Genomic DNA, 286,859 nt, shown 5'->3' with positions numbered 1-286,859 from the left:
TATTCTGTCAGGCCCAGTGGCTCACTGCTATAATTGCAGTTACTGGGGAGGCGGTGAACAGTATAGAAACAGCCTGAGCAAAATGTTTAAGAGACTTCATCTCAACAATAAAAAGCTAGGTTCTGTGATATGTGCCTGTTAATCCCAGGCTATTTAGGAAGCATAAATGAAGGATCAAAATCCAGCATGCCTCAGCAGACAGCAAGATCTTATTTGAAATATAACTATACAAAAAGGGCTGGGGGATGTGGTTTAAGTGGTAGAGCACCTGTCTAGAAAGTGGAAGATCTTGACTTCAAACCCCAATACCACCAAAACAGAAAAGATTCTGAGAAACTTTCAGCTGTACTTGCCTAGCTCCTTCTGCTGACTCAGCCCCAGGAAGAGTCCTGTTTGGCAAAAGACCAGGACAAACAAAGATTGGATGAGACAGTGGAGTTATTGGCCACGCAACTGGGTGGATGCTGAGGGCTTAGCTGAATTGTAGTGTCAGAACCCTGAAGGCACAAGGGCGAGAGGGAGCAACTGGATAGAAAAATGGAGAAAATTAATTTGGAGAAGCTACTGTGAAAAATGGTAAGTAATCAGGGATGAAAAAAACAGGCTACGGTTCCTCCACATCTGGCTGAATGATGAATTACCATGTATTCAATCACAGAGTTGACTTTTTTCAGAGGCTCTTTGTGGTGACAGTGTTTGAGAGAAGGTAAAGGACAATAGGGTGGAGAGATTAGGCTGCTGGGAGTCAGGAAAAGCAACAATGTGGATGGTTGGTTGACAGAAGGAGAGTTGTTCAGACGTGAGGATATGACCAGTACTGATCAGAAGAGTAAATGTGTTTTTTAGTATTGCTCTAGTAACACCAACAGGAGATGCAGAACAACCTACGATACTTCTCTTACAGATCTGGAGGCTGGTATAAAGTTGTGGTGCCATGACCCCTCTGAGATTCTGGGCTGACTCCTTCCTTGCCTCTCCTAGCTTCTGCTAGTGAACCTCAACCCTTATTCTCAGCCTGAAGCCACAGGGATCTAATATCACCTTCCCCCATTTTTTTTTTTTTTTTGTCAGTCGTGGGGCCTGAACTCTGGGCCTGGGCACTGTCCCTCAGCTTTTCAGCTCAAGGTAAGCACTCTACCACTTGAGCCACAGTGCCACTTCTGGCTTTTTCTGTTTATGTGGTGCTGAGGAATCGAACCCAAGGCCTCATGCATGCAAGGCAACACTACACTGAGCCACCTTCCCAGCCCCTATCAACTCCCTTTTGATAGGACATTTAATAGTTGCCCTTTAGTTAGCTTGCTGCCTTGAGTAGCTAGGATTACAGGTGTGATGACTCACCTAGCTTGCCTTGAGTTTTTTGTTTGCTTTCTTTTGTCTGAGACTAAGACTTGAACTTAGTACCTGATGCTTTCACTTACTGTCTAGTGCTTTACCAACTGAGCCTTGCCTCCAACTTCTGTGTTTTTGTTTTCATTTTTGTCTTTGTTTTATCATGTAGCTCAGGCTGGCCTTAAACTTTCAATCCTTCTACCTCAGACTCTCAAGTGCTCAGGTTATAGGTGTGTACTACCATGCTCACTCAATGCTGGCTTAGGTTTTTATAAATTTATTATCTATCTATCTATCTATCTATCTATCATCATCATCATCCTCATCATCCTCATCCTCATCCTCCTCATCATCCTCATCATCATCCATGCTGGGTCTTGAATTCAGGGCCAGGACACTGTCCTTTAGCTTTTTCATTTGAAGCTGGCACTCTACCACTTGACCCGCACCTCCACTTGTGGCTTTTTAGTGGTGAATTGGAGATCAGAGTCTCATGGATTTTTTCTGCACAGGTTGGCTTTGAACTATGATACTCAGATCTCAGCCTCCTGAGTAATTAGAATTATAGGTGTAAGCTCTGTAGGACCAGAGCTTTTCAAGATCAACCACATCAAAAAGCTCAGAGACACAGTTTCCTGACTAAGGACTTCTTGCTCCTTCTGCTCTTCACACAGACATCTGCCTGGTCCCCCTCCAGTGCTGTGCCAGCTTCTGCCTTCAAAGATCCCCAACCTTGCAGGCTTCTGCAGTGAGCAAAAGAGGATCACATGCAGGGAGCTGGGTTGCAGCTCATAGTCTGGGCTCAACAGCCCAGCCACTCTCCCACCTGCTCTCCCTTCCCACATGTGCTAGCCCTCGCTCTTATCTTCTATTATCTTTTCCCTTGATCTCCATCACAAGGGTTTATACCAAAAATAACTTTGTGGCCATTTTAATGAGACTTGGGGAGGAACAGATATAAATAGTATATGTCCAATCAGTTGTTCTTTCCCCCACAATTTCTTCAATACTATTGAGATGAAGGTGTGCAGATGCCACAAGATGCAAATCAAGACTAGACCTAGTAATTTAGTGGAGTAAACAGAGAATGTGCTTGGCATGTAGTAGGGCTTGGTTAGTTTATACTTTCTTAATAGGGATGACTATTTTTAAAGTAATAAAGACTTCAGAATGATAGGATAGCAAATGACAGAATAAATAGAATTGTTACCTGTGCCTACTGAAATGGTTTTGATTATAACTCATTTCTGTATTGAGCCCTCTATTTACAAATAAAGTATATGTGCATGTGTAAATGCAGTAGTCTTCCTTCCTCTTTTTTTTTCTTCTCATAGTAGAAGGCTTTGAACTCAGGACCTCATGCTTGCTAGGCAAATGCTCTACCACTTAAGCCACACCTCCAATCCTTTTTGCCTTAGCATTTTTAGAATAGGGTCTGATGATGTGTCTGGACAGCCTAGACTATGATTCTCTTATTATATGCTTCCTTTGTAGCTAGAATGACAGGTATACACCTAGCTTTGATGTTGACATGAGTACTTGTGAACTTCTCGCCTACACTGGCTTCAAACCATAATTCTCCCAATCTCTGCCTCCCAAGTAGCTGGGATTATAGATGAAAGCCACCATTCTCAGCCTCCCTCCTTCTTTATTGTTATTTAATTGCTTATTATCCAAACTCTTCTTCTAACTAACATTACAGCTATTTATTATTAAACAATTAAGAGAAAACAATGGAAATTCTGACCTAATAATTTCAATTTTATTTTCTACTTCTAAAAGGTAGAATTATTTGTATAGGCAGCTGCAGGACAAAGTATTTAGCTTAAGGATTGTACAACAAAGAAATAAATTGTTTTCTAGTACCCTGGCTCAAGCCCAGGACCTCACACATGATAGGCAAGTGCTCTACCATGAAGCCACACCAGTTCCTGGAGTAAAAGTCCTCTTAGATCCTCTTAGCTCGTCTTATTTACTCTTAGTGAGTAAATAAAGTGAATGTGAGGTTGTGCTGAGTGTTTGAGGAGATGATTCTAGATGTTGAGATGACTATTACCCTTTGTGTGGTTAAATATCTCCTCCAAATGAAGCTTGGTTTTGTCCAAGAGCTGTCCAATGTAGGTCCTGCATTCACTTTTTGGTGAAGCAAACATGAATGGGTTGATCTTTGGTGTCCTTGGGAACTTAGTTTGTGACTCAAGGTAAAATGGCAACCCATAATTTCAGGGTGGCTGGAGATTTCTGGAAGAAGGACATAGAACTGGCCCCGGGCTGTCCAAAGGCTGTGCTCAGTGGCACCACTCACTCTGGCTGGCGAGGGCTGACTGTGCGCATCTCCCCAAAGCGTTCACTGATGTTGGTGGCTGCATTCAGCTATGGTGTATGTATTCACATACCCAGCCTTGAGCTGTGTCCGTCAAGGGATAGTGAGACAGATCCTCTTTCATCTCTCCTGCATGAGGGATAGAGGACAGGAACTCACTCTCTGGGCTAGCCTTGCTTTGTCCTTTCTCTCATATCTGCCAACCTGTCAGCAAGTCCGGTTAGCTCCATCTTCAGGACCCACCTACATGACACGTCTCATTTGCTGCCTCCGCTGCTGTCCACTGGTTCAGGCCATCATGATCACTTGTCACTTGCCATGGCCTCCAATAGCTTCCCCACTCTGCCTGTCCAGCCTCCACACATCAGTCTGAAGGCAGATGATGCATCTATCTGCTCAGAACTTGTACAGAGCCTTCTCTTTATAGGGAGTAAAAATTAAAGCCCATATGGTTGCCCCTAAGTGTTGACCTGGCTTCCAGCTCACTGTGGCTTCTTCCTTGTGCATTTCTGGGGTGTAGACTAAGTAACCTGGTTCCTCCTCCTCCATCATGCCACATGCTCCTGACTCAGCACTTCCTTTTGCTCAGATGGTTCCCAGCCATCAACTCATTCATGCCTGGCCTAGGCCCTCCTATTCTCCATCTGGTGTCTCTCCCAAGCCCTTATTTCCATATGTTTGGCTATGGATTCTCTTATTTCTCCAACAGAACTTGAGCTCTCTCACTCATCAGGGCAGTGGTTTTCCTCTTGCTCTTTTCTCTTTCTCTGTGTGTATGTGTGTGTGTGTGTGTGTGGTGTGTATGTGTGTGTGTATTGGTCCTAGGGTTTGAACTCAGGGCCTAGGGCACTGCCCCTGAGCTTTTGTGCTCAAGGTGCAATGGAGTCTCAGCTCCATTTTCAGCTTTTTTAGTGGTTAATTTGAGATGAGAGGTTCATAGGCTTTCCTTCCCCGGGCTGGCTTTAAACAATGATCCTTGGATCTCAGCCTCTTGAATAACTAGGATTACAGGTATGAGCCATCAGTGCTCAGTTTTTTTTTTCTTTTTCCTCTGCTGGTGTTTCATCTGCTACAGCATCTCCAGTTCAGCAAACACTGTAGCCCATTGTAGGAGCAGAGGCAAAGTGGGATCTCAAGATCACCCCAATGCAGCAGGACTCACTTAGGGATGTGAGGCAGTCTCTGGGAGGGAGCCAGAATCAACTTTTAGGACAAGTCCAACCAGAGCAGTGGAACCCAGGGCCATCTCATAGGCATCATTTGCATCATAGACCCTGGGGCCCTGGCCTGGCTCACATCCACCCACTAGGTAATGACTGGTGGATATTTTGTAATGCCTGACTGGGAGCAGGCAGGGAGCACTGGGGCCACCAAGAGGGAGGGAAGGGTAAGACAGAGAGGAATCCTGACTGTCCCTTGGTACAGAACATTGTACCTCATTGTCTTATGCCTCATGACAAACAGGACAACATTACAATGTCCACTAACAAATGAAAGAAATGAGACTTAGGGATGCTTCCCAAAGGCACAGAACCAGTGGGAACAGAAAGACAACCCCAGGGCTCGCTCTCTGGCACCTCATTCAGCTAAAGGTAGGATGAGAGCCCACTCTGGCTTGTACCATTGGAGATTATCTTGCAAAATGTTTTGGGGTGTGTGACACAGGCTATAGGTCCCTCACTAGTGAAAGATAGTAAGGAGGTCAACTCTTTCGGTTTTCCACGAAATTTTAACCCAATATTATAATAGGCTAACAAGCCAGGTGCAGTGGTACACGCTTTGTAATACAATCTACTCAGTAGATGGGAGAGTAGGACTGTGGTTCAAGGCCAGCATAGGTAAAAAGCAGGCTGCATCTCAACAAACAGCCTGGGTATGGTGGATTACATTTGTGATCCTAGCTCTAGGGAGACATGGTAGTTCACGCAAGCCCAGGCACAAACCTCAAAACTGTAACTGAAAGATAAAGCAGAAAGGGTTGGGGTTATAGTCAAAGTGGTTAGTAAGTATAAGACTCTGTGGTCAGACTCCATTACTATATTTTTTTTTAAAAAACTTGCCACTAGTGGTTCAAGTTTATAAGACTAGCCATTCAGGAGGCTGAGATCTGATGATCATGATTTGAAGCCAGCTTAGACAGAAAAGTCCATGAGACTTATTGACAATTAACCAACAAGAAGCCAGAATCAAGCTGTGATTGAGTGGCCCAGCTGTGAGGCTAGTGGAGCTAACCTTGGGTTCTGACTCATCTATTTTGCAAAGTCCCATTCTTCCTGCTGCACCAATGTATCCCCTTAGAGCAACAGGGCAGGTCCAAATTAGACAGCTTGGTCTGTGGTTCCCAGTGCCTTTCACCTGCTTAGTAACATGCAAGAAACAAAAAGGAGGAGTCTGTTCCTAAATACTGAGGCTCAGTCACCACGAGGCCTTGGCCAGGCTATCATTATTCCCAGCACAAAATAAATGAAGATCTCTCCAGCTTGTCCATCAGGTTTGGTTGTTCTGTTGTCTTTTTATCCTGTGTTTTCTTATGGATTCTCTTTATATTTGGTGGGTGAAATGGAGATGTCCTTTAAAGAATACTTTGGACTTCGGTAACTGTAACCCTTCTGTACATCACCTTTGCAATAACTATAAGTATCTCTATATAATTTTTTACCTTGAAAACTAAAAATGAGCACTGGCCCCTAAACAGAAAGAGAATATTTTGGAGGGGGCTGCATGTTGGTGAGAGCAGAAATAAAAGATGAATTTAGCCCATTGTTGATGCCTTATGCTTGTAATCCTAGCTACTTAGGAAGCAGAGGAATAAGAGAAGGGCACCATGGATGTACTGCTGAGCAAGCAACCAGCGAAGTATAAACTGCAGGGATCTCTGAAAGGTTAAAAGAGAGCAAGGAAAATTCTGGAAGGAACTCACAGATGAAGACTTTTAAGAGGCATATGAGCAAATCATGTTAGTATGGGTCTTATTTGGTCCTTACTAAAAAATGTTAAAAGTTATTGTACTGGTTGGGGTATAGCTCTGTGGTAGAGCATATGCTTTATCATGGGAAAGATTGGGGAAAAAAGAAAGAAGAAAGCATGCAAGCAAGAAAGAAGAGAAAGAAAGAGGGAAGAAGGGAGGGGGAAGGAGGGAAAGAAGAAAAGGGAAGAGGAGAGAGAAAGAGAGGTGTTAGGGAAATGAAAAGACTTACTGTATGCCAGGTAATATTGAGAAAATTTCCCCCCATTTGATGCCAGTATCCACACTTGTACTTAGGACCATGGTTCTTGCTCCATTTTCTTGCTCAGAGCTGGTGCTCTATCACTTGAGCCATGGCCTACAGCCCAGCTGTTTACTGCCCAAGCTGTCTTTGATATATTTCCATCCTCCAGGACTCAGCCTCCTAAGTAGAAAGGATTACAAGCATGAACCACTGGTGCCCAGCTTCAGTTGATTATTTTGAAAGCTGATTGTATTAATAAAAGGAGACAGTCCAGAATCTGCCCTGGAGAATTTGTATCTATAAAAATATGTCCAGGGCTGGGAGGGTGGCTCAGTGGTAGAGTGTTTGCCTTGCATGCATGAAGCCCTGGGTTCAGTTCCTCAGCACCACATAAATAGAAAAAGCCGGAAGTAGTACTGTGGCTCAAGTGGTAGAGTGTAGCCTTGAGCTGAAGAGCTGAGGGACAGCACCTAGGCCCAGAATTCAGGCCCCATGACCGACAAAAAAAAAAAAAAGTCCAGCCATATGCTGGTGACTTATGCCTATAATCCTAGTTACTCAGGAGGCTGAGATCTGAGGATTGTAGTTTGAAGCCAGCCTGGGCAAGAAAGTCTATGAGACTCTTATCTCTACCTAAAACCACCAAAAAGCTAGAAGTAGAGCTATGGCTCAAAGTGGTAGAGCCCTAGCCTTGAACACAGAAGCTTAGGGACAACACCCAAGCCTTGATTCAAGCCCCATAACACACACACACACACACACACACACACACACACACACACACACACACACACACACACACACACACACACACACGCTCCAGGTAATGTGATATTTGAGAGAAAAGGGATCATTCATCAGATAATGATGGTAAATTGACATAAATGTGGATTTTTTGTGGTATCCTTTTGTAGAATACACATACATTTTGAATTTTATTCTAACGAAATGTGTACAGAGAATATAATGTAGTAAGATATTTTCTGTTTAAGTGCCAAGCATCTTGGTAGTTCAATGACAAACATGAGCCTCACACATTTAAGGTTTGTATTTCTAAACATTTAACTATAACTTGTACTATAAATTTTGCATTGTTCATAAAAGAAAACCAAAACCCATACCAAACCCCAAAAGCCTCCATCCCCCCAAAAGAAAAAGCTATCAAAAACATTCCAGGCATCAGAAATTAATTAATTAATTAATTAAATTTGTGCTAGTCCTGGAGCTTGAATTTGGGGCCTGAGTGCTGTCCCTGAGCTTTTTTTGCTCAAGGCTAGCACTCTACCATTTGAGCCACAGCTCCACTTATAGTGTGTGTGTATGTGTGTGTGTATATGTGTGTGGGTGTGTGTATGTGTGTGTGTGGTTAAATGGAGATAAGAATCTTACAGATTTCCCTGCTTGTGCTGGCTTGGAACTGCAATCCTTAGATCTCAGCCTCCTGTGTTGCTAGGATTACAGGCATGAGCCACCAGTGTCCAGCCCAGAAACATTTTAAGGCTGGTTTGCGGTAGTTCATGCCTGTAATCCTAGCTACTCAGGAGGCTGAGTTCTGAAGACTGTGGTTCAAAGCCATCCCAGACATAATAGCACATGCCATACTTATCTACCTAACCAGCAAAGTGTCAGAAATGAAGGTGTGGCTCAGGTGAGAGAGTACTAGTTTTGAGTGAAAAAGCTAAGGGTGAGTGCCCTGACCCTGAGTTTAAGTCCCAAAACAAGCAACACAACAAAACCTGTGTTTTAAAAATGAGGACTTGTAACTCTAACCCCTCTGTACATCTCCTTGACAATTTTAAAAATTGAGGACTTTTGCTTTCATTCTGGCCATGGCAGAATAGTTGGTGTACAACTGGTTGTCCTGACAAAGGCAGTAATGAATAAAACGGCAAACTATAAAGTAACTAATGGCAGTGTAGGATATGACTTTCAGAATGAGAAAGACAGGTGGTGTTCTTTAGTATCTTGGCTTTGCCTACCCTCAGCATAGAGGTCAGGACCCATGGAAACAGTAGTATCACAACTGAAAAGGCCCAAGCTGGAGTTTATAGTGGTGGGTGGTACATCCAGGAGGTGATATGAATATGACCTTGGGGTCTGCTTCCTGGTAGATGGCTGGTCTATGCTGAACCATAGCCTTGGTTCTGGTATAGGTCACTTATTATAGAAATGAGGCTAGGGCCAGGACTCTGTAGGCTGTGTGGCCTTGGCAGATGCTGGAGCTCTACTCCAGCCAGCATGGGACTGCCTTCCTGAGTAGCTCATGTTCAACTGAGACCCCAGAAAGGGTATGCCTCAGGAGAAAGGCCACCACATCATTGAGTGATGGGCACACCCTATAATTAAGTTCAGAACCAAACAGACCCACCCTAAGAAAGAATAAAACCACACCTGCCAGGACCTACAGATTGGTGTGAGAACAATCCTCAGCACTTTTTAATAAGAGTTGGAATCGTTTGCATCCCATAGGAAGATCACTCCTGACACAAAATATCTTTAAAATTATAGACTTGTGGGAAAATGGGCAGCAGGGACACATAATCAAGAAAATTAGCAGTTAATAGAAGCAGCCTCAAGAAAGTCTAGATGATGGAATAAACAGACAAGACTTAATAAAGATACATAGGAATATTTACATATAAAGAATAAGTTAAAGACATACATGGGCATATGTGGAAAAGAATTTTGTAAAATTAAGATATGAAACTGAAAAGGTAGTATCTAAAATTCACCTGGGTGTGGCAATAACTAGAAAATGAACTTCTAAGGTCTCTTTCTCTCCGGGGAATATGGCTGCATGTTGGCCACAGGGGACATCTTTGTGTTTATCTGGAAGCTGTGCCCATCAACAGGATGCACCCTCTCCAGAACGTGTGTGTGTGTGTGTGTGTGTGTGTTTGTGTGTGTTAGTGTGTGAACTTAGGCTCATGATGCTTTTCAATCATGATTGGCTCTGTACCATTTGAACCATACCTCTGTTTCTGGTTCTTTGCTGGTTAATTGGAGATAAGAGTCTCGAGGACTTTTCTGCCTGGTCTCGCTTTGAACCTTGATCCTCAGACCTCAGCCTACTGTAGTTATGATTACAGGGATAGGGTGGGTGGAAGGAGGGGAAGAGAGGGGGAGGGGGAGGGAGAGGGAGGGAGAGAGGAAGAGAGAGAATATGAATTGGAAAGTCTGAATGATTCTATATTGATCAAATAAAATGCATTCAGGAGTGGGATGCCTGTGGCTCACACCTGTAATCCTAGTTACTCAGGAGGCTGAGATCTGATAATCAGGTTCCCAGTCCAAGCTGGAAAGTCTATGAGACTGTTATCTCCAATTAAACACCAAAAAGCTGGAAGTGGAGCTGTGGCTTGAGTGGTAGAGCACTAGCCTTTAACAAAAAGGCTCAGGGACAACACTCAGGCTCTGAGTTCAAGCCCCAGGACTGGCATACACACACAAAACTGGTATACACACACACACACACACACACACACACACACACACACATACACAAGCACACACACAAAATGCATTCATAAGGATGAATTGCACCATAAATTAGAAAAAAATTACAAATCATAGAGAAGCTGTTTAAGAATAAAGGAGCAAGGGCATCTCCAGTTTTATGATGCTGGCATTATCCTGATATCAAATTAGATTAAAAAAAAAAACCTACTTTCAAGAAGTGACACTGTGGCTCAAGTAGTAGAGTGCTAGCCATGAGCAAAAGAGCTGTGTATATATACAGCAGTGTATATATATACAGCCATGCAGATACACACACAAAAGAGTGTGTGTGTGTGTGTGTGTGTGTGTATATATATATACACTCACACATATATATGTACAAACACAAACACACGCAGGAAACATAGAATGTGCTTTATTGATCTCATAAAAATCTATGAGCCTGGGTTAAAATAGAGGCTGCTCTTCTTATACCCCCAGAGCTTTTTAAGTAGCTTTAAAAATTTTGGTGGGGCTGGGAAGGTGGCTCAGTGGTAGAGTGCTTGCCTCGCAGGCATGAGACCCTGGGTTCGATTCCTCAGCACCACATAAGCAGAAAAAGCTGGAAGTGGTGCTGTGGCTCTAGTGGAAGAGCACTAGCCTTGATCTGAAAAGAGCTGAGGGACAGCGCCCAGGCCTAGAGTTCAAGCCTCATAACTGACAAAACAAAAACTTTGGTATATTTTCTTTCTCTTTATAAAAAACTAATTTAGAATTTAGATTCTTTTTTTTTTTGCGGGGGGAGTGGGGGGTGGGGGGTGGAGGGACGAGGTCTGATCGTGGGACCTGAACTCTGGGCCCGGGCGCTGTCCCTCAGCTCTTCAGCTCAACTCTTCAGCTCAAGGCTAGCGCTCTACCACTTGAGCCACAGCACCACTTCTGGCTTTTTTCTTTTTGCTTATGTGGTGCTGAGGAATTGAACCCAGGTCCTCATGCATGTAAGGCAAGCACTCTACCACTGAGCCACCTTCCCAGTCCCTAGAATTTAGATTCTATTAAAAGCTGTTTTTTCTTCACTTGGCCAACCTAGCTGCCATTTTCTGAAATGGCCACAGAATTATCTTTGTGGATCCTTTTCTCTAGCACAACATAACTATTCATTTCAACACTCTGACATTCATAATAACGGAATAAAGAAGCAATCTTCTGTTGGGTTTCCTCTTTCTCTTTCTCCTGTTATTTCCAACTTATTCATTATTTGCACAAAAGAATTTCCCCATTTCTGAGTCTCTCTTTTCCCCAAAAGGCTATTTTTAATATTATCCTTCCTCCTCTCCCTACTATTGATCTTCAGGCAAATCTTTCACTAAAGAGAGCGGATCTTTTTGGTCTCAGTGCTTTCTCACAATAAATAGTCAATGCTTTACTTCAAATTTAAAAGCATTGCCAGGTGCTGGTTGCTCATGCCTATAACCATAGCTTCTCTGGAGATTGAGATCTAAGGATTGTAGTTTAAATCCAGCCCAAGCAGGAAAGTCCATGAAACTCCTATCTACAATTTACCAGCAAAAAGCCAGAAGTAGAGGTAAGGTTCAGGTGGTAGAGTGCTAGCCTTGAGAGAAAAGGCTAAGGGAAAATACTCAGGCTCTGAGATCAGTCACCAGGACTGACACATGCGCGCATGTGCACACTCACACACACACACACACAGGCATGGTATCCAATTCAGTGAGTTTGAGGAGACAAAACAAACAATAGTTATAGCATCAACTAGATCTCAGATGCAGGAATGTTAATTTTAGGTGTATTCTGACCTCACAGAAGGAAGAGACCCATGTGTTCCCCAGGTGTTAAAGCAGAGGTGGTGACCATGATTTCCAACTGCAGGTGTGTTCCTGCCCAAAGGACCCAGAGGTTCTGCAATCCAAGCCAAGTTTGGTCAAGGGCTGCCTGTGACTGAGCCAACAGCAATCCAGGAAGTTTCCACACACCTCTCTTCCCTGCATCTTCTCCTCAGGCCCACACCTACAGCCTCTCCCAACGTCCTCAGGATCCTTCATTTGTCTTCTAGACATCTCCTCTAATAAAATCATTGCAGGTGCCCTCTCAACTGGGTGTCTGATTTTCAGATGATCCAGACAAACAAAGTAAGTTTTGGGTAAGTAGTAAGACTTAGACTTCACCAGAAAGATGGGTAGGAAGAAGTAGTTCCCATGTAGGAACTGGGGTGAGCTTAACCCAAGCAGGGAGGTGGGTTATGACAGAGAGGGTCCAGATGAGAGGGTGGAAAAGTACCCATTAGGGAGCTATGGGTCAGACAGCAGAGGGCCTAGTGCTCAGACTTGATTTACAGTGATGAAAGCACTTGGGATGTGTAGACAGGAAATAGTTCCACAGTAGTACACACACACACACACACACACACACACACACACACACACACACACACACACAGGGAAGATGAAAGAAAGTGGAATACACGATGGATTGGAGGAGAGAGTGGGAATCCAAGAATGTAGGTAGAAGAGAGATTCAGTTCTTGGGGCCTGAGGAGGAAGGAAAGGCCTAACCATGGTTGGTGAAATGAAAAGAAAAGAGAGACATCTCAGAAGAGCCATCAGACATGTGGTGTCTGGGTAAGTGGAGATGCAGGGCCTGGGCAAGATTTTGGCTGCAGGATGAAGGTAGGATGGGGGTTCAACTGGTTCCCTGGATTTAGGCTCTGCTGAGATGAGGAAATTGACATGGAGGAAGAAATTACTTCCGTGGTGGAAGGTAAATAGCCATCAGAGTGAGGCGAAGTGTTTGCAAGGTGTGGGAAATGGCTGATGAAAGCTAGGCTGGAAGTGCAGTTTAGGAAATGACCAACCAGGATTTAGGTAAAGTGGTCAAGAGAGGGCACAGAGAGACAGAGTGGCAGCTCAGATTCAAAACAGGAAGATTGGAGGGGGCAGAGGATGAAACTACTTCTCTTTTGAGGACAGCCATTTGGAAACCATTCGTCTGTCTACCCACACTTGCCAGCTCTACCACAGCAGAATGCAGAAGCCTTGAGTAAAGGAGGATAGCTCCCTAACTGAGTCAGTGGCCTTAATTTCATTTGCCACCCATATAGACTGAGTCCTTAGCGAGGGGCGCTGGCCTCGCTCTTCGTGGCTTCTGCCTTGCTCTTCTCCAGCCTCTGCGCATGCCTAGAACTCTTTTCCTGTCTGCTCCTTTGGCCAGCAGTGGAACCCTCTGACTCTGAATGACTTCTCCCTTGAGAACTGAAACTAACCTTCTGATTGGATGTCAGCCTCTATCTCTTCTTTCAGTGTCAAGTTGCAACATCTCCTGTGTCTCTTGACTCAGTCATCACACCCACTGGGTATACTCTAACCTTCTGTTACCCAATTTTGCAAAAATGTCTTCCCTGAGCCAGGTGCAGATGGCTCATTCCTGAAATCCCCGATACTCAGCAAGCTGAGAGCTGAGGATTGTTATTCGACGCCACCCTGGCAGGAGAGTGTACGACTCTTATTTTCAATTAACCACCAAAAAAACCTAGAAGTAGACGTGTGGCTCAAGTGATGAGCAGTGGCTTTGAGTGGAAGAAGTCAAGCACGAAGGAGAGGCCTTGAATTCAAGCTCCAGTACTGGCAAACACACACAAAATATCTTCTGTGCCAGCTAGAAATAGTCACAGAAGTAATTAACTCCGGGAAGACCATGTTTGGGAAAGTGCAGAGGTATTGGTGTGTGTGTGTGTGTGTGTGTGTGTGTGTGTGTGTGTGTGTGTGTGAGAGAGAGAGAGAGAGAGAGAGAGAGAGAGAGAGAGAGAGAGAGAGAGAGGAGAGCCACTGGTACCCAGCTCTCACTTGGATGTTTTGGGAAAGAGTTCAGAATAATTTACTTAGCATGCGGATGTTGCTGAGGAGTTACGGGATGCTGACAGATATGTGCATCTATCAGAGCATGAAGTGACAACATGCTTTAGTCCTAAGATGTTCCTTTTTCATAGAATTGCCACACTGTCAAGGAGATCCCTTTTCTTTTTTTCTTTTCTTTTCTTTCTTTCTCTTTTTTTTTTTTTTTTGCCAGTTTTGGAGACTGAACTTAGGGCCTAGGCACTGTCCCTGATCTTCTTTTGCTCAAGGTTAGCACTCTACCACTTGAGCCACAGCACTACTTCTAGCTTTTTCTGGTACTGAGGAATCAAACCTAGGGCTTCATGTATGCTAGGCAAGCACTCTATCACCAAGCCACATTCCCAGCCCTCCCTTTTCTTATTCGTTTTCATTAGGGTAAAAAGAAATCAGGCTGGGCATTGGTGGCTCATGCCTGTAATTTTAACTACTTAGCAGGTTAAGATTAGAGGGTCACAGTTTAAGGCTAGGCCAGGCAGACAAATCTGAGAGATTATCTCTATTGAACCAGTAAAAAACCATAAGTGGATGTTTGGCTCAAGGGTAGAGTGCCAGCCTCGAGCCAAAAATCTAAGCAAAAATGAGAGGTCTTAAGTTCAAGGTCCAGTATCCAGTATCCAGCACACACACACACACACACACACACACACACACACACACACACACACACACACACACACACACACACACACACACACAGAAATCAAAGTCCATGATGAATGGGATAGTTGCTTTGGTTGTTCAACAAGGAGGACAGAGGGTGGGACGTTTGCCCATGCTGTAAGCTCTATTGTTCTCCTTTCTGTATGTGTCAACAGGCTTAAACTTAAGACTTTTCACTTTTGCTTAGAGTTTTGGCTAAGGCTGGCACTCTACCACTTGAGCCAAACCTCCCCTTCCAGTGTGTTGCTAGTTCATTGGAGATAAGAGTATCATAGATTTTTCTGGGCTGGCTTCAAAGCAGGATCTTCAAATCTCAGCTTCCTGAGTAGTTGAGACTACTGGGCATTAGTCTGGACCAGTACCTAACTCCATTGTTCTTGAGTGGTAGATTCTTTGCTGCTGCATTGCTGGTGAACATCAGACTCCAGATTCCTCAGCCTGTGAATGCAGTCTGCACCATCAACTCTCCAGGGGGCTTCCAGGCCTTTAGTGTCAGACTTGGGGCTTCTCATTGGTCTCTTCTACTCTGATACTTCCAGTTCTAGGCCTCCCAGCTCCTGACTGCAGGTAGCCATGTTGAAACTACCCAGCTTCTGATCAAGTGAGTCAATATAACAAATACTCTCATATGGTTAAGTAAACATTTTATTGGTCCTGTTCCTCTAGAGAGCATGACTTATACAACCGGGAATATAGAGAAACGAAGGTGGATGTCTGCCAGCCTGTATGTCTATCAAAATACTGAACCCATCTTCTCTGTACTTGCTCAGCTTTCTTGGAGGTAATTTGACTTTTTACATAGTCAAGAGTGATCTTCATGGATTTGGATCAAGGCAATCTGTTCACACTGCAGCTGGTTTCCAAACAGCTTGAATTTGTGTCTCATCTTCATTGTGCTTTCAGGATCATCCTATAGCCCTCTTCCCATCCAGTCAAGCAATGTATCAATTGTGGTGACCTCGTATGTCTGGGCTGGGACCTCTTGGGTTCTTGGAGAAACACCTTTATTTGTCTGAGAACTTATTTGAAGGCATACATGCATTAAGGAGCAAGAACTAAAGCTTTATTCCTTGCTCTCTTAGGAACACACAGATACATTCCTAAGTCTGTTCATTAAACCTCTAAGAAAAATAGAAGTGCCAATATTCAAGTTAAAAATCAAGCAACTCAACACCCAAGAAGAATATAGTCATATGCATGACAGTAATCAGAAGAGGAGGCAGAGAAAGGAACAGAGAGACTAGAAAACTCATATGCTTCAACTCCTCTTCCAGACTTCAGATTGGAGTCCACTGATTAGGATTATTAAATAACTGGTTTAGAATAGTTGTTCAGTGTACAGTGGTAGAAGAATAGACATGCATGGGGTGTTGATACACTTTTATTGGCTGATTGGCAGAAAACATAGCCAAAGCAGCAGATTTTTCCACCTATAAACAGGGACTTTAGTGAAGCTATATGCAGCTTGGCTGACCTAAAGCCCTAGACTCCTACCCCCTCCCCCATTACATAGTGCAGAAGTTGGAATCTGTAATGGTTACCCTTGCCATCAGAAGTGAAATTACTTTGAGGTATGTTTGAAAAAAAAACAAAACAAATCCAGCTGGGCACCAGTGGCTCACACCTGTAACCCTAGCTACTCAGGAGGCTGAGATGAGGATTGTGATTCAAAGTCAACCTGGGCAGAAAAGTCCGTGACATTCTTATCTCAAATAAACTACTCATAAAAAGCTGGAAGTGGCACTGTGGCTCAAGTGATAGAGTGCTAGCCTTGAGCACCCAGAGGCTCATGAGCAGCACCCAGGCTTTGAGCTCAAACCCAGGACTGGCAAACACACACACACACACACACACACACACACACACACACACACACACACACACAAATCATATATACTAGAGATGTTTTAATAATATGAAAAGAACTAATTCTGTTTTACTGTAGACAAACCAGAATTCTCTTAAATCTTTGCTTAGGAGGAACAGCTCTTTATTTGATGGGGTTAGAGGTGTGTGTGTGTGTGTGTGTGTGTGTGTGTGTGTGTGTGTGTGCCAGTACTGGGGCTTGAACTCAGGACCTTACACTCTTAGTTAGCTTTATCCATTCAAGGTTGGCCCTCTATCACGAGCTACACATCCAGTTCCACATTTTTGCTGGTTAACTGGAGAGAAGAATCTCTAAGATTTGTTTACCCAGGCTGGCTTTGAACCACAACCCTCAGATCTCAGCCTCCTGAGTAGCTAGTATTACAGTTGTGTGTCTCCAGCACCCAGCTTAAAGGCTATATTTTCTTTTCAAAATTTTTATTGTGATTAAGTGGTTACATAATTTCCCAAATTTCACAGTATTGTGGGATAGTGATGCTTAGTTAAAGTCACAAACACATTCTAACTTTCCTGGAGCAAATTGTCTATCGTTGGTCTATAACATTATGAGTTCTATGCACTTTGCGATACAGCTATTTCTTCCACATTGGGTGGTATGTACATTTCTTTTGTTTTGCATAGTATCCCTTTCCCACTTGTTCCCTCCTGCCCTCCCATCACTGCCATTAAGTTGCTTAGTTCATTTTGGTCAATGTCCAGTGCAGCTGATGGGTCCTGCTATTATATGTTTTTCCCTGATTCCCTCTAGTTCTGTGTCGTCTTCCAGGTTCCCCTCTGGCGTACACATATATACCATGCATGTGATCAGCAGCATGGGGTTATTTAGTAGTGATTCGACCAGATGAGTGGAAGTTCTTTGTTTCTTAAGTCCTGTTAATTTTGTCGTATCACCTAACATTTCAGATTTAACATCCACTTATCAGGGAGACCATGTACCATTTGTCTCTTTGCTCTTGGCTTACCTCGCTCAACATGATTTCTTCTAGCTCCATCCATTTTCCTGCAAATGCCATTATTTTGTCCTTTCTAATGGCTGCATAATATTCCATTGTGTATAGATACCACAGTTTTTGGATCCATTCATCTGTGGTGGGACATCTGGGTTGCTTCCATATCCTGGCTATTGTGAACAGTGCTGCAATAAACATGGAGGTGCATGTGTCCTTGTATACTGGTTCCTGTTGTTCAGGATAGATGCCTAGAAGTGGTATGACTGGATCATAAGGGAGGTCAATATTTAGCTTTCTGAGGACTCTCCAGACTGCTTTCCAAAGTGGTTGTATAAGTGTACATTCCCACCAGCAGTGTAATAGTGTTCCTCTTTCTCCGCATCCCCTCCAGCATTTGTTGTTGGCTGACTTGTGGATGTGGGACATTCTGAATGGGGTAAGGTGGTATCTCAGGGTTGTCTTTATTTGCATTTCCTTCACAACCAGGGATGGTGAACATTTCCTCATGTGTTTCTTTGCCATTTTTATCTCTTCATCTGAGAAGTCTCTCTTTAGTTCCCTTGCCCATAGTAATTGGTTTGTTAGGTTTGGGAGGGATTAGTTTCTTGAGTTCCTGTATATACTGGATATTAACCCCTTGTCTGATATATTGCTGGTAAATATAAAGGCTATATTTTGATAGGCCCATATCACACAGCACCTCATATGTCTGAAGAAGGTTAGGCTATGCTGTTAGTCATAAAGGATTGTTGAGAGATGGTGAGCCAGGAAATAAGATGATCAGAGCTAGAGTTTTAAATCCCTGTACCCGGGAGCCAAGGATGAAGGCTTTTTCTGATTTTTCTATGAGAGAGGTGAGCACAAGAGAAGACAGAGTAGGAGAGGATACATATTTATTTGGCTACTGTTACCATTGAAGCTGGTGACCAATTAGATGTGTCGATAATGAAAATATGAATCAGGTTGTCTTGGGCAACTGGATGGAGGATAGAGATGAAGATAGGAGTTAGTGATAAGTCATCCTGCTTGGGTTGTTAAATATAGGAAGGGGATGTAAAACAGGGTGGTAATCTTGCCAGTGTGATGAGTTAGTCCCAAGAAGGAATATGTAGAATAAGGACGGGAAGGATTTCTAATGATGAAGAACTTACAAAGAAGTGTTGGGAGCCAAAAGTTGAGTCTCTCAACATAATAGGCTTAACTATCTCACTGGAACAACTTGAGGCTGAGTTTACAGAATCCCACCTTTCACCACGCCCTAAGTAAACACCCTGCAGCTGCTAAAGACCGACCACCTTTTTCACCTTGCCTTAAGCAAACATCCTACAGCTGCTTCAGCCAATGAAAAAGCTTCCTTAACAGCCAATGAAAAAGCTTCCTTATTCCAAGCATATAAATACAGCTGTGTGAAAAATAAAATTTAGCAGCAGCTTGATCAGAATCCCTGTCTTGCTGTCATTCTTCGTGTCTCTTGTCCCTTCATTCCTTCTCGTTTAGGTTCATTGCCCTCGTTGAAGTCCTGCGGGTCGGGACAAAGAAGAATGTAGCTGGACACCAGTGGCTCATGCTTATAATCCTAGCTACTCAGGAGGCTGAGATCAGAAGATCATGGTCCAAAGCCAGTGTGGGAATGAAAGTCTGTAAGACTCTTAGCTTTAATTAACAGGCAAAAAGCTGAAAGTGGAGTTGTGGCTCAAATAGCAGAGTGCCAGTTTTGAGCAAAAAAGCCACGCAAGAAAATAGAGGCCCTGAGTTCAAGCCCTAGTACCCCTGCCCCCACAAAAATATATATTGACTTTATAGTTTAATAGTTAAATGTTGTTAACTCGTCATCATAATACTTCAGTTATGGGTTATTAGAGAGAAGAGTATGCCTGAACCTTGGAAGGACTGTGTTTTTGGTTGTATGGTATAGTTATATTGTTGTTAGTCTCAAATGAGACCTTGTCTTTATTGGAAAGTTAAATATAGTTTAAAGAGATATGTATGGATACCAGGCTGAGAAGGGTGGATTCTGATACCTGTGTTAAATTTTCATGTGTGTGTGTCTGTTGGTCCTGGGGCTTCAATTCAATGCCTGGGCATTTTCTCTGAGCTTTTGTGCTCTACCACTTGAACCACAGCTCCACTTTCAACTTTTTAGAAGTTCATTGGAGATAAGTCGCATAGACTTTCCTGCTCAGCTTGGCCTCAAACTGTGATCCTCAGATCTCAGCCTTCTTAGTAGCTAGGATTACAAGTATAAGCCACTGGTGCCCTGCCTGATGGTTGTTTTCATGTGTTCTCCTATCTGAATCATGGTGCCCAGATAACTGTTCAAACATTATCATAGATATTTCTCTGAGGTTGTTTGTATTGGTCAGTTTTCTTTACTTTGACATATATCTGATATAAATTAGCTTATAAGGGAAAAATGTTTATTTTGGCTCAGAGTTCAGAGGTTTTAGTCCATGGTCCTGTTGTTTGGGGCTTGTGGCAGCACAGTGCACCATGGTTGGAGTGCATGGAGGAGGAAGAGGTCTGTTTACTCCATGGCATCTAGGAAGCAAAGAGACACACAGGAAGGGATCTAAGTCACACAAAATCTCCCTGAACAGTACACTTGTAAGGACTTAAATCTTACTAGACCCCATTTTCTAAAGCCCTTGCTTCCTAATAACATTACATGTTGGGGACAAAACCTTCAACACATGGGCCTTAACATTCAAGATACTGACTATAGCAAGTATTTGGTAATGTTTAAATTAGTGGAATTTAGCCAGGCACCAGTGACTCACACATGCAATTTTAGCTTGGGAGGTGGAGATCTTGGATGAGCCTGGTTTGACGCCAGCCCAGGCAGAAAAATCTATGAAACCCTTATCTTCAATTAACTAGCAAAAAGTTGGGAGTAGAGGTGTGGCACACATTTTAGAATGCTAACTTTGATCAGAAAAGACAAGTGGGACACTGGTAGCTCAAATCTGAAATCCTAGTTATTTAGGAGGCTGAGATCTGAGGATAGTGGCTCAAAGCCAGCCCAAGCAGGAAAGCCTGTGAGATTCTTATCTCCAATTAAACACTAACAACAACAACAACAACAGAAAAACCGGAAGCAGAGTTTTGGTGCAAGTTGTAGAGTGCTAGCCTTGATCAATTAAGCTCAGGGACATTGCCCAGGTCCTGAGTTCAAGCAAGCTCCAGTACTAGTGAGTGCACACACACACACACACACACACACACACACACACACACTCACACTCACACACACACAAAGCCAGGTAGACGTGTGGGGCCTTAATTCAGTACCAACACTACCAGCACAAAAATAAATGAATGAAGGATGAATGAAGAAAGAAGGAATGAGTGAATGAGTGAATGAATAAATAAATAAATAACATAAGTGGAGTTTGCATGTAGAAAAATTGTGTTTACTAATGTGGGTGTGCCTTATCTACCCATTGAAATTCTGAATAGTACAACAAAAAACACAAACTGTGCTTTCTTGAAAAGGAAATTCTGCATCCAAGGGTCTCTAGATTGGACATGCAACCATAGCACTTCAGCCATTATCCTACCCTGAAGATGCTGAACTCTTCACCACCATAATCCATGAATAAATTCCTTCAAATCTTTCTCTCCTCTCTCTTTCTCTCTCTCTCTGTCTTCCTCCTCCTCCCTCCTTCTTTCCCTCCCTCCACTTTTCCCCATGCTCTATCTCTGTGGAGCGACTTCATTAAATGCTTTGAGAAGTTTTCATTTTGTTTTGTTTAATTTTTTTTATTCAATCCTAGATTCTCAAGTGCATCAAAAGTACCATGATTTTTCATGTACATAATTATGAGACATTTGGTAGTTCTATAAAATGGAAACAAGCTGAGGGCTTATGGCTCACACCTGTAATCCTAGCTACCAAGGAGGCTGAGATCTGAGGATTAAGGTTCAAAGCCAGCTCTGGCAAACAAATCTGCTAAACTCTTACCTCCAATTAACCAGCAAGAAGCTGGAAGTGAAGGCATGGCTCAAGTGATAGGGTGCCAGCCATGAGCAAAGGTGTGAGGCCCTGAGTTCAAGGCCCGGTATCAGCAGGAGGAAAAAAAAAAGATTCCATCAGGACCTCCATGTTAATTAAGCCTATTAAGTAAGAGACTTGATGTGGGAATGCTGAAAAAGTTGGATACCTTTCAGTACTGCCCAAGAGTTCAAGGGGCTTCATCTATCAGAGAGCAAGCTTTGTGCCATCCCTCGAGGCAGAAAGTCCTAAGGCTGCCATAATTATCCAGCATAATAACTCAGCTATTAGCTCCCACCTACTCTTCTTCTTCCCACTCACCCCCAACTGCTGACTTCAGGATGAAGTCAATTTTGATTTCAGCCAGATAGGAACCATCTATGTGATTTAATGACTTTAATAACAGCCTAGACAGGTTTACGAAGTTGAGAAGTTCAACATACCAAGTTGCATGGTGGTTTTTGGGCCAGTTGGCTACATGACTCCTTCAAGGCAAATTATTCTCAGGGATTTATTTCCCACATTTATGATATGGATATTGAGCAGGGAGCTAGTGACTCAGGCCTGTAATCCTAACTACTCAGAAGGCTGAGATCTGAGGACCAAGGTTCAAAGTCAGCCTAGGAAGGAAAGTCTGTGAGACTCATCTCCAATGTACTTCCAAAAAGCCAGAAGTGAAGATGGGACTTAGGCAGTAGAGCACAAGCATTGAGTGGGAAAAAAGCTAGGGGACAGTACCCAGGCCCTGAGTTCAAGCTCCAGTACTGGCTCCAAAACAAAAATAATAACATGTCTTTTTTTCCCTCTGTTTCATGTTGTGAAAATCCCTGATACACACTTGAAGACAAAACATGAAATGTCATTTCATGAAGTAATGACTGCAATAATATCACTCTGGTAGAAGTTCACTGAGGAGTTTCCTCGCATGAATGGTCATTAAAAAATCAAGATGGAATAGCATTGGTTACAGGCACTTAATGGAGTCAGGATGCCATTATTCATCAGATCTCAGATACACCTGCAAATGAACATGTGCCCTTTGAAGCAGAGTTGATATCTTCTAAAATGCTATATGGAGACCCCCTTCTCCCCCCTCGCCACCCCTTTCCACCCCCCGCCAAAATCACCCAGAGACCAAGCTGCACCCAAACCCTTCTCTACCAAACAACTTTTGCCAGCACTTATCACAATTCTAACCAGTGATGTAATTTCTAGCCAGTCTCCACATGGTTTACAACTATAAATGCAGGGGCCATTTTGCAAAACCTCAGAGCAGATTTTTAAGTCTGCTTGAGTCTCTGTTTTCTTGAATTGTAATTCTACTGAATTTCGTATGCAGTTTTCTTTGTTCTTCACTAGGTTGATTTTATTCTTGGTCAACAGAATTGAAATAGTAAGATGGTGTGTGTGTGTGTGTGTGTGTAATGGGATGAGATTGATTGGAATATACTGTAAACATGCTATAATAAAATCCTATCTTGTGTAACTAAGTGAATGAAAATATAAATAAATAAAAAACATAAAACAAAATAGTGTGGCTTACAAACTTTTGTTAACCAAGGTCAGAAATCACCTGGAACTTACTTCTAAATTTTCCTGTTAACATCTTTTCTTTTTTTCCTCTAAAGAACTACATCCTTTGAATATGTGAATATAAATTATATCTCAATAAAGCTTTTCTTCCTTCCTTCCTTCCTTTCTGTGCCATATTGGGGGTTAAACTCAGGGCTTAAGCACTATCCCTTAGCTTTTTTCACTCAAAGCTGGCACTCTATACTTGAGCCAGACAGCTCCACTCCCTGCTTTTTTAGTGGTTGATTTGAAATAAGAGTCTCAGGGCCTTTCTGGCTGGCTTCAAACTCTGATCCTCAGATGTCAGCTTCCTCAGTAGTTGGAATTACTGGTATGAGCCATAGGTATCCAGTGAAAGCACTATATTTTAAATGGGTGAATTATATGGTCTGTATGTTATATCTAAATAAAACTATTCAAAAGAATTTTTTTTAGGGCTCTGGAAGATGGCTCAGTGGTAGAGCGCTTGCCTTGCATGCCTGAGGCCCTGGGTTCGATTCCTCAGCACCACATAAGCAAAAATGAAAAAAGCCGGAAGTGGCGCTGTGGCTCAAGTGGTAGAATGCTAGCCTTGAGCTGAAGAGCTGAGGGACAGCGCCCAGGCCCAGAGTTCAGGCTCCACAACCGGACCCCCCCAAAAAAAGAATTCTTTTTAAAGCAAAGAGGAAAGCTAGGCACTGGTGGCTTATACCTATAATCCTAGCTTCTCTGGAGGCTGTGAGTAGAAGAATCAAGGTTTGAGGCTAGTTCTGGTAGAAAAGTAAAATTCTCAAGACCTTATCTAAAAAGTAACCAGCAAAAAATAGGGCTGCAGGAATGGTTCAGGTAGTACAGTGCCAGCTGCTTGAACTCAAACCCTAGTACCACTAAAAGGGCGAGGCAAAGATGAAGCAGAAAAATGTTGCCCCTCCTGCTCTGAGCCTTTGGCAGTAACGATCAGCCCCCTGCCCTGAGTAGGCATGGTGTACAAGCCTGAAGATTTTCTGTTTCTAGTGTTGTATTTACTTTTTCAAGACATTGCTGAGTTTGGCAGAATTTTCCACAGTCATTTGTATTTTGCTTGGTACTCACTTTCTTATAAAAATGAACAATCAAAACCAAGAAAACAAAAGGTCCTATTACTATTCTTCACTTTGCCTTAAAGCATAACAAAATACATGTTTTTCTTTCCTTCTTTCCTTCCTTCCATTCTCCCTCCTTTCCTTCCTTCCTTCCTTCCTTCCTTCCTTCCTTCCTTCCTTCCTTCCTTCCTTCCTTCCTTCCTTCCTTCCTTCCTTCCTTCCATCCTTCCTCTCTTTCTCCTTCCTTCCTTCTCTTTTCTAAACAGAAAGCAATGCCAAGTCTCATTAAGAAGTACTTAAGCTACCTGAAGAAAGCAATTTTCTCCAAGGATGCAAGACTTAGTGTCTATCCAGTAGTGATGGTAGAAGAAATGCCATCACCATGGGCACAGGGATCTGCCCACCCCAGTCCTCACTTATGTCACTTACTACAGCATGGTTTTCACACTGCTTGCCACAGAACTCCTCTGGGTGCCCGTAGCTGAGGGGAGTGAGATCTGAAGTCTACATTTTTAACTAGGACCCCTACCAATTTATAATATACTAACAAGTTTTAGGTTTAACCATACATGTAGTGACTTCAAGTCAGGTACTGGTGGCTCAAACCAGTAAGCCTAGATACTCAAGAGGCTGAGACCTGAGAATTATGATTCAAAGCCAGCCCAGGCAGGAAAGACTCTCATTGGAGACTCTCATCTTCAAATAAACAGCCAAAAGCTGGAGGTAGAACTGTGGCAGCAGCCTTGAGTTAAAAAGATAAGGGTGAGTGCCCAGGCCCTGAGTTCAAGCCCCAGTACTGGCGCATGCGCGGGCGCGCACACACACACACACACACACACACACACACACACGACTTCCTGGTGTAACAATGAAATTCTTAACTAAATAATAGTTTCTATCACAGAGAACATTTGTAGTCATGGCCTCTACTATGGTTTAAATGTGTATCGAAGACTCCTATGCTGATGGTAGTTAGAGGGGGAACATTTGGGACCTGACTAGGAATGGATGAGCTTGGGAGGGTAGGGTCCCCAGCATAGTATTCGTGGCTTTATAAAGAAAGAGAGGACAGGTGTTCGATGCCTGTTCCGTCTTGCTATGTGGTGCCCTCCACCATGCTGAGGTGCAATAAGAAGACCTTACCAGATGCTTGTGTTGTGTGTGCTCTTGGGCTTCCCAGCCCCAGAACCATGAGTTAAATAACGTATTTTCTTTATAATTTACCCAATCTGTGGAATTCTGTCACAGCAACACAAAGTGGATGGTGATGCCTGTGTTTTCATTATCCTTGGGTGCTCAGTGAATAGAATGATTTGATCAGAACAACTCCTGAAGTCCTTTGTGCCAAGTTCTCTTACACTGGTTCCAGGCTATGCCCTTGACCTGCCTTGGCACCAAACATTGCCAGCTTGTCCTTTGACCTTTTGTTGTTTCCTGCCCAGGCCTCTTCTACTCCCATGGACAGGAGCTAAGGCTTCATTTCTACAATAGTGGGAGCATCTTGTGGAACTGCACCAATGAAATTTATGTGATGATGCCTTTACCCCTTTAAATGTGTGTTCTCTGCTCAGATAAATTTATCCACTTCTCTGCCTTCAAGGACTCGTGGCTTTGGAAGAGATTTCCTGTGGCCTCTTTATTTGCTGCAAGTAAATTTTACTCTATGTGACTTCTATTCTTGGTGTCAGTTCCAACTTAATTCCCATGAAGAGGCATCTGCCTCAGAAAGTTTGGTAACCAGAGTGAAGATCTTTGATTATTTATTTGTTTGTTAATCATTTAGTGCTGACACTAGGGCTTGAAATCAGGGCCTCGGCACTATTCCTTAGCCTTTTTGCTCAAGGATGGTATTCTACTGCTAGAGGTACAGTTCTACTTCTGGTTTTTAAAAAAATAGTTAATTGGCCTTGCAGACTCCCCTGTCTGGGCTGGCTTTGAACCACAATCCTCAGATCTCTGCATCCTGAGTAATTAGGATAGCAGGTATGAGCTACTGAAGTCCAGATGGCTTGAACTCGGGGTCTGGGCACTGTCTCTGAGCTCTCTTCAGCTCAAGGCTAGCACTCTACCACTTGAGCCACAGAGTCACTTCCAGCCTTTTCTGATAGCTTATTGGAGATAAGCTCTCACAGACTTTCCTGCCCAGGCTATTTTGAACTGCAGTCCTCAGATCTCAGCTTCCTGAGTAGTTAGGATTACAAGCATGAGCCACCAGCACCAGGCAGTATCAATATTCTTGAAAAGCTAAAATTTGAGCAAATCCACACAGTGAGAGGCAGGGGGAGTGTGGTAGGGGGTAGTCCTGCCTGGACAGAAGGAGACAGCACTGGTGTTGAGAGTATAAGCCACTTGAGAGAAGTGTGTTCAGATAGCAGAGGCCAACCTACAGAGAAGGCTCAGCCTAGGCCACAGAGGAGGAAGTCAATGTTGTTGAGAGAGTTCTCCCCAGGGGACACACTTCATCCAAGACAACTGAACTTTCTGGAAGAAGTCCCCCTGTGGTCTGAATAAGAGAGCTGTGACCTTGGGGTGGTCAGTTTCCTGTTACCATAATTCTATGTATAACTGCTTCTCAGAAGCACTAGAGAAGCTCATCAGAAATGAACATCCCCAAGTGGGTATGACAAATTGGTTCACTAGAGTCTCATGGCTGCCCTGAAAAGAGCTATTCTGGGATAAGGCCTTCCACACTCACCCCATGGGGCTTCCTAAAGTGTGAGCTTCCTGTCTTGACAGCTTGATGGCCTTCAATTAGCTATCCTTTTCTCATGTATAATAGAGGAGCATAACACCTCTGGGCAGCTTTATCTCCAGATTGACTGGGCAACACACAGAATGAACTGCCTTGAAATCTCAGGTCTCTCAAGTGAATCTCACCATCTGCTCCTATTTTCATCTACACCAAATAGGGTACACTACAAGCCCCAGGGGTCACCACTCCAGGTCCATGCTGGACAGATCAAATCTTTTCATACTATCCCCTGAGGACTGACTTTTTGTTTGATGTTAGAGGATTCTCCCAATAGCATCTGAATTCTTCCTTTGTGGTCAAGGCTGAACTATTTCTTCAGGTTATTGGCCTCTGATTGGTTGATTAAATATTTGGAATGGATTTTAGGACTTCCCAAATGCTGGGCAAGTGCTTAGCTGAACTGCATCCTAGACTAAGCACACATATATGCATGCATACATGCATACATAAATACATACACATATATGTACATATATATGCATGCATACATAAATACACATATGTACACACACATATCCAGCACTAGGACTTAAACTCAGAGTCTAGGCTCTATTGCATAGTTTTTCACTTAAGGTTGGTGCTCTACCACTTAGCCACACCTTCACTTCCAGCTTTTGGATGGTTAATTGGAGATGAGTCTCATGGACTTTCTTGTCTAAGCTGACTTTAAACTGCAATCTTCAGATCTCAGCCTTCTGAATCACTAAAATTATAGACATTCATCATTGGTGCCCAGCAAGCCCATTATTTCTAAAGCAGTGTAGAATGGGATAGGGCGGTTGGAAGAGATGGGAGAGAATGATAAAAGGGCTGACATTGGTCAAGATGCATTATACTCTGACACGCTGAATTGTAACCTCATGCTACAACTATTTCAAGATGAGTATACTGAAAAAGATAATAAACGTATAATGAAAAAAAATAAAATAAAGCAGAGTAGAGGAAAAAAAGGTTTGTTTTCTCACTTATCACTGAGTTTACAACTGAAGGCCAAGGAGCAAGAGAAGAACATACACATTTAATCATTTAAGAAATATTTCCGATAATATAGAATTCCTTTTAAGGAAATAAACCCCCAAAGATTAGGGAAATGCTCAGGCTTGGTGAAGAATGGACAGTCAGTCATTCAGAGGCGCAATTGATTAGCCACAAGGAATGAGAGACTGGCCACAGGCTGAGGGAAACTGAGTAAGTCTGTTTGTTCTGATTCTTCTCAGTGATCTTTGCCTTCAGAGATAAGGGCTCTTCTCCTCCAGAGGCAGATGTACCTCTAGAATAAAGTTTTTATGACCTGCTTTAGAAAGATTTTTTTTGGGGGGTCCGGTCGTGGGGCCTGAACTCTGGGCCTGGGCACTGTCCCTCAGCTCTTCAGCTCAAGGCTAGTGCTCTACCTCTTGAGCCACAGCGCCACTTCCGGCTTTTTTCTTTTTGCTTATGTGGTGCTGAGGAATCGAACCCAGGGCCTCATGCATGCAAGGCAAGCGCTCTACCACTGAGCCACCTTCCTAGCCCCTTTAGAAAGATTTTTATTTAAACTTTTTCTTCAGGGCAGGAAGGTGAGAGAACTCAGAGGGACTTCCCTGACTCTGCCCTTTCCTCAAGTGTCAACATGCCATATTTTGGGGGTGATATGTCCTGTTTGCTTCTCAAAGTCATCATACTGAAATCCCCGTAAAGCACATTTAGTTAATTCTCTGAATTTTCTAGCAAGCCTTTCCAAACTAAAATCTGGTTTAGATTGACTTGATTATGTATGTATAAATGTATATATGTATGTGTGTATGTATGCATGCATATATATATACATATATATATATATATATATATATATATATGATTCACTGGCTTCCATATGAATTTTTAAGTGAGAGATGGTTTATGGTTGCAAATTAAAACAAAAATAAAAAGTCATTGCTGGGCACCAGTGTCTCATGCCTATAATCCTAGTTACTTGGGAAGCTAAGATCTGAGAATTAAGGTTCAAATCCAGTCCAACTAGAACAGTCCCTAAGATTTTTAATTCCAGAGTCGCACCACATTTAAACACTATCGCCATCATGACCCATTTTGCTTCTACATTTTTAATAGAGCATTTACTTTCCTCTTTTTATAAAAATTATAATTGCATCAAATACAAAAATACAGTTAAATAGAAATCTGGTAAACAGAATATCCCAATTCTCCAGTCAGAAATCACTGTGATTAACATAAATAACATTAGCTCAGACATGTCCCTTTGCGTAGATGAAGAGAGGTGAGTGTGTGGAGAGAAATACTTCCATAAAATAAACACTAAAATGTCATCATTAATAATTTTTTAAAAAGCATTAAACTTGAATTTAATGGAAGTAAACTGAAGGAATTTCTGGAGTTCAAAGAAACGTTTCTTCACTGAAAGATATCTTAAAAAATATTAACCTCAATTTAAAAGAAATTGTAAAAGCCATGTACTAGTGGTTCACTTCTGTAATCCTAGTTACTCAGGAGGCTGAGATCTGAGGATTGAGGTTCAAAGCCAGCCCAGATAGGAAAGTCCGTGACAATTTTATGTTTAGTTCAGCACCAAAGAGCCAGATGTGGAGCTCAAATGATATAGAGCTCCAGCCTTAAGTGAAAAAGCTCAGGGACAACACCCAGGCACTGAGTTCAAGCCTTAGAACCAGCACACAAACATGCACACATACACACAATTGTGATAATCACAGATTAGGGTGAGTGCTGCTGGTTTTTCAAAGCATGTATTCAATTTTTGGCAATGCAGTTGATTTTTTAAAGTCATATGTATTGTAGAGAGATAGTGTTTGTAAAAAATAAGATGATACAATATTTACAACCTAATATGTAGCATGCAAAATCTCTTAGTGTCATATTTCCTTTCTGGAGTTAGCTAAGATTGGAATGATGATAGCATCAAAACAGCATTGAACTGAAACATTGACATAAACAGATAATTTGAAAAATAATTACAATAATTCTCACTGTAAGACTACTTAGCTTATTATAGTTTTTATATAGGTAGAAAGCTGGTATACTTGTATACCTCTATAGCTATTTTTCCTTCCTAACTCCCATGATGATAAATAAATGGTCCACATTGATGTCATTTCCAAAGTTGATAAAATATATAGCCTTCAGTTTTATAGCAAATATATTGAATTCTCTTCTTTTTTTCTTTAGGCAGCAGGGCCTCACACTAGGACCTCACACTTATGTAGATTCTTTTTTTTTTTTTTCAAATTCTTTATTGTGATTAAGTGGCTACATAATTTCCCAAATTTCACAGTATCGTGGGATAGTGATGCTTAGTTAAAGTCACAAACACATTCTAACTTTCATGGGGCAAATTGTCTATGTTGGTCTATAACATTTATGAGTTCTATGAGCTTTGCAATACAGTTATTTCTTCCACATTGAGTGATATGTACATTTCTTTTGTTTTGCATAGCATCAGCTGTTCCCTCTTTCCCACTAGTTCCCTCCTTCCCATCGCTGCCATTGAGTTGCTTAGTTCGTTTTGATCAGATTCTTGATTTTAAGAGATAGCAATGGGTTTTTGTTTTTTCCCTATATCAACCTTAGTCCTGCTTGTATCTCCCTATTTTTGTTATTTTGTATGCGTTTGTAGCCTTTATCTCCCTTGGTGATGGGATTCTTTTGTATCAGCTCCTGGGCATCCTCCAGGCCTGAGGTTTTTCATGGTTGAGAAGGGCTCCGATGTGCCCACCACAATGGCATTGGCTGGCACCGTGCACACTGCACTGCTCTCTTCTATACTGAATGCTGCTGGAAGAACATTGGAGATTAGACTGTTGTGCTTGGTTGTTTTTGTTATTGTTTGCCTTATAAGGTATTTCTATTTTTTCTGCCTGAGATCTTAAGAATCAGTTCTTCGTTCTTAAAGAACTAATCATTTCACTTGAGCACTATATATCAAAATGTCCTGAAATATGATGCTCCCTTTTAAACTAAAGATGTTGGTTTGGGATTTTTTTTTTTTTTTTGCCTATTTAGAACATTTTCTTGTGGTATATTTTGAATACATCCTCTGTTCTGTTAATAAATTCAAGACATCAATCCCTTGTGTGGATTTCCATTTATGTGGATTTATTCATATAATCTGTCATTTATTTATCTACATTTGCCGTTTATATAGATTGGAGTCTTCCTAGTTTAATTTCCTCATTTCTTTCATGGATACACTCTAGCATGACGCTGAACCTACCCACTGTGCCAGTAACTCAGTTTCCATCAGTGTCTACTTTCATGCTTTGCTTTCCTAATCTATTCATTAACTAACAGTGATTGGTCTTCATACTTTTTTATTTTGATTACTTCAATCTTTTCCTCTCTCCTTCAGTCTCCTTCTGGCCCTTGGTGCTCATCATTTCAGTGGGGTTGAGGACTGAGCTTCAGTACTGGGGGTGCTCGGAGTGTTAGATGTCAGATCAGGTTGAACAGCATCATCAGAAGTGGCTATAGCACTGGGCTCCAGTGGCTCACACCTGTAATCCTAGTTACTCAGGAAGCTGAGCTCTGAAGTACTCTGTTTGAAGCCAGCTTGGGCAGAAAAATCTGTTAGACTCTTTTCTCCAGTAAGCTACCAGAAAGCTGGAAGTGGAGGTGTGGCTCAAGTGGTAGCGTGTCAGTCTTGAGTAAAGAAAGCTAAATAAAGGACAGCACCCAGGCCCTGAGTTATGCCAGCATTGGCATTTAAAAAATGACTGCAGCCAGGTGCCAGTAGCTCACACCTGTAATCCTAGCCACTCAGAAGTCTGAGATCTTAGGATCATGGTTCAAAGCCAGTCCGGGCAGTAAACTCCATGAGACTCTTATCTCCAATTAACCACCAGAAAACTGGAAGTGGCGCTGTGGCTCAAGTGGTAGAGCGCTTACCTTGAGCTGATGAGCTCAGGGACAGCGCCCAGGCCCAGAGTTTGAGCCCCACGACTGGAAAAAAAGTGACTGCACCAGCACAGCAAAGCCAGAGAGGGTTGGAGAAAAGTAAGCCAATGCTTCTCATCCCAGTGATGCCAGCTGCGAGGTCCTACTGCAGGGGATTGAAGCTGTTCCTTGCAACCATCTCCTTTTCCAGAAGAGGGCTAGATTTTCTAAGCTTTCCCCAAAAGGTGTAGCTTCTACCACAAAGGAGGAGCGAGGTGATGCTTGCAGTTCCAGGCCAGGGCTTTGCATACTGTCAATAGCAAGATCCTGGAGAGTACCAGTGCCAGAGCAAAGAGGGAACCTTGTTCCCAGATTAGCCTCAAGAAACATATCACTTGCCAACTTAAAACACAGATTTAGGCCTTGACATGGACAAGAAATAAACTTTCATTTTATTTGATCCAAAGTGTGCTTACTGGGGTATATTTATTACAGCAGCTCGACTGGGCCCAAATCTATACCCAGACACAACCTCAGGGAGAAGGCAGAGGGAAGGCAAAATAATTGTCAGATAATTGGAACTTTTAATGGAATGAGCATAAATCCTGACTTGACTGAGTAAATTCCTAAGGACAATAACAACAACTAGAACAAAAATCAAACATCCCAATTAAAAAAATGCTCACAGTATAGCACTTACCTAATAGGTACAAGAGCCTGGGGGTCCAATCTTCAATACCACCAGAAAGTAAGAAAGAGAGAGAGAGAGGAAAGAGAGAAGGAAGGAAGGAAGGAAAGAAGGAAGGAAGGCAGGAAGGCAGGAAGGAAGCAAGAAAGGCAGGCAGGCAGGCAGGAAGGCAGGCAGGCAGGCAGGCAGGAAGGCAGGAAGGCAGGAAGGAAGGAAGAAAGGAAAGCAGGAAGGAAGGAAGGGGAGAGAGGGAGGGCAAAGGGAAAGAGAGAGAAAGAAAGGGAAAAATTGGTAAAGAATAGGGAAAGACATTTCTCCTAAGAAAATATGCAAATGGACAGTAATTTGTGAAAGGTGTTAAATATCAGTACTCATTGAGAAACATAAATCAAAATTTATAGATAGTTAGATGAAAGAGAAGAAGGAGGAGGAGGAGGAGAATGGTAGTTGTCAGGATACAAGGTGGGGCAAGACCTGAATTGTTTGGAGATAGAACTCTAGTTGTTTTGTTTTGTACTGGTACTGGAGCCTCACAATCTCTTGGTGTTTTTGTTCAATGCTGGTGCTCTTGAACCACAGCTTTACTTCCAGGTTTTTGTTAAATAATTGGAGAAAATAGTCTCTCAGATTTGTCTTCCAGGACTGGCTTTGAGCCTCAGATCTCAGCTCCCTGAATAGCTAAGATTAAAGGCATGAGCCATTGCACCCAGCCTAGAACTCCAGATTTGTAAGATAAAATGTGTTCTGGATGATGGTGTATGTATGTACAACAATGTGAATATCCTTAGTGTCACACAGCTAATACTTAGGATGATTAAACCAGTTAACTTCATATCATATATTTACCAAGCTACATATTACAGCAGCCACCCCTGACCTATACAGAGTCCTGCCCCTCCTCCTAGCTACACACTTGTCCACAAAGGGCACTACAGAGCACTGTGTACCCAGGCAGTGTCCAGTACATAGAATTGTGTATAGTAGGTACCTCCTCAGCCTGAAGCAGATAGGAGGTGACAAATACCATAGGCAGTTATAAACTCATGTGCAGCCAAACTACAATGGGAGACAGGGAAGCCAGGCATTGAGACCCTCCTTGGCCATTCTGAAAGCCTAGATTTGCTCCTTCTGTGATGGAGACAGGAAGGTCATAGAAAGGCTTAAGGACAGTGTGAAAGGGGCATCTTTCTATTTTTTTCGAGATGAAATCCTCTATATCATTTGTTTTTAAATATTTATCATTACACACCAGGCCATTCTCATTGTCAACCACCATATTTCTATTTTCAGGAAAACATCTCCTGCCTGTGAAGGAGAGGGGAGATGAAGTACAGGATGGAACAAACTATATCCAGTGGGCTGGAGCTTGTTAGGAGGTTAGGACTGGCAGAAGCCAGCGTGAAGAGGAGCCTAAGATGGACAACAAACCTCCAGTTCTTGACAGTCAAGTTCCCTGTGTGCAGGGCCATTGATCATCCTTTGAAAGATACCACTTCATCCTGTGAGCACATTAGGTCAGACGGAGTGGAGAGTCAGGTAGTTGCTATATCAGATTGAAAATAGCATTTCACTTGACAGAGCATATGTAAGTTGAAAATTCAAAATCCAAGATGCTCTATAATCCAAAATATTTTGAATACTGACATAAATGGGAAATTCAATCTCCAGCCTCGTGAGAAATCAGTCAAAATGAAAGGGCAGCCAGGTGCTGCTGGTGGCTTCACTTGTAATTCTAGCTACTCAGGAGGCTGAGATCTGAGAATGAAGCTTGTGGTTATCCTGGGAAGATAAAGCCAATTAACTAGCAAAAAGTCAGAAGTGGTCCTGCAGTTCAAGTGGTAGAGAACAGTCTTGAGTGAAAAAGGCAAGCCTGAGTTTGGTGCCCAGTAAAAACCAAATAAGTACAGTAAAAATACTGTATAAAATTACCTATGGGCTATATACATGTTACATATGAAACATAAATGAACTTCATGTTTTTGAGACTCCTGTCTCCAAGATATTCCATTATGTATATGCAAATATACCAAAATCTGAAAGAAAAAGACACCCAAAATCTGAAACACCTCTGTCCCAAGCATTTCAGACAAGGAATACTCAACCAAGGTATAAAACACGATTGGCAGCCAGGTGCCTGGTGCTCATGCCTGTGATTCTAGGTACTCAGGAGGCTGAAATCTGAGGACCATGATTTGAAGCCAGCTCAGACAGGATAGTCCATAAGACTCTTAGCTCTGATTAACTACTAAAAAAAAAAAAAAAAGGCTGAAAGTGAAGTTGTGGCTCAAATGGTAGAGCATGAAAGCTCAGGGACAGCACCCAGGCCCTGAGTTCAAGCTCTAGGATTAGCACAAAAAGAACAACAAAAACACGGTTGACTACCTTTGGAGATCTTAAATTATGTAGGAGGAGGTGAGGATGTCATTTTTGCTTCAGGCTCTCTTTCTCTCTCTCTCTCTCTCTCTCTCTCTCTCTCTCTCTCTCTCTCTCACACACACACACACACACACACACACACACCACGATGTATGTACATGCAGTTTTTATATAATCCAGTAAGTATAGTCGCTTCCCCTGAAATGTATAGATTTGTAAGTAAATTGATGAATATGTACATGCACTGTGCTCACTACACATCCCACCAAGTTAAAGACACCCTTACCTGGTGTCAGTAGTTCATACCTGTAATCCTAGCTACTTAGGATGATGAAATCTGAGGATTGACATTGTAAACCAGGCCAGGAAGAAAAGTCCTTGAGACTCATCTCCAATTAACCAGTAAAAAGTTAGATGTGGAGGTTGTGGCTCAAGTTATAAACACCAGCCTTGAGTGAAAAAGCTAGGAAAGAGCCACAAGGCCCTGAGTTCAAGGCCCAGTACCAGCACAGAATCTTAAAAAAAAAAAAGACACCCCGGGCACAATTACTGGAGCAGAGTGAACAGGCAAGTGCCCCCCACCCCCACCCCAGTGAGTCCAGCCAGCTTCTTACTGAAAACATCCTGTCCTACTTTCTGTACCTAGAAAATCTGCCAAGATCGGCTCAAATACTTCTGAGTACTCAAGAGTTGCCTGGAGAGCTCGCCCCAGCGTTGGTGACTCTGTGCACCCATGACACCCCTGTAAGTTGTAGAGGGGGTTTCAATCTATCAGACAGGCAAGATGAGGCCTGCTTTCCCTAAGGAGAAGCATGGGGGGGCATGCCCCCCAGGACAGCACACCACTCACCTCCCACACCCAGAACTTTCTAGCTGGGTGCTAATCAGCCCTTTATTTCACTTCTCCCTGACTTGGGTTTCTCCTCTTTAATTGAGGGCAATAGTAACTTCCTGAGCTGCCTCATAGGATGATTACGAAAGTGTTGCAAGGGCCAATCCCAATAGTAGTGGGAACTATATCGCTATTATTAATTCTAATAACAACCTTGCCAGGCAGGCAGAGCACATAGTCATTCGTGTTTTATAAGTGAAGAAAGAGAATGAGCAATATCACAGTGATTCACCCTCTGTCACGAACAGCCAGGGGAGAAACTAAGAGAGCCCAGATCAGTGCTGTTTTTACTATAATACAATTAAGGAAAGAGAATGCAGTGGTCATCAACTGACATGAACTGTTTCTCCTTGATAGACCTTTTCTCCTCCAAAACTCCACTTAAGACTAGGTGCTGAGTGCTCAACTCTGACTCTTTTCCTGATAGCTTCCCATTGTAACTCCACACAGCCATTTTGATTTGAAGTCAGGGCCTTATACTTGCTAGGAAGATGCTCTATCACGTGAACTACGCCTTTAGCCCTTTTATGGCCCTAATTATTTTGCAGATAGGGTCTTGCACTTTTTGCTTGTGTCAACCTCAGGCAGTGATCCTCTTGTATAGGTGGGGTGATAAGCATGTATTCCTGTGCTTGGCTTGTTTGTTGAGATGAGGTCTTGCTGACCTTACAAGGTCAGCATATAGCCTCCTAATCTCAGCCTCCTGGGTAGCTAGGATTATACACGTAACCTTGTAAACTCCTTTTGAGAGTAATTATTTTGAAGTCTTTGGACCAAGAAATACCATAATTGGGCTGGAAAAGTGGCTCAGTGGTAGAGCGCTTGCCTTGCATGCTTGAGGCCCTGGGTTCTATTCCTCAGCACCACATAAGCAAAAACAAAAAATCCAGAAGTGGCGCTGTGGCTCAAGTGGTAGAGCGCTAGCCTTGAGCTGAAGAGCTGAGGGACAGCGCCCAGGCCCAGAGTTCAGGCCCCACGACCGGACCCCAAAAAAAAAAAAAAAGAAAAAAAGAAAAAAGAAATACCATAATTGTGTGTGTATATGTGTGTGTTAATTCAGATGCAGATCCAGCTGAGTAGAAAAGGCCCAAACATTACAAAGTTTCTTTCTGTTTCTATGTTGGCACCAGCCTGGTATTCAATGACCATGTATTGATTAAGTGAACTATTTAGTAGAGTTGGGTCCCCAGCTCTATTGTCTTTAGCTTTAAAGGCATAAAATAATCTCGTGGGGGAGGAGGATCAGAGAGGGAAAAACTGGGAGAATATGAGAGAGGGGTTGACATTCTTCAAAAAGAAATGTACTTACTCATTACCTGATTTACGTAACTGTAATCCCTCTATACATCATCTTTACAATAAAAAATAAAATAAAATAAACATGAGCACAGGATTGGAGGTCAGAGAGTCTAGACTTCCTTCCTGTCTATGTTATTTACTAGTGGAGAGACTTTGATTTTCCCATTTCACCTCTCTAGGTTTACAAGATGACACAGTGGTCAGTAGGCTTCCACTTAAATGCCACTTATAATCAGCTGATGATAACCAGAAGTTCTGGTTAGGCTGTGTGGAAGAGAGCCAGTGGAAGTGAGAAGAACAGAGAATGAGGCTCTCTCTCTTCCTGGGTGGAAGCTCCCTTCCTTACAGGTGTAAGTTGTATCCCAGCTATTTGTTACTGACGGACTGAATCATTCAAGACCTTTAAGTTTTATAGATCTTTAACCAAGAAGGGTGTATGAGTTGGTAGATACTAAATGTTAGAATTAAATCATGTAGCTCAGTGTAATTTCTGTCACAACGTTTCTTTTCCTGTATTCCTGGGGGGAAGAATCAAAGATTTGTACATTGGGAAAAGGATCAGTGTTAGTTCAAGGGCTGAGAAAACTCCCCGGAAGTTCCTCTGGCTTCCTGAGAGGTAAAAGAGGTTGATGACTTAGCACAAGATTACTACTTCATTTTATAGATATTCCATGAGTCATAGCAGGCAGAATTATCTGCCTTAGGTCATTTGTAGGTCTAGGCATATAATTTAGGTCACTAAACTCAGTTTTGTTTTCTTTCCCAGTGGAAGTACATGGCTTATTCAGTATATTTTCCTTGCTGGGTCAGGGCCATGGTTCTTCCATTTTAAAGAAGAAAAAAACCTTAGATGAGTGAAATCCAAGAGTTCAGTTGAACAAAAGGACTCTCAAATCCAGCAGTTCTCAGAAGCAGTCTCAAAACTCAGACCTGAAACATGGACAGGACAAAAAACAAAAGTGACATACATACTCACCAATTAGCCATTGGTGAGTATTTGCCTTGCAAGTAGGGTACTGTGACTGAAGTCGGGCGTCAGGAGTGCCCGTGGCATAAGCATACAGTCCTTAGTGTGTCCTTTCACAAGGAGGAAATGTGCTTAGGAGGTGGGGTTTTTTGTTGTTGTTGTTGTTGATTTTTTTCCATTACTGGGGCTTAACTCAGGGCCTTGTGCTCTGGGTTGGCTTTTTTTTTTTTTCTCAAGGCTGATGTTCTACCACTTAAGCCGCACCTCTGCTTTTGTTGGTTAAATAGGGATAAGAGTCTCAGGATTTATCTGCTCTTGCTGGCTTCAAACTGTGGTTTCAGCTTCTGGAAAAGCTAGCATTACAGGTATGAGCCACCAATAGTGTCTGATTATATTCTAATGTGTGTTGTTTGTGTGTGTGTGTGTGCGCGCGCGCGTGCTGATCCTGGGGCTTGAACTCAAAGCCTGGGAGCTGTCTTTGAGCTCTTCTTGCTCAAGCTAGCATTCTTTCAAATGGCACCACAGCTCTACTTCCAGTTTTTTTGTGTGTGGTTAATTGGAAATTAGAGTCTTTCAGACTTTTTCTGTGCAGGCTCGCTTTGAAACAGGATCATCTGATTTCAGCCTCCTGAGCAGTTAGGATTACAGATGTAAGTCACCTAGCCATTCTAATTTTTCTGGGGGGTGGTCTGGTCGTAGGCCTGAACTCTGGGCCTGGGCTCTGTCCCTTAGCTCTTCAGTTCAAGGCTAGCACTCTACCACTTGAGCCACAGCACCACTTCCGTTTTTTTTCTTTTTGCTTATGTGGTGCTGAGGAATTGAACCCAGGGCCTCAGGATGCAAGGCAAGTGCTCTACCACTGAGCTACCTTCCCAGCCCCCCATTCTAACTTTTGTAAGTACAATATACTCTAAAATAATGATAGGAAGCCTATATAGTAAATACATAAAGCAGTACCTAGTCATTTATGGTCATCATTAAATATGGCATACTGTACATAGACCTATATACAATACTTTTATACAACTGGCAGCAAAGTAGGAGTGCCTACTCCAGCAACATTTCAACATGTGTAGTGTGTCTTACTCTGATGCCATCACATCGAATACAATATCACTGTGAAAGGAATTTATCAACTCATTGTTATCATAGGAGACCATCATCACCATCATAAATGAAGCCCATCATTAAGAACAACATGGTCATACAGCACAATACTATCTGCTCCTACATTGGGCTTTGGTTATTTTATACCTAACCTAAGAAATAGCTCACCTGGTATGATCTCAGTATAGGGACTTCTTCAGGCCACCAATTCAGTTTCATTTCACACTATGGAACTAAAAGCCTACCAACCACACTTAGGTCAATCTCTTGCCACTTTTTCTTGCAGTGCTGAGGATCAAACCCAGAGCCTCAGGCAAATGCTCTACCACTGAACCACACTCCCAATGTTCTCTTGATCACTTTAAATGTCAGATCGAGGCTAGGGTACTTGGAGAATTAACAGAACCCATTAGAAGGTACACATGCTCTATTGGTAACATTGGTCAGAATTTCAGTCTCCATTTTGTAACTGAAGGACCTGCTTTCCTTGTGAGCAAAATGAGCAGGGTGAAGATGGTTGAGAGAAATAAAGCACAAAATGTTTCTAAGGCACCTGCTATAAAACCTGTGCTGTCACAACGATCCATAAACTGCTAGTTCCTCCTCCAGTAAGAAAAAAAAATATGCCACAAAATGAAAACTTCAAAATGTTGCATACCAAAACAAAACAAAATTCAATGTTAGAAACACCTCAAGCAACTCAACTCTGTGTGTTGCTATTATTGTTGCTGGGTTAACAGTTCAAGTTGAGGGGGAACTGAGCAAGCCTACCCAGTCCTTGGAGATGGCCAAGAAAGGAGATAGGGCCAAGTGGAAATGTTAAAAGAGGGGGAAAAATCCTTTCTTTCTTTCTTTCTTTTTCTTTCTTTCTCTCTGTCTCTCTCTCTTTCTTTCTTTCGTCAGTTGTGGGGCTTGGGTGCTGTCCCTCAGCTCTTCAGTTCAAGGCTAGCACTCTACCACTTGAGCTACAGCACCACTTCTGACATTTTCTGCTAATGTGGTGCTGAGGAGTCAAACCCAGGGCCTCATGCATGCAAGGCAAGCGCTCTACCACTGAGCCACCTTCCAAGCCCCAAAAGAAAAACTATTTTCTAAGAAAGCACTATGAATATAAATCACCATGATAAATAAGAGGCAGGCATCATGGGCCAGGAATGGGTCTAACAACACCCGACTTCTTACACACCCCACCTGTGATTCAACTGATTGAACAGGACAGTACAGAGGACCCTGGCTAGGCTGGCTGCCTGAACCCAGGAAGGGAAAGTTCTAGAATGTAAGGAGCCTTTCTGATGAACTCCTGCCTGTCCAGGAGCAGGTCTAAATGGTCTGAGGGGTGTATCCCCTACGGTGAGACTGTATGAGAACAGGATGATAGCATCTAGGATTCAGGTTCTTTTCTCTCCAAGTAAAGGGCAGGAAAATGTTTAATGCAGAGCAGGTTTATCTGAAGGCCAAACAACAATGAAATGGACTCACTGTGCGAAGAGAGGCCCCCAGGACAGAACACAGTCTGGACCTGCTATATATAGGGTTGGTTGTATTCTTTCCTCTATATAGAGTTGGTTATATTCTTTCCTCTAAGGGTGTGCTCCTGTTCTGTTTGGTCAAGAGGTGGACTTGGCTATGGGGAGTCTCCTGATTAGTTTCTTCACTTTGATGCATGAGAATGGAAGCTGACCTGTGATTGGATCCCCCATTTCTGCAAATAGGCACGAAAAGGAATTTTGATTGGATGGAGACTAGGGGAACATGTGCTGGGCCAAAGCCAGCCACAGCACTGTGCTAAGGCCTTTAAGGCCTGATGGGAACAAGATAAGTACCCTTAGCTGGGTCACTTTCCCCCTGCCATGTTGGAACTGGTTCTGACTGTCATTTTTCTTCCTACCTAATGAGGGATGCCTAACTTCCACTCAGTGCCACAAAGCTCCTGGCCAACGTTGATCTCTGATGAGGGTGGATGGAAAACCTGGCTCAGTGTGAGGACAGGGCCAATCCAGACTGCAGCCCCAACTCATGGCCACTTTTTACCCTTCTGTCTCCTCATCTGTAGAGGAAGGCACAGGATTTATGGGACTTGTACAACCTAAACTTGAGGGCTCTGTTGGGGTTCCATATACCCACCCTTCCCAGCAACCAAAGTCTTTGAGAGAGATCCCAGGGGTTCTGTGTGTTCCCCAACCCCAGTTTCTGCCTTCATGTCCACAGGACAGCCCTGGTCTGCTGTACCTGTGTGGAGTGTGAGAGGCCTAAAGCTGGGCAGGGTGGTTCACACCTGCAATCTTTGCTACTCAGGAGACTGAGATCTGAGAACCACAGTTTGGAGCCAGCCTGAGCAAGAAAGTCTGAGACTCCTATCTCTAGTTAACTATTACAAAGCCAGAAATGGAGCTGGATCTCGGGTGGTAGAACACCAGCTCTGAGTGAAAAAGCTCAGGGACAGGGCCCAGGCCTTGAGTTCAAACCCTAGTACTAGCACAGAAAGCCAAAGAAAACAAAACAAAAACAAAGAAGCTTGGAGATGTCACATTATTCTTGCAGTCGTGAAGGCCCATGGACAAGCAGACACACCACTGTCTTCTCGAATATATGGGAGAGATTAGGTTGGGCTGCTATGAGTAATCATGCTTGCCAGGGCATTACAGGGAGTAGCATTCTCAGCTGAACATGGAAATCAGGCTGGTGTTCTCTGAGAAGTAACTTATGTGTGTACTGACAACTGCCTTAGTGCCCTCCTGTAATGTGACCCAAAATTCTGCTTTCTGAATCTATCTTGGGAAATAACAGAGCATTTGACTATCAGGCATTGGCAGCTCATACCTGTAATCCTAGCTACTCAGGAGCCTGAGATCTGAGGGTCTTGACTCATCTCTACCAAAAAGCGAGAAGTGGAGATCTGATTCAAGTGGCAGAAGACCAACCTCGAGCAAAAATGCCAAGTGAGAACAGGAACTTCTGAGGGACACACACACACACACACACACACACACACACACACACATGCACACACTTCTCAGACATATTTGCATGCTTACCCAATGCTATTACACTCTCATGCACACTTACTTGCTGGCACCTGGTCACAAATGCACATGGCTTACACATGTGTGCTCACATGCAATTCATTTCCCATACTCTTGTGCTCACACATTCATGCTCAGAATGCTTAGCACATGCACACAGTTGTACCTTCATGCTTATACACTTATGCTTACACACTCACATGCTGGTACAATCCTGTCCACAGCTTGCATGCCCATACAATGGTCTCATTTTGTGGATGTGCAATGCCTGCGCACTCATATTTACAATGCTCACATGCACGTATAGCCTCATGCACACTTGCATGTTGATTTTCTCACACTTGTCATTTTCAGACACAACCTCACACATTTGCACATAACCACAAACTTGCACACTTGCACTCACACATATACATGCATAGTCACATTCACATGGTTGTGTGCACATGCACTTGTGCTCATACTTGCATTGTTCCCACCTCTCACACAATTGTTTTCATGTGCATTATTACACACACATCTTCACACCATGTTCACATGTATGCATTTATACACCCATGCGCTCTGTTGTGTTCCTCATGTATAGCTCACTCGGACAACTGTGTCTCATTCCCTGGACCCTTCTCTGTCCCTAGTCACCTTTCACAGCCTCTCCCTGCCCTTTCAAAGTCTGCCCAGCACATAGAGTCCTTATATTGAATGTACATATGTGATAATGGAGCCACATCACTTGAGGGTATGGATGGAAATGATGGGGGAGAACAATGGAAAGGGTGACATTGATCAAAATGCATTGTGCTCATAGCCTGACCTACGGAACAAAGCCTTGCTGTACAACCACTAAAAAAATCTGCCCTTGGCACTTCCCTCCTCTGCATGCAGCCAGTTTCCTTGCTCAGTGTCCCTCATATTTCCCAGAGGCTCTGGCCAGCTTTGGGGCTGCCCACAGCAGGGCAGAGCCTGGCAGAGCACCTGGCTCAGACTGTGGCATCCTGGTGGTGTGCTGTGCTGGATGAGCAATGCCGACATCCACATTGTTCCACATCATGTAGGCTGGGCGGGCGAGCATGAGCCACAGGCCAGTGTTGTCCTTGGCAGCTAGCTCTGCTGAGGTCTCTGAAACAGATACATTTCAAAGCACCCCAGTCTCAGCACTCCGGGCTCTGCTTTTCTTCCAGAACCACTCCCTTTGTAAAACTCAGCTGAAAGCCAAAGGAGTGCACCAAGAGGCAGCCTGCCCTCCCCCAGCCCACGCCCCTCTCCACAGGTGCGCAGCAAGGGCCGCATCTGCCATGGGATCAGGCCCAGCTGGCCTCCGTGAGAGAGGCGCCATGTGGGCCCATCCAAATATTAACTGTGGATGCTTTCCTGCTTTGAACATGAGATATTCCAGGCCCTCTGGAAAACACAAGTGCATTTGTTGTCCTTCCAGGGGTCTGAGCTGGACACTGAGTTTTCCAGAACATCACAACACTCAGGGTAGGGAATTTGAGGTTCAGAACTGCCGAGCTTCGAGCAGCAGCTGCTTCTCACCGACCCTCAACTCCTGACCCCCAACAGCAGGAAGAGCGGAAAACAGAAGACCAAAACCTGGGCATACAGGGGACCCCAGAAGGCAGAAAACTTTAGGGACTCGGATTCACTTAGGGTTCATTGTACCTGGGGGAAAGAGGGTCACCTTAAGATGATGTTTAACAGGTCTCACCTCCTGCACCTGGTATGAGGATTGTACCAAAATTCAACCATGGCTGGGTGCGAGTGGCTGACGCCTGTAATTCTTGCTACTCAGGTGGCTGAGATATAAGGATGGAGGACCAAAGCCAGCCCAGACAGGAAAGTCCATAAGAGTCTTACCTCCAATTAATCAAAAAGCCATAAGTCAAGCTATGGCTTGAGTGGTAGAGTGCTAGCCTTGAGCAAAAATCTCAAGGCAGTGCCCAGACCCTGAGTTCAAACCCTAGTACTTTCACAAAAAGAAAAAAAAAGATGTAGGTCAGGTGCCAGTGGCTCACGCCTATAATCCTAGCTACTCAGGAGGCTGAGAGCTGAGGGTCACAGTTCAAAGCCAGCCCGGGAAGGAAAGTCTGTGAGACTCTTATCGCCAATAAACCACTAGAAAACTGGAAGTGGTGCTGTGGCTCAAGCGGTAGAGTACTTACCTTGAGCTGAAGAGCTCAGGGACAGTGTGCGCAGGCCCAGAGGTCAAGCACCATGACCGACAAAAAAAAAAAAAAGAAAAAGATATTAACTGTGACCTGCCAGTTAAATAATTATTCTCATAGCATTCTCTGATCACACAAAGGCTACTTTATCAGCCTAGAAAAGTGTTCCATAACAAGGCATTGTAATTTGTTTTCAAGTGCATCTTAGGGAAGTTAGATCATGGCTTGTCAGGTTTGATTACCACTTTCTAAGGATAAATTTCAGTGCTAACTTGGCTATTGTGCCCAAGAAAGCTGGATTGACAGTCATTCAGGGTGTGGTTATAATATTAAGTAATATTAATCTATAGTCTGCTGTGGTGGTGGATTAGAGGAGGGTACAAGTTCCTGTCAGGTAAGTCCTTATATAGGTTTAAGCCAGTGAACAACCATGCTTTGCCTTGGAGCAGATGCAAGAAACTGTGTGTGTGTGTGTGTGTGTGTGTGTGTGTGTGTGTGTGTGTGTGTGGGTGTGTGTGTGTGTGCTGGTATTGGAGCTTTAACTCAGAACCTGAGCACTGTCCCTTAGTTTTTTCACTCTAAGCTGATGGTCTACCACTTTCCATAGCTCCACTTCAGGCTTTTTTGATGGTTCATTGTAGATAGATGTCTATCAGTTTTGTCTAGCAGATAAAACTCACACCTGTAATCTAGCTACTCAGAAGACTGAGACCTGAGGATCCTGATTCCAAGCCAGCTCAGGCAAGGAAGTCCATGAGACTCAAAAAGCCAGAAGTAGAGGAATTGATTAAGTGGTAAAGCACTAGCCTTGAGGAGAAAAAGCTAAACCTAGGCCTCATGTTCAAGCTCTAGTCCAGGCACACACACACACACACATACACACACACACACACACACACACACGCACACACACACACACACATGATACCTTTGGTTAGTGATAAGGCTCTGAAGGAAATGAACAATTTTTTTTGAAATACACCTGAGATAAAGTGATCATCATATATCTCTTCAGGAAGATGATATTTGATTTGAACAGACATCTGAATAACACAATAAGCCAGTTCTCAGAAGATCTAGGGCAGAGATATCAGTAAGTGCAAAGGCCCTTTGGGCATATCATAAGAGCAGAAAGGTAAACATGAATGTAACTCAAGCAGGTAGATTGGAGAGAAGCAAGAGGCAGGGGAGGGAGGAAGAGGGAAAGGGAGGGAGAGAGGCGTCTCTGGAGAATCAAGGAGTCAAGATTGCATTTGAAATGTAATATAAGCCATTAGATGTTTTAAGCCCTTTTTTGTTATTTTTTAAAAATAGGGTCTCACTTTATGCCTAGACTTTCTCTTTCTATTTATGTTTCCATGTAGTTAGGATGATAGATATGTGCCACTGTACCCAGCTTTTTATTGGTTGAGATGGAGTCTCATAGACTTTTCGGCCTAGGCTGGACCAAGAACATAATCTTCCCCTTCTCTACCTCCTGGGTAGCTGAGATGACAAGGATCTGCCATCATATCCAGCTTTTTATTGGTTGAGAAGTTGCACAAACTTTCCTGTCTGGGCTGGCCTTGAGCCACAATCCTTCCAATCTCTACCTCCTAAGTAGCTAGGATTATTGGCACCAGACCCATGCCTGGCTAGAATTAATTTTTTCAAGAATAATTAATTCTTCAGTTGAGGGAGAAGATTCACAAGTGTTATTAATGTGTTTCACAAACTATAAAATACAATATATTGATGATATGAGATATTTTATAATTTAAAAAGTCCTCTTGTTTTCTGTAGAGGGAACAATATGAGAGGTATATGGCAGGAGGCATTGGTTAGGCCAGTAGAGGAATGAATTAAAGAAATGGTGGAGGAGTTGAGTGCTGGCAATGCAGATGGAGAAAGACAGATTTTTAAGGTATTTGGGAGATAAGGTGGCAGGATTTGCTGAGGTACTGCTTGGGGAGGTTGGTGGAGGTGTTTACTGAGATGGGAAAGAGGCAAGTAGAAGAGAATTAAGAGTACATGTTTGTAAAAAGTTCTATTTTAACATGTTAAGTTTGAGGGTCTCACACAGGTGTCAAGCAAGCAGGAACAGGGTCTAGAAATTTGCCACAGTAGGTTGAGATCAAAGCAGAGATGTAAATGTGAAATCTAATGGAATGAACTTAGTAAGTACAGAGGCTTGGGACCTCTGCCTTTTAATTGGAGAGTTTTGAAATGGAAAATTCCCAGGAGCCACTACTCAGACAAAATATATAGCCAATGGAAAGTATTAGCCAGCTGGCACCACAGTCAGATGTCATGTACCCAAATGTGGTAGCCTGCCTTCCACCCAAGTCAGTTTAATATACCTCTCACCCAGGCTTTGGAAATTCCCTTTTTTTCTAATCTACAGCTGCAAGCAAGCAAACAGGAAATAACACGATCAAATCTAGGTGCATTGTGTTTATCTACTCAAACCAACCAAGCCATTGCCTAAACCTAGGCTCTTTCTGAAGTTTATCTATTGCAAGCAAACAGGAACTAAACTGTTTCCTGAAGCTTATTATCCCCAGATAAGCAGTAACTAGCTGAGAGGAAGAGGCAAAGTGTAGTGTCTGTGACAGGATGGTGCTTAGTCTTAAAATGGAGGCATTCTGTTCAATATGCTATCACAGGTTAGTCCACTTACATCGATTTTCTCTACTAATATATTGGAATATGTTTTCATTGTTCTTGTATTGGGTCTTAACCAGTTTGAACATTCACATTTCTAATAAAGTGGACAAATCTGAGATGTAAAGGTAAGATTTACTTTTCCACAAACTAACAAGATTTCCTTAAAAAAGGGAATGCCAAATGTGATCATTTTAAATGTATATACAATGTAAACTATCTACTATTCACCTACCTGAAGTGCATAATTCAGTATACAATGCACTTGGCTTTCTGGCTCAGGCTAGGACTCTACCACTTGAGCCACACTCAATGACAGCTACTCCAGTCTGTCATTTTCAGGTTAATTGGAGATAGAGTCTTTGGGATTTTTCTGTCCAGTCTAGTTTTGCACTGAGATCCTCAGATCTCAGCCTGTTGAGTGGCTAGGATTAGAGCCACTGGCTCCTGGCTGCCAAAGCCTATTTTTATTTTTTTTAATTTAATTTTATTTGTGAACATACTGTACAGAGGGGTTACAATTACATGGGCAGGATAATGCGTACATTTCTTACCAAGCATTGCAGCCTCCTCCTTTGGTTTACCCTTCACATCCCTTCCCAGCCTCTCCCCTCCCCCCCAATCCCAATCCTTCTCCTTCTCCTCCTTCTCTCCCCCCCCCCCCCCCACCGACATTGTAAAGCTCGTTTTGGACATGACAACTTGTACTTCTCATTGTTGCAACAGGTCCACCTGTATCCTTAAACAACTGGTTTTTCCCCATATCCTCCACAAGTTATACTGACATCAAATATAGTGAAAGCAGGGGTTATACTGTGGGGGAGGGACATACAAAGCAACAAAGAGATAATCTTATAAATGCGTTAGAAACACATGCATGAAAGAAAAAAACATTAAAATACATATCTAAGGGTTCATTTTCCTGACATCACATTATCTGACCTTTTCCGCTTGACTCATACATATACTAGATATTGCAAATAAGGGAAACCATGGGACCTATGTTTCTTTGGGCCTGGCTTACTTCACTTAATATAATTTTTTCCAAGTTTTTCCATTTCCTAACAAATGGGGAAATGTCATTCTTTCTGATGGAGGCATAGAATTCCATTGTGTATATATACCACATTTTCTTGATCCATTCATCGGGGCATCTGGGTTGGTTCCATATCTTAGCTATGGTAAATAATGCTGCAATAAACATAGTTGTGCTGGTAGCTTTAGTGTGGTCTTGTTTGTAAACATTTGGGTAAATGCCCAAAAGTGGGATTGCTGGGTCATAGGGGAGTTCTATGTGAAGTCTTTTGAGGAACCTCCATACTGCTTTCCAAAGTGGTTGAACAAGTTTACATTCCCACCAACAATGAAGTAAGGTTCCTTTCTGTCCACATCCCCTCCAGCATCTGTTGTTAGAGTTCTTGATTTTTGCCGTTCTAAGTGGGGTGAGGTGATATCTCAATGTTGTTTTGATTTGCATTTCTTTTATGGCTAGGGATGTTGAACATTTCTTCATGTGTCTATTGGCCATCCTTCTTTCTTCTTCAGAGAAGTTTCTCTGTAAGTCTTTCACCCACTTATTTATTGGGCAGTTGTTTCTTTGAGGATTTGTTGTTGGGGGGTTTAATTTTTTGAGTTCCAAGTATATTTTAGATATGAGACCCTTGTCCGTTGTATGGCTAGTAAAGATCTTCTCCCAATCCATAGGCCAAAGCCTATTTTTAAACAAACAACAGCAACAAAATAAAGCAAAACAAGAATAGTTTAGGATTATGAAAAAATTGAGCTGTAAGTAGCTTGAGCTCTGCTGGGCCTTCCTCTACAGCTTCCTGTGTTAGAGACATCTTAGTAGGGTAGTTAGGATAAAGAACATATATAAGTCTTTGTTGTGTATGGATGCCATAGCTTACAGGAAGGATTTAAGGGTTCCCTCTTGGTATCACATGATAATTTGTAACCCATTGCATATCATAAAGAATAGCTTCACTGTTGTAAAAGAACTTGGAGCTCCCCACCTCTCCATTTCCCCACAAAGGGTACTTTCCATTTCAGTGGGTGCACTCAAAGGATAAAAACTAGCTCATTATCTTGTTTTCATAAATGTCTTAAGTCAAAAAGTATGAACGTAGATTAGCCTTTAAACATGGCATAATTTATTGGTTGCTAGCTCCAGCACCTCAGCACCTGAAAGTTAGCTCTGTCTGCCCTTGGCTATTGACTGGGCCACATTCCATTGCTGCTGTGGCCTGTACTGTCTGCCTTTCTTGAAATGCCTCTGGTCCTCAATCATCTGTCATAGTCAGGAGTGGGTGCGTGAGATGTGGAAGTTCCACGGAGAAGGTGCTGGGATTTAATTAAAATTCACTCTGCTTCCAACTGCAGCTGAGTCTTCTGTAGAGAATTTTCCCTGAAGGTGTGACATTGATCAAGATGCATTATACTTACAAACTGATTGATTAAATTGAAACTCCTTTATGCAACTACTTGAAGGTGATAAATTAAAAATGTCTAAAGTAATGAGCAGTAATATATAAAAAATAATTTCTTCCAAAGAATTATATAACTATCTGTGATCTAAAGACCAAGTTTAGGGGCATCTCTGGTTTCCCCAAACACCTAGCTAGAAGGAAGTAGGTAAAAGTCCCCAGCCTACTTGGGTATTGGGGTAGGTCCACTAGAAGGCCCCTTAGAAAGCAGTTACAGACATGCTTTTAAAGGATTTTGAAGGTAGTTTTATTTCCTATACTGACCACTGCCATGGCTTGGATATGATTTGTCCCCCAAAGGATTCTTGTGCTGGAAGCTTGGTCCTCAGTTGAGGTGGTAAAGCCTTTAAAAGGCGGGACTGTCAGCCTTGGAAATGTTCCCATGAGTAGAATTAGAATATTGGTCAGAGGAAAAAATAATCAATCAGTAGGTCCATGAAAAAGAAATAACCATTCAATGAGGCCCATAAAAATAGATGCAGCCAATCAGCAAGGTACATAAAAAAGAAACAGCCAATCAGCAAGGCACATAAAAAAGAACCGATCAGCAAAACCCATAGTAATATTATTCTACCTCTTTGTGGTTGTCTGTTTGCTACTTCCCTTAAGGGTCTCTTAATAGTTTTAATAAACCTCATATTTTATTTTTTTAAAAAAAGAGGTTGGACTTAGTGTAAAATGATTGGGTCATTGGGAAGCACAGACCTCCAAAGAGATTAAGATGGCTTTCTTAGAGTCCTAATTAGTTCCAGTGAGAACAGGTTGTAAAGCCAAAGATCAAGCCTGGTCCTGAGTCCCTCTGGCTTCCTATCTTACTGAAGGATCTCTCCCATGCTCCCACCACATGCCATCTGCCATGCTGTGGTTTAGCAAGGAGATCCTCACAAGAACAGAGCTGGTGCCAAGCTCCTTCAGCCTCTAAAACTGTGAACTAAATAAACCTCATATTTGGGCAGGGTGGCTAATGCCTGCAAATCCCAGCACTCAACATCTCCCAAAGACCTTTCTTCTGTATAATTATCCAGCCATTGGTATTTTGTTATAGCAACTGAACACAGCCATTGATGATTTTTTTTTTTTTTTTTTGCTTCTGCTTATTCCCAGTAGTTTAGTAGCAGGAGTCCCTACTCTCCAGCCTCCTCTGGCCAACTTTTATGATCAACAGTATAAGATGCAAATGAGTTAACTATGTCTTTGGATAAAGAAAGCAACAATATTTGGCTATAAGATTATTGTGGACTTTAGCAGCAAGTAGAAAAAATAGAGTGATTATTAGAAATTGTCATGGTGACTCAAGCTTGTGATCCCAGCTTCTTTGGATTGGAAGACTGAAGTTTGAGGCCAAAAAATTATAAATAAGATGAAGTTCAAGGGCTCCATTTCAACCAATGGGTGGGCACAGTAAATATACCCATTATTCCAGCTACAGGAGAAGCCTAATGGTTGAGTGCAATGGCATACATCTGTTATCCTAGTGACATGGGAAACACAAATAGGGGGATTACAGTCCAGGCTGGCACTAACATAAAGCACACATACACACACACACACACACACACACACACACACACACACACACACACTAACACAGAAGGGGCTGGGAGGATGGCTTAAGCGGTAGAGTGTCTGCCTAGTAATCTTGAGACCTAGAGTTCAAACCCTAGTACTTGCTAATACAAGAAGTTGTTTGTTGGGGGGAAGTTAGGGGCACTTTTCATAATATCAATGAAACAGTGTCAGTTTCATCCTGTCTGTGCTCTGTTGAGACATGTAGCATCTCACACATGACAAACTCTGTTCTGTACCCTTTGTCCTGAGAGCAGGACAAACCTTCTGGCCTCATTAATCCCCAGCCTGTCTCCCCTGTTCTACACTGTCCCTCTGTATTGCCTTGGTCAGGCCCAGGGCCTTGCAGATCACTTCTAACTAGCCACTTGTGTCCATTTTGGCTTCTCTTAAACTCATCTAAACATCAGGATGACTTGTCTAAGGTGCTGCTTAAGTCCTCAAGGGATCCTAGTCACCTAAGAGGTGGACCTGGCATACACTGGGGGCCACACAGGACAGGACTGGTGCGGCCTTTACTTAGTTCTCCAGCTGCAACTGGACCCACATAGCTGGGAGTACCAGAACTTGAACCCTGGCCTGCCAAGAGGAACCTGTAGTTCTTCAAGAGCACCTTGCCCTTGTTTGGTCTGTGGATTCTCATTATCTTTCTCTTAAGTCATCCAAAAATGTGTGGAATATCTATGCCAGGCACATGGAGGTAAATGAGGTAGATACAATCCTCACCCTCCCTCCATAAACCATCCTCTCCCAGAGACTCCCATGAATCCATCAAGATTTGCTTTCCTTCTGGAAATTTCCATGAGCTAATATGCTTCTTCTGTGCTTGCAGCATTACAGAAGGAAGCAAGAGAACCACAGATGAGCTCTTGCATTCAGAAGACCTGGGAACTGGGCTCAGATCTTTTTTCCTCAGATCTCAGTCTCTTGAGTAGCTAGGATTACAAGTGGGAGACATCAGCACCTGGCCCACCCTGGCTTCTTACAAACTGTAAAATTTCAGCAAATCATGTGGTCTTTGATTTGCAACTTCCTAATCTGAAGATGCCCAAAAAGATGAAGAATAAAGGATGCACCTGTTAGCATATAGTGTGCTCCCCGGCTGGTCCCAGAAAGACTGAATGGAACTCACCATTATCATTACCAGGGCATGGGGCCTTGGCCCATTCTGTTACTGTTTACTTACACATTCCTTTTCCCCTTACTAACCTAAGAGAGTCTCAAGGGTGGTACTTACCATTCATTGTTAACTTTGGAATTCTTCTGGCATATTTCCTGAAAAGAAATCATTGCTTTACCTTCTATTCATTAACTTAATTATCCTTGACAAGCAGAGATGAAATCTCACCATGCTGGGAAGTTACATATTTCCCTAATAACAGTCAGGATGATCCCACCACACAGAGAAGGAATGAATGGCTCAGTGGGCCACCCTCAGCCACCCCACTGGCACACTGCACAAGGCCTGCGTGGGTGAGGACATCTTACATGTTGGCAGGAATACAAGCAGGCACCTTAGCCATCCAAATCAGATGGACAACAGATACAAGAAGTTTCTGTAATAGGGAGAGGAGGAAGGGCCAGATAGAGGAGGCTGGGTACATGGAGGAGCATCCTCAAAGCAGAGAAATGGTAGAGTTGAATCTGTGCGTGGAGGGGTGAAGAAAGCCTGGAGATGTCTAGGGGCTACTGTAATAGTTTAGGCCAGCCAGGTGCTGGTGGTTCACACCTGTAATCCTAGCTACTCAGAGACTGAATCTGTGAATTATGGTTAAAAGCTAGAACAGGCAAGAAAGTCCATGCGATTTATCTTAAATTAACCAGCAAACAGAAGTGGAGATGTGGCTCAAGTGGTAGAGTATTGAGCAGATAAAGCTAAGGGACAGCTCCCAGGCCCTGAGTTCTCACACTGGTACTTCTAACACTGGAACATACTGTGTGTAACTTGGGGGACATGGTGGAGGTAACAATTTAGGTAGATTTAAAGATCAAAATCATTCTCCCTGCTCTGTGGAATGTACTGGAACTTGAACTTAAGGCCTCCTGCTCTTGCTTGGCTTTTTTTCTCAAAGCTGGTGCTTTGCCATGTGAGCCACAACCGCATTTCTGAATTCTTACTGGTTAATTGGGGATAAGAGTCTCATAAACTTTTCCATCCAGGCTGGCTTCAAATTGTGATCCTCAGCGTTCAGTGTCCTGTGTAGATAGGGTTACTGGCTGAGCCACCAGTGTCCAGCTTGTAGAATGTTCTGTAAAGTGAGATGTTATCCTTACAGACTTGTCGCTTACACAGGTATTGATGGAACCCAGTGGCAGCAGCTGCGTCCAGTGTGGAGAAATAGAGACAGAATCAGAGAAAGTGATTTCATCAGATGTAAAAGATAGGGGTAATTCTCAGAAAGAGAGTGTGCTGCCATTTCTCCTAGGTGGAACCTTCTGGGAAGCATGTCATTGTCTTGGCACCAAACCTATCATGAGAAACCATGACAGGAGGACTCAGTGATTCTACAGAAATCCTTTGTTCTAAGTCCATGCTCTTGGCTGTGTGGGTCCATGGTGGTCTTGACCAACATTGTCAGAGCTTGGTTGCCACACTAAGTTTAGTCAGGAGCCATCATCATAGAAACTTCTGTTGTTTTCTTTTTTTTTTTTTATTGTGAAAATACTGTACAGAGGGGTTACAATTACATGGGCAAGATAATGAGTACATTTCTTATCAAGCATTGTAGCCTCCTCCTTTGTTTCCCCTTCCCATCCCTTCCCATCCTCCCCCCGCCCCCCACTTCTGTTGTTTTCTAGCAAGGTTTGTCTATGGCTCATTTTTCCCAGAGATAAACTGAATGGTCACAGTGTGAGATAGGTAAGAGGCTGTACCAGCAATGACTTGGTGGCAGAAAGTGATATTCAACTGGCTGTTTGGGTAGAGCATGCTCTATTTAAATGTTGGAACCAGAAGAGTTTCAGATTTTCGATTTTTTCAGATTTTTTAATATTTTCATGTTTTAGTGACATATGTTTGGGATAGGACCCCAATTGAGGCTATGGAATTTTCTTACATTTCATATACATCTTCTATATGCAGCCCAAAGGCAATTCGTTTTATGAAATATCTTTAGTGCACTTACTTGAATTGTGACTGCAACTATCACCTGAAGTCCACTATGGAATTTTCCATTTGTTAATGCTCAAAAAAAAGTCCCAATTTTGTAGCTTTTCAGACTTCAGAGTCTTGCTTTAGGTATATACACTCAACTTTTATTATGGGAAGGTTGAAGAAACAGACTCAATATCCAGAAATAACTCTCCAAAATGTACCCCAGAACCAGGTTATGAGGATGCAGCTCTCTTTAGGTCGGGATACTTTCAGTCCCCAAACACCTGACCTCTGCCTTCATCTGACCAGAAAATACAGCCTGTCCCCTGGCTCCCAACCTGAAGCAGCACATATAGCAGGACTTTGTTAGCTGCTGGTTCATTCTGGGATCTCTGTTGAGCAAAGACCTGCAGAGCTGAGCTGGTTGGGACAGCAGGACCATGGCCTCCCTCACTTAAGTTCCCTGGGTTTACCAATTATCTGATTATCTGAACACTGTCCTATCTACAGAAAGACTGCAAATGAAGAGCTTCAAGTTCAGTTTCTGAAAACTGGAAGGAAAATGGAATGAACGTTGACACCAGATGGTATTTCCTCACATAGTCCCCTCTTGGTGGATGGGAAAATAGGAACCCTCAGACTGGGTTCCAGACTCAGGAGCTATGGAAATCTGGTCTCACCAGGATTCTTCACATGTGGTTTGGCAGACTGTTTAACTTATCTCACGTATCCTTATGGGTTTCTGAATGGTTCTCCCAGCCCAGGTACACCTGACTGACCCCTGCTAACTGCTATCTGCTCTTAACAGTAATGTCTAGCTCTAAAAATGGTTTAATACTTCATTGAAGAGTTCAACTGTTTTGTCTTTAAGACACCTCTCCTTCCTTGAGCATTCCATCCTTATTTCTTCCAAAAACCTTAGAGGTATTTGCCTCAGTGTCTTAGGTCACCAACTGCCTTCTAGTTATTTCTATAGTATTGTATGTGTGTGTGCATGCATAATATTGTGTGTGTGCATGCGTGTGTGCACACTCAATATTAAGTGTGTGCATGTGTGTGTGTGTGCATGCATGCACATGCACACATGTGTGCTGATCCTGGAGCTTGAACTCAGGGATTCAGCACTGCCTTTAACTTTTGTGCTCAAGAGTAGTGCCCTCAGTATTTTGTCAGGTTTTTCTTAAAATAAGTAGTCCTTTACAGCCTGTTCTACTTCTATATATTTACCAAGGATAAAAGAATTCATGTCAGCACAAAGATCTTAGGAGTGCTACATGTGAAACTGTCAAACGAGGGAAAATGGAAAATTTTAATCAACATATAAAGTTTGTTGATACATAAAACTTACTTATGGTTGTAACTATCATATTAGTGACTATCGGTGTATGTACCGACTGACAATAAAAAAAACTTGAAAGAAATTGTTATGATTTAAAAAAAAAAAGAGTAATGCCCTACCATTTGAGTCACATTTCCACTTTTGGCTTTTTGCTGATTAATTGGAGTTAAGAGTATCATAGACTTTCCTGTCCAGGCTAGCTTTGAATAGTGATCCTTGGATCTCAGTCTCCTGAAGAGCTATGATTACAGGCATAAGTCACTGTTGCCTGGCTAACTGCATAATTATTATTAGATTAAGAGGTTGTAGAAGCCAGGTGTGGTAGTGCACACCTGTAATTCTAGTACTTGGGTGGTGCACACAGGAAGATCATGATTTGGAGGCCAACCTGGGCCTACATGTTAAGACTCTATCTCAAAAAAAAGTTAAAAAATGCCGGGTACCGGTGGCTCACACTGTAATCCTAGCTACTCAGAAGACTGAGATCTGAGGATTGTGGTTCAAAGCCAGCCTGGGCAGGAAAGTCCATGAGACTCTTATCTCCAATAAAAACCACTAGAAAACCGGAAATGGTGATGTGGCCCAAGCGGTAGAGCACTTGCCTTGAGCTGAAGAGTGCAGGGACAGCGTTCAAGCCCAGAGTTCAAGGCCCACAACTGACAAAAAAAAAAAAAAAGTTAAAAAATAATGTTTTAGAAGTAATTAGGAACAGATTACTCATTGCATTGCTGACAATCTTGTACTAAAAACAGGAGCCACTGAGCTCCTATTTCCAGGAAAGTCTTTCTACATTCCAGAGGAACAATAGTGTCAATTCTGTTTTTGTATGCTCAAAATGAAGTGAAGCATGAAGCATGAAGACACGAGATGAGCCATCTAATGTGTGGTTTGGGCCTGATTGAAGGAATTAATTAGAGTTGGCACAAATGTAAACTTCTCAAAACAAATAGAGTTAGGCAAGTGCTTTGCCTCAACCTCTTGACGCCAACCTCTCTTGTTCTTCCTCTTCAGGGAGGTCCATAAGACAGCCATAAAGGTGGCTGGTGCTGGCAGTGAGGTCCTGAGCACCCAGAGCGCATGTGTAGGCTGTTTATGTGGATGGTGCCACATATGATAAGAGCTGAGAGGTGGTAGATGGCAGAGAGGAGAAAACCTTAGGAAGCGCCAAGCCTTAGGAAGCGTCGTTTCCCTGCATACGCTCCTCACGCTGGGAAAAGGGAGGAGGAGGTTCAATCTATTTCCAGTTGCTAACATTAAGAAAAGATGTTTAGCCAGTTGCTGGTGGCTCACTGTTGTAATCCTAGCTACTCAGGAGGCTGAGATCTGAGGTTCAAAGCCAGCCCAAGCAGGAAAGTCCATGAGAATGTTATTTCCAATAAACTACTTAGAAAAAGCCGGAAGTGGTGATGTGGTTCAAGTGGTTGAGCACTAACCTTGAACACAGAGGCCCAGGCCTGAGTTCTAGCCCTGGGACTAGGAGAGAGAGAGAGAGAGAGAGAGAGAGAGAGAGAGAGAGGCTGGTTATTTAATAAAACAATAAGCATTGATAACCTGTCTAGAATAATCTGAAGAAAAAGAGGAATGACAAGTCATGAGAGCAGGAGTTAAAGTAGTGTCTGCCACATATCCTAGAAAATTTTCCAAGTACAATAATGGGACATTATGACCAACTTCATGTTTATGAGCTAGAGAATGTCTTTAACATGATATGGGTAAATCCCTTGAAAAATGAGAGCTACCAAAGCTAACTCAAGCCCGGAACCAGTAGTTCATGTCTGTAATCATAGCTACTCAGAACTACCTGAACTTTCCTGGGAGGAAAGTTCATCAGATTCTTCAATTAATCACCAAAAAGCTAGAAGTAGAGGTGTGGCTCAAGTGTAGAGTGCCAGCCCTGCGTGAAAAGGCTAAAGGACAATGCCCAGGTTCTGAGTTCAAACCCCAGTAAATGCACAAAAACAAAATAAAAAGAATCTTCAATTATTAGTAAAAGTTACTCCATCTGCTTGAAAGAGTTGAGAATCTTCTCAAAGCCCTGAGTATGGACTAGTTCACTCAACTCTTGGGAATATTTAAGTTGAATAAGCATATATTAAAGGCTTCTTGTTATCTTAGGCATAATAATAACAATGGTCCTAAAACTTGGCATGATTGCTTGTTAAAGTGGTTTGTATTTCCTATATCACATCCATCAGAAATTTTTCTCCATTCCTAGTCTTATATAAGAATTCTTGTTTCGGGCTGGGAAGGTGGCTCAGTGGTAGAGCCCTTGCCTTGCATGCCTGAGGCCCTGGGTTCGATTCCTCAGCACCACATAAGCAAAAAGAAAAAAGCCGGAAGTGGCCCTGTGGCTCAAGTGGTAGAGCGCTAGCCTTGAGCTGAAGAGCTGAGGGACAGCGCCCAGGCCCAGAGTTCAGGCCCCACGACTGGACCCCCCCCCAAAAAAAAAAAAAAAAAAAGAATTCTTGTTTCAGTTTTCACATAGCAAATGTAACCTTTTCTTTCTACCAAAGGTGAGCTTTCTTACTCTGCTCAGGTCCTCTCCTCTCCTCTCCTTTTTTCTTTCCTTCCCTTTCCTTTCCTTCTTTCCTTTCCTTTCCTTTCCTTTCTTTCCTTCCCTTCCCTTCTCCTCCCCCTTCCCTTCTCCTTCTCCTTCTCCTTCTCCTTCTCCTTCTCCTTCTCCTTCTCCTTCTTCTTCTTCTTCTTCTTCTTTTTTTTGTGTGTGCCAATACCCAGGACTCTCAGCATTGTGCAAATACTCAGGACCTGGGCACTGTCCATTAGGTTTTTTGAACAAGGCTAGTGCTTTCCCACTTGAGCTAGCTCTCCACTTTTGGCTTTTTTGTTTTTAATTGGAGATACTGGTCTCATAGACTTTCTTGCCCAAGCTGGCTTCAAACTATCATCTTGAGATTTCAGTCTCTTAAGTAGCTAGAATTACTAGAATTACACATTGTGAGCCACTGGTGCCCAGATCGTTGTTTTTTGTTATTATTATTTGTTATTACAATTGTTGTTGTTGTTTTGCTGGTTCTGGGGCCTGGGCACTGTCACTAAGCTTCCTCTGCTCAAGGTTAGCACTCTACCACTTGAGTAGTTGATTGGAGATAAGAGTCTCACAGACTTTCCTTCCTAGGGCTGGCTTTGAACCATGTTCCTCAGATCTCAGATTCCTGAGTAGCTAGGGTTATAGACATGAGCCACTTGTGCCTGGCTATTTGTTGCTTTATATATAAATACAGATTGACTTCTGTATGTTGATTTTATGTCCAACATGTTTGCTACAACTTTTATTTTACTTCTAAGAATGAATTGACAGGGCTGGGGGTAGACCTCAACAATAAGGTACTTGCCTAACATGTATAAACCCTAGCCCCTTGTCTCAATTCCCAATACCACAAATTAACTAATTAAATCAATATTCCATAGATTTTTTTTATTAAGAAGAATGTCACCTATAACTAGTAAATGGATATTGAAGCTTTCTTCTTTCTATTCTAGGACTAATTAGGACCTGGTCACTGTTCCTTAGCTTTATTTACTTAAGGCTGGTGCTCTACCACCTGAACCACAGCTCCACTTCTGACTTTTTATTGAAGATGAGGATTTCATAGACTTTCCTTCCCCATCAGGCTTTGAATCAGGATTCTCGCATCTCAGCCTCCAGAGTAGCTAGGATTACAGGTTTGAGTCCCTACACCCAGCTCTCTACTAGATCTGACAGCTCGCATTTCTTCCTCTGGATTGTCTATACTGTTAAGATCTCCAAGAAAACATTGGGTGGGTGTGGTTACTTTGTCACTAAAATCTCAGAGCAAATACTCCCACCAGATCGGCCTCTTGTTTGATTGATACTTACTCTTGGTGTTTATTGATCTCTTAATGAAAGTTCCTGTCTACCACTTGTTTGATAAGAATTTTATCTAACACACTTTTTGCAACAATTGTTCTCAGGCCCCTCTTTCTATATGCTAAGGGAATTGCCACAGTTTGAAAAGTTCATGAGTTGAAACCTGGTATCTAAATGTTCAGGGAACTCTGAAGCTGAGCTGAGAAACATGGAAAAGGTTGGAAAGGTTGGAATGCTGCCTCAACAGCATTCTGAATGCTGAGAGCTGGCCATCGAAGGGTTAAAACAGACAGCTAGGGAGAGGCTTAGGAGACTGGATTTCTGCTCCCCCTGCCTTTCCTTAGGCTGGCAGCTGTCCTTGGGGACCTTGTAGGCTGGATGAAAGACCTTGATAGCTTAACCTTGGGCTAGATAAGCGGACATTGTGTCTGGACTTTCCCTGGGCTGCAGTCTACAGTCTCAAAAGAATAAGGGAACCAGTGTCTCTCACAAACTCTGTTTTAGCGCTGATTGTAATGGCTTGCAGGTATCCATGGTAACCTTCCCTGAGTGAACTCAAATAAATAGGCCTGCTTGTGGAGATTCAGGGGCCCAAATGCCGGAGAGCCTTGGGACCCTTGGTCCCCACTGATTTTCATCTTATCTCTATCTCTGCCTTTTCTAATTTTCTTTGGGCCCGAATCCAATTGCATTGCTTTGGGTGGCAGTTAGCAATATAAATTCATATATTGATGGTGCCTTGGGGCCCCCAGGATGGCATTAATGGCCTTATAAGGAAAGAGACCCAAGCCAGCCGGCAGAGCAGGCAGGCTGTGTCTCACTAGCTCTACTACGTTATAATATAGCATGAGGTCTTCACTAGGTTCCAAGCAGATGCCAGTACCATGGTTGTGGGCTTCATAGGCTCCACAACCTTGAGCCAAGCCAACTTCTACTCTTTATAAATGACTGTTCCCTGGTATTTTACCATAGCAGCAGAAGATGGACTAAGATAATAGTGACATTTGTTTTCTAACATGAGCCTACCTGGCATCTGTGGCATGAAGTAAACTTGATCATGGTGTATTACTTTGTTCAGGTAGTATCAACTCTGTGTGCTGCTATTTTTTGTTCTGCGATTGGCAGAAAATGGAGTTTTCTCATACTAACGAGTACTGGAGTTTGAATTCAGAGCCTTGTACTGGCCACTCCGGCACTCTGCCACTTGAGTCACATCTCCAGCTCTTCTTGGCTTAGTTATTTTTGGGTTGGGTCTGTGAGTTAGGCCCCAGCAATCTGGACTGTGAGCCTCCTATTTATATTTCTTGTGTGCTGTGATGACAAACATAAACTATTGCTCCCAGCTTTTATTGGTTGAGATGGGGTCTCTTGAGCTTTTTGCCTGTGCTGGTCTCAAATCCAGCCATAATCTTCCTGTTCTCCACCTCCAAAGTAATTGGACTATGGGAATGAGCTATAGTGCCTAGCTCTTACACTATTCTTTCTAAAATCAAATGATGTCTTGATGTTATCTAACTTTATAAAATGTCCTTAAAAGTGTATACAAAATTAATCCTTTCATGAACATTGATGTAATTTTCCAAAGAGCCTCCTGAGCTTGCTGTTTCTCATTCAAGAAGAATATGATGACTGAGTCAGATATATTAATGGTTAGGGAACATCCTGTTATTATTTTTTAGTTTCCCTTTTAGTGATTCTTTTTTGATTAAAGAATATATTTTCTATGAAACTTTCTCTCTCTCAAATGTTTCATTAAGTTGGCATATTTGGAGTTGTTCCTAACATTTGTCTCTGAATGACCACAAATCTCTAGTGGGTGATTTTGACATAGTGTGATGCCAGCAGTTCCCTCACTATTTTTTCCTAGATCTATTTGTGCATTAGAGTTTTTATAATTCCCCTTTTCCTTTCTCCCTCCTCTCCTTTCCTCCTGGCTTTCTCTGTTGGGTGATTAAAACTAGGGTCCTGTAATCCTAGTTACTCAGGAGGCTGAGATCTGAGGATCATGATTCAAAGCCAGCCTGGGTAGAAAAGTCTGTGAGACTCAGCAAAAAGCCATGGCTTAAGTAGTATAATGCTTTCCTTGAGCAAAAAAGCTAAGGGACAGCACCTAGATCCTGAGTTCAATCTCCAGTACTGGCATGAACACAAAAACTAGAAACTTGCAGATACTAAGCATATACTCTGGCACTGTGCTACTTGTCCAGGCTTCATCATTCTTATTAATTTCCATACAGAGTAAGATATACCCTCCGTGTAGAGGGATGGGAAGCAAGGCAAGAGAGAAACTCTGTGTGTGGGGTCAGTACTAGGGAGGAGCAGGCTGAACTAACAAGGAGGATAAAAGAAGTTGAATGCTGTCAAAATAGATTACTTCATTTTATCAATTATTTGATTGTTTTGATTATTTTTATCAAAATGGATTATTTCATAGATTTTCCTATGAAAACAGAACAATAAAACTGTTGAAATTGTTTGAAAAAGGGGGAAGAGGGAAGGGGAGAGAGGGGTGAGATTGGTTAGAATATGTATAAATATGTGTGGAGATGTAACAATGAAATCCTTCCTGAATAATGTTAGCTATTTGGTTACCTTAAGTCATATTCCATTTAAGTAAAAAGCAGGTCAAATGTTGAGCCATTTCTTTTATTTGCCATTTTTTTAGAATAAGTTAGTCTATAACAGGTCCAAAGGGGACCAATGAAGCTTATTAGTTATTAGTATCATAAAATATACATTCAGTTAGACACATTGGTTGAATTTTCACGTGCTGCAGTTATTTTTCTTATGGATGTTGCCCCTTTGTGGTCCCTAAATTTTGTCACTAATGTTATGTGGAAGTTTCTTTGCTTAAGAATCTGTCCTTTCTGGCTTTTTTTCAGATTGTAGCCTAATATTTTCTCTTGGTCTTATTTTAGCATTTTTATGCTTAGAAGCTGAGTGGTGACTCACACATGTAAGGCCAGCTACTTTAGAGGTGGAGATCAAGAGAATCAAGGTTCTAGGCCAGCCTTGGCTGAAAGTTAGTGAGACTCCCATTTCAACGAATGAGCCAGACATGGTAGTATACACCAGTGGTCCCAGCTCTATGGGAACCCACACACAAAAAGATTTTAGTCTTAGTAAAAAACAAAACAAAAAACACTATACCTGAAAAATAACAGAAAAAAGTTTAAGACATGACTTTAATGGTAGAGCATCTACCTAGCAAGTGCAAAGACCTGAACTCAAACCCTAGTACTGCTAAACAATTAAAAAAAAAAAAGACTTTTTAATAAATTTATTTTTGAGCTCAGTAAGGCTTGCTGCTAGGAGTGGCCACAAATTTATTTTTTTTATTATTTTGGTCAGTTGTGGGGCTTGAACTCTGGGCTTGGGTGCTGTCCCTGCGCTCTTCAGCTCAAGGCAAGTGCTCTACCACTTGAGCCATAGCCCACTTCCAGTTTTCTATTGGTTTATTGGAGATAAGAGTCTCATGGACTTTCTTGCCCGGGCTGGCTTTGAACCACGATCTCCAGATCTCAGCCTCCTGAGTAGATAGGAATACAGGCGTGAGCCACTGATGCCCAGCTCACATATATATTTTTTAACAAGATGTAATAAGACCTTTTTATTTCCAATTCTTGGGGCTCATGTTGATATATACACTTCATTATATATGGTCCTATGCACTTAACATTTGGGCTATTAAGATCCCCTGTTAAAAATATAGACATATTCTACTTACTACAAATTAGGGAAACCATGCAACCTACTTTTCTTTGGGCCTAGCTTAATATAATTTTTTCCAAGTCTTTCTGTTTCCTTCTGAATGGGGAGATTCCATTTTTTTCTGATGGAAGCACAGAATTCCATTTTGTGTATATACCACATCTTCTTGATCCATTCATCTACCGAGGGGCATCTGTGTTTGTTCCATATCTTAGCTATGGTAAATAATGCTGCAATGAATATCGTGCTGGTACATTCCTGTGGCTTTGTTTGTGGTCATTTGGTGAACGCCCAGGAGTGGGATTGCTGGGTCATAGGGGAGCTTTATGTTTAGTCTTTTGTGGAACCTCCATGTTGCTTTCCAGAGTGGCTGAACAAGTTTGCAGTCCCACCAACAGGGTAGTAGCATTCCCTTTTGGTAGAAGTGGCCGAAGACCTGACCACTGGTTTACTTACTAAGAATTTGTTTTTTTATTATGTTTAAGTAGTGCACAAAGGGGTTTCAATTCAACATGTCAGTCCATAAGTTTGTAGCATCTTGAATATTTAGTATTTGTTGAATACCTTTGTGCTAGTTGGTGTGGGAAATAAGGATATAAATCAGGTTCTCAGCACCTCCCTTAAAGATTCCCAGTTTCCGGGGGTCTTTGAATGTCACAGCTGTTGGCACTGTAGGCACAATGCTTGTAAGTTTAAGATCAATAAGAAAGAATTGGGGAGAGACATGGTAGGCTTCCAGGATCATAGGCTCAGTTTAGTGAAATGCACAGTGCCCTATCACCTTGGCCTGGAGCTGGAACTGGTACATCTATTCAGCTGAACTCACACTCAGGCTTGCCTGTCTCTGATCACACCTGAGTACCTGAGTTCTAGTATTTTACAGTTTGCGCATGTCATCTGGTCTCTTTACAAAAATGCAAAGTACCAGAGGAAAAATTCTCTGTGACAATGAATGCTCTGTGGAAATCTCTGTTGGGTGCCAGTGGCTCATGCCTGTAATACTAGCTCAGGAGGCTGAAATCTGAGGATTTAGGTTTGAACAGCCCAGGAAGCAAAGTCTATGCGATTGTAGTACAATTAACTACCAAGGAAAAAAAGCCAGAAGTAGAGCTGTGGCTCACGTGGTAGAGCACCAGCCTGGAGTGAAAAAGCTAAGGGACAATGGCCAGGTCCTGAGTTCAAGCCCCAGTACTAGCACACACAAACAACACCAACAATGATAACAACAACAAACCTAAAGACAAGAGGACAAATGCTAAAACCAAATGACTGTAATTCTTCCAGTTCAACCCATGGTGCTAAACTCTGTGGAAGTTGGCCAGGGTAGAAGGAAGCCAGCAGAGCTAAAAATGGTGGTGGAGTAGCAAGGGGACTGATTTTTCCCTTGAACCTTATGATAAGACACGTTGAGACTTATTCTCATGAATGCAAAGGTTAAGGAACGAAGCAACACCAGGATGAGACAAACCGGTGCGTAGCCCCTGGTGACAGGTTATCTGCCAAATTCAGGCAGAGCTGGTGGATCACACCTGTAATCCTTACTACTCAGGAAGCTGAGATCTGAGGATCGTGGTTCAAAACCAGCCTGGACCAGAAAGTCCATGAGATTCTTATCTTCAATAAATTACCAAAAAAAAAAAAAAAAAGCCAGAAGTGGAGCTATGGATCAAGTGGTAGAGTGCTAACCTTGAGAAAAAGAAGCTCAGTGACAGTGCCCAGGCCCAGGCCCTGAGTTCAAGCCCCAAGATAAAAAACAAAACAGAACTAAAAACAGCAGCCAATACTTGCAGAGCAGGTAGCTGGGGAGATGACTGCAGATCCAGACCCCTGGAGCTTATAATGTGCCTGTTCTGCTTGTACAGCTCCTCTCTCCAGGCCTTTCACATGTCCTCTCTTTTGACAGTTGTATCTTTTAACACTGCCAGTATATTCCATGCTATTCTGTTTTTGTTTTGACTGCACTATCCTTTATCTTCTTTTGTTCAAGGCTAGTGCTCTACCACTTGAGCTACAGCTTCCCTTCAGGCTTTTTGGTGGTTAACTGGAGATGAGTCTCATGGACTTTCCTGCCAGGGCTGGCTTTAACCCATGATCCTCAGATCTAAGCCTCCTGAATAGCTATGATTACAAGGTTGTGAGCCACTAGCATCCAGCCTCCTATACTATTCAGGGTAGTAGGACTCTACCTCTGCTAGGCTCATTTCCTCTAACTTTATAATACCTGACAACTCAGACTTTAGGAAATCCCTGCTGATACACCTGCACCCATACTTTGTGGGGGACTCCTACTACCCCTGCGAATGGTTCATGCAGTCCTTGTAGCTAGATGTTTGTCTATTCAAGCATCCCTCTTCATGATCATGAGCAAGCCATGGTCAAGAACAACATTCTCATATATCTCAGAATCTACACAATACCTAAGCATACAGTCACTGCTTGAAGTATCATTATTGACTAAAGGGCACTGTGGTGCTGTCAGCCTATTTACCTGTCTGAAAACCAAATTTACAGGGATACCAGGGAGCAAGGATATCGCCAATATCACTGTGCAGAATTCCTTCCTGTTGTGCCATAGTACCCTTTCTATCTCACTTAGCACTGAGAGGAGCAGACCCATGGATATTCCCTGCTTAGCAGCATCCATCACTCCCCTCACCCAAACTCCAAGCCACCAAGAACTTTCTAATGAATTATATTCCTGCATTACACACCCTTCCCTAGTAAACAGTTTGCTATCCTTCCAGCTGTCCTGCACAAAGACCTTGTGATCAACCCTGAGTTCTACCTTCCTGTTCCCTCACCATCTACTCTGTCAGCCTCGCCTGTTAGTGTCACCTCCAAGATGGATCCAGAATCTGCTGTATCTCCCCATCCTACCTCCCTCTATCAGACCCCTGTGGCCATCTCTGACAAGGACAATGTTGAGAGAGAGCCTTGTTTGCCTCATCTGGGCCTCCAGACAGCACCTTCTTGACATAAGCCAGAAAGAACCTGGAAAGTCTTGAGGCAGGAGATGATTCTTCCCTCAAAGGACTCCTTGTACAAAATAAGAGCCAGTCTTCCTCAGTCTTCAAGGTCTACCCTCACTACCATTTACCACTCCCATATCTTCCATTCTCCCTCCTGCTACTCAGACACATGGATGCCCGAACTCTTCTGGCTCCTACCTTGGGGTCTTTGCATATCTGTTCCCAGTCCACCTGTTCCTACTCTTCCCTGGATCTCACTATGGTTTTATCCCTCACTTCCTTTGGATAGTTCTCAAAATGTTCGCTCCTCATCACACCTCAGTTGATACTTCTTTCAAATTATGCATGTGCACACAAGAGTTCCATTGGTGCTCTCCACATATTTTTTTAATTTTTATTTCATGCCAGTACTGGGATTTGATTTGGGCATTGTCCTTCAGCTTCTTTGCTCAAGGCTGGCACTCTACCACTGGAGCCTCAGCTCCACTTCCAGCTTTTTGCTTGTTAATTGGAGATAAGTTTCACAGACTTTTCTTCCCTGGGCTGGTTTTGAACCTCAGTCACCAAATCTCAGCTTCCTAAGTAGCTTTATGAGTCATCTGTGCCCAGTTTACTTTATTTTTTTTTTGTGCTGGTATTGGGGCTTGAACTTGGGCGCTGAGTTTTTGGCTCAAGGCTACCTCTCTACCAGTTGAGCTACAGTTCCACTTATGGCTTTTCGGTGGCTAATTGGAGGTAAGAGTCTCACAGGCTTTCCTGGTCAGGCTGGCTTTGAACCAAGAGTCTCACATCTCAGCCTCCTGAGTAGCTATGATTACAGGCATGAGTCACTGGCACCCAGCTTACTTTTTATTATGTTTTGAAAGACTATAGATGGAACTCAGTAGAGCTTTGTGCTCTACCACACAGCTCCTTCCTCTGTGCCCTGCTTTCCTTTTATCCAAATAACTAATCACCTCTTGACATTCTAAATACTTTTTTTTTCTTTTTTTGTCAGTCATGGGGCTTCAACTCTGGGCCTAGGTGCTGTCTCTCAGCTCTTCAGCTCAAGGCTAGCACTTTAACATTTGAGCCACAGCACCACTTCCAATTTTCTGTGGTTAATTGGAGATAAGAATCTCTTCCTGGGATGGCTCTGAACCCTGATTCTCAGATTTCAGCCTCCTGAGTAGCTAGGATTACAGGTGTGAGCCACCAGTGCCCAGCTATTCTAAATACTTTGTTGGTTGATTCCTTTGTTTTCATTTCTCCCACTGAAAGTGCAAAGTCTGAGTAAGTTTTTAAATTATTTTTCTGTGGACCTACTTTGTTTATTGCTCTATCATCAATTATTTGGAGCAGGTCCACAGTAGATATTCAATAAACATTTTTTGATGAATCCAGTGGAAATTAATAAAACTGGCAGGCTGGTCGTTTGAATCTGATTACTATAAGGAAAAGCTCCTTGTCACTTGTCTACTGTGCATGCACTAGCCCTGGATGGCTCAGCCATCTGACTTTCCACTTGGAAAAGAGCACCAATTAAGAACAACACTCAGGAGCTGAGAACTGTAAACACAAGTGTTGACTGCTAATATGACCACCTGAGTAAATTAGGTGGTCTGCTACAAGGGCCTGTTCTCTAATAAAACTTAGGAAAACTTGGAGCTGATGGCTCACACCTATAATCTGAGGTCTGAGATCTGAGAATCAAGGTTTGAAGCCATTCTGGGCAGAAAAATCTAAGATACACTTTATCTCCAATTACCCAGCAAAAAACTTAGAAGTGGAGCTGTGACTCAAGTGGTAGAATAACAATCTTGAACAAAAAAGCTAAGGGAAAGTGCCTAGGCCTTGAGTTTAAGCCCCAGTATAGACATAATTTTTTTTCTGATCTTCAAACTATAGAACAACTGTACACGAATGGCAGGGGACACCCTCCTCCCACTTGCCCCTCAGCAGAACATTAGGACATGAAAATTGCTTGGGAAATTCTATATATAGGGCATGCACGGATTCAGAGACCAAAATGAGAACTAAGTGTACACTTACCATGTGGATGGAGATTTATGAATTTGCAGTGTTGAGAAAATGACTCAAAACCTGTCAGGACAGTATCTGATTGGGCTGATCTTTCTAATTAACTTATTTTATTATTTGTATGTGTTTGAATGAGTGTTACTAGGGCTTGAACTCAGGGCCTGGGCACTGCACCTCAGCATTTTTGCTTAAGGCAAGCATTCTACCATTTGAGCCACAGCTCTACTTCTAGCTTTTTGCTGCTTAATTGGAGTCTCACTGACTTTCCTGCCTGGTCTGGATTTGAACCTTAATCCTCAGCTCTCAGACTCCGACTAGCTATGATTATAGGTGTGAGCCATCAGTTCCTGGTTAACTTCCTATTTTTCTTTTCTCTTTTGGTGTTGGTCTTGCAGCTTGACTTCAGGGCTTGGGCACTATTCCTGAGCTAGCTCAAGGCTAATACCATTGAACCACAGTTCTACTTCTGGCTTTTTTAATAGTTTATTGGACAAAAGAATCTCAGGAACTTTCCTGCTAGGCTGGCTTTGAACTGCAATCTTCAGATCTCAGCCTCCGGAGTAGTTAGGATTACAGGCATGAGCCAATGGTGCCCCAGAAAACTTCCTATTTTCTAAAGTTCTGAGAAGCCATGCAATGAAGGCTAACTTTCCCAAAATGTCACCTGGACAATATGTGGCCCCCTGATACAATGTGAGAAGGACACCTCTCCTAATCCTAAACCTGGACCTGGTATAGTCATGGCAAACACATCAGACAAATCCAGACTGGATATAATCTTCAAAGCACATTGCCAGGCCCCTTAGGATTGTAGGGTTATAAAAAGACAAGACAAAATGGAAAATTGGCTTAAACCAAAGGAGGCTAGGCAGGTATGACAACATGTAAAGCAGTATTCTGGATGGAATCCTAGACAGAAGAATGGAAAATGGGTCCATGAAATGATACATCCACCAAACTCATCAGAGCAACCAGGTCCCTGCAGGCCCCTAGTGTTGACCAGCTGAGAGAAGGCTTCTAGAAGCTAAACCCATCTTCCACTATGGCAATACTGCTAAAACATATAGGTTCTGTGTGGGTGGGGCGCATATCCCTGTAGTAGCATGATTGATTCTAACTAGCTGTTTCCAGAGCTTTCAAAGCTGAGCCTAAATTCAAACATTTGTTCTCTGCTGCTCTACCCAATTAGGTGAGAATCTTCCCACATTTTCATACCCACCATTTCTTTGAATCTTCCTCAGTGGATGTAGTGATAGCTGCAAGCCTAAGAATCTTTCCAGGTGTGGTTCCAGGATCCCTGTAGATCCCCAAATCTGTGGATGTTCACATTTCTTATATAAAAATGGTGTGGTACGAAAATCCTCCTGGCTACTTTACATCATGTCTCAATGAGTTATACTTCCTAATGCATTGTAAGTGCTCTGTAAGTAGTTCTTATGCTGTGTTGATTAGTAGAAATGTTCTAATTTCTCTGTAGAATTTTCTGGATTTTTTTTTCCTAAATAGTTTCTATTCTCAGATGGCAGAATCTACATGTATTGGGAGCTAATGTAGAACATGCCTCACATCCATATAAAAAGATCTGACATCAAAAGTAGGAAAATAAAACTTAGTCATAGAAACGAATACGCTCCCAAACGGTACCTTATTTCATGGACTCCTGTGGGTCTGGCTTTCTCAGGGCCTCTCATCTATAGCCATAAGCCCAAATAGCCCATATAGCCAGTCTTTCCCAGAACCCCTCATGGCTTATCGGTGCCATGAACTGGGTAGACCATGTGTAGGGTCCACTTGGGCCTCATCCCCAGCTAGGTAGGCCGGAACCAGTGCTGCATGCTATAGTCTAGAGACAGTGAGGTATAAGTGGGCTGATTCTGAGAACACTGCAGTGAGTTAGCAGACAAGTCTGGGAAACAGGGGAGGGAAGAAGGAACAAGTTGTGGGGAAATGCAAGGATTGCAGGATACTCCATGAAGCAATCAGGCAACCTGTCAGGAAAAGGGAAGGACTGAGTCATGGAGTTTAAAAAGTACCTCCACCTCAATCAAAACAAAAGAGGAGACTTCCTTAACATTTTGCCACATTATCTTTCTAGTGAAGTTTTAATGTTTGGGCCAGGTGCCTGTAATCCCTAGCTACCCAGGAGACTGAGAATCAGGATCTCGGTTTGAAGCCAGCCCTGGGCAGGAAAGTTTGTGGGACACTTATTTCCAATTAACCAACCAAAAGCTGAAGTGCTGCTGGTACAAAAGTGGTAGAGCACCAAACTTGAACAACAAAGCCAAGGGAGAGCATGAGGCCTTGGGCTCAAGCCCCAGTATTAGTACAAAAAAAGTTTTAATATCTGAAATATTCAGATTTCCTGTCTCTTCTCTTAAAGTTTCCTACTTTGCACAAGGCAGTTGTGTAAGATATATACTATCATCTCCTTCTATAAAAAATAGTTTTCCAGAATGCTTTCCAACTTCATGACCTCCACAGCCCTAACCTGGACCATGGCAGTCTCCCCTCCAGCCTGCCCCTTCCACTATCAGAGGGATCTGTTAAGATCCTGACCTTACTGAGTGGCTCCCTGTCTACTGATTGCTTTGGTGCCAGGTGACTAAGTCATTGTCATGACCCTCCACTTGCATTCCAAGGCCTTTCCCAATCACACTTGGGCTGGCTAACCTCAAGAGATCCTTCCCAGCAACAGTGGGGTAAACTGACTCCCTTTTCCAGAGCAGCATGGCCCTTGACTACTCTCTTCTTCTGGGAGGGGCTGTTACCCATGGTCAGTTTACAAGGCACCTGCTAGAATTCTCCCAGCATGCCCTTCCCAGGTGCCATGCTCCCTCACATTTGTGGACTCTTTGGAACACCAAACCGTTTTTTTTGGGTCCGGTCTTGGGCCTGAACTCTGGGCCTGGGCCCTGTCCCTCAGCTCTTCAGCTCAAGGCTAGTGCTCTACCACTTGAGCCACAGCGCCACTTCTGGCTTTTTTCTTTTTGCTTATGTGGTGCTGAGGACTCGAACCCAGGGCCTCATGCATGCAAGGCAAGCGCTCTACCACTGAGCCACCTTCCCAGCCCCACCAAACCTTTTTTTATAGTTATTTTTGGTGGTAATGTTGAGTTTTTAAAATGAAGTAGCTGGGGCTGGGAAGTTGGCTTGCTTCTCATGCATGAGGCCCTGGGTTCGATTCCTCAGCACCACATAAGCAGAAAAAAGCTGGACGTGGCACTGTGGCTCAAGTGGTAGGGAGCTAGCCTTGAGCTGAAGAGCTGAGGGACAGTGCCCAGGCCCAGGCCCAGAGTTCAGACCCCATGACTGAGAAAAAAGAAAAAAAAGTAGTTGTACAAAGAGGTTTTTCACTTCACAAGTTTTTGTTTTGTTTTATGTTGATACTAGGGCTTGAACTTGGCTTCACACTTTTGTATAGCTTTATTTGTTCAAGGCTGGAACTCACCCACTTGAGACACAGCTTCATTTTTGGTTTTTTGCTGGTTAATTGGAAATAAGAGCATCATGGCTGTCTTCAAACCACAATCCTCAAATCTCAGCCTCCTGAGTAGTTAGGATGATAACTATGAGCCACTGGCTTCTGGATATGTTCATTTTTTTTGTTGCGTTATATGAACCTATGAAAAGGCAGACATAACATGCCTATTGCCTGGTTTATTTTAGTTGCTCAGTGCATGTTGTATTGAAGATACAACATGAGGGTCCTGATTGAGCCCATATCACATGTTAGCAGAAATGACCACTTCCATGTGGTTCCTAATTAAGGGCATTGCTATCAACAGCACAGGAGCCTTGGGCTAAGGAAGACAGCTCCCTCCTAGGTGGAGCTGGGATGCCAACTGCTAGAAACCACAAGGCTTCTGTATTTCTGTGTTGGGAGCCATTAGGGAATCTTGCAGGGATCAAAATGGCCTTACAAGTGGAGGGGTTCATGCCTTGGAATTTCTCAGAATGTTCTGGGAACTAATGCTAGGAAGACTTCATGCTGAAGAAGGTAACAGATATATTCACCACAGGACTTTGTGGACATTTGATCTGCTCCAGAATGGGAGTTCCAAGAGTTGGACAGTCAACAGTGTTCCTCTAATATATATGACTAGGAAAGCATTGGACCAACTTTACAAAACACTGATGCTAATTGGTTGATTTATTTTAAATGACAAAGGTCCCAGAACTGAAAAACTGGCTATTATTCATCCATTTTGGTCACTCTCTGAATTATGCTGATTGACCATCAGGCAAGAATGCTTTATTCTAAGAAAGAACAGATGAACTGGATACTCATGGTTCACACCTGTAATCCTAGCTGCTCAGGAAGCTTGAGGTTCAAGGATTGTGGTTTGAAGCCTTCCCAGGCAAGAAAGTCTGTAAGACTCTTATTTCCAATTAACCACCCAAAAAGTCCAGAAGTGGAGGCATGGCTCAAGTGACAGAGTGCTAGCCTTGAGCAAAAACACTAAGAGACAGAGCCCAGGCCCTGAGTTCAAGCCCCAGTCTGGAATAAAAGAAAAAAAAAAGAAAGCAATAAAAAAACTTTAAGCAGTCAAAAACTTTTATTCAGAACATTAGCAAAACAAAGGTAATTGACTCCTAAATACAGGGCTTTAGAGTACTCAGAAAGGGACTAGAAAATCATTATAAAAATATTTCAGTAATAGATTAAAATACCAAGTAACCACAGTCATTGACTCTGAAGTGGAATTGTATATAATCACACTGAAATGGGAAGCTTAAAAAAAAATCTTCAGACTATTAGTCCAGGAAACCCACATCTCAGGCCTCAGAGAGTTCTGGGACAGCCCAGTTCAGGGTTAGGCCCTAATATAATGGAAGACACTGGACCTCTATCACTACCTGGGCCTTGATAAAGCAAAGCAAGCTATGAATTTTCAGACTAGGTACTACTGGGTTTCTCACTGGTTTAAAAGGATTGGAGCAAGTGCTGTTAATTCCAATAATAATAACAATAACAATAAAGGCTTTTAATGAAGGAGTGGCAGTAACATCTCAAGAAACTCACTGGGGCTGCACCTGGTTTTTCAACTTGGCAAGCCTCATGAGACAGTCATCCCTCCACTGTCTCCTGGCTGCTAAGTGTTCTGGGTCATCAGGAACTTTCAGACACATGTCCTAGGAGAAGGAAGAAATATGAGAGGAAATAATTGACCCAGTGTTTATACAAACCATGCCCACATTGCTTAAAGTTGTATGAAACACAGAAAGCTCTCAATATCACAGGCTTTCCAAATCTTGGAGATCTCAGACAAGTTGAAAAGAGCTACTGTTCATGGATTACATTGTTCTTAAAATCTCGATGCTAGGCACTGGTAGCTCATGCTTTTAATCCTAGCTATTCCGGAGGCTGAGATCTAAGGATTGGCATTGTAGTCAGCCTGGACAGAGAAGTCAGTGAGACTCTTATCTCCAATTAATCACCAACAAGCTGGAGGTGGAGCTGTGGCCCAACTGGAAGAGCACCAGCTTGGAAGGAAAAGGCTAAGAGACAGTGCTCATGACCAGAGTTCAAGCTCTAATACCAACATTAAATAAAAAAATCTCCTGGTGACCAGAATAAAACTATGAGCATCGTCAGTGAAAAAGGAGGAACTGTCAATAATATTCAAGGTCAATTTTATTTCTTTTCTTTTGTCCAAGACCAGTAATTGAACTCTGTATCTGATGCTTTTGCTCACTGGCTGGAGCTTTACTACCTGAGTCATACTTTAAAGTCTAAGATTCTAGTATATTCCATCTGCATGCAGGTGGTATATGGGAGAGAAGATGATTGGCATGTGACTAAATGCACACACAATCTACCCACCTGGTTAACTTTCTCCACTGTGGCCCTGGAAAATTCTGGAATGGGTCCAAAAGTCTTCAGGACACGTTTCATACCTTCACTGTATCTGTCACAGTAGCTCACCACACCTGAAATGGGTTGAACACAAGAATCTATCATATCAACAAAAATATTCTCTAACTCCAAATTAAGAGGCCCATTGGAAGGTTTTGCCCTGAGGATGAAGCGTCTACATTCTTCTTCGCCAGGGAATAAAGAAAAGACAGGAGATAAGTCACCAGCTGCTTTCTGGACAAGCTGGTCCCTCCCTAGTCACTCTCCACAATTTCTATGAGACCTTAAAACCTTGAGAGGTATTGGCCCTCAGGCCTGGCACACACTTCCTTGTATATGGTACATGCCAGCTACAGGTACTCTCAGCCTCTGCTGGCACTCACATGCTGACTGGGGAATGTCAGACTATAGCTTCATTTCTCAAAGCCCTTCTCTAACAATGGATTGCTAAGGTTACTTGTATTGAACATTTGAATGTTTTGTTTTTTGAAGCTGTACCAAGGATTTATGTTAGTATAACAGGATGAAGTAGGGAGAAATGCAGGAGAAAAGGAAAGAACAAACTTTTCTTTTGAGAAGGAAGTGGAAGATGGTGGAGGGTCAACAGGGAACCTACACAGCTGCTGCTGAGAACCAGAGCTTTAGAATTTTACCAAATAGTCCATGCCTAGACGGTTGCACGAAGTGAGCTGTAATTGTAGAGATTTTTGCCAGAGAGAAAAATTACAGACAGCTTGCTTAAGAAGACAGATTTGAGCACACACCAGTGACAGTGGCTGCAACCACAGTGGCGACCAGAGAAAGCCAGGGCAAAGACCTCCAGCATGAACTGGATGATAAGGAGCAGAAAATCACATCCTGCTGGTCACAGATGGACACAAATCATGGATGCATATTGCAGATGGTCCGAAACACCAAGGGAAACTGTGAGTACCCCACAAAAGCCATCCTCACTCCCACCCAGAGAATAACTTCTACAAATAAAGCCCCTTGACCTGAGAAGAACACCATCTTTGATACTGGCATAGAACCAGACAAAGCAGCTAGCAGAAAACATAGGCCTGAGAAGCAGTGACTGTGGCGCCATTTTTCAACAGGGCAAAGGAATCTGACCAGTGAGAGACAACTCTGCCCAGGGTAAGGTAGCCCCATCCAGGAGGAGAAAGCTCCTCCCAGGGAGGGGCACAACTACCTGGGCAGACACAGTAGAAGGCAGCCCTGCCCCTCTGCAGCAAACAAAGACATTCCAGTCATAGAGCGGCTCAACCTGCTGCTTAGCTGGATACAGGAATTAAAAAAAAACCCAAAAGTCTGCAAAATCTCAGTGAAAAAAAACAAACTGGATAGGGCATAAAAGCCAAGAGTGGTTCCAGGCTGGGCCAAAAGAATGTCTCAGGAGCCAGTCCCTCTGGGAAAAGACACTGATTCCAGACATGCCACAATCCCACCCAAACTCAAGCTCACTCTCAGAGACTCCAATCTACAGAAGCCAGCCAACCCCTTTCTTTGTGACACACAAAGCGAATCCCTGCTCCCACTAGGTTAGGCAGGGAGGAGGGACACAAAGACTACAAGTTTTCAAGGCAGAACATTTTCCTGCCCACTCAAACAAACTGATTTGAGGAGCCAACTAAGCCACAAGGAAAACTGACCACCACAAGGAAATTAATGGATACATTAAGAGGCTGGATAGCAGACATTAGGGAGACACAAGGGCCACCAAATAAATTGAAGACCTTTTTTTTTTTTCTAATTTTAATTTTAATCTTTTATTATCATTTTTATTTTTTTCTTTTCCTCCCTTTTTTCCTTCTTCACTGCTGTTTGGTACCCTTTGTCTTGTATGTAAGTTTATCTGATTCAGGGAAGGGAAGGGGAATCACAGAAAGGTGGGACAAAGGGGGAACCAATGCAACAGTGATATTCACTAGACATTATGTTGGAAATGAACTTTACAACTTGGGGGGAGGAGAGGAGTCATGGGGGAGGAAAAGTGGGAGAAAATGAAGGATAGGGGAACACTGTTCAAAAAGAAATGTACTGGGGCTGGGAAGGTGGTTCAGTGGTAGAGCGCTTGCCTTGCATGCCTGAGGCCCTGGGTTCGATTCCTCAGCACCACATAAGCAAAAAGAAAAAAGCCGGAAGTGGCGCTGTGGCTCAAGTGGTAGAGCGCTAGCCTTGAGCTGAAGAGCTGAGGGACAGAGTCCAGGCCCAGAGTTCAGGCCCCATGACAGGAACCACCCCCCCCCCAAAAAAAGAAATGTACTCATTACCTGACTTATATAACTGTAACCCCTCTGTATATAACCTTTAAAATGAAATAAAAATTTAAAATAAAAGCATCTTTTGTTTAGAGTGGAAGAGTGGGAAATCAGCTTCAGAATAATGGCTTTTTCATGGATTCTATACACTCTGAGCTGAGAAACACAAGTAGTCATGTACCTCCTTTCCCTCTTCTCCCCTTTCCTTCCCTTCTTTCTTTTGTGCCAATACAGGGGCTTGGACTCAGGATCTTATGTTCTCTCTTGCCTTTTTTGCTCAAAGTTGGCCCTCTACAACTCCCTACCCCCACCTCTTAAGAGTGGGGGATAAGAGTCTCATGGAAATTTCTGCCCACGCTGGCTTTGAACTGTTATCCTCAGAGCTCAGCCTCTTGAGTAGCTAGGATTATAGTCATGAACCATTAATGGTTGGCTAGTCATTCATTTTCTATGAACCAAAGATGCCAGACTCAAGTTAATTCCTCACTCAACTTCTGGTTACTTGGTTCTCAGATTACAGGATTTTGATGAGGAAATGAAGGAGTTTATTCTTCAGCAGGAGCCATTTGGATATTTTTAACAAAATCATCAGTACAGGCAGATGGATGTCTTTTTATGTACCAGATGACTTAATGGGATTTGTAGGGCTGACAGGGACAACTCCTGCTAGGGGAGACAGAAGAATAATCATAGTATAAACTGCTGTGGGGCCCTGTGTACTGAAGCTGAGATTACTTGAGACTCATACTTACAAGGGAAGAAAACACAAGCCCAGTCCAGCCATGGCCTGTCCCAGGCAGTGGAACAGCCCTACCCAGTTGCTCAGCTCCATCTCTTCTGACCTGGGGCTGTTAGAGCAAGCCTGTACTTAAGAGACCAGACAAGTTAGAAACTAGCCCTAAGATCCTGGAGGCTGAGCTGTCTCTAAGTCCTGACTGTTTCAATTTAGGCCCATTTCTTTCTTTGCCTTTTTTTTCTTGATGGGTGCTGGGGATAAAACTCAAAGCCTTGCTCAGGCTAAACATGAGTTCTATCTCTGAGTTACACCATCAGACATATTTCCAACTCTTTCAAAACCACAATACCTCAACAGTGGGTCATTTGTACCAAAAAGATAACAAGAACAAAATAAAGTTGCGGAATTTGCAGATACCCCTGACCCCCAACAGCTATGAACTTAGTTCTCAGACCATGAAAACGGTACCACTGACTTAAACTTAAAATGACTACTGTTACAGTAATCTTAAAAAAAAAAAAAAAAGGACAAACTTCTTTGGGGTTTAGTTTGTTTTGTGCTAGTGGGTTTGAATTCAGATGCTGTCTCTTAGTTTTTTTCGCTCAAGGCTGGTATACTATCACTTGAGCCACAGCTCCACTATGGCTTCTTGGTTTAATTGGAGTCATTATTCTCAGATATTAATCTCCTGAATATCTGGAATTATAGAAACAAGCCACTGACTGCTGGCTATAGATTTAGTTCTGAATGACCCATAATGGTGTATAAGACTAAGTTCACTGTGTTTCTATTTTATTTGTTTCAAATAATTTTCCTTCCCTCACAGTACACTAACATCTATGAAAGCAAACAATTGTTTTGAAGGATAAAATTCTCAAACCTACCAATTTTTTTGAGGCCTTCAACTAACCAGAGGACAATTTTTTTAAAAAAGAACTTTAACTTCATTTCACAAAAGTATTAACTTGATAATTTAGCCTTCTGGATGTTTCTATAAATGTTCCAGCAATGGCTAGAACCACTTCATATGGTTCCATTTCTAGAAGTTAAAAGACAACCTAAATATTTCCTTCCAGAAATAAAATTTCTGTTACTTTTTCTGTTACTTATTTATTCACACTAAGCTTAGCTTTTCAGGAGACTCTGAACTTATTATTCAATAGTTGTATGAAGGGGTTATGAATTTTGTAAGTCAGATTATGAGTACAATGCTTCTTGGTCAGTGTGACCCCTTTGTTCATACTCCTCCAATTTTCCCTTCGTATCCCTCCTCTGAAATTACATAGTTTTTTTTAAATTTTAGCATAAGATACATTGAATATAATGACATTTACTCACTCTTCCTTCCACCATTCCTCTGCCTACCCTTGATAAACAGTATATTAATTATTAAGAGGATTGGATTCCTCCCCTAAGAACACCATCCTTCAGTCGGTTTGTCTGTGTGTAAATACACTGAGCCCTATATGTTACCATGCATAGTTATATTTTAGCTTCCACATATGAAAGAAATGCATCATTTGTCTCACTGAGCCTTCACATAATTTATTCTAGGTCCACCCATTTCCCTGTGGATTTACTTTCTTACAAAATGCCTATGTGACAAAAAAGGAAAAATAATGGACTTTCATGAGATTAGGTTTAGCTTATGTTGTAACCTTAGGACTCTTTAACTATAAAGCCGAACCTACAGCAGGCACCAGACTCAACCAGACATGGCCCGCTGTACAAGCACCAGACTCAACCAGACATGGCCCGCTGTACAAGCTGGCCTCACTAGGGGTGTTTAGTTTCTTGGACACCCCTCAATGCTACCCACATTAGAACAGTCTGGTTTTCACTCAGCTGATCCCACCCATCTGATTGCACTTGCTTTTTTTTTTTTTTTGTCGGTTATGGGGCTTGAACTCTGGGTCTGTGCACTGTCCCTTAGCTCCTCAGTTCAAGGCTAGCGCTCTACCACTTGAGCCACAGCGCCACTTCTGGTTTTCTTGTGGTTAATTGTAGATAAGAGTCTCATACACTTTCCTGCCTGGGCTGGCTTTGAACCTTGATCCTCAGATCTCAGCCTCCTGAGTAACTAGGATTACAGGCATGAGCCACCAGCGCCTGGCTGACTGCACTTGCTTTAAGAGACAGAATTTCATAGGACTTATTAAAGTGGATCCAAAAGGTCTGAAAGCACAGAGTGACAATATCCAATGTCTCCTCCAAGGATCAAATTCTCAAACCTAAGTAAGGACTCAGGAAGGTAGAACCATGCTAAGCCCCTTCCCTCCTCAAGTCCTACTCGTTCAGTTCAACTTTTTTCAGAGGCAGATGAAATCCCATATAGATGAACCAAACCTACCAGGCAAGTCTTTAAAAAAAATGCCTACATAAGAGAGGAAATTTAGAAGGCAAAATTCACCTAGAGGGGAATCTGGGGGGTTGCGAGTTTCAGATAGTACCATTCCACAGAGAGAAGAAAACACAGAAGCAAGGCACCAGTAGCTCATGACTGTAATCCTAGCTACACAGGAGACTGAGATCTGAGGATCGCAGTTCAAGGCCAACCCTAGCAGGAAAGTCGTGAGACTTTTATCTGCAATAACCACCAAAAAGCTGGAAGTGGAGGTGTGGCTCAAGTAATAGAGTCCCACCCTTGAAAAAACTAAGGGACAGCATCCAGGCCGTGAGTTCAAGCCCAGTACTGGCATGCATATGCGCGCGCGCGCACACACACACACACACACACACACACACACACACACACACACACACACACACACACACACACACACACACACACACACACACACACACACACACACACACACACACACACACACACGCAAACACAAAAGACCAGGAGAGCTCAAACCAACCACCAGGGGCATGGTAGCACAGACCAGGCCCACAACAATGATCTAGCTAAGTGCTTCCATGTGGCTTCATGCTCACACCACTCTAGGAGGAGGCTACTGTTGTTATGCCTACTTAACTGAAGTGGGCAAAACCTCGGTACACTAACTTAAGAAACTGCCCCAGGGTCAGGCAGCCAGTAAGTGGGAAAGCCAGGGCAAGAGAACCAAGCTAAGGACCACTTCTCCACCAAGCCAGAACCACCATTGTGAGATTTTGTGCTCCTTGGAGGAGGATGCTTCAGCAACAACAACAACAACAACACAGAAAACAGGAACCAAAAAGTTGGAATAAGTACCTTGCCCTCCTGTTTTTCAGATCCTGCTTTATTAGTTCAAAACCAAATTGTAAAACATTTGCCCTGATTCTAGATAAATAGTAGCTTTTAAGACATACAGCTGAGATGCTTGGCTTTATGAAAACAGTATCTCAAAAAAAGAAAAATCCTCCCCTCACTGATCTTGATATATTCTGGGTGACACAGGGAAGGTTAAAGAATCTTTCCACTGGTTCCCAGCCAGATCTTATAGCTGTCTGCCTCAGGCGTGGAATGCTCTGAAGTGGAACACTGCATCCGTCCCCCTTATCATAGTAAGCCAATTAGGATTTCTTATCATTCCGGCTTTGTTTGAAAAATTGCTCCGGCCTCCTTCCTGTCTGCCACATTTGATTCTCAAGTTTCAGGTGTCCTTGGCTTCTATTTCTATTTGTTTGAGATTCAAAGCTCTTCTCAGTTCTCTCCCTATCTCTGTCTCATGATACTTCAACTACTTTATTTTTCTCTAGAAAAAAAACCATGTGGTGTTTTATAAGACACTGTCTACACATTTCAAATGCTTCAGTTTGTTTAGCATTTATAAGGTCTGGTGAAAAAAGCATATGATATTATCCTAGACCACGTGTGTGTGTGTGTGTGTGTGTGTGTGAGAGAGAGAGAGAGAGAGAGAGAGAGAGAGACAGAGACAGACAGAAAGAGAGAGAAAGAGAGAGAGAGAGAGCGCATACACATACACACCAGTACTGAGGGTTGAACTTAGGACCTGGGTGTTGTCCCTTAAGTTACTTTTGTCCAAGACTGGTGTATACCATTTGGGCCATGGCTCTACTTCTACCTTTTTGGTAGTTAATTAGAGATTCATGGGCTTTTCTTTCTGGGCTATTTTTTAAAATATTTTTTATTGTTCTGGGCTATTTTTGAACCATAATCTTCAGATCTCAGCCCAGGAATGAGAGCAGCTAGGTGTGAGACACTAGTGCCCGGCATAATAGTACTTTAAACTCTTGTTCCATAGCAGTGGCTGCAATTTCCTTCCTTCTGTCAGCTGCTTCCAGCAATGCTTGACTTTAGGGAAGATAAATCCCAGTTACTGGACTGTATTGCCCAGCATACAAGGGCCAGTTCACCCTCAGCATGGTGTGTACCCAGCAGTATCTGGGGAAATGGTCTTGATTTTTGAAAGTGTATTTCATTAACTACTGTGGGAGAAAAGGACTGAGTTATTACCAAAGCACTGTGGAAATACAGGCTTCAAGACAAACCAACTTCTTGAGGCCACTACTTCCCCTCACTCACAGTGTTACCTCCCAAGAAGCAACTCCAAGTACCACCACGCGGTGCCAAGTACTCACAGTGCCAGGCACTGTGTCCAAACCATCTGCCTGCCATTTCTAATCTTATTTCTGCTTCAACCCTCTTAAAAAATAAATTTATGACAACACAGAAAATCCAAAAGGTAGTAAAAGTTACTTATAGTTTAGGGGTATAGCTTGGTAGTAGAGGTATAGAGTGTATGTGTGTGTGTGTGTGTGTGTGTGTGTGTGTGTGTGTATATATATATATATATATATATATATATATAGTTATAGTTATATAGTAGAGGTAGTAGAGAAATAGAGTTCCAGGTCAGCCTGAGTGAGACCTTAATTTTTTGTTGTTGGTTTTTTTTTGGGGGGGGGGTGCCGTTTTTGGTTGGTCATAGGGCTTAAACTCTGGGCCTGGGCACTGTCCCTCAGTTCTTCAGCTCAAGGCAAGCACTCTACCACTTGAGCCACAACATCACTTCTGGTTTTCTGGTGATTAATTGGAGATAAGCATCTTATGGACTTTCTTGCCCAAGCTGGCTTTGAACCTTGATCCTCAGATTGCAGCCTCTTGATTAGCTAGGATTACAGGAGTAAGCCCCCAGCCCCCAGCTGGTTTGTTTTTATTTTTTAAAGACTTATTTTGATGTGAAGAAATGCCCATGATATTTAGGTGGCATCCTTCCAGATTCTAATACATAGCTCCTTTAAAATTTTTGTTTTAATTTGTATAGATGCTATTTTTTAAATTTTAGGACTTTAAATCTGTTCTTAAGTTCTTTTTCTTGCAGGTACCATGTCATAGATTTCAACTCGCCTACCCTTCTGAAGATTTAGGGTACATGTGTAGTCTCCCTGACCCTGCTTTGCCATATATGCCGTACCAGCCCAGTCCTGTGAAAGCAGCTCCTGAGAACTCCCTGGCCTTCCAGATGGCAACCTACAACTCCGAATAATACACCTACAGGCTGCAATTGTGTAGATAGAAGATACCACCAGCAGAGAAAGGTTCCCGGGGTGGTGGTAGCAGGGGTTGTGGTGGTGAAGTTTTCCCTCATATCTTTTTATCCTTCTTGGCTCTGTAAACAATCCCATTGCCTTCTCCAGAAAAATATTACTTTCTTTTCCATTAGCTGAAGGTTGCAGAGTCCCCATTATATCATGTCTCTCTAGAACATTCACTCCTCAGAGCCCTGCAGTTTAAGATTTCCATGTGGACTCAGTGCTCTGTGTCCTAGCCCCTATCTGTGATATCAGGCTGGCTACAGTTCTTCCTTCCTTCCTTCCTTCCTTCCTTCCTTCCTTCCTTCCTTCCTTCCTTCCTTCCTTCCTTCCTTCCTTCCTTCCTTCCTTCCTTCCTCCCTTCCTTCCTCCCTTCCTTCCTTCCTCCCTCCCTCCCTTCCCTCCTTCCTCCCTTCCTTCCTCCCTCCCTCCCTTCTTTCCTTCCTTCTTTTTTGTGCTAGTACTGGGCTTGAACTCAGGGCCTCTCATTCTTGCTTGGCATTTTCACTCAAGGCTGATGCTCTACCACTTGAACCATACCTCCACTTCCAGCTCTTTGCTGGTTAACTGAAGATAAGAGTTTCATTGGCTTTTCTATCCAGGCTAGTTTTGAACTGGGATCCTCAGGTCTTAGTTTCATGAGTAGTTAGGATTACAGGTATGAGCCACAAGTGCTTAGTCTATAGCACTATTTCTACTCAGCTTAAGAAGGCAAAATTTGACTGTTCCTAAGACCCATGGAAATACTCAACAACACAACCCAGCCCTAGGCATACCTTCGGCGTTCAGGTGCATCGTTTCCAAGGGTCCAATGAATGCATACCGCATGCCCAGCCCATCTGACATAACCAGGTCCACGTCACTAGGAGACACTATTCCTTCCTGTACAGGGAGAAGGGGGTAGTACACTGATGAGTGAATTTTCTAGAAAGGTAATTTCATTATCATCACTTCTAGCCTAACTTTTTTTTTTCTGCCAGTCTTGGGGCTTGAACTCAGGGCCTGGGCACTGTCCCTGAGCTTCTTTTGCTCAAGGATAGCACTCTACCACTTGAACCACAGCACTACTTCTGGCCTTCTCCCCCCTTTCCCACCCTCCCCCCTCTGCCCCCCGCCCCATGGGGCCTGAACTCTGGACCTGGGTACTGTCTCTGAGCTCTTCAGCTGAAGGCTAGTGCTCTACCACTAGAGCCACAGCACCACATAGGCTTTTTCTGCCTATGTGGTGTGGAGGAAGCGAACCCAGGGCCTCATGCATGCAAGGCAAGCACTCTACCACTGAGCCACCTTCCCAGCCCCTACTTCTGGCCTTTTTTGTTTATGTGGTTCTGAGGAATTGAACCCAGGGAGGTTTCATGCATGCTAGGCAAGCATCTACCACTAAGCTACATTCCCAGCCCCATCCTAACTTTTTTTTGTGTGCCAGTACTGGGGCATGAACTCAGAATATGAGTGTCGTCCCTTACCTTTATCACTCAAGGCTAGTGCTCTACTATTAGACCATACTTTCTCTTGACTTTTTTTTTTTGTCTTGGTCTGGTTAATTGGAGATAAGAATCTCACAAACTTCCTTGCCCCTAGTCTGGCTTGGAACTGTGCTCCTCAAATCTCAGCCTCCTAAGTAGCTAGGCTTATAGATGTGGGCCATTGATACTTAGCCATCCTAACTTCATTAGGAAAATATTCCCAAATACCCTCCAGTGCTCTATGACAGTATTGCCATCAAATCCTGGACAAAAATAATCCTATGTACATGGATTCTGAAAGGAGACTATTTTATGACCAAACAACCATTAACCTTTTCCATACTTGAATCAACATGTTCCCCTTGTCCGCTTCCTCATTCCTATCCCTACAACCTAAGGGAGCACTTAGAAGTCGCAGTATCAGAGGAAAAGGGCAAGAAGAATCTTTTAGATGTTTGCTTAGGACGTGGGGAGTCAGCCTGAGCCATCCAAAGAGCTGCAAGATGCTCCCAGGCTTCATCTGCCTACAAGTCTGGCTTTGTCCTGCTGCTGATGATTTGTAAGAAGAGCTGGTCTTTGATGAAATGCAGCTTGGAACCAAGGGTATGTTTGTCAAGGTGGGGCCCTAGAATCTTCTGTAAATGAAAATTGCAAAGCAAGAGGTGAGTTGTTATGTGCTTAGCTTAGACGTCGAGAGGCCAGCTGTGTTTCTTGGCTTGTTCCTGATCCAGCAGCTGTCTTGTGTGGCTTTGGGCACCGGGCTTGGGTACATAATTAAACCTCAGCATGATTTGGAAACTCACTGCCAGGTCATTCCCACCTGAGGTTCTTACTGTCTTGGACATTCAGCTGTCAGGAAGGAAGATGTGAGCAAAATCAATGTAATCCCCCCAAAACCTTTGTTGATTTAGATTGGCAGCGTTCCTGTGTGATCTGTGGCGTTGGCTCTTTTTCTGAGAGTGGTTTCTTTGTTTTGTTTTGTTTTTGTTCTAGTACTGAAGCTTGAACTCTGGGTTGGTGCGCAATCCCTTAGCTTTTTCTACTCTAGGCTAGTGCTATACCACTTGGGTCACAGGTCTACTTCCAGCTTGGAAGATAAGGGTCTCCCAGACTTATGTGCCCCAGATAGCTTCAAACCATGATCCTCAGATCTCAGTTTTTTGAATAGCTAGGATTACAGGCCTGGTTTAAGATTGGTTTCTTTCAGAAAGCATTGTGAGATCTGCTGTCTGATGTGGCTTAGTGGTAGAGTGTTTGCCTAGCATGCATGAAGCCCTGGGTTTGATTCCTCAGTACCACATAAGCAGAAAAAGCTGGAAGGGATGCTGTGGCTCAAGTGGTAGATCAATAGCCTTAAGCACAGAGAAGCTTAGGGACAGTGCCCAACCCTGAGTTCAAGCCCCAGGACCAGAAAACAAATGAAAAACAATGCTACCTCTCCACTGGTAGCCTTGCTGTACCCTGAGAGCCTTCAATGAGGGGTCAGTTCTGATACTCCAGGAGTATATTTACACATCCTGAGCTGGCTCCCAGCAACCACTAGACATATCTCCTTCCCTTTGGGTGCAAGGCTTTTCTCTGAAAGGGCCATCTGGTATCTACCTAAGAAGAAAGCTCTCAATCACCCTAAAAGAGGGCTCTGATATATGTCATCATGGGCCACAGGAAGATATCTTCTGCCCTCCATGCAGCCAGGGATTGCTGGCTCAAGGCTGGTGCACCTCCCATCCCTACACCTACTCGTACTTCAAAGGCAACCAGAGACCCCCCCACCCCCCACAGGAGGTCACTGTCACTACATCCTCACTGCTGAGGGAGACACAAAAATGTGTCAGGTCTGCCTGGGTATCTGGACCACTCCAGGTCATCTAGAGAGCTTCATGATAAGACAGGTTAAAGAGGATGGAACCAATGGAGTCAAGCCTGCCACCTGAAAAGGAAAAGTGTGGCCCAAACACTATTGATCAACTCTATGCCTATGAATGATGTTCCATCAAACTGGGTATATGCATATGCATGCTTGATAGAAACACACAAAAATCTGCAAAAGTTACAGAGCACCTGTTCCTGTCTTATTTGTCATTGGACCAACTTCCTGGAGACAGATACCTCACTTCTATGGCAACTACCTCTTTGCTATAAAAACTGATCATGTATATTTAGTTTGCTTTATGTCCATTTATAGTCTGGTAATGGGACCTACATGAGATGTCTTCTTATGTGATTTGCTTCTGTTTCTCAATATTATGCACTAAGATATATACAGGGCTAGGTGCTGGTGGCTCATTCTGTAATCCTAGCTACTCAGGAGGAGAGATCTGAGGACTATGGTTGGAAGCCTGCTTGGGCAGGAAGGTCTATGAGACTCTTATCTTCAGTTAGCCATCATAAAGCCAGAAGTGGAGCTATGGCTCAAGAGGTAGAATACTAGCCTTGAGCAAAAAAGCTAAGGGACAGCCCTGAGTTCAAGCACAAGTACTGGTATACACATACACAAAAAGAAATATACAGGGCTGAGGGTGTGGTTCAGTGGCAGAATACTTACCTAGCATCACGTGCAAGGTCCATACCAGCACCTCAATCAATCAATCAGTCAGTCAGTCAGTCAGAATCCACTATGCTGTGTGTAGCTGTAGTTTGTGTAAAAGTCAGAGTTGACTTATCTATCCTACTACTCATGGGGTATTTGGCTTGGTTCTGGAATGCACCTCTTGTATACAGGATGACAAAGAACATTCTGAAACAAAGCTCTGGCCTATGTCCAAGTTTGAACTGCTAGGAATTACAGCAAGCCACCCTGCACCTTCCACTTTATGAGCCAATGCTACCCTGCTCTCTGAAGCATTGCATCAAGTTTACTGCCCCCAACCATACATGAGGAGAAGTTCCCATCACTCCATATCTTTCGAATACTGGGTATTTCTCAGTGGTGGCTCACATCTGTAATTTTAGCCACTCAGGAAGGCTGCCATATGAACATCCCAGTTTGAAGCTAGCCTGGGCAGAAAATGCCATGAGATTCTTATCTCCCATTAACCACCAGAAAGCCAGAAGTGGAGCTGTAGACCAAGTAGCATAATGGCTGGCTTGAGTGAAAAAGCCAAGGAAAAGGCCCCAAGTTCAAGTCCCAGTACTAGACCCCAAACAAAAAGACACTGCATGCCATCATTCCCATAAAATTCACTGACCTGGTAAGGTACAAGGGAATTTCACTAGGTTTCCTAGTCATTCTAAAGCATCTACTCTGTTCAGTCAGCCTGTTAAGACGTGCAAATAACTCATTATGTTTACTCAAATGCTGACAGGTGTCATTTCCTTCCATTACTTATAACAAAAGTGTAAGCTGGGTGCCAGTGGCTTACCCCTGTAATCCAAGCTACTCAGAAAGCTGAGGTCTGAGGATTGTGATTTCAAATCAACCCAGTCAAGAAAGGCAGTTACATGCTTATCTCAATTAACCACCCAAAATCCAGAAATGAAGCTGTGGCTCCAATGGTAGAGCACCAGCCTTGAGTGAAAAGCTAAGAGACAGTTCCCAGAGCCTGAGTTCAAGCCTCCCAGCATTAAACAAAACAAAAAGCTGTAAAGATAGAGAGGTATTCAAGGAAGAAAAACATCCATAGAAGAACCCAGAATCATCTAGAAATCCATCTGACATGGAACTGCCATTTCCATCTGCCTCCCCCTACCTGACAAGTGTTTGGGACAGGAAAAGCAGCTTTGGCACTCTCTCCAGGCTGCCTGTTGGTCAGGGCTACAGGTTCCTGCACCCTGGGGCTTCTGAATGCTGTGAAGGACAACCAGGCAGACCTGAAGGATATCCCTTCAGCCCCAGGTTCTGGGTTAACATTCCACAAAGCCTGATTTTTTTTTTCATTTTAGTCTTCAAACTGTGAAGGATGCAAATATGGAAAGCACCCCACAGTTACAATGCTGTTTAGCTTGTCTCTTGTCTTCCACAATTGGATTTAGTATTTTCAGAGCTGATGTTAAAGAGATTTCAAAATACACTAAAGGTGAGCTACCCAGAGTAGTTCAGATTTGTTTTGTTTTGTCTTGCTGGGAATGGAATCCAGGCCTTCAAATGATAAGCAAGCACTACCCACACCTCTACCCCCAAGAGAAGCTCAGGGTTTTTTGTTTTTGTTTTTGTGCTTGTATTAGTGCTTAAACTCATGGCTTGAATGTTGTTCCTTAGCTTTTTTGCTCAAAGCTACTGCATTACCACTTGAGCCACAGATCTAGTTCCAGCTTTGGTGATTAATTGGAGATAAGAGTCTCATAGATTTCCTGCCCAGGCTGGCCGTGAACTGTGATCTTCAGATCTCAGCCTCCTAAGTAGCTGGGATTATTGGTATGAACCACTGGCATTAGGCTGAGAAGCTGAATTTTGATTCACATCATCTAAGCTAACTTCATCTCTACTAAAGCCTGAAAGAGGGGAGAGCATCACGGTATAGGGCCAGGGTACATTCTGCAATTCCTTCAATTCCAAATGTTCTCAATTTCCTCCTGTTTCACCTACAGGTCGGTTGTGGGGCTTGAGCTCTGGGCCTGGGCACTGTCCCTCAGCTCTTCAGCTCAAGGCTGGCTAGTGCTCTACCACTTGAGCCACAGCACCATTTCCAATTTTCTGGTGGTTTATTGGAGATAAGAGGCTCACGGACTTTCCTGCCCTGGCTGGCTTTGAACCACAATTCTCAGATCTTAGCCTCCTGAGTAGCTAGGATTACAGGCCACCAGCACCCGTGATCACTCTTACTTCAAACCCTGGCTTTTGTATCATGTCCTGAGAAATCACAGGTGAGGAGAGTCCAAGTACAATCTTTTCATTGGAAAACTGCTTGCCTTTACTTTCTTTAGTTAAAATCTGGGATTTCATACAAGTAATGGACATACTTGCAGGACCCAGGTCCATGCTTTACTAAAAAACAGTATGCTAGCAATAAATGCAGGAGAACAAGACACTCATTCCCTAAGGCAAGAAGAAAATTAAAGATGGTGTATGCAGTATTCAATTGCTATGGTATATACTCTAAGTGAAATGAAAGATTTAGGGTCAGTCAGGGTCCTGACAAAGACATCATCAATAGAAGAGGGGGGGCAGTAAGAGGAGAAAGGTGCGAGGTTAGAGAAAGAAGAGAGAGGAGAGAAATGAGAGGAGAGAGGAGTTAGGAAGAAAGAGAAAGAGAAAAAGAAAAAGAGAGTGTAAGAGATACACAGTCATTCTTCAGTGTCTGTGGGGGATGTAGTTGTAGGACATTCTCTCCAATACTACCACCAAAATCCATGGATGCTCAAGTCCTTTAAACAAAATGGTATGGTATTTGCATAAAATCTATTCATACATGTGTGTGTGTGTGTGTGTGTGTGTGCGTGTGTGTGTGTGTGTGTGTGTACATGCCAGTACTGGGGCCTGGAGATCTTGCTTAGCTTTTCCCAGTCATGGTTGGTGCTCTGCCACTTGAGCTATACCTCCTCTTCTGGCTTTTTGCTGGGGATAAAAATCTCATGGACTGGGCTGGGAAGGTGAGTCGGTGGTAGAGCACTTACCTTGCATGCATGAGGCCCTGGGTTCGATTCCTCAGCACCACATAAGCAGGGGAAAAAAAGCTGGAAGTGGCACTGTGGCTCAAGTGGTAGAGTGCTAGCCTTGAGCTGAAGAGCTGAGGGACAGTACCAAGGCCCAGAGTTCAGGCCCCACGACCAGAACCCCCCCCCCCCAAAAAAATCTCAAGGACTTTTCCGCCCAGGCTGGCTTCAAAACTATGATCCTCATATCTCAGCCTTCTCAGTAGCTAGGATTACTAGGGCCAGCTTTGTTTTCTATTTTCATTGTTATACATTATTTCTCTTCCAAGAAACAATGAAACCAGCTTCAAAGCAAGGGCAAGAAAGACATGGCCCCCTGCCCTTATCTATGCCACCTAAGGAGAAGGTGAGGCAAATGGATCTTAATGAGAAAAGGCTTGTTAATCACTGGCATGTGGTTGAATTTGTGAGTGGCTTGGTATCTTGTCAATAGCTACAGTCCAAGTTTTCTTAGAACTGGGATACAATCATTTCTACAGAATGACTCAGACACCTTTTACTAACTCGAAGAACTTGCTACCGCCACATGTACCTGAAGCAACAGGACATTGAATTATGCTTATAAAACATCATACAGGAAGAAAGGGCCTTTGGGAAGAAAACGGGAGCTCAGCCTCAGGCAAAGAAGGGAATCGACTTGTGGCCTCTGCTGGGGACACTCAGGTGTCTGCAGATGACAGGAGAGTCTCAGGATACCTAGGGAGGGATCTGGGCCATGTCTAACAAGTGATAAAAATGCTACTCTGGCAGGGAACAGCCACTCCTAGCATTAGTCCAAGGAATGATCCGGAGGAAAAGCTTTCAAGTACTAAGAGGTCACTGAGGTAGGAACCATTAGTGTAGAAAACATGAAACCCCTTAAAGCAACTCCTCAGTGAGAGAAATGCAACTTAAAAATTAAACTAAATCACTGGGTATAGATGGCCCATGTCTGTCATCCTAACTACTCAGGAGGCTGAAATCTGAGGATCAAGGTTCAAAGCCAATCCAAGCAGAAAAGTCCATAAGATTCTTATCTCTAACTAGCAATAAGTTTTAAGTGGAGGTGTGGCTCAAGTGATAGAGCATCAGATTTGAGTAGAGAAAGCTAATGGGCAGTGCCCAGGCCATCTGAGTTCAAACCCCAGTACCAGCATCAAAAGCTAAACACAACAACAATAACAACAAAATACCCAAACACCAATGAAGAGAATCCACTCCTTGCATGAATAAAAGCTTAAAAATTATATTTGAGCAAAGTCAGTGTTACAAGCATAGTATCCCTTATCTGAAAAACTGGGTGCACAAAAGTATCTCAGACTTCAGAGTTGTTCACATTTTGGAATACTTGCAGACTTTGCTAGCTGAGGTTCCCTAAAGTGAAAATCTGAAATCCAGGACTTGAATTCCAATATGAGGATAACAAAGTTTCAGATTTCAGTGCATTTTTGAATTTCAGAGATTCCAATTAGAAGCTTAACATTACTTTAATTGAGAGGTCCTCTGAGAATCAAGATTTTGTTTTGGCCTTGGCTTATCTCTGGCCCTCCACCAATTGAGTTATACCTCTAGTTTCAGCTTTTTTGCTAGTTAATTGGAGATAAGAGTCTCTCTGAGTTGCTTCCCCCAATTGCAATTCTCAGATCTCAGCCTCCGAGTAGCTAGGATTATAGGCATGAACCACCAACTGGTAGCAAAAAAAAAAAAAAGAAAGTTTTTCTAAAAGGTTTCTATAAAGAGGTTTGAGCACACATGTGTGCACACGTGCGCACGCGCACACATACACACATACACACACACACAGAGGTTCAGGCAAGGTAGCACAAATGCCTGCTTCAGGGCGATTAGCTGTGGGCTTTCCACCTGTGCTGACAAAAGGCAAATTGGTAAGCTGCAGCTCTGATCATCACCTCCCCCACAACTTCTCCAGGGACTCCTTTGTCCCCTTCCTTCCTCTATTTCAAGGACCCATAGCTCTGCCTGTTAACTACTCTGCTTTGGACTGGAGGAGCTGAAACCAACCATTTATGACTGATTGATCGACCTGTTGGTACAAATGCTGTGATCTCACTAGCTTCCAGCTGCTCCTCCTGCAGGATAGGGCTGGGCTGTCGGCCCAGGCCCACTGCTCATGACAGGAAAATCACAATTTGCATCCTTGCTTAGGAAAGCTGTATAGTAGCTGGTATTGAGTGTATGAACATTTCCTCAAAAACAGGGTGTTGGCCTCTGAGTAAGTCAAGTGCAGCAAGATCTGGTTTATGATTTAGAAGAGGGAATATCATCCTCTAGACAGTTGCAACCTCTCATTTGTTATATAGGTTTGTGTTCTAATGAAGTTTTTGGTGACCCTGAGAGTTGAACTCAGGACCTCAGGCTTGTCATGCAAACACTCTTTTATTTATTTATTTTGTGCCAGTACAGGGGCTTGAACTGAGAGTCAGGGTACTGTCCCTAGGCTTTTGCTCTATCACACCTCTATGTCTGGCTTTTTGCTAGTTAACTGGAGATGAATCTCATGAACTATTCTGCCCAAGTTGGCTTTGAATTTTGATTCTCAGATCTCAGCCTCCTGAGCAGCTAGAATCAGGCATGAGCCACTGATGCCCAGCTAGGCAAATATCTTAATGCATGATCCCAACCCTAGCTTTTTTGTGTGGGTACAAGTTCTGGGACTTGAATTCAGGGCCTCAAACTCACTTAGTTTTTCTTTATGGTTCATACTCTACCACTTGACCTTTATTTCCAGCTGTTTTCTGGCTAACTGGAAATAGGAGTCTCAGGAACTTTTCAGGCTGGGTTGGCTTTGAACATCATTCCTCATACATTAGCCCCCTGAGTAGTTAAGCTTACAGATGTAAGCCACCAGTGCCAGGTCAAGCTTTATTATTATTTTTGATATAAATTCGTACTCTGTTTGGAGATAGCCAGAGATATTCAGTGTGTCCAGTAGTAGAAACCACAGTTATACCATGATGGTATGAGTCCTCATCTAAGGGGAAGCTGGATAAAGCTACATACAGCTTTATTATATGCCTATTATATGCCTGAATTCCACATAAAGAAGGAGCCAGGAACAAGACACACATATGCAGGCAGAAAAAAAGCAAAAAGACAAATAACCAAGGAAGTGAAATATGAAAGTGAAATATGTATCTATATAAACACTGTATTTTAATGATTAAAGACTCCATCAATTGGAAGTTAAATTGATATTTAACATCACATTAAGGAAGAAAAAATGTTGTCAATACCACTAATATACACCACCAGCCAAGTGCTGGTGGCTGACACCTATAATCCTAACAATTGAGGTGGCCAAGATTTGAAGATTGCTGTTTCAAGCCAGACGAAGCAGGAAAGTCTGTGAGATTTATTTCCAATTAACCACCAAAAACAAAGCTGGAAGTGGAGTTGTGGCTCAAGTGGTATAGCACCAGCCTTGAGTAAAAAAGTTAAAGGTGAATGCTTAGGCCCTGAGTTCCAGCCCCAGTACTGGAACCAAACTAAATAATAATGATAATAATCTCCATAAATTAGAATATGTCTGTTGATTTGTGGCATGCTAAACTGTACTCCCAGAGAAGATTTTAAATAGATGAAAATAATATGGGAATTAGAACAGATGAAAAGGAATATATTAAGAATTTGTATCATATGCCCTAGGGAAATCACATAAATCAAGGCTTCCACAACTTTGATGCCCATAAGAATTTCTGGCTTTCTCACAATGAAGATTCTGATTCTGCAGATCTGGGAGGACCCCAAGGCTGTAGTTCTAAAAAGCTCCCAAGTGAGGCCCAGGCTACCCTCGGGAAAATCACTTCTACAGACAGGATGTGAACCCTTCAACTTAGAGATCACTAGTGACAGCTCTTACACAGAGAAGAATCAGGAATTTGGATAATAGAATCACTATAAACATGATGCCAGACACTGGCCTATGCCCTCTGCACACAATATATCTCAATAAGAAACAGGGCCCTTACCATCTCCACTGAAGAAATATAAGCCCACAGTGAGGAGGCATGGGAATGGGTTTCCATTTTATATCAGCTGTAGAATTAAGTTCTTGAACAGTTTTTTAACTGGCACCAGTGGCTCATGCCTGTAATCCTAGCTACTCAGAAGGCTGGGATCAGGGGATCACATTTCAGCGCCAGCTCTGGCAGGAAAGTTGTGAGACTAATATCTCCTATAATCACCAAAAAGCCAAAAGTGGAGTTGTGGCTCAAGTGGTAGAGAGCTAGCCTTGAGTGAAAAAGCATCTAGGCTCTGAGTTCAAGCCTCAATACTAGCACAAACAAACAAACAAAAACAATCAGTGTGCCTCTTCTGTTAAGAATAAATTTATTTGAGCTCACACCTGTAATTCCAGCTGCTAAAGAGGCTGACACGTGAAGATCATGATTCAAAGCTAGCAGAGGCAGAAAAGCCCCTGCGAGCCTATCTCAATTAACCAGCAAGAAGCTGAAGGTAGAGCCTGTAGTTCAAGTGAAGAGATGCCAGCCTTGAGTGAAAAACCAAGACAGAGCTAGAAGCCCGATCCTCTTATCCATCTTACCCTCTCTTCTTGACTAAATATAACCTATTTGGTGGGCAAAAGACCAAGACTTTGAAGCAAACAGGGCTTTGAACAGACACCTTGCTTTACATCCTCTCTAACTCCAACTGTGACCCTTTGAGCATATTATCCAAATCTCACCATTAGTTACTTTCGTACCAACCCCCAAACAACTGTAGCATTCCTTCAGACCCACTATAAATACCTCAGACCATAAGCAAGGACTAAAGTCTGAACTCTGGCTGGAGGCTCCCCTCTGCAGGTCCTCTCTCTCCTGAATAAACTGTGTTGATGGTGACCCATTCATCTCCTTGTCTATTTTCTCACCTCTTCTTTTTTGAACCTAATAGAAAGTACTGAGCTATTCCTGAAATCCTAAACAGCTGACCACAAACTCCTGAATCATTCTTGAGTAAATAATATTCTACAGAAGCTCCTGAAGATGTTTGCCTCAGGATGCTTCTTCTGCTGATTTGACTCCATTACTTAGGATGTGATCTTTATTTAAAAAAATCCTTCTAGCAGTTGGCATTCATGTCTGAAAAAAAGCCCAGTGACAAAGTTCTGGAATCCTAAGAAGTTCTGTTGAGACACCAAATGCCACATCCTCTGAGACAGGTCAAGAAGGCAGGAACTGAATTTGTATAGTTCAGAGATTTCTCCTCACAATATTGTGCCCTCATGCACTGATTTTCATAAATTAAAGGGACCTGGTCATTGGCAGATGCCAAAAAAAAGGCAGTAATCTGACCTTTCCTTTACCTATTTAAAGACAAGACTCAAAACCAGGCACCAGTAGCTCATGTCTGTAATCCTGTCTACTTAGGAGGCTGAGATTTAGCCTGGGCACAAAAGTCTGTGAGACTCTTATCTTCAATTAAACGCAAAAAGCCAGAAGTAGAGCTGTGGTGCAAGTGATAGAGTGCTAACTTTGAGCAAAAAAAGTAAAAGTGTAATGTCCTGTGTTCAAGCCTCAGTACCAAGATGTATGCACATGTGCGTGTATGCACACACACACACACACACACTCCCTTCCCCCAAGACTAGATTCACTAAAAAGAAAAACAATTGCCTTTGGTCTCTCCTGATATTTCATGAAACATTTATCAGAGGAATGAAGATTGTGAATGCCAACATGTCTCCAGAGATACTTCAGCATAAGCTATTATCTGTTACCTGGGCCCACTCAATTTCCAAAGAGAATCATGTAGAAATTATTGTCTATCTTTCAGGTCATTCTTTGCCTCTACAAATTACTCACTGCCTCACAAAACATGCCTGTGTTCCCTCATCTTTCTCTCCCTTACAAAGGACTTCTGACCATCTGAACCTCTTGGGGTTACTGGGTACTCACTGCCCGATGACTCCCCAGACATGCTAATGAATCGATGTGTTATCTCCTGTCAATCTGCCTATTGTTAATTCATTTCAGCAAACCTACTTCTCCTCGCCCCCATACTGCCCAAAGAATGTAATTCCAGTTTAGGGATTACAACATTCAGCAGAGTTAAATCTGAGGTAAGCAATTTATAAGCCTCATCACCAAAGCACGTCAACAGGCTGAGAACCTGCTGATGATTCTGTTATGTTTACCAGGCCCTCCAACTATCCTGCCCCCATGGGGAAAGAATTTATGGGCAACAAACTCAACTACTAAAGGATTTTTCACACAACACAGCTTTCCTCATTATGTTAATGCTTCAGAAATATGAACTGAAATTAGATTCCCAGCCAACAAGGTTTTGTCATCCAGTGATACTGTTCTTGGCAGGGGAAGTCTGTTACTAGAGGGTGGCCAGACATGGGAAGTCAGTTTTATAGGAAGTTACTGGAGTGTAGCCAGACATGAAAGTTGTGGTTACTAGAGTGTCTACTGACCTGCTATGTCCAAATGAGAAGCCAAACTGAAAAGTGGGGGAAATGAGAGAAGGTATCTGTGATTTAATACTGCAGATCCAGGTTCCTGGTTTTTCTTAGATACAGAGAGTTTCTTCTGCTTCAGAATAACAAGGCTGCACAGGGACAAACAATGAATAGGTAATAGCAAGATAGTGTGCATGGCCTACATGTGTAATGACAAGTTAAGAAAGGGCTTCTTATTTCTGACACTTTCTCTTTCTCACATAGAGATAATTTAGCAGAAAGGTACTCCCTTCACAAGCAAGTATTCAAGTATTCCCTCATGCTAAGGGAAATAAGCCAGGCATAGGAAGACACAACACAACACCTGGAGAAGTTGAAGTCAACTTGGGTGATGGTGGCTCATGCCTGCAATCCTAGCTAATCAGAAGGCTGGGATCTGAAGATCGTTGCTTGAAGCTAGCCTGGGTAAGAAAGTCCATGAGACTCTGAGCTAGAAGTGGGGTTGTGGCTCAAGCACTAACTTTGAGAAAAATCTCAGGGACAGTGCTCAGACCCTGAGTTCAAGCCCCAGGACAGGCACAAAAAAGAAGGAAGGAAGGGAGGAAGGAAGGAAGGGAGGAAGAAAGGAAGGAAGGAAGGAAGGAAAGAAGGAAGGAAGGAAGGGAGAAAGAGAGAAAAAAGAAAGAGAGAGAAAGAGAGAAAGAGAGAAAGAAAGAAAGAAAGAAAAGAAGTTGAACTCAGGTTGGTGATGGTGATTCATGCCTATAATCCTAGCTACTCAGGAGGTTGAGATCTGAGGATCATGGTTTGAAACTAAGCCAGGCAGGGCAGTCTGTAAAAATCTTATAGCCAATTAAAGCACAAAAATTAGAAGTGGAGCTATGGCTCAAGTGGTAGATTGCTGGTCTTGAGTGAAAAAGCTAAGGGACAGCTCAGGCCCTGAGTTCAAGCTCTAATACAAGCACAAGATAAAATAAAGATAGAAGAGTGCTTGCCTCGCATACATGAGGCCCTGGGTTCGATTCCTCAGCACCACATAAGCAGAAAGAGCTGGAAGTGGCACTGTGGCTCAAATGGTGAGTTGAAGAGCTGAGGGACAGCGCCCAGACCCAGAGTTCAGGCCCCACGATCAACAAGATTACTTATTTACTTAATTAATTAATTAGATGGGCTGGGAATGTGGCTTAGTGGTAGAATGCTTGCCTAGCATGCATGAAGCCCTAGGTTCGATCCCTCAGTACCACATACACAGAAAAAAACAGAAGTGGTGCTGTGGCAAGTGGTAGAATGCTAGCCCTGAGCACAGAGAAGCTCAGAGACAGTGCCCAGGCCCTGAGTTCAAGACCCAGTAATGGCATAAAAGAACAAACAAAAGATAAATAAAAGAAGTTGAACTCAGAGTCAGAGAGCAGAAGAGTGGTTTTATGTGTCTATATTCCCACTCCCTAGGGGAATTAGTCAAGTTTCAATGGGATATGAGGAGTAGGTTTTCAAGATCTAATGCACAGCATGATGTACAGCTAATAATAATGCATTTTACATTTCAAACTGCTTAAAGAAAAGTTTTTAAATGTTCTCAGAACAAAAACCATTATATGTATGTGAAGTTAGTATGATAGTTAGATATCATCATCCCAAAATGTATACATATATCAAATCATTACAGTGTACTCCAAAAACAAACACAATTATTATTTGTCAATGATTAACAAAAACAATTTTTTGTGGTAACGGAGTTTGAACTCATGTCCTTTTGTATACCAGATAAATACTCTACCACTTGAGCCACACTCCCAGTTATTGAGTCCAGGATCTGCCTTGAACCACAATCCTCCTACCTATATGGCCTCCTCCATAGTTCAGATAACATACACACACACACTGGGTCAAGCTTGTTTTTGTTGAGATTAGGTCTCAACATTTTGCTTTGACTGACTTCATTCCTGATTGCTACCTTCCACAGCAGCTGGGATTACAAGTTTGAGCTACCATGTTTGGCCCTAAAAATAAAATTTTAAATTAAAAAAATACAGAACTAAATGAGATTTATTCCAGGCAAGGCTGAAATAAAGGTCACTTTCCATATTAGCAGCCAGCATGTGGTAACATGGCTTCTTCTGTGCCTTCTATATCAGCATCGAGACATCACCATGCTAGGTAGAAATGCAGCCCCAGTTTTAGCCAGGTCCTCAGCTGGCCTACACCAGTGCAGACATGGATGTGGGGTTCAAGCCTGGGAAATCCACTTGGGTTTTATCTGCTTAGAGATGCTCACATATGGAAAACCAGAAACAGCCTTTGTCCTTGGACTGAGGGTTCCTCGGCTAACAGGCTCATTCCATATCCCAAACCAAGTCACCGGGTGTCTTTCTTACCCTTAAATCTGGCTGGACACCAGCCCAAACCAAAGAATGAACTGTGTATGTAGCATAGGGAAAGATTGGTGCTCTACTTGAGCCATAGCTCTACTTCTGCTTTTTGCTGGATAGATATAGGAGTCTTGTGGACTTTCCTGAACGGGCTTGCTTTGAACAGGAATCCTCAGATCTCAGACTCCTGAGAAGTTAGGATTATAGGCATGAGCTACTGGCATCTGACTTCCTTTGCTTTTAAACATATTTCTCCTAGACTTTCACAAAAGGCAAGACTTTGTTTCTGGCCATGCCCCTTAACCTTCCCATTTTGAGTTGCCTTTTCTTGTGTTGGCACTCACCATATCCCACTACATTTTATTTTTTTTTTGTGGGGGGTCCGGTCGTGGGGCCTGAACTCTGGGCCTGGGCGCTGTCCCTCAGCTCTTCAGCTCAAGGCTAGCGCTCTACCACTTGAGCCATAGTGCCACTTCCGGCTTTTTTCTTTTTGCTTATGTGGTGCTGGGGAATCAAACCCAGGGCCTCAGGCATGCAAGGCAAGCGCTCTACCACTGAGCCACCTTCCCAGCCCCCCCCCCCCACTACATTTTAGAACTTGATCAGGCAGTACAGACCCATGTAGAATTCCCTTCCCAGGAGGTATGTCACCTTGAAACCCCACATATACATGTCACCACCACTAACGTACTGATGGCAGTTGCTGAGAACAAGAATCACATCCTGGACTGCCAACATTGACAGCATGATCTATGACTTACAGCAAGGGGTTGCTGACCTGCAGACTCCACAGCCTGTAGAAAATGACAGCCTCAGTCTGACCATGCAAGGCCAAGATCTACATCATCTGGCAGGGGAGGAGTTGATGACATATAACCCAGTATCCAGGTGCTCTATTGCTTGAGCCATTACCCAATCCCCATCACATCACTCCTTAAGTCTGCCCCTCTCCCATCTGGAGGTACACTTGTGTGTGTGTGTGTGTGTGATGTGCCAGTATTGGGGCTTGAACTCAGGACCTGGGCACTCTCCCTGAGCTTTTTCACTCAAGGCTGGTGTTGTACTATTTGAGCCACAGCTCCACTTCCAGCTTTTTGGTGGTTAATTGGAGATAAGAGTCTCACCAACTTTCCTACCTAGGCTGGCTTTGACTGATATTCTCAGATCTCAGCCTCCTGAGTTTATAAGTGTGAGCCACCAGTGCCTGGCTAAAGGGTGCAGTTTTACTTTGCATTAATAAACCTGCTTCTGTGGGCGGCCACATGCAGAAAACTATAAGTGGACCCCAGCCTGTCACCATGCACTAACATCAACTCAAAATGGATTAAAGACCTTAACATCAAATCTGAATCTCTAAAACTACTGCAGGAAAGAGTAGGAAGACACTTGAACTTATAGGCACAGGCAGGAACTTCCTGAACGGAGTTCCAGGGTCACAACAATTGGAGAGAGACTGGACAAATGGGACTACCTTAAAATAAAAATTTTCTGCACAGCTAACGATATAGCAACCAAACTAGAAAGAAAGCCAGCTGAGAAAAAAATATTTACCAGCAATATATCAGACAAGGGGTTAATATCCAGTATATACAGAGAACTCAAGAAACTAATCCCCCACACATCTAACACACCAATCATGAAATGGGCAAGGGAGCTAAAGAGAGACTTCTCAGAAGAAGAGATAAAAATGACAAAGAAACACTCCATCCCCAGTTGTAAAGGAAATGCAAATATGGAAATGCAAATATAAACAACCCTGAGATAACATCTTACCCCAGTCAAAATGGTCCGCATTACTCAGCGACAAATGCTGGAGGGGATGTGGAGAAAGAGGAACCCTATTGAACTGCTGGTGGGAATGTATACTAATACAACCGCTTTGGAAAGCAGTCTGGAGGGCCCTTAGAAAGCTAAATATTGACCTCCCCTATGACCACTCCTAAGCATGTATCCTGAACAACAGGAACCAGGATACAAGGACACATGCACCTCCATGTTCATTGCAGCACTGTTTACAATAGCCAGGATATGGAAACAACCCAAATGCCCCACTACAGATGAATGGAGCCAAAAATTGTGGTACCTATATATAATGGAATATTATGAAGCCATTAGAAAGGACAAAATAATGGCATTTACAGGGAAATGATAGAACTAGAAGAAAGCATGTTGAGTGAGATAAGCCAAGAGCAAAGAGACAAAGGGCACTGGTCTCCCCGATAAGTGGATGTTAAATCCAAAACGTAAGGAGATATGACAAAGTAAACAAGACTTGAGAAACAAAGGACCTCCACTCATCTAGTCGAATCATTACTAAATGACCCCATGCTGCTGACCACATCTATGGTATATATGTGCACATCGGAGGGAAACTAGGAGGAGGACACAGAACCAGAGGGAAACAGGGGAAAACATACAACAGCGGGACCCATCAGCTGCACTGGTCATTGATCTAAATGAACTATAAGTGACTCAATGGCTGTGATGGGAGGGAGGGAATGAGTGGGAAAGAGGGAACAGCTGACACTAAGCAAAAGGAAAGAATGTACATATCACCCAATGTGGAAGAAATAACTGTATTGTCAAAGCTCATAGAATTCATAAACTTTGGGCTGGGAAGGTGGCTCAGTGGTAGAGCACTTGCTTTGCATGCTCGAGGCCCTGGGTTCGATTCCTCAGCACCACATAAGAAAAAGGCCAGAAGTGGCGCTGTGGCTCAAGTGGTAGAGCGCTAGCCTTGAGCTGAAGAGCTGAGGGACAGCGCCCAGGCCCAGAGTTCAGGCCCCACGACCGGACCCAAAAAAAAAAAAAGAATTCATAAACTTTATAGACCATGATAAAGACAATTTGCCCCATGAAGGTTAGAATGTGTTTGTGACTTTAAATATCACTATCTCACAACACTGTGAAATTTATGTAATCACTTAATCACAATTTTTAAAAATTGCTATTAAAAAAGAAAGAAAAATAGAGATCCTCATTCCTGGAAAAGCATATAAGCTGTGATTGAATGTATGTAGTCTTCAAAATACACACTCTACAAAACGAACCCCAAGATCGGAACATAAGAGGTTTTATCTTTGTTGCTGTCGTTTTTAATGTACTTATAATATACTATGTGATTTTTTTTTGTTTCTTTTGTATGTTCTTCCCCTGTGGTATAACCCCTATTTTCAGTTGTGATTCCCCTGCCCTGCATCTTGTATAGACATTTTTCTAATTTGGGGAGGGGAAGGGAAATAACAAAACGCTGAAATAAGGATACAGGTTGAAATGAGAAGTACAAAATGTCATGTCAAAACCAGCTTTACAATGTTGGTGTGGGGGGGGGGGGGAGAGGGGAGGCTGGGAAGGGAGGTGAAGGGTAAACAAAGGAGGAGGTTGCAATGCTTGGTAAGAAATATATGCATTATCCTGCCCATGTAATTGTAACCCCTCTGTATAGTATGTTCTCAAATAAAATAAAATAAAATTAAAAAAAAAAAAAGGATACAGGTTGACCCATTGTAGCAATAAGATGTACAAGACAATATGTTGAAAACGAACTTTACAACTTTGGCTGGGAGCAGGGGAGGGGGTCGGGGGAGTTGGGAAGAGGGAAGAAGGGATGGTAGGGAAAAAACAAAGTAGAGGGTAACTGCTCAATAGGAAATGTATTCATTACCTTACTCATGTAACTGTAATCCCTCTGTACAGGATCTTTACAATAAAAAATATATTAAAAAAGAATAATTTCGGGCTGAGAAGGTGGCTCAGTGGTAGAGTGCTTGCCTTGCATGCATGAGGCCCTGGGTTCGATTCCTCAGCACCACATAAGCAGAAAAAAAAACCTGGAAGTGGTGCTATGGCTCATGTGGTAGAGCGCTAGCCTTGAGCTGAAGAGCTGAAGGACAGCACCGGGACCCAGAGTTCAGACCCCACGACCGGACCCCCCCCCCCCAAAATAAAAGAATAATTTCTTCCAACTCACAATGAATAAATCCTAATAAAGCACTAAAGTAGCCTACTACTATGGAAACAAAATAAATAAATAAACTTGCTTCTGTTTAAGTCTTCCTCTGTGTCCTTCCTTAAATTCTTTCTCCAGTGACACCAAGAAATTTCTGTCCCTCCCTGTGACTTGAGTCTGGTAACATCATGATGACACTCAGTCTGCCAAAAGCCCCCAGAAACAGAACAATCAGAGACAGACAACACAGGCCAACAGGAATTTCCAGTGAAGTAAGTTCAACAGTTCTTCTACTCTGCCTCCACCAGAAATAAAAGTAGACACCCAAATCTTTCTTGAATCTTCCAAATTGCAGCCAGTTCCACTTCATGATCAAAGCAGAGAGAATTCTTTGTATCTCTCACCCAATTCTTGTATACCAGTCTCTTTCTGAAGTTAGTTCACATTATTCAAATTTGAGAAAGCAAGATTTAATTCAGGGCACTAAAATACTTTACAAGTAAAAAGGCTAACCCATTTCCTCAAAAATGGCATCATGTTTTATTACTGCATTGAATTCTTGTGGTCTATCAAATTATTGCTCCGATAGGTAAGTGAAAATATTTTAAGAAGATCTCAGAGTTGTTTGAAGCATAGTACTCTCATGCTAAAAGCACTTTCATGCTGACTGATAACTCAAAAACATTGCACAAGTACCACCAAGAAGTTACAATCACACATATAACAATGGATTCCTAGCACTGTATCTTGCTAGGCGTGGGAGAGTGTGGCAGATTTACTCAGCGAGTCATAACACTTAGCTATTAAGTGCCCAAGGCCCAAGGCAGTAGAGGCGGATGATAAATCTAACAGGGAAGTAGGCTGGTCACATACAGTATGTGTATCTACCCAGATGATGAGGAACTGCTGGGCAGCAGAAATACTACACACATAGATGGTGAGGTATAGTTGGCTTCCTGGTTCCTGTCTCGGATAAGGCTTGGTGTACAGCCCCACAAGTCTCAACAAGGAGCACCCCAGGTGAGCTCAACGTGAGCACAGTCCTCCTCTTCAACGAACTTGGCAGATCCTCTTCCCATACTCCTACAACATGGATGTGACCTCCATAAATTGCCTGACCCAAGCAGATGCTGGGCAAAAACCACAGACCCTATGACTTTCCACACCCATGACTCAGGGTTGCCCTGACCTCCCTCCTGTCAGACACCATGGACCTTCATACTCATATGCAGCTAGGCATGAATCCATATGTAAAAATCCTTTAACTAAAGCATAAGCTAAATATTAACAGTCAACCTGTGGTACCCACAGACTTCCTGTCTGTTAGTATAAAATGGCGCAGTGTTCAGCAAGATTCCAATGGCTCATGTCTCCTAGCTACTCAAGAGCCTGAGAGATGAGGATTCTGGTTTAAAGATACCTGGGGCAGGAAAGTTCATGAAACATTTTTTTTTTTTTTTTTTGGTCAGCCATGGGGCTTGAACTCAGGGCCTGGGCACTGTCCCTGAGCTTCTTTTGCTGAGGACTAGTACTCTACCACTTGAGCCACAGCTTCATTTCTGGCTTTTTGGTGGGGAGACGCAAGGGCTTTCCTGTCCAATTTGGCTTCTAATCCTGATCCTCACATCCTCCTGAGTAGCTAGGATTACTGGTATGAGCCACCAGCACCTGGCTCCATGAAACTCTTATTTCCAATTAAATAGCAAAAAACTGGAAGTAGAGCTGTGGCCTAAGTAGTAGAGTTCTAGCCTGGAGCAAAATGTTAAGGGTTTTGCTCAAGGCCCTGAGTTCAAACACCAATATCAGCACACATATAGATAGACAGACAGACAGACACACACACACAAATGAAGTTTTGTTTGTACAGAACCTGCATACACCCTTTCATATACTCGACATCATCCCAAGATGACTTAGAATACCTAGGATAATGTACAAACAAATAGCTATACTATATTGTTTAGGATATAATGACAAGAAGAAAGTCTATACATATTCAAAACATGATTTTTTAAAAATAATTTTGATATGTGGCTAGTTGAATTCACAAATACAGAACTTATGGATAGGCATAGCCGACTATGTAATATATGTTATGTATTCATCTCTATATATTCCTATATATTTATCTATATATCACTTTGTATTATATATGTATATACACATAATATGTATGTTATACATACATATACATACATACATGTATATATACATGTTCATATATAATATTTCTATTTGTATGTAAGTTATATATATATATTTTAATTTTGTTTTTGGGTCTGGTCGTGGGGCCTGAACTCTGGGCCTGAGTGCTGTCCCTCAGCTCTTCAGCTCAAGGCTAGCACTCTACCACTTGAGCCACAGCGCCACTTCTGGCTTTTTTCTTTTTGCTTATGTGGTGCTGAGGAATCGAACCCAGGGCCTCAGGCATGCAAGGCAAGCGCTCTACCACTGAGCCACCTTCCCAGACCTGTAAGTTATATTTTTAATTCATCATTTTCTCCCAGTTCCTGAAACACATTGAGTTCTTTCAGTGAATACAGGTTTTACTCTCTGCAATGTATTTTTTTCCTCCTACAAAATCTTTAACATTGGAATGTAAAATTAAAATCTATGTTTGGAAAAATGCAACACAGGCAATTTGTAGAAATGTGCTAAAAGGGCAAGAGGCAGGTCTGTCACCATGTCCTGATAACAAATGATTGGCTGTAGGAAAAGAATCTCTCAGATAAATCATGAACTCTGCATTGCATCCTATTTCCAAAATTTATCTATTCTCTAGAATATAGCAAGAACACTGAGTACCCTCTGACTTGCCCAGATCACACCATACCAGGAAGTGCCTTCTGATCTACTCGACCATGGAGAAAGACAGGTAAGGAGGAAAGGTAGAAGGGCAGAAGGAGCAGAGAACACACCTCCACCAGCCTCCAGGCCTCACTGATAATTGCATACTGCAGGCGGTTTAGGACGAAGCCATCAATCTCCTTCAGGACCCGCACTGGGGACTGTCCAATCTTCCTCATGAGGGCATGGGTTCGGTCCATTGTCGCTGGAGCTGTCTCAGGGTGAGGGATCAGCTCCACCAGTGGAACATAATATGGTGGATTCACCTTCGTAGACAGAGAGAAGAGAATGATTAAGGTCATGTGCTGAGTGTGGTTGACTCTACCCACCTAATCCCAGATGGTTGGATGGGGGCGGAGGCATTTTTGGAAAGGCTCTTAGATTCATCATCCAATAAGAAGACACCTGAGTGCCAAGTTGTTTTGCTAATAAATAATAATAATAATAACCAATACACATGGTGCATATTTCATCCTATTCATTTATTGCTAATCCTCAGAGCACTGACCTTCCCAGGAGAGGATTTCCTCAACTGAAAAATCTCTGCAGGCTCTGCCATTGTCCTATGTTGGTGTTAAGAACAGGAATCGTATCCCTAATTTTCCATATCCACTTCCCCAATTTAACATCACCTTGTTCTAGATATTAGCAGGCATCACATTGTAGTGTGGTGTGAGGCAGGAGGGCATCCATCCATGATTGGATATCCTGGAGGGTTAATTTAACTAGTGGAGGCCTCCATTAGAGAGAAGGGCCCAGTGGAAATGCTAGCCCAATCTAGGATTTAACCTTTGGCTCTGGTTTTCTTAGGTGTGTCTGCTATTGACTTCTTATAAAATTGTTTAACCTGTTACCTTTTTAAAAATCAGGATTCTAAAAACTAGAAGTACACCTGCATTCCAGTAGGGTATTGGACTTGGGGTCTACTACAGGTAGCACCAATAGGCCAGACAAAAAATGTGCATTGGTTAATGATGTGGGTACAGAGAAATGTTTTGCTGGTGATTTTGTCATGTGTACAACTAGAGTCCACAAAAGACCTAAGACAGCTACCACATTACTAGGTCATAAAAATCTTTTGGGGAGGGATAAGTGGGAGAAAATGAGGAATAAGGTAACAATGATTAAAAATAAATGTACTCATTACCTTACTTATGTAACTCTAAAGCCCCCACCCCCAAGCTCCTCACCTTTTCAATAAAAACAAAATTTAAAAAAAGTCTGCTGGGACCACTGTTGGACATGCAGTCCATTATTGACAGTGTAGTGCATGATGGCTGGTATAAAGCATTTTTTGATGAATGACTCACTAGAGTCTAGGCACAGTATAAATAGGAAGAGCACAGTCCAGGCAGTTTAATCAATTTTTTTCCTCCTTTGATGGTACTAGAGTACAAACTCAGGGCTTTGTATTTGCTAGGCAGGTTCTCTACTGCTGAGTCTTGCTGAGTCCTGCCTCTGTTTTTTGCTTGTTATTTTTGTGATAGGGTCTCATGGTTGCCTGGACTTTGTTCTTCCTATTTATACTTCCTCCCATTGTTGGGATGACAGGAGTGTATAACCTACCCCAGCTTCCCTGAGATAGAGTGTCATGGACTTTTTCAGAGTGGCCTGAAACTGAGATCCTCTGAATCTTAGCCTCCCAAGTAGCTGGTGTGTGAGCCACAGTGCCTGCCACTTTAAGCACATCTTAGTGTGCAGTTCAGTGGCATTAAGTATATTCTGTTACTGTGTAACCATCATCACCATCTGTCTCCAGAATCCTTCATCCTCTGATTCAAAACTCTACTCTCATTAAGCAACACTCCCCCTGTCCCCAAACCTGAATATTATGGTATATGTACTTATCACAATTAAAAATTTAAAAAAGAGGTCAAGCACTGGTGGCTCAGGCCTGTAAAATTAGTTACTCAGGGGGCTGAGATCTGAGGATTGTCATTCAAAGCCAGCCCTGGCGGGAAAGTCCATGAGACTTTTATCTCCAATTAACCACCAGAAAACCAGAAGTGGCGCTGTGGCTCAAGTGGTAGAGCTTGGAAAAGCTCAGGGTCAGTGTCCAGACTGAGTTCAATCTCCATGACCAACAAAAAAATAAAATAAAATAAAAAACGAAACAAGAACAGGGTTCTAAATTGGGATAGATGAAGGAGAGAATAATGGGAGGGGTGATACTGAATTGAAACTTTTGTATAACTACTTAAAGTTAAACTTAAAATACTATAATTTTTAAAATGTTATCAAAAAATAAATAAAAACCCCAGGGCTCTAACCACAGCCCTTTCCAGCTCAAAAGTCTACAGCAATATCTACCTATAACAAGAGACATGTAACCGAGAAAGAGCCTTTAGTAACTGGGCTCTTTCTGTCTCTTGCAATGGCCTTTGACCCACAGTTCTGTGTCGGTGAAAACAGGCTAGCAGCTGCTCAAATAGGACTTGGAGAAGTCTAAGGCCAAGATAATGCCTTTAACCAGAGAGTGGTCTTTGTCCTGGTCAGAGGACTAGACAGGCGCAATGGTTCCTTGAGTTCCATGCATAGGAGGAGGGGAAGTAAAGAGCCTATGCTACAAAGGTTCAAGGACAAACAGGCTGGGAGGATTGCTTCTCCCATTTGATGTGGGACTATGAACAAGGCTCAGAGACAAATCCTCTAGACACAGGAAAGAGAAACATAGGTCTTAGGGATGGTCTCTGGGCCCTGCCTGGGGGGTCAGTTTTGCTGGAAGCATGGGAGGGGCTGCGACTGCCAGGCTCTGCAGGAGTTCGTCCTGGCTAGGCACAAGGGAAATATTCTTTGCTCTCAGGATCTGAACTAGAGCCCAGTGCATGTGATTGTAGATAGTGTCCTGCCAACAGAGGTTTCCTTTTCCCTCTCTCTCCCTCTCCCTCTCTCGGGATGGAGCAGCCAGCCCCACAGGGGAGGTGGCCGGCCCTCCCAGGAGACAGACAGCCAGGCCATTGACAATTCATCCACATGGGGCAAGGCAGGAAAGGAGGGGAGGGCTCTACTTTTCCTTTCTGGGAGGAAGAACAGACTAAAGATGAAGATGGAAAGGACTGAAGACTGTGTTTCAATGCTGTCTGTAATCAGGCCTCTCATCCCTCTGAGAGGGCAGAAAAGCACCCTCTACACTACAGCAGGGCAAAGTCTGGACCAGGCATTGCCAAGGTATGATGCACAGAGGGACAAAGACCGAATATGCCCTGAAGATAGCATGCCATGAGCCACTGATATAAATGACGCCATCCCAAGGGGGAAATTGTGCTGTGTTGGATGAGAGAGGTGTCTAAACAGGCAGAGGTGAGCTGGCATGACGCGCACACCTATACTCCCAAATATGGGCAATTTAACGTAGTCTCAGCTCCACACAGGCTGGAAGTACACTTCTGTGGTAGAGCTCTTACCTATCATGCTCAGGACCCTGAGAGTCCTATTACTGTCTAAGGTCTGGGCCCTTTTTTTTTTCTCCACCAAATAAAAGTGGGAGAAGCAAAGTTTATTTGAAGATGACAAGGGAAACTGAGGAAAGACCTCTTAGCCCCAAACCTGGACTCCTGATGAGTAGGGCTGCCTTATGCCACAGAAGGAGAAGAGAGAGAGAGAGAGAGAGAGAGAGAGAGAGAGAGAGAGAGAGAGAGAGAGAGAGAGAGAGAGAGAGAGAGAGAGAGATGGGGCCCAGAAACTGGTAGTCTCATAGAGGCCCATGGAGGCCCATGGAGCTCCTGTTTTAAAATCCTTTTGGTGAGTCCTGGCTGCTCTAGCATATGGTTGGCTCACCACCTTCTTTACTCCATGGGGAAGGTGGGGGTTCCTGTCACCTGTGAGGATATGCTCTGGAGGGAGTTGTCCAGGCCTTTGCTTTCTCAGAGCCATTTTCTCCACTTTCCCAGAGGAGGGGGTATAGGCTCCACTGGGCTGTCTCTGCCTTCTCAAGGTCTCCATCAGGTTGCTCTCTTTCCCTATGCTGTCTACACAGTTCTAAATCTTCCTCATTCTCATCCCTAGTACAGGAGAGAGAGAAAAGAAAGAAAGGTGAGGGAGGGAGGGAGGAAGGAAGGGAGGAAGGGAGGGAGGGAGAGAGGGAGGGAGGGAGGAAGGAAGGAAGGAAGATAGGAAGGAAGGAAGGAAGGAAGGAAGGAAGGAAGGAAGGAAGGAAGGAAGGAAGGAAGGAAGGAAGGGAGGAAGGAAGGAAGGAAGGAAGGAAGGAAGGAAGGAAGGAGGGGAGGAAGGAAGGAAGGAAAGGAAGGGAAGAAAGGAAGGAGAGGAAGAGAAGGAAGGAAAGGAAGGGAAGGAAGGAAGGAAGGGAAGGAGGGAGAAGGGAAGGGGGGAAGGAGAGAGTTACAAGCATGCAGACAAGGTGACTGGGGTACCTTCTGGCACTTTCTGGAAGGAAGTAGGCCCTTATCTCATTCCAGAAGAACTTTTTTTTTTTTTTCTATTATTTTTTTTGTCCAGTCGTGGGGCCTGAACTCTGGGCCTGGGCGCTGTCCCTCAGCTCTTCAGCTCAAGGCTAGCGCTCTACCACTTGAGCCACAGCACCACTTCTGGCTTTTTTCTTTTTTCTTATGTGGTGCTGAGGAATCGAACCCAGGGCCTCGTGCATGCAAGGCAAGCCTCTACCACTGAGCCACCTTCCCAGCCCCTAACTGGTAACTCTTCTTCAGTGTTTCCATTACATGTGAGATTAAATATCCTTAGCCATCACACCCTACCAGCCACACTGTCCTCTTTACGTCCCTCCCCACAGGGAAAGGGGGCAGACAGGAAAGTCACCCCAAAATACATCTGGGAGGAAAAATGTTTGGAAGAGAGAAAATGGATACACAAACACCCCTCTTCCTAGGCCTATGTGTGGCCCTAAATACATAACCACTTCTGCCAGCTCAGTCTAGGAAGCTTTGTTAAAGACACATCTGAACTCAGGCACTGACAGCTCACACTAACCCATCAACACCTTGAGTTGAGATAACCAGAAATCCTGTCCTAACCCTTCAAGAGAACTTGAGGTTGTCACAACCTGTTAGCTGGCAGCTGTTCTGGGCAGAGATGAAGCCAGCAACTTTACCAATTGCTAAATACCCATTGTGCCAGAGCCTTCAGGTGGCATGAACCTGCCTCCTTCTGCTCATCCTATTTCCTTTCCAAGTAGAAATTGCAAAGGACTTAGATGACTGAGCCCATGAGCTGGATATGCAGCTTCTTCTGTCTGGCCCCAGGCACTGGGGGAAATTATGGATCCTCAAAGATTAGCAAGGGCTTTGGAAGCCTACCTAAACTATTTAATATATTCCTTCACCCATCCACTTACCCTAGAGGCCAGAGTGATGATCAGTTCAAGGGACAAATTCCAAAGATGTTTAACTTGGGTCATCTGTCTTGCTTTAGTTCATAACTTATAACATTAAAAATACCTTATAAGAAAGCTGGGTGCTGGTGGCTCATGCCTATAATCCTAGCTACTCAGGAGACTGAGATCTGAGGATCATGGTTTAAAGTCAGCCTGGGCAGAAAAGTCCCCACAAAACTCTTACTCTTATTAATTAGAGATAACTCCAATTAAGTACTCAAAAAACCAAAGTGGTGCTGTGGCTCTAATGGTAGAGCTTTAGCCTAGAGCACCACGAGGCTCAGGCACAGTGCCCAGGTCCTAAGTGCAATTCCTACAATTGACAAAGATAATATAAAAAATAATAAAAAAATACCTTATGAGTAAGAAGTGATTAATTTTTTTAAAGAAGGCTCGAACTTGTTTTAATGGCGCTGTCTGTGATTAAACAAGCAACAGCAAATAATACCTAGATAGGAGGGTAATAAAGCAGAGAAAGGTCACTGTTCTAGTCCCTGACCTGTGGCCAAACGATATTGATGGGTACAAGAGAAAATAAGGCAAATCAGATTAGTCTCACGAATCAGTGTAAAAGCTAAGAGATACAGGAAGAGTCTTGTCGAAGGACTTAGGAGGTACTTTATGAACAATTTTGTGTGTGTATGCTGACACTGGGCCTTGAAACTAAGGCCTCTCACTTTCCTTTGGCTTTTTTTGCTAAAGGCTGGTGTTCTACCACTTGAGTCTTGCCTCCACATCTGGCTTTTTGAGAGTTAGTTGGAGATAATCTCTCTGACTTTCCTGCTGGGGCTGGGCTGGCTTCCCACAACCCTCAGATCTCATCCTCCTGAGTAGCTAGGATTATAGGCATGAGCCTATAATAGCGCTTGACACTATTTTTCCCCAAAATTTAAACCAACTTCAGAGCAAAAGCACTGGTTAGAATTGGGAGCATTCTAACAGAGGAGGAGGCAACAATGCTGCATAAGAAATGTACTCATTACCTTGCCCATGTAATTGTCATCCCTCTGTACGGTATTTTCACAATTAAAAAAAAAGCCATTCAAAAACAAACAAAAAAAAGAATTGGGAGCATTCTTACAAGCAAACATCTTCTACTGAAAAAAGTGATTCCAAGAATACTTTTACGAGGTATATATGCCTCAGAGACAAAGACAAAACAAGCTTTACTGAGTTATATTTGGGCACTTTCCATGAGAATCTATCTCTCTCTGTCTGTCTATCTATCTCTCTCTCTTAGTCAGTACAAGAAATTTAATTCAGGGCCTCATATTCTCCCTTGACTTTTTTACTAAAATCTGGCATTCTACCACTGGTGCTACACCTCTACTTCTAGCTTTTTGCTGGTTAATTGGAGATAAGAGACTTCTGGACTTTTCTGCTCTGGTGGCTTCAAACTACAATTATTAGATCTAGCCTCCTTAGTAGCTAGGATGACATGCATGAACCCTCAGTCTTAGCATGAGAACCTGTCTTTGATTCTAACCTAACTTCCATTTGAGTGATGGCTAGTTCTCTTCTATGTTCTATGTGTCTGTGTTCTATCTAGCTGGTAACTCTTCTTCAGTGTTTCCATTACATTTGAGAATGCAGCAAGACATGGAGGTCATGCAGCTTTGTGAGTGGTATTCCAGGCTGCTCTGTTCTTGGCATAGAAGATCTGGTGGGCATCTACAGCACATCATCTTTCTTCTCTCTAAGCAACCTGGTCCCTTTTCATTATCTACTGCCCTTGTTCAGAAGAGGAATTTCCTTGCCCTCAATCTAGGCCTGTCACTCATACTTTGAATAATGACCCATGTCCTATGTGGTCAGAGTTCTGCCTCTCTTCACTATGGAGTGGACCCTTCCAAAGCAGGATTTCCACATCATACTGGTGCTCTGTAACTAAACTGGTTCCAGGTCTTCAGGGTAACTCTCATGATTTCTTCTAACTTAACTATTGGTTACTTCCTATCATCTGAAAAGACAAAATTTAAAATGGTCTAGAAATGTGAAGCACTGACATTTGCTCAAAACCCAGCATTTCCAATGTTGGATTTTTTGGATTGGGGAATGCTCAATTGGTAGAGTATACACAAATATTTCAAAATCCAAAAGAACTCCAAAATCTCAAATATTCCTAGTCCCAAACATTTTGGATAAGGAATGCTTAACTTAACAAAGCTATCTCATGAGCTGGGTGCTGGTGGCTCACATCTGTAATCCTAGCTACTCAGGACACTTTAGTCTGAGGATTACAGTTCAAAGCCAGCCCAGGCAGAAAAGCATGTAAGATTCATTTCCAATTAACCAGCAAAAGCCAGAAGTGGAGCCATGGCTCCACTTCTAGAGCACCAACCTTGAGCAAAAAAGATAAAGGTGAATGTCCAGCTCCTGAATTAAATCACCAGTACCAGTGCACATACACAAATACAAAACAAAGAAAATAAAAGCCTTCCGCTTTCTCCCCACTGCTTCCCAAATATGTGTGTTCTTCTAGTCAGACTGGCTACTTCATGATTCATGGCCTCTATATGGCTTCTTCCCAAACTAAACCTCTCATGATCTGAGACTGACAAGGGTGAGACTGCATCACACACTTTGGTACTTCCTGTAGCTTGGGCTGAACTACCTTTCCTGTTGTAGCATGTTGTCCAGGTTCTCTAAGGCCACGCTGAGCTCCCAGTTGGAACTCGTGTATTTCTACCATTCCCTTGCTTTTCCCTTCCTACTCTAAGAAAGATGCACAGAGTGCTCATACACGAATTTGGAACCAGTATAACTTTTTTGGGAGGAAAGGGGTGGGCTTGAACTCAGAGCCAGGGCACTCTACCTTAGCTTTTTCCCTCAATGCTGATACTCTACTACTTCAGACATCTCTCTATTTCTGGCTTTTGCTGGTTACTTAGAGATAACAACTTTTTTGCTTAGGCTGGCTTTGAACTAAGGGCCTTAGATCTCAGCCTCATAAGCAGCTACGATTATAGATGGGAGCCACTGGCACCTGGCACAGTATACCTCTTAATGCACTCCTGGAGAGAAAGTATGCTCAATAATTCCAGACTGGTGAAAGGAACAGGGGAGGAAGAGTTTAAAGTCAGATCTTGGGAATCAGAATTCAGGAGTATAGTAAGACAATGAATCTGCATTTTATACACTGACCCTATACTGCACTGCATTCAGTAGACCACATAGAATCAGTGGCATATCCACAAAATGTCACTTCGCATTTTTAGTGTGCTAGTGCTAGACTTGAACTTGGGTTTTGGGCACTTGCTTAACTTTGTTGTTTAAGGCTAGTGTTCTACCATTTGAGCCATACTTCTACATCTGGCTTTTTGCTGACAAAAGTCTCAGGCGTTTTTCTACTCAGTCTAACTTTGAACCACTATCCTCAGATCTCAGCCTTCTGAATAGCTAGAATTACAGTTTTAAGCTACTGGTACACAGCACTCTACCTTGGTGGTAGAATAGCTTGCTTAGAAGCCAGCCTCCTTGGTTACCTGAGGGTTAAAGCCTCCAACTTTATCCTCCTGTGTCCTGTTCCTTTAGCTACATAGATAAAAATTCAAGAAATTTGTGGATCATATTCTCCTTTCAGATGCTGCTACTGTATAACTCTAACTGTAACAAAAAATATTGAATTGTACAATCTCAATTAGCCAATATTGTGGTATATAAATTATACCTCAGTAAGGCAGTTCAATATACTAGACTACTATGAAATAGTACATTCATTGCAATTTATTACTCCCAAGAAAGTGAATGAGATACAATCAATAGTCAGGCGTAAAACACTCGCATAGGTCAGGTGCTGGTGGCTCATACCTATAATAATCTGGATTTGAAGTCAGCCCAGCCAGGAAACTCTGTGAGTCTCTTACCTCCAATTAACCTGCAAAAAGCCACAAGTGGAGGCGTGACTTTAGTGACAGAGTGCCAGCCTGGAGTTAAAAAGCCCAGCACTAGGCCCTGAGTGCAAGCCCCAGTACTGGCACCAAAACAAACAAACACACTGCAAGGGCCTGGGTTCTTTGCAGAGATAAACAAAACGAAATACTCACGGGATGAGCCACAATGCATTGCTTCACATGTGCCAAACCCACAAACAACTTGGAAGGCATAAGGCAAGAACTGGAACTGCTCAAGACAACTTTATCATCCACAATGCGATCTAGCTGGGCAAAAATCTTCTTCTTCAATTCCAGGTTTTCTGGAACACATTCCTGAAAAGGACATGATTAGATGGTTGATTATTTGTGATCATTACCCACATTCAGACTCCAAGCAAGGTATTGGTCTGCTTCAGTTCTGAAGTGAACCAACTTGGAAATGATGGGCTTTAGGACATGCTACCTTGACATACAGCACCTTGGCATTGAAAACACTGAATCAAGAATATTGCCTTGACCTTTCCTTGGCCTTTTCCCTGCACCATCCCATAAACTGGTCATAAGAGACTGTTCTCTTCCTGTGGGTGATATCATCTAGAGGTCTTGAATTTTTCCTCTCCACCAAATCAAAAATTATAAGGCAGAAGTGGGAGCAGAGGGAAAGTTTATTTGAAAATTAAGAGTAAGACACCAGGAGAAACTGAGGAAAAGCCTCTTATAGCTACTGTTAATTCACAGAAGCCCCCCAACATGGACTCCAGACTGGGAGAGCCACCTTATGCTACATGAGGTCTTATTCACCTGGTTCCCTGGCAAGGATGAGGAAGCGGGACTCAGAGCAAGACAGAGGCCCAGAAATTGGTGGCCTGATGTTACTGGTAGGAGCCCCTCTTTTATAGTCTTTTGTCCAGTTTCAGCTGCTCCAGCATCTGGTTGGGTCACTATGCCCCGATCTGGTTCAGCATCATCAGGAAGAGGAGGGGGTCATTCTCATCTTTGAGAAAACAGGGCACAGGGAAGAAAATGAATCAATAGCTTTGCCAATTCCCCCTAATTTCGGACCCTAAGATCAGACACCCTGGTCTAGGCATACTCTGCATGAATCATCCAAAGGATTCCTTATTCTTTGGGCTTTCACTTCTGAAAGTGCTCAGGTCATGTAAAGCATTATTTAATGTATATGCTTTTTTTCATATTAAGCTATGTTTTGTCATAGGATCCTCAGCATGAACCTTGCTGTAGGTGAGGGGAAAGATTACTTTTTGCTTCCCTTCAAAAACCACCAGGAAAATTTAACAATAGGAAGGCTGCTGATAGAACACCTGAGAATTCTTGAGAACTCTAGAGGTGGATCCATGAACATCTGTTGTACTCTACTTTTGGGGGAGTTTTGTTTTGTCTTGTTTTGTTTTGTCGGTCATGGGGCTTGAACTCTGAGCCTGGGCACTGACCCTCAGCTCTTCAGCTCAAGGTTATCACTTGAACTACAGCCCCACTTCCAGTTTTCTGGTGGTTAAATGGAGATCAGAGTCTCACAGACTTTCCTGTCCAGGCTGGCTTTGAACCATGATTCTCAGATCTCAGTCTCCTGAGTAGCTAGATTACAAGCATGAACCACCGGCATCTGACTGTACTCTAGTTTTCTATAGTCTGAAAATTCTCATCCTTATTTTTTTAAAGGACTCCTGGCTGGTTGCTACTGGTGGCTCACACTGTAATCCTAGCTACTCATGAGTCTGAGACCTAAGGATCAAGGTTCAAAGCCAATCCTGAGCAGCAAAGTCTATGAGACTCTTATCTCTAATTAACTGGCAAAAAGCCAGAAGTGAAGGTATAGTTCAAATGCAAGAACACCAGCCTTCTTTGAAAAAGCTAAGGGACAGTACCCAGGCCTTGAGTTCAAGCCCCACTACTGGCACACACAAAATCTACCAACTAAAAAATTCTCACAATGAGCAAACCCTTAAGGGGTGGGCATAACAGAATCCTCAATAGCCTCTCCCACAAAGTGCTACTAACTCCAACATCACCAAATGACTCCCCTATCTGTTCTGACCATCAGATCAACTGATCTTCAAGGAAAATCTCCTGAAATTAAGTGTTATTATCTGTAAGGCCCCAAAGGCTCCTGGAGAATTCCTTCCTAATTTCAAGTCCTTTTGAAAAGGACTTTTGTTTCTAAATAATCAAAAGTTACTTAAATGGGAGTGAGGAAAGGGATGGGGAAGTAAATTTAAATTAATTACTGCAGACAAATAATAGCCTCCCTAGAATTCCAATGACAGAGCTGGGTGGGAGAGAGATGATACTCTTTTTATTGTGAAAATACTGTACAGAGGGGTTACAATTACATGGGCAAGATAATGAGTACATTTCTTATCAAGCATTGTAGCCTCCTCCTTTGTTCCCCTTCCCATCCCTTCCCATTCTTTCCCCCCTGCCCCCCGCCACAACCCTCCTCCCCACCACCATCAAAGTTGTAAAGTTCATTTTCGACATAACGACTTGTACATCTCATTGTTGCAATGGGTCCACCTGTATCCCTAGTTAAATGATTTGTTTTTCCCCTTCCCCTCCACAAATTATACTGACATGAAATACAGTGAAAGCAAGGGTTATACCATGGGGGAAGGACATACAAAGCAACAAAGAAATCATCTTATAAATGTGTTAGAAACAATCGCATGAAAGAAAAAAAACACTTGAATACATATCTTGGGGTTCATTTCCCTAACATCACATTATCTGACCTTTTCTGCCTGACTCAGACATATACTAGTTATTGCAAATAAGGGAAACCATGGGACCTATGTTTCTTTGGGCCTGTCTTACTTCACTTAATATAATTTTTCCAAGTCTTTCCATTTCCTAACAAATGGGGCAATGTTATTCTTTCTGATGGAGGCATAGAATTCCATTGTGTATATATACCACATTTTCTTAATCCATTCATCTACTGTGGGGCATCTGGGTTGGTTCCATATCTTAGCTATGGTAAATAATGCTGCAATAAACATAGTCGTGCTGGTAGCTTTAGTGTAGTCTTGTTTGTGAACATTGGGGTAAATGCCCAAAAGTGGGATTTCTGGGTCATAGGGGAGCTCTATGTGGAGTCTTTTGAGGAATCTCCATACTACTTCCCAAAGTGGTTGAACAAGTTTACACTCCCACCAACAATGCAGTAGAGTTCCCTTTTGGCCACATCCCCTCAAGCATCTGTTGTTATTAAGAGTTCTTGATTATAGCCAGTCTAACTGGGGTGAGGTGGTATCTCAATGTTGTTTTGATTTGCATTTCTTTTATGGCTAAGGAGGTTGAGCATTTCTTCACATGAAGAAATGAGATGATAATCTTTAATCAGCTGGCGTTAGCTAAGGGAATAGAGGTTAAGGTAAGCCCCACCCTGCCCAGCATCAAAGCAAAACCTGAGGGGAATGCTAGAACTGCTCACAGACTGTGGAAAAGCTGGAGCTGGCCTGCCCCATCTGCCTTGGGCACCTCTGGGGATGTCACAGCAGACTAAACCTTCTCAAGGTGGAGCCTGGATCGCCTAGGGCAGGAGTGCTGCAGGAAATGCCACAGGGAGTCACTGTGGGACTTTAGTGTCTTTTGTTTCTCATTATGGTCCAATAACCAGAATCAACTGGGTGAATGTTGAAAATGAAAACTCTTAGGCCCTAATCCCAGGTCTACTGAATGGAGGGGTATTCTAGGGTTTGGACCCTGGATCTTGCACTTGCTAGGCAAATGCTCTACCACCTGAACCATGCTCCTAACCCTTTTCACTTTAGAGAGAGAGAGAGAGAGAGAGAGAGAGAGAGAGAGAGAGTGTGTACACATGCATTTGCGCATGGTGGCCCTGGGGCTTGAACTCAGGGCCTAATTGCTGTCCTGAAGGCTTTGTTTACTCAAGGATAGTACTCTACCACTTCAGCCACAGCTCCACTTTTAGCAATTTCATGTATTTTCCTACCTGGACTGTCTTGGAACCTCAATCCTCAGATCTCAGCCTCCTGCTAGAATGGTGGCATGGGCCACCAGGGCACTTTTGTTATTTTAGGATAGGATCTTCCATTTTTTCTCAGGCTAGCGTTAAACCACAATCTTCTGACCTACACCTACCTGCTTTTGGGCACCTCTGGGGATGGCATGGTAGCTGGGACCACACACAGAGAAGTAGAGATGGGGGTCTCTTGTTTCCATATCTTGGAATTCATTTCAGTATGCATACTGTTTTTATATAAATACAAAGAGGCACGTGGGCATTGTTCCTTTGTGTTTCCCTCTTGAGTATATCCTCTTTTGGTCTCAATGTGTGTGAGTATCCAGAATCCTAGATAATTTATCATATCCCAGTGTATTTTAGATCTAATTTCCACATATCAGAGAGAACATGCCCCATATGTCCCTCTGAGCTTGGCTTACCTCACTTAACATTATTTGTTCTAGTTCTACTCATTTCCCAGGAACACATTTTTAACAAGTATCCTGGTGATTCCTAATGCTCAGAAGCACTGTTGTGTGGACTCAAACTGGGATGCTCACTACCCCTAAAAATAGTGGTAGGTACTCAATACAACGTATGCTACCAAATGTGCCCTCTACTCTCATGCCAGGATTCCCACCTCCCCCAGCTACTCAGGGCAACTTCCTGCCCTGACAGGAAGTGGAAAACTGGCATTGTGGTCACCTTATGGTCTCTAATCACCCAATCAATTTCCCTGAAATGTTAAACTCATACAACTTTCACGAAAACAACCAGAAATGTGCAATAACAGAAATTCAGTGTTGCTGTATAACTTGCAATGATATCAGAATCACTTCTTTAAAAAAATTAAGACAACGCTGGGCGCTGGTGGCTCACGCCTGTAATCCTAGCTACTCAGGAGGAGATCTGAGGAGATCGGAGGAGATCTGAGATCTGAGGATCGCGGTTCAAAGCCAGCCTGGGCAGGAGAGACCGTGAGATTCTTATCTCTAATAATCCACCAGGAGACCAGAAGTGGCGCTGTAGCTCAAGTGGTAGAGCGCTCGCCTTGAGCTGAAGAGCTGAGGGACAGCGCCCAGGCCCAGAGTTCAAGCCCCATGACCGAACAACAACAACAAAAAATTAAGACAATCTTTTCAAGGTCTTTACCAGCTATATATAAACAAAGGCTTCATTATCCAGAATATACAAGGAATTCAAGTAACTAAATCCCGCCCCCACTCAAATCAATAACCCAATTAATAACAAGTGGAACTAAAAAACCATTATGTCAGTGAGACATATGTTTCTCTCATATGTGAAAGCTAGATTAAAAATGCAAGCATACCTGATAAGATGTATAGGGTTTTATGCATATACACACAAACAGACTAATGGATGGTATGCGTAGGGGAGGAATGAAAAGGTATAATTCCTATGAACAACTAATGAGTTGTTTAACAAAATGAATACCAGAAATTGGTATTTGGTAAGGAAGGAGGGAGGAGGGAGACATGAAAGGGGGGATGAAGGGTGAGCAAATGCAGTCATTATATTCATTGCACATAAATGTATAAATTGTAACTACATAACTTGAAGGTAGTGTGGAAGAGAGAAAAATAGGGGAGAATGATGGAAGGGATGGCATTGGTCAAGATGTATTGTACTCATAACCTGACATCAAATTATAACCCCTTTGTACAACTATTCAATAATAAATTTAATTTTAAAAAGTCTTAGGTTTGATTTGATAATAGCTAATAACTCACTAGCAGCTAACTACTCTAAGTTGAAAGCAACTATGCAACTAGTAAGAGAGCATGTAAATTTCACTTCCATATTATCTACACTAATTCAAACGTTTTATACAAATAGGGACGGAGTCCAGATTGTGTTTGTTTATACTTTAAAAATATAATCAGGCCACATGAAATTTTATTAAGAACAAAAGTCATATAAGCATCACATCTCAAAGACAGAAGAAAAAAAAAATGAAACAGTCATTTAAGAACTGTAAAGCCCATTGTGTCCAATTCCCTTATCAAAGGGGAGGAAAAAGAGCTACAGTAGCTGGCTGGGCCTGTTAAGTCATTCCTGGATCAGTTAAATCTGCAAGTTGGGTAAAGTTGAAATGGAGCCTTATAGCTTTTAGCCAGAGACTCAGAATGATGCAGATCCTGGGTGAGCTTATAAAAGAGCCCTAGTAAATGGCCTCATTGTACGTCTGACATGCAGATTCTCCCCTGAAATCCTATGCCTTTCTTCAGATCCTCTGATTATCAAAAAGGCAAGAAAACTTGAACCAGAGGAAACCCAAACCTGCTGCAATTATGTAAGGGGTTTTTTTTTTTTCTTTTAGTGGCACATTGGCTTGAAGTTAGGTTGTTCTCATTGCTGTTTTTAAGAGTAACCTAATTGTGTGTTATGTTCTGGCTTTGGTTTGCAAGCCTCAGTCCATGTCACACCCGGGGCTCATTTTCTAGTTATACACTCAGTCCTTTGGTCTCAAAAAGGGAGTGGGCCACATTACCTAGGACTTGAGCCCCAGAGTATATCATAAAGCCAGGGGCTGCTGGGACAAAAGGGGTGAGAGGTAGGAAGAACTATCAACCAGCATTCCTGGTTCTAAGCTGCAGCTGGAAGATCTCCCTAGATGCCTTCTCCTCGCAATATGTCATCAATTTTTTTTTTTGAAAAAGCCACCTGCTTGCTATCACTATGACCACTCCTACAGGTAACCCATTTGCCTTGGCCCAATTAGACTTTGATAACGTCTCAAAGCACTGGTGTACATTTGGGTTTTGTTTGTTTAAAGGGTCAAGAGGTGCCTCACAGAGCAAATAGATTGATATTGAGAGCCAAGTGCTGGTGGCTTACACTTTGCAATCCTACCTAATCAGGAAGCTGCGATTTGAGAATCACAGTTCAAAGCCAGACTGGACAGAAAAGTCTGTGAGACTCTTATCTCCACTAAATCAGCAAAATGCCAGAAGTGGAGATGTGGCTCAAGTGGTAGAATACCAGCCTTGACAGAGAAAGCCAAAGGAGAGCAGAGCCCCAGTACCTACCTACACACACACACACACACACACCACACACACAAATAAACAAGTACACATACGCATACAATTGTAATGTAGTTACCACCATAGGCATGCCCAAATTTTGACAAACAAAACAAAATCTGGGAAGTAAGCAGCCTTCTCTTACTGGCTTGGGCAGTAACAGTAGCTAGCAGGTGAGGCTAAGTTCTAAATGTCCCTTCTTGCTTTTCTTCCCAGAGAGCAGAAACAAGAATGGTCTTATAACTGCCACTTTTAATTATAACCTATTTTTAAAGGAAATTGTGCACAAACTTTAGCTGGTTAAAAAAACAACAAACTAGTAAAAGGTGGCCTGAGGCCTGTGGCCTCTAACTTTGGAAAAGCTGTAGAATTGTAAGGAATCAACCTCTGGGCTAATTCCCAGGTAGAGCAAATGTTCAGCTTGCTAGACAAAATACATGCAATACATGGCAAGGTTTTTTGTTTGTTTCTGAGGGGTGGGGGTGGGGGGGGGCGTTAACTGTGGCTTGAACTCAGGGCTCCTGTTGTCACTTAGCTGCTTTTTTCACTCAAGACTGAAAATTCTACCATGTGAGCCACAGATCCACTTTCAGCTTTTTGCTGGCTAATTGTAAATAACAGTCTCTTGGATTTGTCTGCTTGGGCTAGGTTCAAATTGAGATCCACAGATCTCAGGTTCTCAGCATCCTGAGTAGCTAGGATTACGGGTGGGAGCTACTAGCACGTGGCTAAAAGTGACATTGTGTTGAAATCTTTTTACTCCCAATCAACCTAACCTGGACACCTTATTTTTTATGTTTTTTAAAACCAGAATAAATTAAGCATACAAAGAAGTTTTCACTGTGATATTTACAACATATGTGTAAGTTAATTGGATCAAATACACCCCATTTATATTACTTTCTTAAACACCTTCTTTCACATCTACTTCAACAGTTTTTAGTGAGTTTCATTAAGTTGTTTTCATACACATACAATACACTTCCATATGTTCAGCCTCCACCGCCAACACCATCTCCACCATGTCCTATCTCTTTCCTCTTACCGCCCGCCCCCCACCCATACCACCTTATTCCATATGCAATCATGAACTTAGATATTTTAAAATAGGTGTTCTGTGACTAGTATAAAAATCTCTGGATGGAATCGTCAACATGCCTTCCAAAAAGAGCAGTAATTTAGGAGACTTCTGTACTCAACGTATTTTCACATGCAAAGAAGTTCTCATTAGCAGATTTAGAGGGAAAAGAAGGTGTGGCTCATGCCTGTAATGCCTGTAATCCTAGCTACCCAAGGCTCTACAATCTGATGATCCTGGTTCAAAGTCAGCCCAGGCAGACAAATCTGAGACTCATCTCCAATTAACTGGCAAAAGGCAGGGAGTAGAGGTGTGACTCAAGTAATAGAGTGCCAACTTAAAAAAGTAGAATAAGCTAAGCAAGAGTGTAAGGCCCTGAATTCAAATCTCATTATCGGCAGTGTGTGTGTGTGTGTGTGTGTGTGTGTGTGTGTGTGTGTGTGTGTGTGTGTGTGTGTGTGTCTGTGTGTGTGTCTGTGTGTGTGTGTGTGTGTCTGTGTGTCTGTGTGTCTGTGTCTGTGTGAGACAAGCCAGAATCTTGCTGCAATCTTGGCAAGGAAATTCAGTGTGTGGTTGAAGATGAAAGCCAAGTACATTACAGGCTTTCCCTTAGCATTAGTACAATCTCTGCTGTCATCTGCCTAATGAGCCCGATTCTCTCCCAAAAGCACAATCTCAAAATCTATAAAATTAATAGACTCCTGGAGGTAGGAGGAAAGAGGACACAGGAGAGGAGGGAAGAGAAAGGGGGGGGAGTAACAGGTGGGGGGGGGGGCGGGGAGAAGAGCTGGCATGGTAGTGTGCATCACATTAGGAGTCATGAAGCTAAGAGTTCTAGGCCAGACTGGACCAAGAGTGAGATACTGTCTCAAAAAGTAACTTTGTTTTGGAAGAAATACAATAATGTGTTCTAAAAATGGGATTGAAAAACATTAGTCTCAACATTATAGGCGATAAATGCCACTCTAACACTACCAATGACTTATTTTTATTAAAAATCAAATTGAAGCCAAATGCCAGTGGCTCATGCTTGTAATCCTTTACTTGGGAGGCTGAGATCTTAGGATCACAGTTCAAAACCAGCCTGGCCAGAAATGTCCATGAGATTCTTATCTCCAATCAAGTACCAAAAAGCCAGAAGTAGACTTGTGATTCAAATAGTAGAGCACTAGCCTTGAACATATAATCTCAGGGACAGCACCCAAGCCCTGAGTTTAAGCCCAAGGATTGGCAAGCATGTGTTCATGCGTGTGCACCATCCCTCCCCCCACACACACATCAAATGGAAGCCAGGCACCAGTGGCTCACACTTGTAATCCTGAACTATTTAGGAGGCTAGGATCTAAGAATTATAGTTCAAAGCTAGCCTGACCAGAAAAATCCATAACACTTATCTCCAGTTAACCAACAAAAAGCCAAAAGTAGAGCTATGGTTCAAGTGGCTGAGAATTAACCTTGAGCAAAGAAGCCAAGGGACAGTGCCCTGGCCCTGATTTTAAGGTACCAGTATCAGCACTAAATAAATTAAATGAAATAAAAACTTAAGACCTTTTTTTTTAAAGCCAAGCTTATGACAAATCCTAGACATATTTCTATGGTCATCAAGAATGAATTATGCCCAACCTAGAATCTTTTTCAAAAGGAAAATTAGGATAGAATGTATTGAGGAGTTGACTTCCTGGAGCTTAGGTGTTTGATTTACAAGGATTGTTGTTATTTGCTTTATAGCTCAGACCTACCTCAGGTGACTGTACAGAACCCTGGGAGGAGAATGTGGAACAGGCTCCCAGATGTCCTGCTGTGTGTCTTTGCCCATCCTCATCCTAGTGATGTTTTTTCCTGCACCCAATGAAGTCATTTATTTAGAATTTAGATGCTTGACATAAAAAATACAAATATTTCATTTAAGTCTGCAATTACTTTAGAGTTCTACTACATTTCTGATGTAAGTGAGGTAAACATAAACATAGCCTGTCTGTTTTTGTTTGTTTGTTAGTTTTGTGTGGGACTTTGCTCAACTATGCTTGGCTTTCTTGCTCACAGCTGGTGCTTTACCACTTAAGCCATGCCTCCAGTCTGGCATTTTACTGGTTAACTAGAGAAGGAATCTAGCAAATTTTTCTGCTTGGACTACCTTCAAACTGGGATCCTCCAAGTCTTAGTCTCCTGAGAAGCTAGGATTATACGGACATGAGCCACCAGCACTGGGCTTTATTAGGCATTTAAAACAAAAATTAAAGTGCTGAGTTTAGCGTAAAACACAAAATTGGAAAAAGATTCTTTCAGTAAGGCATAAGGAAGTGACTTTTAAGAAGAAAAAAAGAGGGGCTGGGAAGATGGCTCAGTGGTAGAGCACTTGCTTTGCATGCTTGAGGCCCTGGGTTCGATTCCTTAGCACTACATAAGCAAAAAGAAAAAAGCCGGAAGTGGCGCTGTGGTTCAAGTGGTAGAGCGCTAGCCTTGAGCTGAAGAGCTGAGGGACAGCGCCCAAGCCCAGAGTTCAGGCCCCACGACCGGACCCAAAAAAAAGTAAAAAATAAAAAAATAAAGAAGAAAAAAAGAAAATAAATATATCAATGTGAAGATGTAGTTAGTTCACAGTTGTCGGTAGCCACTCCAGCCATTTACTGCTAGTGAGGAACAACTTTAAGTTCAGCTTTTCAAGGATTATACAATTTATTATTATATGAAATGTGTGTGGGGTTTTTTTTGGGGGGAGGCAGGTACTGATGGCTCACACTTCTAAGTCTAGCTACTCAATAGACTGATATTTGAAGATTGAGGCTAAAGGCATTTGGGCCAGAAAAGTACATGAGACTCTTATCTCCAATTAACCAGCAAAAAGAAAGAAAGAAAAGGAGGAAGGGAGAAAGAGAGGGAGGGAAGGAGGGAGGGAGGGAGGGAGGGAGGGAGGGAAGGAGGGAGGGAGGGAGGGAGGGAGGAAGGAAGGAAGGAAGGAAGGAAGGAAGGAAGGAAGGAAGGAAGGAAGGAAGGAAGGAAGGAAGGAAGGAAGGAAGGAAGGAAGGAAGGAAGGAAGGAAGGAGACAGGACATTATTTAGAAGGATGAACCCAGATACTATCTTTACTTTCTTAGCTCTGTAAAACCATAAATCTCCATCCACATGTTAAGTGTATATTCAGTTCTTGTCATCTTGTTTCTGAGTACAAATGTCTGTCCTGACAACTGCAAGCAGGCCATGGGTATAGAATATTCCAAGCAATTTCCCTGTGCTAAATGCCCTTTTGAGAGGTGCAGGGTGGTGGAGGGGGGGGGGCACGGAGCGGGGGGTGGGGAGGGATTGCCATTCAGGTTCAATTCTTCCTAAATTTTAGATCTTTGTGCTGATACTGGGCTGAAATTCAGGGCTTGGGTGCTGTCTCAGCTTTTTTTGCTCAAAGTTGGTGTTTTCCCACAGTTGGTCCACAGATCCACTTCCAGATTTTTGCTGGTTAATTGGAGAGAAGAGTCTCATACACTTTCCTGCCTAGGCTGGCTTTGAACTGGGATCCTTAGATCTCAGCATTCTGAGTAGCTGGAACTATAGTTGTGACATATTGGCATCTGGCCACATGTGTGCACGCATGTTCGTGTGTGTATATGTATGGGTGTATGTTGTATATATGTATGTTTATACATATATGAACATATGTACTATATATGTATATGGGTTGAATCCTCAGATCTCAACCTCCTTAGTACCTAAGATTACAGGCATGAGCTACCAGTGCCTGGCCACTATTATATTTTTTAACCACCACATTTGTTTTATTTACCTTTGACAACTAGAAATTATGTTTGTTTCTTTTTCCAATTTCTCTCTCTTATTTACTCATTCTTTCTTGCTTATTTGTGTCACTAAAATCTTTTTCAAAACAGATTTATAATTCCACCTGTTATACTGAACACTTGGTGGGTTGTATTTTTTATAATTTTTAAATTATCTTTAAGTAGTTGTACAAAAGAGGTTTCAATTCAAGATGTCCATTTATGAGTAAATGCATCTTGACTAGTAATTACCCCCTTCTATCATTCTCCGCCATCTTTCCCAACTTCACCCATCCCTCAAGTTACCTGATTTCATTTTCATATGTGTACACTGAATATCATAACTGAATTGGCCCACCCTTTCTCTTTTTTGTCAGTCATGGGGCCTGAACTCTGGGCCTGGGCGCTGTCCCTCAGCTTTTCAGCTCAAAGTTAGCACTCTACCACTTGAGCCATAGCACCACTTCTGGCTTTTTCTGCTTACTCAGTACTAAGGAAGTGAACTTAGGGCCTCATGCATGCAAGGCAAGTACTCTACCACTGAGCCACCTTCCCAGGCCTTTTTATTTATTTATTTATTTTGGGGGGGGGTTCCGGTCGTGGGGCCTGAACTCTGGGCCTGGACACTGTCCCTCAGCTCTTCAGCTCAAGGCTAGCGCTCTACCACTTGAGCCACAGCGCCACTTTTGCCTTTTTTCTTTTTGCTTATGTGGTGCTGAGGAATTAAACCCAGAGCCTCAGGCATGCAAGGCAAGTGCTCTACCACTGAGCCACGTTCCCAGCCCCCCCTTTTTTTAAAAATAGAATCAGATTGCTTTTTCTTGAACAGCTCTTATTTTATTGTTTCAGTAGGTACATAGGATTACTTACAATGAGCCACAGTACCTAGAAATTTTCACCCACTGTTCCTGGCCAATGACTTATTTCCAAGGACAGGCCTTTGAATCCCGAATAATTTTCACTAAGTCACGTCATAGAAACTCTGGTCTTACTCTGCTCTTAGCTAGCCACAAAGAAATTGTCAACTTCCCTTGTCCCAATAGCAGGTTATAACACTCTACTCATTTCGTAAGTCTTCCTGGGAGGTAGGAATGCTGTAAAGAGAGGCCAAGCAGAATGTCCAGCAGTTAGGCCTGGCTGAGTTTTCCCACCTTCACTTGGTCTGCTAGCATTAGATCAGACCTTCCCTTTTTTGTGATGATACTGGGGCTTGAACCCAGGGCCTCACTTTCTCCTTAGCTTTCTCAGTCAAAGCCGGTACTCTACTACTTGAGCCACATCTCTACTTCCAGCTTTTTGCTGGATAATTGGAGAGAGTTAGACAGACTTCCTCTTCCTGAGCTGGCTTTGAATAGTGATCCTCAGATCTCAGCCTCCTGAGTATGTAGGATGACAGATGTGAGCTACCGGCACTCAGTGATCACTCTTTTTGTCCAATCATTTCAGCATGGCTGTCTATTGATGAATCACACAAAAACACACATGCAAACCACTGAAGCACAGAGAGCAGTTCAGCTTCTGCATACCTAAACAGGCACAAGTTTCTATGTGTCATGAAGGGTGGCACACAGAGGGATCAAGGAAGCTCTGTGTTCCTTCTCTCTGTGTCCCTTCTCTCCAAATGCAGATGTGTTCCTTAAGCTCTATGAACTGATGGAGCACATTAATCAAACCCAAGCTTGTGGGAAACTTGAATTGTAGAAAATGAGCCAGAAAATGAGCCAGAAGCACAGGTAAAACAATCAGTGACTTAAGATCGAATGGGGAAGAGGTAGCCAGGTGCTGGTGGCTCACATCTGTAATCCTAACTACTCAGGAGGCTGAGATCTGAGAATCCTGGTTTGAAGCCAGCAAAGCAGAAATGTCTGAGTAACTCTTACTTCTCATTAACCACCAAAAAGCCAGAAGTAAAGGTGTGGCTCAAGTGGTAGGGCACCATCTTTGAGTGGAAAAAGTGAAAAGTGAAGAGACAGAACAAGGCTCTGAGTTCAAGCTCTAGTAACAACATAATAAATAAATCAGTAAATAAGGAATGAATGAGTAAATGAATAAATGAATTCATGAGAAAGGTTACAATCTTAATAGGCAGAGTCCTTAACCCATGGAATTGAAATGGACATTCCCTCCTTGTAAACAGTGTCAGACAGGACTTAGACAAGAAGACAAACAAGTGCTGTCTACTGATGCAGTATAAATAGCTTTGCTCAGTGTATTAAAAAAAACTCCCACCCAACAGTTGAATTCAGGACCCTCTACCCCCTCCCCCCTTCCCCCCCACACATACAGCTGGACTCAGCATTGACTATCTTGAGAGACCAGAGGAAGATGAGTCACCTTGTGGCAGACACACTGCTCAACTGAACTTCTAATGTTTTATCATCTGCAGCAAAGCCAATAAAAGAGTGCCAAAGGAGGTAGCTAATATAAATGTATGTGTGTGTGTATATAAATATATATATATATATTTATACATATATATACATATATATGTATGTTTGTGTAGTTACTGGTTTGTCTGTGTTTTACTGAAAATTGACCTGTGGATTCCAATAGAATTGAACTAAAAATAACTCCTCAAAAGCTACAAATGTGGCTAGGTGGTAGAGAGCCTAGAAAGTGCAAACCCAAGTACTGGCAAAATAAATAAATAAATAGCCTCTCATTAGATTTATTCAGAAGCACTACAGTAAATATGAAAAAAGATGTATGGGATACATATGGCATTGAAAATGAAAGTGGATGGACAATTTTATTCTAAATATTTTAAAAATTAAGAGTGCTGGGTGCCAATGGCTCAGGTCTGTAATCCTAGTTACTCAGGAGGCTAAGATCTGAAGATTCCAGTTCAAAGCCAGCCTGGACAGAAAAGTCTATATTAGACTCTTACCTTCAATTAACCATCAAAAAAGCCAGAACTGGAACTGTCTCAAGTGGGAGAGTGCTAGCCTTGAGCAAAAAAGCTCAGAGATAGCTCCCATGCCCTGAGTTCAAGATCCAGGACAGGCACAAAGCAAAACAAAAAATAGCAAAAATAAAACAAAAGGACTAGAAGCCTGGCTCAAGTGGTAGAGCACTAGCCTTGAGCAAAAATGCTTACAACAGTGCCCTGGCCCTGGATCAGCACCAAAACAAACAAAAAGAAAACCCCAAAAGGCAAAGGAGTAGAGGCATGGCTCAAGTGGTAGAGCATAAGGAAAAAGAAAGCCTAAAATATTAACGGACCAAGCATAAAGAAGTCAGAAACAAGCCAGGTGCTGGTGGCTCACACCTGCAATTCTAACTAACCCAGAGGCTGTGATCTGAGGATCTGTGAGACTCTTCTCTCCAATTAACCAGCAAAAAAGATCCACAAGTGGAGGTATGGCTTAAGTGGTAAACACCAACCTTGGGTGAAAAAGCTCAGGAAAAGCCCCCAGGTTATGAGTTCACACCCCTGTATTGGAACAAAGTTTAAAGAAAGAGAAAAGGGATAAAAAGCAAAACAACATAACAAATCCAAAGATGATAATGAAGAGCAGAAATCAGTAAGACAGAACATAGGCCCAGCACAGGGGACTAATACCATATTAATTCTTCAAAAAAAAACTAGTAAGATCAACAAGCCTTTCTAGCTACTTGGAAAGATCACAGTTTGAGACCAGACCTGACAGAAAAGTTCATAACCCCCCCCCCCTTTTTTTTTTGTCAGTTGTGGGGCTTGAATTCTGGGCTTCGGCACTATGCCTCAGCTCTTCAGCTCAAGGCGAGCATTCTATTGCTTGAGCCACAGCGCCACTTCTGGTTTTCTAGTGGTTTTATTGGAGATAAGAGTCTCACATGGACTTTCCTGCCCAGGCTGGCTTTGAACCATGATCCTCAGATCTCAGCCTCCTGAGTAGTTAGGATTACAGGCAGGAGCCACTGGCGCCCGGCCCATAAGACCCCTTCTTAAACCCATAGCTGGTTGTAGTGACTTTGTGTCTGTCATCCCAAGCTACATGGGAGGCTAAAAACAGAGGATCACAATTCCAGGACTGCTTGAACAAAAAGGAAAAAAAAAATTTAATCACTCAAAACAATAAAAAAAATTATTACAGAGCCTAGATGCAGGTATGTAGGAAGCGCAAAGATAGACCAGCAATTCTTTTTAAGGTAATTATTTCAAAGGTATTAAAAAATGATTGAAAAATAAACAAAGCTTTTAACACACTTGGTGCTGAGGGAATTTTTTGGCATCAGAGCCTGGGAACTGAGCTCCAGGCTTCCAATGAGGATCCTCAGGGGCTGGATTCTAACAGACACAGTAACAAGAAACAGAGCAGTTCCCCTGGGACCTCATCTCCACCCACCACTAATTAGGGAAATGTGCTCCCAATCCTCCTACTTTAGCAATTAGAACCTTCTTTTCTCACGCAAGAGAAAACAAACTATTAGGGAACACTTGTCTGAAAACCAAGTAAGAGAACTGTAGAAACAGTCATAGGACATTCAGATAGGATATAACCAGAGAATTTATTTATGCCAGTCTTGAGGCTTGAACTCAGGGCCTGGGCACTGTCCCTGAGCTCTTTTGCTCAAAATTAGCACTCTATTACTTGAGCCACAGCTCCACTTCCAGAATTTTGTGGCTAACTAGAGATACGAGTCTCATGGACTTTTCCTGTCTGGCCTGGCTTTGAACCGGGCTGGCTTTGAACTGTGATCCTCATATCTCAGCCTACTGAGTAGCTAGGATTACAGGTGTAAGCCACCAGTGCCTAACTTAGAGAAGAATGCTAACATAATACAAATAGTATGTTTAGGGAACCTAAATGATTTCAGAGAATTTCAGCATATTATGAAACTATACAAAGAATGAGGTGAAAATTCAACAACTGAAAAACACAACTAGTTTAAAGGATGAATTTAAAGGCAAATTAGCACCAAGCATCAATGGCTTATGCCTGTAAGCCTATCTACTCAGGAGGCTGACAACTGAACATCAAAGTTCAAAGCAGTCCAGGAAGGAAAGTCTGTGAGATTCTTATATCCAATGAACTAGCACTTGGCTTCTACTGAAGATTTGGGTTTCTCTATCACTATCTCCAAACTAAAAATTCTAATCATTACATAATTCATCTGGGCAGGATGTTAATAAGGAAAGCACATACTTACCAACAAGAATGTAATTAACATTTTCAGATGCTATCCCTTCTTGATGAGAAAAACAAAACTACCACCAACACAAAAGTCTTTTGAAGTCATAAATCACTAGTCTTAAGTTCAAAGGGACAGGTCCTATTTTAAGAATTAAAAGCTAAGAGTCAGCAATTTTCATCATCCCATTAGTCATCAGTTGATCTGCTGGTCTCTTTCTGTTGAATTGGGGAGACTCAATTCCCTGGGCAAAAAAAATAAATAAATAAAAATAACCCCTTTCTTTAAAAAAAAAAGTACAAAGACAGTAAGTATATCAATCAGTGGTAGTCTTTTCCCTCAGCTATTTATGTCATTCAAAGCAATTCACTAAAGTATTAAGGAGGGCATTTACTGAAAATTCTTGGATATAAAGTTAGTGAACTAATATCTAGGTGTAACAATGCACTTTTTTTTTTTTTTTGTGGGTCTTGGGGCTTGAACTCTTGGGCCTGAGCACTGTCCCTGAGCTCTTCAGCTCAAGGTGAGCACTCTACCACTTGAGCCACAGTGTACTTCTGATTTTCTGGTGGTTAATTGGAAACAAGAGACTCATGAACTTTCCTGCCCAGGGTGGCTTTAAACTGTGATCCTCAGATCTAGGCCTCCTGAGTAACTAGGTATTACAGGCGTGAGCCACCAGCACCTGGCTAAGTGGTACACTCATAGTTCTAGCTACTGATGCTAGAAGATTGCTTGAGCCAGTAGTTCAAAGCTATGGGGCATTATGCCAATTAAGTGCTTTTCTAGGGCTTAGCCAGAACCTACCCCAGGCTGATAAGTATTAAGTAGCAGATGACAGAAGAACACTTCTGGGAGAGGGCAGAATGAGAACAAGGAACAGGAGCAATGAACTTAAAGAAGATGGGAAGTTGAAGGCAGAGCAAATGTGGAGGGGGAAAATAGCCAATAAGATCCTCTGGCCATAGACGGATGCTGGTGGCTCACACCTGTAATCCTAGTTAAGTGGCACTGTGGCTCAAGCAGTAGAGCGCTAGCCTTGAGCGCAGGAACAGCGCCCAAACCCAGAGTTCAAGCCCCATGACCGACAAAAAAAAAAAAAAAAGATCCTCTGGCCAATCAGTTCTCACCTTTAGCACATGGCATTACTGGGAGACTTGGAAAGCTTTAGCACACCAAGAACAGCTATGGCACCTATAAATTTTAAACCCTGCCTAATGCCTAATCAGATTAACTCAAATCCCCATCAAATCCCTACAGTGAAAGCCTAGGAAAAGACATACACTAAAAACTATGTTACCTCAACATCTACTGTCCTCAAGATGGATGACATTCAAAAACAAGTGAGGCATATAAGAAAGTAAGAAAAAGAATACACCCTTGGGCTGGGAAGGTGGCTCAGTGGTAGAACACTTGCCTTGCATGCATGAGGCCCTGGATTCCATTCCTCAGCACCACATAAGCAAAAAGAAAAAAGCCAGAAGTGGCACTGTGGCTCAAATGGTAGAGCACTAGCCTTGAGTTGAAGAGCTGAGGAACAGCGCCCAGGCCCAGAGTTCAGGCTCCACAACCAGACCCCTCTCCCCCCAAAAAAAAGAAAAAGAAAAAGAATACACCCAATAGACAAAGTGATCACCAGATGCATGCTCAGATATGACTCAGATATGGTAAAACTTTTACAGTAATTTTTAACAACTATGACTAATATTTTAAGGGCACTAGTGAAAAATGTGGACTGCATGCAAAACCACAGGAGTGATTTCAACAGAAAAATAAAGAATGTAAAAAACTGCCAAGCGCCAGTGGTTCACACCTGTAATCTGATCTACACAGGAGGCTGAGAATCTGATCAAGGTTTGAAGCCAGCTTTGGCAGGAAAGTGTGTGGGACTCTTACCTATAACTAACCACCAAGAAAACAGGAAGCAGCTCTGTGGCTCAACATGGTAGAGAGCTAGTACTGAGCACAAAGGCTAAGGGACAGTGCCCAGGCCCTGAGTGGAAGCCCCACAACTAAGAAAAAAAAAAGTAAAAAATTACTGCAGAGAATGCTAAAACTGGAAAAAAGTAACAGTTACTTTCTTCAACATATTAATCGGCACATGTGACACATGGAAACTTAAAGACCGGGTTAGTCAATTACCCATCATTCAAAATGAGAAATAAAAAGCATAAAGACTGAGACAAAAAGAATTCCATTAAAGACACCAAGTGATCTAATATTATATGTATTTGAGATCCCAGGAATGAAACAGAATATGACAGATACAGATAAAGAGTTTAAGCAAGCCAGGCATCAGTAGCTCAAACCTGTGATCCTACCTACTCAGGAGGCTGAGATCTACAGGATCATAGTTCAAAGCCAGCTAGACAGAAAAGTCTACAAGATTTCATCTCCAAAAAAACCTCCAAAAAGCAGGGTTGGATCATTACTCAAATAGTAGAACATTAGTCAAAAGCAAAAAAGGTAAGCAAATGTAAAGCCTTGAGTTCAAATCTCTATAATGGAAAAACAAATAAACAAACAATAGCTAAGATAATAAATCAATGAAACTCACTCATCTAGTCACAGGTCCAACAAATGGTTAAAGGACACAAAGCAGAACAAATACCTCATCTTTCCCCCAAACTTCTATACACCTAAGTGTATTGAAATCATGGCAAAGATCAAGATGCATTATACACATAAACTGCTTTGTTAAAGGCAAAAAAATTTAAATATATAACCTAAAATTAAGATAAATCAGAGAAGGGGTAGGTGAGAAAGTTGAAAGAGTGACATTGATCAAAATACACTGTATTCACAAACTGGTGAATAGCAACTCCTTTGTACAGTTACTTAAAGATAATAAAACTATTCAAGAAGAATAAAAGACAAAAATATTTATGTGAAAAAAATCCCATAAATTCAAGAACAATGGCAAGAAAGTATAGGATTTTGTTAGAAATAATGAATGATAGCCGAGTAGGCTATCACTTTTTAAGTGCTAAAAGAAAATTTGTTCACCTTGAAGCCGGGCGCCGGTGGCCCATGCCTGTAATCCTAGCTACTCAGGAGGCTGAGATCTGAGGATCGAGGTTCAAAGCTAGCTCGGGCAGGAAAGTCTGTAAGACTCTTATCTCCAATAAACCACTAGAAAACTGGAAGTGGCACTGTGTCTCAAGCAGTAGAGTGCTCGCCTTGAGCTGAAGAGTGCAGGGACAGCACCCAAGTCCAGAGTTCAAACCCCACAACCAACCAAAAAAAAAAGAAAAGAAAAGAAAAAAACTTGTTCACCTTGAATGCTACATCCAATAAAAGTATTTTTCAAAAATGAAGAAAAAAAGTGTCTGGGGCTAGGAATGTGGCTTAGTGGAAGAGTGCTTGTCTAACATGCATGAAGCCCTGGGTTTGATCCTCAGTACCACATACACAGAAAAAGCCAGTAGTGGTATGTGGCTCCAGTGATAAAGTGCTAGCCTTGAGCAAAAGAAGTTATGGACAGTGCCCAGACCCTGATTTCAAGCCCCAGGACTGGCAAAAAGGAAAGAAAAGAAAAAAGTGTCTGAGAAAAACAACAATGGATGCAAATTATTCTCAGCATACTAATGTGTCTACAATAAAGTTTAGAGGAATATCTATAGACAGAAGGAAAACCATATTGAACAGAAAATTGTATCTATACAAGGAAATGAAGAACACTGGAAACTGAATAACAGAAGGTAAAACAATTGTATAATTGCCAATTGTTCTAAAATCTAACCAACACATTATTGCAAAAATAGCACACTATGAATTATTATGAATGCACACATAAAAATAAATGTATAGCAGAAAGAATGCACAGCAGTCTAATAATATTAGGAAATAGTCTTTGATTAAAGATACAATTACTAGGATTTTTAAAAAGAAGCATAGTTTGTTGTATATCAGAAATAAAAAAGAACCATGGAATTGTTCAATTAACACAACTTCAGGGGAAAAAAACAAAGAACAGATGAGAAACAGAAAAACTACTAATAAAATGTAGTATGTAAGACATCTGTACCAATAGTAACAATCCATGTGAATAATAACAATACACATCAATTAAGTTAGAGATTTTCAAATTGGATAAAGAAGTAAGATTAGCTCTAAACTATCTAGGAAGAAAAAAAAAGATTTTAAATACACAAATGTAGATCAGTTCAAAGTAAAAGAATGGAGAAACTGGATAGCTTGGATATGGTTTGTCATCCATGGGCTCAGTGTTGGGATTATAGGCCATAGGCTCAGAGTGGAAGGTTATAGATCACAATAAAAGGAATAGCCTCGTTCAAAGGAACTGAGTCATTAAGGAACTCCCCTCCCCGTCAGAACTGATGTCATTTTCATGGGACCATTCTCAAGAGAGAATTGTTACAAAAGAGCAAGACTGAGCCTTCCTGGTCTCTTTCTGGCCTCCTACCTCACCATGTGATTTCTCCTTTTGGGCACTCCTTGTATGGTGCCATCCACCATGATATGACTCAACCAAAAGGGTTCTCACTGAGCCAGCAAAATACTGTTTGGACTTTCATCCTCCAAAATTGCAAGCCAAATAAATGTCTTTTCTTTATGAAGTACCCTGGTGTTTTATTATAACATAAAAAAAAAAACAAATAAAGGACTAGGTTGTAGCTCAGTGGCAAAGCATTTACCTAGCAAGTGCAACGTCCTGGCTTCAATCCCCAGTACCGAAAAAGAAAAGACAAAAAAAAATACAGTTAAAAACAAACAAAAACAAAAACAAAAATAACAGCCCTTTTGGCTGGGAATGTGGCTCAGTGGCAGAGTGCTTGCCCAGCATGCACAAAGCCCTGGGTTTGATCCTTAGTACCACATTCACAGAAAAAGCCGGTAGTGGCATGTGGCTCCAGTGGTAGAGTGAGAGCCTTGAGGAAAAGAAGTTCAGGGACAGTGCCCAGGCCCTGAGTTCAAGCAGAAGTAGAAGCAGAAGAAGGAAAAAGTAGCAGAAGAGGAGGAGGAGGAAGAGCAAGAAGAGCAGGAGGAGGAGGAGGGGGGAGGAAGAAGGAGGAGGGGGGGAGGAGGAGGAGGAGGAGGAGGAGGAGGAGGAGGAGGAGGAGGAGGAGGAGGAGGAGGAGGAGGAGGAGGAGGAGGAGGAAAGAAGAGCAGGAAGAACAGGAGGAGAAGGAGAAGGAGGAGGGGGGATGGAGGAGGAAGAGGAGGAGGAGGAGGAGGAGAAGGAGGAAGAGGAGGAAAGAAGAAGAGGAAAGAAGGAGAAGGAGGAGAAAGAGAAGAGGAAGAGGAAGAGAAAGAAGAGGAGGAGGAAGAGGAAGAGGAGGAGGAGGAGGAAAGAAGAGCAGGAAGAACAGGAGGAGAAGGAGGAGGGGGGATGGAGGAGGAAGAGGAGGAGGAGGAGGAGGAAAGAAGAAGAGGAGGAGGAAAGAAGAAGAGGAAAGGAGGAGGAGAAAGAGAAGAGGAAGAGAAAGAAGAGGAGGAGGAAGAGGAAGAAGAAGAAGAGGAGGAGGAGGAGGAGGAGGAGGGGAAGAGGGGAGGAGAAGGAAAAAAGAATGCCTTCAGCTGTGTATTCACACATCCATAAAAATAGTATATCTTAAATTTTTTTAAAAAAAGATCCTCTAAAATCTCTACCTTATTTTTTTAAGAAAGAAAAACAAATACAAAACATATCCTTTGTAAACACTAATTGAAGAAACATGGAGTAGCTAGATAAGCAGGTCTAAAAAAACAGAACTTTCAGAGATCATCATGAGCAAATACAATGATAAAAGAGTCACTTATACAAGAAAATATGACAATCCTAAATATGCATGCATCTGACAAAAGAACTACAAAATACATAATGTATCCAGAGTGAGTTCCATATTCATTTTAGAGCCTAGACAATGGACAGACCTGGCTGGAATAGTTATTGACCTTGTCCAGGACAACCCTGCTTTAACGAAACCAAATGTTCCACTTGCTAGAAATTTGGCTACACATCATTCAGTAGGGCTACTCCCAACCCCTTATACTGCTCAGTGTGAGATTCCTGTTGCTCCACACTCTGCATCATTGTCTGTGTCCCTTCTGCTTAGCGAGCGGAGAACACAGGGAAGTGCCACAAACCTTGCTTTCTGAGGACTTGAGAAGTGAGCATGTAATACACTGACAGCAGTGAGTTGGGGAGAGGGGAGAGGGATGCAGGCAACTTAGGACTAGAAAATGACTTATTGGAAAAACAAGTGGTCATTCAAATAAGTAGGCGATGAACTGGAGAGACAAATCTCAGAAAATCAGTAAAAAAAAAAAATTGCAAATCCTATTTCTGCCACAGGATGCTGACAGGGCACTATGGCTCACAATTGTAATCCTTGCTACTCAGGAGGCTGAGATCTCACGGAAACAGCTTACAGGCAGACCAGACAGAAAAGTCTGTGAGGCTTCTATCTCCAAGTGACCAGGAAAAAGCTAGAAATGGAGCTGTGGCTAAAGTGGTAGAACACTTGCCTCAAATGGAAAAAGTTAAGGGACAGAGCCCAGGTGCTGAGTTCAAGCCCCAGTTCTGACACAAATAGAAATAGTGAAAGGAAGAAAGAAGAAAAGGGAGAGGAAGGGAAGGGAAGGAAGGAAAGAAGGAAAAAAAAAGATAGGAAGGAAGGAAGGAAGGATAAGATAATGACCTAAGATAGAAAAAAAGGAGAAGTAGACTCAGAGCTAGTTCAGAATGTCCAACGATGGATGGGGGTAGTGGAGTGGTCTACATTTGAGGAGGGCTTCAGACATCGGAATGGGCTAAGCTGGCCAGTGGTGACCCTGTAGAAAGCTTTGGAGACTGAGAAGATAGCTATCTTCATGTAGGTGGAGATGAGAATATACTTTTAGTACTCACACAGTGAAAGCAATGATCAAATCTATTGTCTGTACAGGGAGCAACCAAATAAACTACAACAGGTTTGAGCATTGCCCCAAGGGCCATCTTGGAGCCCCGCCAGGCCTCTTAGGAAGAAAATATTGCTAATTACCTGCCTGTGTGATTGTCAGCCTTCATCACCTGGGAAGCCATTACATACTGGCACAAGCCACTGAACAGCCTACGCTTAAAATAGTAACAAAGGAGCTGGTTTACTCTTGGACAGGTTTTTTCAAGGACAGCATACACACTTGGCTTTGTCTAGGCCTGTGGCCCTGTCTCAATCCCAGGCTTTCTCTGCAGGGGATCCTCCAGCATGGTGGGCCCTTCATTCCAGTCAACTACTTGGGAAGAGGTTTCTGGGTTTATTCCTTCCTAAGGCAATGGGCATAGGATATAGTTTTCTAATGTGTATAGAAATACACTTTTTCACAGCCATCAAAATAAAAAAAAAAAAAACATAGTCAAAGGTGATTAAATTGCCCTTAAATGTGGAAAGGCACAGGTAAAACTGTCAACATATCAACATAAGCCAGTGATTCACTGGTGATTCATTCCTGTAATTCCAGCTACTCAGGCAGCTGAGATCTGAGGATTGCAGTTCGAAGCCAGCCTGCACAGGAAACTCTGAGCCTCTTATTTCCAATTAGCCAGCTAAAAGCCAGAAGCAGAGATGTGACTCAAGTGGTAGAGTGCTAACTGGAAAGAACCAAGTAACAGTGGGAGGTTTGCATGTGTGCCCATGTGTGTGCATACAAACACACACACACACACACACACACACACACACACTATGATGAAGTCCTTACCTCAGTACCTGTAAATATAACCCTATTTAGATGCAGGTCCTGTGTGGATGTAAAGTTAAGACGGAGTAATATGTGGGCCTATGGCTTAGAGTGGACCCTAAATCAGACTAGTACCTTTAGTATTTTTGCTCAAGGCTAGTGCTCTACCACAAGAACCACAGCTCCACTTCCAGAAACTGCAGGTAAATCATCCCTGGTACACTGACACTAGGCATGTATGAACACAGTCACCAAGCATGCTTTTCCAATCTCTGGGTTTTCCAGTTTAATAGGGCAAAAAAGACATATCTTTATATGGGTTTTGGCTTTTGTGTATATTACTCATCCATTCTGAGGTATGGCTATCTCACCACTAGGCTCCTTGTATCTTTCTTGATTTACAGCATTTCTTTATATATTAACATTTCTTGAACTCTTTTTTTTGCCAGTTCTGGGGCTTGAACTCAGGGCCTGGGCACTGTCCCTGAGCTTCCTCTGCTCAAGGCTAGCACTCTACCACTTGAGCCACAGCACCACTTCTGGCTTTTTTTGTTTTGTGGTACTGAGGAATGGAACCCAGGGCTTCATGCATGCTAGGCAAGCACTCTTTCACTAAGCCACATTCCCAGCCCTGATTTTTTTTTTTTTTTTAGACAGCTACATTCTTCTGATTTTCCCTATGTGGTCTGGTTTTGAGTGATACTTACAAAAATACTTCAATCTGATGTGAATTTGTTACTTTTGTTCTAGATTGGAAAAGCCCCCAGACTACTTTCAGCAATGAAAAAACAAATAAGTCTCAGCCATTCTCCCAGAGGCCTAAAATACTCTTCACTTTCAAAATAACTACAATGATGCTTTCTGTCTAGGAAATATCTCTATGGATATCCTTTTGTCAATTAAAAAGATTTCAATTGTTCAGATTGACGAGCAAGTATCTTAAAATGCTTAGGAAGAAAAGTATTTTGGATTTAGATTTCTTTTTACTAGATTTTGGAATCTTTGCCTATATATAATGAGACATCTTGGAGATGTGACCTAAGTCTAAACATGAAATTCATTTATGTTTAGTAATGGAGTCTTGTGGAAGTTAGGTCACTGGTAGTGTGCCCTTTAATGGCTATTGGGACCTTAGCCCTTTCCTGTATTTCTCTTTTGTTCATGTGGGAGTGTGTCAGTACTGGGGCTTAAACTCAGGGTCTGGGTCATTCAAGGCTGGTCCTCTACCACTTGAGCCATAGCTCCTCTTCCATCTTTTATGTGGTTAACTGGAGATAAGAATCCCATGGATTTGTCTGCCCTTGCTGGTTTTGAACCATGATCTTCAGATCTCAGCCTCTTGACTTGCTAAGATTATAGGCCTGACCAGCCAGTGCCCAGATCACCCTGTTTCTTTTTGTCCTCTGTCCACCATGAGGTGAGCAGCTATCTTTTCTATGTGATCCCACCATGATGCACTATGCTACCACATACGCAGAGCAACAGAGCCAACCTCTGTAACTGAAATAGAGGGCAAGAACCCATCTTGGCAACAGAAGTATTGTTAAAGCAACTGTTAGATATTGTTAAAACACCGTTATTAATGACTTTTGTTGTAAGCACCTGTCTTAAAGTTTTTTTTTTCCCTTTAAACGTGCTAAGAAGTTGCAGGCTGGAGAGGGTTGATTCCTTAACTGACAGCTGTTAGACCCTTTCTTTGTGTCCCCAGATGTCTGGAGCAAAGAACTGCCAGCTTGGCAGACAGGCAGACAAAACTATCTTTATGCCACATTGGCAACTTTGAACCCATCTCTGGTTCTAGAAAACATTGGTTCAACAAGCAGCTTGTGCCAGACTTTTGCCACCATCGAAGCCACCTTCACTTAGGCCAGAGGGGGAGCACTTCCTTTCCCTGGAGACACAGCAGAGGTGTGATTAGTACAAACCCAGCTCAACTGAATAAGGAACTGCCATGACTGATGACAGGACTGGGCTATTACTGATGCTAACACAGTCTTCATTTGCACGATGGACTGCCATAATTGATGCAGACACAGTTGCCCCACCTTCTCTGTGACTATATAAACAGGTCATTTAGCTTGCTTTGTGAGCAGCCAGGAGACACCCTTTGGTACTGCCCCTGGTGTTACAACAGAAGTCCACCAATAAAGACTCGTGAATAGTCTGCCTTCCCAACTTTTGGCTTTCATCATAAGCATTGGCTAATTGCAAACAGGAAGAAAAGAAGTGTCCATGGAGGCAGTGGCAGCAGCAGGGCAGGAAGCAATGTTGGCAAGTAATTCCTACAGTAGGCAAGAGTCATCAGCAGGACTGGCATCAGGGCCAGGGCCAAAGATGCAAAAATAGTGGTGGGACACCAGAGCTATCCCAGCAAGGGAAGAAATGGAACAGGGGCTTCCCACATCTGGTGGAAACATTTGACCACTGACTGGAGCCTCCCTCCCATGGTAGCAAGCATATTGGCAGCTGCCCACAACATCAGAAGCTGGGCTTGCCTTGGCTGCCAAGTGGAGATGAAGTCATGAAGTCCAAAGTGGAACAAAATAGCTGAAGTCACAGAGGTGAGAGTGAAAGCAGAACTGACAGGTCTGAATCAAACAGTACAGGAGGAATGGCCTCAGATCCAAGCAGAGGCATAAAAGAGCTGTACCACTTCAGACTGAGGGCCAACCTCCAAGGTCTAGAAGCCCTTCTTCCGCAGAAACTGTCAAAAGCCTTAAGCCTTGACCACCTGACTCCCCAGGTACAAGAGCAGCAATACTAGAAGGGGTCACCTGCTGCCACCTATGGTCTTCCACTGATATTACATACAAACACCCACTAAAGGCATCAGTAACTGGAAGAAGACCTTTTTTTTTTTTTTTTTGCCAGTACTGAGACTTGAACTCAGGGCTTGGGCACTGTCTCTGAGCTTCTTTTGCTCAAGGTTAGCACTCTATCACTTGAGCCACAGCACCACTTCTGGCTTTTTCTGTTTATGTGGTACTGAGGAATTGAACCCAGGGCTTCATCCATGCTGGGCAAGCACTTTGCCACTAAGACACATTCCCAGCCCCTGGACATTCTCCCTAACAGCCAGGATTTCTATCAGGACAGAGCAGAAGGGTAAGATAAATCTTTCCATCTTCTAAGTTATCTCATATTCTATCACAGTAACAGAAAGCCAACTAACATGCACAGCAAAGGTAATTTTATTTAATACTTTTTTTACAATTTTGTGCATAAAATGAAGTTTCATGGTATGGGACTGCCTTCTTATGATATATCAGGGTTCAAAAAGCTTGAGGTTGTTTTTTGGAAACATTCTGGTTTTAAGATTTTGGGATCAGAAATGTTTAACCTGTACCAACAACTAAACAGTTTATGTTAAAAAAAAAAAAATAGCTGGGCGCCAGCACCTCAGACCTATAATTGTAGCTAGTCAGGAGGCTGAGATCCGGGGCTAATAGTTCAAGCTAGACCAGGCAGTATGAGACTCATCTCTAAATTACCAGCAAAAAGACAAAAGTGGAGTTGTAGCTCCAGTGATACAGCACCAGCCTTCAATACCCATGATCTGAGTTTGAACCCCAATATTAGCACCTAAAAAAAAGAGTAGAATAATTTCTGAAGCAGTCTTTTACAAACATTTTAGGCTAGATAATATCCACAACTTAAAAGATATAATAATCCTGCTATTCACTAAGCTGAGTGGCCCAAAGGACAAATAAACAAAGTTTCACAGCAGAGAATAGCTTAGACAAAGAAAAAAAAATCCTCTACTCCCTGCTGACCTGCTGGGTGATCCCTAGCAAGTCACTGGGCCTCTTTGGACCCCTGAACATCACAGAAACAAACAGAGTGATTCAACAATGAACCAAAACACCAAGGGAGTCAAAAGCTTCCAGGGTCAGGCTTGGATGAAAGTTCCTAGGAACTAAGAGGAAAGAGCCAGAAACAAGAAGATGAAGAACATGACTGTAGGACACTGGAGAGGAAAATAGTCTTTGAGCAAGTCAGAAAAAAAACAGAGGCAGGCATCAATCACATTATGGCCTTGCATGTTGAGAATGTTCCCTGTTTTACAGCATTACTTTGAAGGTCTTCTCCAAAGGACCTAGCATTGGCCCATAAGGATTTTTCCAGAATACTGGCTGCTCTAACTGCCATACCTTCCTGCAGGCATGGCCTTGCTGACTTTCAGATATGTCATCCAGGAGGGGTTGAGGCCTTCTTAAACCAGCATGCAAAAGTACAAGAATTTTTTTTAAAAAGATGGCAAGCTTAACTATGTTGGAATTTAAAAAAAAAAAAAGCCATTGGCTCATGTTTGGCTTCTTTCTAGACACCAATGTCACCATCTTTTAGTATCCTCTTTTTCAATTTCCTAGTGTGCTAGATCAGAGCACAAGAACCTAGGCTTCTAGATATTTTAATGTGAAGTTAAAAAAAACAAAAAAAAAAAAAAGGAGAGAGTTGTGGGAAACTGGTGGTTCACACCTGTACTCCTAGATACTTGGGAAGCTGAAATCTGAGGATTGATGTTCAAAACCAGTCCAGATAGAAACTTCTATGAGATTCTATTTCCAGTTAACCAGCAAAATGCCAGAATAGAGGCATGGCTGGTGGTAGAGCAGTAGCTGTGAACAAATGGAATGAGAGGGTAAGGTACCCTCTCATTTTTTTCAAAAAAGTACCATTAAAAATAAAATTGTGAAAAATAAAATAAAATTGTGACACAGATGAAGATGTATTGTATTCGTAAACTGCTTTGTTAAATGGCAACTCCTCAGTACAACTTTTAAAGATAATAAAGATAATAATAATGATCTGACTTTTTACTCCCAAGAGAGCATCTCTGCTCTACTCTATCCAAGATTAAGTTTTCAACAAGTCTCAGTTGTCTAGCAAAGATAACAATAGTCTACCTTTGGAAGCTTTCAATTTAATTTAATTTAGTTACTTAATTTTTGTGGTGGTCCTAGTCTTAAACTCAGGGCCTGGGTGCTGTCACTGAGCTTCTTTTGCTCAAGGATAGCATTCTACTCAGATTTTCACACTGTCATTTGGCTTTTCACTCAAGCTTGGCCCTCTATGACTTGGGCTACAGCTCTACTTCTGAATTTTTGCTGGATAATAGAAGATAAGAGTCTCACAAAGTTTTCTGCCTGGGCTGACTTCAATTTGCGATCCTTGATCTCTGCCTTTCAAAGAGCCAAGACTACAGATGTGAGCTAGTTGTGGAATTCTTAAAACATATGTGTCATTTCCTACCAGAGGTAAACAGTATATGAGAAGGCAAGGTGGAAAAGCAAGCTCAAATTTAAGAGCTTTTTTTTTTTTAAATTCCTTTTGTTCATCATTCAAATCCAAGCCTAAGAGTGATTTACAAATATAACCTTACTAATCTTCCTTATATGACTGTGTAGACAAAACAAGCAAAGCTTTGCACCTTCCAGCTTAGAATGAGGTTTTAAAAGCTACTAGGAAGCTTTTTAGAAGTTCAAGTCTGGGTCAGCATTTAATTTATCACATTTACCAGTCAACATGTTTTCAGCTACAAGTAATCAAACACCTAAATCAACCTGCCTAAACAATGAAAAAAAAAATGGACTGGCTCACTTCACAGAAAGGCCAGAGATCAGGAAGACTTGGAGTTCAATTTGCAAAGTCCCTGGATCTTTTCTTAGCTATCTATTCCTTCTGTATCTACCTTATCCTCATTCTCAGGAGAAGAAAGAACCCGAGGATGCTTGGCACCATAGAAGAGGGTGTGGGTGGATGGACATAGACCTGTTAGGATATGTCCCAAATGCTAATGTGTAACTTCCTGTCACAGGGAACACAAAAGCAAGCTGAAATGGGCCTTCAGTCTCCTGTTGCTAATCATAGAATATCACAAGCCAGGTGCTGGTGACTCATGCCTATAATCCTAGCTACAAGAGGTTGAGATCTGAGGATCATGATTCAAAGCCAGACAAGGCAAAAAGTGTATGAAATTCTTACCTCCAATAACCAGCAAAAAGCCAGAGTGAAGGTGTTAGTTCAAGTGGTGGAGTACCACTTTGAGAGAAAAAGCTAAGGGGTAGCACCCAGGCCCTGAGTTCAAGTCCTAGTACACCTGGATAGACTAGGAAAAATGAGGTACGGTCAGCTATCAGCAAATACAGGAGACATTCCTTCATGTGCTTCCCTTAAGATTAAGGGGAAAAAAGTCATTTGGGGGAAAATGAAGTAGGACAACTTAAAGAAACTGAGGTCTGGTGTAGGCAACTCAGAAATAGGTATCTAGAAACTTAGAAATGCTATCTTGGCTTTAAAGAGAGGCAACTGAATGCATTCTTTCCTGAGGGATGCATTTCTCACCCAAGAATTCACATCTGCCTGACAGGATGCCCCAAAATGCAGATAGCAGGGCATCTACTTGTTTCCAGGATAAGGATCTGTTTTATGACAGGATGCATTCTTACCTGGAAACTCAGAGAATAACACCAACTGTAGTTAAAGCAAAGACAAAGCACTTAGCTTTTCGTAACTTAAAGCCAGACCCCTGCCTTTACCCTATAAATACCCAACAGCCCAAGGGGCTGTGTGTCTCCTTGCATATGTGTATCTATCTCTTGGTGTGTGTGTGTGTGTGTGTGTGTGTGTGTGTGTGTGTGTGTGTGTGTGTGTGTGTGTGTGTGTGTGTGTGTGTGTGTGTGTGTGTGTGTGTGTGTGTGTGTGTGTGTGTGTGTGTGTGTGTGTGTGTGTGTGTGTGTGTGTGTGTGTGTCTGTGTGTGTGTCTGCGTGTTTGTCTCTCTGTGTCTCTATCTCCCTGTGAGAGCAACCACACTCTGCTAGGGTGTGCCCCTATCCTTCTGTTTGTCTCCTTTTTCATCTGTTTGCTTGCCTGCTTGTTCACCTACTCAATAAAGCTCTGTCAAGTTTTCTTACCATTGTGACTTGTCCAGAAATTCTTACTCTGCAATCAAAGTAAAGAACCCTAAGTGGAGCGTTCCTATATTTAAAGGGAAGCTTCACTAAACCTCACCTCTGTCCGGTGACAGTACAAGAAAGAAGGAAAGAAGGAAGGAAAGAAGGAAAGAAAGAAAGAAAGAAAGAAAGAAAGAAAGAAAGAAAGAAAGAAAGAAAGAAAGAAAGAAAGAAAGAAAGAAAGAAAGAAAGAAATAAAAAAACCCAAAACAAAAAAAGCCATAGGCTGGGTGGGGTTATAAAGACGCATCGTGGCTCACACTTGTGGTCCAAGGTGGGTGATGGCCTTGCTGACAGAGGGCAGGCAGCACAGGCATCATATGGCAAGGCAAGGAGCACGCAGGTGACTGGACCACGCTGGCTTTTGTAGCAAAAGCATTCTCAAGACAAGCCATGGACTCATTAATCAATTATATGAATGGATTAGCTTGATTATTAGACTAAGCCCTAATAACCTCTTCAAGGTCCCATCTCTTAATAATAATGGTGATTAAGTTGCCATATAAGTTTGAGGAAGGAGAATCCACATTCAGCATACGTAAAAGGACAAATACAGCACAGAAGTTCAGGGTCAAGTTCTTATCTTCTACACATAATGGTCCTTGGGATGGCCTCAAGACAGCCTGGAGTTCTAGTACAAAGCTAAATCTACCTTCTGTGTGTAACCAAGTTTCTTCCTCTCTCAAATATCCTAGAAAAAGAAATACATCCAGAAGCTCATTGCCAGGAACCAGTGGCTCATGTCTATAATCCTCAGATCTCAAGATTTGAGGTTCCTAGTGAGAAACAAACCCAGGCAGATAAATTTGAGATTTGTATCTCCAATTAACCAGCACAAAGGTGTAAGTAGAAGTGTGGCTCAAGCAGTAAAGCTCTAAACTAGAGCAAAAAGGCTAAGCAAGAATGTGAGGTCCTGAGTTCAAGCCCTAATACTGGCATAAATGCACATGCACGTGCGCACACACACACACACACACACACACATATATTGGAAGATACTGAGAAAGAAAGACAGAAGGAGAAAGGCAAGGAGGTAGGAAGAAAAGAAAAGAAAGGAAGAGGGAAAAGTAAAGAAACAAGAAGGAAGGAGAGAAGAAGAAAGGATGGAAGGAAGGAAGGAAGGAGAGAAGAAGAAAGGATGGAAGGAAGAAGGAAGGAAGGAAGGAAGGAAGGAAGGAAGGAAGGAAGGAAGGTCATTCTCAAGTACAAGCTGGAGCTCTGGTCTGCAGAAGTCTGCCTCTATAGTGCCCAGAGCCCCCTGTACCAGAGGGCAGGCAGGGCCCAGGTTTCCTGCATCCTGGACAGAAATCTCCATGAAGTGTGTCCCAACTTCCAAAGGGCTGAGCACAAGCAAGTGACCTCAGCCAGCCTCCTGGGGGCTTTTCATTTTTCCAGAGACTGACACAAAAATCAATTCATTATGTTCATTAACCACAAGTAAGAACAGAAAGGAAAGGGAAGAACTTTTGAATAACTACATTGAAATACCAAAGTTCATTTCTCTCAGAGGCTTAGGACAAAAAAGTATAAAACCATTAACACACTCTTGAAAAACAAATAAAATTAGACTCTTTCATTTTTAAATTCATATTCTCTTTAGAGAGATTATGATTTATGTAAATGTGATTTTGTTTAGGATTATATATGTATGTATATATACGGATAGGTCTATCTAGGTATAAAACAAAATTAGAACAAATAACATTACCTTCAATACACAGAAAGTTGTTTTGAATATCTAATGGGGTGTCATAATCATGAAGCAATGCCAAAGGTAAAGCAGTACCATGAAAGATTACATGGCCAATACAAAGTAGCCATATAAATTATAAAGAGCTGGGCACCAGCAGCTCTGCCAATAATCCTAGCTGCTCAAGTGGCTAAGATGTGAGGATCCCAGTGTGAAGCCAAATAGGTTAGGAAAGTCTTTGAGACTCTTATCTCCAATTAACCAGAAAAATATGGAGAGTAGAGGTGTGGCTCAAATGGTAGAATGCCAGGTTTGAGCAAAGAAAGCTAAAGGAAAGGACCCTAGCCCTGAGTTCAAGCCCAAGCTCCAGTACTGACGCATGCACACACACATGCATACACACACACACACACACACACACACACACACACACACACACAAATAAAGCAACGTAGAATACTTATATTCAATAACTTGTTCACTCCAATAACAATGGCACACAAATACAAAAATACATAGATGCACAAAAAGAAATCCAAAATTGGTAACAATAACTATATAGGTTGACCTAAATGCTTATGACCAAATATATTTTGGATTTAGTTCTGGATTCTGTTTTCCAAGCTTTTGAATGTTTCTATAAACTGGAAGTTCTCAAAAATCCAACAAACTTGGGGCTGGGAAGGTGGCTCAGTGGTAGAGTGTTTGCCTTTCATTTATGAGGCCCTGGGTTCAATACCGTAGCACCACATAAGCAGAAAAAAAGCCGGAAGTGGCGCTGTGGCTCAAGTGGTAGAGCTCTAGCCTTGAGCTAAATCGCTGAGGGTCAATGCCCAGCCCCAGAGTTCAGGCCCCATGACCGGCCAAAAAAAAGAAAAAAAAGATCCAACAAACTACAAAAATCTCATATTTCAGAGCATTTCTTCCCAGAGCATGTTGAACTTGGGATTTTCAGATGAAAGATTTTTTCAAACTGTATTGGGAAATTAAGTTCCCAATGTCACTCCTTCCCATTCGCCATCAGTAACAGTTACAGCAAAACATTCACTGTACACTTCAGCCAGATACATTAGTGTCTCTTACTTCTATTTTACAAATGAGAAATTTTCTGTTCTCCAAATTTCCTGTAAGAGTCAGGCACTAGTGGCTCACATCTATAATCTTAGCTACTCAGGAGGCTGAGATCTGAGGATCACAGGTCAAAGCCAGCCCATGAAGGAAAGTCCAGGAGCTCTTATCTCCAATCAACCATCAAATTGGGAAGTGGAGGTGGGGTTCAAGTAGTAGAGAGCTAGCCTTGAGGTAAAAAGCTAAGATTCAGTATGCAGGCCCTGAATTCAAGCCCCAGTACTGGTACAAATGAATGAAGGAGTAAATGAGTGAATGACCAAACTGTTAAGTCTGCCTGGGAGAACAGCCCCTTCCCTGCTCCTCATGAAAGACAGCACATAGCCTTACCAGAAATCACTTGCCTAAAACCACCTGTCAGTCATCTGTCAGTCACCTGACTGAGTCAACAAAGGACCCAAGCTCTGAGGTCATTTCCTCATCTACCCCATCACTCCTCCCTCAAGACAGTGAGAGGCTGGAAGTAGTGCTGTAGCTCAAGTGGTAGAGTGCTCACCTTGAGCTGAAGAGCAGAGGGACAGTGCCCAAGCCCAGGGTTCAAGCCCCACGACCAACCAAAAAAAAAAAAAAAGACAGTGAGAGGTTTCCAGGCTCTGAGGTCACTTCCGCATCCACTGTGGCCACATCTCCTCTCCCCTTACAACCTCTCTCCCTGTCATAAGTTCCATATCTGCACACCTCCATCTAGTGCAGGCCAGTGGTTTGGTTTCTCCTAAATAAACTCTTTTCTGTCTGAACCACATGGAGGTCTCCTTTCACTGAGCCTTATACATACTGGTGATCGTATGCTACCTCCGTAAGCCAGAAGGAGGGCAGCTAGAGCCAAGCTTCAGATCTCAGCCTCCTGAGTAGCTAAGATTGTAAGTGTGAGTCATGGGAATTCAGGCTCCCAATCTTTTTTTTTGTTTGTTTTGGTTGGCCATGGGGCTTGAACTCTGGGCCTGGGCGCTGTCCCTCAGCTCTTCAACTCTACCACTGAAGCCACTGTGCCACTTCCGGTTTTCTGGTGGTTTATTGGAGATAAGAGTCTCACGGACTTTCCTGCCCAGGCTGGCTTTGAACCACGATCCTCAGATCTCAGCCCCCAGAGTATCTAGGATTACAGGCGTGAGCCACAGGCACCTGGCCCAATCATTATTTTTAAATCTGTACATGCTCAGATTCATCTCCTGGTACCAGCCTGAGGTCTCTGGGTTGGCGTAGGCTAGAAAATCAAAGGTCTTGTTATCTTGGGGAGAGCAGCCCTAGAAACACTGGCCAAGAGCCTGTGGGACTGACCTTCCACATTGCATACCAGACGCTTTACCTGGTATAAAAGAACAAGCTCCAGGGTAAGGTTGAGCTGAGCTAGCATGGAGCTTTACATAAAATCCAGAAGCAGGAAAACCTTAAATGGGGGAATTTGTGAAGACAGCAGGGCTTTACTCATTTTCATTGCTTATTTTATCATTGTTTACGCAATAAAACAATGATTACTGCCCTAATATCTTCTCAGGAAAGTACCTAAAACATAATATCAAGTCAACTGACTACAAGTAATAGTATATTTTATTTGGGGAAGGAGGGGAATTACTCAGAAAGCTATTTATGAAAGGTACTGATTTCCATTTCCATCTCTAGAGATGAAGATTTCCTACTTGTGGGTTAGGGAGAGAGCAGACATTGAATAACAACACCTGGCACAATACATGTGCCAGTGGCTCACGCCTGTAGTGTTAGCTACTTGGAAGTCTAAGATCTGAGGATTGCAGTTTGAAACTAGCTTTGGTAGAAAGTCCATAAGACTCTCATCTCCAATTATGTAGCAAAATGCCAGAAGTGGAAAAGTAGCTCAATGGTAGAGTGCCAGCCTTGAACGAAGACAAGCATGTGAGGCCTTGAGTTTAACCCCCAATACTAGCACACAAAAAAATAATAAAATTAAATTAATAAGTAAAAATACCTGGTGCAAAATAAAAAAAAACCTGAACTCTATGAAGAAGAGCTACTGAATATGGACTTTTACTGTTGAAAATTGCTCTACTTCTAGGCTAAAGACAGGCAGAGTTTCATATCCATGACAATATATTTTTCATAATTTATCTCACTTTCAGTCATAACAGTGACGGAGTATTTACTAGAAGCTGAGTGCCTGTAATCCTAGCTACTCAGGAGGCTGAGGTCTGAGGATCATGGCCAAATGAGGCAAGAAAGTCAATGAGATTCTGATCAATTAACCAATTTTTTAAAAAGATGGAAGTTGAGCCATGGCTCAAGTGGTATAGCACTAGCCTTGAGTGAAAAAACTCAGGGAGTTCGAACCCCAGTATGGGCACAAAAAAAGTAAAAATAAAAATGAAGTGTTCACAAGTAGCTTGGTACAACTGAAGTGGAGCAGCAGGTGGCCTGTCTCCACCCAGGCTGGAAGGAGAGGACTATGAACTCCCTCTTCCACCTGAGTCATGAGGACAGCACAGATTCCACGAACAATAAATTAATTAATCAAGGACAAAACAATTGAACTCTATCAAACTTGAGGGATAAGAGTAGAAAAATGGGACAGAATGATGAAAGGGGTGACATTAATCAAGATACATTGTACTCATAACCTGGTTTATGGAATTGTAGCTTCTTTGTACAACTACGTAATAATAAAATTATTTTTAAAAAATAAAGAGGGCATAAAACAGAATGTTCTGGACTGCAATCAAAAGGCTTGCCAAGAACCAGTTTAGTCCATACTTGACAATACATATAATAATTACATGAAATTCCCATTCATAATATTTTAAGCATTGGCCTGAGGAAAGAACAAGAGGAAATTTTTAGGAAAAAAATAAACCCTCCTTGTCTCTCTCATAGCAATGGAGAACCCAGGTAGCTCATATCAGGAGCTCTACTTCTACTGTGTTCACAACTTGCCCTCTCCCAGAAGCCATTCAATCAACTCTCTAGCCTAGAGGGTTTTCTGGAGAGCTCTCCTCTGCAGAGGCTTCCCATTAATCAAGAGAAAAAAAGAGAGCTCAGCTTCAACCCTGAGATCCTTATCTCAGTGATTTTCTTATTCAGCTAGCAAAGGCTTAGTGATTTTCTTATTCAGCTGACAAAGGCTTATGGATGGAGGCTAGATATAGAGAAGCCACATTTAAAAAAAAGAAAATGTCAAAAAGGAGCCAAAGACATACAATGGAAGAAACACAGCCTCTTCAACCACTGGTGCTGGGAAAACTGGGCAGCCACATGCAGAAAACTAAAAGTGGACCCCAGCCTATCACCATGCACCAACATCAACTCAAAATGGATTAAAGACCTTAACATTAAACCTGAATCTCTGAAACTACTGCAGGACAGAGTAGGAGAAACAGATGAACTTATAGGCACAGGAAGGAACTTCCTGAACAGAGTCCCAGGGTCACAACAAGTTGGAGAGAGACTCGACAAATGGGACTACCTTAAAATAAAAAGCTTCTGCACAGCTAAATCTATCACAACCAAGCTAGAAAGACAACCAACTAATTGGGAAAAAATATTTACCAGCAATATATCAGACAAGGGGTTAACATCCTGTATATACAGGGAACTCAAGAAACTAATCCCTCCCAAACCTAACAAACCAATTACTAAATGGGCAAGGGAACTAAAGAGGGACTTCTCAGATAAAGAGATAAAAATGGCAAAGAAACACATGAGGAACTGTTCACCATCCCTGGTTGCGAAGGAAATGCAAATAAAGACAACCCTGAGATACCACCTTACCCCATTCAGAATGTCCCACATCCTCAAGTCAGCCAACGACAAATGCTGGAGGGGATGTGGAGAAAGAGGAACCCTATTACACTGCTGGTGGGAATGTACACTTATACAACCACTTTGGAAAGCAGTCTGGAGGGTCCTCAGAAAGCTAAATATGAGTCATACCACTTCTAGGCATCTATCCTGAACAACAGGAACCAGTATACAAGGACACGTGCACCTCCATGTTTATTGCAGCACTGTTCACAATAGCCAGGATATGGAAACAACCCAGGTGTCCCACCACAGATGAATGGATCAAAAAATTGTGGTATCTATACACAATGGAATATTATGCAACCATTAGAAAGGACAAAATAATGGCATTTGCAGGGAAATGGATGGAGCTAGAAGAAATCATGTTGAGCGAGGTAAGCCAAGAGCAAAGAGACTAATGGTACATGGTCTCCCTGATGAGTGGATGTTAAATCCAAAATGTTAGGTGATACAACAAAATTAACAGGACTTAAGACACAAAGGACTTCCACTCATCTGGCCAAACCACTACTAAATAACCCCATGCTGCTGATCACATGTATGGTATATATGTGTACACCGGAGGGGAACCAGGAAGACAACACAGAACTAGAGGGAATCAGGGGAAAACATACAACAGCAGGACCCATCAGCTGCACTGGACATTGACCAAAATGAACTAAGCAACTTAATGGCATTGATGGGAGGGAGGGAACAAATGGGAAAAAGGGAAGAGCTAATGCTATGCAAAACAAAAGAAATGTACATACCACCCTATGTGGAAGAAATAACTGTATCACAAAGCTCATAGAATTCATAACTGTTATAGACTGTGATAGACAATTTGCTCCAGGAAAGTTAGAATGTGTTTGTGACTTTAACTGAGCATCACTATCCCACAATACTGTAAAATTTGGGAAATTATGTAATCGCTTAATCACAATAAAAAATCGTCAAGGTGATATACAGAGGGGTTACAGTTACATAAATAAGATAGTGATTACATTTCTTGTCTAACTTGTTACCCCCCTCCCTCATTTTTCTCCCTCTTTCCCTCCCATCCCATTCCCCCCACCACCAAGTTGTGCAGATCACTTCCACCATACTGTCTTGTGAGTATCGCTGTTGCATAGGTTCCCACTTTGTCCTTTGTCTCACCATTTTGTTGTTCCCCTTCCCTTCCCTAGTTCAGACAAACATATATACAATACAAAAACAACAACAACAACAACAACAACCCAGGGTACCAAAATCGAATACAGTGACAACAGGGGATAAACCATAGGTGGGGAAAACACAAAAGAAAAAAGAAATCACATAGTACATTGTGAACAACAACAACTAAGAAAGACCTGTTGTGTCCATGTCCTAGAGTTCATTGCACTTAGCATCATCTTATATGGTCACATGTACATAGCTATTGAGCTATTCTGCTCATCTGCTAAGATTATCCTAGACGTATACTAATTATTACAAATAAGGGAAACCATGGGTCTGGCTTACTTCATTTAATATGATTTTTTCCCAAGTCCTTCCATTTCCTTACAAATAGGACAGTACCATTATTTCTGACGGAAGCATTGAATTCCATTATGTGATTGTGTATATGTCTGTATCACATTTTCTTGATCAATTCATCTACTGAGGGATATCTGGGTTGGTTCCTTATCTGGGCTATGGTAAATAACTCTGCACAATAAATGTAGTGGTGCTGGTAGATTTAATGGCCTTGTTTGTGGTCATTTGGGTAAATGCCCAGAAATGGGATTGCTGGGTCATAGGGGAGCTGTATGTGTAGTCTTTTGAGGAACCTCTATACTGCTTTCCAGATTGGTTGAACAAGTTTACACTCCCACCAACAGTGTAGTAGTTCCCTTTTGGCCACATCCCCTCCAGCATCTGTTGTTATTACATTTCTTGATTATAGCCCTTCTGACTGGGTGAGGTGGAATCTCAATGTTGTTTTGATTTGCATTTAAGGCCAGAGATGTTGAGCATTTCTTCATGTGTATATTGGCCATTCTTATTTCCTCTTCAGAGAAGTCTTTCTTTAAATTGTTGGCCCACTTATTAATGGGGTGGCTGTTTCTTTGAGGGTTTGCTTTGGGGGATTTAATTTTTTGAGTTCTTTGGTACATTTTAGATATGAAGCCCTGGTCTGTTTGTTATATGACAAGTGAAGATCTTCTCCCAATCTGTGGGCTTTCTACTGATCTTGCTAGCTATGTCCTTTGCTGTGGAGAAGCTTTGCAGTTTAATCCAGTCCCATTTGTCCAACCTTTCTTTGATTTGTGTTTCTGGGTGTTTATTAAGAAAATTTCAGATTCAAAACTTTGGCAAAGTAGCAGGGTATAAAATTAACCCCCCAAAATCAATGGCTTTTCTGTATGCCAACAATGAGAAAAGTGTGGCTGAAATTAGGAAAGCAACTCCATTTGTAATAGCCCCACAAAAAATAAAATACCTAGGAATTAACTTAACCAAAGAAGTGAAGGACCTCTATGATGAAAACTTTAAAATCTTGAAAAAAGGAAATCAACACAGAACTTAGAAAATGGCAAAACCTCCCATGCTCCTGGATTGGAAAGATTAACATCGTGAAAATGGCAATACTTCCCAAGGCTATCTACAAATTCAACGCTATACCTATCAAAATTCCAACCTCATTCTTCAAGGAAATAGAAGAGGCAATCCAAAAATTCATATGGAACAATAAAAGACCCCGAATAGCAAAAACGCTCCTCAACGGAAAGAACACTGCTGGAGGAATATCAATACCAAATTTCAAACTCTACTATAAAGCCATAGTAATCAAAACAGCTTGGTATTGGCATAAGAACAGACCTCAGGACCAATGGAATAGAATTGAAAACCCAGAAATGAACCTACAGACCTACAGCCATCTAATCTTTGATAAGGGAGCTAAAACAATAGAATGGAAGAAAGACAGCCTCTTCAGTAAATGGTGCTGGCAAAATTGGTTAACTACATGTAGAAAACTAAAGCTAGATCCTTATATATCACCCTGCACCAGAATCAACTCCAAATGGATCAAAGACCTCGAAGTCAAAGCAGACACTCTGAAAACATTACAGGATGGAATAGGAGAAACCCTAGGTCTCCTTGGCTCAGGCTGAAATTTTCTGAATAGAGACCTGGAAACACAACAAATCAAAGAAAGGTTGGACAAATGGGATTGCATGAAGTTGTAGAGCTTCTGCATGGCAAAGGACATAGCTAGCAAGATCAATAGAAAGCCCATGGATTGGGAGAAGATCTTCACTAGCCATACAACAGACAAGGGTCTCATATCTAAAATATACTTGGAACTCAAAAAATTAAACCCCCCCAACAACAAATCCTCAAAGAAACAACTGCCCAATAAATAAGTGGGCTAAAGACTTAAAGAGAAACTTCTCTGAAGAAGAAAGAAGGATGTCCAATAGACACATGAAGAAATGCTCAACATCCCTAGCCATAAAAGAAATGCAAATCAAAACAACATTGAGATACCACCTCACTCCAGTTAGAATGGCAAAAATCAAGAACTCTAACAACAACAGATGTTGGAGGGGATGCAGACAGAAGGGAACCTTACTTCATTGTTGGTGGGAATGTAAACTTGTTCAACCACTTTGGAAAGCAGTATGGAGGTTCCTCAAAAGACTCCACATAGAGCTCCCCTATGACCCAGCAATCCCACTTTTGGGCATTTACCCAAATGTTTACAAACAAGACCACACTAAAACTACCAACACAACTATGTTTATTGCAGCATTATTTACCATAGCTAAGATATGGAACCAACCCAGATGCCCCTCAGTAGATGAATGGATCAAGAAAATGTTGTATATATACACAATGGAATTCTATGCCTCCATCAGAAAGAATGACATTGCCCCATTTGTTAGGAAATGGAAAAACTTGGAAAAAATTACATTAAGTGAAGTAAGCCAAGCCCAAAGAAACATAGGTCCCATAGTTTCCCTTATTTGCAATATCTAGCATATGTATGAGTCAAGTGGAAAAGGTCAGATAATGTGATGTTAGGAAAATGAACCCTTAGATATGTATTTTAATGCTTTTTTCTTTCATGCATTTGTTTCTAACGCATTTATAAGATTATTTCTTTGTTGCTTTGTATGTCCCTCCCCCACAGTATAACCCCTGCTTTCACTATATTTGATGCCAGTATAACTTGTGGAGGAGATGGGGAAAAACAAGTCGTTTAAGGATACAGATGGACCTGTTGCAACAAGGAGAAGTACAAGTTGTCATATTGAAAACGAGCTTTACAACGTTGGTGTGTGTGTGTGGGGGGGGGGGGGGTTAAAAAAAAAGAAAAAGAAAAAGAAAATTTCAGACTGTGCCAAGGAGCCCTAGAGTTTCTCCTATTTCTTGAGTTTCTCCTATTTCTTCCTGTAATGTTTTCAGGGTACCTGATTTTACCTCGAGGTCTTTGATCCATTTGGAATTGATCCTGGTGCAGGGTGATATATAAGGATCTAACTTTAGTTTTCTACAGTGTTTAACCAATTTTGCCAGCACCATTTACTGAAGAGCTGTCTTTCTTTCACCCAATTTTTTTGGTCCCCTTATCAAAGATTAGGTGGCCATAGGTTTTCAGGTTCATTTCTGGGTCTTCAGTTCTGTTCCATTGTGCCAGCACCAAGCTGTTTTGATTACCATAACATTGTAACAGAATTTGAAGTTTGATATTTATATTTCTCCAGCACTGTTCTTTCTGCTAAGGATTATGTTTGCTATTTGGGGGTTTTATTGTTCCATATAAATTTTTGGATTGCTTCTTCTATTTCATTTTTTTATTGTGAAAATACTGTACAGAGGGGTTACAATTACATGGGCAAGATAATGAGTACATTTCTTATCAAGCATTGTAGCCTCCTCTTTTGTTTCCCCTTCCCATCCTCCCCCTCCCCACCCAAGCCTCCTCCCCACCACCGAAGTTGTAAAGTTCGTTTTTCCACAAAACAACTTGTACATCTCATTGTTGCAATGGATCCACCTTCTTCTATTTCATTAAAGAATGAGGTTGGGATATTGGTGGATATTGCATTGAATTTGTAAATAGCCTTTGGCAGTATTGTCATTTTCATGATGTAATTGTCTTAATCCAGGAGCATGGGAGGTTTTTCCACTTTCTTAGTTCTGCTTTAATTTCCTTTTTCAGGTTTTTAAAGTTTTATCATAGAGGTCCTTCTCCTAGGTATTTTATTTTTTTGTGGGGCCATTACAAAGGGAGTTGCTTTCCTGATTTGAGCCACGCTTTTCTGGTTATTGGCGTACAGAAAAGCCATTGATTTTTTGAGGGTTAATTTTATACCCTGCTACTTTGCCAAAGTTTCAGATCAGCTCCAGTAACTTGGGAGTGGAGGCTATGGGATTCTTTAAATACAGGATCATGTCATCTGCAAAGAGGGAAAGTTTTACTTCCTCTTTCCCTATTTTGATCCACTTTATGTTTGCATCTTGCCTTATTGCTTTAGCAGAAGCTACATTTTGAGAGGCTGAATGGGAGTCTTTATTGGAAAGCCAGCATCTGCAGGTGGACTCCTGTCTCAAAGACCTACAGCCCAGAACAGAGCTTGAACAAAGCTTTTAAAGGCAAAAAAAAAAAAAAAAACCACAAGGACAAAAACCACATGCTTGGGGCTGGGAAGGTGGCTCAGTGGTAGAGTGCTTGCCTTGCATGCATGAGGCCCTGGGTTCGATTCCTCAGCACCACATAAGCAAAAAGAAAAAAAAAACCGGAAGTGGCGCTGTGGCTCAAGTGGTAGAGCACTAGCCTTGAGCTGAAGAGCTGAGGGGCAGTGCCCAGGCCCAGAGTTCAGGCCCCATGACCGGACCCAAAAACAAAAACAAAAACAAAAACCACATGCTTGGGGTGGAAGCCAAGCCTTAACAAAAGCAGATCATATTGGAAAGTAGCTCAGATACCAGCACAACTTACCATATAGGGGAGTAGCTCAGGGGTCAGCTTATAATTTCCATATGGGGGGGGGGTGTTCACCTTAACCTTTCCATATAGGGGTATACCAGAGGGTGAGCAAATCCAACCATTTAGGGAGGTAATCAAGGCAGAATCAGAGCATTCTCTGTAGCAAAGCTCTCTAAGGCTAACAGCAGGATATCTGCAATTCAATGAATGGCCTCTCACTTTCAGGTTTTTCAGAGCTCAATGGAAAGCTCTTTTACCTAGCAAGGCACCAGAATGGCATATTGCTTAGATTCAGTCTTCTTACTTCACAGGAAGCTGAGATCTAAGGATTGCAGTTGTAAGCAAGCCCAGGCAAGCAAATCCAAGAGATTTTTATCTTCAATTAGCCATCAAAAACCTGGAAGTGATGGTGTGGTTCAAGTGGTAGAGTGTCAGCCTTGAATGAAAAAGCTACACACAAACACACAGAGTCTGAAAGCTGTCACTATCTCAGACAGATAGTCCCCCTATTCTGAGGTCTCAGATAACTTCTATTTTCACAGCAAGACAACTTTGGTGCATCTCTAACTTCACCTTCCCATCATTTTCCCCAGTCATCTCCAAAGTCCCAGACTACTATCTGTTCTTTGAGCTCATTTGTTTTTCCTAAAGGTGGTTGACTACCTGCTTAAAGTTTTCCTGTCCTCTAAGTACAGAATATTTAAGCTTCTTTAAATTTTGTATTTCATATGTTGCCCAGACGCATGTGCATATTAATGAGCTTGTGGCCTTTTCTTCTGTAACCTGTCTATTAACTGTTTCCTTCAGCAACTTCAATTAGGGAAAATTTGGACTGACTTGTTTTTGTTTTGTGCCAGCAATGGGGCGTAAACTCAGGGCTGTGGCCCTGTCCCTTAGCTTTTTCACTCAAGGCTGAAGCTCTACCACTTGAGCTCTACTGCTGGCGTTTTACTGGTTAACTGGAGATAAGAGACTCACATTTTCCTACCTAGGCTGTAGTGGAACTCTAATGGTCAGATCTAAGCCTTCTGAGTAGCTAGAATTATATGCATGGGCCATCAGCACCCAGCTTGGATTGACTGACTTCCTATACTACTTTTCATCAGCTCAAAATTCCTGGTCAAGCTTCTAATGTGTCACTTCCTAAAGCATAGAGTAAATTCTTTCACTGTACCTAACAGAGAGGCAAGTCAAAAGTTCTGCTTGCAAACCAGGCACGAGTGATCCATGAATATAATCCTAGCTACTCAAAAGGCTGAGATCAAAAGTTTGTGGTTTGAAGCTTGCCTGGGCAAGAAAGGCTACAAAACTCTAATCTCTAACCAGCCAGAAGCAGAAGTGGAGGTGCGGCTCCAGTGGTAGTATACCAGTCTTGAATTAAATAGCCAAATAAAAGCATGAGACCCTGAGGTCAAGCCCCAATACCAGTGTGCACGCGTGCGCACACACACACACACACACACACACACACACGAGTTCTGCTTAGGAGCTAGGAGGCTAGCACAAGGATACAGAGGTAGGGAAGTAGCAAAGACACTGACAAGAGAAGGGAAGGGCCTGAAAAAGGGTCTCTCTGAATTTCCAGGTGCCACCATAGCCCCTTCTGTTACCTTCCCCTGAAGAGGGGAGAGATGGAAGATGAAGGTGCCAACTGGAGCCCAAACAACTTGAGTCCAAAGGCTATCTTCATCATATATTACCTTATGTATGGAATTTTGGGTACAGTCTTTAGAGACATATAATCCATTCAGCAAATGATTGTGAAGTTTCTGCCACATTCTTGGTGCTATTTTAGACACTAAGACTAATAATAAATGAAACAATCAAATAGATTCCTGATGTGTGGAGGTGATAATCGATGGGAATGGAGGAGTGCCTGGTACAGAATAAACAGGAAGGATCTGCCTCACACAGTTGTGAGGACTGAATTGACTCCTATGCGTGAGGCCAGTTGTACAAGATCCAGTAAATGATAGGGAGTAACACACACAAGTTACCGTTAGCAGCATGTTACTGGTAAGGACCAAAGAAAGAACACACTGAAATTATTATAAGGAAAAGCCTAAAAGCAGGAGTTCATCCAAACTTCTTGCATACTTCTAGGATACAAGAAAAGTGCCATCAGAAAGAGTCCCTGCAGGTAGGGACCCCATTCAAGGATTGCTCTGGGAAATGTGCTCAGCCAGTGAAAAAGGCATACAAATACAGACTCTGTCCATGGCTCTAACCTGGCATGAGCAAGGACCAGGGCCCTCAAAGAAAATGGGCAGTTGCTGATATCTTAGATCTCAGGTCTGTGTCTTTCTAGTGGTGGTAATGACCAGGGCTTCTGAATGACAAAAAAGGTCTCACTCCTAAAAGGGCAAGTCATGCCCTTGAAGAAAGACTTTTTTTGGGGGGTGGGGGGCGGGGGGGGGGGGTGGGGGGGGGGTGGAGGGGGTGGGGAGGTGGGGAGGTGGGAGGTGCTGGTAATGGGGCTTGAACTCAAGGAGATAAGAATTGGAGATAAGAGTTTCACAGACTCCCCTGCCTAACTGGCTTTGAATAGCCATCCTCAGATCTTAGACTCTTGAGTAGCTGGGGTTACAGTCATGAGCCACCAGCATGCAACCCAGACTTCTTTTTTTTTGGGGGGGGGTTCCCGGTCGTGAGGCCTGAACTCTGGGCCTGGGCGCTGTCCCTCAGCTCTTCAGCTTAAGGCTAACACTCTACCACTTGAGCCACAGCACCACTTCCGGCTTTTTTATTTTTGCGTATGTGGTGCTGAGGAATTGAACCCCAGGGCATGCAAGGCAAGCGCTCTACCACTGAACCACCTTCCCAGCCCCCAGACTTTTTTTTTTTAATGTATACACAATAAATAGAACTTATTGGAATAAATTTCTTCCAGTTCTGGAGGCTATGACTCCAAGATTAAGGTGTCAGCATTTGGCCAGGGCCTGAAAGAAGACTTCTGATTCCTGCCTCCTAGTGTGGTTCAAAGACACACACTGGCCTGCAAGTCTCTGAATTCCAAGCTGCAAATGAAAATAAACAATCTACGCCATGCAGAGTCAGCAGATGCAAATCTACAGTGCCCAAATCACTAGGAGAACAGTAGGAAATCCTAAGAGCCAGGCAAATCAAACAAATGGCAGTAGGATAGACATTCCTAAAGCAGCCCTCTGATTGCCAGGGTCCTGGGGACTTGAGCCAGCACTGAGGTCTGCCCTAGGAGTGTCTTATCAATATTAAATTCCTGGTCACACTCCCTCCTGTGCCTTATAATACAACTCTTTGAAAGCAGAGTCTCTGGCATGTTCAATAAAGCATATAGAATCTACCAGTCTTACTAAGAAATGACCACACAGCAACAGTTCAAAGTAAATACTCTGGAAAAAAAAGTAACTAGAAGCAAACATGGTTGTAAAAGTACTTGCTTTTCCAAAAAGTAATGCTTTTCCAAGCATTAAAATACATATGCCTGAGCTGGGCACCAACGGCTCACACCTATAATCCACAAACAAACAAAAATGCCTGGCTGGGGTATAATTCAGAGCACTTGCTTAGAATGCACAAGGCCTGGGATCTCATCACCATGGCAAAAGAATGTGTGAGTGTGTATTGTGCTTCAAAGGGGTTTACTGTTTTTCTAAACTTCTAAGATCAAAACTGCATTTCTCTAGCTTAAATTTATCTATACTACTTACCATACTGTAAAAAACCAATGTTATATTAGAAATTCGTTTATTTTTATCTCAGGGCAAACCTACAACTTGTAGAACATGAGGGATAATTAAGTTTTCATCTAGGATTATACAATCAACTCAAAGTAAAAAGTTGTATCAGCTAGCTGCTGGTAGCTCATGCCTTTAATCAATCCTAACTACTCCAGAGGCTGAGATCTGAAGATTGTGGTTTGAAGCCAATCTGGACAGTAAAATCCATCAGACTCTTATCTTCACTTAACCACCAAAATTCTGGAAGTGAAAGTACTGTGTAGTTCAAAGAGCAAAGTACCAGCCTTGAGTAAAAAAGTTAAGGACCTGAGGAGGGGGAGCGGGGAGGATTGGGGGGGGGCGGGAGGGGGGGAGGATGGGAAGGGATGGGAAGGGGAAACAAAGGAGGAAGCTACAATGCTTGATAAGAAATGTACTCATTACCTTGCCCATGTAATTGTAACCCCTCTGTACAGTATTTTCACAATTAAAAAAAAAAAAGTTAAGGACCTTGAGTTCAGGTCCCAGTACTGGCACATGTGCGCGCACACACACACACACACACACACACACACACACACACACACACACACACACACACACACACACACACACACACACACACACACACACACACACACACACACACACACACACACACACACACACACACACACACACACACACAAAGTGGTATCAGAAAAACCACTATCCTATCATTTCAAAGAGTTTTGTGGTAGTCCTCTGAAAACAAATTTAGGATTCTACATTTTAAACTTAGAAGAAAGCTATGGTGACTCATTTAGTTTTATAAGCTATTTGAGAAACCAAATTAAAAATAACAGTGTTGAAGATGGACATTAGCTACTCAGGAGGCTGAGATCTGAGGATTATGGTTCAAAGCCAGGTCTAGGAAGGAAAGTCTGTGAGACTCTCATCTCCAGCTAACCACCAGAAAACTGGAAGTAGAGCTGTAGCTCAAAGTGGTAAAACACTAGCCTTGAATGAAAAAGCTCAGAGACAGTGCCCTGCCCTGAGTTTAAGCCCCACTACCAAAAAAACAAACAACAGTGTTGGGATAGTGACATATTAGTTATTATATCAATGTTTTCATTTATTGATTTGAGAATCTTTTTAGAAAGCAATATGTATAACCAACACTACTCAGCTTAAAACCAAAACATACTAACAGTTGGGAAAGGGAAAGAAAATATACAATATCACCCAACAATAGGTATCAAGATGAGCTAGAAGTATTTTTATTTAGAAATTCCATTTTAAATGACCCTGCCCTTGAAACAACCACCCAAAATAATCATTATACAGGGATGCTGGAGCAAATTTGATTTGTTAAAGCACAGTACTGGGAAGTGGTCATGAGAATATGGTATCTACATGCTAGTTCATATAGGTGATAAATCCAATCAATAGTCCTTTTTAGAGAGTCTGGAAGCATGACAGATGAACAGAAAAGAGTTATATGTAAATTAATATAAGGAGTACATGCAATTGTATAAATAAAGACACCACAATTGCAAGTCTAAAAAATTACTTGTGAAAGGTGACTGGAATGAATAAGTAAAAATGAAATAAATGAGTGTTGGAGTAATCACATTGAAATAAATGAGTGTTGGAGTAATCACATTGGACATGTTTTCCCTTTTCCAGTGCCTGAACTTTTGTAATATTCCTAGTACTTTTTGTTTGTTACTTTTTGTGCTGGTACTTTAGCTTGAACTTGGGGCCTCAAATTCTTGCTTAGCTTTTAAAATCAAGGCTGGTTCTTTACCTCTTGAGCTACATCTCCACTTAAGGCTTTTTGAAGATTAATGGTAAGAGTCTCGTTAACTTTTCTGCCTGAGCTGGCTTCGAACTGCAATCCTTAGAAGTCAGCCTCCTGAGTTAAGTAGGATTACAGGGGTGAGCCACTGGTGCCTGACAATTTCTTGTACTTTCCAAAGGGATGGTTTGTGTTTCAAAGCACCTTAGAACTCCGTTTCTCCCAGGAACTGGCTTGCCCAGGCTAAAGAAAGAGCAATGGTGGCCATCATCATTCACCTTACAAGTACAAGACACAGACCACTGCTATCAGTCACTAAGATCTAAATCTTCCTGCATTGCTGTAGGAAACTTCAAGTCACTCACCATTTTTTCCTTAACATAATTACTCCAAATGACAACATAGATAGGCCTCAGCCTTCAGACTTACATAACTTAATTAAAGGCCAATGAGAACAGATCATGGTAGAGTATTTTCCTGATCTGGAAAATCCTACTTTCTAGGACAGGGGCAAGTACATACATTGTGTTGGGAGGGGGAACACTCATAAGGGATCGCCAGCCCCAGCCCTACATCAAATTCCTTCCTGTCTACGCCCTATTTGTGAATGGCCCACAGATTAGCAATGACTTATATTTTTGAAACACTGTAAAATACAAATAAAAATATGCCACAAGAGACTATCCAGCCCTCAAAGCCTAATATATTTATTATCCAGCCCTTTTTAGTAAAAATTTGCTGACCAGTGCAGGAGAGTAAGCTTTATTAGTACTTTAAAAGATAAACTGAGGCACATTAACATTTTAAACAGCTGATTTGATCAATAGGGATTTGTGAATCAGACATTACCAGACTAAAATAGATCTGGAATTCTGCCAGAAGAATTGAAGGGAAGGGTTTTGTAGGAGGAATGTTAGAACAGAGGAAAGCAACTATTTGACAGATTTAAAGTTAGAGAAGTTGTCTATTATGGATTATCCCAGTGGAAAGTCCCTGCTTGTATAGCTAATTTGCTGTCCCTTGTGATTGGCTAAACAATGTTTCATTTGATTTATACACAGTCTAGGGCACTGGCCCCATCTAAGGCTGATAAACACCTGTTAAGTTATTTCAGCACACTAACTTGTAGAAGCTAATAAATACTATGCATGTAGTCTGGCTTGATTATCTCAATATTTTAAATTACTTCCTAAACATTCAACTGTAAACACAGATTTTTTTTTTAACTCAGGGCCAAAGTACTCTCTCTTAGCTTTCTGCGTAGTTAGGATTATAGGCATGAACCACTAGCACATGCCTTATTTAATTTTTGTGCCAATATTGAGGTTTGAACTCAGGGCCTTTGTCTCTCCCTTAGTTTTTTCCACTCTACCATGTAAGATATACCTTCCCATTCAGCTTTATACTGGTTAGAGTTTTCTGCCCAGGATGGCCTTGCACCTCGTTCTTCATATCTCTCCCTCCTTTAAGTAGCTAGGATTACAGGTATAAGTCACCAGCACCAGGTAGTAAACATTATTTTTCAGCTAATAAGTGAGAGGTATATGAGTAAAAGAAACGATGATCATAATAATACTAGTAAGCACAAAATTTAAGTTTTAGAGCATATAATCATTAGATCCCTACTATCCAAAGTCTATGTCATCTTATTACAAGAGTTCTAGGATAAATGAACTGCAAATGTAAAAATCATCTCTAGGGACTAGTAAAGGACTTCACTTTACAACTATCCTTTCTCTTCCCCCCAAAAGGTTTGAATCACTTTTTGAAAGTCTTGTTTATTATTTTTTGTTTGTTTATTTCATACAAGACTTTGCTATGGGAATGGAGCTTGCTATGTAGCTCCAAGTTTGCTGGCTTCAAACTTAAAATCCTCTTGCCAAAGCCTCCCAAGTACTGGGCTTAACAAATATATGCCACCATACCCAGCTCTTTTTGAAGTTCTTAAGACAACAATAAAATGTTCAAATAAATGCTTTTCTGATTTTAAATACAAACATTATGTGCCAGCCCATAATTTTTTTTTTTTGGCAGAGGGTGGGGGGGGCCTGAACTCTGGGCCTGGGCGTTATCCCTCAGCTCTTCAGCTCAAGGCTAACGCTCTACCACTTGAGCCACAGCGCCACTTCTGGCTTTTTTCTTTGTGCTTATGTAGTGCTGAAGAATCGAACTCAGGGCCTCATGCATGCAAGGCAAGCCCTCTACCACTGAGCCACCTTCCCAGCCCCCAGTCTATAAAATTTTTTAAAAGCCTGTAATCCTAGCTACTCAGCATGCTAACATCTGAAGATCATGGTTTGAATCTAGCCTGAGCAGGAAAGTCTGGGATGCTTTTTCTCTACTTAACAACCAAAAAGCCAGAAGTAGAGGTGTAGCTCAAATATAGAGAGCCAGCCTTGAGTGAAAAAGCTAAGAAACAATGCCCTACCCCCCCTAACCCCCCCAGTGCAAGCCCCAGTACTGGCGCGCGCTCGCGCACACACACACACACACACACACACACACACACAGAAGAAAAAAAGAGGAAGAGAAAGGTGGTGAGGGTTAATGAAAAAATTCCATCTTTCTGCTTCAAAGATTTTTGGCTTTGCCTATAGTTTTCTTGTTACATTATTTATGTTATAATCAAAATTAAATTGAAATGTTCACAAATCATTTCCATTATTTAATTAGGTACAAGAGCTCATTTGAGGCAAATTTACTTTTATATATTCTATAATCATCACCAAAACAACTAGAGAGGTATAAATAGTAAGCCAATCAAAGAAATAAAATGAAATTATAAAATATATTTAATCTAAAAGCCAGCCAAAAAAGAAGGTTGGGGAAGATTGCTTTAAATGGGATAAATGAAACACAATAAGCAAGAGAGTACATTTTAATCTGCAATTACATTATATTTAATGGGCTAATCACTCTGTTTAAAGACACACTCAGATGGGATACCTAACTGTATGTTTGGTTTGGATTCACACTTACTGCTATAAAATCTCAGAGTTAATCTCTCAACCCTAGATAGAATAAATAGGCAGGGAACCCATTAGAATAGAAAAATCTTGCCAGGTACTGGTAGCTTATGTCTATATCCTCACTACTCAGGAGGCTAAGATCTGAAGATGCCAGCTCAAAGCTAGCCTAGGCAGGAAAGTACAGGAGACTCCAACTAGCCAGAAAAAAGCCAGAAGTGAAGTTGTGGCTAAAGTGGTAGAATGCCAATCTTGAGCAGAAAAGCTAAGGAAGAGAGCAAGGCCCTCAGTTCAAGTCCCAGAACCAGCATTAAAAATAATAATAATTATCCTGAACCACACTATCAAATGCCTGTCCAGTAACAGAGCACAAATTCTTTTTGCAGTTCATGTAATATTCACCAAAATAGATCCTAGTTTAGGTTATAAAATATAACTTCAATAAATTTTACAGAAATGAAATAATATAAAGCATTTCTGAGGCCACATGAAATTAAATCAGAAATCAATAATAGGAAACATCTGGGAATCTTCGCAACATTGTAAGTTAAACATGATTTTAAATACTGAATGAAAGAGGATACCACAGGAAAATTTGGAAATACCCTTAAAAATTCAGTGAAAATGAAAACAATATACTAAAGATCATGGATATAACAGTACATGTACATATAGCATGTACTTAACAGTAGAAAAGTAGTATATTAAATATTTATATTAGAATATTACAGGCCTCAAACCAATCTTCTAAGGTTATACATTAAAGAACTATAAAAAGGGGAAGAAAACGAAATCAAAAGCAAGTAGGAGCAGGCACCTGTGGCTCACGCCTATAATCCTATCTACTCAGGAGGCTGAGATCTGAGGATCTCGGGCAGGAAAAGTCCATGAGATTCATCTCTAATAAACCACTAGAAAACCGGAAGTGGCGCTGTGGCTCAAGCGGTAGAGCACTCACCTTGAGCTGAGGAGCTGAGGGACAGTGCCCAAGCTCAGAGTTCAAGCCCCACAACTGACAAAAAAAAAAAAGTAGAAATAAGGAAATAAAGCTAACAGCAGAAATCAGTTATATATCCAATCAGTATGTGACTAGAGAAAAACTGATGATACCAAAATGAATTATTTTAAAATATTCATAAAACACCTAAAAAAAAGGAAGAAAACACAAATTATTTGTATCAGAAGTAAAAAAGAAACACCAATACAAATTCTAGATATCAAATGACATTAAAAAACACTGTTAGTTCATTATTTAAAGTATTTCAAACAATAAAACTGAAGGCAGAAAAAAATAATTTGAAGAGATAATGGTTTCATTAGTGAAGTCTACAAAATAATGTAAAGAAATACAGTAAATTCTATCTATCTTCTTTTTTTTTGGTCAGTTGTGGGGCCTGAACTCTGGGCCTGAGCGCTGTCCATCAGGTCTTCAGCTCAAAGCTAGTGCTCTACCACTTGAGCCTCAGTACTATTTCCAGCTTTTTCTGCTTATGTGGTGTTGAGGAATCGATCCCAGGGCCTCATGCGTGCAAGGCAAGCACTCTACAACTGAGCCACTTTCCCAGCCTCAAATTCAATCTTCTAGAAGACAGAAGAGGAAAGACCATTTCTTAATTCATTTTATGAGGCTGATATCAAATTAATACAAAACCCAGCTGAAGTATTGACAAGGAAATAAAAGTTCAGGCAATAGCCCTCAGAAATAGCTCTGAAGACATTTCTGTACCATTAATAGGTATTAGCAAACTAAATCCAGAAAATATTGTTTTTAAAAACGTATCACATCATGATCAGTGAGGTTTACTTTGAGCATGTGAAAGCTGATTTAACATTCTTAAATATTAACTCTTAATAAGCTGGAATTAAAGGGAACTTCCTCAACCTGATAAAAGGTGCCCAAAAAGGAACTCTGGCACCATAATTTGCAGTAAAATACCCAATGTTTCTCTCACAATCAGCAGCAAGGAATGGGGAATGGAATGAATGCCTGATATTACTCCTCCTACACCATCCTAGACAACCTAGATAGTGTAGCAAGCTAAATATTAATAAGTCTATTCATAGATGTATAACCATTTACACAGGAAATCCCAAACCACCAAAAAAACCAAAAAACAAAAAACCCTACTAGAGCCAAGGAATGAGTTTAGCAAGATCATAAGTTTTAAGGTTATGAGTTAAGGTTAACACATAAAAATTATACCTCTATATACCAATAATGAACAATGAATCTGAAACTTTTTGAGACTACTATGTACAATGGCACCAAAATCATTAAATTGGTATATATACCTATCAGATCGCTCCAAGATCTGTATGATTAAATACTATATATGCTGGAGCTGGGTGCCAGTGGCTCACAACTGTAATCCTAGCCATTCTGTAGGCTGAGATATGAGAATCACAGTTCAAAGCCAGCCCAAGCAGGAAAGTCCAAGACTCTTAGCTCTAGTTAGTCAGCAAAAAAGCTGAAAGTAAAATTGTGGCTCAAGTGGTAAAACAGCAGCAAAAACAGTAAGCAAGAGTGCCCTGAGTTCAAGACCCAGTACTGGTACAAAAACAAAACAATAAAACAAACAGACTAAAAACTAAAAACACCTAAGAGATTGTCTTTCTTTCCTTCCTTCCTTCCTTCCTTCCTTCCTTCCTTCCTTCCTTCCTTCCTTCCTTCCTTTCTTTCTTTCTTTCTTTCTTTCTTTCTTTCTTTCTTTCTTTCTTTCTTTCTTTCTTTCTTTCTTTCTTTCTCTTGTTTTAGTGGTACTATACTTGAACTCAGCTTTCCTAACTAACTCTTGCCAGGCAGGTGCTTTATCACTAAACCACAACTTCAGACCTTTAGTTTTTTTCCCCAGGGCAACCTCAGAACCTGACTTTCCTCCTACCTGACTTGCTAGAATGACAGGTGTGCAAAGCTACACCTAGCTTATTAATGGAGATTGGGTCTTACTAAAATTTTGTGGATGGGGGCATAAGTCTGGGGGCTTGAACTCTGGGCCTGAGTGCTATCCCTTAGACTTTTCACTCTAGGCTAGTGCTCTACCACTTGAGATATAGCTCCACTTCTGGCTTTTTGGTGGCTAAGTGGAGTCTCATCGACTTTCCTGCCTGGACTGGCTTGGCACTGAGATTATAGGCATGAACCAACAGTATCTGGCCTCTTTCTAATTTTTGTAGTGAAATGTTGTCTTGCATCAGAATAGAACAACCCTGATGCTATCATAGAGTTCTAGACTTATTAACTCCAGATTTTGTGTTCTTGGGGGGAAGGGAGATAAATCCTACCTATTTAAACTGTTGGTCATATTTTATGCTTTTTAAAATAGATAAATTATGTATTTCATGTATGGCTCATATACATATGAACATGTGTAAATCTCAAAAACAGTAAATGAGATGTGGTCTTGCTGTTTGTCAGGGTTGGCTTCAAACTGTGATCCTCCTAAACTCCACTTGCAAAGCAGCTGTGATTACAGACATGAACCACCATAGCCACCATAGGAAATATTTTTAAAGTCTAAATAAAGAGAGATACAACACATACGCTGAGAGAAAACTGAATTTTGTCAAAGTTCCAATTCTCTCCCAAACTAAGGTATAGAATCAGTAAGTCAGAATCTCAGCACAACTCTTTTTTATTTGTTATTATAAAGACAATGTACAGTAAAGTAATGAGTACATTTCTTTTTAGGCAATGTTACTCCTTCCCTTGCTCTCTCCCAGTTTTCTCCTCTCATTCCTATGCACAAGTTGTATAGTTCATTTTCAACACAGTGTCTAGTAAGTACCACTGCTGCATTTGTTCACCCTTTGTCTCTCCATTTCTATGTCCACTCTTACCCTCCCAAAGCAGGGTTCTTTGAAGAAACCAATTCTAAAAGGTAAAGCACAGGAATTAGAATGCATAGAATCCTAATTAATAACAATAATAAATATGGAGAATTCATATTATCTCATTTCAAGACTTCCTTTATAAGTATTATAGACACATAACTCAATCTAGGAACAAACCTTCACATTGTAGCCAATTTATTTTTGAGAAAGATTTAAGACATTTCAATGGAGAAGTGATAGTCTTTTCAAACAATTATACAGGAACACCTGAGTCACCTTTTACTTATATAAAATATGAAGCTATAAAATCTCTAGAAGAAAACATTCTGTGTGGTATCAGGTTAGATTCCAAAGAAAAGACAAAAAAAGCATAATTCATAAAATAAAGAAATTCAAATTGCTTTTCAAAGTCACTGTCAAAAAAAGAAGCCATGGAAACACTGAGAGAAAACGTTTGCAAAGCAGCTAAAGATACAATATCTAAAATATATAAAGAGCTTTCAAAGCTCAATAATAAATAACTAATGTTTGGTTGCAGTGTTTCACACCTACAACCATAGCTACTTAGGAGGCTGAGAATGGAAAGATCACATTGGAAGCCAAGACAAAGTACAAAAATTCATGAGATCCCTTCTGAACCAAGAGTTGGGAAATGGTGGTATATGCCTGGCATCCCAAATGACATGGGAGGCTAAAAACAAGAGACTCTAGGCTCCAGATGAGCCCAGGCAGAAAAGTTCATCTCCACATAGGGAAGCTAGATGCTGTGACACATGCCTATGATCCCAGGAAAAACCAGTAATCCTAGCTTCTCAGGAAGCTGAGATCTGAGGATTGTGGTTCAAAGCCAGCCTGTGAGGAAAGTCCATGAGGCTCTTATCTCCAATTAACCACCAGAAAACCAGAAGTGATGCTGTGGCTCAAGTGGCAGAGTGCTAGCCTTGAGCTAAAGAGCTCAGGGACAGCGCCCAGGCCCAGATTTCAAGCCTCACCACTAAGCAGATGGTAGGCTCAATCACACACTCATATCAGAAGTAAAGCAAGACCCTACTCTAAATATAACCAGCAGAATATAGGGTTGAAAGCAAACATACTTATTTGTAGAGTGCTAACCTACCAAGGAAAAGGTCCTCAGTTCAGATCCCAGGACTGACAGAAAGAACAAAAAAATAGTCATCTTTCTTTTAAAAAAATTAACAAATGAATAGGGCCATGCTGGTAATACCAAAGATTGACAGGGAAGTAGAGCAAGAAGTACTCTTCATGTATTCTGGAAAATAATTTTTCCTTTCTTATAAATATAAACCAGTATTTACTGTATAACCTAGCAATTCCATTCCTTGGTATTTATCCAAGAGAAATAAAGTAAATGTTCATTTAAAAAAACTATACCCATATGTTTATTCTTGCTTTATTCATAATAGCTCTAGACAGGCACTATGATACAACCACACAATGCAATATTCCTCAGCAACAAAAGAAAACTAGATACTGACAGACACAACGACATGTGTGTTAATGTCAAATTCATTTCACTGTGTGAGCAAAGCCAAACTCAAAAGACTGCGTAACACAAAATTTCATTTGACCTAATGTTCTGAAAAATGGACAAAACAGATCAGTGGAGATCCAGGTTCTGGGAACTGGAGAGAACTCTCCAGAGACAGGCAGTACTTGACAGGAAACTGGAAATGCTCTGAGGATTGAACATATCTTTGGGACACTGGTTCTAGGATCCACCACACAAACACCAAAGTCAAAAGATGCTCAAGCCAGTGCTGGTGGCTCATGCCTGTAATCTTAGCAACTCAGGAAGCTGAGATCTGAGGATCATGTTCTAAGCCAGCCAAGGCAGAAAAGTCTGTGAGAGTCTTATTTCCAATTGACCAGCAAAAAGCTGACATGACATACAAAGTAGGCATTAATCATATACAAAAGATTGGGGAGGGAAGGCATTGGTGGCTTACACTTGTAAGTAATCCTAGGTACTCAGGAGGCTGAGATCTGAGGATCACGGTTCAAAGCCAGCCTGGGCAAGAAACTCTTATCTCCAATAAATCACCAGAAAACCGTAAGTGGTGCTGTGGCTCAAGTGATAGAGCATTAGACTTGAGCTGAAGAGCTGAGGGACAGCACCCAGAGTTCAAGCCCCACAACTTACAAAAAAAAAAAAAGATTGGGGGGGGGGGGCGCAGGCCTGGGAAGGTAGCTTAGTGGCAGAGTGCTTGCCTAGCAGGCATGAAGCCCTGGGTTCAATTCCTCAGTACCACATAAATAGAAAAAGCCAGAAGTGGCGCTCTGGCTCAAGTGATAGAGCGACAGCCTTGTGCAAAAGAAGCTCAGGGACAGTGTCCGGGCCTGAGTTCAAGCCCCAGGACTAGCAGGGAAAAAAAAAAGGATTGGCAGAGGGGCGGGGCGGGTGGGTGGGGGTTGACATCAACTACTGACCATGTGGGCAATTCGTTTCTGATTGTGCAGAAATCATGACAGCTTGTTACTAACCCTTCTGTATTGCTATTAAAAATAATGCCTTGTGAGCTTCCTGCTATTGATTCAGGGTTTCCCCTTCCTCAGGATCAGAACTTCTTTCTGGCACTGGCCTGCTTCAGGTCACCAGCCATCAACTCCTTTACCCTCTCTTAAAAAAAAATATGAAGGGAAAACAGAGTGACCGCCTTGGACAAAAATGTCCAGTGAGAGCTTGAGGCCTTGCATTCAAGCCCCAGAAATGGCAAGGAAGGAAGGAAGGAAAGAAGGAAGGAAGGAAGGAAGAAAGGAAGGAAGGAAGGAAGGCAGGCAGAAAGAGAAAGAAAGAAAGAGAGAAAGAAAGAAAGAAAGAAAGAGAGAGAAAGAAGGAAAGAAATAGAGAAAGAAAGAAAGGAGAGAAAGAAAGAAAGGAGAGAAAGAAAGAAAGAAAAGAGAGAGAGAAAGAAAGAAAGAAAGAAAAGAAGGAAAGAGAGAGAGAAAGAGAGAGGGAGGGAGGGAGAGAAGAAGGGAAGGAAGGAAGGAAGGAAGGAAGGAAAGGGAGGAAACTTTATCATATATAATATTTTAAAAAGTTTTTTTGCGAACTTTACAACTTTGGTGGGGGGGCAGAAGGATTGGATGCGGGGGCGGGAGGGGGGAGGATAGGAAGGGATGGGAAGGGGAAACAAAGGAGGAGGCTACAATGCTTGATAAGAAATGTACTCATTATCTTGCCCATGTAATTGTAACCTCTCTGTACAGTATTTTCACAATAAAAATTAAAATTTAAAAAAAAGTTTTTTTGGAGAGAGAAAAAACACACAACAGAGTGTGGGCATGGTGGCAAATACCTGTAATCCAATACTGGACAGGATGAAACAGGAAGATCTGAGTTTGAGACCCTGACTCAAAAACAAAACAAAGGAAAAACACAAAGGAAAAATGGCATTTCAGTCTCAGTATACATACTTATACTTACCCCTGGCCATCCCCTGAGACCTATGCAAACTGAACCATGGCTACCCCTGCCCCAGTGCTATTTAAAGAAAAGATTACTATGTGCTTTAGTGCTAAGATCTCTCTCTTTCTCTCTCTCTCTCTCTCTCTGCATACTGGTACTGGGACTTCAACTCAGGGTTTGGGTGCTGTCCCTTAGCTTTTTCACTCAAGGCTGGTGCTCTACCACTTGAGTCACAGCTCCACTTCCAGTGTTTTGTTGTTTAATTGCAAAGAAGAGTCTCATAGACTTTCCTGGGCTAGCTTCAAATTGTAATCCTCACATCGCAGCCTCCTGAGTACCTAGGATTCCAGGTGTGAGCCCCTAGACCCCAGCAGGCTTCTTTAAGAAAACATACACATTTCAAAATTGGTGCTGCTTATGAACATAGATATAGCTTCCTGTAATAAGTGACAGTGTCTGAAACCCCTTATCAAAATGCATTTTCCAAATCGTCAAGGTAAGGTTTAGATAAAAAATTCTGATCATCTACATGGACAATAAAATTTTACTTCTAAATCTGGGCACCAGTGGCAAACATCTATACTCCTAGCTATTCAAGAGGCTGAAATCTGAGGATCACGGTTCCAAGCCAGCCTGGGAAGAAAAGTCCATGAGACTCTTATCTCTAATTAACCACCAAAAAGCCAGGAGTGGAGGTGTAGTTCAAGTGGTAAGAGCATCAGACTTGAGTGAAAAAACTAAGGGACAATCCCCAAGCCTTAGTACCAGCACAAATAAATAATAATAATAACTTTTACTTCTAGATATCAGACATGGTCCTAACATTGTGGAAACAAACTGCATTTTAACATCACAATCCACTGAGCTGGTTCCCATGGCTCTTACCAGCTACCATAATCTCAAATCTTGGGTTCCAGAGATTAGATAATGCTGGCATATTACAGCTAATTAGCCTTAATGCCCTGTAAGAGTCAATGCTTTCATATAAGCTTTTCAGAATAAACTTATTTTTCCAGCCCAGTAGCTTTTCTTGCCAAGCAAGATTTGATTTCAAAATTACATTAAGTTCTAGAAATTCAGGTTTCTTTCTTACATACTCTCACATTTCAGCAGAGTGTTAGCAAACCTTATGACCCATGTTCCTGCCCTCTGGGGTGTGGAGAGAAGACAATCTACTGGGAAGAATTATACTCTCATTGCCTGGGCTTTGACTGACAGGACTCAGGGGACTCGAAATCCCATAGTGCGATTGTGTTTAGCTAGTTACTATTGAATCGCTGGGCATGTGCTTGTTTGTTTAAGCTCTGCTTATGAACAGTTCTCTGAAGTAGCTCTCCAGCTTAGGTGCATTTTTCTACGATGACGTGTGTGTGTGTGTGTGTGTGTGTGTGTGTGTGTGTGTGTGTGTGTGTGCGTGTGTGTGCGCGTGTGTGTGTGTGTGTTGGTATTGGGACTTGAACTCATGGCCTCTTGCTCTCCTTTTTCCACTCAAGGCTGGCATTCTTCCACCTGAGACACACCTCCACTTCAAGTTTTTGCTAGTCTGAGTCTCACAGGCTTTCCCACTTGAGCTGGCTTTAAACCTAATCTTCATATCTCAGCCTCCTATATATCTAAGATTACAGGCATGAGCCATTGATCTGCATAAATCAACAGAGGAGTTGTGAGGACTATTAAGGAAGACAGCTACATTTCTTAGAAGGCTGGGGGGGGGGGGGCATGCAGTTATAGTTCTGGGATAGAGGACTTGCTGAGCATGTGCTGGACTCTTGGTTACATCCCCAGAGTGGAAGAGTATGGACACCAAGTCCAGGAAATGTCACAGGGTCTGGAGAGCGAACGGCCATGGGCATTAGAAAGTTCAGCATTCTTTGAAATCAAAATGGTAAGCATCACAATTTTTAAGTTAAAAAATTGTATCTTTATCTGATGTAGCCTTGGGTAAATCTTGCAGCAATAAATGTTTTTAGGATTAACTAAAACCTATGATACCAATTTTCACTTACAGATTATATCAAGTATACATTACAAAAAGAGAGAAAATGAAAATGAGAAACACAAAATTAAAATATTATTTTACACAAGATTTTCCTAAATTTTCTTTATAATAAACACATACACAAATGTTTAATTTGCCAAGGTATAGTTCTAGCATTGCTAGTATTAGAAACACTGATAGAATGTTTGTGTGTAGTGATACTAGGGCTTTAAACTCAAGACCTGGGCACAGTCACTTAGCTTTTTCTCCTCAAGGTTAAAAGTAAAACCACAGCTCTATTTTTAGCTTTTTGTTGGTTAATTTTAGATAAGAGTCTCATGGACTTTCCTGCCCGGGGCTGGCCCTCAAACCACGATCCTCAGATCTCAACCTCCTAAGTAGGTAAGATTACAAATGTTCCCTGTTTTGAGATGGTCCCTAACCCTGCCCACTGTTTCCTTCTCAACATTTATTTGTCCAAGACCAAGCTTCTTTGCACATTCACAATGGTCTCTGTGTTAGAACTGCTCTCCTTCTGTTCCTGTTTTACTAGAAGCACAACAATTTGTGTGTGTGCGCACACACACACACACACACACACACACACACACACACACACACACACACGCATGCCAGTCATGGGGTTTGAACTCATGGACTGGGAACTGTCCTTTAGCTTTTTCCTCTCAAGGCTGGTGCTCTACCACTTGAGCCATACCTCCACTCCCAGCTTATTGTTGCTTTACTGGAGATAAGAATAGCATGGATATTTCTACCTGGGATGGCTTTGAACTGTGATCCTCAGATCTCAGCCTCCTGAGTATCTAGGATTATAGGCATGAACCACAGATGCCCAGCTTGGAGGTACAAAGTCTGAAACACACAGTTCCTCCCAGGAATTACAACTAGTCATATTTGCCACATCCTTTTCTGTTTGCCTTCCCAATGCTTGGCCCAGCATCCTTCTGAACAGACACTTCCCAACACTTAAACCCATTCAGTTCACACTTGAAATACAGACAGCCCTTATTTACTTAGTTCCAGTGCTTTTCATCACCCAATAGACTTACAACCTATGGTGTACTATGTATACCAGGCATTTTCTTTGTCTTACAAAGGCAGCATAATACTCCTAAAATTAACTCCACAAAGAAAGCCTCACCTTTTATTCAAGTCATTATAAATGTGCTCATATTGTGGAGGTTCTCCATTGTTGACATTACACTGTGATAATGATACGTTAGCCTGAATTAATTCAATTATGCTAGCTTTAGATGTTTATAGAAATCATCTGCTGGACTGTCTTTCTAAAGGTAAGATGACCATGCAAATAAATTTAACAGAAGCAGGCACGGTGGTACACACCTGTAATTCCAGCACTCAGGAGACTGAGATTGCTTGAGCATAGAAATTTAACTAGCCTGGGTAACATACCAAAAAGTTGCCTAAAAATGAATTTTTTAACATAACATATTCATTATTCCTGGCATGACTTCCCATCCATTAGCTCTGGCAATCTTGTAAGTTTTATAAATATAACCATATAAATAACATAACAGAGATATTCTGTTACAGAGGAGAAAAAAACCTAAATGCTTGAGAGCTAGTAATAAGTCTAGGATAACACTTCTTTCTACCTTTTGTTGGTACTGGGGTTTGAACTCAGGGCTTCATGCTCTCTCAACTTGCTTGCTTAAGTCTGGTGCTCTACCACTGGAACCACACTTCCAATCCAACTCTTTGCCAGTTGATGGAAGTCTCACTGACTTTTTTTGCCTGGGCTGGTTTCAAATCACAGTCCTCCAGATCTCTGCATCTGTAGTAGCTAGCATTATAGGTATAACTCACAAGCAGCTGGCTCAAGGGATAAAACTTCTAACGGCAATATAAACCATGGATTCAGAAAGCACTGTGTGCTAAACACATCTGAGAAAGCAAAAAGTGACATGATAAAGAGAAAGCCTCAGCAATGCTTCAATAAAGAATACACTGGAGGGAGAAAAGCCAGCATAAGGAGCTCTGCCAAATGAGAAACTGGAAATATTACAGTAACACATTATATATCCACATTGCAGATCCTATTCAATATATAGAAATTAGCTATTTATTTCTTTTTAATTATCTTTAACTAGTTGTACAAAGGAACTGCCATTTAATAAAGTAGTTTCTGAATATACTGTATCTTGATCAATGTCATCCTTTACATATATGTAATCCTAATCTGACATTTCTGCCACTTCAATAGTGTATGTTGCCAGACCTCCACATTGGTAGATTCCCCCAAGCAGAGATTCAACCAACTAATCATACCACACACTGAAAATATTCACACACAAAAAAACTATGTCTGTACTGAACATGTACAGACTTCTTTTGATGTTATTCAATGTAATTAATAAAGGATGTGGTTTAGCAACTATTTCTCCAGCATTACACTGCTTTAAGGGATTATACAATTTAAAGTATATGGGTACATGTGCATACATTTTCTGAAAATACCACACCATTTTGTTTAAGGGTCTTGAGCATCCTTGGATTTTGGTACATACATGAGTTACTGGAAACAATCCCTTGGGGATACTGAGAAACAACTCTATCATAGTCACTCTAAAAGGACTTTAGTTGTTGTTATTGTTGTTTTTGCTGGCACTGGGTCTTGAACTGACACTATTGCTTGGCTTTTCTGCTCAAGGCCAGCACTCTACCAATTGAGCCACAGCTCCACATCCGGCTTTTCAATGGTTCACTGGAAGTAAAAGTTTCACAGATTTTTCTGCCCTGGCTGACCTTGAACTTCAGCTGTCAATCTCAGCCTTCTGAGTAGCTAAGGTTATAGGCATGAGCCACCAGCACCAACTAAGGAGTTTCTTTCTAAAACTTCTTAGCTGGTGAAGAGAAGCCTTACCATTCAGGAGAGGCCCCTTAGATGTGATCCCAAACAGAGATCCCCACAACATCCTAGGGCTGTAGGCCTCATCCTCAGTTGACAGATGAGGAAGCACAGCTTAGAAGCTAAGAAACGTGCCCAAACCACAGACCCTGTCAGCCCAACTGACCTGAGCGTGGGTTCCAAACCATGAGTTCTCCAAACCAGGAAGTGCTCATGTCTTTGCCACTGTCAAGATCAGACATGAATTTTTCTGTCTCCCCTGTCTTCTTTTAAAAAAAACAACCCACATAAAAAAGCTGTTCTGCTAAAACCAGAGCCAGAAACCTTCTGTGTTGTTCACAGTAAGCCAAAAGGGTACAGAGACCACAGCTTCAGATCCTGTGGGAACAGGGTAGCCAAAAGCTCACTAGCAGTGCAACCTTCTCTCAGATCTCATGTTATAGCTTTCAGGTTAACAAGAGACAGAGAGAATGCCAGGCAGATGGAGGCTGTAATTCTAGCTATTCAAGACACTGAGATCTGAGGATCATGGTTTCCTCATCTCCAATTAGCCACCAAAAAGCCTGATGTGGACCTGTGGCTCACATGGTAGAGTGCCAACTTTGAATGGGAAAAGCTAAGAGAGAGGGACAGTACTGACACCACCACCATCACCATCCTATAATAACAGTTTTGTGAACATGGGCCCTGTTTCTCTTGAATAAATGAAGATAAATAATATTTGGGGTAGGATTACACCTGTAATCCTACCTATTCAAGAGGCTGAAATCTGAGGATTGCAGTTTGAAGCTGGCCCAGGCAGAAAAGTCCCTGAGATTATATTCAATTAACTACCTAAGAAGCTGGAAGTGGAACTGTGGTTCAAGTAGTAAAATACTAGCTGTGAGTAAAAAAAAAAAAAAAGGTTCAGGAATAAAGCCCAGGTTTTGAGTTCAAGCCTGAAAACTGGCACAAAATAGTCTTAGTAGTAGTGGTAATGCCTTGGGACTGCTATTGCCCAAGGAAGACTGAAATCCCAGAAAGTGAGGGACTATGACATCACAGAAAGAGAAAAGGGGTTGAAAAACAGCGCTTTCCTTGTTTTGATAACATATTTGTTAACGAACTTGAGGATTTTTAGAGCTATAAAGACCCAGAAACTCCATCTCCTATGTCTGACCTGAACCTCAGAATAGGTATGGACTAGAAACACACACACACACACACACACACACACACACACACACACACACACACACACACACACACACACACACACACACACACACACACACAGACAGCATTCTGGGTTCTCCCAAATTCTCCCCTCAAATACAGAACAGAATTTTCCTGTCCAACAGTCACTATAGCGTAAGAGGAAGTTAATAACTGCCATCAGCTACAGTTGCAGCCTCAGAACACCTATAACTCCAGGCTCTTTAGCTAAGCAAATAACCCCCAGCTGCATGAAAGAAATAGTAGAAGTAAACTTACGGTTTTCCTTTAGGCAGATGGTGTTTCTGTTTGTTTCTGTGCTGGTACTAGGGTTTGAACTCAGGACCTCATGCTCTCTCACTTAGCTTTTTGGCTCAAGGCTGGGGCTCTACCATTTGAGCCATACCTCCAGTTCTGGCTTTTGGGTGGGGGGTGGGGTGGAGAATAAGGATCTCACAGACTTTCCAAGCCATCTTCAAAATGTGATCCTCAGATCTCAGTTTCCAAGTAGCTAGGATTACTGGTGAGAGCCACAGGCACCCTGCATTTTAGCCAATTTCTTTAAGCCATTACTTTAAGCAAGGATATAATTGCTCATTTAAGAAGTGGATAAAGCAAAGTAAAATAGTATTAGGAATCCAGAAAATCGGTTTTTCTCAAAATTATAATACCTCTAATATTGTCACAGGTGTTTAAAGAACATCTGCATAGGGGATTTTTTGTTGTTGTTGTTGCCGTTTTACTATTTTTTATTAGCACACATTAATAATACAAAGAGTTTCATTGTGATTATTCCAGAAATGCATGCAGTACCCTTTGAGTAAGTTCCCATGAGGAATATTTTGATGACTCTGTTTTTCAAATAAAAGTCTGGCCTTGAAGGTGCCAAATGTCCCACCACCCACTGCCTCTAACTTTGCCCCGTTCTTACCATGGGTGGGAGGACACTGGGCTCCTCCAAGTGTCTCAATCTCAATAGGGTGCAGGTGTCCTTAAACTCACCTGAATGTGTACAGCGCCCTCTACTGCCTGTGCCAAGGTGGTGCAGCCGCTGATTAGGGACAGCTGCTGCTCTGCACTCAGAGAACCTTTCAGGGCATCAGACTTCTCCAGCAACTTCATCTCCTTTCTGGAAAGAAACAGAAAATGGCCACTAGGAGCAATAAAAAACAAACAAACAAATTTTAAAACAAAGCTCAAAGCCTGGCACAAGTGGCTCACACCTGTAATCACAGCTACTCGGGAGGCTGAGATCTGAGGGTCACCTTTCAAAGCCATCCCAGGCTGAAAAATCCGAGACTATTATCCCCAATCAGCCAACGAAAAGCTGAACCTGAAAACATGGTAGAACAAAAAAGCTCAGTGAGAGCAAATCCCTGAATTGAAGCCCCAGTACCTGCATGCGCATACATGCACACACACACATACACACACACACACTCCTAACATTTATACCGATGCACAACAGACTTAAATAGCCAAAACAATCTTGATAAAAACAACAAAATTAGAGGTATAAGAATACCTGATTTCAAGAAATACATCATTGTAATTCAACCACATGGTCCTGGAAAACACACACACACACCAAAACAAACAAAAATACCTGACAGATCAATGGAACAGACCAGAAATCTTGGAAATAAACCCACCCAGAGACAGTCAAGTGATTCCTGACAAAGCACCAAAACCAGACTGTGGAGAAAGGACAGCCCTTCAGGAAATGACGTGAAGAAACTGCATCTCCACATGCAAAAGGTTGAAACTCACCCTGTGCCAAAGTGAAATCAAAATGGATCCAAGACCATAGTAAGCCCTAAAACTACAAGAAAACCTGGGGAGCCAGGCCAGTGGCTGGTGCCTCTAATCCTAGCTACTCAGGAAGCTGAGAGCTGCTCAAAGCCAACACAGGCAGGAAAGCTCATGAAAGTCTCAACTCCAATTAATTGGCAGGAAGCTTGAAGTGGAGTTTTGGCTCAAGTGATAGAGCACCAGTTTTGATCTAAAAAGATAAAGGATAGTGCCCAGGCCCAGGGTTTAAGACCCATTACCAGCATAAACAAACATGTCTGCTGAGATTGTCACCATTTATGTAAGTTTCCCAGTGCCTAGGGAGAGGATTTCCTCCTTCATGAGAGCTACTAACTCCTACTACTACTAACTCCTCCCCCTGCCCCCCCCCCCACCCAAACTGGTGAGCTTAGACCACAGAAAAGTCCATGAGACTATCTCTAATTAGCCAGCAAAAAGCTGACCAAGTTGTGGCTCAAGTGGTAGAGTGTCAGTTGTGAGCCAAAAAACCCCAATGAGTACGAGGCTCCAAGTTTAAGGGCCAATACTGGCATTACAGAATAAGAAATTTAACATAGTGCCCATTGCTTTTTTAGAACTATTTTCTTTTCATGACTTAAGAAATAGGGTAGCTAGCAAGTGCAAAGCCAATCCCCACCAATTAAAAAAACCATTAAAAAGTAGAGAAAAGTAAAATAGCTATTTTAACAGTAGTGAAACCCACACATCTCTTGGAATGTTGTAATGCTGCGCACATAAAAGCTAAAACAGAATGTGCACTTGGCTGCAATGCATGTGTATTACCACCAGAGGTCAGCCTAACACTATAGTGCAGAATCAGACTACTTGCAGCCCAACTTTAGAAGTTAAATTTTTATTTTAAACTAGAGGGGTAAAATAATTTTATCTGCAAATCAAGATGAGTAGTTTTTTTTAATTTTTATATATTTTAATGTATTCAAAATGAATGTCTCAGCCAGGCACCGGTGATTTACACCTGTAATCCCAGCTACTCAGGAAGCTGAGATCTGAGGATCATGGTTCAAAGCCAGGCCAGGCAAGAAAGTCTGTGAGACTCTTATCTCCAATAAACCACTCAGAAAACTGGAAGTGGCGCTGTAGCTCAAGTGGTAGAGTGCTAGCCTTTAGCTGAAGAATTGAGGGACAGCGCCTAGGCCCAGAGCTCAAACGCCACAACCGACAGAAAAAAAAAAAAAAGAATGTCTATTTAAATAGGTGAGAAATTGAGCCCTGGTACCTAGATAGTTGAAATGAAGTATGACACAGCTGCCATGGAAACCAGAATGGTGGTTGCTCAAAATAATAAAAAATGGAACTCTACCATGTAATATGATATATATCCAAAAGATATAAAAACAGGACCTTAAAGAGTTATTTGCATGCTGGGCACCAGTGGCCCACACCTAGAATTCTAGCTACTCAGAAGGCTGAGATCTGAGGATTGCCATTCAAAGCCACCCAGGGTAGGAAAGTCTCTGAGACTCTTATCTCCAATAAGCCACTTTTAGAAAACTGAAGTGGTGCTGTGGTTCAAGTGGTAGAGCGCTAGCCTTGAGCTGAAGAACTCAGAGACAGTGTCCAGGCCCAGAGTTCAAGCCCCATTACTGATTAAAAAAAAAAAAAGTTATTTGCATGCATACATTCTAGGGTCATTCAAAAATAGAACAAAAGTGGAAGCAACCCAAATGTTCATAGACCAGTGATTGGATAAACAAAGTGTGAATACAATGACATATTATTTTGCCTTTAAGAAGAGTAAAACAAAGCCATATGCCACAGTATGGATATACACTAAGTGAATAAGAGAATAGTGTCACCAAAGAACAAATACTGTTTGATTCACTTGTGTAAGGTACCCAGATTCATAGAACAGTAGAATAGGAGCGGAGGGTAAAGAAAAGATACGTGTTGGTGGATGTGAGGCATTTGAGGCCTGAGTTCGGGTTTCCACAGCGCCGGACAGTTGCTACCATGGCTTCTGGTACATTGGCAAAATCTCAGTTGTGGGGTCTTCTGGCCAAGCGTCTGTGGATTCATATTGTTGGAGCATTCATTGTCTCTTTGGGGGTCTCAGCTCTCTGTAAGTTTGGTGTGGCTGAACCAAGAAAGAAGGCATATGCAGATTTCTACAGAAATTATGATTCCATGAAAGGTTTTGAGGAGATGAGGAAGGCAGGTATCTTTCAGAGTGCAAAGTGAATTTGGAATGTAAAGAATTTCTTTGGATTGACCTGTGTTCCTGAACTATGAAACATAAATATGTGGGCTGATGAGTAGTTTCTCTTATAAATAAACAAATACTGTGGACCAGGGAAAAAAAAGTGTTTAATTTGTTCAGAGTTTCAGTTTTAGATAGAACACTTTCAAACTTTGTGGTATTATGTAAATGTACTTAATCCTACTGGATTACTTAAAATAATGGTAGAGCCAAGCAGTAATGCCCGATGCTTGTAATCCTAGCAACTCAGTAAGCAAAGAACTAAGGATTGTGGTTTGAAGCCAGCCTGAACAGACAAATCTGAGAGATTCTTAACTCCAATTAGCCAGCAAAAAGGTGGATGTGAAGGTGTGGCTTAAGTGGGCAGAGCATCAGCCTTGAGCATTACATAGTAAGGTCCTGGGTCCAAGCCCAAGAGCAGTATACACACAAGCACAAGCACACACACACATACACACACACAAACTTCATGTTAGCTACCATTCAAAATGAATGGTAGGGAGGGCTGGGGAGGTGGCTCAGTGGTAGAGCACTTGCCTTGCATGCCTGAGGCCCTGGGTTCGATTCCCCAGCACCACATAAGCAAAAAAGAAAAAAGCCGGAAGTTGTGCTGTGGCTCAAGTGGTAGAGCACTAGCCTTGAACTAAAAGAGCTGAGGGACAGCACCCAGGCCCAGAGTTCAGGCCCCACGACCAGACCCAAAAAAATAAAAAAATAAATAAATAAAAATGAATGGTAGGGATAATATACTTTAGGGATAATATACTTTGTAGAATTAGTGAGAAAACCATTTTGGCTAGTACATTCCAAGTGATTAAAATAATAGTATAGGCCTTGGATTCCAAAATCTTCATTAAAGCCTAGAATTTAGGATCCTCCTACTTCAGCTCCCTGACTGCTAGGATTAGAAGCATGCACTACCATGCCCAGCCCTGGGAACTCCTTTTCCCTTGGTTACTAGAGCTCCTCCTAGGGTCCTCTTCTGAAAGAGCATACTCCCTTCAGCCTTGAATCAGTACAGAAGGGTGCTAATCCTGTTAGGGCCTATCTACTAATGCAGTTGTATAGGGAATTAAGTTTCAATGTGAATTTTGGAGGGGACACCATCATTCCAACCATAGCAGAGGATAAGCCAAGTTCTCTTTGGCCCACTCCAGCCTACTCTCTCATCTCATGTCTCTACTGCTGTTCTACCTTCTATCTCTTCAAGGTCTTCCTGGGCTAGTTGCCATTATAGACCTTCCTTGCTAGACTCCCTGAACATCTGGTTGGTTAGTTACTGGACTTTCCATATCAAGAATTCAAAGTCCAAAGTACATTGTCTCACTTAATTCCCAACCTCCGTGAGGAAAGCACTATTATATGTTCTTGGCAGATATTTTGGATATTATATATCCCCCAAAAGCCATGTGTTGTGGGCCAGACCCCAGATTGGTGCTATTGAAAGAAGGTAGAAAGCTTAAGAGGCAGGGCTTTGTGGGGAAAATGGGGGTGGGGCAGCTCCTTCTAATTAATTCTCTTGCTTCCTACCTCCTCTTGTACTTTCACTCCACCACACACTTCCCACCTCTCAGCCCCCCCAGAAGCCCATGGATTTCATCCTAAATTTTGAGTGTGGCAACCCTTTTCTAAGTTAATTATCTCAGGTATTTAGTTACAGTCAATGAGCACCGTATCTCAGAGGAAAGCACACACAATAAGTTGTCTGGAATCTAAAGCTGGAGCCAGGCACAATACTAGGCTCAGGATTGTGATTATTGAGATATACTGACCCCTACTTGCTCTGCATCCCAATTTTCTTTTCTTCTCTTTCTTTTATTATTATTTTTTCTGTACCAGTATTGGGGCCTCAGGATCTTGCTTAGCTTTTTCACTTGACGCTGGAACCCTATTTCCAGTATTTTGCTGGCTAATTAGAGATGGCATCTCATGGATTTGTCTGACCCAGCTGGCTTGGAACTATGTCCTCAGATCATAGCCTTCTTAGTAGCTAGGATTACAGGTGTAAGTCACCAGCACCAGGCTCAAATTCCTTTTTTGTACATTACTTACCCACAGTAGAACTCTATGTGCAATACCAATTCTGAAAAATGAAGGGCATGACATAATTTTCTTAAAATTCAGCCTTTTGGGAACTCCCAGGGGATGTTTTACACACACATACACACACACACACAAACACACACACACACACACACACACACACACACCCCTATCCCCTAAGTCCTCAGGAATCTGAGACAGCATTGAGCATGAAGTAAGACTAAATTAAAGGAAGTGAGTCCACTTTGGTCACCAGATACAGAGATCCCACAACACCAGGGACAAACCACAAAGACCAGTAAGACAAGGAAAAGGCCAAGCATTTCTTCTGCATGTGACAGCTGTGTATCCAATGTGGTGTTGTTCCTAACTGGTATTTCCCCTATTGGGCCAATAAGTGCCCTGTGTAACCCTCCATGTACACGTGGACAAGTGTAGTTGCTGCTCAACAAAATTATGAATTGAATTATACTATTCCAAAGAATAGGCATGTCTGTCCAACACTGAAGTCCACCTACTGCCATGAACACAGACAATCACCTGAGAGAGACTGTTTTTGAATCAGGGCCTGGCTATATAGCACAGGTTGGCTTCAAAGTTATGGTTCTTCTGCCACAAGAACCTGGGGTGACAGGTATCAACACACTCAGGACATCTTTAGATATATAAAAGGAGGAGGAGGAAAGGGCCAAACACCAAACATTCTATTAAAAAGCCTAGCTGGGCACTGGTGGCTCACACCTGTAATCCTAACTACTCAGGAGGCTAAGATCTGAGATTCTTATCTCCAATTAACCATCAAAAAGTCAAAAGAGTTGCTGTGGCTCAAGAGTTGCTGGTAGAGTACCAGCTTTGGGTGAAAAAAACTAAGGGACAGTACTCAGGCCCTGAGTTCAAACCCTAGGATTAACACAGGAAACAAAACAAAACAAAAAGCTATAATCTAGATAAAGTCAAAACTGACTTCTCCCCAAGTTTTCCGATGTACCATTAGCAAATAGGACTTTAATAAATCAGATAAAGCAAAGCTCTTCAGGAAGAAAATAAGGGAAATGAAGCAATCATTTGAACTGTTCTAATGTTAGCCAAGTGACAGCAGTACCTGTGAACACATAGATAAATCAGGTTGAATGACCAGCCGAATCCACTGCCCATTGCTGTTGACCTTTTCACCACATGACATCAGATTACTCCTGAGATTCCAGACTAGCAAATTTCATCAACGTGACCTACCAACCCCTACTTCCAGTTAATCTACTTGTGATAGCTTCTGCACTAGAGTAGGGTGTCTAACTCTTTGTATTCAGTTTTCCATACTGTCTTTCTTTGGAAATATTTCTTCTATATGTCTTCTACCTTTGTGTGTGTATGTACATGCACCTATGCACCAATATTAGTGCTTAAACTCAGGGCTTCACATTCTCCCTTAGCTTTTTCACTCAAGACTGGTGTTCTACCATTTAAGTCACACTTTTACACTTTTACGCCTTTTATTTGGAGATAAGAGCCTGCCTGGGCTATCTTCAAACCCTGATCCTCAGATCTCAGCCTCCCGAGTAGCTATATTAGAGATGTGAGCCACTGGTGGTCAGCTTCTATATTTTTCGTATGTTTGCATCTTTCTTCTACATTTTCTTCTACCTAGATTATTTCTTTTTTTAATTTTTATTTATTTTTTATTGTGAAAATACTGTACAGAGGGGTTACAATTACATGGGCAAGATAATGAGTACATTTCTTATCAAGCATTGTAGCCTCCTCCTTTGTTTCCCCTTCCCATCCCTTCCCATCCTCCCTCCACCCCCCCCACCCAATCCTCCCGCCCTCCCCCCACCAAAGTTGTAAAGTTTGTTTTTGACATAACGACTTGTACTTCTCATTGTTGCAATGGGTCCACCTGTATCCTTATTTAAACAACTTGTTTTTCCCCTTCCCCTCCACAAATTATACTGACATCAAATACAGTGAAAGCAGGGGTTACACTGTGGGGGAGGGATACCTAGATTATTTCTATTTGCTGATAATTATAGTAAGATATTTTTATTACATTTTCTAACTGTGAGCAATGTATAAAAATACAATTATCCTTTTCTTCTACCTGCCATGTTTTCTCCATCCTCAGAGTTTTACCTATAAAGGCCATATTCAAATTTTGTGTTTTCCATCTGTGATCAGTTTGGCTGGAACAATTCTGAATCTCATGGTATATTTATTATTACTCACTCCTGACTTATCCACCCTGAGGATGATACATAATGGTGTGATTCTGTTTGTCATATTGTGTTGGCCATAACTGTTTTAGAACAGAAAAGTCATATTAGTCAATATCGCTGTGCAGTTCTAAACAATCTATAGTTAAATGAGTACAGCATGAACTAAGAGTGTTTGCAATTATGAAAATAGTACAGTGAAATCTGATGCTATTGTTTGGGGGAAAGGAGAAGGGTAAAAGAGGAGCAGGGGTGAGATTGACTAGGATATATTGTAAACATGTTTGGAGACTTACCAATGAACCCTCTCTGGCATAACTAATTTTTTTAAGCTAAAAATAAGGAGGGGGAGTGTGGAGCCTGGTGTGAGGTGGCTCACGCCTATAATCTGCTTGGGAGGCTGAGATCTGAGGATTGTGGTTCCAAGTCCAGAGACTCTTATCTCCAATTAATGACAAAAAAGCCAGAAATGGAAAGGTGGCTCAAGTGACAGAGCACCAACCTTGAGTGAAAAAACCAAGGGACAGGACCCAGTCTCTTAGTTCAAGCCCCGCAAACAGCACAAAAAGAAGGAAAAGAAAAAGGTATGTGTCTCTGTTTCAGTCCAATTTTATTTTTTGAATGTTCCTGGAAAGCAGGGAATGGGCTGACAGCTTGAAATTACTTCCTACAGAAGCAGCTGGATGCTTGTAGAAAGAAAACCAATACTTCCAGGTCCTAAAACCAGGACCCAGCCAAGGCCTGTTAACCAGTGTCTCCCATCATGATACTGGGGTTGGTCATTTAGGCCGGGTTTCACCAGGCTTGCTCACAGCTGTGGCCAGCTGGGCTGGTTGGGAGTTACTAGTCTAGGCTGACTTCACTCAGCTGTATTTCAGCTAGTGATGGGAATGCTGGGGTACAAGGAGGTACTAAAGATATTGCGGGGGCTGGGGGTGCTGCTGGAGGGCACCTGGTCTTGCTGTTACTGCCTGGTTATATTGAACTGATTGAGGAGGGCCAGGAAAGTTCCCAACAAGAAGGGAGGGTGTCTTAGTGCATGGCAGCTTCCTGGCTTTCTGCTGAGTCATGATGGCTAATACTCTATTGGCAGTTCAAGGCTATGGCCAAGTCCGGGCGGGGTCAGGAGATAAGAGTAGAAAAGTTGCATTGCACTGGGAATGGAAGTGTCCGGCTGTAATCCCAGTATTTGGGGGGCTATAGTGGGAGAATCATGAATTCCCAGTCAGCCTGGGCCACCTAGCCACACCTTGTCTCAAAAAAACAAAAAACAACAAAAAGTCCTATTAAAAGAGGTCAGTAGATAGAGAAGAGAGAAATTCATGAACATTTTATAGTCCACAATTTACAATTTCAGTTATCTTGGCATGTGGGTATGTAGGACAACTAAAAGTAAATTTCAGAAGAGGAATACAGAATCAGGTACGGTGGCTCATAATAACTACACAAGAGGCTGAGATCTGAGGATTGTGGTTCAAACCCAGCCTGGAGAAAGTCCATGAGATTCTTATCTCTCACCTACCAAAAAGCTGAAGGAGAGCTGTGGCTCCCTTAACTCTGAGTGAAAAGCTAAGGGACAGACAGTAAGCTCTGAGTTCAAGCCCCAGGACTAGCACAAAGAGAGATAGGAGAGAGAGGGGAGGGAGGGAGAGAAAGAGACAAGAGACAGAGAACAGAACAGATCAATACAGAAAAATCTACATAGAGAGTTCCAAGTAGAATTTAGAGAGGGCAAAAAGAAAGGTAGCAGGTCAAAAACAAAGCAATGCCTAAGTCCAGCACTAAGCTGAATTACTTAGGAGTAAGTAATTTGCCTCAGAGATCACTTCTGGTGGTTTATTAACTCCTGGCCTAGATAAAAAGCTGAGTTATTTTCAGAGGAATCTGAACACTAGAGTGACCATCTGCACAGAATGGAGCAATGGCAGGAGAGACTGAAACAAGGGAGTAGGAGACCCAAAGACAATGATTTCAGACTGGAACCTAAGTTGTACAAGGCAACTTATGTACACAGCCTGTGCCAGGGTGTGGGGTGGGAGGGTGGCTCATGTGCTATATGGAAATGAGACTGGCTGCTAATTGTAAGAAATAAAACAACCACATCCATGGGTCATATCACAACTTTCTTTACTTGGTTTCTGTTTTTTCTGTTTATAATGCTTCTTTTACTCTCTGAAAAATCTTTTACATGAAACCTAATACATGTTAACCCTGGCCACACAATGCACAAAAAGGAAGTTGTGAGGATCAGCTCTTGCACAATGAGATGTAAGTAGGCTGTGTTTTAAGTTTCTCATTACACCACCCTTATGAAAAGATTAGTCTTGGATGACAACTTACCATTTTTTTTGGTATGGTTGAGGGTCTTGCTCTCTCACTTGGCCTTTTGACTCCAGTTCAAAGCTGGTGCTCTATCACTTGAGTCACAGTTCTTCTGGCTTTTTGCTGGTTAATTGGAGATGAGTCTCAGAGACTTTCCTGCCCAGTCTGGCTTCAAACCTCAATTCTCAGATCTCAGCTTCCTGAGTAGCTAAGATTACAAGCATGAGCTTACCAACACTCCACAATTTATTAATTTTCTAAAGTCACTGAGTCCCCTGGCAGAGTATGTTGGGTGACAATTTCTTAAATTTTTTTTTTTTGCTTTTTTTTTTTGTTGGTAGTGGGGCTTGACCTCTGGACCTAGGCACTGTCCCTGAGCTCTTCAGCTCAAGGCTAGTGCTCTACCACTTGAGCCATAGCACCCACCAGTTTTCTAGTGGTTAATTAGAGATAAGAGTCTCATGGACTTTCCTGCCCAGGCTGGCTTTGAACCCCGATCCTCAGATCTTAGCCTCCTGAGTAGCTAGGATTACAGGCGTGAGCCACCCATCTTTCATGTCTTAATATTGAACAAAAATCAACTTCACCCAGTTTACATTCACTTTTACAAGTTTTGAGTTAATATTTACTACTTCTACTATTTAAGAGGAGTAGTTGCTACAGTGTGATGCATACCTGAAATCCCAGAACTCAGGAGGCTGAGGCAAGAGGATTATGTTTATGTTGGTGAGAATGTAAACTGGTTCAACCACTCTGGAAAGCAGTATAAAGGTTCTCAAAAGACTAAACATAGAACTCCTCTATGATCTAGCAATTCCACTCCTGAGCATTTCCCAAATGACCACAAACAAGGCCATCCTAAAGCTACCAGCACAACTATGTTCATTGCAGCATTATTTACCGTAGCTAAGATATAGAACCAACCCGGATGCCCCTCAGTAGATGAACAGATCAAGAAAATGTGGTATATATAACCAGAATACATATATACAACAGAAGTCTATGCTTCCATCAGAAAGGATGAAATGGCCCCATTCATAAAGAAATGGAAAGACTTGGAAAAAGTCATGTGAAGTAAGCCAGACCCAAAGAAACATAGGCTCCATGGTTTCCCTCATTGGTATAGGATAGTCCTAGCAGAGAATCACAATAGCTCAATAGTTATGTACATATGACTAGATAAAATGATGCTAATCGAAATGAAGGCCAAGATATTAAACAAGAGGATTTTTAGGGTCTTTTTGTTTTTGTTTTGCTTTTGTTTAATGTACTATGTAAAGTTATTTCTTTGTTCCTTAATTTTTCCCCCTTTGGTTTATCTAGTGTTGTCATTGTTTTTTATTTTAGTACCTTGTATCTTGTATATATTTTTATCTGATTTGAGAAAGCGACGGGGTATAACAAAATGGTGAGACACAAGGACAAAGGTTGAACCAATGCAACAGCTATAATCACAAAACATTATGTTAGAAATGATTACAACCTGAGAGGGGGAGAGGAGGAGGGGGAAGTGGGAGAAAAAAGGAAGGGGATAACAATGTTCCACAAAAAATGTCCTCATCTTACTTATATAACTTTAACTCCTCTGTACATCACCCTTACAATAAAAGAAAAAGAAAAAAAAAAGGATGTGAATTTAAGGCTAGGCTACATAGCAAGATCCTGTCTCCAAAATCCAAGGGCTGCTGGTAGCTCACAAGGGTGCCAGTAGTTCTCATCTGCAATCTTACCTCCTCAGGAAATTGAGACCTGAGGAATGAGGTTTGAAGCCATCCAGGAAGTCTATGAGACTCTCCAAGTAAGCAGCAAAAGGCTAGAAGTAGAGGCATGGCTCAAATGATAGAGTACCAGCCTTGAGCAGAAAAGCCAACCAAGAGCAAGAGGTTCAGGGTTCAAGCCCCAGTACTGGCACTTGTGCACATGTGTGCATGCACGACATGCACGCACAGCACTAGAGCTGGTATATATCAGAGTAGTATTGTCCTGGTTTGATCCCCAGTACAGTATCTAGATAGATAGGTAGGTAGGTATGTAGATAGATAGATATAGACAGAGAGAGAGAGATGTATATATGTGAATATGTATAGGTAAGTGGATAGATGAAAGGAGGGAAGGATGGATAGATGCTAGATTAGATGTGTTTATGCAGATATGTATAGACAGATATATAGATAGGGATAGACAGATAATGGAAGGATGGATATATGGATAAATTGTGTGTATATGTGAATATGTATGTATAAATAGAATAAAGATGATAGGACAGATGTATATGTGTATATGTATATATGCATATGTATAGATGGACAGATAGATATGTGTATATGTGCATATGTACAGTGCTTTTTTTTTGGGGGGGGGGTCTGGTCGTGGGGCCTGAACTCTGGGCCTGGGCGCTGTCCCTCAGCTCTTCAGCTCAAGACTAGCACTCTTCTACTTGAGCCACAGCACCACTTCTGGCTTTTTTTCTTTTTGCTTATGTGGTGCTGAAGAATCGAACCCAGGGCCTCAGGTATGCAAGGCAAGCGCTCTACCACTGTGCCACCTTCCCAGCCCTGTACAGTGCTTTATAACTTATACATAAGAATTTCTAAGGATTTGTTGGGCTGGGAAGGTGGTTCTGTGGTAGAATGTTTACCTTGCATGCATGGGGCACTGGGTTCGCTTCCTCAGCACTACATAAGCAGAAAAAGTCAGAAGTGGTGCTGTGGCTCAAGTGGTAAAGTGCTCGCCTTGAGCTGAAGAGCTCAGGAACAGTATCCAGGCCCAGAGTTCAGGCCCACAACCAACAACAACAAAAAAGAATTTCTAAGGATTTCTAGAGAAATTTTAATTAAAAATCACCCTATAGGAAGTGAGCCAAACTAAAAGGACAAGACAGTAAGTAAAATGTTTATGAGATAGGTACAGAATGATTTGCCTTTGGAGATTTCTGACTTACAAACTAAAGCCTAGACCTAGACATAGGAAACTCATTTGGCTCTTACTTGTGCACTCCTAATGGCTAACACAGGGAAATGTTCCACACAGAGTGTGGAAGATGAGGGACACTAAACACAACTCACAGGTAATGTCCTGATGGTAGTCACAACCTACAACCACAGCCTACCAAACAGAGTCAGAAAAGAGGCCCAGCTTCCAGTGGCTCATGCCACTAATCCTAGCTACTCAATAGGCTGAGATCTGAGGATCACTATTCAAACTCAGCCTGTCAGAAAAGTATGTCTCTTTTCACCAACTGACCACCAAAAAGCCAGAAGTGAATCTCTGGCTCAAGCGATAGAACACCAGCCTTCTGCAAAAGCTAAAGGACAATGTCCAGCCTTAGTTCAAAGCCCTGTACCAGCATAAAATAAATAAACAAGAATTTTAAAAAGGAAGGAAGTCTTCTTAATTTAGTAGAGTTGAGCAACAGTTGTTCATGTCTGTAATCCTCAGGAAGCTGAGATCTGAGATTCAAGGCTTGAAGCCAGCCCAAGCAGGAAAGTCCCTAAAACTCTTATCCCAAACTTAACACCAAAAAGCTTGAAGTGGAGCTGTGGTTCAAGTGGTAGAACATGAGCCTTGAACAAAAAAAGCTCAGGGACAGTACCCAGGCCCTGAGTACAAACTCCAGTACTGGCCAAATAAAAAAACAAAGCAAAGTAGTAGGATGATAATAGGAAAATACATGATTGCCAAAGTTCACAATTGATCCATGAAAGTATTATTAAAACACAGCTACGCCCATTTGTTTATGGATTATGGACTTTATTTTACAACTACAAGTTAAGACAGACACCATAAAACCCTAAATCATAAAATATTCATTATAGACTTAAACAAAATTTTGGCCAACTCTAAAGCTTATATGGGAATGCTCAAAACCTGACTAGAGGGCAGGGCAGGTGGCTTAATAGTAGAGTGCTTGCCTTGCATGCATGAGGTCCTAGGTTTGATTCCTCAGCACCACATAAGCAGAAAAAGCCAAAAGTGGTGCTGTGGCTCAAGTGATAGAGTGCTAACCTTGAGCTGGAGAGCTGAGGATAACGCCCAGGCCCAGAGTTCAGGCCTAGGACGGACCAAAAAACCAAACAAACAAACCAAAAAACCTGACTAGACCAGAGGCTCAATTCTTCTCCTTGGTCTGCCCCCTTCCAATACTAGGCCAACTCTGTCACTTAGATCCAAAGCCATCAACCACAACTATGATCACCAAAAGCAGTATCAAGTCTGAGCCTGTTGAAAAAAGAAGCTTCAGCTGTTTTAATTGTTCCTAGCGTCAGCCACTTTTTTGAGGCTTAAATTTTTTTACCTCAAGACTCTATGAAGACTTCTTTCCATATTATGGTTGGGCAGAATCACTGAATAATTTAGAAAAATCACTGGATCCTACACAAAATTATTTTTATGCATCAGGGAGTCACAGCAACTAAGGAAAAAAATTAAGGTTCCACATTTAACCAAGAATATGTGTTTGATTTTTTTAAAAAAAGAACTTGGAGCTGAAGTATAGCTGAATGGTAGAACATATGCTCAGTAGAGAGAGAGAGAGAGAGAGAGGAAGAAGGAAGGAAGGAAGGAAAAAGGGAGGGAGAGAGGGAAGGAGGCAGGGAGGGAGGGAGGGAAGGAGGGAAGGAAGGAAGGAAGGAAGGAAGGAAGGAAGGAAGGAAGGAAGGAAGGAAGGAAGGAAGGAAGGAAGGAAGGAAGGAAGGAAGGACGGACTCCCAGAAGATATAAAGAAGGCGAAACAGCACATGAAAAGATTCTCTGGATCATGCCAGTATCAAATACAACCATGAGATACCATTATACACCTATATAACTGAACTTCAAAACACTGACAACAGCAAATGCTGGAAGGGAGAAGCAACAGAAACTCATTTATTGCTGGTGGGTCTGTGAAATGGTACAGCCATTCTGAAGACAGTTCAGTGGTTCATTACAAAGCAAGACATATTAATCACATTCAATCTGATGACTGTAATCCTTAGAATTTACTCAAAGGAATAGAAAATATTTCCACACAAGAATCTGCAATGCATATTTATGGCAGCTTTAGTCATAATTCCAAAATTTAGAAACAACCAAGATGTCTTTTGCTAGGTAAGTAGATAAAGTGTGGTACACCTAGGAAATGGAATATCATCCAATGCTAAAATGTCAGAAACTTAGCCAGGTACAGGTAATCCTAGCGTCTCAGGAGGTTGAGATCTGAGGACTGTAGTTGAAAGCCAGCCATAGCAGGAAAGTCTGTGAAACTCTTACCTCCAATTAACCACCAAAAGCCACAAGTGGAGCTGTGACTCAAATGACAGTGCTATCCTTGAATAAAAAAGCTCAGTGATGACTGGGAGTCAGTGACTCACACCTGTAATCCTAGCTACTCAGGAGACTGCGATCTGAGGATCGAGATTCAAAGCCAGCCCAGACAGGAAAGTTCCTGAGACTCTTATCTCCAATTAACCACCAGAAAACAGGAAGTGGCACTGTGGCTCAAGTGGTAGAGCGCTAGCCTTGAGCTGAAGAGCTGAGAGACAGAGCCAGGCCCAGAGTTCAAGCCCCACAACTGACAAAAACAAAAAAGCTCAGGGATAGTGCTTAAGCCCTGAGTCCAAGCCCAAGGACTGGCACATATGCATGTGCACACACTTAGACACATACACACATACACAAATGTGAACAGACAGGGGAAAATGTTTATTACCAAGTGAAAGAATTCAATCTGAAATAACTACAAACTTCAATTATTTAACATTATTACTCCAATTATTTAACATTCTGGAAAAAGCCGATCCATAAAAAAGATTAGGGGCTGTCAGGAGTTAGGGGAACAGGAATAATAAATAGACAGAGAATAAAGGATTGTTAAGACAGTGAAACTATTCTGCATGGCATCAGAAAGATGGATATGTCAGTATATATTTATCTAAACCACAGAACATATAATACTAGGAATGAAACACTAATGTCCACTATGGACTTTACAACAATACCACTATGAGTTATTGTTGTATTTCATCTATTAGAATAAATGTACCCCTGGGGGTGGGATGTTAAAAGTGAGGGACATTGTGTATTTTTAAGATGTAAGTCTGTGGGAAATCTTATCTACCATGCTTTCTGTTTACTCACCAGAGCTTAAATGTGCCCACACATAGAAAGCACTAAAATAGATAAATATCAATCTGTTTATCTAGATATCTATTTTGATATCTATCTATACATACATAGATATATAGATATATATCTATGTATCTATAGGTGTGTGTGTAAGAGAGAAAGGGGAGGGAGGGGGGGGAAACAGAAAGAGACTACTGAGGCTTGAACTTAGGGCCTACGTACAGCTTTTCATTCAAGGCTAGTGCTCCACCACAGCTCCAATTCCAGCTTTTGGCTGGTTAATTGAAGATAAAAATCTCTCAAATTTGTCTACCCAGGCTGGTTTTGAATCATGATTCTCAGATCTCAGCCTCCTGAGTAGCTAGGATTACAGGGATGAGTCATTGACACCTGGCTCAGTTTTATTTTTTAAACAAATTACAAATAAGTGAGTAAGAAAACTTTTAAAATTTAAAGCCCCACAACAGTGTAGAAGGCCACAGTGAAGGACATTGGTGCTCTACTCAAAGCCCTTTGGATCCTTTCCACAGTTTTGGAGTGCTTATCATTTAGAGGTTCATACCTATGCCTTCCCAAAGTACCCTCTGGACTCAGAGCAGAGCTGGAAATGCCTACAGCTTCATTTTAGGCTCTTTGCTCATTACAGATAAAGAGTCTCAAGAATTTTCCTGCCCCAGCTGGCTTCAGGCTTCAAACTATGATCCTCAGATCTCAACCTTTTTAGCCTATAAGCAGCTAGGGTTACAGTGTTGAGTCACTGGTGCTGGCTAGCAGTATTTTTTTTTAAGCAGGGAAAATGATAAATACAAATGTAGGATATTTGCTACCTTTGATGAGAGCAGGGCAAAGGGATGAGATCCAAAAGGTACACCCAAAGTTTTTTAATATTTAACATCTTTAACTGAATGGTAGAGCCACAGATATTCACCGCACTATTATCCTTCCTAATCTTACATAAAATGATATGTTCTTTTGTATATGAAAAAATATGACCTTAACAGTAGTATCTAATGAATCCAATGCTGGAGATGAATAATACATTTTTAACCACTCAGAGGTTTTCATTCAAAATCATGGTAATGATATCTGCCTCAGGGTTTATATACTGGGAGTATTAGATTTGGGCTGACGAGGAAGCTTAGTGGTAGAATATTTGCCCAACAGGTATAAAACCCTGGGTTGTATCTCCAGAAGTTAACAGAATTTATTTTTTGTAGGCATGAACTCTGGGCCTGGGCACTGTCCCTCAGCTCTTCTGTTCAAGGCTAGCACTGTACCACTTGAGCCACAGCACCACTTCCGGCCTTTTCTGTTTATGTGGTGCTAAGGAATTGAACCCAGGGCCTCATGCATGTGAGGCAAGCACTCTACCACTGAGCCATCTTCCAGACCAATTTAACAGAAATTTAAATTTTAAAATTAAATTTAAATCTATAAGACAAAATGTAAAAGATTACTAAGTGATACCATCCTTGGGCATCTACCCAGAATATTATGTCTAGAAACAGTAAAGGCATTTGCATACCCATGTTCATCGCTGCACTATTCACCACAGCCCAGATGCCCTACAACAGATGAGTGGATCAAGAAAATGTGTGTATGCCAAGTACCAGTGGCTCACACTTGTAATCCTACCTACTCACGAGTCTGAGATATGAGGATCATAGTTCAAAGCCAGCCAGGGCAGGAAAGCCCATGAGACTCTTACCTCCAATTAACCACCAGAAAACCAGAAGTGGCACTGTGGCTCAAGTGGCAGAACGCTCATCTTGAGCCGAAGAGCTCAGGGATAGCACCCAGACCCAGAGTTCAAGCCCTACAACTGACAAAAAACAGGAAGAAAGAAAGAAAGAAAGAAAGAAAGAAAGAAAGAAAGAAAGAAAGAAAGAAAGAAAGAAAGAAAGAAAGAAAGAAAGAAAGAAAGAAAGAAAGAAAGAAAGAAAGAAAGAAAGAAAGGAAGAAAGGAAGGAAGAAAGGAAGAAAGAAAGGAAGAAAGAAAGGAAGAAAGAAAGGAAGAAAGAAAGGAAGAAAGAAAGGAAGAAAGAAAGGAAGAAAGAAAGGAAGGAAGAAAGGAAGGAAGGAAGGAAGGAAGAAAGAAAGAAAGAAAGAAAATGTGTGTTTGTCTGTGTGTGTATGTATGTTTATACGAACATACATACATATAATGGAATTTTACTCCTCTATCAGAAAGAATAATACGTAATTTTCAGGGAAATGGGTGGACCCAAAAAAAAATCATGTTAAGTGAAGTCAGTCTCAGAAAGACAAATAGCACATATTTTCTCTCATATGTGGAAGTTAGATCTAAAATATAAACATACATGAAAGCATATGCAAGATTATATATGAATATATACTCAAACAAATTGAGTAAAGGACTGGATACTTGGGAGGAATACAATGGTATTAACTCCTCTAAACAGTGTGTGCACAAACTGTTTAACAATACCAGGAAGTGGAAGCATGTTTACTAGGAGGGGGAGGGGCAGAGAGGAGAGGCAGATGAATGGGGAGAGGAAGAGTGAGCAAATGCAGTCATTACATTCAATGTATTCTACATAAAAGTTGAGCTGTATAACTTGAGGGTAGGGATGGGATTGGGAGACATGGGAGAGAAGGGTGAAAGGGGTATCGCTGATAAAGATGAATTGTACTCATAATCTGACTTGCTGAATTAAGACCCACCTCGTGTGACTTTTTGTTGTTGTTGTTGGCCGTAGGGCTTGAACTCTGGGCCTGGGCTCTGTCCCTGAGCTCTTCAGCTCAAGGCTAGCACTCTAACACTTGAGCCAAGTGCCACTTGGCACTTTTCTAGGCTCAAGCTCTAAATTTATAAAACAATAAAGTCTAACTACAGCATTTCTTAATGTCTATACCTTAATTTCAATATATATAAGTACTTTTCAAAAAGTAATCTTAGATAAAGTAAGCATATTTTTGTTACAAAAAAAGGCAAATTAGCCGGGCACTGGTGGCTCATGCCTGTAATCCTAGCTACTGAGGAGGCTGAGATCTGAGGATTATGGTTCAAAGCCAGCCCAGGCAGAAAAAGTCTGTGAGACTCTTCCAGAAAACTGGAAGCGGTGCTGTGGCTCAAGTGGTAGAGCACTCGCGTTGAGCTGAAGAGCACAGGGATAGCACCCAAGCCCAGAGTTCAAGCCCCATAACCAACCAAAAATAAAAATGGCAAATTCAATTTATATATTCATGACAATCATCAAGAAAAGAAACAACAAATACTGGTGAGGATGTGGAGGATAAAGGAACTCTCATACACTACTAGTAGGAATACAAACTAGTACAATCACTACAGAAATCAGTATGGAAATTCCACAAAAAAAAAAACTAATAACACATCTACCTTATAACCTGACATACCACTACTGGGCATACACCTGAAAAGAATTAATATGTAAGAAAGATATCTGAACACTCATGTTTATTGCTGCATTGTTCACAAACAGTGAAATCATCCCAGATACCCAACAACAGATGAATGGATAAATAAAATTATATATATACATTATATATACATATATAATGAAATATTACATAGCTGTAAAGAAAATTGAAATCATATCATCTGCAAGAAGACGCATGGAACTGAAGAACATGTTGAATGAGATAAGCTAAGCTCAAAAGGCCAGATATCATGTACAATATCATATGTGAAAGATCTAAAAAACTTAATATTCCTAGTATGTACATACATAGGTATGTATGCATATATATGTATGTATATAGGTATATACACACAAAGAACATAATTCTAACTATGGGACTATGTATATAGATAAGAAAAGAAAGATGGAACATAGATTATTTCCAAATATAATATAACTGAATGAAGATGACATAAGGAACCTCAATGAAACTGTTGATTAAAAAGAAATTAAGGGGAAGAGAAAGCAATAGAGACAGTTATTATAAGAAAAATGTAAGGTATGCATGTCAGAAATATTATAGTAAAAATCCTTGGAAAAATGTAATACCCTCTAAAAAAATAAATGACAGACAAGTAAAATTCAGAGAGAGGGAAGGGCCCCAGCAGAAGGGAGGAGGGCTAACGAAGAGGGTGAATAAGGCTAACTATGATCGAATTAGTTTATTTGTGTATATGAAAATAGGACAATAAAACCTGTTGGAACTGTTTTAAGAAGGGAAGTAGGTTAAGAAAGAGTGAAGGAAAGATGAGGTGTTAGGGCTATATTGCTTACATATATGGAAATGTCACAATGAAACTCCCTTTTTAAAAAATGTATTTAAAAAAAATTATTTTTATTGTGTGAAACTCCCTTTGCACAACTAATAGATGCTAATTTTAAAACAAATCATATATTCATGGATATCCCTCAAAGAAAGACAATACATACTAAAGCCAAGCCACATCTAAAATGGTCAGAGTTTTCTCAGTGATGATCTGCGTAGAATGTCCACGCACAAGGAACTGTCGTGTGTTGGAAGTGTGGTTCCCCTTCCTTCCAGTCCTTTACCCTTGGCCTTTGTCTTCGGGTTCCATTCATTTTTCTATCACTGTGAATATCATCCCTAATTCTCAGTCACCATGTGTGTGCGCACACACGTCCGTGCATATGCATGCATGTGTACATGTGCATATGTATATACATGTATGCATATGTGTGCACATGCATGTACTGTTACTGAGGCATGAACTCAGGGCCTGAAAGCTGTTTCATTAGCTTTTTCGCTCAAATCTGGCACTTTACCACTTGAACCACCATTTCACTTCCATTCTTTTTTTTTGCTGGTTAATTAGAGATAAGAGTCTCACAGACTTTCTTTCCCCAGCTGCCTTCTAACTGCAGTCCTCAGATCTCAGCTTCCTGAGTAGCTAGGCTTACAGCTGTGAATCCATGACACTAGGCACAATTCCTCATATCTTAGATCATTAGTACAATTGTCACAGGGACTGACACCTGTAATAGTACTCCAGTTCTATCTCATGTAAGTACTACCACTCTAACTTGGGTCCTGCCAACATTAGATCAATAGGTGAAGACAAAGACTTGGAGGTCTGTTCCTAAAAAGCAATTCCCCTAGCCAGGGAGATGGTGGCTCATATCTGCAAACCTGTAATTCTAGCAACTTAGTAGGTTAAGACCTGAGGATCCCAGTTGAGGCCAGACTGGACAGAAAAATCCATGGGACCATTATCTCCAGTTAACCAGCAATAAAGCTAATAGTGAAGGTGTGGCTCAAGTGGTAGAATATCAGCCTTGTGCAAAAGCCTAAGGCCCTGAATTCAAACCCCAGTAGTAGCACACACAAAAAAGTTAATGAATAGAAAATAAGTAGAATACATAGAACAATTCCTGGAAATCCAGAAGAAAAAAAGTAAATATATCAAATAGAAAGGGATGAAAGCCTGGACAAAGTAGTTAAACTGAACGAGTAGTTAAAACTAGCATGAAGCCAGTACTGATGGTTGACTGAGAATGGAAGTTTCAGGTTTGAACTCAGAAGAATAAAATCCATTAATCCATTAAACAGCAAAAGAAGCTGGAAGTGGAGGTATAGTTCAAGTTATAGCATACCAGCCCTAAGCAAAAAAGCCAAGCAAGAACACAAGGCCCTGAGTTCAAGACCCAGTATAGGCACAAAAATAAAAAGCAATGCCCACCTCATGCAGTTCTAGTTCCACTTGCTGATGCAGGCTCCAGCCTTCCATGAGCCCTTATGCGAAGCCTAGCATCTTGTTGGGAACTGAAGCCTAACATTCCCATTCAGATAGTCTACTCCCTGCTGTATTTTCTCAATTCAAAGGGGCCATTCCCTACAGTCCAAATTCATGGCCTTTATCATCCCAGAGGTACTGCACAAGCTATCTAGTAAAAATGGCCAATCTTTATAGTTCTTGAGGATCGGATACAATAAAATAAAATAAAATAAAAACAAAAGAGGGCATCAGCCAGCCTACCTGATGTTTTCCAAGGCATTCGTTATCTGCTGTTGTTCAATATCATAGAGTTTCACCTTGAAGCCTCCACTGGCAAACAACATAGCCCAGTTTCGCCCAATGAGTCCGCTAAGGGAGAGAAAATGAAGACAAGATTCAAGTTAATTCAATAATCAATCTGCTTTTTATTCTTATCTAAAGCAGGGCAGCAGTGGGTCATACCTCTAATCTGAGCTGTTCAAGAGACTAAGATCTGAGGATCACGGTTTGAAGCCAGTTGGGCAGAAAGTCCATGAGACTCTTATCTCTCCAATTAAACACCAAACAGTTGGAGGTAGACCTGTGGCTCAAGTGGCAGTATGCCAGTCTTGAGTGAAAAAGCCAAGCAAGAATGTAGGGCCTTGGCTCCAGCAGACCCCCTCAGCCCCTCCTCCCCCTCCAGCTCTCCATCCTCCCTTCTTCCTTTCTGCAGCTCCTCCTATAGCTCCTCGCAAGGGCAGTCACCATCTCAGCCCCTTCTCCCACTTCACTGCCTCCCATCTTCTCAGTGGTTACTCCTCCATTGAGCTCTCCAGACCAAATCCCTCCCCTCTCTCCCCCAAGGTTAACTCCCGAGTGGCACTGTGCCTCATTCTAGGCCTCGACCATCCCTCCCCTTTCCAAGCCCTCTTATACTCACTCTGCTCCAATCCCCCCGCCACACACACACACATACTACACTACCTACTAATTCCTTCTCTGCTAAAAATCTCCCAACCATCTCCTCTAACTTTTCTTGTCTGGTATCAGGTCCATCTCTCTCTCAATCTCTCTCTCCATTTCTCTCTCTCTCTTTCTCTCTCTCTCTGATGATCTCTAGAGTGGAAATCATTTCCCACTAAATTGCCTCTATTCCCACTGACAGCCTTCCACTTGTGTCTTGAGAGATACAGACAAAGTCCCAGGGACCCCCTTCTAGTTCCCTCTCAAGGACCAGCCATCCTGAATCAGTGGCCCATCTTGTACATTCTTCTTCTGTTGGCAGTTTGTATTTTCTAATCCAAAACTGTTGGTCTTCTACAAACTCCTTCTACTAACCTCTGTCCCTGCCTGCCTCTCTGTGTGGACATAAACCTTACATTTCCTAACCCCCTTCTCTGGCCAACACCTTCTTTCCTTCTACACCTTAAATAAGCAGGCCTCTGCCCTGTCTGTCATTAATCCATCACTGACAGTAGCTGGCTAACACATTGGACCAGCTTCTCTCTTCTACTGCTTTTCCTTTTACTGCTCTCTCCTTTTCCCTCCCAAAAATGTCTCTGAGACTCAGACCATAATTCAGTTACTTTCTCTTTCCTAAGTCCACTCACTTTGGTGTCTAAATTGTTCATTTTTCCCTTAAGCTAAACTCCTCTAGGAGGCTTCAAATAAAAATCCCTCCCTCTTCCCTATCAAATACCTCTATCCAATCAGCTCCTCTCCTTAAAAAACCTGCTCAGTCACCCCCTCCCCCAATTCTCTTTACAGGCCTTGGAGACTGACACCTGAAAAAAGAAGACACATGGTTAGTTTTCTACAAACCCCCTCCCACTCTACCATCAACCTTACTCTTCTTCACTCTTCTAGGTGTTAAGTGATCAATTCATATTCTGATATGCCTTGCTAACAAAATTACTGCCTCTCCTCACAGGCCCTGTAAACTGAGATCTAACCATCTAATATATTTTGTTAACAAAGATGTCTAAACTTATTCTATTATCAAATTTATAATTCTAAATAACTTTTTACAGCTATCCTGGTACCTCTTGCTTTAAAAAAAAAATCTGTACCCCATGATCTAATGCTACATTAATTAACTCTCTAAATGCCTAAAATCACTAGTTTCTAAATAGGCCTAAAACAGCTCAGGCATCAAGAAAACGCCATTCTACGTGTCTCCATGTTCATGCCATGCCATATGTCTCCACATTTATATATAAAGAGCCACATTTCCCTACCTAATGGCTGGTTTTAACCTGTAAAAATTAACTATGAACCTGCCAATCTGCTTCATAACTCCCAACGCTGCCTAAGCCATCTAGCTGTTACCACCCCACAAGGAGCTCTTCCAGCCTCAACAACAAGAGGCCTACTGCTGGATAAAAACTGTACATTGCCTTCACTTTTTCCTTGCTTGGGATACCAGGGCTGGTGGTAGGAGCCTATAAGGGTGTTATACATTTGGCATATATAGTGACAAAAAACATTAACTACACCTCCTCTGCCATTACACTGCTATCCTTAATCACACTACCTTGATTACTCTTACTTCACCATCAACAGTGTGAGGGGGGTCAAAACATGTGCTGCTTCGATTTAATGGATAACAGCTATGCCATTAAGAAATGAATCAGGCATCTTAAAAAACTTTTAAAAAGGATCCAACAAGGGGAAATGGGACCTATTCAGGTGGCTTATACCCAGGCTCTTGCCCATCTTGGGTCCCTTAACTGCAATGTTTTGCCTTATACTGATTGTGCCTTGTGTATTAAGGTACATGCAGAACATCTTCATGGGGAAAATGAGATTTATCACCAACCAGTCTGTCAATCAGATGCTCCTAGGAGGGTACCCAGTTGAGTATTCCCCACTGACCACTTCACCTCCTTCTCAGTAGGAGGCAGCTCCAAAGAAAAAAGACCTTTACCCATGCTTCCAACCTGGTGCCCTCATTCAATTATTAAACCAAAGAGTTGGGAATGTTAGCCCAATGAGCTCCCTTCCCATAGCTTGGCATGCTCCTTCCCCCTTCCAGAGCTTGGCATGTTCCCTTTCTAGGCAATACTAGGCCCATTTAGTAAAGGCAATGAATAATCAGCCTCCAACCCCCCTTTTACCTTGAGATGGCACTCTTCTGGGGCAGCTACCAACATATAAGGTGGCAAGAGCCCCTTAGAGTGACCTTCAGGTCCAGGCAGCTGCAGAGTCCCTTATCTACTACTTGGGCAGCAGCCATGAATCCTAGTCTGCCATGATAAAGCCCCTGGTCCCCATGTCCCACATCAGGGTCTCCGCCCCCTTGTCCCTAGCCCCTCCTAGGCTCAGTAGGTTATAGAGGTCACCACAGACAATAGCTGCAGCTTCTTCTCACTCCTTGCTTGTGAGAAGGGGTCTTACCAGTCCCCTTTGCTGGCAATAAATCTTTCTTTGTTCTCTGTACCTGGATGTCTGTGTGGTTTTCTGGCAAAAGTCTACTAATATAGCACACATACTTATGGATTTTAATTAAATTCTGTAGAAGTGCACTGATGGATACAATATATTCCAGCCATATAAATTACTATCAAATAAACATTAAAATTCTGTTATTCAGAGTATTGGATACAGTTCAAGTACTCAATCTTCAGTGGTTCTAATACTGGATAGCAATGGTGTATGGTCATTCCCCTATATCCACACATCAAAGATACATGGGGAAGACATGCACAGACTGTGCTAGTCATTGTTATTTTGTAAATAACTATTTACTTGGCATTTACACTACACTAGAATTATACGTTATTGACAGATGATTTAAAGTATACAACAGGATATGTATAGGTGCTATGTAAACACTACATTTTTCTATTTTGATGCTACTAGGATTTGAACTCAGGGCTTAGCACTTCCCAGTCAGGCACTCTACCACTTGAGCCATACCCTAGACCTTTTTGTTGCCATTGTTTCTTCAATAGAGTTTGATTTTTTGCCCTGGCCAGCCTGAATCACAATCCTATTTCTGCTTTCCATATAGGTAGGATGACCTACCTATTTATTTGTTGACATGGGATCTCAGGAACCTTTTGCCCAGGCTGACTTCCAACCTTGATCCTGCTGATCTCAACCTCTAGAGTAGCAAGGATTACAGGCAAGAGCTACCACACTAACAAATTTTTATATAAGGGTCTTGAGCATCAGATTTTTATATCCTGGAAGGTCCTGAAACCAATCTTCTAAGGATACATTTGGACAACTTGGTAAAAAACATTCCTACCGGGCTGTGGTAGAGTGTTTGCCTTGCATACATGAGGCCCTGGGTTCGATTCCTCAGCACCCCATAAGCAAAAAGAAAAAAGCCAGAAGTGACACTGTAGCTCAAAATGCTAGAGCGCTAGCCTTGAGCTGAAGAGCTGAGGAATAGTGCCCAGGCCCAGAGTTCAGGCCCCACGACCAACAAAAAAAATTCCTACTGTCTCAGAAAGTTCTATTGGACTTAACTCTGCACATTGGTACATAAATCACTCAAAAAGTACCTGTCTATAAGGCCCTGTCATACCAAAACCCATCTCATCCCTTAAAAAAAAAAAATCACCATGTCACCAGACAAAGGAGGTTTAGTGAGGCTCCCCTTTAAATATAGGAATTCTTCACTTAGGGTCCTTGACTTCAAACGCAGAATAAGAATTTCTGGACAAGTCACAATGGGAGGAAAACTTGGCAGAGCTTTATTAAGTAAACAAACAAGAAAACAGACAAAAAAGCAGACAAACAGAAGGGCAGGGGCACTCTCTAGCAGAGTATGGGTGCTCTCATAGGGACACAAAAACACAGATACAAATACACAGAAGGACACACCCAAAGAGATACACAGCTCCTTGGGCTGTTGGGTATTTATAGGGTAAAGACAGGGGGGTCTGGTAAGTTATGCAAAGCTAGATGCTTTGTCTTTGCTTTAACTACACCTAGTGTTTTCTTTCTCTGAGTTTCCAGGTAAGAATGCATCCTGCCAAAAAATAGAACCTTATCCTAGAAACAAGTAGATCCCCTGCTATTTCCATTTTGGGACATCCTGCAGGCAGCTGTGAATTTTTGGGTGAGAAATGCATCCCTCAGGAAAGAATGCATTCAGGTGCCTCTCTTTGAAGCAGAGATACAATTTAAGTTTCTAAATACCATATTTCTGAGTTGCCTTCACCGGGCCTTAGTTTCCTTGAGTTATCCTGCTTCATTCCCCCCCAAATGACTTTTGTTTCCCTTAATCTTAAGGGAAGTACATCTCCTGTATTTGCTGTTAGCTGACTACCTCATTTTTCCTAGTCTATCCGGCTTCAACAGGAAACTGTTCTCTGGCCTCCTTAGCATTTTTTTCATTACAAGACTCCAACTACATACACTATGAGCAAGAAGCAGTTGCTGAAGAAAAGGGATCTGAAGGAAGTAATTAACTCATTGCCTAACTCATTCCATTTTGTCCACTTGGATTCTATTTTTGTCTCTAATATTTCCTCTTCCCCTCCCTGCTTCACTCCCTTTCCCCCTCCTTCCCTCTCCCCTCTCCCCAGCCTTTCCCTCTCTAACTCTACCAGTCTCTCCCTCCCCCTCCCACCAGAAACACAGGCATAATAATAGCTTTTGAACAAGATTCAAATCTACCCCCAGGCAGCAAGGACTTACTTTCCCTTCTTGACCTCAATGACCTATGGGAGGATAATGATCAACCAGAACACACTTGGGGAAATACTGTTGAATTAGGTCCAACTCTTGCTCAGCTGCAAATCTTTCAGTTTAAACCTAAAGCTCAGGTCAATACCCAGGAGGATGACTTGGGAGTTCCTCAGAACAAATCTTGTTCTCTAAGCAAAAGGAAAGAAATGTAAATATCATCTGATGTGGAAGAAATAGTTGTATTGTCAAAGCTTATAGAATTCACAAACTTTATAGACCATGATAATGCCAATTTGCCTTGTGAAGGTTAAAAAGTGTTTGAGACTTTAACTAGGTATCACTATTCCACAATACTGTAAAATATGTGAAATATGTAATCACCTAATCTCAATAAAAAAATTAAATCTCCTTTTTCTGTCCTTCACCACTACCCATTTATTTAATGGATTCCTTGGGACAGGTGGGCAAGTATAGTCTGTTTGTATAAGCATTATGCCTACTTATGGTTCTCAGCTCCACCCTGAGCCCCTCCCTGCCCTAGAGTTCCTGCCATACAGCTGGCCCCTCCTTCTCTCAGCCCAGACCCACCTGAACTCACTTTCTACCTACACCCCCCCCCCCCCCCCCCCCCCCCGCCCCTTGCTGCTATCTATAGCGGAGGCTGCCATGTGCTCTCTCCGGGGAAATATGGTTCCTCTAATAAATCTTGTACTAATCTTTCTCCTGTGCCTGCCCTTTCATAAAACACCAGCAATAACTCCTGGAATTATTTTCATTGTAAGGTTACAGTAGTATATTTAGTATATTCTTTCTACAATAACTCATCAGTATTTGTTTATATCTCTGGACTTTCCTACTTGTGTAATCCATAAACTTTATTTTTTCTGTCGGTAGTAGGTCTTGAACTCTGGGCATGGGCTCTGTCCCTAAGCTCTTCAACTCAAGATGAGTGCTCTACCACTTGAGTCACAGGGCCACTTCTGGTTTTCTGGTGGTTAATTGGAGGTAAGAGTCTCAAGGACTTTTCTGCCTAGGCTGGCTTTGAAGCACTATCCTCAGATCTCAGCCTTCCTTATAGCTAGGATTACAGGCATGAGCCACTGGTGTCCGGCCATAAACATTTTTTTAAAGAAACTTTTCCTTTCTTCTACTCTTTGGTTTAAAAAAGTACTTGGCTCATTCAAAATACTGTTCATTTAAACCAATAAAGGCCTCTACCCACATATTGATCAGGTCTGAGCCTACAGCAAGCAAGGCAGCATACCCAAGTAAGTACTGGTGCTTCTCACATCCTAGGTCTGCTACCCTGTGAAAGGGAAAGGTAAGGAAGAGAGGCAGATTCAGATTCAGGAAAGAAGTTGGCCTGTGGTACAAAGGTAGAAGGGTAGGGCTTTCCTTTGAACTGTAAAACCTAAAGGTCAAAGACATCACCACAGAAGGAATTAGTCTCATAAAGCAAATCTCCAGCTTGATCTACATTTTGAATACAGGAGTGTTGGAAAGAGATTTTTGGTAGTGGTGGTATTCCTTTGGGGCAGTACTGGGAATCAAACCAAGGGCTTCATGCAAGCCAGACAAGTACTCTGTACTGAGGTACCCCTCCTTACCACACACATACGCACACACACAGACATTTTATTAAAAAAATTATGATCTCATTATGTAGCTCAGGCTAGCCTAGAGCTCCCAATCCCCCTAATTTGATTCTAAGTGCTCAGTCTTCATTTATTTTTACTCTTTTAAAGCTAACAGAAGATCCAATTATTACATGTCTTGTATTTGTGGCTCACATTTTTCTAATAGGTAGGGTTAAACAATTATCTAGTGTTAAGTATCAGGACTGGAACTCAGAACTTAGATCCTTAGATCTAAGATTTGAGGTTCAAAGCAAACCCTAACAGATAAAACTGTAATTCTTATCTCCAATTAGCCAATATTAGCCCCGAAGCCTCCTGCCTCAAGGCTTAACATGCCCTTTCCCAAGGCAACACTAGGCCCATGTAGTAAAGGCAGCAAATGAACAGCCCTTACCACCCTTTCCTGAGCGAGCATCCTGTTGGAATAGCTATGACCATTTAAGGCAGTGAGATCCCCCAAATCCCAGAGGTTATAAAAGGTCACTGAGACAATAGCCCGCACTTCTCACATCCTCTCACCTGGAGAGATGGGGTCTTTCTCGCAGGTCCCCTTACTGGCAATAAACCTTTCCTTTCTTCTTCCTACCTGGATGTCCGAGTGGTTTCTGGCTGAGTCTAATTTACTCTTGGTTTTCTAGATGAGTCTAATTTACTCTAACAGCCTACAAAAGCTGGAAGCAGAAACATGGCTTTAGCGGTAGTAAACTAGCCCTGAGTGCTCAGCCCAGCAACAGCTTAGAGGCCCTGAGATCAAGCCTTTATTACCAACATACACACACACACACACACACACACACACACACACACACACACACACACACACACACACACACACACACACACTAGTTCCCAATAAATTAACTCATCTTAGTCACTCTGTTTATGGTTTAAAATGTCAACATAAGACAAAGTTTCCAAAAGTAATACTTACACTAGTAAATACAGAAAAGCTGGACCCTGGTAGATCATACCTGTAATCCTACCTACTCAGGATGCTGAGACCTGAGGATTTCAGTTCAAAGCTGGTCCAAGCAGAAAAGTCCATGAGACTCTTATCTCCAATTAACCAGCAAAAGAAACTGGAAGTGGAGGCATGGTTGAAGTGATAGAATGCCACCATGAAAAAGCCAAGCAAGAGCATGAAATCCTGAGTTCAAGCTCCTGGACAAAAAAAAAAAAAAAAGTAAAGTATGGCATATCAGAGGAGAATTCCAATGGTATAACTCCTTTGAACAATGAACTTATAGTCTAACAAAATAAATACCAGGAAGCTGGAACTTGAGGTGTGTTGGAGATGGGGGTGAGGTCAAGGGAGGAATGAAGGGAGAATTCAGTCAATATTCAATGTGTATATGTGAAAATGGAACTAGAAAAACTGAGGGGTTGGGAGAGATGGGGGAAATTAGAAAAGGAGTGACACTGATCAGATACACTGTACTTATAACTTGATATATGGAATTATAAAATCTTGATTCAACTATTTTTCTTAAAACTTCATAAACTGACATGTTGAATTGAAACCCCTTTATAAAACTACTTAAAGATAATTCAATAAGTAAAATAGAAAAATTTTGCAAGTCCAGAAGAAAAAATAATAAACATATCAGTTAGAAGGGGGATGGAAGCCTAAACAGAGCATATGGACAAGTAATTAAAACTAGCTTGAAAATGTACTTCCTCCATCTAACAAAAAGTAAAAAGCAAATCAAAAACAGAAGAGCCTGACCCTTACCTGATGCACTTATGGGGGGGACAGGTACTCATACACTAGGGAGGGGGATTGATATGAAGTATCTAGAAGGCATTCTAAGTCTGTGTTATTGTCACAGTTGGCTGGGCCTAGTAGCTCACACTTGGACAAAACTCGGGAGGATCACAGTTCAAGACCAGTCCAGGCAAAAATTAACCAAGAAGCTATCACAACAAAAAACAAGATCTAATGGCATATATCTGGGATCCCAACTATGCATGAGGCCCTAACAGGACTGCTGTCCAGAGGTGGGCCAGGCCAAAAAACCATAAAGACTATATCTGAAAAATAAGCCCAAAGGGGCTAGAAGCATAGGTCAAGTGGTACAGTACTTTCCAAGAATGTGGGGCCCCAATTTCAAATTCCTAGTACTGCCCCTCAAAAAAAAATTGTCACTAGTGGTGGGCATGGTGGTACAAGTAATATTGAAATAAGGTGGCTGAGCCTAAATAATTTCTTGCAGACATCCTGGTGCCTAGGCAGGAGATGGGGGGCTGTCCACCCTGCTCCAAGGCCTAGAGGTAAGACAAACCATCCTTTGAAGTACAGATGCCTGGCTCAATGGGGTGAGCTAGGAGGGCTCTGCTTCAGAGAAATACAGATGTCATAGCCTTAAGAAAGCTTTGATTAACTCCCTAAATGGCTTGAATCACCAGCCTCTGAGTACCTCTAAGCATACCCTATATGGAAGATTAAAGCCTATATTCCTTAGATGAAGAAGTTCTGCTAGTACCTGAGTATGTCCATTAAGGTCTGGCATCTGGTCTTCATGGTAGTGGGAGGGTGATAGTCATTCCTGGATCCCTGGGACAGGGGCGGGTACTTGGCTGATAGGTTGCTGAACCTGTCAGTCCAAGTGCCTGGGACTGGGAGTGTCCTGTGACCCTGCCACCCTGCCCAGACCCTATTTAGGCATGGATGGCATGGGGACATCATGCCACATGTGTCTCCATGATCCCATCATGTGTCTTGTCTCTTGGCTCATCTCCAGTCATCATGGTGTCCCAATTCAGCTCTCCATCAGAGAGCTTGTTTGGTTTGTTGGTATTGTTTTTGTTCTTTCCTCTCTGGCCTGTTTCTTAACCATGTTACATGCATTTGGGGGCTGCAGGCCTTTGTAATAACTGGCGATATGCAGCCTGCTGTGTAATAAAGACTCCAAAACTCCATCTTCCAAAATGTGGCTTCTGGATAATTCACCTTACAACAATCTCAGAACTCATGAAATGGAAGTAAGGAAGACTAACCTAGGCTACATAATGAGATTTGTCTCAAAAAGGGGGGAGGGGGAAGGGGAAGCAACCATCTGTTGTTGTACACTACCGTTCATAACCTAAGATTAATTTCTTAGGTCAAATATTCCATATCCTCTGACTCAGTCTCCCAAATATTGGGGTTATAGGTGTACACCACCATGCCTGGCTAGTGTACCTATTTTGATTTCTACTTATCATGAGGTCAGGTGTGGAATTTTCTACTTGTGACATGACTGATGTCAACCCTCACAAAGTTTCAGATTTTGGAGAAATTTTTGTTTTGTTTTTTTTGTCAGTTGTGGTACCTGAACTCTGGGCCTGGGCACTACCTCTCAGCTCTTCAGCTCAAGGCTAGATTGAGCCACAGTGCCACTTCCAGCTTTTACTGCTTATGTGGTACTGAGGAATTGAACCCAGGGCCTCATGCATGCAAGGCAAGCACTCTACCACTGAGCCACCTTCCCAGACCCATCAGATTTTGGAGAAATTTTCATATGGGGTTTTTGTATTCAGGATGCTAACAAATTATTTTTAATAATTCTTGAATATAGATATAATCTTTGTTCTACATTTTCAAGGTTTCTGTGTATTTAAAAATTTCTGTAACAAAACTTGGGGGTGGAATTAATAATATGCATTAAAAGCAAAGTCAATTTATTTTTATTTTAGTAGGTTTCATGGCCTGTATTACCTGTTTTCTATTAACAGATGAAAGCTGAATCTTGGAACTCAGTAAAGCTTGGAGATACATGGCATGCTAGCTTATTGGAGGAGGCTCTGGATTTAATCTTTAGTGCAAAAAGGAAGGAAGGAAGGAAGGAAGGAAGGAAGGAAGGAAGAAAGGAAGGAAGGAAGAAAGGAAGGAAGAAAGGAAGGAAGGAAGAAAGGAAGGAAGGAAGGAAGGAAGGAAGGAAGGAAGGAAGGAAGGAAGGAAGGAAGGAAGGAAGGAAGGAAAGAAAGAAGGAAGGAAAGAAGGAAGGAAGGAAGGAAGGGAGGGAGGGAGGGAGGGAAAGAGGGAGAGAGGGAGAGAGGGGAGGGAAGAAGAGAAGGAGGGAAGGAAGGAGGGAAAGGAAAGAAAAAGAAAGTTGCCTCCTGGGAACTGGCAGATATCCCATACAAACATATCATTAATAACTCATGATTGGACATGAACTGGATATATGACCTGAAGTAGCCACTGGCTTACTAACATCCTATAGAATCTGTGGCCTGACTTGCTGAGAATTGCTGCTGAGCCAATCAGATTTCCCCTCCTGAAAACTGGACCTAAAATACAGTAACTATAGTAAGTTAATAACATGTATTGTAATTTAATGTATTGTGCTTAGAGGTGGCATTAGTATGCCAAACAAAGGAGAAAGGAGAGGCCAGGTATCCATAATCATGCCTATAATCCTAGTGACTCAAAAGGCTGAGATCTGAGAATTGAAGTTTGAAGCCAGACTAAGAAGGAAAGTCTATGAGACTCTTATTGCCAATTAACTACCAAAAAGCTAGCCGTGGAGGTATAGCTCAAGGCCAGAAATAAAGGTGTGGCTTCAGGCAGCCATCAGTGAAAAAGCTGAGGGACAGCATCCTGGACTTGAGTTCAAATCCCAATCCTAGCGCACATGCACGAGTGCGCACATGTGTGTACACACACACACACACACACGGAAAAGTGAGCTTCCCAAAAGAAGTGGGCTTATATAGAGGACAAATCTGCACAGAGATCACAGGATACCTCCCCTCTCAGAAGTGAAAAGTTCCTTGCCGTTGTTTCCCTTAGCTTTCTTGTCTCCAACACCAATACTCACTGGACCCAAATACAATTAGCTTCCTGTCCTTAGAGTCTGTGGCTTCTTATTAAGGTTTTTCTGAACCACCAGGTATCTGGTGACCAGCTATAAGTACTTTAACAACTTTACCATTTCTGATCTTCCTCAAAGCTTTGAAATGAATAAATGTTAATTACTACAAAAGGCTAATCCAGTAAATATTTATTCTACTGTATAGCAGCAAGGCTGCCTGGGAGAAAACTTAATAATGTTAGTTCTATTCTAATTTTGTCATTGATGCCAGTTAATGACAAATCCACTCGATACTTTTTAAAGTATCTTTCCACTTTACATCTACTTATTCATCAGGAAAAGGCTAAAACTGCTCCTGCACTGGTCAGCTAAGGAAAATTTGCAATTATGAGCTATTAAATGTTTTCTAGGAAGGACACATTAGTGTTGGAGCTCCCTAATGAGAAAATGGAGGATCTGAATCTCTGCTTGAGTGTGTAAAAATAGGGAAATTCACAGGACAATACTTTTTAAAAAGCACTCTAAAGAAAACACATACCTTGGAGAGGTTCTTCTTTTTAAAAATTTACATAACCATCCCCAAATAAAATTTTAGAATCTTAAAAATAAGGGGTATCAGCTGGGTGCTGGTGGCTCACACCTGTAATCCTAGCTACTCGGGAGGCTGAGATATGAGGATCACAGTTCAAAGCCAGCCAGGGCAGGAAAATCCACGAGACTCTTATCTCCAATTAACCATCAGAAAACTGGAAGTGGTGGTGTGGCTCAAGTGGTTGAGCACTTGCCTTGAGCTGAAGAGTTTATGGACCCAGAGTTCAAGCCCCACAACAGACAAAAAAAAGGAAGTGGTAATCTAGTACACAGAGTCTCTTTATATATATTTTAAAGTTTTCCCAAGTCCATTCACATTACACATCAATTACACACACACACACACACACACACACACACACACACACAGTGACAAGCATCTTGAGGCCTTCCTCAAAGGGAAACTCCCGACCTTAGACTTGGCACCCCTTGATAAAATGATGAGGGGTTCAAGCAAGCCAAAACCTCAAGAGCATAAAGAGACTTCAAGCCACCACTTAATGGTGTTTTTAACTATCAATAGCAAGGATTAACTAGATAGCTAGTCAGGGCTAGATAGCTAACCATTGGAAATTCATACATATAGACCTCCGTTTTGCGGGTGTTCGCGTGGGTGCTCTGCTACAGGTTTGAACTCAAAGTCTCCAACTCCGGCATGGCTTTTCAGCTCACAGCTGGATCTCTACTACTTTAGCCACGCCTCCAGTTCCTATTTTTTGTTAGTTAATTGGAGATAAAAGTCTCAGGTGGTGGTCTACTTGCCTGGCTTCAAATTTCGATCCCCAGATCTTGGGTCTCCTGAGTAACTAGGGAAAAGCAAAACAAAACAAAAAACGACGACATAGGAGCAGAAATGAGTTTGGACGAAACTTGGAAGATTGAATTGACAAGGTCTCCCTTGTCTGGAAATGATATTTCCCACAAATTAGGAATGCCCCTTGTATTTCCTAAACCCTGGTCCCCACTGCCAAGGACCTCCTGACCAAGGCCAGTATTTGCTGACAATCCCTGTCCAAGTGAGTTTCAGAACCCTCCCTGCTGGGCTAGTGGGGTCTTCATTGTAAGGTTCGCCTACCCAGGGCGAACTTTACATGCATCACTTAGCACGACCTTGGGCAAGTCGATTCCTCTCAAAGTTTTCTGCTTCATAAAAAGGGAATGAGAACACAGTTCTAGCAGGATTGTTATCGGAATTCTTTAAGCACTTCTGTATGGATTAACCATAACAAGTCTCATTGCCATAGCAGCCCTTAGAGTCAGTTTTAGGAACCTGGCGGGTAAAGCAGCCTGCCAAGTCACCACGGAAACGCCCAGCCCGCTCGGTGGAGAGTTGCAAAGGGCCACGGAGCCCTGGAGGGTGGGGGACTGCAGAACCGCCCGTGGGAACAGCCCTGCTGCCCACCCCGAGGGCCGAGTGGCCCGGGCCCTCCATACGGGGCCCAGCGTCTCTGGAGCCTCCCCGGGCTCCAGTGACAGCAATGCGGCTCTGGCGAGAACTTTACCTGCCAACGATCACCACCCCGCCGGCCTCTGAGGACGCCATGGCCAGGAGCCCGGCTGAGCGGAGAAATGCACCTGGAGCGCTAAGCGCAAGCCTGGAGTACACAGAGCTGTCGCTGGCGGCGCCAGGCGTGAGGCTGAGTCCTGGCGCCTAGGGTGGGGCCTGCCGCGGCTCGCGCCCATTGGCTGCGACGCGCTGGTGGGCGGGATCTGGGGGGGCAGGACGCTGGGGCCCTGGCACCCCGCTAGCAGATCCCTCTTGCGGGCGGAGCCGCCGGCGGGGCGGGACTGTGGCTGTGGGCTTGTTAGGACGGAAGGCCTGGCGCTTCTAACTCCAGTCAATTTTGCTTATTTTTAAGTTTCTGTGAGCTTTAAGTGAAGGTCCATTGGAAGAGACACGGCCAGGCTGGCCCAAAGCTCTGCCACTAAAACGACCTACAGAACGCTCCCCATTTCTCGTTTGAAGATAGTCTTCAATACGCCCCAATTTAGGACATTAAGTGCATTTGTTGCTGGGTTTCCTTTCTAGAAAAACACCTGCTGCCTTGCTTCACAGATGAGAACTAAGGCCTGCGTACTTTGGAAAAGCAGGAAGGAGAAAGTCCAGATGTATTCACCTAAGAAGAAGGGAAAGGCATTTGGATTCTTCTAGTGTGCTGCAGAGACTGAGCTGCACATGCTCTTTCCAGAGGTGGACTTGGTCCCTGTGTAAGATAAAGGAAGTGACAAAGGCATTAGTAAGTAGGGCTTGCCTGTAATCGCAACCTTCCTTCCCCTCAAGTGGAAGAGGCAGGAGGATTGCCAGTTCCAGGCCAGCCTTGTTACTTAGAGAAACCTTCTGAAAAACAAAACAAGAAAGAAAGTAAGAATGAAAGAAGGGAGGGAGGGAGGGAGGGAGGGAACAAAACAAACAAGATTGTTAGAGTATATTAGACTTTGTCAGAAAACCACCCAGACAATTAGGTTCAAAGAACAAAGAAAAGGTTTATTGCCAATAAAGGGACCAGCAAGACCCCTTCTCACAAGAGTTGAGTGAGAAGTGTTGCTATTGTCTGAGGTGACCTATATAGCCTAGGACTTCTAGGAGGGGCTAGAAGGGGCTAGGAGGCAGAGGTCCTGGTGTGGACATGTGGGCAGGGGCTTCATCATGATGGGCTAGGCTTTATGGCTGCTGCCCAAGTGGTAGGGGCCCTGCAGCTGCCCAGACCTGAAAGTCACTCTAAGGGGCTCTTGTTGCCTTATATGGTGGTAGCTGCCCCAGAGGAGTGCCATCTTAAGACTAAGGGGGAGTGGGAGGCTGATTATTTACTGCCTTTAGTACAAGGGCCTAGTGTTGCCTAGGAGGGAGCATGCTAAGCTGTGGAGAGGGGAAGGAGCATGTTAAGCTATGGGAAGGGAATTCATTGGGCTAACAGAAAAACAAACAACAACAAACAAAACAGGAGAGACAAGAACACTACAGGAAAAAGTTCGTGCCCACATAGCACAAGAGGAAAAGGAAGTGCCCAGTCCAGAAGATTGAGTAGAGCCCAAGCCTGAAACAGGTTTTCAGATGATGAATTTGGTTTTTTTAAACTTTTCTTTCCTGTCTTTATTATTTTATTGTCAAGGTGATGTGCAGTGGGGTTATAGTTAAATATTAGTAAGGTAATGATTACATTTCTTGTCTAACCTGTTGCCCCTTCCTTCATTTTTCTCCCTCTTTTCCTCCCCCACCCCCCTAATTGTACAGATCATTTCCAACATATTGTCTTGTGAGTATTGCTGTTGCATAAGTTCTCACTTTGTCCTTTGTAAAAAGGAAATTAACCTAGAAGATCACATGGACAAAGTGATGTATAGGAGAAAGGTTTATTGCCAGCAAAGCTGACAAGGCCAAGTTCTCAGGAAGAAAATGGTGCTGTCTGGCTCCCAGGAAGACCCTTTTATACCTCCGAGGCTGGAAGTGTTTCACCTGAGGCTGGAGATGGGAGGTGCCTCACCTGCCTGAGAAGTCTGCCATGGAGGGAGGAGCTTAGGTGAGAGGGGTGGAGGGAGGAGAGCATTTGCTGCTTTACACTTTGTCTCACCATTTTGTTGCTCCCCTTCTCTTCCCTAGTTCAGATAGACATATATACAATACCCAGAGTAGCAAAATTGAATACAGTGACAACAGAGACTAAACCATAGGGGAAAAAACAAACAAAAAAATCATGTAGAATATTGAGAATGAAGAACCTAAGCAATTCCATTTTACTTAAGACCCCATCTCAGTTCTGTGACTTAACTCGTGGCTCCCTTTAGCCACAATGCTAGGAATTTATGACAGAAAGCCATGCACAATTCTAGGAGCCATAGATGGCATTTGCTTAAGGCAGGTGTTAGCCCCCAACTGGTGTTGCCCCCCCAGCGACCTAGGGCTAAGAGTTTCCGGTTCCGATAATTTTCTGACCAACCGGTTCTTCAGAGCCCAGGGCAAGACATGCCATGCATTCTGTTGGTCCAGGTGTGACTCATAACCATTTTTGGTCAAGCTATGGACCAAGGACATTTTTCTGTAAAGGTCAACCAATCATATTTGCCCAGCTTAGCTTGCTTGAAATGTTAACCAATCATGTAATTTCTTATGTAGAAATTTCTTAAAGTTGTTTGTCCAATACTATAAAAACTGTGCTGATTTTACGCTCGGGGCCTCTTAGTGTCACCGGTTGCTGAGTTCGCGGAGGACCAAGCTTAAGCTTGCAACAAATGACTCTTTGCTGTTTGCATTGATCATGGTCTCTGGTGGTCTTTTGGGGGGTCTCCGGACTCTGGGTACTACAAGAACAACAACAGAGAAAAACTTCTTGTGTCTATATCTTGGAGTTTTCATTTGTTTTCTTGGAGTTAAGAACACAGGGATTAAGTTTTAAAGAACAATTTTGAAGTAGACCCGGAGAAGAGACTTGAGCTGGTACAGCTCCATTCCAGGCTTTGCCTTTGTTTTAGGCAAAGACCCCATTTTTGACTGACCTTTAAGGGTGCTGACTAAGAACCTTTAAACAAGGTTCAAAGTAGAAAAACAACCTTAATCACAGGGCCACATCTTGGCTCTGACAAGCCTAGGTCGCCCGAATGAAAAAAATGCATCTGGTCCCCCTTCCCTTAACAACCTAACCCACCCTTGATTGTTCTGTTAAAGATTGATCAATAAAACTGATAAATTGTAATCTGGCTCAAACTGGTGATATCACATGCTTGCGGTAAACCCCGCCTTGCCTGCTGCCATTTTAAGCCAAAGTGATAGGCTGGTTTAAATAGCCATTACAGACAAACTGTAACCTCATTGGCCACCTGTGTGTGGTCTGGTATGACTGTACAATCCTTTGTGAGTGTTACGATCCCATTGGTCACCTGCGTGTGACCAGGCTCAACCTCATGAATTTTGCCTTTAAAAACCAAAGTATGGGCCGGGCACTGGTGGCTCACGCCTGTAATCCTAGTTACTCAGGAGGCTGAGATCTGAGGATCGAGGTTCAAAGCCAGCCCGGGCAGGAAAGACCGTGAGACTCCTATCTCCAATAAACCACCAGAAAACCGGAAGTGGCGCTGTAGCTCAAGTGGTAGAGTGCTCGCCTTGAGCTGAAGAGCTGAGGGACAGCGCCCAGGCCCAGAGTTCAAGCCCCACGACCGACAAAAAAAAAAAAAAAAAAAAAAAACAAAGTATGTGGGCAGCTCCCAATCCTGTGCTGTTGTCCTGGCCTGTCAGTGTAGGAACTCTCAATAAAGTTGCTTTTTGTTAAACAACTTTGTTGTGGTGGGCTCTGGCACTCTGGATGACTAGGCAGGCTTGCCTGACTGAATAGGGGTCTTCCTACTGCAATTTCACAAATTACTCATAAATATCTGAAAACTCATTTATTTAATCTCACTTAGAGAGATGAAAGCAACCTAACTAAAGCTCAGCATCTATCACCCATCAAATTGTCTAAATTAGCCTGACTGGATGGCTTACACATGTAATCCTAGGTACTCAGGAGGAGTTCTCAGTTTGAGGCCAGCTAGGGTAGGAAAGTTTGTAGTACTCATTAGGCTCCATTTAACCAAAAGGCAGAAGTGAAGCTGTGACTCAAGTGGTAGAGTGCCAGCTTTGAGGATTAAAGCTAAGGGACAGTTCCAGGCCCTCACTTCCAGCCCCTATTTCAGGAGGGGAAAAAAATAAAAGAGTAGAATCCTTGCCAGGCAGCAGGGACTTTGTTGTTATGACTAGACCCTACCTGATTGATCCAGAGACAAACACTAATTGTTATGGAGGAAAGAGTCCACCATTCAAGAGACAGCCTCAAGTAAAAAGATGCCTTTATTGGGGAAGTGGATGGCTGAGGGCCAGGTGGCCAACGGTATTGTACCACATACACATAAAGATTGCATATTTATGTCAGTGGCCAGTGGAGTTACAGTCCGTCTCATAGTATCTGTTTGAACTAACCTATCATTCTGGTTTGAATTAGCATGTAAATTTGGGGGTCCCCACACAAAGCAGGGGTGGGGGCAGGGATAAAGCTGCTCCTTCCTGGAAAGGCAAAGGTGGCTGGGCTGTTTTACTATAGTTAACCAAACTGGGCTGCAGATCCTGTCTGGGCTATTGATAACCAAACAGGGCTGCAGATCTCACAACCTTATCACAACAATTGGCAGGGCTTTCCACATGTCTTGGGGTCTCAACAAACAGCATATTTCCTGCCCCTGGGGGCTTGTAAGAAACCAGTATTTTGATTCTCAGGGACAAGGAAAACTCCTGGTATATTAAAAATGGAGTTAGTTTTGAGTCCCCTTAACACTAGGAGACCCTTCCCCCCTACACAATCAACATTGTGATCAAGGCTAGTTATATATGCTTCTGACACCTTCCCTGTATAATCTGGAAGCTCATGTCAGTACCCTTAAGAAGGATTTGGAGTTCACTAAATGAATTCTTTGTTCTTCCCAATGCAACCATGTTAAGTAAATCTCCTTTCTCTGTCCTTCATATCTCTTAATTGGCATATTGGGATGTGTGACTGAGCCTAAAGTGTTGTAATACTTGGAGCTGGGACTTTCGCCCTTAAGTTTGGGTCCAAGGTTTGGTGCCAACATGACAAAGCATAAGGCAGAGCACTTGAGAAGAGGATATGGTGAGCTTTTGCTCACCATAATCAAGCACCGCTCTGAATCCTCAGGGCTTCTGAGAACCATTAAACACTTTGATTTTGGCTATGTTTCTTTCAACTTGCAGATTTTTCTTTCTTTCTTGTGCCAGTACTGGGGCTTGAACTCAGCCCTTGCTTATTTCTCACCCCCACCCTCCCATTCTTCTCAAGGCTGGTGCTCTATTACTTGAGCTGAGATCTAAGGATTGAGGTTCAAAACCAGCCTGGTAAGAAAAGTCCATGATACTCTTAGCTCCAATCAACCAGCAAGAAGCCCAAAGTGTAGGTATGGCTCAAGTGGTACAATACCAATCTTGAGCAAAAAGCCCAGTGAGAGAGTGAGGCTCTGAGTTCAAGCCCCAGTGCTAGAACAACAACAACAACAAAAGACAAATTCAACAATATTCACTTATTTAAAACATATTCACTGTTCTAAATCAGGGCTGTGTACAAAAAGAGAACTTTCTGTAGAGGTAGAAAAGTCCAGTATTATTCACTGTCTAATATAGCTTGGATTGCTTTTGAAGTACCCCGTTTTCAGATGCCCCCCTCACAGACCACCAGAGACCACGATCAATGCAAATAGCAAAGAGTCATTTATTGCAAGCTCGAGCTTGGTCCTCCGCGCACTCGGCAACTGGTGACGCTAAGAGGCCCTGAGCATAAAATCAGCACAGTTTTTATAGTATTGAACAAACAACTTTAAGGAACTTTTACATAAGAAATTACATGATTGGTTAACATATAAAGCAAGCTAAGCTGGACAAATATGATTGGTTGACCTTTACAGAAAAATGTCCTTGGTCCATAGCTTGACACAAACGGTTATGAGTCACACCTGGACTAACAGTATGCATAGCATGTTTCGCCCTGGGCTCTGAAGAACTGGTTGGTCTGAACATTTATGTGGTTTTAACTGAAACTCTTAGCTCATGGTCACTCAGGGGCAAAGTCACTCGGGGGCTAACACCTGCCTTAAGCAAATGCCATCTATGGCTCCAAGAATTGTGCATGGCTTTCTGTCATAAATTCCTGACATTGGGGCTAAAGTGGGTCATGAGTTAAGTCGCAGAACTGAGATGGGGTCTTAAGTAAAATGGAGTTGCTTAGGTTTTTCAAATTTTTTTTTTCATATTTATGTTTTAATTTTGCCATTCTGGAAAATTAAACCTATGGCCTCATGCATGCTAAGCAAGTCTTCTGCCACTGAACTACCTCCTCTGTCCCATAGGTTCGATTTTTTTCAAGTTTTAATTAATTCTTTGTGTATGTATACTCTAGTACTAGGGCTTGAACTCAGGGCCTGGGAGCTGTTTCACTCAAGACTGGCACTCTCTCACTTGAGCCACACTTCTACTTCCAGTTTTTGTTGGTTAATTGGAGATAAGAGTCTCTGAAAGTTTTCTGCCTGGGCTGGCTTTGAATCATGATCCTCCGATCTTAGGCTCCTGAGTAGCTAGAATTATAGACTTGGGCCACCAATGCCCAGCTAGTTTGGATTTTAAGTACTCTCAAATGTATATATACTGAGGCTTGGTACCCAGCCTGTAACATCTTGGGAGGTGGTGGAATATTTAGGAGGTGTGGCCTAAAGGACAGAAGTTAAGTTATTGGATAATGAATATTGATGTGTCCTTGAAGGAGATATTGGAACCTTACCACCACCCCACTTGCTTCCTGACTATAGTGAACAGCCCTCCTTTACCATATGCTCCTACCATGGTGTGGTTACTATAGGGCAAAGTAACAGAGCCAAGCAATATAACCCAAAAACTCTGAAACTGTGAACTAATCCTTTCCTCTCCTTAAATTGATTATATAGGTATTTTGTCATGGTGACAGAAATACGACTAATATACTCTCCAACATGGTAGCTATCAACCATATGTGACAAATGGCAATTAAAATATAGAGTAAGACCTCTAATTTCATGAAAGAGACAAATAATAGCATAATATATAAGGAAAGTGAACAATGAATGCAATGCTAAGTGTCATACAGGAAATAAAATGTGGTAAGGTGATCAAGAATGATGGAGATAAAGGAGATACTTAATGGAATCAATGATTGGCAAAACTTCTTTGAAAGATGAGAGAGCTAGGCACTGGCAGCTCACACCTGTCATATTAATTAATCAAGAGGTTGAGCTTTTAGGATCTCAGTCTGAAGCCAGCCCAGGCAGAAATCTGTGAGATTCTTGTAGCCATTAAGCAGCAAAAAGCCAGATGTGGAAGTGTGGCTCAAATGGTACATTGCCAGAATTGAATGAAAAAGCTAAGGAACAACACTAAGTCCCCAAATTCAAGTCCCAGTATCATCCTTGCCCTCCCCCAAAAAATAACAGGGAAAAGAAAAGGTGAGAGTTCGGGTTTTCAAATATTTCTACTGTTCTACTACTATTCATTCTGTGTTGTCTTCACCACAATTTACTTGAAATTTCCTCTTTTTTAATAGCCCACTCCATACCCCTCTGCAGGAAGAAACATCTTTCTTCTGAGCTTCTCATGTCAAGTGGTTGTCAACACTGCAGGGTGAGTCCTTAAAATCATTTAGTCATTCATTCACTCAAGTTTTTGTTTTTTGTTTTTTTTCTGTGCAAAACTATTTTGTTCACTTTGAGTTGATAGTAAACTTCTTAAGGTCAAGGTCCACACTTTACTTTTCCTTACTAAGCACATAATAGGTTTTCTCTAAGTGGTATTTCTGAAAGCTTTTTTCTGCTTATTTTCAAGTGCACAGGAAGGAACATGATGTTCTATTAAATTTTGTCCTCCAGCTTAAGTGTGGTGCTGGGAAGATCAGGACACTGATTCGCACTGCATCTCTGAGAGTTAAACTGATCAAATACATTCAGCACAACATATAGAATTCAGAGCAAACCAAGCAGAATATAGAAAAGCAGATAAGATGCCAAAAATGAACAAAATTATATTCCAAATAAATTATGATGAAATAAAATTCAAAATAAGAACAACCCAGGTGCAGTGATATACACTCATAGTCCCAGCTACATTTATGGAGAGATGGGAGGATCACTTGAACTCAGGAGTCTGAGACAAGACTGGACAACACAGTGAGATTACTCATTCAAACTAGAATAATGAAATCACTTAATTAATTAATTGTGTTGGTACTAAGGCTTGAACTCAAGAACAAGTGTTCTAACAGCTTTTTCTGCTTAAGGCTAATGCATACTCTACCACATGAGCCACCTCTCCACTTCTGGCTTTTTGCTAGTTACTTGGAGATAAGAGTGTCAGGGACATTTCTGCTTGTCCTGGCTTTGAATCATGATCTTCAGATCTCAGTCTTTGTATAGCTAGAATCCAGGTATGAGCCACCAGCTTCTTTTAGACATGGTAACCCTAGGAATTTTAGAGACAAAAAAGGGTCTAAAATATCAGAATCTCACACCATTTTAGTGCATTATATCATTATTAATATGATTAGAAAAAAACTAGATAAATGTTATATGCAGGACATGTTGTAAAAAGCATTTTAAGCTCTGTAAATACGTGTTTCATAGCAACAAAAATTTTGTTTAATCCAGATGTGGTAGTAATCTGTAATCTCAGCTATTCAGATGCAGAGGAAAAAGGATGGAAAATACAAAGCCAGTCCTGGCATCATTAGTGTGAAACTATCTCAAAAACAAAATTGAAGTCAAGAACCAATGACTTACCCTTATAATCCTAGCAGCTCAGAAGGCTAAGCTCTGAGGACACCAGTTTGAAGCCAGCCAGATAAAGTATATCTGGGAGATTCTTATCTCTTAACCAGCAAAAAAGCTGGAAGTGGAGGTGTGGCTCAAGTAGTTAAGTGCCAGCCTTGAGTGATAAAGCTAAGTGAGAGTACAAGGTATCTGTTGTGCCGTGCATGCGTGCACACACATGTGAAAAAAAAGGGGGGGGGGGGACTGGGGCCATAACTCAAGTGGTTAAAGTGCTTGTCTACCAAGCTCAAGATCCTGGGTTCAATCTAGAAAAGGAAAAATTAGAAAAGTAAAATAAGATTTAAGAAAGTAGAGAAGTCAATTGTAGAAATTAGTTGCTGCATATAATTAGAAAATTTTGTGCCTAGTGCCTGTGGCTCACGCCTATAATTCTAACTACTCAGGAGGCTGAGATCTGAGGATCACCGTTCAAAGCTAGCCCCGGTAGAAGTGTCAGGAGACTTTATCTCCAATTAACCATCAGAAAACCAGAAGTGGGTCTGTGGCTCAAGTGATAAAGCACTCACTAGCCTTGAGCTGAAGAGTTCAGGGACAGTGTCCAGGCTCAGAGTTCAAGACCCAGGACCCACAAAAAAAAAAAAAAAGAAAAGAAAACTTTGTAAAACACACCTCCCAGTGCATAACCAAAACACATGTCTAGGAAATAGTTTCCTGACTGTAGAAAAAATGCAGGAGGGCCCCCAATCTTTCTGACCACATTTGGGATTGGGATAAAACCAAAATAATTTTTTTGTATCAGTCCTGGGGCTTGAACCCTGGACGTATATGCTGTCTCTTAGCTTTTTTGTTCAATGATAGTGTTAGGTTTTTAAAAAGAGGTAGCTGAGTAAGAATCACACCACACATGTGGTATTCAGGTAAGGGGTAGGTTTATTCAGTAGACCTGCTGGTACCAGACCAAGTTGGCACTTCATGCGGCTGGCAAAGACCTGGGAAAGAGAGCATCTGGGCCTGGGCTAGGCCTTATGGATTTTTGGATATAAAGTTTAAAAGTAAAATTGTTCTTAACATTTAACTCAAAGTGCACAAAGGAAAAATTAGGATTACCAAATAATTGCTATTCCAGGTTGCTCTTACAGTTTTTTTTTAACAGTTTCCAGAAAGCCCAGAGCAAAGCACAGAGGATTCTTACAAGTTTGTCAGATATAACCCTGGCTCTTAATAAGTTTCAGGTAAGAGTTGTCAGCATGCTGTAACTATTGGGTGAGTTTAAATTTAAAATGTAAAAGGTTATGAGGTTTGGACATTACCAAAAATTTTAAAGAACTTCCACATTGTTTTAAATGGCTTTTTAAGGATTCTTTAACTTGCAAATTAGAAAATCTGGTATTTAATAAACTAATATTTTAAAATGCTCTCTGATCTGAAAATGAAAGTGAAATGAACAAGGAAAAAAAGGCGTTGAATTAGAACGACAAACACAGACAAGACAGACAGCATGCACGTTGAGATTTGCACTGGAATCTACCTTTAACCCGCAGCAGCAGAGGGCGGGCGGAGGCTGGGATTCCCCACTCGGGAGGTGGATCCACCCTTAACCCGCAGTGATGGAGGGTGGACGTCCCTGTCCGAAAGATGGCGGAGGCCTGGTGTCTCCACCCAGGAGGCAGTGCCCAAATCACAGACGTCCCTGTCCAAAGGTGAAGTCTGCCGAAAGACAGTGGAGGTCTGGCGTCCCCACTAGGGAGGGGTTCCCCCAGGGGTCCGGGGAACATCTCCCACCGGCCCACTGACTACCTTATAGCACATCTGCCAAGGTTTCTTGCCAGTCACAAAACCCTATTTGCAAGTCAGACACAAAACACACAACATGAAGCAGCTGCACCCCTCCTTACCGGCCGGCTAGACAACTCGCTGATCAGGCGTCTGGGTGGGCTTCTGGGGGGACATCCCGGACGAGCCCCCATCTGAAGTAACCCATTTCCGGATACCCCCTCACAGACCAACAGAGACCACAATCAATGTAAATAGCAAAGAGTTGTTTATTGCAAGCTTGAGCTTGGTCCTCTGCGCACTCGGCAACCGGTGATGCTAAGAGGTCCTGAGCATAAAATCAGCACAGTTTTTATAGTATTGAACAAACAACTTTAAGGAACTTTTACATAAGAAATTACATGATTGGTTAACATTTAAAGCAAGCTAAGCTGGGTAATTATGATTGGTTGACCTTTACAGAAAAATATCCTTGGTCCATAGCTTGACCACAAACGGTTATGAGTCACACATGGACCAACAGTATGCATGGCATGTCTCGCCCTGGGCTCTGAAGAACCGGTTGGTCAGAAAATTATATAGTTTTCCTCGGATCCGAAACTCTTAGCCCTAAGTCGTTGAGGGGCAATACCACTTGGGGGCTAACACCTGCCTTAAGCAAACGCCATCCATGGCTCCAAGAATTGTGCATAGCTTTCTGTCATAAATTCTTAGATTGGGGCTAAAGTGGGCCACGAGTTAAGCCACAGAACTGAGATGGGGTCTTAAGTAAAATGGAATTGCTTAGGTTTTTCAGAGTCTCACAGATTTTCTTGCCCCAGCTGGCCTCAAACCTTAATCCTCAGATCTCAGTCTTCTGCATAGCTAGAATTACATGAACAAGTCCCTTGTACTCAGTAAAAAAAAGGAAAATAATTAGTTCCATCTGTAGCATTTGCCAATCAAGCATGGGCTGTTGGATTCTATTCCCAATGTAACAAAAACAACAATAAGACACTGCATCTGTAAAGAACATGTATGAACTCTGGTTATTGTTCCTTCAACAATTACATTGTAGCATTGACATTGTACTAGATGGCATAAGTCACCTAGAGATGATGTCAGTATCTGTGACAATGTACACAGCAGCAGGACTATTTAAATAACTTGAGTACAAATTTTCTTATCAGCAGGGGTCCTGGAAGCAACCATACATACATAGCAAGGGCCAACTAAACCTTATATTTATACTACATGCAATGGCTTTTCCTGCCCCCGCCCCCTCCATGCCAGAGCTTGACTTCAGAGCCTGGATGCTGTCTGCTAGCTTTTTGATCAAGGCTGTTGTGCTACCACTTAAGCCATAGGTCCATTCTTCTTCTTATTATTATTATTATTTTTGCTAGTTATTTGGAGTTAATAGTCTTGTGGACTTGCCTGCCCTGTCTGGCTTCAAAACACAGCCCTCTGATCTCAGCATCCTGAGTGGCTAAGATTATAAGTATGAGCAACCAGCAACACCTGACTCCACAGGCCTTTATGTTCCCTCAAATTCATGTCTTGAAATCCTATCCCTCAACATTACAAAGTAGAGTTTCTGGGACTGAAAATGTGGCTCAGTGATAGAGTGCTTGCCTTGAAAGTGTGACTGGCTCAATTGCTAGCATTTCAAAGACAAGAAGGAAGAGGAAGAAGAGGAAGACAAGAAGGAGTAAAGAGAAACAAAAAAGGAGAAAAGTGCCTGAAGTTACAGCAGTAGAGTCCTCAAGAATGAGATTATTATCCTCTTAAAAAGGTCCAAGTAGCCAGGTGTTGGTGGCCCATACCTGTAATCCTAGCTACTCAGGAGGCTGAGATCTAAGGATTGAGGTTTGAAGCCAGCCCAGGAAGGAAAGTCCATGAGACTCTTAGTTCCAATTAACCACCAGAAAACTGGAAGTGGTGCTATGGCTCAAAGTGGTAGAGTACTAGCCTTGAACAAAAAGAGATCAGGAACATCACCCAGGCCCCAAGTTCAAGCCCCATAACTGACAAAAATGAAAAAGGTCCAAGTAGCTGGGCATTAGGGGCTCATGCCTATAATCCTAGTTACTGAAGAGGCTGAGCTCTGAAGATCCCAGTTTGAGTTGAGATTAATTGTTGATTAATTGGATAAATTAAAATTTACCTCCAATTAATAAGCAAAAGCCAGAAGCGGAGCTGTGGTTCAAGTAGTAAAGTGTTAGCCTTGACCAAAAATGTTCAGGTACAGTGCCCAGGCCCTGAGTTCAAGCCCCAGACCCTGCAAAAAAAACAAAAACAAAAAAACCCAAAGGCCCAAGTACAGGAAACACATTCAAATATTTATGGGAAGGAATGGAAAAAAGGAAGAGTAAAAAGGAAAAAGGAGTGTAGATTATGGGGCCAGGGAGGGAGAGAATGGATTAAAACATATTAAATCCTGTTTATAAGTGTAACAATGAAATCTCCCATGTTATAACAAATGTAAGTAAGTAAATAAATAAAGGCTGAAGTAAGATCACTCATCCTTCTTTTCTCTCACATGAGGAGACTATGATAAAAAGATAGCTGAAGGCAGTTATTAGCTGGGATCTCTTTGGCTCACGCCTGCAACCCCAGCTATTTGGGAGGCTAAAATCTGAGGGTCTTGGTTTGAAGGTAGTTTGGAAAAGTCTGTGAGACTTATTTTCATCTAACCATCAAAAAGCCACTAATGGAGCTGTTGCTCAAATGGTAATATGTCAACCTTGAACAAAATAGCTAACAATGCCTAGGCCCTAAGTTCAAGCTCTTATAACCAGCACAAAAGATAACCAAATAAATAAAAAGAAGATAACTGTTTCAGAAACAGTCCTCAAGCTGTATGCCTGCAGTTCATGCTTGCAATCCTAGCTACTCAGGAAGTTGAAATCTGAGAATTTGAAGCCAACCCAAGCAAAGAAATCTCTTATCTCAAATTAGCCAGTTTAAAAAAAAAAAAAAAAAAGAAAATGGAAGTGGAGCCTAAGTGATAGAGCATGAGCTTGGAGCAGAAAAGTTAAGCAAGAGCAAGAGGCCTTGAGTTGAGTTCAAGCTCCAGTGCTGGCACAAGACCAAAAAAGAAAAGAGAAGTAGCTCTCACCAGCCATCTGCCTGCCTTGATTCTAGACTTCCAGCATCCAGAACTGTGTGTGAGACATCAAATTCATTTTTAATTTTTTATTTATTTAATTTAATTTAATTTTTTGTGGGGCTTGAACTCTGGGTTTGGGTGTTGTCACTGTGCTCTTCAGCTCAAGGCGAGTGCTCTACTGCTTGAGCCACAGAGCAACTTCCAGTTTTCTAGTGGTTTATTGGAGATAAGAGTCTCAGGGACTTTCTGCCTGGGATGACTTTGAACCTTGGTCCTCAGATCTCATCCTCCTGAGATCAGTGCCCTCCTGAAGCTAGCCAATCTATGGTAACAGCTGGAATACACTGAACTATACTACTTATATTGTCGATATTATCATTAAATTAACAAGACATTGTTTTGGAAGCTAGGATTTCAATATATATATATTATATATATATATCAATATATGTATAATTCATTTTCCTTTTCTTTTTGTTAAGCTGCATTAGCTCACTTCCATTAATGACCAGGGTTTGATTTTATGCAGACTGTAGAGCTGATGATAGCCCATATGAAGCATCTGTGTGTGCCAGTAAGAAGCACTTCTTCCAAGACACTGTATTCCCAGTATGCAGAAAATTGTTTTAGTTTTTAAAAAACAGATACTTTGCTGCCATCTTCTGGCAGTGTGTGTGCCAGTACTGGGGCATGAACTCAGGGCCTCATGCTCTCCCTTGACTTTCTCATTCAAAGCTGGTGCTCTCTACCACTTGAGCCACATACCTCCACTTCTAGAATTTGTTTAGCAGTTAATTGAAGATAAGAATCTCACAGACTTTCCTGCTTGAGCTGGCTTTAAGCCACAATCCACATATCCCAGCCTCTTGAATAGTTAGGTTTACAGTTGTGAGCCACAGGTGCCCACTTCTGGAAAATTATTTTTATTGTGATAAGCACTGATCTAGCATACCTACAATGTGAATGATACTTTCTCAGACATGTGCTCACATAGTGCACAACTGGACCATATTTGACAAAGACTGTGAGGATTATAATATTACCTTGGGAAATTGATGGGCTTGAACATAATCATGTTTCTGTTGACAGAAAATTAGGGTTTATTTATTTTTATAACCATTTACAATGACTTACCTCTTGCCAAATGATTTCTGAATTCATTTGGAAGAAAGATCTCATGTACTTTATCTTTGTTTTGGATAAAGATGCTAAGAATGGTAGGGAAATGAGCAAAGACATTGTGGAAGTTGAGAACCAGTGGCACTCTATCACTTGAGTCACTTCACTTCCATCTTTTCCCAGTTAATTGGAGTTTCAGGGATTTGTCTGCTCGAGCTGGGTTCAGACTGTGATTCTCATAGCTCAGCTTCCTGAATAGCTAGGGTTACAGGCATGAGCCACTGATACCCAGTGAGAACAATTTTTTTTTAAGTAAATGAAATACATTAAAAAGGCAAAATAAACATGGTTTAAATGAGTCCTCCAAAGTTAAGCTTTGGAGACAATCTTGATTGCAACTATGTCTATAAAGTCAGATCTTTAAGAGGAGATTAGGTCAGAAATACAGTCATTCCCTCACAGAATGAGCAAATGCCAGCACCAAAAGTATGGATGAATTATCTCAGGAGTGGATTTCTGATAAAAGAATGAGTTGGCTCTTCCACCTCCTGTGTAGGATCTGGGGCTGGGAATGTGGCTTTGTGGTAAAATGCTTACCTAGCCTACATGAAGCCCTGTATTTGATTCCTCAGCACCACATAAACAGTAGAAGCCAGAAGTGGTGCTGTGGCTCAAGTGGTAGAGTGCTAACCTTCAGCACAGAGAGGCTCAGGGACAGAGCCCAGGCCCTGAATTTAAGCCCTAGGACTGACAAAAAAAAAAAAAAAAAAAAAGAAAAGAAAAATGATATGTATCAAACCCTCACTGGATGCAACCTCCAGAATCATGAGCCAAATAAACTTCCTCTTTTCAAATAAATTGTCCAGTTTCAGATACTCTGTTAGCAACACAATACTAAAAAAATCTACTATTTCCCCTAACATTCCCACTTTCTCTTATCTCAGAGTAAAGTCATTTCACTAGAACACATGGTGAGACTAACAGGCTTCCACTATTCAGCAGAAGTTTGATATGTAAGTATAGCATTCGTTTTCAACATTCTCTGTACAACAATCTACAACATGTCGATCTGATTTATACTTAGAAGAAACTACCTCATGCATCTTTAAAAAATATAACAAACACAGTAATGGTTTTTCAGACAATCATTTGATACTTACAAAGAAAGACTTTTTTTTCAAAATTGATTGCAATGATGCAACTGAATTATTTTTATATTCTCTCCATCTGTGTAGCACTCTCTCATCCAAACTTTTGTGATGGCAGACATGTTCTCTATTACATTTTCTAGAACCCTAATGTGGCTGTTGGGCTCTTGGAATATGGCTAGTGTGAGTGCAGAAAAGAAATTTTAATGTGATTTCATTTGAACTATTTTTTCCCCTGCTAGTCCTATGGCTTGAACTCAGGGTCTGGGTGTTGTCCCTAAGCTTCTTTGCTCAAGGCTAGTGCTCTGTCACTTGAGCCATAATTCTACTTCTGGCATTTTAGTGGTTAACTGGAGATAAGAGTCTCACAAACATTTCTGCTAGGACTGACTTTGAACTATGATGTTCAGATCTCAAACTCTGAATATCTAGGATTACAAGTGTAAGCCACCAGGTGCCTGAGTCATTTGAACGAATTTAAATATATTTCTACACAACCGTCTGTGGCTAGTGGCTACCATGTTAAGTAACAAAGCTTGTACTTACTTTCTCCCATCAGCCAAGGTAGCCTTTGTTCTCTCATCCATTTGTGAAACTTCTCCAACAAATGAATGGATGGATGGATGACTGGTTAAATGGATGGATGGGTGAATGAATGAATGGATCGATTATTAGGTCTGATGGATGGACAAGTTGGATAGATGAATGAATGAATGAGTTATATTAGGCCTCGACTATAACTAAAAAGATTGCTAGTGCTGAAATACATAGGCACTTAATTCCTCTTGGTACTTTTCTTTGCCTTTGTTTGTTTAGCAGTGTAGGGGATGAGCCCAGCACCTGTGCATTCTAGGCAAGATCTCTACCATACAGCTGTGCCCTCAGTCCAATCCACACCTTCTGGTAATCAAATATCTTTGTACAATACCATTTGCATCTGAATGATTTGAGTGTTCTTGCTTCTTGGTGATTTGAGATGCTGAACTCAGAAGCTTACTGTGTGTTGGAAAAAACTTACCAGTTTCTTTCACCACATTCCAGCTTTTGCTGATCCCACTTTAAAGTTGAAAAGCAAAATTTACATCTGTGATTATAAAAGCAATTTAATTACCGACTGAAGCAAGCAGGGAAAAATAGACATGTTATGTGAGGGAATAAGATTTTTTGGGGGGGGGGGGAATTAAGATTTTTTTTTGGTCAGTTGTAGGGCTTGACCTGGGGACTGTCCCTGAGCTCTTCAGCTCAAGGTGAATACTCTACCATTTGAGCCATAGTGCCACCTCTGGTTTTCTGGTGGTTTATTGGAGATAAGAGTCTTGTGGACTTTCTTGCCCAGGATGGCTCATGAACTGTGATCCTCAGATCTCAGACTCCTGAGTAGCTAGGATTACAGCATGAGCCACTGGTGCTTGGCGAATGAGACTTTTTATAAACAGGCATTTGTGAAAGCAGATAAAAGAAAGTCCCAGAGGTGGAATGTTATATAACACATATGCTGCACAGATTGTTCTTTCAGATAGGTCTTTTTTTTTTTTTTTGTCAGTCGTGGGGCTTGAATTCTGGGCCTGGGCGTTATCCCTCAGCTCTTCACCTCAAGGCTAGCACTCTACCACTTGAGCCACAGCGCCACTTCCAGTTTTCTGATGGTTTATTGGAGATAAGAGTCTCACGGATTTTCCTGTCTGGGCTGGCTTTGAACCGCAATCCTCGGATTTCAGCCTCCTGAGTAGCTAGGTGTGAGAGACAGATGCCTGGCATCAAATAGGTCTTCAAGCACCATGAGAGCCAGCCTGTAACAACTGTACACTGTTTGGGGCATAAAAGGATCAGTGTGTGGCCTTCCCCTCCCTCTAGAGTAAACCCTTCTCCTAGACTCAATTTCCTCCCATTACATAGGCAGCAGGCAATTCCTGTCAAGTGATTATATTGTCACACTGAGAGATGATTATGGTACTAGTTTTTTAAAAAAGATTGTAAGTTTGTTGGTCATCATTAACCCCCCTCCCAAAAGAAAAAAAAAAAAAAACCAAACTACTGACCTCAGTTATTTGAAATAGAAAAATAAATTTCATTCTGTATTTTCAGGCTGATTAACTTTTAATTTTCAGGTTAGAAAGTATAAGGTGGGCACCAGTGCTCACATCTATAATCATAACTACTCAAGAGGCTGAGATCTGAGAATCATGGCTCAAAACCAGTCTAGTCATGGAAGTCGCTGAGACTCTTATCTCCAAGGAGTTCTATCTCAAGTAATGGAGTGTTAGCTTTGAGCAAAAAAATCTCAGGGATAACACCCTGGAGTCCTGAATTTAAGCCTCAGGACAGACAGTGCGCCCCCCCCCCCCCACCAAAAAAAGAAGTTGTTATGACAATTTAAAATCTTTAACAGGCAATTGCTACATTTAATGATATTTGGTAAACAGAATAGGTTGCTAAGGCTTGATAAGCTCCTTTTTAGGTAAACACAGTTTTTGCTATGACAGATGTTGAGAATCCAGTTTCCACTACCGAACCAAATATCTGATAGAATCAACTTATAAAGAGGAGAGGCTTAGCTGGGCACTGGTGGCTCAAGCCTATAATCCTACTTAGTCAGGAGGTTGAGATTTGAGGATCCTCATTCAAAGACAGTCTGGGCAGGAAAGTCTGTGAAACTTTTATCCCTAATTAACCACCCAAAAGCTGGAAGTTGAGCTGTGGCTCAAGTGGTAGAGTACCAGCCTTGAGTGAGAAAGCTAAGTAAGAGTGTAAGGCCCTAAGTTCAAGCCCCAGTACTTTCCCCTGCCCCTATCACATACACATGCACAAAATAATAAATAAAAGTAAAGGGGAGTTTTATTTAGTTTTGGGTTTCAGTCCATGGGCCTGTCTGTGTAAGGGGCAAGTAGTCTGTGGCAGAGCATGCTGTTCACCCCATAGTTGTGATATGAAAGGGATCAGAGGATATGAAAGGGGGTGAGGTCCTCCGGCTACTTCAAGGACACTTTCAATGACCTAAAACCTCCCAGAGGCCTATTAAGGCTTCTACCACCTCTCAATGAGCTAGCAACCCAGCCCAGATCTTGATGTAGCATCATGATATAGACCCTGTGGTCTACTTGGATAAGTAGTAATTCTAAAACTGTATGTGTCATGAAAGTAACAGGTCAACATATTATGTGGATATATAGGAATAAACTAAAGCAGGTGTTATAGACTGGGTTATGTCCTTCCCCGACCACGTTAAAGCTTGGTCCTTCATACCTCAGGATATGACTATATTTGGAGTAGGGGATTTTAAAGAATACAATAGTTAGCCCTTATTCATGGGAGATATATGAGGATGATAACATCACATACATGTATACACATTTGAGTACATTTCCATTTAAGAAGAATCTCAAGATAAATGAGAGGAAGCTTAAGGAGAGCAGATACCTCCTCTTTTGTTATCTTTAAGTATTTGTATAAAGTGATTACAACCAATTAATGAGTGTAGTTCATCTTGATTAATGTCACCTCTCCTATCTTTTCCCCGTTAGCCCAATGAGCTTCCTTCCCATGTCTCAGCACTTGCTCCTTCCCCTTTCCATAGTTTAGCATGCCCCTTTCCTGGACAACAGTAGGCCCATTTAGTAAAGACAGTAAATAAGCAGCCTCTAAACTCCTTTACCTTGAGATGGCATTCCTCTGGGGGCAGCTACTACCATATAAGGCAGCAAGAGCCCCTTACAGTGACCTTCAGGTCTGGGCACCTAGAGAGCCCCTTATCTACTATTTGGGCAGCAGCCAGGATGGAGCCCTTGCTCTCAAGTCCACACCAGGGTCTCCGCCTCCTAGCTCATCCTAACCCTTTCTAAACCTTGTAGGTTATAGAGGTCACTTCGACAATAGAGGCACTTCTCACTTCTCTCTTGTGTATCCCTTTACTGGTAAGAAATCTCTTTTTTGTTCTTTGTACCTAAATGTCTCATGGTTTCCTAGCGAAGTCTGACATACTCTAACATCCCTCATCTTTGCCAACACCCATCCCCTCAAGTTACCTGGTTATATTTTTATACATGTCCATTGAATAGTATGATTGTATTAATGATCAATAGTTATGAATTTAATTCACTCGGTACTTTTAGGATTAATTCATCCACTAAATACTTATGGATTCCATCGATTAGTTTTGAATTTATTAAGCATCATTATGACCAGGTTCTAGATGCTTGGGGTACAATGTTTCTGTCCCTGCCTTCGAAGGTACTTATTGGAAGAGGAACCAGGCAAGAACCCAATAAAGGTGTTACAACGAAGGAGTACTGAGTGCCCAGAGTACTGAGTGTCCGGCGGGAACAAGTAACGCAAATGAGGTCGTGGAGTCACCATCCACACCGACAAGTATCATCTGTGAATAATTCTCTAGTGACTGCTAAAGTTATTTTCCGTGCCTACACAAAAGCCACCGATGTTCAAAGTTCGGGAGATTAGCGCTGCAGCTCCAGGAGCTACTTCACAGCAACCACCTCGGTCTAGCTCCGACGACTTCCGGAGATTACCTGGACCTTGCTAACTCTCCCTAGCCTCAGCTCCTCAACAGCGTGCTCCTGGCGGGCCTCACGCTAGGCCCGCGCGTGTCGGCCCGGCGCCCTTTCCCACCCCCGCCCTTCGCGGCTCCCGTCACTTCCGGGCACGCCCACCCCCCGCGCGGAGGCTTGTGGGAGCGGCTTCCTTGGATTCCGCACCTGGCAACGGCAGGACGCTGCTCTCAGGCCGAAGGACCGGCTCTCGGTATCTTTGCGTCTTCCCGGGGCTCTGCTGGCGGCCACCCTGCTCCCCACGAGGTACGACCGGGGCCAAGTTGAGTTCCTCGGGGTCCTGGGCGGTCATGCCTTCCCGCCGGCCCTGGTCCCCAGTCCCGCGCGCAGAGCGCCTCCCTGGGTCCCCCTGGGCCCTGCGCCTTGGAGAGGGGTGCGGAGGGGCTGCGCCCTGCATTTCCTGTCCCCTTTCCTTTCTGCCCTGGCGACATGCTTCAGCCACTGCGCTGGCTTTTTTTTTTTTTTAAAACCACATCAGGATGTTGGAAGTAGATCATCTATTAAAAAGTGTAAAAAACAAAAAAAAAAGAAAAGCTTTTCACATAGAAATGGTTTTATTGGCAACTGTATGAAAAGTTTGTGATGTATATGAGCTGCTCTGTGTGTGTGTGTGTGTGTGTGATCCTGGGGCTGGAACTGAGGGAATGGACCCTGCCCACAAGCGTTTTCACTCAAGGCTCTGCCACTCTGAGCCACAGTTCTACTTCGGTTTTTAGGCGTTTAATTGGAGATAAGAGGCTCACAAACTTTCCTGCCATCAGGGCTTTGAACTGTGATCCTTAGATGTCAGCCTCCTTAGTAGCTAGGATTACTGGAGTGAGCCACTAGCGTCTGGCTAGAACTGTGCCTAATACGAGAACATAACTGAAACATCTGGCAGAGTTGCCTTTTTTCCTGCAGTTTTGTTTACCTGTAGAACTGTCTCCACCCCTTCCCTCTCCTTTTCTCACTCCTCCCTCCCCCTTCCCCCCCCCCTTCTCTATCTTCCTCTTCTCTTCACCTAATGCTTTCAGTCTGATAATTAGCTTTACTCTGGTTTAACCTCTTCAGATCTCTCCTGCTGAGCAGCAGGTTCTGTTTGTAAATGTTGTGCACCGAAATGCACCGGAAAACTGTGTGCAAGATAATGCCTTTTAACAATCAGATGTCTGTTTGTTACTGTGTTTGTTAATAAGCATTCATTTTAGAGGTACAAACTTGACTTAGAACAGAATAGTCTCATTCTTAAACACCTAGAAGCTGGCCACTGGTGGCTCACCCCTATAATCCTAGCTGCCCAGGAGACTGAGATCTGAGGATCATACTTTCAAAGCCAGCCCTGGCAGACAAGTCCCCAAGAGATTCTTTTTTTTTGGGGGGGGGGGTCTGGTCATGGGGCCTGAACTCTGGGCCTGGGCACTATCCCTCAGCTCTTCAGCTCAAGGCTAGGGCTCTACCACTTGAGCCACAGCGCCACTTCCGGCTTTTTTCTTTTTGCTTATGTGGTGCTGAGGAATCGAACCCAGGGTCTCATGCATGTAAGGCAAGTGCTCTACCACTGAGCCACCTTCCCAGTCCCCCCCCCCCCCCCCCCCCCCCGAGATTCTTATCTCCAATTAACCACTCAAAAACTGGAAGTGGGGCTGTGGCTCAAAGTGGTTGGGCACTAACTAAGCCAAAGAGCTCAGGGACAACACCTAGGCCCTGAGTTCAAGCTCCATGACCCACAAAAAACAAAACCAAACACCTAGAAATTGTTTGTTTCTGGACTTTTCCATTTAATAGTCTTGAATTCCTGTTAACTACAAGTAACTAAAATGATTGAAGGTAAACCGATGTGTAAAAGTAATCTATATCTGTATCTGTAGATCTGTATCTGTATTTTTATGTCTTTATGTAATTGTGTGTGTCGTTGAGAAGTGAACCCACAGCCTTATGTATGCCAGACAAATGCCTACTACCTCTAGAGTGTTTTATATATGTTAACAACTAAATACCTTATGGAAAGATTTTTAGAATGACCATGCCTATATCTATTCATCCATCCATGGTTTGGTTGGTTGAATTTCTTTTCTTTTTTCCTTTTTTTGAGACAGGTCTCTCTCTGCAGCCCAGACTGGTGTCAAACCCTTGATCTTCTTGCCTTAGCTCCTGAATTATAGGATTACACATGTATACCACTGCACCTGGCTTGAAGTAATTACATCTATCTGATTGGCATATACTCTCATTTTAGTGAAGTTTTATCTTTGAGGACTAATTACAAATTAACTCAAAATAGATTGATCAATAACTTTTGTAATAGCTAAAACCTTTAGAAAAAAAAGCTATGTGTGAATAATCTTCATGTTGGTTTAGGCAATTAGGTATAATACCAAAGACACAAGCAACCAAAGAAAAAGTAGTTATATTATGCAACAAGTAAAGGCTTTAGTGCTTTGAAGAATACTGTCAAAAAAGTGAAGATACTACACAAAATGGGAGAAACTATTAGGAAGGCTTTTATGTATCCAGAACAATATGTATTCTTATAACCCATGTGAGACAAATAGCATGATTTTAAGAAATGAGCAAAAATCTAAAGAGAAATTCTTGAAAAGCAGTGTCTTAGAAACACAGGAGAACATGCTCACTATCACTAGTTGGCAGGGAAGTACAAATGCAACCACAGTGAGGGCTGTATTCAAAAAGGGACAGTAACTAATGTTGGTTAGGACATGAGTTGAAAACTTCATGCACTACTGGTGGTGTGTGAAATGTTGCAGCCACTTTGTACATTATGTACATTGTCTGGAAGCTCCTGCACAAATTAACACAGTTACATTTGATCCGGTGGTTACAGTCCTAGGTATATATGGGATAGAATTGAAAATTCTATCTCATTCATGCAATTCACTCATGCAAATTCACTCATGCAAAAATTTGGTTATGATCATGAAAGCAATGTAGTTCATAAGAGCCATTAAGAAATGTAATCCTAGCTACCCAGGAGGCTGAAGTTTGAGGATCGCAGTTTGAAGCCAGCCTGGGCAGGTAAGTCCATGAAACTCTTATCCTCCTGTTAACTACCAAAAATGCCAGAAGTGGGGCTGTGGCTCAAATGGTGAAGCACTAGCCTTGAGCAATTAAAAAACAGAATTGTTCAGGGACAGAGCTTAAGCCCTGAATTTAATCCCTTAGACTAGTACAAAAGAAAAGAAAGGAAGAGAAAAGAATAGATAAGGGAAATGCAAATACATATACTCCAGCCATGAATAATAATGTAGTACTACACAGTACATTATAGATGATCTGTGAAAATGTACTAAGTTAAAGAGACCAGATTGGAGAGACCACATACTGAATGGATTCATGTACACAAAATATGTAGAACTGGCAAATCTATAGAGGTTGAAAGAATTCCAGTGGCTTCTGAGGAAAGTTTGAATGAAGAGTGACTGCTCCAGGGTGTCAGGATGAAGAAAATGCTCTGGAGTTAGTGGTGATGGTTGCACCCCTTTGTGAACATACTAAAACCACTCAATGGTAGAATAGAAAGGGGAATAATAGAGCATATCTCAAAAATTAATAATCCTTCTATTTCAAAGTGTCTATGCAAGTAGTTTTAAGGTTCCAAGAAGCCACATATATTTGGAACTATGCTGAAAAATAGATAAAATGGAATTTTCTTAGGAATTTAGTAAATTCCTGAGCATACTTAGAATGATACAAGCTGTAGAAAGTAGACCCATGCCATATTTCTTTTCTTTTGCTTCTGTTTCCCCTTCTTCCTTCCCTGCCTTCCTTTCTGGTTCTGGGCCTTGAACTTGAACTTGGAACCTGAGCAGTATCTCTGAGCTTTTTTTTTTTTTGTCTGTCATGGGGCTTGAACTCTGGGCCTGGGTGTTGCCCTTCAGCTCTTCAGCTTAAGGTTACTGCTCTACCACTTGAGCCACAGTGCCACTTCCAGCTTTCTGGTGGTTTATTGGAGATAAGAGTCTCAGACTTTCCTGCCCTGGCTGGCTTTGAACTGCAATCCTCAAATCTTAGCTTCCTGAGTAGCTAGGGTTAAAGGTGTGAGCCACCAGCGCCTGGCTATCCCTGAGTTTTTTTGCTCAAAGCTCTACCAATTGAGCCACACTTTTACATCTTGCTTTTTTTTTGGTTAGTCATGGGGTCTGAACTCTGGGCCTGAGCACTGTCCCTCAGCTCTTGAGCTCAAGGCTAATGCTCTACCATTTGAACCACAGCACCACTTCCAGCTTTTTTTCTGCATATGTGTGCTGAGGAATCGAACCCAGGGCCTCATGCATGCAAGGCAAGCACTCTACCACTGAGCTACCTTTCCAGTCCCATGTCTTGCTTTTTTTTTTTTTGTCAGTCGTGGGGCTTTAACTCTGGGCCTGGGAGCTGTCCCTCAGCTCTTCAGCCCAAGATGAGTGCTCTACCACTTGAGCCACAGTGCCACTTCTGGTTTTCTGAGTGGTTTGTTGGAGATAAGAGTCTCATGGACTTTCCTGTCTGGGCTGGCTTTGAACTATGATCCTCAGATCTCAGCCTCCTAAGTAGTTGGGATTACAGGCAATGAAGCCCTCGGCACGCAGTGAAGTATTGTATTTCTTAGCAAATTACTCTTCTACCCTCATAATTTCTTTCCAAAAATATTGACTAGGTTTGAGAGACACTTGTGGAACTCCAGATTCTCAAGGAATTGTTTACAGTACAAGAATGTGGTAATCACATTTCTCTTAGGCTTCTATTTTGCTTTGCTTTGACTTCTATTTTATTCTACATTGCACTTTTTTCTTAGTATTTTATGTGTAGCAAGTTTATAGCACTTTTACAGTGAACCTTATACTTGCGTATATTTTACCACTAATACTTTCTGTACTTAATCATATATCCATGCATTTCCTCCCCTTTATCATCCGTTTTCTCTTATTGTATTTCAGAGCAAATTACAAACATTAAATGTCCCTTAAATACTTTGGAATGCATATTAATTATAGTTTTGAATTTGTTTACACTTCTTTCTTTTTTTAAAAATTAATTAGTTGTACAAAGGTTTGAATTCCAAGTCAGGTTATGAGTATAGTGTATTTTGATCAGTGTCACCCTTATCATTATTCTTCCTCATCTCTACTCAGAAGCTAAATAGTTCAAATTTTACATAATGTGCATTGAATACAATAACTATTTGCTTACCCTTCCTACTTGCATTCATGCGTCTTCCCTTTTCATTTTCTCCCTGACAGAACATGTTTCAGCTTCCTGGTGTAATTTTGCTAAACAGTTTGCTAGTTAACAAGTTGGAGTTAACACCACTGGGACTCTTCCTCTAGCTATCCTTTAGTCAAATTGTTTGGGTATATATGCATATAACCCTGCATACATTATCATGTATATTTGTATTTTAGATCTTACTTCCATAAGAGATAAAGCATATACTCTGAGTCTGACTTACTTAACACATTTTTTTATATTTCCATCTATTTTTGTGCAAATGATATAATATTCTTTCTAAATAGATAAGTAAAAAATCATCATTACACTTTTTGGTGAGAATATAAATTATTGCAACCACATTGGAAGTCAGTTTCTACCAGTGTAATGGTGTTTTCTTCCTTGCTATTCCTGCTTACATTTGTTGTTCATATTTTTGAGCAACAATTAAGATGGCCAGTCTTACTGGAGCAAGATGGAATCTCTGTGTTGTTTTGATTTGGTTTATCAGAAAGATTGTAAGTTATATGTTATTTGAAATAAGTATTAATTGTTGAGACTGAGCATAGGTTAGTGGGTTTGCTTAGTGTATGCGAGGCCCATGGCTTCAATTCCCAACATTAAAAAAAAAAAAAGAAGAAAAAGAATGCCTTTTTTTTTTTGGCTGGGAAGGTGGCTCAGTGGTAGAGCACTTGCCTTGCATGCATGATGCCCTGGGTTTGATTCCTGAGCACCACATAAGCAAAAAGAAAAAAGCCGGAAGTGGCGCTGTGGCTCAAGTGGTAGAGTGCTAGCCTTGAGCTGAAATGCTGAGGAACAGTGCCCAGGCCCAGAGTTCAGGCCCCATGGCTGGTCCCCTCCCTTCCCCCTACTCCCCCCGCCCCCCCCCCCCCCCCCCGCAAAAAATGCCTTTTTTATACCAACAACATGTCACATTGTTGTTTTTTCATAGGTACAAATGATGCAAAATGTGCACCTGGCACCAGAGACAGATGAAGATGATCTGTATTCTGGTTATAATGACTACAACCCAACCTATGATACTGAGGTAAAAAAAAATGAATCTGTTTTTTTTTTTTAATGTTGATTTTTAGCTCAGAGGCCCAGCTGGTTCATAAAGACAGGATCTTAGCCAGGCACCAGAGGCTTACACTTGTAATCCTAATTACTCAGGAGGCTGAGATCTGAAGATCACAGTTTAAAGCCAGGTTGGGCAGAAAAAGTCTGTGTTTCTTGTCTCTAATTAACTAGCAAAAAGCCAGAAGTGGAGCTGTGGCTCAAGTGGTAGAATGCCAGCCTTGAGTGGAAAAAGGTAAGGGATAGCATCAGGGCCGTTGGTGCAAACCCCAATACTGCTCCCCCCTCCCCCCCAAAAAAGTATTGTCTGCTTTTCTGTTCTTTAGAATAATTGAATAAGCTGATTAAAAAACTTAGAAAGTGCTATTAGTAACAAGACTAATTCCCAGCAATAGTAACAAAAACAGCAGCAGGGAAGATAAATGGTTATTTATATATGAATTTAGAATTATATACATTTGGGGCTGGGAAGTTGGCTCATTGGTAGAGTGCTTACCTTGAATGCATGAGGCCCTGGGTTCAGTTCCTCAGTACCACATAAGCAGAAAAAAGCTGGAAGTGGCACTGTGCCTCAAGTGGTAGGGCACTAGCCTTGAGCTGAAGTGCTGAGGGACAGCGCCCAGGCCCAGAGTTCAGCCCCCATGACGGACCAAAAAAAAAAAAAAAAATTATATACTTTTACTTTATTTTATTTTATTTTTTTGTCGGTTGTAGGGCTTGAACTCTGGGCCTGGGTGCTGTCCTTCAGCTCTTCAGCTCCAGGCGAGCACTCTACCACTTGAGCCACAACACCACTTCCAGTTTTCTATTGGTTTATTGGAGATAAGATTCTCACGGACTTTTCTGCATGGGCTGGCTTTGAACCACGATCCTCAGATCTCAGCCTCCTGAATAGCTGGGATTATAGGCCTGAACCACCGGTGCCCGGCACTTTTATTCTTTAACATAGTTATTTGAATGTCTTAAGTTAGATGGATTAGCTGAAGTTATCTGAAATTACTTTTTGTAATTTGAAATGGCATGTAATTATTTTTTTAATTGCTATGCAAGGATTTTATAGAAAAATTAACAGATAGAGACGAATTTGAAGAAAAGCTAAAATCATAGAAACTATCACCCCCCAAAATTAACTAGTAATATATAACCTGATAATGAGCTAATTCTTTCATCTTTGATGTTTTTTCCTGTATATAAGTGCATATCTGCACATATGATTGTACACTGTCTTATCTGTCTGTCTAAAATCTATCATCTATTTTGTGCTGGTACTGGGGCTTGAACTCAGGGCCTCCCTCCCTTGCTTTGCTTTTTTGCTCAAGGTTGGTACTTTACCATTTGAGCCACATCTCCATTTCTGGCTTTTTGGTGGTTAATTAGAAATAAGAATCTCACAGACTTTCTGCCTGGCTTGGCCTGAGATCCATAGATATTAAGATTATAGTCATGGGCTGCAAGTGTTAATACTATATACTCTCCTTTATAATACTTGAATTATATGTGAACATTTTCCAAAGTTGGTGTAAATTAATAAGACCATTAAAATCTTGCTTTCTCCCTAGTTATTAAGGTAATTCTTTCTCATTGTTGAAAACTAAGTAATGATACCGTCTTTCCAAGATAACTGCTGCTTTTATTTAACAACAGTTTTAACTGCTACTGTTATATAACTTATTTTTTTCTTTCCTTTATACATAAAAATGTAGCTTTCATTTACCATGGTTGAGATTGAAGTAGCATTTACGTGTGTGTGTGTGTGTGTGTGTGTGTGTGTGTGTGTGTGTGTGTGTGTGTGTGTGTGTGTGTGTGTATTCAAGCCCTGGGAACTGTACCTGAACTTTTGTGCTCAAGGCTTGAGCTACAGTTCTATTTACTGCTTTTCTCTTTACTCTTCTACGTTCAACTACATCATAAGCAAATCATGTCTTTCTAAATATTTAGATAAATAGGAATTTTGTGATTACAAACACTGAAAATATAATTCAGGTTGATTACATGTATTTTCTTTCCAGTTCTCTAGTATTATAAATAATATGGCAATAAACAATTTGTTGTATGAATAATTTCTGTGTTTTGATGAAACATTTTTAGAACAGTGTCTCAGGTTAGAATGAATGGATGACAGGGTTGAATCTTCTTCTTTTTTTTTTTTTTTTTGGCTAGTCCTGGGCCTTGAACTTAGGGTCTGGGAACTGTCCCTGAGCTTCTTTTGCTCAAAGCTAGTGCTCTACCACTTTGAGCCACAGCACCACTTCCGGCCTTTTCTGTGTACACAATGTGGTACTGAGGAATAGAACCCAGGGCTTCAGGCATGCTAGGCAAGCACTCTACCACTACGCCACATTCCTAGTCCCGGCCTGAATCTTCTTAAAACAGAGGAATTTCCTACCTCTTTAGGTTGTTAAGTTGTGCTTTCATGATATCATTTCAAGTGAATACTTAGGATATTAGACCCCCAACCAAATTATACAGCAAAATAAAAATGTTTGGTTTATGCCTGGTTTTCTTTGGCTCTAATTAACTATAGTAATAGCAAGTTAAATACATTACTTAATCGCTTGACTCTGTTGCTTAAGAGGTTCATAAAATATACAACTTGTTAATTAAGGCACAAAGAAAAAGTTACAAAAGTAATGTTTTCTGTTTGTAACTGTTGGTATTCTTTGTTTGTTGTTTAATTAACACTTAGTGATTAGTCAAATTTTACTAGGTTTATGAATCTCAGAAGACATACTTTTACACAAAGATCTGCCCAAAAGTAGTAGTATAATTAATTATTTACAAGTTGCAGTTGACTTTATATTTAATACAAAAGTTCTTGGGTTTCATGTCTAAGAATTGTAAACTTATTTAATGTTTTTAGTTGATATGAAAGGCTGTAGATAAAAAAGAATGCTTGTGTGTCATAAATGTTTTCAAGTGCATTGTAAATCCCTCCTACTTGCAGATTTTTAAAAAAGTTAATTAACAGTGATTTTGTTTAATATGTATTGTTTATATTTATTTATTTATTTGTCTTTTTTTTTTTGCCAGTCATGGGGCCTGAACTCTGGGCCTGGGCGCTGTCCCTCAGCTCTTCAGCTCAAGGCTAGTGCTCTACCACTGGAGCCACAGCGCCACTTCTGGCTTTTTCTGCTTATGTGGTGCTGAGGAATCGAACCCAGGGCCTCGTGCATGCGAGGCAAGCATTCTACCACTGAGCCACCTTCCCAGCCCTTTTTTTTTTAAGTACTAAGGTTTGCATTCAGGACCTTGAAATGTCCAAGCATGTGCTCTACCACTTAAACCATATATCCCCAGCCCTGTATTAATTTTTTTAAACTACAGCTTTCTGAGGTAGGGATGGTAGCCTGATCCCAGGGTACAGGAAAGAGAAGGGAAAAAGATAGAAAGGGAACAGAGGAAGAGAGAGATGAGTGAAAGACATTTGAAGTCTTTTACTGCTCTGGTTAGTAGGAAGAGAAAAAGAGAGGAAAGGCCATATCCTTCAATGCAGTTCAGTATAGTATCCTTGAAATTGACCAATAAAATATATCCTCTTCTTTCTGGAGGAGGAAGGAGCCTTGATAATTTGGAGGGAGATTTGAAGTCCTTGAGCTGTACCTGTTTGGCTTTAGCTGAATTACAGAGGATCTTAAGTACCAAATAGAAGAATTTAAACAATTTTTTAAAATCCAATTATGCTTAATTTTAAATGTTCAATTTGCCTTTGCATTTTAGGAATTGGAAAATGATACAGGTTTTCAGCAAGCAGTGAGAACTAGTCATGGCAGAAGACCTCCTGTAAGTAATATTTTAAAGTTATGATGAAAATCACATCATAAAAATTTGCCATTGTAGTAATTTTTGAGTGTTCAGTTGAGTAAAGAAAGGATAGATCCTTTGTCATTTTGATTAATCTAAAACTCCATGCTCATTAACTATCCTTTGTTTTCCTCCATTTCTCTAAGCTCAGGAATCACCATTCAGCTTTCTCTTCCTGTGAACTTGGATGCCTTCTTTGCCTCCCTTAAGTGGACTCATAAAGTGTTATTGTTGTTTTCTTTGTATTCTTTAGCACACAAAAGGTCTTTTGATTTGATACAATTTCATTTGTCAGTTTTCTTTTGTTTGCTTATGATTTTGGCATCATGACCTAAAATCACCACCAAAACTAATGCCATGAAGCTTTCTTTCTATGGTTTCTTCTTGGAGTTTTGTAGTTTAGGTCTTAATTTTCTACTTCAACAAAAAGATGTTGGGAGTTTTATTGAAGAGAGATTGTGTTGAACCTGTAGATCATTTCAGGTAGTATGAAGGAAATATCTTAAGTCTTCCAAATGAGGAACACAGAATAACATTTCAATTATGTATGTCATCTTTAGTTTGTTTACTGGGAATTGAACTCAGGGCCTTATACTTGCTGGGCAGACATCTACCACTTGAGTCACACTACCAAGCTCTTTGTGTATTGGTTGATTTCAAGATAGAATCTCACTTTATGTCTGGGCCAGCCTAGACTGCAGTCTTCTTATTTGTGCTTCCCTATATCACTGAAATGGCCTGTACTACCATACCCAACCACTGTGTGCTTGAATCATGACTCCCTAATCTCTGTCTACCAAGTAATTAGGATTACAGGTTGAGCTTGCCATATCCTTCCTCCCCTCTTCCCTCCTCCTCTTTTTTTTCTCTCTTTTTGTGTGCTTGGTATTGAATCCAAGGCCTCATGCATATTAGGCAAGTACTGTACCATAGCTTTTTGCAATGTTTCAGTGTGTCAAAAATGAATTTTTAAAAATTATTTTCATTAACATGCTAAATTAGTTTTTGTATATGGGGAGCCAGTACTGGAGCTTGAACTCAGGGCCTTGTATTATTGTTTGCTTTTTTTGCTCCAGGCTGGTGTTCTATCACTTGAGTTATACCTTGATATATTCGTTTCTATTACTTGTAATAGAATAACCAAAGCAGGCAAATTTTGTAAGTAAACTGTTAAGTCTTAATCTTTTGTTCATCTGCTCTCAGCTACAACGCTTCTCTTCAGTAGCTGGTGTTTTAGTTGTAAGCATCTGCACTCAACTTCTATTTAAAAAATATTTTATTGTTATTATTATACAGAGGGTTACCACTTCATAAGTCTGGTAATGAGTACATTCTTTTTTGGGCAATATTACCTCTTCCTTTGCTTTCTCCCTGTTTCCCCCTCCTGTTCCTGCCCACAAGTTGCATAGTTCATTTTTTACATAGTGTCTACTGAGTACCATGATTGCATTTGTTCACACTTCTTCCCTTCATTCTGTACTACCTTTTGTACCTCAAAAGACAAAAAGCAACAACAACAATTAAAAAACCCTATAAGCAAAACAAATGACACCTATGCCATCACTACCACCACCAACCCCCTCCCCCCCCCATGTTTCTATTTCCTGGAATTGGTTTCCATAAAAGTGTTTAGTGGAGTTACATCCTAGAGTTTCTCTCTTGAATATCCTTTAGTCTCACTGTGTGTGAATGACTGGAGACCTGTATTTTAGATATAACTTCCACATATGAGAGAGAGCATGCTCTGTTTGTCTCTGAGTTTGGCTTACCTCACTTAACATGATTTGTTCTAGGTCCATCCATTTACCTGCAGATGACATAATCTTACTCTTTCTAATGGATGAGTAGAATTCTATCATGTGTATGTACCACATTTTTGTGCATTTTTGGGTGGGGGAGGTCGGTCATAGGGCTTGAACTCTGGCCCTGAACGCTGTCCCTCAACTCTTCAGCTCAAGGCTAGCATGCTCTACCACTTGAGTCACTGAGCAACTTCTGGTTTTCTGAATGGTTTATTGGAGACAAGAGTCTCATGGACTTTCTTGTCCTGGCTGGCTTTGAACCAAGATCCTTAGATCTCAGCCTTCTGAGTAGCTAGGATTACAGGTATGAGCCACTGGTGCCCGACTTATACGTTCTTTTTAAAATATTTGTATTATCTTTAAGTAGTTGTACATTCACCAAAGCAATTTATGAAACTACATCTTGATCAATGTTACCCCTTTCAACATTCTTACTTCCTTCCTAACTCAGTCCTCTTATTTACCTTAATTTTGGGTTATATAATGAATTTTTTGTCATTTAACAAAGCAATTTATGATACAATGGATTTTTTTTTTTAGTTTTCATTATTTTGTTGTTGTTTTAGAGGTGATTTGGGGGGAGGGGAGAGCTACTTACTTTTACATATGTCAGGCAATAAGTACATTTCCTTCCTTTGGCATCATCTGTACATTTCCATCCTTTGGTATCATCTGTTCCCTCATTCTATCCCATTCTCTCCCTCTCATCTCCATCCATGAGTTGCTTGGTTCACATTCATCAATGTCCAATGCAACCAGTAGGCTCCACTGCTGCACTCTTTCACCGATTTGCCATTGAGTCTGTGCCTACCCCCTACCTTCCCTCAGATGTGCACATGTATACATTATATAGGTGGTAGAGAATACAGAGTCATCTAAAAAATGGTAAGACAAATTAAGAAAAGGCCCTTTGTTTCCTTATCTTTGGAGTTCATTTCAGTATGTATATTATTTTATATACATATGAGGAGGTGATTGCGTATTACAATTTAGTGCTTTTCTCCTAAGACTATTCTCTTTTTTTGGGGGGGTGTTGGGGTATTGGGGATTTTCTTTTTCATTTATTTTTCCTCTTTTTAAATTTTTTTTTATTATAAAGATACTGTACAGAGGGGTTACAGTTACATGAGTAAGGTAGTGAGTACATTTCCTGTTGAGCATTCAGGTGGTAGAGTGCTTGCCTTGAGCTGAAGAGTTCAGGGACAGCACCCAGGCTCAGAGTTCAAGCCTCACTACTGACAAAAAAAAAAAAGGAATAAACCAAGGAAAAAAAGGAAACAAACCCTGCAAACCATACAATAAAAAAACTCTCGTTTCTATTTCTTGGAGGTCACTTTGGTAAGCATCACTTTATATGGTCATATGCACATAGATATTGAGCCATCATGATCCTCTCCTATGACTATCCTTCTTTGTTCTCACTGTGTGAATGTTTAGAATACTGTTTAATCAATCATGTCCAAGTGTAATTATTTGTCTTTTACTATCCATTGGATTTACTTGTAGATTTATAGGCACATTCTAGTTATTACAAATGAGGAAAACCATGTAGCCTGTGTTTCTTTGGGTCTGGCTTGCTTTGCTTAATGTATTTTCCAAGTGTTTCCATTTTCTTTTTTTTTGGTCCGGTCGTGGGGTCTGGGCCTGGGTGCTGTCCCTGTGCTCTTCAGCTCAAGGCTAGCGCTCTACCACTTGAGCCAAAGCGCCACAGCGCCACTTCCGGCTTTTTTCTTTTTGCTTATGTGGTGCTGTGGAATCGAACCCAGGGCCTCAGGCATGCAAGTCAAGTGCTCTACCACTGAGCTACCTTCCCAGCCCCTCCATTTTCTTATGAATGTGGCAATATCATTTTTTCTGATGGAAGCATGGAATTCCATTGTGTATTTATACTTTTTTTTTCTTGATCCATTCATCTACTGAGGGACATCTGGTTTCATTCCATATCTTAGAAGTGGCAAACAATGCTGCAGTGAACATGGTTGTGCTGGTGACTTTCATGCGGGCTAGTTTGTGGTCATTTGGTAAAAGCCCAGGAGTGGGATTGCTAGGTCATAGGGAAGCTAGGGAAGCTATATGTTTAACCTCCATACTGCTTTCTAGAGTTGTTGAAAAAGTTTTTGTATTCCCATCAGCATTCTCTTTTGGCCACATCCCTGCCAGCATCTGTTGTTATTAGTTTCCTTGATAATGGCCATTCTAACTGGGATGAGGTAGAATCTCAATGTTGTGTTTTTTTTACAAAACATTTTAAAATTATTATATTTTTAAGTAGTTGTACAAAGAAGTTCCCATTCTAAAACAGTATATGATTACAAGGTGTTTGACAACATTGTCACCAATCGCTCCTAACCCATCCCTTCTCTCACTTTTTTAAAATTGAGATTAGGTGATTACATAAATTTTACATATTTCACAGTTTTGTGGACTAGTGATACTTAAAGTCACAAACACAATTTAACCTTCACAAGGCAAATTGTCCTTATCATGGTCTATAAAGTTTGTGAATTCTTTGAGCTTTGACAATACAAATTATTTCTTCCATATCAGGTGATGATTACATTTCTTTCCTTTTGCTTAGTGTAGGCTGTCCCTCTTTCTTTCCCTCTCATTCCTCCCTTCCCTTCCCTGTCTTTGGGTTGCTTAGTTCTTTTTCTTCTATGTCCAGTGCAGCTGATGGGCCCCTTTGTTGTATGTTGTTCCGTTTCCCACTTACTCTGTTCCTCCTTCTGGCTTCTTTCCATTGCATGCATATATCTACCCAGTATATGATCAAGAACATGGAGTCATTTAGCAATGATAGGACAAAGTGAGTGGTTGTCCTTTGTTTCTTGAGTCCTGTTTACTTTGTCATATCTTCTTGCATTTTGGCTTTAGTATCCACATATCAGGGAGACCATGTGCCGTTTGTCTCTTTGTTCTTGGCTTACTTTGCTCAAAATAATCCGCTCTAGTTCCATCCACTTCCCTGCAAATGCCATTATTTTGTCCTTTCTAATGGCTGCATAATATTCCGTTGTATATACCACAATTTTTGGATCCACTCATCAATAGTGTGACATCTGGGTTGTTTCCACATCTTGGCTATTGTAAACAATGGTGCAATGACCATGGAGGTGCATGTATCTTTGTATACTGGTTCCTGTTGTTCAGGGTAGATGCCTAGGAGTGGTATGTCTGGATCATAGGGGAGGTTATATTTAGCTTTCTGAGGACCTTCCAGATTGCTTTCTAAAGTGGTTGTATTAGTATACATTCCCACCAGCAATGTAGTAGGGTTCCTCTTTCTCTGCATCCCCGCCTCCCCCCCCCCTCCCCCCCCTGCATTTTTTGTTGGTCGAATTTAGGATGTGGGCCATTCTGACTGGGGTAAGGTACAGCCAGGAATGATGAACATTTCCTCATTTTCTTTGCCATTTTTATCTCTTCTGAGAAGTCTCTTTTTAGTTCCCTTGCTAATTTCATGATTGGTTTGTTAGATTTCTGAGGGATTAGTTTCTTGAGTTCCCTGTGTATAATGGATATTAGACCTTTGTCTGATATATTGCTGGTAAATATTTTTTTCCCAATTAGTTGGCTTTCTTTCTAGTTTGGTTAGTATTTCTTTATCTATGCAGAAACTTATTTTAAGGTAGTCCCATTTATCGAGTCTCTCTCCAATTTGTTGTGACCCTAGGACTCTGTTCAGGAAGTTCTTGCCTGTGCCTATAAGTTCAAGTGTGTCTCTGTCCTGCAGTAGTTTCAGAGTATCAGATTTGATGTTAAGGTCTTTAATCCATTTTGAGTTGATGTTAGTGCATGGTGACAGGCTAGGGTCCACTTTTAGTTTTCTGCATGTGGCCACCTAGTTTTCCCAGCACCAGTAGTTGAAGAGGTTATGATTCTTCCAATCTAAGTCTTTGGTTCCTTTGTCAAATATAAACTGACTGTACGTATGCGGTTTTATTTCTGGGTCCTCTAGTCTGTTCCATTGGTCTTCCAGACTCTTTTTGTGCCAGTATCAAGCTGTCTTTGTTATTATAGCTCTTTGGTAGAGCTTGAAATCAGTATTGTGATCCCTCCTGCATTGTTTTTTTTGCCTAGAATTGCTTTAGCTATTCTAGGTCTTTTGTTGTTCCATATGAATTTTTGGACTGTTTCCTCTATTTCAGTAAAGTATGTCATTGGGATTTTAATGGGAATTGTATTGAATGTGTATATCAATTTTGGTAGTATGGCCATTTTCTCTATATTAATTCTGCCTATCCAGGAACATAGGAGATCTTTCCATTTCTTGGTATCCTCTATGATTCCTTTTTTTAGGCTTTTATAGTTTTCATGAAATAGACCCTTTACATCTTTGGTTAGGTTAATTCCTAGATACTTTATTTTTTGAGGTTATTGTGAATGGAGTTGTTTCCTTGATTTCCCCTTTCTGCTTGTACATTGTTGGCATACAGAAAGGTGACTGATTTTTTTTTTTTTTTTGTCGGTCATGGGGCTCGAACTCTGGGCCTGGGCGATGTCCCTCAGCTCTTCAGCTCAAGGCGAGCGCTCTACCACTTGAGCTACAGTGCCACTTCTGGTTTTCTGGTGGTTTATTGGATATAGGAGTCTCACGGTCTCTCCTGCCTGGGCTGGCTTTGAACCGCGATCCTCAGATCTCAGCTTCTTGAGTAGCTAGGATTACAGGCGTGAGCCACCAGCGCCCGGCTTAGGTGACTGATTTTTCTGGGTTAATTTTGTATCCTGCTACTGTGCTGAAGTAGTTTATAAGCTGTAAGAGTTTGGAGATGGAGCTTTTGGGATCATGTCGATATAAAATCATGTCATCTGCAAAAAGAGATAGTTTAACTTCTTCCTCCCCTATGCGGATCCCTTTAATGTCTTTTTCTTGCCTTATTGCTCTGGCTAAGGATTCCAGAACTATATTTAAGAGAAGTGGAGAGAATGGACATTTTTGCCTTGTTCCTGTTTTTAGGGGAATTGGTTGTAGTTTTTCCCCATTAAGTATAACATTGGCTGTTGGTCTGTCATATAAAGCTTTTATTGTTTTAAGGAATGTTCCTTCTATTCCTATTTTTTCCAGAGCTTTTAACATGAATGAGTGTTGTACTTTATCAAAAGCCTCTTCTCCATCAATGGAGAGATATTCATGTGGTTCTTGACCTTGGATTGGTTGATGTGATGGATTACATGTATTTATTTACATATGTTAAACCATCCCTGCATCTCTGGGATGAAGCCTACTTGGTCATAATGTATGTTTTTTTGATACATTTCTAGATTCTGTTGGCTAGAATTTTATTGAGGAGCTTTGCTTTGCTTCTGTGGTCATCAAAGAGATTGGTCTGTAATTCTCTTTTTTTATTGGGTCTTTGCCTGGTTTGGGGATGAGTGTGATACTGGCTCCATAGAATGAGTTTGGGATTACTCCTCTGCTTCTCTTTCTCTGAAGAGCTTGAGGAGTATGGGTATTAGTTCCTCTTTAAAGGTCTTATAGAATTCTGTTGTGAATCGATCTGGTCCTGGGCTTTTCCTTGTTGGGAGGCTTCTGATTGCTTCCTCTATCTCATTGTAGGTTATTGGCATATTTAATTGTTTTATTTCTCTTTGGTTCAGTTTGGGCAATTTGTATTTCTCTAGGTATTCATCCATTTTTGCTAGGTTTTCCTTCCTTAGTGAGTATAAAGTCTGGAAATATTTCTTTATCATTGTTTGGATGTCTTGGATGTTTCTTATAAGTTTTTCTGTGGCATCTCTAGTCTTATTAATTTGGGTCTCTCTTCTTTTTTTAGTTAATCTTGCCATTGATCCATCAATTTTATTGATTTTTCAAAAACCAGCTTTTTTTTTTTTCTTTTGGGTCTGGTCGTGGGGCCTGAACTCTGGGCCTGGGTGCTGTCCCTCAGCTCTTCAGCTCAAGGCTAGCACTCTACCACTTGAGCCACAGCGCCACTTCTGGCTTTTTTTTCTTTTTGCTTATGGGGTGCTGGGGAATCGAACCCAGGGCCTCATGCATGCAAGGCAAGCACTCTACCACCTCACCAGCTCTAGAAAAACCAGCTTTTTAAAAATTAATTTTATTGATAGCTTTCTTAATCTCTATCTTGTTAATTTTAGCTCTTGTTTTGGTCATCTTACCCCATTTAGGTTCAACTTTTTCTTGTTTCTCTAGCAGTTTTAGTTGCATCATGAGATTTTTTACTTGGTCTGTCTCTGTTTTCTTGATGTGCACACTGAGAACAATAAATTTGCCCCTCAGGACTGCTTTTGCTGTGTCCCATAGATTTCTTTGTGATGTGTCATCATTTTCATTGAATTGTAGGAACTTTTTTTTTTGTAGGCACTTTTTAATTTCTTCTGTGACACTTGTGTTGCTCGGCAATGTGCTGTTTAATTTCCATGTGTTTGAGTTTTTTTCTACTGTATGCCTTGTTACTGAGAACTAGTTTGATTCCACTATGGTCAGATAGAATACAGGGGATTATGTCAGTCCTCTCGTATTTGCTTAAATTTGTTGTATGAACTAATATATGATCTATTTTAGAAAAAGTTCCATGGGCTGCTGAGAAAAATGTGTATTGGGTTGTTGTTGGGTAGAAAACTCAGTGTATGTCGGTTTTCTGCTTGAGAGATGACATCATTTAATTCAGAGACTTCTTTGCCAATTCTTTGGTTGGTAGTCCTGTCCTTTGGAGAGAGTATTAAAGTCTCCTAGTATTATTTTATTTGGATCCATCTTTTCCTGTAAATCAGAGAGTATTTGCCTAACATATTTGGGTGCACTGATGTTGCGTATAGATTGACAATGGTGATAAACTCTTCATGGATTGTCCCCTGTATTATGTAGTTATCTTCTTTGTCTTTTCATAATGATTTTAATGTAAAGTTTATTTTATCTGGTATCAGAATGGCAACTGCTGCCTTCTTGCTGGGGCATTTGCATGGTAGATCTTCCTCCATCCTTTCACTTGGAGTTTGCTTTTATCTTTGGCTGTTATGTGGGTCTCTTGAAGACAGCAAGTTGATAGATGTTGTTTTCTGATCCAATCTGTAGTTCTTTTTGTTTTGATTGGTGAATTGAGTTGGTTAATATTTATGGTTATTATAGAGAGGTATATTGTGTTTCCTGTCATTTTCTTACTTTCCTAAGTTTTTCTTCTTTCCTTCCCTCCTGTGTTTACTAAGTTGGTCTCCTAACGATATCTATCTGGTATGGATCCCTGTTCTTGATTGCTTTCTTCGGATTATAATCCCTTTCTTAGTATTCTTTTTAATGCTGGCTTATTGTTTATGAATTCATGTAGTTTTTCTTTATGATTAAAATTTTTAGTTTATCATTGAATGTGAATGCTAGCTTTGCTGGATATACCAGTCTGGGCTGGCAGTTACTGGTTTTCTGGGCTCAGATGGTTCTTTCCCAGGCTTTGTTGCATTCAGTGTCTGTGTGGAGAGATCTGCAGTGATTCTAATTTTTTTTCCCATTGTAGTATAGCTCCTTCTTTTGTGTGCAAGATTGCTTCTTTATTGCTAAAATCTAGCATTTTTACTATTATGTGCCTAGCAGTGTTCCTCCTGGGATCTTGCTTGTTAGGTGTTCTGTAGGCCTCTGTTATGTAGGTAAGATTTTCTCTTTTACGACTGGGGAAGTTTTCAGTGATGATCTTATTGAATAAGTGTTGCATTCCTTTATTCTGGTATTCCTCCCCTTTGCCCACCCAGTTAAATTTCTTGGCTTATTCTGCTTGTTCTTAGGCCTCCCTTTGCCATATTTTGAGTGTTTTTTCCATATCTGTTACTTTTTTTCCCCAGTGCCTGCATTTTGTGTTCAGTATCTGATATTCTATTTTCCATTTCATTCACTATTAACTGTGGCTTCCATTGTGGTTTGCATAAGGAAATTGAATTTTTCATAGAGGAAATTGAGCCATTTATAATTTCTACATCATTCCTTAGAGTATTAATCTCATCTTCTCATCTTTTACCATGGTTTTTTTTTTTTTTTTTTGTCGGTCGTGGGGCTTGAACTCTGGGCTTGGGCGCTGTCCCTGAGCGCTTCAGCTCAAGGTGAGTGCTCTACCGCTTGAGCCACAGCGCCACTTCCTGTTTTCTAGTGGTTTATTGGAGATAAGAGTCTCACAGACTTTCCTGCCTGGGCTGGCTTTGAACCGTGATCCTCAGATCTCAGCCTCCTGAGTAGCTAGGATTACAGGCGTGAGCCACTGGTGCCCAGCTCCACGGTGTGTTCTTTATCTATTTTTGAGTGTATTTATTGTTTGAGGGCCTGGATCTCTTTTGATAGCTCATTCCTTTGTTCTTTCAATTTCTGATGTTTCTCATTTTAATTCTTGAGTCATTGCTTCTATCATCTCTTGGATGTAGAGTTTGACTTCCATTTCCTTTTCACTTCCCCTGGCGTTCTTCCCTGTGTGGTTGCTGGTCTTTGGGTCTGGTTTACTATCTTGGCTGTTGATGAATTTTGTAATTTTTCACTGTGATTTTCGTATGTGGATTCAGGGATTATTGGAGACCAATTCCAGGCTCTGATTGTTTTGGTCACTAGGTGACTACTTTTGTTTGGTTCTGGATCTGTTCCTGGATCAATTGATGTAGCTTGCTCTTGGCCCTGGGTAGGTTGAGAGTACTTTACTTGGTCCAAGGTTCTGTTGTAGGAAGGGCTGCTTTCCAGCTGTGGGTCTGGCCCACTTAGGGCTAGATTGTGGCGGGCAGACCCACTTCCCCCTCTGCTGGGGTGTGCACTCAGATCCTGACCAGTCAGGGGCAGGCAGTTAAGATAGCTAGGATTCCTGCCTAGGACCCAGGTAGGGTTTCTTCAACTGTCTACTGGATAACCTAGGCAGTTCCTGCCTTTAGTCAAGGACTCCACATCTTGACTGTTTGTGTTCCCTCCAAGGGGTGCTGTTAGTCAAGACTGGTGGGCTGGGTGTGCCCACTGGTTGCTGGTGCGCTTGTACAGCTCTCAGCCTCCTTAGGACTTGTAGCCCAGGTGTTGGTGGGGGCAAGGTTAATTTCTGGTGGGTTATTACCAGTGCTGGTCTCCCATGGCAGGGGGATTAGTGGGGAGTGTGTGTCCCTGTGGGGTACTCACTTTTCCTAGTACTGGTTGGGAGCTGTCTAGTGGTCTGTGGCAGATGGCTGTTGTTGTGTGCTGTGGGTTGCTGGTCAACACTGTGTTCTACGTTTGTTGAGATGATTGTGGGCTGTGCTAGGTAGTGGTGCAGGCTAGGTCTGTGTTTCCCAGCCTTTACCACTGTTTGTGCTGTCCCATTTGGTGCTGCGGGTCTGGGGTTCTTCACTGCTGCCGCCCACTTGCTCCAGGCTCGATGATTCTGCTAGCCGGTGCTGGGAGGCACAGGGTCGCACTTTGAGTCTGGGATCCTTTGCTACCGCTGCCACCACTTTGGTTGCCGCTATTGTCCCAGGCTGGGCTGTGTTGTTTAAACAGGCCTGTATATAGAGGCGCCACACCACTCTGCAAGTCTGGGGTCGTTCGCTGCCACCACTGCAGTCACTGCCACCCCGAGCTGGGTAGGGGAGACAGGCGCTGGGCTGGGAGTCTAAGGTTATTGCCCGCTGCTGCTGCCGCCGCTGCCACCCCAGGCTGGGCTGGGCCATTTTTACAGGCCAGTGCTGAGAGGTGCTGTGCCCATCAGCAAGTCTGGGGACGCCTTGGGCTGGGCCTGGCCACTTACAAGGGTCGGTGCAGAGAGGCGCTGTGCTGCGCTGCGAGTCTGGGGTCGTTAGCTGTCACTGCCGCAGTCACCACCTCCCCAAGCTGGGTTGGGTGGCTTCCATGGTGCAGAGAGGCACTGTGTCCTGCGGCGAGTCTGGGGTTGCCCTGGGCTGGGCCTGGCCATTATGAGGGCTGGTGCAGAAAGGCACTGTGCGGTGCTGAGAGTCTGGGGTCGTTCGCTGCCACTGCAGCAGTCACTGCCGCCCCGAGCTGGGATGGGCTTTTTCCGCAGGCCGGTGCAGGGATTGGAGTCATTCCCTGCCCTGGGCTGGGCAGGGCAGTTCCCACGGGCTGGTGCCGAGACTGGGCTCGGCTGTTCCCGCGGGCGGTGCAGAGTTCGCTGCTGCCACTCTGGGCTGGACTGTTCCTGCAGGCCCATGCAGAGAGGCAGTGCGCTGCGCACCTGAGGTGGTTCCCTGCATGGCCGGCTGCTGCTCCAGGCTGAGCTGGGCTGCTTACACCGGCTGGGGAGAGGTGCCGCGGGGGTGGGGTGGGGTTGGGGGTTGAGGTAGGTCCTCGTGCAGGTTGTGCATTCCCAGTTTTCTGTTTCTGTTCTCTGGGTCGGCACCGGCTCTTGGGAGCCTTGGGATGATTGTGGCTCTGTGGTCGCTGGTGGGTCCTGAACCAGGCGCTTGAGCGCGGAGCTCCGGCGGGGAGCCCCGTCAGCCGCAAGGGGTGGGGAAGGGACTTCACGCTTTACCGTCTTTGTGTAGGTTCTGAGGTTTTTCCCTTTACCTTTTTTCACTTCCTGTCACTGAGTAATAGCCTTTTTTGTTGTTGTTGGTCTTTGGAGATACGGAGCATTGAAACCTGAACTCTCTGTTTCTATTTGGTTGGAGAGAGCTGCAGTGTTTCCCTACTGTTCTGACACCATCTCGGCCCCTCCTCAATGTTGTTTTGATTTGTGTTTCTTTTATGGCCAGTGATATTGAACATTTCTCATTGTGTCTATTGGTCATTCTTTTTTTTTTTTTTTTGGGTCCGGTCGTGGGGCCTGAACTCTGGGCCTGGGCGCTGTCCCTCAGCTCTTCAGCTCAAGGCTAGCGCTCTACCACTTGAGCCACAGTGCCACTTCCAGTTTTTTTTCCTTGTTTGCTTATGTGGTGCTGAGGAATCGAACCCAGGGCCTCTGGCATGCAAGGCAAGCGCTCTACCACTGAGCCACCTTCCCAGCCCCTATTAGCCATTCTTATTCTTCAGAGAATTCTCTTTTTTAAGTCTTTAGCCCATTTATTAATGGATTTGTTGTTTCTTTGAGGATTTATTCTTTTGGGGGGGTTTTTTGTGCACCAAGTATATTTTAGCTATCAGGCCTTTGTCTGATGCATAGCTAGTAAAGACCTTCTCTCATTCTGTGGATTTTGTATTTGTCTTGCTAGCTATGTACTTTGCATGCAGAAACTGTTCAGTTTGATGCAATCCCATTTATCCAGTCTTTCTTTAATTTGTTGTGATTCAGATTTTGACCTGTGCCACAAAGCCTTTGTGTTTTGCCTGTCCTTCCCTGTGATATTTTCAGGGTATCTAGTCTTTTTTTTTTTTTTTTTGGTATCTAGTCATATTGAGGACGTTGATCCATTTGGAATTGATTTCTGGTGCAGATATATAAGGATCTAACTTCAGATTTCTGCACCTGTCTTTCTTCCATCCTGTGTTTTTAGCTCCCTTATCAAAGCTTAGGTAGCTATTGGTCTGTAGGCTCATTTCTGGGTCTTCTATTCCATTGGTTTTCAGGCCTATTACAGTAGCAAGCTCTTTTCGTTTTTTTTTTGCTTTTGTTTTAATTACTACAACTTTGTAATAGAGTTTGAAATTTGGCATTGATATTCCTCCAGCACTGTTCTTCCTGCTAAGGATTGTTTTTGCTATTCGGGGTCTTATATTATCCTATATAAGTTTTTGGATTGCTTCTTCTATATCATTGAAGAATGTTGGTTTTGACATGTATTGCATTGAATTTTTTTTTTTTTTTTTGGGTCCGGTCGTGGGGCCTGAACTCTGGGCCTGGGCGCTGTCCCTCAGCTCTTCAGCTCAAGGCTTGCACTCTGCCACTTGAGCCATAGCATCACTTCCAGCCTTTTCTGTTTATGTGGTACTGAGGAATTGGACTCAGGGCTTCATCCATGCTAGGCAAGCGCTCTACCACTAAGCCACCTTCCCAGCCCTGTTGCTGTAGTCTTTTGAGATGGCAAGCCAAGCATAAAGGAGTCTTAGGGTTTCTTCCTTGGCAGGCCCTTATCTCCAGAGTTTTTCTGCAGGCTAAGTCTGTCAGAAGCTATGTTCAAATTCTCAGCCATGCTTGTAAAAGAAATAGATGCCCGTAGGACAAAAGCAGCCCAAATTCAGACTTGCCTCCCTAGCCTTCCCTTCTTGTCCTTATTTTGATATCTGGTGGTTCTGTACTGTATTGGCTCTTTTTCTAGTGCATTTAAATGGATCTTTTCTTTAGGGTGGGGACGGGGAAGAAAATCAGTAGGTTTAACTCAGGACCTGTGTTTGCTAGGCTGGTGCTATACCATTTGAAACCATGTCCCAGTCCTGCTTTTTGCTTGCCATTTTAGAGACAAGAGTATAGTAAACCTTTTCTTCTTGGACTCGCCATGAACTAAAGACTTCTAGATTTTAGCCTTATAAAAAGCTAGGATTAGAGGTGTAATCCACTAGCACGTGGCATCAAACTGAGTTTTAAGAAATTACTTTGTTTCCTGCCTTTTGAATCATAAATAGCATCCCTCTATGAGTGGCATTTCATCAAATATTTCAAACAAATAGGCCAAGCAGCTAATGTGTTTAGAACACTTACTCTTGCATGGTCCCATATGATCTAGCTACAACTGTGTGATTGGTATACTTTGTATCTTTATTTGAAAGAGGAGCAGATTTAGGTTGAAAGGTATTAAAAATAAGCACAGTTGAGAGAGAACTGAGATTCAAAACCAGTTCTCTGCCTCTACTTCGTGTATCTGTTCTTCAGGCCAGTGCCTGGTGGTACTGAGAATGCAGCAGGTTTAGAGTGATCGATGTGAGCGTAAAGGCAGACCTTTCTTGTCAGTACCTCAGACCATTCCAAAATCCCTTTTCTCTTTGAAAATGAAATTCAAATAGAATCTTCTCAATATTTCATATAACTGAGCTTCTTAACAGTGAAGATAATTTAGAAGAAATCATACTAATTTTTATGTAACTATTTTATTGATATCTATATTTTTCCATTTCTTTCCCAGTTTCTATTAATATAGCTTAATGTGAATTCTGTTAACTATGTTCTTTTTCCTCCCGAAGGTAACTGCTAAAATACCAAGCACGGCAGTTACTAGACCTATAGCTACTGGATATGGGGTAGGTTTTTGTAAGCTGAAAATATTAAGATGCTTTTTCTTATACATAAGTTCACTTGAGGCAGTTCTAAACAATCTCAGCTGGCTTTCAGGTCAAGATTCAGATTGATTTTCCATTTCAGAGAGTGACAGACATTAAAAAAATGCATAATATGATTAACTAATTTGAGCTGTGTGTGTGTGTGTGTGTGTGTGTGTATGTGTGTGTATTTGTTTGCCAGACCTGGGGCTTAAATTCAGGGCATGGGCACTGTCCCCGAGTTTCTTTTGCTCAAGGCTAGCACTCTCCCACTTGAGCCACAGCACCTCTTCTGGCTTTTTCTGTGCTTGTGGTACTGAGGAATTAAACCCAGGGCTTCATGCATGCTTGGGCAAGCACTCTACCACTAAGCCACATTCCCAGCCATGATTTGAGCTTTTTAGTCAGTTATTATATTACCTTCTTCCATTTATGTTTGTGAATAGACTTCTGTTCATTTTCTTCATAAAATAACCAAGTCTCTTTTGTGTTCATTCATCTGTTTTATGTGAAGTAAGATGTTCTGTTAGTGTATGATGTTTATAACTATAATAATTTCACAATAAATGAAAAGAAAATGTTAAGACAAGTATTTCAGTTGTATGTATTTGAGTCTTAAGAGACCTCTGGGAAAAAGATAAACCTTTTAGTTTTGCCCAAATTACATACAATTTGGGCAATGTTTTAGCTTACATTAAAAGAGGAATGGTTGCAAAAGAAAAGAATGAGGTAGAAAGTATCTCTTAGTCCTTATAAGGATTAAGAATCAGGAATTCAGGGGTCAGAGAAGTGGCTGGAGAAAAAAGGCCCAGGATACTTTCCTTCATAGTGTTCCTCCATACAATGGGAAAGTAGCCTTCTATGTCACATAACTGACTTTTACTCATCAGCCTTTAATTCTTGATACTGTTCACAATAAATTCTCCTGTGAAGGGCCAGATAATTTAGGCTTTGCAGATAATGTGGTCTGTATTACAGTTACCCATCCAACTCTATATTTGTAATGAAAAACAGCCATAAATAGTGTGTAGATGGATGGGGCTTTGCAGTGTTCCAATAAAACTTTATTTACAGAAATGTTGAATAGCAGCTTGCTTACACTTGGTTATGACCTGAGATGGCAAATAAGAAAATTATTTTAAACTTACTGGCTGATAGATGGAATAAAAGACTTATGAAGAAAACATCTTAAATTTGGTTTTGAAATTAAAGGTAGATGCTTTTAAGAATCTTTAAAACTTACTTTTCTCTTTATTATAAGTCCAAGACATCCCTGGCATCATCCTTGGGAAGACCAATGACAGGGGCTATTCAGGTATGTCTATTCTGTGGTGGTTAGTTTTATGCCTTTCTTGAAATCTGAAAATGTTATCAAGGATTTGTTACCAAGATTTTTTTCCCTTTGTTATATATTTAAAATGTTAAAGAGGATGTTGTTTCCATTGTGACCCTCAAACTTGAGACTGTGAACTAAGTTTGGATTGTACTTCTACTTCAGTAGGAAGTAGATTTATGACCTGGGTTTCTAGTGAAACCCTGTTGGGGCGTGTACATACCATTGGGATTTGGATTACTCAAAACACCTAGAACCTGCTTCTCCTATGCCACATCACAGCATTTCTGTGCTTCTCTCATGGGCATGGAAGTATCTATTTTTTCTTTTTCAAATTGAGAAAAGCCTATTTGGATTAAGGAATTAAAACTTTAGAGGGAAACAGAAATAGAGATAGCATTGATCTACAATGACACAGAAGTAAGTAATAAGCATATAGTAATTAAAAATCACTATTAAAACCTGGGGCTGTTTAAAGCTATATGTTATGCGTAGAATTGTGAATAAAATAGAGATAGATCTTATTTAAGAGCAGTTGTTCAATGATTCCTCTTCCTTGAAGGATGGAGTTACTCGACCTATGACAGCAGTGAGAGCAGCTGGTTTTACCAAAGCAGCACTGAGAGGTTTGTTTTGGTGTCTCTACTAGTTTTTAAGGGGTCTCTCTCTTTCTCTCATGCACACATACTTTTTTAGTGGTATGTAAATATATTAAAATGGTATACAGATATATATTTTAAAGAAAATCTAATATGCCACTGATTATAGGATACTGTATTATTTTAGGTACCATTAATAAAAGAGGGAAGGTGCTTGTGATATAGCTCAGGAGTGGGACACTTGCCTCTCATGTCTAAGTGCAAAGCCCTGGGTTTCATCCCATGTTGTACTTTTACCCCAAAATAAAGGCGATGCAATGAGTGAGAAAATTTTTGTATAGTTCAGTTGGGGTTGTAGTTGTTTCAATGTATAATTGTCAAAATGTATTGAACTATGCACTTATAATACATTCATTTTATTTTATGTAAGTTAAAGCTGATTTAAAAATTGAAGGTAAATCTTATTTAATCACCTAAGTTAAGTAATAAAAGTGATAAAATAATATTTATTATATTACTAATGAAAGTTAAAAAGCTAGTACCAGCTTATAACACACAATTGATAGCACAGAGCTCATATTAGGTATACAGATGCAAATGCCAATAGAGTATTTTTATTTTTACATGTTAACCCATAAGTCTTTATATAGTTTCTTATGTATTAATCATTTTACCAGTTTCTGGGCTGGGAATATGGTGTAGTGACAGAGTGCTTGTCTAGCATGCATGAAGCCCTGAGTTTGATTCCTCAGTACCACATAAACAAAAAAATCCGGAAGTGGTGCTGTGCTCAAGTGGTAGAGTGCTAGCCTTAAACAAAAGGAGCTCAGGGTCAGTGCCTAGGCCCTAAATTCAAGCCCTAGGACTAGCAAAAACAAACCTTACCCAATTTCCTAACATGAAATATTTATGTAGACACATGTTATATTCTTTTATTAGATACTAAGTCGTTTAATAAGTAGGTAAATGAAGTAACTTGTGTAAGATTTCATATTTCCTTCAATTTTTTTGGGTTGCAAAGTAACTGTGAAGTCTTGGATTTTGTCCCAGGCTCTGCATTTGATCCCCTTGGTCAGTCACGGGGACCAGCTCCTCCCTTGGAAGCCAAGAACGAAGATAGGTATGCAGGTGCTTGTGCTTTGGCGTATTGTGGCTACATGTTTTCCCCTCAAATACATAACTTAAAATGTGTGTTAGAAACATTTTTTTTTGTTGTTGTTGTTACCTTTTTAGCAGGGCAAAAGGAACACAGGACTGGAGGGAAGAAGAGTGAACGAATGTGGGCATAATGTTCAATACACTGTAAAAAATGAACCATGCAACTTGTGGAGATGAGAGAGGGAAATGGAGGAAAGCAAAGGAAGGGGTGACTGAGAAGAATTACACTCATTACTTGATTTATAGAATCATAACCCCTTTACAACTCCTTAATAATAATGAATTTTTAAAATGCCATCTCTAGTTCTTAGAATTAGCAACAGACTCAAACTTATCAATTGTATGTGTTCTATGCAATTTTATGTGATAAAGTGTGATTTTGTTGTTGTTCTGTGTGTATGTGGTGGGGTGGGTACTTTGAACTCAGGGCCTGGACGTTGTTTCTGCTTAACGCTGATGCTCTACCACTTAAGCCACAGCTTTACTTCTGGCTTTTTTGGTGGTTAGTTGGACAGAAGAGTCTCATGGACTTTCCTGCCTGGCTGGCTCTGAACTTTGATGTCAGCCTTCTGAGTACCTAGACAAGTGTGAGCCACTGGTGGCCAGTGGTGGTCTGGTTTTTATAGGTGCCAGTAGTAATTAAATCTGAGGCCAAATGGGTTTATAAATGTGAGATTACAAGATGATTATTGTAAAGGACATTTCAAAGATTAAAACTAAGAGAATACAAGCTAGTTTGTCATTATTATTGACTAATTTCATTTTTGTATGTTTTAGGTGCTGGGTCAAACCCAAGGCCTTGCACTTGCTGAACAGACACTTCATTACTGAACTGCATCTTCAGACTGAACAATTTTCCACAGAATTAGCTTAATTTTGGGCTGTTTTCTAGACTGCAGCACCAAACTTAGGGTATCCATTTGTACTTTACAAATGGTAATAGCAGCTAATATTTACCGAGCAGTTGCTGTGTGCAGGCAGTTTCAAGGGCTTTAAAAATAGAATAGGAGCTATTATTGTCACCAGTTTGTTGTGAGAGTGGGAATTCAGTAACCTTGATTGACTAAGGCTAATAGGGCAAGACTGAGATCAAATCCCACTGATCTAATTTCAGAGCAGATGCTATTAAGCACTACATTGGTTTGCTTCTCGGTGTATTTTAAATTGTAATACAGTTTTTGTGCTGGTACTGGAGCTTGAGCTCAGGGGCTAGATGCTATTCTTTTGTCATTGTTTTTTTCCTTCAGCCTTTTTGCTCAAGTGGTATTCTACCACTTGAGTCACAGCTTCACTTTTAACTTTCTGATGTTTAATTGAAGAAAAAAGCCTCTCAGATTTATCTGCCTGGACTGCCTTTGAACTGTTATCTTTGTATCTCAGCCTCCAGAGTAGCTAGGATTATAGGCATGAGCCACCAGTGAGTGGCTGGCTAAATTGTAATTCTTAAGCTCAGTACTTGTGGCTATTGTATAAATTACTTACATTGCCTTTTTGGCTAATGAGGAACCTCTGCAGAAAATTTGTTTGTTCATGATAGCATATTTATTAATAAAAGTATATTCTTTTATTTATTTATTTATTTTTATTTTTTATTGTGAAAATACCATACAGAGAGGTTACAATTACATGAACAAGGTAATAAGTACATTTCTTATCAAGCATTGTTGTCTCCTCCTTTGTTTCCCCTTACCATCCCTTCCCATCTTTCCCCTCCCCTATAATCCCCCCTCCCCCTCCCTCTCCCCCATTCTCTTATTTAAATATGTCATTTAAGATCTTTTCAACAGTTAACAACAGAAGATAAAAAAATTTTTTGGGGGGTCTGGTCGTGGGGCCTGAACTCTGGGCCTGGGTGCTGTCCCTCAGCTCAGAAGATAAATTTAAAAACACACTTTTTGCTTTTTTATTGTAAAGGTGATGTATAGAGGGTTACAGTTAGTTACATAAGTCAGGTAATGAGTATATTTCTTTTTGAACTGTGTCACTTCCTCCCTTTTCTCCCAATTTTTTTCCCTCCCAACACTCCTCAAGCTGTGTAGTTCATTTCCAACATAGTGTTTAGTGAGTATCACTGCTGACCCCTCCCCAAATCAGATAATTTTACATATAAGACAAAGAGTATAGAAATCAAAAGCATCAACAAAAGCAAAAAAACAGAAGGGGGGAAAAGGAGAACTACAAACCATACACTAGAAAACCTCTTGCTTCTGTTTTTCTTAAGAGTTCATTTCCATAAGCATTATTTTATATGATCAGATGCACATAGCTACTAAGTCCTTGTGATCCTCTCCTAAAAATATCCTTCTTTGGTCTCACTGAAAAACACACAATTTAGATTTATTATGGTGCATTGCAGGAGATCTGGAGGAAGACAGTCCTAGTGGAGATTTATTTGAACTGCTCAATAATAGCATTCCTGATTTGGCTCTTTGATTCTCTTGGCTTTTCTCCATCGTTATGATGCCAAGAGAATGAGGAGAGAAGAAAAACCTTCTTTTTGGGGTGCTATCCAGGGTCCTAGAATACTTTCTTGGGTCGAAATCCTGGATCTGTAACTTACTACTTTGTGATTTGGAGCAAAATACCTAACTTTGTAAACTTTCAGTTTCCTTTTCAGTAGAAATGATAGTAAGTACAGTAATAAATTTGCTCTTCCATGCCAGGCTTGTGTTTGAACTCAGGGCCTAGGTGCTGTCCCTGAGCCTTTTGGCTCAAGGCTAATGCTATACCACTTGAGACACAGCTCAACTTCTGGCGTTTTTTGGGTGATTAATTAGAGTCTCACTGACTTCCTGTTCAGGCTACCTTCAAACCACAATCTTCAGATCTCTACCTCCTAAGTAACTAGGTTTATAGGCCTGAGCCACTGGCACCTGGCTGAAACATGTTTTTAAAAGTATTTTTTCATTATAAGTAGTACAAAGGCGCTTCAGTTCAATATGTCATTTTATGAATATAGTGCATGTTGATCAGTTCCAACCTTTGCATCATTCTCTCAAACCTACTCATCTCCTCAAGTTACCTGGTTCCATTTTTATATAAGTACTTTGAATATTTTGACTACATTTTTTCACCCTTCCTCTCTCTGGATTAATTAATGTTACTCTAGATATATTAATTCACTGAAGGTTATCTGGGTTGTTTCCATAACTTGGCTTTGGTGAATAGTGCAGCAATGAACATGGATGTATGTCATTCATGTCTTTTGGATAAATTCTCGAGTGTTATAGCTGGATCATAGGACAGTTCTAAAAACATCTGTCTCATCTGTGACCTATTTTTTAAATTTAGGAGCATATTGAAAGTAAATTTTACTATAGATTATTTGTGGCAAAGTAATGCAAACTATACCTGCTTTTTTTCTTTAACAGTCCAGAAGAAAAGATTAGACAATTAGAGAAAAAAGTAAATGAGTTGGTAGAAGAAAGCTGTATTGCGAATAGTTGTGGAGACTTAAAATTGGTAAGTTCATAAACTAGCCAATATAGATGTGTGTTTCTGCTTTTAAGGATACACACAGATACAGATATTTTTGTTTTGCAAAGATGAAATTGAGAGTCATGAATTACAATCTTACTTCACAGCTCAGATACCAACACAATGGACTGATTTTGTAATATGTGAGCCTATCTTTTTAGAGTATAAAAACTATTAGTGTCTGGGTACCTGTGGCTCCCTTTTATAGTCCTTTCTACTAGGCTAGCTGAGATCTTAGGCTCATGATTTGAAGCCAGCCTGGGCAGGAAAGTCTGAGACATTCTTATCTCCAATTAACCACCAGAATACTAAACTGGAGCTGTGTCTCAAGAGTTTGAGTTGTGAAGTTGTGGGACATTGTCCAGTCCCTGAGTTCAAGCCATACTATTTGCACACATAAAGTATAAGAAAGAAATGATCAGTTAAAAAAAAAAACACCAAACCCCCACTTTTTATTGATCATAGAACTCTGTTGTTTTGTGTGCGTGTGTGTGTGTGTGCTTGTGCTTGTGCTTGTATGCAGGGTGTCCTGTTCTCATTTGACTTTTTTAACTCAAGGCTGGTGCTCTACCACTTAAGCCACTCCTCTACTTCTGGATTTTTGTTGGTTAATTGATATTTCTGCTTTGGCTGTCTTTGAGCTGGGATTTATCAGCTTTCTTAATAACTAGAGTTCCAGGCATGAACCATCAGTAACTGGCTGAACTGTTGAAATTTTAAACTCTAGTTTTAAAAAGGCAATGTCTATGGTTACATTTGTCTGCATAAATCAATGAAAGACTCTTGGACTTCTGAGAAGGCTGGGAGCCCACCTCAGCATCTCTTGCAGCATTGAGCAATAGTTGTCCTTTACTCTGTATTTTGAGTATCCCAAAAGCTGAATAAAATCTATGTAAATTTCTGTTTCCTAAGACTGAATTAAAATATTCCAAGATTCAGCACTTAGGAGGAAAGAGAAGGTATTAGGCACCAGGAGATGGAAAGATGTATGTGCAAAGAGAATCTTGGAGCAAACATAGCCTAAAGTTAGTTTCTGACACTTTCCCTGAAAAACCCCACAGAAAATTTTGATGGTGAGGGCTGGGAAGATGGCTCAGTGGTAGAGTGCTTGCCTTGCATGCCTGAGGCCCTGGGTTCGATTCCTTAGCACCACATAAGCAAAAAAGAAAAAAAGCCGTAAGTGGCGCTGTGGCTCATGTGGTAGAGCGCTAGCCTTGAGCTGAAGAGCTGAGGGACAGCCCCCAGGCCCAGAGTTCAAGCCCCATGACCGGACCAAAAAAAAAAAAAAGAAAAGAAAATTCTGATGGTGAGTGAGCTCCATTATAAACCAGGATTTGTCTTGCTAAAGGAAGTTTATGTACAGAGAATACACAGGACATCCGGGTAGTCCAAGGTGGGAAAATGAGATCAGCCAGTTTTCACGTAGGTAGTTCCCCAAATGCATAGAAATCATTGGATGTGCAGAATTATTTTACAAAGTATAAATCTGATTTCAGGCCTTAGAAAAAGCGAAAGATGCAGGAAGAATGGAAAGAGTGTTAGTGAGACAACGAGAACAAGTTACAACTCCAGAGAATATCAATCTGGATTTAACTTACTCAGTAAGTATTGAAATATGTGCTAAGTTTAATTTATGTTTTGACTAAAAAGCTTGTTGTCAAAAGTCATATTTTTATCCTCAAAAAATTTTAAGGTTGGGGCTGGGAAGGTGGCTCAGTGGTAGCGCGCTTGTCTTGCATGCCTGAGGCCTGGGTTCGATTCCTCAGCACCACATAAGCAAAAAGAAAAAAACCAGAAGTGGTGCTGTGGCTCAAGTGGTAGAGCGCTAGCCTTGAGCTGAAGAGCTGAGGGACAGCGCCCAGGCCCAGAGTTCAGGCCTCACGACCGGACCCCCCCAAAAAAAAATTAAGGTTTATTTTTTTCTCTGAGTTATAACAAATATAAAGAATACACAGATTTATGGGCTTCGTGTAACATATGTGTACAAGTATTCATCTATATATATGTATATTTTGATCTATCAAGAGTATAATATTTAAGTCAGGTTCAGGATATCTGTCTCTCAAACAATCGTTTCTGTATAGTTAAAAAATTCACACTCCTTTCTTTTAGATTTTTAAAATACTGAATGATATATCGTTATCTACAATTATCCTGCTGTGCAGAGTATCGTAACAAGACTTCTTAAAACTGTCTTACTCTAACTTGGTACCCATTGATCATCCTATCCCTGTCCTTATTTTTTCCCTGAACTCTTTTTGTTTTCTTTTAAAAATCTGATTGTTTCATAGGTACACAAAATAAGATGAATAACAGTCATTAGTTTATGAATCTTTTTTATGTAAAGATTTTTAAATTAGTTTTTAAAATATCTTTAAGAGCGCTAGCCTTGAGCTGAAGAGCTGAGGGACAGCACCCAGGCCCAGAGTTCAAGCCCCACGACTGACAAAAAAAAAAAAAATTAAAATATCTTTAGTACTTATGAATCCCTATCCTCTCACTATTTCTTGAAGGTTGCTTACGATCATGCTCTGAAGGTTCTGATGTTGACTGTCAAGTCAAAAGGAAATAAGATAATGTATGAAGGCAGTGAGAAAAAATACTGCTTTTAAGTTTTAGCAGAATTTCTTCAGAGTTGAAGATATACTTTCTTTATATTGTAGTATCTTCAGTGAGCCAAGTCCTCAAAGGCTAAGCAAATAAAAAGGGATCTCTTAATACCTTCTTTTACATACCTTACTTTCCCATTTAGCTCAGAGTCTTAATACAGGCAACTGATTTTGCAATAGAGTTTTAATCTCTGGAAAGATTACAAGTGAAAGGGACCTATAATGGTCATTATATATCTTTTCTTCCTTAGGTTCTTTTCAACTTGGCCAGTCAGTATTCAGCTAATGAAATGTATACTGAAGCATTAAACACATATCAAGTTATAGTGAAAAATAAGATGTTCAGCAATGCAGGTAAGTATATATGACCCATTTTTCCAAAAAAGCATGTCACTGTTCTGTGTGTTACACAGAACTTTACTTTATGTCTTCTTGAAATGAAATGATAGATGCTCTTAAAAAATCTACATTTATGATAAGTTTCCTGCTTAAATATACTATTTGTAAGCTGGGGTCCAGTGGCTCACGTCTTTTATCCTAGAAACTTGGAGACATTTTGGGAAGATTTTAGTTTGAGGCTAACCAGATAAAAACTTCACATGCTCCCATGTTGACAGAAAATCCTGGGTGTGGTGTCTTACATCCTAGATATGGTGAAAAGTGTAAATAATAGAGTGTAAATACAAGGATTATGTTCTAATTTGATCCAAGCAAAAAGACCTTACCCTTAAACATAACCAGCATTATAAAAATCTGTGAGCTTGGCACAGGCAGTATAGTATATGCCTAACAAGTGTGAAAGTCTGACTGCCAACCAAGTACCACAAAAACAGCAATTATTTAAATGCAAATTCACACAAATACAAATGAAGAATAGTTGGGATGAAGTGTGCTCTTTGCTAGTAAACAAAAAATATATTCTGATATAAGCAGAACGAGCCATGGCAACCTTGTGGAACATTCATTCACATAAAATTTATGTGAATATATCCTTGAGACTAGAGTTTGTAGATGGCATTTATATTGTTATTTTACTACAATATTAAAATTATCAGAACATCATTTTCCTTAGTATCCTATTAAAATGTAAGCAGTATAATTGAGTCTAATTGCAAAATGTCACTGTCATGTGAATTTTTTTTTTAGCAGAATATACTTTTGTTACAGTGTAAATTAGTTGTTTCCAGCCATATTTTCAGGGCTCAACCTATCTTTCAGTTTCATTTTCCATTTTCTCACAGATTAGTGCTGAACACATTGTTACAGAGTTTGAATTTTAGACCATGTATGAAGTTTTATAACTTGAGAAAACTTCAGTCCATGTGAATTTTAGGTCATCTAAAATATCAGAAAAGTACAAAAATGAAAATGTTACACATCTATTATTTTTCAAATTAGGAATATTGAAGGTGAATATGGGAAATATTTATTTAAAGCAAAGAAATTACTCCAAAGCTATTAAGTTCTACCGAATGGCTTTAGATCAAATCCCAAGTGTCCATAAAGAAATGAGGTAAGTCTACATACACTATGATGACTGTAAAATTCAAATTTGTTTTTCAGAAGCATGATAACTCTTATGATCTGTTGTCAGAGGGTTGAACAGTTTGAATTGTCTGTGTATGTTACATATGTAATATTATTCTCTCTTCCCTTGTGACTAGTTGGATGCATTTGTTTTTGTTTTTTGTATATATTTTTTATTGTAAAGATACTGTACAGAGGGGTTACAGCTACACAAATAAGGTAATGAGTACATTTCCTGTCGAGCATTGTTACCTGTATCCTTATTTCAGCATTTTGTTATTTCCCTTCCCCTCCCCAAATTAGAAAAATGTATATACAAGATGCAGGGCACCAGAATCAAATACAGTAAAAACAGGGATTATACCATTGAGGAAGAACATACAAAAGAAACAAAAGAAAAAGCACATAGTACATTATAAATACATTAAAAACAACATCAAGAAAGATATAACCACTGTGTCCCTATCTTGGGGTTCATTTCACTTAGCATCATCTTATATGTTCATATATGCATAGCTTTTGACCTGCTTGTCCTAGATGTATAGTTATAGTTACAGTTATTGCAAATTAGGGAAACCATGGGACCTATGTTTCTTTGGGCATGGCTTACTTCACTTAATATAATTTTTCCAAGTCTTTCCATTTCCTAACAAATGGGGCTGTGTCATTCTTTCTGATGGAGGCATAGAATTTGCATTTGTATAATGTCAATTTAAAAGTTAAGCTGTGTGTCTGGTACTCAAATGCCTGTAATCCTAGTTACTCAGGAGGCTGAGATCTGAGGGTCAAGGTTTGATAGACAAATTTGATAGAGAGTCTGGGTAGACAAATCTGAGAGACTCTTACCTCCAATTAACTGGCAAAATGCTGAGCAAGTGTATGAGTCCCTGAGTTTAAGCCCTGATACTTAAGTACTAGTACCAAAAAAAAAAAAAAAAAAAAAAAAGGAAGGAAAAACAAAGGCATAGTATGTGGTCAAGTGAAACTAATTTAAACTCCTTGATCAATGTAGAATTTACTATGCAGGCTTAGTATTATATTATACAACTTATGCTAAGAAAAAAAATCATAGCAGCAGTCATTTATAATCAGTCAGACTAGAATATAAGGCTAAGATCTAAGTTCCCTTGTCAATCTTTCTAATGAAGGGATTACTTCTGAACCTTAGAAGAAGAAGAGGAAGTTGGGATGTTTTCTCCAGTATTCAAAAAGAGAAACAGTGTATTTACTGGTTACTTTTTCCTCTAAGCACAGAGTACAATTGAACTATGACAATTAATGTATTTGTCACCTTTTATGAGTTTTTAGATAGTATCTTAATAATGTCAGCAAGTATCATTTAGCTTATGGAACACGATGTCCTTAACATACTTTTGACCTAAGTAAGACCCAAATATGAACTAATTTGGAGAAATGCAGTATATTGATAGTATGTGTTAAATGCTTAATTAGTCATTGAGATAGTGCTACAGTAATTCAACTGAGGGAATAATGATTAAGAGTAAGATTTTATGAGGAAGTTACATTTGAAATAGGTTATTTCAGTGAGAGAAGGCTCAAACTCCAGATAAAGTACATATGAGATGAGTCAGGGAAATAAGCATTCATGCCTAGTCAGTTAATTATGAAAAGGTAGTTGAAATGGGGGCTGGAAACAGGTTTGGGGTCCCATCCATTGGAATTGTTCTCAACTCAAGAAGACACACACTAGTGTTATTCATGAAGATGTTGAGAAATTGGAAACCTTGTGTATTGGATATGTAAAACAGCACAGTTACTTTGGATGACAGGCAGTTCCTTAAAAGTTTAGACATGCAGGAATTCCATTCCTAGATAGGTACACAAGAGCAATGAAAACGTAGCATGTCACAAAGGCTTGTAAATGAATCTTTATAACAGCATTAATTATAATAGCAAAAAGTGGAAATAACTGAAATGTCTACTAAGTAGATAATTGTTAAAGTAAGATTTAGTATAAGTCTGTATTAATTAGGATTCTTTAGAGAAGCAAAAGCAGAACAGATACTGGTTCATATGATTGGAGGCTGGATAGTTTAACAATTACTCCATGCTAGAGAGCCAGAAAACTGGCATCTGCTCAGGCCAAGAAGCTGAAAGTAGACAAGGAAGATTAACCACTACTCTCTGCATATTACAGAATGAGTTTGGCAGCAATAAGTTCTGATACTTTCTACAGAATGCATGATTAGGCCAATTAAATGAAGTGTGACACAGTATCACATGTTGTATGATTCCATTTATATACAGTGTCTAAAATTAACAGAGACAAAGTAAATTGGTGATTGCCTCGGGCTGGTAAAATGAGAAATGACTTAATGGACTTTTTTTTTTTTTTTTTTTTGGGGTCCAGTCGTGAGGCCTGAACTCTGGGCCTGGGCGCTGTCCCTCAGCTCTTCAGCTCAAGGCTAGCACTCTACCACTTAAGCCACAGCACCACTTTCGGCTTTTTTCTTTTTGCTTATGTGGTGCTGAGGAATCGAACCCAGGGCCTCATGCATGCAAGGCAAGTAGTGCTCTACCACTGAGCCACCTTCCCAGTCCCAAGATTTTCTTTTTTGGGAAACAGAAATGGCTTAATTATGTGGTTATATACTTCTACAATTGTGTAAATATATAATGGTAATCACTGTGTGTCATACTCAAAACAAGTGAATTTTTTTATATCGGTGAAGATATATACTATATATTCATATGGGGATAAAGACAATAACATTTTTAAAAATGAGAAATTTAACATATACTCTGGTAGATATTGAATACTACACTGGAGAATTCAGTCTTTAAGTCTCATGTGTGCTTAATTTTATTTAGGATAAAAATAATGCAGAACATTGGCGTTACATTTATTAAAACGGGTCAGTATTCAGATGCCATTAATTCATTCGAACACATAATGAGCATGGCGCCAAATCTGAAGGCAGGCTACAACTTAATCCTCAGTTATTTTGCCATCGGAGATCGAGAAAAAATGAAGAAGGCATTCCAGAAATTGATTGCTGTACCATTAGAAATCGATGAAGATGAGAAATACATTTCACCAAGTGTGAGTATGAAAGAGCAATGTAGCCATCTCCTACTGATATGTGTTTTCTCCTTTTTAGAAATAAGAAAGTTGGAACAAACCATTTGAGTTTCTAATAAACCTATTAATAATATTTTGTTAATTACTTTTGAGCAAGAGATTGTTGAACTAGGATGAGATATGTTTAAGATAGACTGACAATTTTTAATTTTAGTCATAGCTAAAAAACAATAAGATTTACATGTCTTTCATTGAGATATCTTTTTATGTTTCTGTTTAATTTTAAGGTTTTTTTTTTTTTCCCAAGAGAAATCTTGAACATGGAGCAGGGATCTAGACCATACTAAGTTGATGATGGTCATGGACTATTTATTTATTTATTTTTTGGGGGGTCTGGTCATGGGGCCTGAACTCTGGGCCTGGGCGCTGTCCCTCAGCTCTTCAGCTCAAGCCTAGCGCTCTACCACTTGAGCCACAGCACCAGTTCCGGCTTTTTTCTTTTTGCTTATGTGGTGCTGCGGAATCGAACCCAGGGCCTCATGCATGCAAGGCAAGCACTCTACCACTGAGCCACCTTCCCAGCCCATGGTCATGGACTATTTATACTTGAATTTGGAAGTTTTACTAACTGTGAGAACATGAGGGGTAGGAAGTCCTGCCTCATGCTTATGTCACTGCCATGTAGGCGGGGCATCAAAGGGTGGCTTGGGGGGCGGGCTACCAGATATAGAGGAGGGGAGTTCTGGGGGGGATGAGATAGGGAGGGAGACAGGGCAAAGACATGTGGCAAGAGAGGCACTTCCCAGAGCAAAGCAGTACCTGGGCTCTCCTCAGGCTTGAGGAGAGCCAAGGCCAGCTAGAGAGGAGACCTGTGTTGGAGGAGAGGCTTGTGCACAGCTGATGAGGCCTGTAGAAAGGCTTGTGCAGCACCAAGAGGCCTGTGCAGAGCAGAGAGACCTGTGGAAAGGGCTATGAAGAGTGGAGAGGCCTGTGGAGATCAAAGTGGCCTGTGGAGATTGGAGAGGCTGAGGAGAGGTGGAGAGGCCTATGCAGAGGCCAGTGAAGAGCCAAGAGGCCTGTGGAGAGGAGGCAGGGTGGTGGAGAGACCTGTGCAGAGGTCATTGAAGAGCCAAAAGGTCTGTGGAGAGGAGGAATGGTGGTAGAGAAGTCTGCACAGAGGCCAGTGAAGTGCCAAGAGGCCTGTGGAGATTGGAGAGGCCCACAGAGAGGTAGAGAGGCCTGTGGAAGACTGGAGAGGCCTGCAGAGAGTTGGAGAGGCCTGCCGAGAGTCAGAGAGGCCCACAGAGTGGTGGAGAGGCCTGTGGAAGAGTGGAGAGGCCTGCAAAGATCGGTGAGGCCTGTTGAGAGTTGGAGAGGCCTGCAGTAAGATAGAGAGGCTTGCAGAGAGCAGAGAGGCCTGCAGAGAGGTGCTGAGGCAGAGAGGCCTGTGGAGAGCAGAGAGGCAAGACTTGTACGAAGGAGGAAAAAGGAAAAAAGCTTGCCCCCTTGTAGGTTGCAGTTGTTCCTAGTTCTGAGGTAATCTAGGACAGTACCTATTAATATCCCAACTTCATTCTTCAATGAAATAGAAGAAGCAATCCAAAAATTCATATGGAATAATAAAAAACCCCCGAATAGCAAAAATAATCCTTAGTAAAAAGAACAATCCTGGAGGAATAGGAATACCAAACTTCAAACTCGACTACAAAACCATAGTAATCAAAACAACTTGGTGCTGGCACAAGAACAGCCCTGAGGACCAGTGGAATAGATCTGAAGACCCAGAAATGAACCCACAGACCTAGCCACCTAATCTTTGATAAGGGAGCAAAAAAAAAAAAAAAAAAAAAAAGAATGGAAGACAGCATCTTGAGTAAATGGTGCTGGCAAAATTGGTTAAACCCCTGTGGGAAACTAAAGTTAGATCCTTATATATCACCCTGCACCAGAATCAACTCCAAATGGATCAAAGACCTTGAAATCAAAGCAGATACCTTGAAAACATTACAGGAGGGAATAGGAGAAACTCTAGGGCTCCTTGGCACAGGCTGAAATTTTCTTAATAGAGACCTAGAAACAGAACAAATCAAGAAAAGGCTGGACAAATAGGATTGCATTAAACTACAGAGCTTTTACACGGCAAAGGACATAGCTACCAAGATCAATAGAAAGCTCATGTATTGGGAGAAGATCATATCTAAAATATTCTTAGAACACAAAACATTAAATCCCCCCAAAACAAATGTTCAAAGAAACAACCATTCCATTAATAAGCTGGCTAAAGATTTAAAGAGCCACTTCTCTGAAGAGGAAATAAGAATGGCCAATAGATGCATGAAGAAATGCTCCACCTCTCTAGCCATAAAAGAAAAGCAAATCAAAACAACATTGAGATTCCACCTCATCCAGTCAGAAGGGCTATAATGAAGAACTATAATCAAGGGAACCCTACTGCACTTTTGCAGTGTAAACTTGTTCAACCATTCTGGAAAGCAGTATGGAGATTCCTCAGAAGACTACATAGACAGCTCCCCTATGACCAGCAATCCCACTTCTGGGCATCTAACCAAATGATCACAAACAAGGGCATACTAAAGCTACCAGCACAACTATGTTTATCACACCATTTTTCACCATAGCTAAGATATGGAACTAATGCAGGTGCCCCTCAGAAGATGTATGGATCAAGAAAATGTGGTATATATAATATTGGAATTGTATGCTTCTATCAGAAAGAATGACCCTGCGCCATTTGTTAGGAAATGGAAAGACTTGGAAAAAAATCATACTAAGTGAAGTAAGCCAGACCAAAGAAACGTAGGTCCCATGATTTCCCTTATTTGCAATAACTACTATATGTATAATGACAAGCTTATCAGATGAGCAGAAAAGCTCAAAAGCTATGTACATATAACCTTATAAGATGATGCAAGTGAAATGAACCCCAAGATACAGACACAAGGTTTTTCTTTGTCATTGTTTTTAATGTACTACGTGATTTTTTTTTGTTTCTTTTGAATTTCTTTCCCCTATAGTATATCCCCTAATGTCACTGTATTTTGATACCCTGCATTTTGTATATAAACTTATCTACTTTGAAGAGGGGAAGGGAATAACAAAATGCTGAAATAAGGACACAGGATGACCCATTGCAACAGTGATACTCACAAGACGATTGGAAGCAAACTTTACAACTTCATGGGGCGGGGAGAGGGAGGTAAGGGATGGAAGGGAGAAAAAGGAGGGGGTAACAATGTTCAACAAGAAATGTACTCATTACCTTACTCATGTAACTGTACCCCTCTTCAGCATCTTTCCAATAAAATAAAATTTTTCCTTTGTCACCTTTAATCATGCCTCAGTGGGTTTTCTTGCTCTCAGGTTATGACATATGGAGGCCCTAGCGAGATAATACATATGGACGGCTTTGTCTTTGGCCCCTGGGAAGCCCACTCATAGGTGAATGTGTCCACTCTCAGAGGTGAGATCCTCCCTTGAGTGTCTGAATCCTAGTGACCCACATGGACAGGAGTCATTTGGAAACCCTCCCAGGGTGAGTCTGGGTAGGCTTGCATGTGGGGAGACTCAGTGGAAGGCTGGATCCACCATTACTTCCTGAGTCTGAGGCTGGGACAAGATGTTGCCCACACCTCCTGGGACTTCTTTGAGAAGCCATCTAGGACCTCCTCAGTGTAAGGTGTATTAAATAGGTAGATTTCATTAGGTAGCCAATGAAGAGAATTCCATACGATATTCAGGCAGGAAGTTTATTTACTGAACTGCTGTACCTGCTGTGCATGGTGGAGAGGCATGGCTGAAAGGGGTGACTCGCCCCTGGGCCATGACTTATCTAGGCCAGGGATGGGAAGAGGTGTGGCAAGGTGTGGCCACACTGGACCCAGATGTGACCTCAGGGCCTTGTCTTCCCCTGGTCCAATGGGAGGCATGACCCAGGGCAGCCTGGGATGTGACCTTGGAGGGGGAAGTGACTGCTTTCAGGAGTACCAGGTTACCTAGGTAATACAAATACTGGGGGGAAATACAGCCAAGAGGTAGGGAGGTGTCTGCATAGGGCCTGCAAGGTCTGGGGCAGAACTTACACTCAGGAAGTCATCTGGGACTTCCTCAAGATGTCATGTAGGATTTCCTCAGAGAGGTCACCTGGGACTTCTTTTAGAAGTCATCTGGGGCTTCCTTGAGACTCCATCTGGGCCTAGGCAGGCTGGCATCTGGGGAACTCAGCGCAACACTGGATGCTGTGTTACTTCTATAGTCTGAGGCTGGGAGGAGATGTTGCCTATGCCTCCTAGGGCTTCCTTGAGAAGCCAACTGGGACTTCTTTGAGAAGTTATCTGGGACTGCTTTGAAAAGTCATCTGGAGCTCCTTTAAAGAAGCCGTCTGGGGCTTCTTCAAAAAGTCATGTGAGACACATGGGTTAAGTGTCTGTGGCCACTTGTCTGTCTTATCTGTCTTTGGCTGTTGATATTTTGTTTCCTTGGAGCCACTGGTAGATGGCTTCAGTGGGCTGGCTGCCAGGGGATGGAAATCCCAAGAGGGAAAGTGTCTCCTGAGATGTTTCTGGATCTGTCACCTTTCTGTTACTCTGACAGCTGGCTTGTGGACTCTGGACATGCCATAAAAATTTTCTTTTTAAAGTCACTTAGAAATTTTCTTGAAGTAAGTCTCTGCCTTGACTTCTTTCTGCATGTTTTCTGTATTCTGGTGATCAATCCATATGGAATGGTGGGTATAACAGAGTGGACACACTTGGTAACCTATCCATTACCTCCAAGGGTATGATGCCATTGTGAGGTTCTGTTCTGTAGGGCGGTGGTTGAGAGAGACCACTTACACCGGCAAGTCTGACATTGGTTGATTCCACCTGGCATCTGGTCTGGCCATGGTTGGGGTGGAGGGTTGTTTCTGGACAGCCTACTTTTAATCTGATAGTGTTCTTATACAATGCAGTAGAGTTCAGCTTGCTGAATGGGGGTGGCAGGCCCGCTCAGCAGATTCAGAGTCCTAGTAGGGATGAGTTGGAGGGGTCTTACTAGGCCACAACTCAGCCTTTGGTTTTTGTCTTGTCTTGTTTTTGGAACTGGTACCAGTTTTAAGTGTGGATCGTGTTTTTGTTGCACATTTGGACATCTCTGGGGGAATAAAAGTTCCAGCCTCCTCCTGGGCCCAGTCATAGCCCAGCTATGTCTGTCTCCCTGTGTCGTGTGGAAGTCGACAGTTGGGCACATGCAGTTGCAGGCCTGATTTGGTCCTCTAGCAGTCTGGCTAAAGAGAGGGATGTGGGCCTGGTTCAGACATTTGGCTGGTCCTGGCAATGTAAAAAGTCGTAAAGTGCTCTTGTTTAAAAATGGATGAAAGAATCAGGTCAGTGTAATTTTAAGTGTCCCCCACTCAGCCTTCCTCCAATTGAAGGTATTCAGAATCTGTGCAGTGAAATGTTGTATATAATTTCGTTTGGAGTAACACATTGTTTTTAATGACATCTAATTCTAGAAACCTCTTGGTAAAATAGGGTAGGGTTATAGCTTCCTGGCTTAATGGGGTTAGTGCTCCTGAGTCAGCTTGAAGAGGTTACAGAAGATGGATGTTCTGAGGCAGGATGAGATTAAAGGAAGAGGCATAGAAAATAGTGGTAACAAAGTGCATGTGAAGACTGCATTTGGGAAAAATGGTTACAGGCTCAAGACTAACGTGTCTGTCTGTATCTGGTTATTCATCACTCTGGTAATTTGCCCTGGGCTTCTACTTAAAACTGTCTTGAAAACCAATAGAGTCTTAGCCTGCTAAGCCTATGGAATGTATCCTTCATCTATGTAAAATTTTGCAGAAAATTCAGCAGGAGGTGTGACAATCCATCAAAGCCACTGGGAAACACTAACACAACCCAGCCAAGATCCAGCCTATCTCTTCCAACCTGCAGATTCTATTTAGAAAATGTTCAAGGATGGCCTGTTATTATCTGCTGGACCTGCCTCCTCCCCCAAAGGGAGTTTAGGATTTGGTCCAAAAGAAGGATTAAAAATCAATGATTTGATTGTACATGAAGCCAGTGGGTCAGGAACCACCCCCCTCCCCCCTCCACATGTCACACTTGCCATGCGCTTCTGAGGGGTGGGGCATCAAAGGGCAGCTTGGGGGGGTGGGCCACTGGATATAGAGAAGAGGGAATTCCGGGGGGAAGAGATAGGGAGAGAGGGAGGCAAGAGAAGTGCTTCCCAGAGTGGAGCAGTGCCCAGGCTCTCCTCAAGCCTGAGAGAGTCCCACGAATGCCCTGACCTGCAGAGAGGCCTGTGCAGAGCCAAGAGACCTACTCAGAGCCAAGAAGCCTCTGGAAAGGCCTGAACAAGGCTGAGAGGCCTGTGGAAACGTCTGTGAAGATCCAGTAGGCCTGAGGAGATCGAAGAAGCCTTTGGAGATTGGAGAGGCCTGCGGAGAGGTAGTGAGTCTGGCCCGGAGGCCAGTGAAGAGCCAATAGGCCTGTGAAGAGGCCAGGACATAGGCCAGTGAAGAGCCAAGAGGCCTGTGGAGATTGAAGAGGCCCACAAAGAGGTGGAGAGGCCTGAAAAGATTGGAGAGACCTGCAGAAAGTCAGAGAGGCCAGCAGAGAGTGGAGCAGTCCATGAAGATCAGAGAGGCCTGTGGAGAGGTAGACAGGCCTGCTAAGAGCAGAGAGGCCTACGGAGTGGTGGAGAGACCTGTGGAGAAGCGGAGAGGCCTGTGGAGAGCAGAGAGGCGAGGCTTGTAGGAAGGAGGAAAAAGGAAAAAAGCTTACCACCTTGGAGGTTGCAGTTGCTCCTAGTTCTGAGGTAACCTAGGACAGGGTTGCAGACCAACGAATAAAACTCCTTTGTCACTTTTAACAATTCCTCAGTGGATTTTCTCACTTAGTGGTTATTACACTAACAACCACAGGTTCTATGCAATTAATCATCCTTTTTCTTGCCTGATCCTTTTATTTACCCCTCAGAATATGTGTTAATTCATTGTGATAAGGAATGAGACGAGAGAAAATGAAGGTCTGCTTTACATTAGGATAAAGATTTACCAAGACTGTAATATAACTCAGTGGGAGAGTGCTTGCATACTTTGCAAAAGGTCTTGGTTCCATCCCCAGCACTGCATAACAAACAAACCAACAAATTCACAAAGATTAATTTACATTTTGTAAGCTCATTATTTGTTTTTTTGAGATTAGAATGTCGTAGTTTTTGGCCTTGACTGTCATCCAATTTTATTTTCCCAGGATGATCCACATACTAACTTACTGATTGAAGCTATAAAAAATGATCATCTCAGGCAAATGGAACGTGAGAGGTAACATTTTGAATACTTAATAATATAAATTTTTGTGAAATGATTGAATGTGTTCTCATGGTTTCTTACAGAGCTTCTTATATTCAGTAAATTCTTTGAATAATACTGTAATTTCACATTTCTATATTTTTCTGGATTCCCGTTCCCCTTCAAAATAACCTGTCCTCATACTTCTAATTATTCTTATTCTTACTATTTTTCTCTAATTCTTTTGCAGACATTTGATACAACACTAGAACTCTTTGCATATTATTTTATTATTTTCTTACACATTTTTTTGTTTTGAACCCTAATTAAAGATCAAGTATAAGAGAAGAAAATTATATTTTTTGTGTTCTTTTCTTTAATATCTGTTTCTACTTTTTTTTCCGTTGGTCATGGGTCTTGAACTCTGGGTGTAGGCACTGTCCCTGAGCTCTTCAGCTCAAGGCTAGTGCTCTACCACATGAGCCACAGTGCCACTTCCCATTTTCTGGTGGTGAATTGGAGATGAGAGTCTCATGGACTTTCCTGCCGGGGCTGGCTTTGAACAGTGATCCTCAGATCTCAGCCTCAGTAGGTAGGATTACAGGCATGAGCCACTGATGCCTGGCTTGTTTCTATTTCTGATTCAAAATGGATGGGATCTCCAAATTATCCTACTCTATGGACATCAGTGAGTGTCCAATAATTGATTTACATACCTTGATCTATCCTTGGATCCCTGGGATGAAACCAACTTGATCTTTTTAATTTATTGCTGAATTTTTTCACCATTATTAATATAGTGTTAATATACAGAAGAGTTGCAGTTACATGAATCAGATAATGAGTAATGAGTACAACTTGTATTTTACCATGTTTCCCCTTCTGTTTCTCTCTCTCGGTTTTCCCCTCCCATCCTACCCACAACACATCCAGTTCATTTTCCACATGGTATCCAGTGAGCACCATTGCTGCATTTGTTCATCGTGTTCCACCTATTATGTGCCCTTCTATATTCTCCCAAATAAAGACTAACAAACAAGACAAAAGGAAAGAAAAGAAAAACAGAAACAATAGTAACTGAACTCCACTTTCAGTTGGAGTTCATTTCGTAGAATATTAACTTATGTGATCATCTGGACATAGCCATCAAACTTTTGTCTACCACTTCTATAAATATCCTTGTTTGGCCTCAATATATGAATGACTAGAGTCCTGTATAATGTATCATGTTCCAGTATGTATGCATATGTATGTGTTTATTAATCAGTAATCAGTTTGTTTACTTTTAGATTTATAAAAAAATTCTAATTAATATAAATGAGAGAAACCATGCAACCCATGTTTCTTTGGCTCTGGATTATTGGAAATTTATACCTATGTTTATTATTATAGAATTTGGTTGATAATTCTATGATAAGAAAATATTTTGTCTTTGTTTGATTTTAGAATGAGTGTAATATTGGCTTTATAAAATAAGTTTGGTAGTGATTCTTCCCTTTCTCTTTCATAAAAGGTTTGAGAAGTATTGCTGTAGTTTTTGTCTTTAAAGGTAGAATTTGGCAGTGAATCTTTTGGGTCCTGGGCTTTTCTTTATTGGAAGATTATTAAATGTTTCAATCTTTTGCTTGTGATCTATTTAAATGGTTTAATTTTAGTAGGTTATATGGATCTAGAAATCTATTTCTTTTAGATTTTCTAGCTTATTTTAATATAAATTTTCAAAGTAGTTCCTCATGATCCTCTTGATTTCATTAGTATTTGTTGTGATACCTCCATCTGTATCTCAAACTTTATTAATTTGGTTCTTTTCTCTCAGATAAATTGGTTATGAATCTTTTCAAGAGGTCATCTTTGTGTTTTGTCCATTTTTTTCTATAGATTCTTTTTTAAACTTTTCACTCAATAATTTCTTGCCATCTTTCCATCTGCTAATTTTGGGTTTATCTTGTTTTTGTAGGAGCTTAGAATGCATTATTATGCTACTTATTTGAAATCTCTGAGTTTTATGTAAGTACTTATAGGTTTAAACTTTTGTCTTACTGCCTTTGCTGTATCCCAAAGTTCTGTTTTTTGTTTTCATTTTCATTAGATTTTACAAATATTTTCATATCCCTACTATTTCTTCAATGACCCATTGGTCATTCCTTAAATTGTTACTCTATCTTCTTGGTTTGAATAAATTCTGTGGGGTTTTTTTTTTTTTTTTTTGAAGTTGAATTCTAGTGCTGGTCAGATAGAATACAGAGAATCATTTCAATGTTCATATGTTTGCTAAAATTTAATTTGTTCCTAAAATAAGGTCTATTTTGAGAACTGGAGGCTGGTGGCTTATGCTTACAATCCTAGCTAGTCCTACCCTCGCTGAGATCCTAGTGTCATGATTTGAAGCCAGCTCAGGCAGGAAAGTCAGTGAGACCTCCAATTAACCACCATAAAGCCGCAAGAGGACCTATAGATCAAGATGGTAAAGTGCTAGTCTTCAGCAGAAAAGCTCAAGGACAGCACCCAATCCCTGAGTCCAAGTCCATAAGTGAACAAAAAATTTTAAAAAGGGAAAGCTTTATTTTTGGAGAGTTCCATAGCTGTTTGAGCTGTACAGTGTGTCATTATATAGCTGCTGGATGAAGTACTCTGTAGATATATGTTAAGTCCATTTTGTTTAATGATGATGTTTAATTCTGAGGGGTTTTTTTTTTGTTGATTTGTTTTCTTTTTTAGATCTGGACGTTCTATCTATTATTGAAAGTAAGGTATTGAAGTTTCCCACTGTCATTGTCTTGAGGTTCTATCTGATCTATGCTTTTAAATCCATAAGTGTTATTTAATGAAATTGGGTTCATTGACATTTGGCCCATATATATTAATTAACAACTATAGTTCCCTCTTAGTGGATTGTTCCCTTAGTTAATATGACATGACCTTTTTTGTCTCTAATTTTGGTTTTGAAGTCTACTTTATCAAGTGTGAGTATGGATACTCTTGCCTGCTTTTAGAGTCTATTTTCATAGAAACTTTATTTTTTTATTGTGAAAATACTGTACAAAGGGGTTGCAATTACATGAGCAAGATAATGAGTACATTTCTTATCAAGCATTATAGCCTCCTCCTTTGTTTCCCCTTCCCATCTGATCCTCCCTCCCACCCCCATAGATGTTTTTTTTTATACCCTGTCACATACCTGGTGTTTGTTGTCAGTAAGACACATTTTTGTAGGCAACAGATGTTTAGGTCATGCTTTTTAATTTATTCTGTGTTTTGATTGGAAAACTCAGACCACTGCCAGGTGCCAGTGGCTCATGCCTGTAATCTTAGTTACTTAGTAGGCTGAGATCTGAGGATCATGGTCAAAGCCAGCCTGGGCAGGAAAGTCTGTGAGTTTTTTTTTTTTTTTTTTTTGGGGTTTGGTTGTGGGCCTGAACTCTGGGCCTGGGTGCTGTCCCTCAGCTCTTCAACTCAAGGCTAGTGCTCTACCACTTGAGCCACAGCTCCCTTCCAGTTTTTTTCTGCTTATGTGGTGCTGAGGAATCGAACCCAGGGCCTCATGCATGCAAGGCAAGCGCTCTACCACTGAGCCACCTT

General features: G+C 41.7%; 3 protein-coding genes across 5 annotated transcripts in view; 2 read left to right on the top strand and 1 right to left on the bottom strand.

Moving 5' to 3' along the window:
* Positions 1 to 73,131: 73,131 nt before the first annotated feature.
* Cryl1 (crystallin lambda 1) lies at positions 73,132 to 216,890 on the bottom strand. The gene is made up of 8 exons (XM_042685437.1): positions 216,773 to 216,890; positions 202,886 to 202,993; positions 181,243 to 181,369; positions 114,516 to 114,677; positions 105,194 to 105,388; positions 83,270 to 83,375; positions 73,977 to 74,083; positions 73,132 to 73,285 (listed from the first exon to the last, which is right to left on the bottom strand). Exons 1-8 carry the CDS (start codon positions 216,811 to 216,813, stop codon positions 73,172 to 73,174), a joined length of 960 nt encoding a protein of 319 aa, XP_042541371.1. The 5' UTR covers positions 216,814 to 216,890; the 3' UTR covers positions 73,132 to 73,171.
* Positions 184,024 to 184,361, top strand: LOC122112583 (cytochrome c oxidase subunit 6C-like). Its single transcript, XM_042685438.1, has one exon. The coding sequence runs from the start codon at positions 184,024 to 184,026 to the stop codon at positions 184,249 to 184,251; it is 228 nt and encodes a 75-aa protein (XP_042541372.1). The 3' UTR covers positions 184,252 to 184,361.
* Positions 216,891 to 237,427: 20,537 nt separating the features above from the next.
* Ift88 (intraflagellar transport 88) overlaps positions 237,428 to 286,859 on the top strand; it is a 121,756-nt gene continuing 72,324 nt past the window's right edge. The window contains exons 1-13 of one of the 3 annotated variants that reach the window (XM_042685625.1): positions 237,428 to 237,529; positions 243,417 to 243,512; positions 247,259 to 247,321; positions 262,160 to 262,216; positions 263,496 to 263,549; positions 264,130 to 264,193; positions 265,217 to 265,286; positions 268,696 to 268,786; positions 270,298 to 270,402; positions 271,662 to 271,764; positions 272,809 to 272,923; positions 275,770 to 276,001; positions 283,243 to 283,313. In XM_042685625.1, coding sequence (XP_042541559.1) covers positions 243,423 to 243,512; positions 247,259 to 247,321; positions 262,160 to 262,216; positions 263,496 to 263,549; positions 264,130 to 264,193; positions 265,217 to 265,286; positions 268,696 to 268,786; positions 270,298 to 270,402; positions 271,662 to 271,764; positions 272,809 to 272,923; positions 275,770 to 276,001; positions 283,243 to 283,313 — 1,115 coding nt within the window. In that variant the 5' untranslated portion in view covers positions 237,428 to 237,529; positions 243,417 to 243,422. The remainder of the gene's footprint in view (positions 237,530 to 243,416; positions 243,513 to 247,258; positions 247,322 to 262,159; positions 262,217 to 263,495; positions 263,550 to 264,129; positions 264,194 to 265,216; positions 265,287 to 268,695; positions 268,787 to 270,297; positions 270,403 to 271,661; positions 271,765 to 272,808; positions 272,924 to 275,769; positions 276,002 to 283,242; positions 283,314 to 286,859) is intronic. The other 2 variants (XM_042685624.1, XM_042685623.1) reach the window with 2 other exon arrangements.

Source organism: Dipodomys spectabilis, unplaced genomic scaffold (assembly GCF_019054845.1).
Source record: "Dipodomys spectabilis isolate Male_0828 unplaced genomic scaffold, ASM1905484v1 ptg000095l, whole genome shotgun sequence".
In the NCBI taxonomy this organism is placed as follows: Eukaryota; Metazoa; Chordata; class Mammalia; order Rodentia; family Heteromyidae; genus Dipodomys; species Dipodomys spectabilis.
This window is presented reverse-complemented; position numbering and strand designations above follow the sequence as displayed.

What these genes read in the sequence shown, in the direction of transcription:
- LOC122112583 (XM_042685438.1), top strand. Translation starts at nt 184,024, where the DNA reads ATGGCTTCTGGTACATTGGCAAAATCTCAGTTGTGGGGTCTTCTGGCC.
- Cryl1 (XM_042685437.1), bottom strand. Translation starts at nt 216,813, where the DNA reads ATGGCGTCCTCAGAGGCCGGCGGGGTGGTGATCGTTGGCAG. An exon ending in AATGCATTGTGGCTCATCCC is followed by an intron (nt 105,389 to 114,515) that starts GTGAGTATTTCG and finishes CTGTCTACGAAG; the next exon opens with GTGAATCCACCATATTATGT. An exon ending in CAGTGGAGAAAGTTAACCAG is followed by an intron (nt 73,286 to 73,976) that starts GTGGGTAGATTG and finishes TCCTTCTCCTAG; the next exon opens with GACATGTGTCTGAAAGTTCC.